At 39.4% G+C, this 250,032-nt stretch overlaps 2 protein-coding genes and 1 pseudogene across 2 annotated transcripts; 2 read left to right on the top strand and 1 right to left on the bottom strand.

The window, feature by feature from the left end:
- The first annotated feature begins 11,441 nt into the window (after positions 1-11,441).
- On the top strand, positions 11,442-11,806 carry LOC138806164 (nucleoside diphosphate kinase B-like; annotated as a pseudogene).
- Positions 11,807-18,548: 6,742 nt separating this feature from the next.
- On the bottom strand, positions 18,549-23,218 carry Utp23 (UTP23 small subunit processome component). Its single transcript, XM_069991831.1, has 3 exons — positions 22,944-23,218; positions 21,178-21,352; positions 18,549-19,103 (listed from the first exon to the last, which is right to left on the bottom strand). Exons 1-3 carry the CDS (start codon positions 23,129-23,131, stop codon positions 18,717-18,719), a joined length of 750 nt encoding a protein of 249 aa, XP_069847932.1. The 5' UTR covers positions 23,132-23,218; the 3' UTR covers positions 18,549-18,716.
- A 14,954-nt stretch (positions 23,219-38,172) lies between these two features.
- On the top strand, positions 38,173-133,447 carry Eif3h (eukaryotic translation initiation factor 3 subunit H). The gene is made up of 8 exons (XM_069991295.1): positions 38,173-38,352; positions 64,928-65,084; positions 118,481-118,648; positions 120,190-120,289; positions 121,408-121,557; positions 128,311-128,431; positions 131,392-131,524; positions 133,180-133,447. The coding sequence occupies exons 1-8, from the start codon at positions 38,221-38,223 to the stop codon at positions 133,275-133,277; spliced, it is 1,059 nt and encodes a 352-aa protein (XP_069847396.1). The 5' UTR covers positions 38,173-38,220; the 3' UTR covers positions 133,278-133,447.
- Positions 133,448-250,032: the final 116,585 nt, after the last annotated feature.

The following is a 250,032-nucleotide window of genomic DNA, read 5'->3' as shown; positions in this document are numbered from 1 at the left end:
AACTCAAGGCCTAGGTCCTGAGCTTTTCTACTCAAGGCTAGTGCTCTATTGTTTTGAACCACAGTTCTGCTTCTGGTTTCCTGGTGGTTAATTGCTGCTGTTTTTGTTTTCTTTACCCTTTTTCTTGTTTGTTAGTGTATCTGTCTTTGGGAGAGCAAGAGGAGGCACAGAAATGGAGGGACTAGGAGTGAACAAATGCAGCAGTGATACTCACTAGACACTATGTTGAAAATGAAATATACATCTTGTAGGTGGAAACAAGAGGGAAAAACTGGAAGAGAGCGAGGGTAGGTGACATTGTTCAAAAAGAAATATATTCATTACCTGACGTATGTAACTGTAACCCCTCTGTATATTGCCACATATATATATAAAGAGTCTCATGAACTCTCCTTCCTGGGCTGGCGTTGGACCGAGATCCTCAGATCTCAGCTTCCTCAGTAGCTAGGATTACAAGTGTGAGCCACCAGGGCCCAGATAATCATTGCATTTTTTTTTCTGTCTGGTTCCTTTCAACCTTCTCCTTATCATGACTCTCTTTATATTATATTTACACTATAAACTCTGCCTCAGAACTAGTACCTCACAGAGATCTGCCAAGCACCCTCCTCTCCAGGTCTTTTACCTCTATCCCTAGTAATACTGGGCTATTGTTCTTGTCATCTCTGACTGAGAAGAGAACTAGTAAAATGATCCACGCCAGGGTGCAAGGGTGTGGCACGAGACAGCGTGATAGATGAGGTTACTTAACTAAGCTGCATCCATCTGACGATGAGTCAGCCTTTAAGTCATGATTTTTTATATTTATCTATTTTAGTCAGAAACACCTTTTAATCTTCACAATGATAATTGCCATTATTCATGTTTAAACTGAACCTTCTCCAAGTTTCCCCAGCTACCTTAGAACCCTATCCCAAAGATATAGTCCGACATCTCTCTCCACCTTGTCCCTTTCCACCCACAGGGACTGCTTCTAATTTTGGCACACGATGATCTTTTAGTTAGACTATTACAAACATCTCCCAAATGGGCTAAGCATTTGCATTGTGCTGTTAACCCACACTCCTCAGAGTTAGCCATTTTGTAGAACCCAAGAGGTAGACCACATGCCTAGAGTTAGCAAATACCATCCTACTTTCCACGGTGGTTTTCCATTACCTACAAAATGGAGCCAGTCTCATCTTAACAATGATCCTCTTCCTCTACCTCGCCACTCCCTTGGCTCACATCCAGATGTTTCTGTTTTCTAACCACTGCAGTAGTTTAGTCCTCCTTCAGGAAACTCTCTGGTTCTTGAATTTGGTAATCCAAATAGTAATAAAAAGCTAAGGACTACATCTTGGGTCTGTGATTATTAATCGTTTGCCAGATCAGAACAGTAACACTTAGAGAATTTTCTCATATCATTTCCATGGTTCCAGGACATGTCATTTTGCATTATGGACAGAGCTTCTTCTAGTTCTCCAGTACTCTGTGGACTGTGACTTGTCTGAATTAGTATCCGACAATGCTGAGAAAGAGACATTTTCCCAAATAGGTTTATCTGTGTCACATTTTTCAGTTGCAGAGATTGGTCTAAAATGTAAAATGTAAGAGTAAAATGCAAAGATTGTTTCTGTGTCTGTGACTATGAATAAAAGTGGCTATAAGCATTTGCATGCAAGCTTTCTTTTGGATCAATACCTAGCAATGAGATTACTGAGTCTTATGGTAAGCGTATGTTTCATCTGTAGACAACTCAGAACTATTTTCCCAAGTAGCTGAGTCATTTTTTCGTTCCTACCAGCAAAGCATGACCATTCCAATGTTTCCATATCCTTGTTACCACTTTGCTTTTTTACTTGTTTTTTATTTGTGCTGGTACCAGGTCTTGAACTCAGGGCTTTGAGCACTGTCCCTTAGCTTTTCCTCTCAAGGATAGTGCTCCACTTCCAGCTTTTGGTGGTTAACTGGAGATAAGAAGTTCATGGGCTTTCTTGCCCAGGCTTGCTTCAAATTGCAATCCTCAGATCCAGGCCTCTTAAGTTGCTAGGATTATCTGTGTGAGCCACCAGCACTCAACTTGCTACCACTTGTTTTTAAATGTAGCCATGGTAATAGCTGTGTTGTAGCACCTTGTCATCTTCAGTTTTATTAGTTCTAACCCCTTGATTAAGTATTTGCTGAAAAGTGTAGAGTACGGAGATAGAGTATATATTATAGAGATACCAAAAGAATACTGGAATCTACCCAAAGCATGATTCTCAGTGGTAACTTGGATCTGACTGAAAGAAGCATTTACATTAAGAAAATATGAATCACTGAATTTTTGAAGTTTCTCCTTTTATCTTACTGTTAACAATGATGACCCCTTTAATTCCCTAGAAAAATGCACAGCTAATGTTTCATAGCATATATAGGAAAGTCACAGCCATACATATTTATTGAACCCATACTGTAGATGAAATGCTATGTACAAATTATTTCTTGGGCTCAATCCACTCCACTTTTCCCTTTATTTTACTGGGAATTTGGCTAACCGAAATAAAGATCGCCTTTTCAGTCTACCTTGAAAGGAACATGTTGTAAAAGTGGAAACTTTTAGGAACCTTCCTCAAATGATGGTTAACATGTGCCTTCTGTCACCTTTCTACTTTGTTTTTTTCTCCTACCTGAGGAGGATGAGGCCATCCACAAGCAACAATAAGACGAAAGCAGCCTGAGATTCTGTGCACCACACCAGCCCTCAACTGTTTACCTGAGAATTTTGGTACAAAAGACATAGACTTTCTTCTTTTATTGGATAATTGCCTCCAACTCTCCACTCCTCCCTAAATCCATCTCATCCGTTCCAGGAGTGGAGTGAGTTCCAATCACTCCGGCTATGTGCTATATTGTGTGCTTTTTCCATAGATAAGAAGAACCGTGTGCTAGTTTTGAGCTTGGGTCCCACAAAACTCCAGCTTTTTTTCTTTTCTTTCTGTGTTATTGTTGTTGGTGGTGGTGATGGTGGTGGGGCTTGAACCCCGGGCTTTTGCTGTCCCTGCCCTCTTCAGCTCAAAGTGAGCACTTTATCACTTGAGCCACAGTGCCACTTCCAACCCCTACCTCCAGCTTTTCTGTTTGATGTTTGTATCTTCCTTTACCAGGTGAAAAATAGCACTGGTTAGTCATCCCTTTGTACTCATGATACCACCCAATGGGATCTTGTGACATGGAGACAGTAGAAATGAGAGCAAGGCTTGTGTTATGAACAAGATTAATTTGAGAGCTGCAGAGCCCTTAGGTCGGGCTGAAGAGGTGATGGGTCTGAAGGGGAGAGGGAGTCGTGGGCACAATTTGAAAAAAAAATGTTTTACTTCTTGTGTGTAAGCATTTTGGCCTCGTATTGGTAGGCCAGGGGACAGTGTCTTCATGAAGGGACTACTGGATCCTTCTTTGCTTTTGGTAGCATCAGTCTTGTTAAAGGACTTTCAATTAATTGGAAGACTTTCAGTTAACTCAAGGTCTTTCTGTGCTTGAATTAGGAACTGTTGGTATCATCGTTTCACATAAGCACCCATGTTTCATGCTATAGTCTAGGCCATAGAATAAGGCTGAGTATGTGTGGGTGCTTGAATTGAGAAAGCACAAAGTAGGGTTGAAGAAACACTTATCACCCCAAAGGGCAATAGGGCTAAGTTAACCCAGTAGTACAGTCTTGGACAAACGGGTTTATAGTAGAGCTTAGTCGAGTCTTATTCAGAGTTAAATAGAGCCTAGTTGAGTCTTATTCAGATATGAAGACAGAAATGCTAAGTCTTCCATCCAGTTTTGGTCATCCATCGGATATCTATAGCTTCCAGGAAAGTCAGTGGTTTGTTTTTTTAACAACAGGAGCCTTCCTTCAAGTTTGTGTGAAATAGCAAAGACAACTATTATCATAGCCTACCCACCGAGATCTTCTCAAAGCTGGAAAAAAATCTAGTGCTGGATATCTCCTCTGTGTAACCTCTATACTAGTCATTGTGAAGTTAACTGAAGGCAAGTAAGGCTAGAGGGATTGTTTGGCTCTTTCTTTGGTAATAGTGTGTTGTCATTTGTGTCACCGTCTCTAATCCTACCACTTCTAGTTTGGTTAAGTCATAAGGAACTTCTAGTCGTGAACATTCTGGTCCTTTGGCCAAAATATAATATTCTCTCATTAGAGTAGTTGTATATTGATTTGCTGTTTTATGACGAAGCCGTTAGAGGAATACAAGGATGAAAGCATAAGAAAGCACACATCAAGCTGATAATGAGTACAATGGGTGTAGGACCAAGAGTTTGATTTGTCTTTTGTCCCCTCATGGTGATCCTTGTCTATTTTACTCTGGTTCACAAAATGAGATTGTCTCAGCCAAGTTGCCTCAGTTTCCACAACCTGAGTTCTATTCAGTCGAGCTCTGCCCAGATCAGCCAAAACATGGCCAATAACCCTAACAGATAATCCATTAAAGCCAATGAGTTTGAGGATAGCTTGTTATTTAAGAATGCCTAATTGATCTACTTGTTTGAGTGATTGCCATGTTGGATGTCTATTATGTAAAACTGAGCCGCATCTTAATTAATACAAGGAATATAATACAAAGCCTAAACCCTCCAGAAGGATGCAATCAAGATGGGAAAATAGGAGCCAAAATAATTTAATTAGGAAAGCATCGCCTTGTTTAAAAGGCCACTGTACTACTGAATACTCCTAGTCACTCACAACAATAAATTTGAGATTGATCACAGACCTAGACATAAACCTCTGAAATACAAAGGCTGTATTTCCTAATCTAATTATACTGAATGCCCACAATGTACTGCTTTAATAAAAAAATAATTCATGTAGTTGGCAACTTTTGTCCCAGACGCTGAAGAAGCACTTTTATATGCATTATTTCATTTCATTTGAAAAACACATCTGTAGCATGCACATTTGCCGAGAATTGTTATGTTTTTATTTAAATATTCAATCCCCTTGTCTTGGTACCAGTACTTGGATTTCCTTGGAAGCTGCTCCTCTCCTCAGCCTAATCGTGTTTGTTCATCTGGGGCCAGCATCAGACCTGGGGTCAGATTCTTCATCCAACCATGGACAGTCAGAATCATGGTGATGAACCCAGATTCCTGATGTCTTCTCTTTCTTGCTTTATTATCATGTGCTAATGTAGGCTTTTATATGCATAAAAATCACCTGGCTAGCTTGTTAAAGCAGAGGTTCTAATAGAAGTAGAGTCCTAATAAAGGAGGGTTCCCAATTTGTACCCTGTCTCTTTGCCTCTCTCCCTCTCTCCCTCCCCCCCTCTCTCTCTCCTCTCATTAGAGAATATTAATTGTACAAAGGGGTTTTGTTATATTTCCGTTGTATAATTTTTTGGTTAAATTTACTCCCTGTATTACTTTCTTATCCCTCCCCCTCTTTCTTTCGGTCATGGGGCTTGAACTCTGGGCCTGGGCACTGTCCCTCAGCTCTTCAATTCAAGGCTAGCACTCTACCACTTGAGCTACAACACCACTTCTGGTTTCCTAGTGGTTTATTGGAGATAAGAGTCTCATGGACTTTCCTGCGTGGGCTGGCTTTGAACCATGATCCTCATATCTCAACCTCCTGAGACAGGCTTGAGTTACAGGTACCTGGCCCTCTCTCCTTTTTTAAAACAGATTTTGATTGGTTTCATTATTCTATTTTTATAATACATATAAAGAACTATTAGAGTCACACACACAACCCAATTTGCCTTCTCCTTTCACCCTTACCCTTTACCCCTGGTTTCACCTCAAACAGTACCCTACAATTTGTTGTTCTAACAAGCCTCCACAGATACAGCTGTTGCTGGTCCTAGCACTTAGGATTGTCAAGGATACAAATTCCTGAGCCCTACCTCATACCTATGGATCTAGATTCCTCAAGGAAAGGCACAGAAATCTGAGTTCATTTTGTTGGTGGTGTTTTTGTGCTGATACTGGGGCTTGAACTCAGGGCCTAGACACTGAACTTAGCTTTTTTGCTCAAGGCTGGTGTTCTACCATTTGAGCCACACCTCCACTGTGGCAGTTGATTGGAGATAAGAGCCTCAAGGACTTTCCTACCCAAGTTGACTCTGAAACCTATTTTCAAATCTCTCTTCTAAGTAGCTAGGATTACAGGCGTGAGCCACCAGAGTCCCGTAGAAATCTGAGTTTTTACAAAAGATCTTTAAATGGTTCTTACATATCCCAAAGTTTGCCCGTTAAGTGGTTTTTAATTGACTTTATATTAAAAATCACTTGGGGAACTTCTAAATTATTCTAAAACCTAGGCATCCTCCTTATAGAGATATGCATTTAATGTTTTTTAAAAGATCCTGTTAGAGATGAGTTTATAAGGTCCTTAGGAAAGAAGACTGGACACAGGTGTTCACATAACCTGCAGAAATTTTTTGGAATCAATGGTCAGAGAATGGAGGAAGGGAACATTTATATTCTTAGATTAACAAAGCAAACTTCTCAAACATGAATTTTAGAGAGCTACATATTATTCCATTGTGAGCTATTTGTTGATTGTGTATTAGGTATTAGACGCTATGTTACTTTCAATCTAATCCTAGTGTGTCTATGAGACAGAGATTCAGAGAACTCTAAAGAGAACCTGGAATAACCTAACTCTCAAACCCAAGTTCCTTTCTACACTGGAAGTTTCAGCAAGGCTTCTTATTAACAGTACCTAGAGAAGATTTAAACAGTGCAAATTCCTGACCCTCTACTCCAGATAAATCTTGTATATGGGCATTTTTCAGGTTTTTACTATTTCCTGTGATGTCTGCCCAGTAAGGGCTGGGCACCTCTCTCCTGGAACATTCAGCTTCTGACACTCATTGTAAAGATACCTATTTCTGAATTCCTTTTTCCTTTTTTTCAGTTTCCAAATTATTTCTATCTCCTCTTTTTGCTACTTCTCCAGAGTTACACACACACACTGCACATCAGAGCAAAGGATCATGACACATTAAGAAAGGCATGCTTGGGACTGGGAAGGTGGCTCAGTGGTAGAGTGCTTGCCTCACATGCATGAGGCCATGAGTTCGATTCTTCAGCACCAAATAAACAGAAAAAGCCAGAAGTCGTGCTGTGGCTCAAATGATAGAGTGCTAGAGCCTTGAGCTCAAGAGGTGAGGGACAGTGCCCAGTCCCAGAGTTCAAGCCTCACAATCGACAAAAAAGAAAGAAAGAAAAAGAAAGGCATGCGTATACCTATAATCCTAGCTATTCAAGAGGCTGAGATCTGAAAATCGTGGTTCAAAGCAGCCTGAGCAGGAAAGTCCATGAGACTCCTATCTGCATTAAACTACTCAGAAAAAGCCAGAAGTGGTGCTGTGGCTTAAGTGGTAGAGTGCTAGTGTTGAACACAAAAAAGCTCAAGTACAGAGCCCAGGCCCTGAGTTCAAGCCCTAGGACTAGTAAAAACAAAACAAAACATGAATTAGATGCTGGATCTCTTGTCATCAGCTGTTTTGAGTTGACAGAGACAGAAAGAAAAGACACATTCTTCCACCCTTTTTTTTTTTTTTGGTCAGTCATGGGGCTTGAACTCTGGGCTTGGGCGCTGTCCTTGTGCTCTTCAGCTCAAGGCAAGTGCTCTACCGCTTGAGCCACAGCGCCACTTCCAGTTTTCTAGTGGTTTTATTGGAGATAAGAGTCTCTTGGACTTTCCTGCCTGGGCTGGCTTTGAACTGTAGTCCTTAGATCTCAGCCTCCTGAGTAGCTAGGATTACAGGCCTGAGCCACCGGCGCTTGGCTCTTCCACCTTCTTGAATAGGAAATATTTCTGGCAAATAGCTTCTGAATTATTGGGGCAGTGTAAGCCACTGGCCTTTCACTACAACAAAGAACATACACACACACACACACACACACACACACACACACACACACACACACACACACACACACACACACACACACTCAGATTACCCCCAAAGCAATGTGATGAGAAAAATAGGAAATCACTTTTAGAAGTAGATCAAGTTAAAAATATTTCAGATGCATAATATTTTGCCAACCGACTTACTTTTGAATATTTCATCCTTTCTCCCGAAATTTAAGGTAGCCTTTACTAACTGATGATTATTTCCAAATGGAATGAGGGTGAGTAAGAAGTGTGAGGAAACCATGAGCAAGGTGTGGGCCAACCACAGGTTAACAGTTCTATGGCCTCCATTTAGTCACACACCAAAGAGTGAAAATGCCTATGATCCTGAACGTCTTGAGTTAGGAATATTGGAAGGCCTGGGATGTGACAAGATTAGACTTCCTTTCATTCAATTTAATTGATTTATTGCCTTAGTCAATGTGTCTTAAGCACATATATGCCACAAATGACATCAAGCATTACTACAACAATTGTGCTATAATTTGGCTCTGGGGTGTGCCCCTAAAAGCTGATGTGACAACAATAGGCTTTATTTCATTCAATTTAATTGATGCATTGCCTTGGTCAATGTGTATTAAGCACATATATGTCACAAATGACATCAAGCATTACTACAATTGTGCTATAATTTGGCTCCAGAGTGTCCCCCAAAAGCCTGTGTATTGAAGTCTTCAGCCCCACTTATGGTACAGCTAAGAAGTCATAGAACTTTTAGGTTTGTGGTGGAAGAAGGTTAGGAGGAAAGTCCTTGGGAACATTTTCTTAATGGGGATAATGAGACCAGGGCCAAACGTATATACATATATTTCCCTTCCTGGTTCCCATGAGTTAAAAAGCTCCTCTGTCTCAGCCACTCCCACCATGAGGTACTGTAACACAGGCCTAAGAAACAGGAGCAGGGTGCCAGAGATTGAAACCTGGGAAAACACGGCAAAATAAACAATAAACACTTCCTCTTTTTTGAGTTATTTATGTCAGTGAGGAATTTTTGCTTCAGAAATGGAAACTTAACCAATATAAATGATAAACTAAAATAATGTCTTTTTTTTTTTTTTGGTGGGCATGGGGCTTGAACTCTGGGCCTGGGCGCTGTCCCTCAGCTCTTGAGCTCAAGGCTAACACTCTACCACTTGAGCCACAGCGACACTTCCAGCTTTTTCTGTTTAGGTGGTGCTGAAGAATTGAACTCATGGCCTCATGCATGCGAGGCAAGCATTCTACCACTGAGCCACCTTCCCAGCCACTAAAATAATGTCTTTGAACTTTAACCAAAGAAAATCCTAATGTCAGCTCTTAGTGTCCAAAGGTTTGTTTCAGGAAAGGATAATGAGACGTAAAAATTCAGAGTGGTCAAATCATAGCTGTTACCTACCTGGCCATGGATGGCCATCTTCCTGATAGCCCTCAGATAGGGACAGTCCATGTTAGCTACAAACATTAGGTCTTCTAAACTTCAGTTAGATGTCCTACTCTTTCTGAATGGGAAACTTGTAGCTGCTTCGGTGAGTTAAGTTGCACTCTGTTCAAGAGTTGTTCTCCATGTAAAAAGATATATATTTGCTAATTCAGTTTTGGAAATCAAAACACTAACTCACATGGGAATTATCATTTTCACATTAAATTGATCAAAACATCATTGTAAAATAGTTGTGAAAGATGAGGAATGTTTAGCAAATTTATGCTTTCACCATTTACTACCTGTGGGTAATCTGCAACATTTTGGCAACTAAAAGGAACAGATGGCAGCTTTCTGATTGCATCAGGTGGTGGACAGAGTACATTAGCAAGCTGGCAGAGATCCATCTGAGATTAACTCATTTGAGGAGAAGAAATGAAATATTAGCACCTTGCTATCTTGTCAGCAAATTCTGCTTTCTTTTCCCTTGGAAAATAAAAAATAAAAAATGTATGCAAACAGTTGCATACGTGTTCTTTGCTTCTCTAGTAAGGGCCAAAGAATATTTTATTTACTCTGCTTGGTGACTTGAATAATTTATAAGAATGTGTAATATGATTACTGTGAATACATGCATTTTTTTATGGTACAGTGATTTAAACTCAGGGATTCAAGTTTGCTGGGTAGGTACTCAAGTGGTAGGTACCACTTGAGCCATGTCCCTAGCCCAGGATGCAACACTTTTTATTTACCACCTTTATTATGATGTAATTAATCTAACACACAGTTCACTCATTGAAAATATACAAATGCATTGGCTGTTAATCTATTCATATTGTTGTATATAAGTCATTTCAATCAACTTTATAGGATTTCAAATACCCTCCAAAGACACTACAATGCCAATCACACCCCTCTCCATTCCATTGATCTACTTTCTGACTATAGATTTGCCTGTTCTGGACATTTTACATAAAGGCGACCATACAATATTTGATCTTTCTTACTGGTTTGTTTCTATTACAAATTTAATCAACTTTGCCCTTGCAGGTATAACCATCTCACAGGCACAAATCATTTCCTTTTTTTGTAAATTCTATTCCATTGTGTCATCTTCTGTTTATCCACTCATCAGTTAATGGACATTTAGGGTGTTTCCAGATTTTGGCATTACTAATAATTCTGTCATTAATTTTCATGCAAGGTTTTATGTGAACATCTCTTTTCATGTCTCTTGGATAGAGTGAATTTTGTTACACAATGTGGTAATTCTGTTTCACTATTTAAAACTCTGCTAGGTTGTTTTTCAAACCACTAGCACCATTTTACCATCCCATCAGCTACATTTGAGAGTTTCCATTTGTCTGCCTCTTTCCCCATACTTGCTCTTTTCTGTCTGATGATACCCATCCTACCAGGGACAACATGACAACTCACTGTTTTTGCTTTCCATTTCTCTGATGCCTAATAAGGTCCAGCATGTTCATATCTTATCAGTCATTTGTACATTTCTTTGTAGAAATGTCTATTCACATCCTTTCCCGTTTGTTATGTATTGCTTTTTTACTGTTGACCTGCAATAAGTCTTTGTATTTTCTAGAGACGAGTCTCTTGTCATATATATTTTCATTCATTCTGTGGCTTGTAACTAGCAAGGCTTTGGAGGGATGGTAAAGATTGAAACCATTTTTCCTAATTTTTTTTAAAGATAACAATGCTTCAATGTGATTTTTGCCTGATTTCTTTCTTCTCTGGATAACAGAAGCTGACACATTTTACAGTCCACATCAGAAGTTACACACCACCAATTTCCAAATTAATAGAATATTTATGAAAGAGGTCTGTCTGTTTAGTAACGGAGTAGATACACAACCTTATGAACATGAAACGTAAAAATCTTTGGGTGCCATCTAGATGGCTGACAGCTGTAATGACCCATTCCGTGTCTCCTTTGACCTTAGCCCTAACCTCGTTTTTTTTAATTGGTGAGGTAAAATAAGCCTTCACTCCAGAAAGGCGGTGAATACCCACTAGTTCTTCCTCCTTTAGTTTTCTATTAAAATTTTCCATGGGGCATAGACACACTAGGCTGGATCCAGGATTCCCTACCCCAGCCAGCTGCCCCAAACACAGCTCTGGTCCTGCAGAGCCATGGCTAACCTGGAGAGTACCGTCACCATCACCATCCTCAGGCCTGATGGGTGTGCAGCATGGCCTGTTGGGTGACATCAACAGGTGCTACAAGCAGAGGGGATTCTGCCTGGTGACCATGAGGCTCCTGCAGGCCTCTGAGCAACACCTGAAGTAGCATTACACTGACCTGAAAGACCGTCCTTTCTTCCCAGGGCTGGTGAAATATATGAACCCTGGGCCCGTGATAGCCATTGTCTGGGGGGGGGGGGGGTGAATGAACAGGTGATGCTTGGAGAAACCTGTCCAGCAGATTCTAAGCCAGGCACCACCATTGGAGGGGACTTCTGCATTCAAGTGGGCAGAAACATCATTCATGGCCGTGACTCAGTAAAAGGTTCTGAGAAGCTAAATCAGCTTATGGTTTAAGCCTGAAGGACTGGTTGATTAGAAGTCTTGCGCACACGACTGGACCTATGAATGGAAGTGGACACTGCAGGGGTCCTGGTCACCTGAGTCCCTAAACCTAGCTCGTCATTTCACTGACAGAATGATACCATGGAACTTTTCTAAAGCATATTTACCAATAAAGCTTTTGGAAATAGGAGAAAAAAGAAAAAGACACACTCTAGACATCTTAGAGACTCTCTTAGATTCCAGAAGTAGTCTTCTGTAGGTAATCCTGTAGGAGCAAGCCAGTTTGCTCCTGGAAAAGGGAATCAATCATTGTCAGTACAATCACTCCCTTCTTTGGCTATTGGTTCAGAAGTATTATCAACCCCAAACAAATTACAGGTAATATCACTTCCCAAATCAACAGAATTATTGTTGCATTCTTGGTATTCCTCCTTTGGGAACAAATTCTTCAAATCAACAGAACTCAAGGTCTTGAGAGAAGAAAGCAAAAATTCTCTAAGAGAGTTGTAAAATGCCATAGTAAAAGAAATTGCTCCTTCTTCCATCCCTTCATTCCCAAATCCACATATAACTGAGTATGGAAGAGAAATATCATAGATTAGTTAGTTGCTGAATTGAAGTTTATATTGCATTTTTTTTTGGGGGGGGGTCCAGTCGTGGGGCCTGAACTCTGGGCCTGGGTGCTGTCCCTCGGCTCTTCAGCTCAAGGCTAGCATTCTACCACTTGAGCCACAGCACCACTTCTGGCTTTTTTCTTTTTGCTTATGTAGTGCTGAGGAATCGAACCCAGGGCCTCAGGCATGCAAGGCAAGTGCTCTACCACTGAGCCACCTTCCCAGCACTATATTGCATCTTATAAGTCAGAATCTCCCTGCATTCGGAGTGCTATCTCCACATTGGCTATGTGAGAGATGTATTTATAGCAGAGGAGCCAGATCTCTGACTGTGCATAAGAGTTATCTCTCACTCTAAGATTTATTCATAAAACTTGACTGAAACATTTGCAGTAATTGTTATTTCCTGGTCATCAGATTCAGTTTGCCTAATGTTATCAGTGGAGTAAGCCCATCAACATTTGCTGTGCAAAATGTTAAGAGGATCAAGATCTTTGCAGACTGTATCATGGCTAAGAGCCAAAGAGCTGCCATATGTAAAATCAAAACTATACAGGTATGGCTAGGATAGCATTTTCCATATCGGTGTTAGGATCTATGATTTGTTCCAGCAAAAACTATTGCACTTGGAAATGCTGCTGCCAATGAATCATCCCTGATTAATGTTAAGATAATCAACTCATGTTTTGAGGTGCATCTCAGATCCAATAAACACATTAAATTGAGATGTGATATGAGTCAACACTTGTGACTCATTCAAGTATATCATGTTGGTAGTGATCTCTGAAATTCCTCCAGTGATTCCTATCTTTTGGTTTGCCCTCCTGATAGGAAAGACATTCTAACAGCTTCCACTTGACTTTTCTGACCTGAATGGCCCTTCGTCCATAAATGTGAAGGAACCAATATGGAGACACAAAAAGCTGCCAAGTCTGTGGAACAGTGTTCTATTCTGAAACTAGGGAAAACAGCTTTTCAAAACCTACTAAATTCAAACTTGACATATAACTGAATTTATCTGTGGCCTGACCACCATAACCCCCAACTTGAATGAGACACTACTAATTGGATGAAATATAGATAAGTGGTATTTTGGGGCTCTTACAATGAGAGTCTGAGACAGAATAAGCTATAATGAGCAATCTGTTTTGAATACTGGTTAATTCTTTTTTGGGGGTCCGGTCGTGGGGCCTGAACTCTGGGCCTGGGTGCTGTCCCTCAGCTCTTCAGCTCAAGGCTAGCGCTCTACCTCTTGAGCCACAGTGCCACTCCCGGCTTTCTTCTTTTTGCTTATGTGGTGCTGAGGAATCGAACCCAGGGCCTCAGGCATGCAAGGCATGCGCTCTACCGCTGAGCCACTTTCCCAGCCCCTGGTTAATTTTTTTATATATAAAATGCTTTCTAAAATTAACTGATCAAATTCTTGTTGAATTATAGGCATTTAAATTTTTTATTTCTCTCTAATTATACTCTTGAATATAATTTTTTGCAGGTCCTGGAGCTTGAACTCAGAGCCTGGGCACTGTCTCTGAGCCTCTCTGTGCTCAAGGCTAGCATTCTACCATTTGAGCTTTTTCTACCATTTCTGGCTTTTTTTGTTTATGTGGTACTGAGGAATCGAACCAGGGCTTCATGCATGCTAGGCAAGCACTCTACCACTAAGCCCCTTCCCAGCCCTTAAATATAATTGTATTGGACCATAAAATCCTTAAGGAGTAGACTTAGGACCTAAACTTTGTAATTCTGTAGTTTGCATAATTGTTCAAGTATTTAATAAGTAAACTTCAACTGATACTATAATATAAAGCACCTTGGTTATGAACATCTTTCTCAAGTGGTGAAACTGACTAGTTGTAATCGAAGAAATCAGCAGGTAAGATGCGTATATAAGGATGTGCAAAAGTTACATGATTAGCTCAGGACAGAATCTTGGAACAACTATTAACTTGAATGGGGAGGGAGTGGTGTGAGTAGTCATTTCATGTACTTCCAGTGGGAAACTTCCAGATTCTTCTGCTGAAGAAATATTTGGGTGGGAATGTTTAAGAACTAAAGATCTTGTCTTTAATGTTCTTATAATGTACTATGTGATTTTTTTTGGTTTCTTTTGAATGTTCTTCCCCCATGGTATAAGCCCTGTTTTCACTGTATGCCCTGCATCTTGTATATACATTTTTCTAATTTGGGGAGGTGAAGAGAAATAACAAAATGCTGAAATAAGGATACAGGTTGACCCATTGTAACAATGAGATGTACAAGACACTATGTTGAAAATGAACTTTACAACTTCAGGGTGAGGGGAGGGAGGAGTTGGGGAGGTGGGGAGGAAAGGGATGGTAGGGGAAAAACAAAGGAGGGGGTAACAATGCTCCATAGGAAATGTACTCATTACCTTACTCATGTAATTGTAACCCCTCTGTACAATATCTTTTAAATATATATTTAATTTAAAAAAGAAATAAAGATGTAAGTTAATGTTATCTATGGGATACTTAGGAACCTAATTAAGATATTCTGTGGTTAGCCAGGACTTTCCAACAATTTTGAGTTAGAATGAGCAACTATCTTTTCCATTTTCATCTAAACTAAGAATTGTCAAGGAGTTATAGTACAATAAAATGGCATGTTTTAAAAATATTTAAAAGAATTGAAACTATTCACTGAACCCATACATAAAAAACTTGTCGAATGCAAACTTGCCTAGATGTATAGACAAGTTAAATACAATCTCCTAGACAGGTGTTGGCAGCTCTTACCTGTAATCCTAGCTACTCAAGAGGCTAAGATCTGAGGGTCATGATTCAAGCCAGCCTGGAGGAAAAGTCTGTGAGACTCTTATATGTACTAAACTACAAAAACAAAAACAGAGGTGTATCTGTAGCTCAAGTGATAGAGTGCTAGCCTTGAGCAAAAGAAGCAAGCTCAGAGACAGAGTCCAGGCCCTGAGTTCAAGTTCCAGAACCAGTAAAATAAAAATAAAAAATCTCATAAGTCTTGCACAGGGAGAAATCATTTCATCTTTGAAATTGCAGATCCAAAGTTGAGCTGAAATGACTTTTACTTTTCATTTACATGCTTGAGAGATGAAAATGGCTACAGAGCTGTAAAGAGGTAGAAAATACTGAATACTGCTTGAACACAACTGCGAGCACTTGTTTTCACAAGAAGTATGAGTGTTCACGAAAGATGTCTTCAAAAAAGCCCCTTTTTTTTCAGAATGGCAACTTTTCAGAGTTCAAAACTGTATACACACAAAATAGCCAGTAGTTATTCTCTAAATCAAGTTTTCAACATTTCCTCTAAACTTATGAGTTATGATCTTATGCCCAATCCGCTGACTCCCTCCACCAAATTCTGTGAAGAGAACCGTTTAGTATTGCTTTCATACATGTCCCATTCACCAATGAATGTATCCTGATATGAGATTCTTTTGCTAAAATACCTTTTAAAGTTTCTATGAGGAAGATACAAATATTTTTAATATAAGAATACACTTTAAACCTGGGTGCCGGTGGCTCACGCCTGTAATCCTAGCTACTCTGGAGGCTGAGATCTGAAGATCACGATTCAAAGCCAGCTTGGGCAGGAAAGTCCGTGAGACTCTTATCTCCAATAAAGTACCAGAAAATTGGAAGTGGTGCTGTGGCTCAAGTGGCAGAATACTCACCTCGAGGTGAAGAGCACAGCGACAGTGCCCAAGCCCAGAGTTCAAGCCCCATGACCGACCAGAAAAAAAAAATACACTTTATAGGTTTTAACTCCTGCAGAAACACTAGTTTTCTCTCCATTCTAATTCAAGGACACTATTAATAAGCAATCAGAAAACACTCAGTAACTGTCATTAGTGTACATTTCATTTGCTTTATCTCTTGGACATTTGATTAGATAACCCCAACTCTTAACCTTCCTGACAAATATCTTTCCTCACAGAAACTGCGTGAGGATATTCACTTTCCACCCATTATCTTTGTCTTCTTAAAAACATTTGTCGGGGCTGGGAAGGTGGCTCAGTGGTAGAGCGCTTGCCTTGCATGCATGAGGCCCTGGGTTCGATTCCTCAGCACCACATAAGCAGAAAAAAAAGCCGGAAGTGGTGCTGTGGCTCAAGTGGTAGAGCACTAGCCTTGAGCTGAAGAGCTGAGGGACAGCACCCAGGCCCAGAGTTCAGGCCCCACGACTGGACTCCCCCCCCCCCAAAAAAAATATGTCAAGAATCTAAGAGAACATGATATTATCAAACACTACCTTATGGTTTGCCATATAAAACAATTATGTGTACTCCCAAGTATTAAGCTGTAATTCCAGTTTGAAATCAAGAAGCAGCTCTGAATTCAACTGAGAATGACATTTCTATAGTTGTCTGAATTGTCTCACATCTAAGAATCTTTTCTTCACGTATAATCATGACACTCTAGTGGAACTCATTAAAAACCACTGTTCTGCCAGGTACCAGTGGCTCATGCCTGTAATCCCTACTCAGAAGGCTGAGATCTGAGGATCCCGTTTCAAAGCCAGCCCAGGAATAGTTTGTTATTATACTTCTGTAATCCCAGCAGCTGGGAAAGAAGAGCATCATTTAGAGACCAGCCTGAGCTACATAGTGAGACTGTCTAAAAAGTGTTTCCAAGTCTGGCACTGGTGGCTCACGCCTGTAATCCTAGCTACTCAGGAGGCTGAGATCTGAGGATCACGTTTCAAAGCCAGCCCAGGCAAGAAAGGCCATGAGATTCTTATCTCTAATTAACCACCAGAAAATCAGACGTAGCTCAAGTGGTAGAGCTTGAAGTGATAGTGCCTTGAGCTGAAAAGCTCAGGGACAGCACCCACCCAGGCTTAAAGTTCAAGCTCCATGACCAACAACAACAACGTGTTTCCTAGATATTCTATGCTCTGCTACAGCAAGAAAATAACAGAGAATAAAATGAAGATTCTAGGAAATTAATTTGATAAAGTTCTCTGGATAAGGACAAGTACCTAGTTGACAGTTAAGCAACACATTTAGCAGAAAATCTTTTTTACACTGGATGATACAGGAATCTACAAAAACATCTAGGAGGGCTGGGAAGGTGGCTCAGCAGTAGAGCGCTTGCCTTGCATGCATGAGGCCCTGGGTTCGATTCCTCAGCACCACATAAGCACAAAAAGCAAGAATTGGCCCTGTGGCTCAAGTGGTAGAACACTAGCCTTGAGCTGAAGAGCTGAGGGACAACGCTCAGGCCAAGTTCAGGCCTCATGACCAACCAAAACAAAACAAAACAAATCTAGTAGTAGGATGACCTGATATTATGTGATGGCTATGACTATATTGAAAATTACAGTGGGGCTCTTTACAGTGTTACTGGAAAATGTGGCTAAAATTTAAGTTAGTTGCCAAAAGAAAATGAGGTTATTAACTTCAAGAACAAGATAGAGCTAAGTTTTTGTGGCTCATGTCCGCAAATGTAGCTACCCAGGAGGCTGAGATCTGAGGATGGCAGCTGGAAGTCAGCCCAAGCAAGGAAGTTCATGAGACTATTGCTAATTAACCAGCAAAAAGCTGGAAGTGGAGCTATGGCTCAAGTGGTAGACTGCACATTTTAAGCAAAAGAGCTCAGGAATGGTACCTAGGCCCTTAGTTTAAGCCCCAGGACCAGCACAAAAAATAACTAACAAGATAGTACAAGATTGCTCTACCATTTGAGTTATGCCAGCCCTATCTGCATTGGTTATAGGTTCTCACTTTATGCTCATCAGGCTGGCAGGGACTGTGACTGTCCTACTTATACTACTCATGTAACTAAGATGACAAGCACAAGCCATCATGCCAAATCCCTGGTTGACTTTACAAAGTCACACTTTTTGTCAAGGCTGACCTCAAAGTGATCCTCCAGATCTGACTCCCAAGTAGCTAATATTAAGGCTGGAGCAACCAAACGCAGCTTATAACTTGTTTTTTTTTCCCTCTGTTCTTGATAGTATATGTTTTATTTACTTTTTATTGGCTTATATCGACTAGAACTGTTTGATTTTTTAAAGCTATATATGTTTGGGAGTGGCACAAGACAATTTTACTGAGAAACAACCTCCAAAACACAAGAAAAATTCAACTCTATCACATCTAAAGCAAATGATTTTTATTTTAGAAGTAATTTTAACCAAAAGCATATGGACTATAATTGTTTATAAAATAACTTTATAGTTTTTCATCATAAATACTTCTTTGCAGTCCCAAAAGTAAATTCACTTTTCACATCTGAAAGTCTTAAATGTATCTAAGCCATTCATTTCATTGTCCTTCTGCATTCTGCTTCTCAGAAAGTACTTTTGAGGTAGATCTGTTGCGGATCCTTTTCCTTTTCCTTTTCTTGTCAGAAGCAGGTGATTTTGAGTCCTGGACCTTTTTCTTTTTCTTCAAACAGCTAAGAGGATTGGGGCCACTTATTTTCTTCCGCTTTTTTCTTCTTCTCTGTTCAGGATTTTTCACTAAACCTTGCTCCTCTTTGAGCTGCTTGATATTTTGTTTGTCATGCACAGAGACAAGCTGACCTGACTGGACAGATTTTACAAAGGCAATTGTTTTGGGAGAAGGTTTGTCCAAAACGATAGTATTCTGAATAATAAACATGAGAGGCACTCCAGGTTGCTTCTTTACCTTCACAGATAAATTCTGATCCTATTGAAAAAAAAATGGGATAATTTGGCTCAAATACATTAATTAGGATGTCTTAAATTAAGAACTTTAGGAGAGCAATATTAAAAAAGATCACAGATTTTCTCTCAGATCAGCAGTGCAAATGGGGCTTATTGACATTCTGGTACTATGAATTATAAACTAATACAAACACAAATTGTGAGGTTTCCCTTGTTTCTATTCTGTTTTTCAGAAAGAGGTAAGAAAGAGAAAAAAAGTCAGAAGAAATAGAAAGCAGGGATTAGCTGACTCAAATTCTAGATTAAGCTTTGTTGAGATGCAATTTAACCTTAGTGTAAAACTGCTGTGCAATTTTCCTTGAGTGTACCTGAGCAAATCTTATTTGTACACAAACTTAATTTTTGATGGCTTGAGGGTTTGAACTCTACCACTTGAGCTACCTTCAGCCTTTTTGCTCTCATTTTTCACAGGGTCTTACTCCTTTTTTTTCTTTTTCTTTTTCTTTGTTTAGGTCCAGTCGTGGGGCCTGAACTCTGGGCCTGGGCGCTGTCCCTCAGCTCTTCAGCTCAAGGCTAGCACTCTACCACTTCTGGCTTTTTTCTTTTTGCTTATGTGGTACTGAGGAATCGAACCCAGGGCCTCATGCATGCAAGGCAAGCGCTCTACCACTGAGCCACCTTCCCAGCCCTACTCCTTTTTTTTTCAGTATGGGGCTTGAATTCAGGGTCTTACTCCTACTAAGCAGGTGCTCTAATGTTGAGCCACACTTCCAGACTCTTTTGTACCAGTTATTTTTGTTTCCTGACTACGAAACATGCTTAGCCTTCTAAGTGCCGATTTTAGGCTTCCTGTTGTAGCTGGGATGACAAGTTCACTCCACCACACCCAGCTTCTTCCACTGTGATACAATTTTGTGGACTTTTCTGCCCAGGCTGATCTAGAAATGCAGTCCTCCCCATCTCAGCTCTCACATAGCTAGGCTGACAGGCACATGGCACTGCACATGGCTGTTAGTCTGAGAAGGCATTTTACATCAATGTCCACATTCTTCCCAATCAACCAGGATTATAGGTGTGAGCCATCAGTACTTACCAATGGTCTCTTATTTTCACCTAAGGTCAGCCTTGGATGGAAATAGTTCTCCTGGTTTGGATTAGACATGACCCCACACACACACTTAGCTTGACCACCTATACTTAGCTTGTTTGTTGAGATGGGGTCTCACTAACGTTTAGCCTGCGCTGGTCTCATGCTCTCAGTCTCTGACTCCTACATTTATGTGAACTTCTTAACATCATCTCCAAGAGTCTTTTGTCTCTCAAACATTTAAAATTTGCAATGTTCCAGACCAGTTCTACAGTCTTTACGATCATGAAACCTGAATTTTTGAAACAATATTATTGGAAAGTGAAAAACAGGTATGAATATAAAAAGGAAAATCTTTGCTTTACTCATCTTCCCTTGAGAACTCTAAAACAAATAATCACATTGAATGATAAATGTCTCTCTCTTTTTTTTAACTGTATTTTTTTTGGTCTTTTCTTTTTTGGTACTGGGGATTGAACCCAGGACGTTGCACTTGGTAGGCAAGCGCTTTGCCACTGAACTATATCCCAACCCTAAATGTCTCATTTTTAAAAAGTGAAACAGATTGTTAGAGAAGTAGATACTAACCAAAAGACACTGGACAAACAAGGAAGAAGAAGGAAGTTGAATACAACTGAAATTGATCATTTGCAACTATGAAAACGTAACAATGGAACCTGCTGAAGGTGTTTTGGGGAGGGGATAAACAAAGCAGAGCCAGTTGACAGAGTGAAATATACTGTAAGCATGTGTGGACTCCTAACAATTAAATCCCCCCTGTAAATCAAGCATAAGCTAATAATAATAATAACAACAATAATAATTATGTTCTCAAGTCTTTCCTTAATTCTTAAGTAACAACTGATTTTTATTGACTGCAATTTAATGATCTCAATTTTTTACATCAAAATACTAACAAATCACTCTACCTACCCTTTTTTCTGATTATAAATAACTCGTGAAGCAATACACAGAATATACTGATTTGTAGTATTGAAAGTAACATTACCTGGGTTGCTACAAAATAATGGTGAGGATTCCCTTCCTCCACCATGGAAAGCAGACATTCTGATCCAGTCACTGAGTTCTTGAAATGGGGACAATTTCGAACCTGGCATTTCTGTGCAATGAGTTTTGCCCCATATAAGTCCTTTCCCAATGTTTCTAACTCCTTCAACACACATCTGGAAAAAAAAATGCTATTAGCAATTCACAAGCTTCATGTAGCCGAGATGACAAGCACAGGCTACTATGTCCAGCTTCTTTATTTATTTTTTTGGTCCGGTCGTGGGCCTGAACTCTGGGCCTGGGTGCTGTCCCTCAGCTCTTCAGCTCAAGGCTAGCACTCTACCACTTGAGCCATAGCGCCACTTCTGGCTTTTTTTTTTCTGCTTATGTGGTGCTGAGGAATTGAACCCAGGGTGTCATGCATGCAAGGCAAGCGGCTCTACCACTGAGCCACCTTCCCAGCCCCCAGCTTCTTTATTAAGATAAGGTCTTGCTAACTCTTTGCTAGCTGTGGCCTAACCTTGAAACACAATCCTTGTAAGATCTCTGCCTCTTAAGTAGCTGGGATTACTGTTTCGCACTTCCATTTTCTCCTCCTGCATTAATATTTTAATAAAGCTCCTTAGTCATTTCTAACTGCACACCTAAAAAAAAACACAAATTGCATGTGTGTAAAGAAATGGATGGGCAATAAGAGTATATGTTAACTGGTACATGTTAACTGGCTACTCTTTAGTAATGGTAGTGGCATGCCACTTGTAATTTTAATTTGTTTTGCAAGAATAAGTATACTTACTCTACAGTGAAAAAAAAAGGCACCAAATTTCTTGTCATTCATGATTTCACTTCATTCTACCTACGCCTTGCTTTCATTTTTGTAATTTGTAATGTAATCTCTTTCCCAGGCATTCTACACCTCCATTTGATCAAGACATCTTCAAAATATCACCATACAACTGAATAAATGAGCAGGATGAAATAATACCTCCTCCCTCCTATCCCCGGCGCTATTCCATCCTACGTGTACTTTCCAGTAGATGAAGTGGAGGAAACATTAGGGCGGGGATGCACACCCACCCACTTTAGGCTGACTGGGGCACTTCACAGGTGTCCTGGGCAGGGATTTTATCCTGCTAAGTTTTATCCTTAGTGGCCAGTGGCCAACATGGAGAACACATGTGCACATTTCTTACGTCTTCAATCTTGATTTCTTTATCTGGTAATCAAAGGTGTCACAGGACCACAGTGAACAGATGTGCAGGACGTCCCCAGCGCCCCCTCAGCTCCGCGTCGTGGGCGGGGCTATGTGAGCAAGCGTGCCCGCGAGAACCCCAGGCCCGGGCTCCACCACGCCCGTCGGAACCCCGGGCCCGGGCTCCACCACGCCCGTCGGAACCCCGGGCCCGGGCTCCACCACGCCCGTCCGCACCCCGGGCCCGGGCCCACCACGCCCGTCGGAACCCCAGGCCCGGGCTCCACTGGGCCCGTCGGAACCCCGGGCCCGGGCTCCACCACGCCCGTCCGCACCCCGGGCCCGGGCCCACCACGCCCGTCCGCACCCCGGGCCCGGGCCCACCACGCCCGTCCGCACCCCGGGCCCGGGCTCCACCACGCCCGTCCGCACCCCGGGCCCGGGCTCCACCACGCCCGTCCGCACCCCGGGCCCGGGCTCCACCACGCCCGTCCGCACCCCGGGCCCGGGCTCCACCACGCCCGTCCGCACCCCGGGCCCGGGCTCCACCACGCCCGTCCGCACCCCGGGCCCACCTGGTGGTACACAGCTGCGTCTCCCCCGTAAGGTAGCGGGGCAGCTGCTCCCGCAGCTGGATGCGGCCCCTCAGCGCCGCCTGACAGAAAGTGCCGTCCAGCAGGATCTGGTACGGCTCGCGGACTCCAAAATTGTTGCGAAAGAAGCCAAGATGCTTCTTGGCGTGTTTCTGCCTGGTGATCTTCATGGCCAACTCATCTGGACCGACGCCTCCAAACCAGGAGGCGGCGAGCCCGGCAACGACGGCTTATTCCGGAAATGAACAGCTCTGGGCCCCGGAAGTAAACGCCTCCACTTCCCAGACCTGGGCTCCGGAGTACGTCATTCCCAGACCCGGCACTGGCTGGGCTCTCTACGCCCCTTTTAGGGGCGGGCTCTCTCCGAGGCGGAGCTTTGTTTCTGCGCGGGAAACGAGTCGGCCAGGGGTGCGCATGCGCAGCCGCACTGCGCGCGCTGCCACCCAGCACCGAGCAGTCTCTGAGAGGCCGGCCGTGTGAGAGCGGTCCGCGGTGATGTTGAGCCTCAATTGCTCCAGGCATTCTCCTATATTGTTTCCTTTAATGGTGATAATTCCCAAGTGAGAGAAGGAGAGGACCCAATCTTGGAGGTTTGTCCTGGCTGCTTTTAAAAAAGAAAGGCCGTTCGGTTGGTTTCCCGAGCGCTGTGGTCTGTCTGTCGGGGCCGCGGCCTCGGGTCGCCGGCCTCTGCTCCCCACCGGGGCCCACTCCCTCCCGAGTCAGTAAGTCAGTTTACGGGATCCGCCCCTCATCTTGAGACCCTGGTGTCGACTCGAGACTTGGGAGAGAACTCGCAGAGGCGACGTTTGTCCGGACCCAGAATCGGAGCTCGCTGCCCGGTTCTGCTGCTAACCTTAGGGGGTTGAGTCGGTCCTCGTGGAACTGGTTCCAGTCCTGGGGCTTGAACTCAGGGCCTAGGTGCCGTCCATGAGCTTTTCCGCTGAAGGTTGACCACACCACTTGAACCACAGCTCCACTTCCGGCTTTTAGGGTGGTTAATGAGGGATAGCAATCTCATGGACTTTCCTGTCTAGGCTGGTTTTGGACCTTGATCCTCAGATCTCGGCCTCCTGAATAGCTAGGATTACAGGCTTGAACCATTGGTACCTAACTTAAGGACTCTTTTTTTCCCCCCTAATGTCTGTAGTTTCTGACATGGGAAAACTATGTCCTGGGCTAATGACAGGAACATAGATGTACACCTGATTTATGGTTTAAGATTTAATTGGTCATTTTGATGAATAAAGAGAATAAATCCGAATTTTGAGTTTGTTTGACTGCAGAGTATCCTCTTTGAGAAAAATAGGCAAAGGAGGGACGAGTATGGAATTTTACATTTTTGTCTTGGCCTGGAATCTGTCCCAGATCTAATTTTGGCTAAGATTGAAGAAAACTCTCACAGAAAAATGAATTACAATGTGATTGAAATGTATTGTTTGCATTTGGGGTTTTATTTCAATTTATAGGTTTATGAAATTGGAACTAACATCTTTTTTAATGTGTTTCAGCACATTGCTTAGATGGCTGCTTTCATTTAACTGCAAATAAATTTAAAATTGGAAGTCATGAAAAAATATTAAAGAGTTGGAATCATCATCCTTGAATTTAATTGCTCCATATTTTCCAACTTGAATTCTCTCTTTATTCCTGTATTCAAAATCTTGACACTGGTTGTATTTCCACCACAGAGAAATGATACCACACCGATTTTAATTAAAACTTTTTTTTAAAAAAGGCTCACATCTGTTACCTCATTTTAGCTACCAGTTCCTTAACTATGTTCTGTTTTAAAAAAAAAAGTGGCACAGCACTATACCTTTGAGTTATAGTCTACATTGTTATTTAGTTTATTAAACTACAATTTTATTGGATCTTTCTTCATATGACACTGCAAATTTGCACACCTACCCTTGTTACAAAAACAGCTTATAATGGTGCTTATTAAGTTTTAAGTAGAGTTTTCTATTAGCATGGTGTTTATTAAAACATGATCCCAGTATATGCAGAAAATGCAGAAAAGTTCTTGGTGTGATTATTTAAAATACGTGGGTCTGATTCAAAACAAGCATTAAAAGCCCAGTGCTGGTGGCTCACGCCTGTAATCCTAACTACTCCAGGAGGCTGAGATCTGAGGATTTCCGTTCAAAGCCAGCCCAGGCAGGAAAGTCCGTGAGACTCTTATCTCCAATTAACCACCAGAAAATCGGAAGTGACACTGTGGCTCAGTTAGTAAAGCACTAGCCTTGAGCTAAAGAGCTGAGGCACAGCACCCAGGCTGAGTTCAAGACCCACGACTGACAAAAACAAGCAAAACAATCATTAAAGAAGAGGACTCTACAGTAGTCTTCACTTATTTGAAGTTCCAAGATCCCCTAGTGGAAAAGATACCTGGGATATAGATGTTACCAAATCCTATATATACTATATACTGTCCTTATATATTCAGACCTATGGTAAACTTTATGTTAGTCATAGTAATGGACTAACACCTAATAGAACAACTGTAACAACACACTCTAATAAAAGCTACATATCTGGTCCCCTCTACCCACAAATTTTAATTTTACAGTAGAACCTTAGCATCTGGTATTTTTTTTATTGAGAATTTGCATCTACTTATGAAAAAAATAACAGTAAGACAGTACATCAAGATTCAGAGAGGAAGTGACATTTATTAAAATCTCCCCTGGTCATTATTATGCTCATTAATGTTCCGGAGTGACCTCTTGCAGTAGGACACCACTGCTATTCAGTATGATATTTTCATTAAGTGGTCTGCTTAATATACTTTTGTCAAAATGCCAGTGACCAAGTACTGGCAAATCAATATTTGGCCACAACCTAAGCAAAAGCCAAATAATTGTCATTATTGAATGAACTATTTGAATATAACTTTAAATAACTTTTAAAATTTATTGTAATATCATTATTAAAAACTGCAATAGGGCTGGGAAGGTGGCTCAGTGGTAGAGCGCTTGCCTTGCATGCTCGAGACCCTGGGTTCGATTCCTCAGTACCACATAAGCAAAAAGAAAAAAGCCGGAAGTGGCGCTGTGGCTGGTAGAGCGCTAGCCTTGAGCTGAAGAGCTGAGGGACAGTGCCCAGGCCCAGAGTTCAGGCCCCACGACCGGACCCCCAAAAAATAAATAAATTAATTAATTAATTTAAAAAATAAAAAATAAGGGATGGGAAGGTAGCTCAGTGGTAGAGTGCTTGCCTTGCATGCAAGAGGCCCTGGGTTCGATTCCTCAGCACCACATAAGCAAAAAGAAAAAAGCCGGAAGTGGCGCTGTGTCTCAAATGGTAGAGCACTAGCCTTGAGCTGAAGAGCTGAGGGACAGCGCCCAGGCCCAGAGTTCAGGCCCCACGACCGGACAAAAAATAAAATAAAATAAAATAAATAAAAAATAAAAACTGCAATAGTCATTGAAAAAAGTGGCCTCCGCACAAGAGCAACGATGCCTTAGCAGTACCAGCTTTTAGATTTTTTTCCTTGAGCTCCATGCCACATAGAACATACACATCTGGTTGAGATCCATAGAAGATTAATTTTATTTTTCATGCTCTTCGTGTTTTTTTTATTATGTATGGGTCCAATAACATTTACAACATGATATTGTGCATACTTTGAAGATCTTTTTTTCTTCATAAAAATTTGAGGAACCAAGTTTACATGAAAATGATTTATTCTGAAAGGTCTGACTAATACCTAAATAGGATTTTTTCATGAAAGATTCATTGCCTAAATTGAATGAAACAGGTAAACATTAGACATAGTACATAAAGATTATTTTGTTTCATTTCGTGTTAAGTGTACCTTTGTTTAACTTCATAAACATTAGAGACTTCATCTAAGGTGCTTAATGTGGTGTTATTCTGTTTTATATTCATATTTAAATATTTATAAATATTTGTTAACATTCATTATCTCCAAAAGAATAACGTGTTCTTCCTAAATTATGCAGCTAATATGCTCTCTAAATAAATAATTAAGCCACATAAATACATGTTTTAGAACAAGATAGGCAAACTGCTTTGTTTTGAGGTCCTATTTAATTTTTCACTAAGGTGCTCAAGGAGAAACTCCACGGTAGAGTGCCATACGGTGAAAGTTTATTTTTATTTTATTTATTTATTTTTTTTGATGGGGGGGGGTCCGGTCGTGGGGCCTGAACTCTGGGCCTGGGCGCTGTCCCTCAGCTCTTCAACTCAAGGCTAGCACTCTACCACTTGAGCCACAGCGCCACTTCTGGTTTTTTTCTTTTTGCTTATGTGGTGCTGAGGAATTGAACCCAGGGCCTCAGGCATGCAAGGCAAGCGCTCTACCACTGAGCCACCTTCCCAGCTCCACAGTGAAAGTTTATATGTGTCAGAAGTACCATTAAAGGTTAGATGTAAATGTGTCATGTTTGATAAAATATTCTTTGTTTTCCAGATTATATAAATAATGCCTATGATAATAATTGGAATAAAAAGCTGTTTGCTTTCTCTTCCATTATGCAGATAACACTTTACAGATTATTGTGTATCTTTCTGCATACATCATATGTGTATATATCATATGCATATACGTGTACATACATAGTTTTTATTACAAAAATGAAATCACATCTTATTTTTTTTGGGGGGGGGTCCGGTCGTGGGGCCTGAACTCTGGGCCTGGGCGCTCTCCCTCAGCTCTTCAGCTCAAGGCTAGCACTCTACCACTTGAGCCACAGTGCCACTTCCGGCTTTTTTCTTATGTGGTGCTGAGGAATCGAACCCAGGGTGAAATCACATTTTATGATTTCTATGCATTACACTTATCTCACATAACAATCCTTGTGGAAACACACACAATTGGCAGAACTCTCATTTATTACTTTCGATGGTTAGATATCATTTCCCACAAAAACACCACAGGGAATTTCCATCAACTCTTTCTCCTCTTCTGGATAAAACAAATTCTGATTTTACTCCTGACAGTAATGTGCCCTATAAGAGAATCCAATTCCCGCCTCTGTGCAGCAGTTCTAACCACATGATGATATTTGAGCCAAAGATTTATAAGGGTAAGTGTTGCAAGGATTTCTGGGAAGTCTGCTGCAGACTACTGGAAGACATAGCTTGGCTATTGGCACTCACAATTTGACCTCCTTCCTGTCTAGTTCTAAAATTTAGATGTGGTGAATACAATTCGAGTCTCTGATGATAAACTGTGAGGTCACCAGGATGGAAGCAGTAGCCTATGACTGGTAAAGGAGATAGAGGAAACCTAGATGCCTTGTAACCCAGAAAACTGTTTGCCCCAGCCTAAACTTCCTTCCCCTGAAATGTTTTATATGACAAAAAAGAAAATTCTACTTTGGTTTTTAAATTTCTTCTATAGACAGCCAAATCTAATCCTAACTTAAAAAGTTAAAGCTTATTCTGTAATTATTAGTGGTTTGATATGAGAGGTTTATATTGACAGATTTCCTTAATGAGGCCTTGCTGTTAGTTGGTGTTCACCATACAATTGCTCTTCTTTTGATCAAACTAAAAATCCTACTTTCTAAGTTTTCTCTCAAAGGTAGAATGTTACCAAATTTTTTAAAAATCTCCCCTTTTGGAGACAATACTGGGGTTTGAACTCAATGCCTGCTTGATAAGCAGTCACTCTATATCACCTGAGTGGGTCTGCCAGCCCCTTTTTGCATTGGTTATTTTCCAGGTAGGGTTTTGTTTTGCTTTCTGCCTGGGCTGGACCTGAAGATAGTCTTCGTTTTTGTGCTCCCCCATGTCACTGAAATGAAGAGAGCACTCTACCATGTCATTGTGCTTTCCTCATAGTTTCAGACTACCCTATAGATATGAGCTGCTCAGTCATTGGTGGAGATGGAATCTCACAAATTTAATGCCCAGCTGTTGTAAATTGTAACCAGGATTACAGGTTTGAGCCACTTTCTTCACACAACCTTTGACATACTGCATCAACTGTATTGTCATTGTTTCTTATAAAAGGGTAACGATTGGATTTGAATCTGGTATGTCAGTAGGATGTATTTTCTTTTAAGAAAGTTAAGTAAGAATCTCATGCTTAGACTACAAATGTGAAGAAGATCCTGGTGTTTCACTGTTGCTAGTTAAGGAAATCAAACAAGGTTTCTGTTAGTATTGGTGAGCTATTCCTTCAGGTCCAATGACAAGGACCTGTATCTCAGAAGCAAAAATGTTACAGAGACAGGCTGTGGATACAGAACAATAGTAGAACAGTTGTGCAGAATGTGCTAGGTCATGGGTTCTATCTTCAGCACCAAAAGAAACATTTCAAGGTATTTCTGCTTGTTAAGGACCTATCTAAATCAGACAGTGTAGGAAAGATGTGTAGCCAAGAGTACCTAATAGTATCAGAAAGCACTTGCCCACTAACTATGAAACAAAATTAGTATGTTTACTGCATCCATTTATTTGGAGGCAGATTGAAAAGAATTCAGTAATTCACTGTAGCAGACTTCAACAGTGCTCTTCATTGGTATTTTACTACAAAAATGTTTAATGGTATTAATTAAAGTGGTAAAAAAAATTGGTAGAGAGTAGAAAGTTAAGAAGTAGCAATGAGAAAAAGTTTGGCTTTACTTTGATGAAAAATAAATTGCCTTTTGAAATTTAATTTAATCATAACTGAAATGAGTACAGACGTTTATAGTATATGAGGGTCATTCATTTTAGCCCATCAAAGCATTTTAGAAGATTAATGAGGCCTTATAAAATTTCTCTAGTTAGGCAAATATTAGTATTGTTACTTAAAGAAGTTTAAAGATTGACCATTATGTCAGAATACAGATTTAAAAGGATTTCTAAAACCACTATTTATTTATATTGAACAAAATGTTGACAACTCTTTCACTCATGGTTTCGTGTATATTTTTAAACAGCAGGACTTTAGAGCAGAAACTGAATTCCTGGTGGCAAGAAATCAAACATGCTTTCAATAATTCAGTAGAATATTATTTCAAAGGCTAGTGTTTATAATTGAATTACACCAATATGAGGCATTTGTTACATGATATTATACAAAATAAAAGTCACCGTTAGAGTATTCTCAAATTTTGTCAGGGCAAGATCACTTTGTTTTAATATTAGTAAGTCATAATCAAAATAGTGGATGGAAAGGTCAAATGCCATTCTAAAACATATTATTTTAACAAAAACATAGAAAAGACCCACATATTGAGTCTTCTATATAAATGACTAGTACTTTCTTTTTGTTGGCCCCCACTTTATCCTCTCTATTGTACCTTTCAGCACACTGAACAAATCATTTAGTTATTCAAAGCATAACCTCTGATTGTCTCATTCTCTACATGGGTACAAAAGGACTTAAATTGTGTTAAATTTAAATTGGTACCAAGCAAAATAAAGAAAGCTTTGGGGAAAGTTTTTCTTGAAGTAAAAAGAAGTACATTGTATCAATTGGCTACTATTTTGAGATTATAGTGTTAGTCTGTTCAGACCAAAACGTTAAAGGCAGTGAATTCCTCTTCTAGATAGCCATTTGCTTCATATAGAGATTTATTGTTTAAAGTAAGCTTTTTTTTTGTTATTTGTTTGGTTTTGCTTACAGCCCAAGTAATTCTTGATGGAATCTTTGTTAAATCTAGGCAAAATACTCCCAAAGTTTATGTTATAAATGTCATCTGTATAATACCTTTATTTAAAGATATTTAACATATTCTGCCTATATGCTTTTTCCATTCTTGATGAAGACTGGATGGAGAATTGCTGCTATTCGCTGCTTTAAATGAGCTCCTTAGGTGAGGCATCTTTCCTGTTTGACTTCATCATCAAGCACAGTGCTTAATGCCTTAAGCCAAATTGTTTTGTTTTTTTTTTGGGGGGAGGTCCGGTCATGGGGCCTGAACTCTGGGCCTGGGCACTGTCCCTCAGCTCTTCAGCTCAAGGCTAGCGCTCTACCACTTGAGCCACAGCGCCACTTCCGGCTTTTTTCTTTTACTTATATGGTGCTGAGGAATTGAACCCAGGGCTTCAGGCATGCAAGGCAAGCGCTCTACCACTGAGCCACCTTCCCAGCCCAAGCCAAATTGTTTTGTTTTACCAAATGGAAAATATTATTTTAATTTGGAATTAAATTAAACTCCACAGTTTGAATAGAGTTATCCCAAAGGCTGGGTTAAGGACTTGGTCACTAAGACTGTGGCACTATTGAGAGCTGTATGATAGTTCACGGGTTGGGTCTTGAGCAAAGTCAAGTCATTGGGTGAGTGTCTTTTTTTTTTTTTTTTTTTTTTTTGCCAGTCTTGGGGATTGAAATCAGGGCCTGGGCACTCCCTGAGCTTCTTTTGCTGAAGATTAGCATTCTACCACTTGAACTACATTGCCACTTCTGGCTTTTTCTGTTTATGTGGTACTGAGGACTTGAACCCAGGGCTTCATGCATGCTAGGCAAGCACTCTACCACATTCCCAGCCTAGACGAGTGTCTTGATGAGAATGTTGAGACCGCAGATACTTGTCTCTTTTATTTTCCATGAATTGAACAGAGCTCCACTGCTGTGCTTTCTTCCTTTTGTGTTGCTATTAGTGGAAGTAGCTGGGCCAAGCAAATATAAACTGAAGCCTCTGAAATCATAGAGCCAAAATCAGCTCTTCCTCTTTTTAAAGTGCTTTTCTCCAGTGTTTTATAATAGTGATTGAAAGCTGGCCAGTACAAAATTGATTCTCCTGACTTTGTCTAATTAGATTTCTAATTTTTGTGTCTTAGACCTAGTTCATAAATTCTGATGTATGAACATCTGAAGAGAAGTGACAGTTATTATCTTCTTCCTGTTCCCATGCAGTGAAGCTTTCTGATCCTTCCTCAATGAGTAAGTGCTGTTGGAGGGTTCAGTTCCTAATCTTTTCTTATATCCTATTGTTTGTGACTCCCTGAGGAGTGGCTCATTTGCTGTTTTGAGAGCTGCCATAAGATTACTGCATAAAAAATATAGTCTTGGGGCTGGGGAGGTGACTCAGTGGTAGAGTGCTTGCCTTGCATGCATGAGGCCCTGGGTTCTATTCCTCAGCACCACATAAGCAGAAAAAGGCAGAAGTGGCACTGTGGCTCCAGTGGTAAGTGCTAGCCTTGAGCTGAAGAGCTAAGGGACAACGTTCAGGCCCAGAGTTCAGGCCCCATGACCGACAAAAAAAAAAAAAAAACGCACACACACACATATAGATAGATAGATAGATAGATAGATAGATAGATAGATAGATAGATAGATATAGCTTCCCTAATGGGACAGATACAGATAAGACGACTATGGTTTTGCAGTGGAAGGAAGGTAAGAAGGAAGAAAGGAAGAAAGGAAGACAGGAAGAGAGGAAAGAAAAAGAAGGAAGGGAAGAAATATTATATACGTCCTTTCCCCAGAAGATAATCTTCACCGAGATAAGAACATGTAACCATTATACAATCTCTTGTTAAATACTTCTTGTGAAAATGATACTTTTTTTTGGTAAGTCCTGGGGCTTGAACTCAGGGCCTGGGCACTGTCCCTGAGCTTCTTTTTGCTCAAGGCTAGCACTCTACCACTTGAGCCACAACACCACTTCCAGCTTTTTCTGTGCATGTGGTACTAAGGAATGGTACCCAGGGCTTCATGCATGCAAGGCAAGCAGTCTACCACTAATCCACATTCCCAGTCCAAAAATGATACTTTTTTTTTTTTTTGTCGATCGTGGGGCTTGAACTCTGTGCCTGGGCACTGTCCTTCAGCTCTTCAGCTCAAGGCGAGCGCTCTACCACTTGAACTACAGCGCCACTTCCGGTTTTCTGGTGGTTTATTGGAGATAGGAGTCTCACAGTCTTTCCTGCCAGGGCTGGCTTTGAACCGTGATCCTCAGATCTCAGCCTCCTGAGTAGCTAGGATTACAGGCGTGAGCCACCAGCGCCCGGTCAAAAATGATACTTTTTTACCTCCATTGTTTTTAATCTATTGTTTCCTTTTCTCTCTGATATTCTCCTATTGTGTTTCTTTTCTTAAATGTATTTGGTGGTACTGGGGATTGAACTCAGGGACAATAACTTTGTGTTCTACCATTTGAACCAGTCCTTCTTCCTTTGTATCTGATAAGTACTAGAAAAGATTTACTACCTCAGTTGCTTGTCATGAACATAGTGTCTTCTGGAAAAAATAGGAAATAGATGGTCAGATTATTCTGCTTAGTTCTTTTCCCACCAAGACAGATAAGCTGGTTCAGTAGAGGTTGGCTGGGAGTCCTGAGCAGATATGTTTTGTGTTATTCTGCTCCATTGTTAAATGCACTGCTCAGCTTAGATCCCATTCTGAAAGATCTTCAAAGGAACTAAGCATTCTACAGAGATCTGAAAGCAGTCAATCCTTGAATGGGAAATTGTGACATTGCAGAATCACTAGCTTTATTTCAATACAGAATATGAACAAAGTGGCATTTCAGAATCATTTGGCTCATCTTTGGTGAACTTGATCTTTCATTTTACCCCCTTTAGTTTAGTAAGAAAGTTTTGGCCAAGCCCAGAGTGGTGGGTCACGCCTGTAATCCTAGCTACTCAGGAGGCTGAGATCTGAGGATTGTGGTTCTAAGCCAGCCCTGGCAGGAATGTCTGTGAGACTCTTATCTCCCATAAACCAGTCAGAAAAATGGAAGTGGTGCTGTGGCTCCAGTGGTAGAGCATAGCCTTGAGCTGAATTGCTGAGGGACAATGCCCAGCACAGAGTTCAAGTCCCATGACCACTACCACCATAACCACCAACAACAAAGAGAGAAAGTCTTGGCCAAATGAAGAAAAACAACTCTAATACTGGCTTATTCTCAGGCACAGACTGGTCACAGACTGGTATTCACTGGGCTGTGTTTTCCAAATCTGTAGAGTTGTTATGCCACACAGAAAACTAGTCAGACTGTTTATTTTTTCACTTTTTCACTCTGATGTGGTAGGCTAGCCTCTGCTTCCTGTCTCTGTGCTGGAATTGCACATGAGTAGGTCAGACAGTTTGGTTTGGATGATTTTCGCTATTCTTTCTCTTTGTCTCTCTTCTCCCCCCTCCCCTTTTTGCCTTTAACTAAGTTTGAAATATTCCTATCACATGTAGAATTATGCTAAAATGTTAGTTCTTGTGACAGAGAAAATGAAGAACATATTATTTGGAATACATGGTGAATTTTGTTCAGTAAATGAATATACCCTATGAACTTAGTGCTTACAATATCAAACAACCTTCCAGAGAGAAGAAATGTAATTTATAGTGTGACCAACCATATTTGTGTGAGGGAATACATTGAGTATATTCTGTATTCTGATTTAATATGTCATTTCTTCTCATCTGCTTGTCTTAGGTTTGTTCTGCCTTTTTATTTTCTCCCTAGGATCCTGAAAAGGGAGCTTTGATGATTGACTTGAGACTTTTTTATTTTCTAACATAGGTACTTAGCTGTAAACTTCCTTCTTAGCAGTAATATAGTTATATCTATTCCAAAATTTTGAAAATTTATATTTCCATACTCATCTATTTTTAAATGAATTTGAATAATCTAGAAATCTCATAAGTAAACTCATATTTGTATGGAATAATATTCCATAGAGTTTGTAGATTTTTTAATCACTTGCCTATTTTGAATGTTGTAATTGACATTGTTATACAAATAATGTTTCAGGGGCTGGGAAGGTGGCTCAGTGGTAGAGTGCTTGCCTTGCATGAGGCCCTGGATTCGATTCCTCAGCACCACATAAGCAAAAAAGAAAAAAAGCTGGAAGTGATGCTGTGGCTCAAGTGGTAGAGCGCTAGCCTTGAGCTGAAGAGCTGAGGGACAGCACCCAGGCCCAGATATCAGGCCCCACGACTGGACCCCCCCCCAAAAAAAAAAAGACCAAATAATGTTTCAGTCTTTTCTATCTTTCATACAAATAATGTTTGAGTCCCTTCCTTCCTTCCCCTCCCTCCCTCCCTCCCTCCCTCCCTCCCTTCCTTCCTTCCTTTTTGTGGGTTGTGGGGCTTGAACTCTGAGCCTGGATGCTGTCCCTGAGCTCTTACAGCTCAAGGGTAGTGCTCTACCACTTGAGCCACAGCGCCACTTCTGGTTTTCTGGTGGTTAAGTGGAGATAAAAGTCTCATGGACTTTCCTGCCTGGGCTGACTTTGAACTGTGATCCTTCGATCTCAGGCTCCTGAGTAGCTAGTATTACAGGTGTGAGCCACCTGTGACAGGCCAAGGTGTAGCCCAGGCTGGTCTTGAACTCGTGATCCTCTTGTGTCATCCTTCTCATAGGTTACTTGTGTGCATTACCGGCTCTGTTTTCAATTCTTTGGGATATATATCTGGAAGCAAAATTGCTGGATCATGTGAAATTGCCATACTATTTACCATTTTTCATAATGGTGTTATCAGTTATTTTATTCATCTGTTGCGGGTACTATTCTCTCATTTCCATTTTAAGTTTTTCATTTTATACATTCTTATTTGTTAATTTCTAAATTCTCATTTTATTCTGACATTTCTTCTCTGTCACTAAGACTTTGAATTGTTTCAACTGTATTTGTGATTGTCAATGGAAATACTTTATGATGGCCTCCTTAACAAATACTTTCGTTAGATATTGTAGCTTCTCTTGTCATCTCACTATTGGTGTACATTGGTTGCCCTTTTTATCCAGTTTGAGATCTTCCTGCTTTTCCATGTGATATTGAGTTGTTTCTGATTGAAACACAGATGTGTGTATATTTTGTTAGGAATTCTGGGCCTCTTTGAGACAGCTGGCTTCCTTTGACACAGGGGTCTGGCAATGGAAAAGAGAAGGGAATTCTTGTCACTCATCCCTACGGTAGTGTAACACTATATGTTATCACTGGCCTCCCTTGAGAACCTTGGGGTAGAGGTGGTTCCTTGTTACTAGTAGAGGGCTAGGAACTGCAGGGGACATTGGGCCTTGAAGATACCAAGAGAGGGATAGGAATAGTAAATAGTAGAAGACTCCCATGATTACTTTCTACAGCACAAGGCAGATTATCTTTTGCCTGTAATAAAATTCGTACTCTCCCATAGGCCTCCTCTGAAACCACTCCACTGAGGAGTGACATGATATCCCATCACTGCTGGTGAGGGTGGAAGACCAAATTTCCCTTACGGTCTTCACTGGCAGTATGCAGATGTCTGTAGCTATTTACAGGTTAATGTTCTTCAAGTCCAAGTCTAGAATATATATGATACATGAAAATTCTGGAAAATAACCATTATGGTGCTCCTTGAGTGCCAAGGTTTATAGCCAATCTTCTTTCTCCTCTCCATTTTTCAATCTCCTTATACTTCTTATATGCTGGAACTAGAGTCCTGAGCTTTTGTGGTTAAGGCTAGAACTCTACTCCTTGAGTCAAAGTTCCACTTCCTGTTTTTTGTTTGTTAATTGGAGATAAGAGTCTCTTGGACTTACTTGACCTGACTGGCTTTAAACCTTAATTTTTGATCCTATCAGCTTCCTGAGTAGCTAGGATCACAGGCATGAGCCACAGGTACCTTTTCAAGAGATATGTATGTATGTGTATCAGAGTTATGTCTCAAGTCAGCATGAGTTGTAGGTAGTAGGTTCTGCATCACCCTTCAACAATACATTTTGTTGTTGTTGTTATATTATCTAGGTAAGTCTACATAAACCCAGTAGCCAAGGCTACTCATTCTGATAATTGATCAACCTTTCCACGGTTCAGTTAATTTCTGTGTAATTTAAATAGCTAGAGACTACTATCTACAATTGCATAAAACTATACAATATTAGCTTGTTACCTTTTTTTTTTTTTTTCTTGTGAGTCATAGGGTTTGAACTCTGGGCCTGGGCACTGTTCCTCAGCTCTTCAGCTCAAGGCTAGCACTTTACCACTTGAGCCGCAGAGCCACTTCTGGTTTTCAAGTGGTTTATTGGAAATAAAGAGTCTCACGGACTTTGCTGCCTCGGCTGGCTTTTAACTGCAATCCTCCTATCTCAGCCTCCTGAGTAGCTAGGATTATAGGCATAAGCAACTGGTGCCCGCTAGCTTGTTACTTTTGAAATTTTTTTTAGCTTTAAGTAGTTGTACAAAGGAGTTGCCATTTAATAAATGTGAGAAAAAGCCTCTTTTCTATCAAAGTAGTTTGCTTCCTTTCTGTTAATCTTGGGAGAATCGTTTTCCCTTGTTAATTACATTTTAGTTACAGAGATCCTTTTCCTGAGCACTTTAAGACAGCCTGTTTTAAGCTTCTACACTTTTTTCTTTTTAAAAAAAAATTTTTTTTTTATTGTAAAGATACTATACAGAGGGTTACAGTTACTTGAGTAAGGTAATGAGTACACTTCCTGTTGAGCATTGTTACCCCTCCATTGTTTTCCCCCTACTATTCCTTCCCTCCCTACCTTCCCCGAGGTTCTTTTTTTTTTTTTTAATTGTGATTAAGTGATTACATAATTTCCCAAATTTCACAGTATTGTGGAATAATGATACTCATTTAAAGTCACAAGCTCATTATAACTTTCCTGGAAGTTCCTCCACTTTTAATTACTCCTGATAATTAAGCCACATTCTTTTGTAGACTGAACCTGAATTTAGCCAATGTGAACATAGAGGTAGGGCCTGCATGAGGGAATAATAAAAGGAGCAACCTCTATTCCCTTGCTTTCCGTTCTTTGTTTTTTGTTTTGGCTGATGGCGCATTTTTCTGCACAAGTCAGCTTGGCCTTGCCCCGTTCCATTCAAGTTGGCGTTTCTTAATTTTGTAGAATATGCATTGACTTTTCAGATTGCTTTCCCCACTCGTTTCTTCTCTTCATTTGTCTATTCTTCCTCCTTCCTCCCCTTAGCTTGTGATTAATTAGCGGAATTTCGTTGGGAAAAGATGTCTCAATTTTCTCTGTGTGTAATGGGAGTTAAGACAACCCTTGATGGGTAAGAAACGGGAATTATATTAGAAGTAAAAGCATTTCCATGCAGGAGAAGCTACAAAATGCGAGCTACTAAGCTCGTCTGCCTAATGGAGAATAACCCCACGCTTATAAATTCAATTTTTGGTCATTAAGCATTCAATCGATGAGAAAAGACCCAAGCAGGCATAGGGCGCGTGCGCAATGGCTCCCGCCCCCAAGGAGAAAGAGCTTGGGTGGACTAGGGAGGCGTGGCCGTGCTCAGTCCCTCCCCGCGGGTCCGCCCCTCGAGCCCGACCTGCGCATGACGTCACGTCAGGCTTGCCCTTCCGCTTCCGGCAACTCACGTTTCTCTTTCTTCCTGTCCGGCTGGAAAGATGGCGTCCCGCAAGGAAGGCACCGGCTCGACTGCCGCCTCTTCCAGTACCACCACCGGCGCAGTAGGGAAAGGCAAAGGCAAAGGCGGCTCTGGAGATTCGGCCGTGAAGCAAGTGCAGATTGATGGCTTGGTGAGTGGAGCCCGGGGTTGAGGCGCACGTGGGGAGCGGAGATCCCAGCCGGGTCCCGCCGGGTCCCGCCGGGCTGGTGGGTCTGGGCCACCGCTTCTCACGACACGACCGCCTTCTCCGTCCTCTGGTGGGGGGCTGGGGGCTGATCAAAGCAAGTTAGGCTCTGGCAGGTATTTGGAGTCTTGTTTTTAGGATGTTTAGGAGATGGAAAAGAAACCTTAGTGAGGTGTTGAAGGATGTAGGAGCTTAGTTTAGGCTGTGGGGACAGGAGAGGAAAGGGCATTTCCTTGCTTGTTTACTGGGCTTCTGACAGATGTAAACTTCTCAAGGGCAGACTTTTAATGACTTCCTGAATCAGTAATCAGGAGCTTTTTCTGAAACCTCAAACTTGGAATAAACTGTTTCGGAGCTACCAAAGAACTCTATAGAAAATAGTCTTACATGTTTCATCCTAAAGCTACATTGTCCTTTTGTATTTCAATTAATTTATGTTTTCTCCCTGGGGCTGTGTGTGTGTGTGTGTGTGTGTGTGTGTGTGTGTGTGTGTGTGTGTGTGTGTGTGTGTGTGTGTGTGTGTGTGTGTGTGTGTGTGTGTTAGTGTGTGTGGTACTGGGGTTTGAACTCAGGGCCTCACGATTACTAGGCTGGTGCTCTACCGCTTGAGCCATGCTCCCAGCCCTGTCTTCCACTGGCTATTAGTTTTGTGTGTGTGCTGGTACTGGGGCTTGAACTCAGGGCCTCACACTCTCACTTGGCTTGTTGTTGGTCATGGGGCTTGAACTCGGTTTGAGCACTGTCCCTGAGCTCTTCAGCTCAAGGCGGGAGCTCTACCACTTGAGCCACAGCGCCACTTCCGGTTTTTTCTGACTTATTGGAGATGAGTGTCATGGTCTTTCCTGCCTGGGCTGCCTTTGATCCTCCATCCTCAGACCTCAGCCTCCTGAATAGCTAGGATTACAGGAGTGAGCCTTGGCTCACTTGGCTTTTTTGCTCACATCTGGCATTTACAATCACTTGTCATACCTTCAGTTCTGGCTTTCACTGATTAGTGAAGAGTCTTGATTATGTCCTTCCTGGTTGTCCTGAGCCACTGATGTCTCTTTGGCACTGATTATTAAGGTAAGGGTTTGCTTCCTTCAGCAAATACATGCCTGAACAACTGCTACAATACGATTCCAATCATTGCTAGAATCATCGCCCAGTTTTATTCTTTGGAAATGAAGTCTCATGGACCTTTCACATTGGCTTGAATCTCCAATTCTTCCATTGTGCCACTGTACCAAGCTATGGGAAAAGAAGATGGTCTCATGAGTTTTCTGCTCAGGCTGGCCTTGAACTGCAATACTCCCATTCTCAGCCTTCCAAATAGCTAGGATTACAGACATGAGAAACCAGCACCCAACTTTCCTGAGGATTCTTAATAGTAAGTAGTTCACCCAGTCACTGTCTTAACACACAAGCACCTACTCATAGCCTTTTACCTTGGCTTCTCTTTTCCTTGACAGTGAATGTTGAAGAACATCAGAATTTGGAGTTTGGACTTTTTCCTTTATTGTTCCTAGATAAGATCAACCTAATTCTCATGTTGACCCTCTGTAAGGTTCACTTTGTTCCCCAGATGAGTTTAAGTCTGACTCTTACTAGAATTTCGCTACTCTTAAATGTCTTCGATGGTAAGATGCAGAGCATCATTGGCTTCGTCAGGGAACTTTTTAGAAATACAAACAGAAAACTTCAAATTCTCAACCCTGCCCTGCCTTACTGAGTTAGGTTGCAGTATATTAATATTTGGAAAGCAGTGATCTGAATTTTTTTTGATGGGGGGGGGCGGGTGATAGTCTAGTGGCTTGAGCTCTGGGACTGGGAGCTGTCCCTGAGCTTTTTTGCTTAAGGATAGGTCTCCATCACTTGAGCCACAGTTCCACTAATGGCTTTTTGGTAAATTGGAGATAAGAGCTTTACGGACGGACTTTCCTTTCAGACCTGGCTTAGAACTGCAATCCTCAGATCTCAGCTTCCCAAGTAGCTAGCATTACAGGTGTAAGCCACCAGCAGCCTGCTTGGTCTGAACTTTTTATAATGGTGATGGCTAATACCATTTCTTTTGGCATATGATTAGGCATGTTTACTTAATGATTTTCTGTTAATGTATTCTTCCTTTTTTGACTTCTACAGGCTAAGGTTGAAAACATTTGTACCCTCCATTGTTCCAGTGCTTAAAACTAATTGCCACTGAAAACGGCTGCCCTCTAAATTTTATTTTCCCTCCTTTTTCTTTTGCCGGCCTTGGGGCTTGAACTCGGCCTGGGTACTGTTCCTGAATCTTTTTTTCGCTCAAGGCTGGCACTCTTTCACTTGAGCCACAGCTCTGCTTCCTGCTTTTTTTGGTAGAGATTGTAAGCTCCAGCCCAGAAAACCACACGGACACAGAAAAAAACAGTTTATTGCCAGCCAGGGCTGACAAGGCCATCTCTCCTACGGGAGAGGAAAAAATGGCGCCCATTCTTTGTTCAGGGTCACATTTATGTTGTGGGGGGAGGGAGGGGGTGTCATGTTTATATTCTAGGGGGCTGGGAGTGGGAAGATGGGAAGTTCTCTGTGTGCATGCTCAGGGTTTTTTTTTTTGATTGTAACAATTTCAGTTAGGCAGCATTCCTCAATGCAGCTGGGGCTAGGGGAAGTAAAGCAGGAGGACCTGCCAGGGCTGAAGGCCAGTTGCAGTTAGGCCTGGCCAGAGAGGGGCCTGAAAGAGGACCTGAGATGGAGGGGAGGTATGTTAACAGAAATGAGTGTATCCTGCCCAGGATCATTTTGGACCATGATCCTCAGATCTCTTCTTAGTAGCTAGAATTACATATGGCTTTATTTCCCCATTATTTTTCTTTTCTTTTTTAAAATTTTTATTTATTTTTTATTGTGAAAATACTTTACAGAGGAGTTACAATTACATGGGTAAGATGAGTACATTTTGTATCAAGCATTGTAGCCTCCTCCTTTGTTTCCCATTCCCATCCCTTCCCATCCTCCCTCCGCCCCCCACCAAAGTTGTAAAGTTCCTTTTCGACATAACAACTTGTACTTCTCATTGTTGCAACGGGGTCTACCTGTATCCTTATTTAAAGGACTTGTTTTTCCCCTTCCCCTCCACAAATTATACGGACATCAAATACAGTGAAAGCAGGGGTTATACTGTGGGGGACATACAAAGCAACAAAGAAATTCCCCATTATTTTTCAAAAGTAATTTTGTTTTACATTGTTATACTACTAAAAATGTTTTGTTAGCCACTTTATTCCTTTAGTTTTTCAAGTAAGGTATAGTATGTTATTGATCAGTGGAAAAAGTAAGCTCAGACAGAGGTTGCTTCTTGGTGTCTGAAGCTTTTTCTTTATTTCTTGTTTGTTTTCCTTCTCATGGTAGGAGGTCAACTTCCTAAGGGAGGACCCATGTCAGGTTTGTGTACTGCAATGATTTCCAATTGTCTGGAACAGTGCCTGGCACACAGAAGGTGTTCACATACTGCAAAAATGTTAATTTTAATCTATTATGTGCAAATTTTGTTGGAGGTGAATTATGAGGGAGGAACTGTGGTTTGTAGCATTGTGGGTATTTGTGAGAGCATTATGCTGAAGAGCACAGTTGAGGCTAGAAAAAGTTTTAGGAATTCAGTGTTTTCATCTTTTTGTCAATTTTTTACAAAATTCTTTTCTTTTTTTTTTTTTTTTTGGGTCCGGTCGTGGGGCCTGAACTCTGGGCCTGGGCGCTGTCCCTCAGCTCTTCAGCTCAAGGCTAGTGCTCTCCAACTTGAGCCACAGCACCACTTCTGGCTTTTTTTTCTTTTTGCTTATGTGGTGCTGAGGAATTGAACCCAGGGCCTCATGCATGCCAGGCAAGCCCTCTACCACTGAGCCACCTGCCCAGCCCCAAAATTATTTTCTTTAACACAGTTTCTCTTTATGTTTCTTTATTTTTTTTTTGGTCAGTCATGGGGCTTGAACTCTGGGCCTGGGCGCCTTCCCTCAGTTCTTCAGCTCAAGGCTAGCACTCTGCCACTTGAGCCACATCACCACTTCTGGCTTTTTCTGTTTATATGGTGCTGAGGAATGGAATCCAGGGCTTCATGCATGTGAGGCAAGCACTCTACCACTAAGCCACCTTCCCAGCCTGACAGTTTCTCTTTAGAAGGTTTTTTTTTTTCTTTCTTTTCTTTACTTTAAAAAGTTCCAAACCAGATGATGAGGGCAGTGCATCTTGATCCGTGCCACTTACTCTTTCTTTTCTCTCTTTCCCCTTCCATCCCTGCCATTGAGTTACATAGTTCACAGTTTTACATAATCTACAATGAATATAATGACTGCATTTGTTCACCCTCCCTCCTTTTGTATAAACTTGCTTCTCCCTCCATTCCCCTTTCACTCCAGACATGTTGCTGCTTCATGACATTGATTTTGTTAAGCAGTTCATTAGATGTATGGAAGAGTTATACCTTTGGACTCCTCCCATAAGGTTTTTTTTTTTTTTTTTTTTTGGCTATGGGGATTGAACTCTGGGCCTGGGCGCTGTCCCTCAACACTTCAGCTCAAGGCAAGTACTTGACTACTTGAGCTACAGTACCATTTCTGTTTTTCTAAAATGGTGGTTAATTGGAGATACTAGTCTCATAGACTTTACTACCTGGGGCTGGCTTTGAACCGTGATCCTCAGATCTTAGCCTCCTTAGTAGCTAGGATTACAGGCATGAGCCACTGGTGCCCAGCAGTCATTTTTCTTTATAGGATTTATTTGAAGAACTATTGCAACATATACAAACCATATAGTGTTATTTTCCACTCATAAAGTGGTAGATTTGATATAATTAAAATAAAAAAATTGAGAAGGTAATCACTAAGTCATTGAGAGGCAATGCTTCACAATAGCATCTCAGTCAGGGCCACAAATGACTGAATACAACACATTTCAACCGGTACACATCAACGTGTGATTTCTTATTTGTAAGAAAAAAATTCCAAAATGTTAATTGAGGACCTATAACCTAGTATGATTCTTAAGTCATGCATATGATTTGGATATAAAGTGTCCTATAAAAGGTTCACATCCTAGACTACCTTCAGTGAAACAATGTTCACTAGTCAGACCTTGAGAAGAGATTATATTATCAGGGGCTTTGTCCCGATTAGTAGACTAATCTGTTGGTAAGATTCATAAGAAATTAGCCATATTGGACGATAATTCTCAAGATCCATTGGAAACAATTATAGTCTATTTATTTCTATAGTAAATATCTCCTAAAATTGAACTGCAGTGCCTTAAATAGTATTTTTTCCAGTTAGTTACGTTTTGTTGTTGTTAAATTTATCTATCATACCCTTGATTTCTAACTATTTTTTCTTATTTTCTTTTTATTTAATAATTTTACTAGCTTTTTAAAAATAATTTTATTTGCTGAGGATGAAAGTCTAGTCAAGTAATCTTGTTTATGATTCTTTCTTTTTTTTTTTTTTGTCGGTCATGGGGCTTGAACTCTGGGCCTGGGCACTGACCCTCAGCTCTTCAGCTCAAGGCGAGCACTCTACCACTTGAGCTACAGCGCCACTTCTGGTTTTCTGGTGGTTTATTGGAGATAGGAGTCTCACGGTCTCTCCTGCCCGGGCTGGCTTTGAACCGCGATCCTTAGATCTCAGCCTCCTGAGTAGCTAGGATTACAGGCGTGAGCCAACAGCGCCCGGCTCGTTTATGATTATTTCTTTTTTCTTTTTTTTTGGGTCCAGTCGTGGGCCTGAACTCTGGGCCTGGGCGCTGTCCCTCAGCTCTTCAGCTCAAGGCTAGCACTCTACCATTTGAGCCACAGCGCCACTTCCGGCTTTTTTCTTTTTGCTTATGTGGTGCTGAGGAATCGAACCCAGGGCCTCATGCATGCAAGGCAAGCGCTCTACCACTGAGCCACCTTCCCAGCCCCGTTTATAATTATTTCTGACTTTAGTGTAAGTTAAGTTGAAGATTAAATTAATTGCAGCCTTATCTTGACTGTTGATTGTTTAGTCTTACTTTATAGTTAGTCAAGTAAGATGTTCTTGCATGTAAATACTATCTTGTATAGTTAAAAAAGAGCATTATTGTATCTTCGTAATTCCAGGAGTTGATAGGAACGGGTGTTAGCTGAATCATCCATATTATTATTTGATAAGAAGTTGATGGCTAAAGGTACAAAACAAATTATCATGGAGCTTGAATCATTACAAATGATTTATACAATTTTAGTGATTTAGATTTTCATTTTTATACACCATGTATTTTGTACAGGTGATTCTTGACTTAACTGTGAAATTGCTTCCCTGAAACCTTATGCTGTAAATTGACTTGGACTTAGTACCAGTCTGCTGAGCATCTTCATTTAGCAGCTCTTGTTTATTTCCTTGAAGGAGTCAGGGTTCCCTCTGTTATTCACTACATATCACTTCATCCATGAAAAGATCAAAATTCCAAGTTTGGTTTCCATCGCTTTTACACCGTCATAAAGTTGAAAAGCTGTAAAGTAGTAACGTCATAGATTTACACTACCGTTGTAGATTATAGCATTGAAGCCATACAACTTCAAGAATAATAGAACCATTATTATCCCCATTTTACAAAGGGATACATGAGGAGATAATGGAAATAGGAAATGTGTTTTGATTATGGCAAGATGAGGAAATAGAAATTAGGCGCAGAGTAATCCATTACTCTCCATTCAAGTGTTAAGAAATGTATTTTCTTAAACTTTGATCTTTTAGGTATGTTCAGAATTTCATTTTGTCGAATCTAACTTAGGTAATTTCTTAGATGAAAGTTTCTGATTTTAGCCCTTGCATAAAAATTTGATTTTTATTTATTTCAATTAGTTCATGAATTTGTTTTTGTGAAATACTGATCTAAGATACTTTGCTGTTATTTCATTTGGCAAGGTATGAAATAATATGTAGAAGTTAGATAGCTTTGTTTTTCTAAGTTACTTACTACTTTAAAAATACCACTCTTTGCCAGGTGCCAGTGACTCACACCTGTAATCCTAGCTACTCAGGAGGCTGAGATCTGAGGATCACAGTTCAAAGCCAACCCAGAAGCGCTCGCCTTGAGCTGAAGAGTACAGGGACAGCGCCCAAGCCCAGAGTTCAAGCCCCATGACCGACCAACAAAAACCCAAAACACTGTTTATATCCTTTGTATCTTTAAATATCAAAGTATACTGTAGTGTGTATACTCATCTGTTAGGTAACTAATTGTACTTCTGCTAAAATTATGAGGCCTGAAATGGATATTTTTGTTAATATTAATATACCCAACCCAGACATAAAAGAAAAAATAGATTCAGAAAAATGCTGATAATTCAGTATGAATTTAGTCATAATATGATTTTTTTTTACCCCTTGAGTGTGTGAATTTTGGCATAAAAATTTAAGATTTTATCTCCAAATTGCACTTAACCTAGTCTCAACACTTGTATCCTGATGATTAAGTGAGATTTTTCTTCTCTGTATCTTCTGTCCCTAACTAGTTTAATTTCATTTGACAAATATTTGTTTATGACACAACACAAATGGACCAAAATATGACTTTTTTTAAAGACAGTGTATGTTCATTGTAAGGAACTACTGGAAAAATCAATAAAGAAAGAAAACCAACAGAAAGAAGAAAAGTTTTAAGGCTTAAAATATGAAGTTATAGTATGTGGATTACTATCTTTCTAGTGTTTTTACCAAATGCATAGTGAATTAAAGGTTATGTGTGGTTTTTAAACAGGTCAGATTGCTTTCCTAAATAGTTCTATAATACCATTTATCTTCTACCTACAGAGTATGCAAGTGTTAAACCTTGCCTCCATTGCCAGCTGAGTGTTACAATTTTTAAGAATCTTAAAAGATTCCATTTTAAACATTAAGTATGCACGTTGGTATGTTTGTTGCAGTTACTCAATTCAGTAACTTTTGTGTTCATTAGTGATTCTTTTGGCTCTTCCTAAGCCACTAGGACCTGTGGTACCATCTTTTGATTGTTCCTTGAGGTATTCCTTGCATTCTCTGGAGATCACTTACTTAGTTCTTTTGAGTTTATAACTGCATTGCTTGTATTTTCTGTTTATTGTTTTCCACCTATTACAAAACCCTCACGTAACTGGTTTTTAGGCTTCATTTTGGACTTACCTGTCACAGACAATGTCCCTGAGTACATATCTTCTTTTTTTTTTTTTTTTAATTTAGTGATTTTTTTTTTTTTTTTTTTTTTTTTTTTGTCGGTCATGGGGCTTGAACTCTGGGCCTGGGCGCTGTCCCTCAGCTCTTCAGCTCAAGGCTAGCACTCTACCACTTGAGCTACAGCGCCACTTCCCTGAGTACATATCTTCTTAAAGGACAGCTGTAGTCCTAAAACTCAAAAGCTCTTTGGAAAATCACATTACATACAAAATAAAATTGGATTTTCTTTTCTGCTGTTTAGAGTTTCTCTTTATTTTTTAGAGAAAGAAAACTACATACTATACATTTTACACAGAAATACGGAGTTTAAAATTTTGTGTTTTTTTTTTGTGTCCGGTCGTGGGGCCTGAGCTCTGGGCCTGGGTGCTGTCTCTCAGCTCTTCAGCTCAAGGCTAGCGCTCTACCACTTGAGCCACAGCGCCACTTCCGGCTTTTTTCTTTTTTGCTTATGTGGTGCTGAGGAATCAAACCCAGGGCCTCAGGCATGCAAGGCAAGTGCTCTACCACTGAGCCACCTTCCCAGCCCGGAACTAGAAATATGGTAATTTGAACTGCCCTCAAATCACATGAAAGTCTTCTATTTCAGCGGTGATCAATACAATGTATTTGGGAATTGGTAACTTATAGCAGTTCTGAATTTTTGTTTTGTTTCATATGAGAGAAAATAAACATAGTTTTAGCTAAGCATTTTTATCATTGATTTGACTTAAATAAAAATATGTTTTAGGTATGTGTGGGCAAATTTGCGGGTATATACGTATAATAAGTATATGTGGTTGGTAGCATGGGAATGTACGAATTAAAATCCTTCTCAGTTAACATTAACCATGTTTGCATGTCTGTACATTTAATTGAGTCAGTGTACTTTTTTGTAGATTATTTTTATGGGAGAAGTGCCATTCTAGTGGATTTCTTGATGTTACATTTCCCTTCCCATTTTTAGGGAATTTTTAGTTGTTTTAACTTAAGAATGTGGACCATCAATGAGCATTAGATGCACAATAATAATAATGAAATATGCCCTCTCCAACTCAAATATTATAGAGGTGATATTGATTAAGTATATTGAAGTATTGTAACTAATTCCATATGTGTCAGGGGCAAAGTATCTTTTTTTTTCTTGTATTGAAGTTACTTAAATTTCTTTCACATCAAAACTTAACAGCAGTGATTTAAATCCCATTTATTATTTGACTCAGCCAGTTATGAAATGGAACCCCTTTCCCACTTGAGCCATAAAATGTGTTAAACTTAAGACTAATACAGCTTTCTGCTTTTTGAATTTACATTTTGGCAATAACTACCTTCTTTGTTCAGTGTTAGAAAAAAATGATCTAGGCTTAACAAAATAAGAAAACTGCCAACTTCACAGATCAGTAAGTGAAAGAAGCCAGAATTAAATGAAAATCTAGATATTGATTTTACAGAATATGCTAAGGGGAGATTTTGTGGCATTATGGTTTCTTTGAGAATAAAATTCTTTTACAGTAATAGCAGTTCTTTGACAGTGATTGATGTGAGAAATTCAGGCTGTGGGCCTTACCTCCCAGAAGCTGCAAAACTGGAATAAAGCCAGATAGGAATTGTGTGTCCTGCCTGGCCTACTGTTCAACTGGTCAGCACTGGTTCAGTTTGGGCTTTTTGCAATTTCATTTCAGATTGTAAAAAATAAAACAAACACAAACTCTTGGAGTAAACTTTGCTTTTATATTTAGATCTTTAAGTTTAAAAAATTATTATAAAGGTCATGTACAGAGGGCTTACGGTTATTTAAGTCAGGTAAAGAGTATAGTTTTTTTTTTTTGTCGATGGTGGGGCTTGAACTCTGGGCTTGGACGCTGTCCCTGCACTCTTCAGTTCAAGGCGAGCACTCTACTGCTTGAGCCACAGCACCACTTCAGGTTTTCTAGTGGTTTATTGGAGATAACAGTCTTTTTTTTCTAGTGGTTTATTGGAGATAACAGTCTTTTGGACTTTTCCTGCCCGGGCTGGCTTTGAACCGTGATCCTCAGATCTCAGCCTCCTGAGTAGCTATGATTACAAGCATGGGCCACTGGCGCCCTGCCAGGTTATTAATTTTTTTTAAACTTCTTTTAGTTCAGTTTGGGCTTTACTATTTTATTACAGACTAAAATAAAACACACACACACTCTTGGAGTGAACCTTGCTTCTTCAACTTTCTAATGGTTTTCTGTCACCAGTGTAATATTTAATGCATTGATACTTAGCACTATGATCATTAGCTAGCACTAGATTTACTTAATTTTTACATTAGGTTTTTTTTTTCCCCTTTTGTGATTTGTTTCACTGGAACTGGAATTTGAACTCAGCTCAAACCTGAAATGGCTTTGCACTGTCTTGTCTTGTTTGCTTGGCCAATGCTCTCCCACTTGAGCAATGCTTCTTGTTCTGCTTTTTGATGGTTCATTTGGAAATGTTTTCTTGTGGACTTTTCTGCCTGTCTGCCTTCAAACTAGATCCTCTAGATCCTAGCTTTCTGAGTAATTACGATTATAGGTGTGAATCATGATAAAACATTTCAATACCTTCAACTTTTTCTTTTTTCTTTCTTAAACAGTTTTACTCTGGCTAGGGTTGTTTTTTTTTTTTTTTTGGGTCCGGTCGTGGGGCCTGAACTCTGGGCTTGGGCGCTATCCCTCAGCTCTTCAGCTCAAGGCTAGAGCTCTACCACTTGAGCCACAGCGCCACTTCCGGCTTTTTTCATTTTGCTTATGTGGTTCTGAGGAATCGAACCCAGGGCCTCAGGCATGCAAGGCAAGCGCTCTACCACTGAGCCATCTTCCCAGCCCCTCTGGCTAGGGTTTATATTTTTATTTTTATTTTTTTGGGGGGGTCCAGTTGTGGGCCCGAACTCTGGGTGCTGTCCCTCAGCTCTTCAGCTCAATGCTAGCGCTCTACCACTTGAGCCACAGCACCACTTCCGGATTTTTTTTTCTGCTTATGTGGTGCTGAGGAATCAAGCCCAGGGCCTCATGCATGCAAGGCAAGCACTCTACTACTGAGCCACCTTCCCACTTTTTCTTTTTTCTTTGTGGTTTTATTTTTATGTTTTAATTTTTGTGTTAGCTTCACTGGGATTTGAGATGAGGGCCTTGTACTTGCTGTTGGTAGGTAGATGTTCTGCCACTTGAACCACACCCTGAAGCCCATTTTGCTTGAGTTATTTTTCTAGTAGATTGTGTTTGTATGTGTGTGTGTGAGCATGTGAGTGTGTTGTGGCAGTACTGGAGCTTCAATTTAGGGCCTCATGATCTTTCTCTTTTCTTTTCTTTTTTCCTTTTGGTCTGTCGTGGGGCTTGAATCTGAGTTTGGGCACCATCCCTCAGCTCTTCAGCACAAGGCGAGCTCTCTACCGCTTGAGCCACAGCACCACTTCCGGTTTTCTGGTGGTTTATCGAATATAAGAGGCTCACGGATCCTGCCTGGGCTGGCTTTCAAACGTGATCCTCAGGTCTCAGCCTCCTGAATGGCTAGGATTACAGACGTGAGCTACTGAGCTACTGGCACCGGCCTCATGATCTTTCTTAACTCTTCCTCATAGCTGGTATTCTGCCATTTGAGCCACCCCTCCACTTAAAGCTTTTTACTGGTTAATTGTATTTAAGAGTTGAGGGCATTTCACTGTGTGGGCTGGCTTTGAACCTGATTATCAGATTCAGTGTGCTGAGGAGCTAGGATTATAGGTGTGAGTCATGGGTGCTAGGCTTGTTAAGTCTGTGCCCCTGCTGACCTGCACCATGATCCTTCTTAGCACTTCAGGTACAACAGGTATGTACTGCCTCACTCAGCTTTTATTGGTTAATATGATGGGGTGAGGGGGTGTCTTGTTAACTACAACAACCATGTTAAGTGAAGTAAGCCAGGCTCGTGGTGACAGACAGATGCATGTTTTCTCTTACATGTGGAAACTAGATGTATAATACAGCAAAGCATGGTAACATTTACAAGGCTCAATGTGTTTACACACAAACAGACTGAGGGAGGATATATTTAGAGGAGGAATCTGAAGGCTTAACTTCTCTGAACAGTTAATGTACTGCTTATAGATTCCATGTTTTGTGGGATGGACAAAGGGAAGGCATAGTAATGGACAGAAGAGGATGAGAAATGCAGGCATTGTGTTCAGTGTACATTATGTAAACATTGAACTAATGTAATTTGAGGGTAGAGACTAGAGGAGGAAAATGGGGGAAAACAAAGGAAGGGTGACATTGACCAAGAAGCATTACACTCATACCCTGACATATGGTATTGTAACCCTTTTGTACAACTGCTTAGTAATCATAAAATAAAAGAAAAAAAAAGATGGGGAGGGGAGTCTTATGACTTCTTTGTCTGGACTGCCCTCAACCCAGAGTCTTTTTGGTTTCTTCTTTCCAAGTACCTAGAATTACAGGTGTGAGCCACTCTACCTGGCTAGCTTTTGGTTTTCCAATTTTCTCCCCCCTCCCCCCTTTTTTCTGTTAGATGTCCAGAAAGAAAAGTAAGTAATTCAGAATTTGTTATTTTTTAACTGTATAGTTCAGGTTGCAGCCTCAGTTCTCCCAATGAGTTCAGCTTTTAGGTTTGAAATGGTAGATTCTATAGTTCTAAACATTTTTTTTTTGTTGTTTTGTTTTTTTTTTGGTCCGGTTGTGGGCATGAACTCTGAGCCTGGGCGCTGTCCCTCAGCTCTTCAGCTCAAGGCTAGCGCTCTGCCACTTGAGCCACAGCGCCACTTCCAGCTTTTTTTTTTTTTTTTTGCTTATGGGTGCTGAGGAATCGAACCCAGGCCCACAAGCATGCAAGGCAAGTGCTTTACCACTGAGCCACCTTCCCAGCCCAGTTCTAAACATTTTGAACTATCCCTAATTACTTTAGTGAATTTTTCAGCAGATCTTTGTGTTCATTACTGAGACAGGAAGTCTGCTTTTCCTGGTGCATATTCATGTTAGTAAGTAGAGAAAGCTTGTTGATTTATTTGGGCACAAGTAAGGCTTCTAAACACTACTCTCCAGTTGTTGGAAAGTAGACTTAATACCCAAAAGCTGCCTCTTAAACAATGATCATCGGGTAATTTGTAGAAGTGTGTTTGGTGATGTCTGAATAGAGTTGAAGACTAACCACACCAACAGTTTAAAGTCAACAGATGCTCTTTGACTTAGAACATGCTTGTATTTTTCATTTTTTTTTTGTCCTTTTTTTTTGTTTGTTTGTTTTGGTCTGTCATGAGGCTGGAACTCTGGGCCTGGGCACTGTCCCTGAGTCTTCATCTCAAGGCTAGCACTTTACCACTTGAGCCACAGCGCCACTCCTGGTTTTCTGGTGGTTAATTGGAGATAAAACTCTCAGCCTTTACTTCTGCTCTTCGTAGGCTGATTTTGAACTATGGTCTTTAGATCTCAGCCTCCTGAGTAGCTAGGATTATAGGCATGAACCACTGGCACCTGGTTTTTTTTTTTTTTTTTTTGTCCTTTTAAATCTACTTAACTGCTAAAATACAAATTACTAAAATACAAAACATATATCATGTCATACACAGGGTTATATGAATATACATGCAAACAAATTGACTAAAGGATATTATACTTAGAGGAGGGATCCAATGGTATAACTTGTATGAACAATTAATGAACTGTTTAACAAAATGAAAACCAACCAGGAAGCTGAAAGATGTTCTTAGGGGGGGGGCACATGAATAGAGGGAGGAAGGTTGATTAAATTCAATATGCATTATGTAAAAACTGAACTATGTAACTTGAAGGTAGGGGTGAAATGGGGGAAAGGTAGGGGACAATGATGAAAGTGTATTGATGCATTGTACTTGTAACTTGACTTCTGCAATTGAAACCTCTTTGTGCAGCTAATGATAAAAATAAATATTAAAAAATGGGCTTACCATGTACACAGTTGGTAACTTTTTAAAAATGATTTATTGTCATAAGTTTGTATATTGAAATAAAATACAAATATTTCATAATGCAACTCAAGATTACAAAGCATTCTGTCAAAAATACATGAAACATTTATAAAAATGTAATTCTTCTGTTTTGATTAAAATGTTTTACTTGCTGGGTGCTGGGGGCTCATGCCTGTAATCCTAGCACTCAGGAGGCTGAGATCTGAGGATCACAGTTTGAAGCCAACCTGGCAGAAAAGTCCCTGTAAGACTTCTACCTCCAATTAATTACTGTGTCTCCAATTAACCACTCAAAAGCTGGAAGTGGTGCTGTGGCTCAACTAGTAGAGGGTGAGTCTTAAGCACAAAGAGGCTCAAGGACAGTGCCAGTCCCTGAGTTCAAGCCCTACAACTGATGACCCTACAGCTGATGACATTTATCCTGAAGAACAGAAAGTAAGCTTGAGTTCACATAGCTCATTAGTTACTCAGCAGGCTGAGTGAGATCCATAGGATTTTGGTTGAAAGTCAGTTCAGAAAAGAACCAGAAAAACTAGCAAAAAGCTGGTCTGGAGAGATGGCTCAAGTGGTAGAGTACCTGCTGAGAAAACTAGTTGAACACATGGTTGAATTCAGGTCCCAGTATGGTGACAGAACAAAACAGAATGAAAGAAAAGGATATTTTCTTGGAGTATATGGCAGAGCTGTAGGGGATGTGTAAAAATACTTTTTTTCTTTTTCTTTTTTAGTTAGCATACTTCAATAATGTAAGAGGTTTTTCATTGAATGTAAGGTTTTTCATTGTGATAATTATATACTTGCATACAGAAATTGGTAGTCTTGAATTGTGTAATGGTTTTTTTTTTTTTTTTGTTTTGTTTTTGGTCCAGTCGTGGGGCCTGAACTGTGGCGTGGGCACTGTCCCTCAGCTCTTCAGCTCAAGGCTAGTGCTCTACCACTTGAGCCACAGCGCCACTTCCGGCTTTTTTCTTTTTGCTTATGTGGTGCTGAGGAATCGAACCCAGGGCCTCATGCATGCAAGGCTCTACCACTGAGCCACCTTCCCAGCCCCTGTAATGTTACTTTAAAATACAGCTGATTCTGCTGGTAGATTGGCTTTCTTGTTACTGTTACTTATTATTTTAGAAAAGAAAAAGGAAATGTGTACCACTCTTAGTCTTCGTCTTAGGCCTATTCCTATTAAAATACAACTCATATACTTTATGAAATTAGCATTTAATTTAAAAGGTTTGACATCTTTTGAAATAATGTTTATTAGTATTATCTTTTTTTAAAATTTTTTTATTGTAAAGATACTATACAGAGGGTTACAGTTACATGAGTGAGGTAATGAGTACACTTCCTCTTGAACATTGTTAGCCCCTCCATTGTTTTCCCCCTACCATCCCCTCCCTCCCTCCCTTCCCCAAGGTTCTTTTTTTTTTTTTTTTTTGATTGTGATTAAGTGATTACTTAATTTCCAGAAATTCACAGTATTGTGGAATAATGATGCTCATTTAAAGTCACAAGTTCATTCTAACTTTCCTGGAGCAAATTGTCTATCACAGTCTGTAATATATAACGGTGCTCACATGTTATATACCATATATGTGATCAGCAGCATGGGGATATTTGGTAGTGGTTCATCCAGATGAGTGGGAGTTCTTTGTTTCTTAAGTCCTGTTAGTTTTGTCATATCACCTAACATTTTGGATTTAGCATCCACTTATCAGGGAGACCATGTACTGTTTGTCTCTTCGTTCTTGGCTTACCTCGCTCAACATGATTCCTTCTAGCTCCATCCATTTCCCTGCAAATGCCATTATTTTGTCATTTCTAATGGCTGCATAATATTCCATTGTGTATAGATACCACAATTTTTGGATCCATTCATCTGTGGTGGGGCATCTAGGTTGTTTCCATATCTTAGCTATTGCGAACAGTGCTGCAATAAACATGGAGGTGCACGTGTCCTTGTATATTGGTTCCTGTTGTTCAGGGTAGATGCCTAGAAGTGGTATGACTGGGTCGTAAGGGAGGTCAATCTTTAGCTTTCTAAGGACCCTCCAGACTGCTTTCCAAAGTGGTTGTATGAGTGTACATTCCCACCAGCAGTGTAATAGCGTTCCTCGTTCTCCACATCCCCTCCAGCATTTGTCGTTGGCTGATTTGTGGATGTGGGACATTCTGACTGGGGTAAGGTGGTATCTCAGGGTTGTCTTTATTTGCATTTCCTTCACCACCAGGGATGATGAACATTTCCTCATGTGTTTCTTTGCCATTTTTATTTCTTCATTTGAGAAGTCCCTCTTTAGTTCCCTTGCCCATTTAGTGATTGGTTTGTTAGGTTTGGGAGGGATTAGTTTCTTGAGTTCCCTGTATATACAGGATGTTAACCCCTTGTCTGATATATTGCTGGTAAATATTTTTTCCCAATTAGTTGGTTGTCTTTCTAGCTTGGTTGCGATAGCTTTATCTGTGCAGAAGCTTTTTATTTTAAGGTAGTCCCATTTGTCGAGTCTCTCTCCAATTTGTTGTGACCCTGGGACTCTGTTCAGGAAGTTCCTTCCTGTGCCTATTAGTTCAAGTGTCTCTCCTACTCTGTCCTGCAGTAGTTTCAGAGATTCAAGTTTAATGTTAAGGTCTTTAATCCATTTTGAGTTGATGTTGGTGCATGGTGATAGGCTGGGGTCCATTTTTATTTTTCTGCATGTGGCTGCCGAGTTTTCCCAGCACCAGCGGTTGAAGAGGCTGTGTTTCTTCCATTGTATGTCTTTGGCTCCTTTGTCGAATATCAGCTGGCTGTAGGCCTGTGGATTTATTTCTGGATCTTCTATTCTGTTCCATTGTTCTTCGGGTCTGTTTTTGTGCCAGTACCATGCTGTCTTTGTTATTATAGCTCTGTAGTAGAGTTTGAAGTTCGGCATGGATAGCCCTCCCATATTGTCTTTATCCCCTAGAATTGTTTTGGCTATTCTAGGTCTTTTGTTGTTCCATATGAATTTTTGGACTGTTTTCTGTATTTCAGTGATGTACGTCATTGGGATTTTAATAGGAATTGCATTGAATTTGTATATTAGTTTTGGAAGTATTACCATCTTTACTATATTAAGTCGGCCTATCCAGGAGCATGGGAGGTCTTTCCATTTCCTAGTGTCTTCTGCAATTTCTTTCTTTAACTTTTTATAGTTCTCATTAAATAGTTCTTTTACATCTTTGGTTAGGTTAATTCCTAAATATTTTATTTTTCGGGAGGTTATTGTGAATGGGGTTGCTCCCTTTATTTCCCTCTCTTCCTGTACATTATCAGTGTATAGGAAGGCAACTGATTTTTGTGGGTTTATTTTGTATCCTGCTATTTTGCCGAAGTGATTTATGATTTCTAAGAGTTTGGGGATGGAGTTTTTGGGATCGTGGAGGTATAGTATCATGTCGTCTGCAAAAAGGGATAGTTTAACTTCTTCTTTCCCTATGCGGATCCCTTTAATGTCTTTTTCTTGCCTTATTGCCCTGGCTAAGGGTTCTAGGACTATATTGAAGAGGAGTGGAGACAGTGGGCATCCTTGCCTTGTTCCTGATTTTAGGAGAATTGGTTGTAGCTTTTCCCCATTAAGTATAATATTGGCTATTGGTTGGTCATAAATGGCTTTTATTGTTTTTAGAAATGTTCCTTCTATTCCTATTTTCTCCAGAGCTTTTAGCATGAATGAATGTTGAATTTTGTCAAAGGCCTTTTCTGCATCTGTAGCGATAATCATGTGATTCTTAACCTTGGCTCTGTTGATATGTTGGATTACATTTATTGACTTACATATGTTAAACCATCCCTGTGTCTCTGGGATGAAGCCTACCTGGTCATAGTGAATTATTTTTTTTATGTGTTTCTGGATTCTGTTAGCTAGAATCTTGTTAAGGATCTTTGCATCTGTGTTCATCAAGGAGATTGGCCTGTAATTCTCCTTTTTGGTTGGGTGTTTGCCTGGTTTGGGGATGAGTGTGATAATGGCTTCGTAGAATGAGTTTGGGATAGCTCCCTCCTTCTCTGTTTCTCTGAAGAGCTTGAGAAGTATGGGTATTAGTTCTTGTTTAAAGGTCTTATAGAATTCTGCTGTGAATCCATCTGGTCCTGGACTTTTTTTTGTTGGAAGACTTTTGATAGCTTCCTGTATCTCATTATAGGATATTGGCTTATTTAATTGGTTAACTTCTTCTTTGCTCAGTTTGGGCAACTTGTATTTCTCTAAAAATGCATCCATTTCTGCCCGATTTTCTTCCTTTAGAGAGTATAGCTTTTGAAAGTAGTCTGTTAGAATTGTTTGGATATCTTGGGTACGTGTTGTGTAGTTTCCCGTGGCATCCCTAATCCTATTAATATGGGTTTCCTCTCTTCTTTTTTTAATTAATCTAGCCAATGGGCCATCAATTTTGTTTATTTTTTCAAAGAACCAGCTTTTTGTTTGGTTTATTTTGGTTATGGTTTTCTGATTTTCTAATTGGTTAATCTCTGCTTTTAATTTGGTTATCTGGCTTCGTCTAGTAGCTTTAGGTCCCATTTTTTCTTGTTTTTCTAGCTGTTTTAATTGCAACATGAGATTATTTACTTGGTCTGTCTCCATTCTCTTGATGTGGGCACTGAGGGCAATAAATTTGCCCCTCAGGACTGCTTTTGCTGTGTCCCACCAGTTTCTTTGTGAGGTGTTTTCATTTTCATTGAGTTGTAGGAAATGCTTTATTTCTTCTCTGATCTCTTCTGTTATCCAGGCATTGTTAAGGAGTGTGCTGTTCAATTTCCATGTATTAGAGAAATTTCTGCGGTATGCTTTGTTATTGAGAGCTAGCTTGATTCCACTGTGGTCAGATAGGATACAGGGGATTATGTCGATCCCTTTGTATTTGCTTAAGTTCCTTGCATGAACTATGATATGGTCTATTTTGGAGAAAGTTCCGTGAGCTGCTGAGAAGAATGTGTACTGTGTTGTTTTAGGGTGAAATACTCGGTAGATGTCAGTTAATTCCGCTTGAAGTATGGCCTCTCTTAATTCGGTAGCCTCTTTGCCAATCCTCTGGTTGGTAGACCTGTCCTTTGGTGAGAGTGGTGTGTTAAAGTCTCCTAGTATTATCGTATTGGGATCTATTTTATTCTGTAAGTTTGAGAGCATTTGTTTGACATATCTGGGTGCACCAATATTTGGGGCATATAAGTTGATGATGGTTATATCCTCCTCTTGGATTGTTCCCTTTATTAATATGTAGTGTCCATCCTTGTCTTTCTGTACTGATTTTAATGAAAAGTTTATTTTGTCAGATATCAGGATAGCTACACCTGCTTTCTTGCTGGGGGCGTTTGATTGGTAGATCCTTTTCCACCCCTTCACTCTGAGTTTGTTTGTATGTTTGGCTGAGAGGTGGGTCTTATTAGTATTATCTTTCCCTAGATCTTCATAAGGATAATGGCTTACTCTTCTTTCTCATGTCTAAGAGCTCCTTCTTGGGTCCCCTTACTGAGAATTGCCTCCCTGTCTTTCATGGTACTCCTTTCTCTTCATTCTTTCCAGTCTGTAACCACATCACCTTTTTTAAATTGTCATTTTGTATAGCAGCTCTTAAAGTCTGAGTATCATACACATTCTTTTAGTGTCTCCAAGTCAAAACTATTTTCATAATAATGCATACATATTATTTGCCAGATTTACTCATTCTTTCACCAGCCTTTGTAGAGGTTTCCAGATGCTCAGTGATGTGTGGTACCATAAAAGATTGAATGCAAAAGCAGATCTGATAACCCATCTGTATTCCATTAAATCAAATATTAAAAAGATTTATGAAAATGTGAAACAATGTAATTCTTCTGTTTTGATTAAAATGTTTCTGAAAAATGTAAATTTCTAAAAAGTGTGAAACTCATTTTGAGGCCCTGATTAAATACTTTTGTTTTGGAAAGTAGCTATTTTTCAAAAAGAAAATGTAGTTTATGTTAGCATGTAATGTTTTATTTTTAAGAGAAATAAAAAATTTAATTCTTTAGTTGTTATTATTATTATTATAATTATTTTGAGTCCTGAGGCTTCAGTTCAGGATTAGGCTGCTTGCTGTCCCTGAACTTTTGTATTCAAGGCTAGTGCTCTACCACTTGAGTTACTGCTCCACTTCTGGTTTTTTGGTAGTTAATTGTTAGCAAGGGTCTTAGGGATTTTACTTTTTTTTTTTTTTTTTTGGGTCCGGGCGTGGGGCCTGAACTCTGGGCCTGGGCGCTGTCCCTCAGCTCTTCAGCTCAAGGCTAGCGCTCTACCACTTGAGCCACAGCGCCACTTCCGGCTTTTTTCTTTTTGCTTATGTGGTGCTGAGGAATTGAACCCAGGGCCTCAGGCATGCAAGGCAAGTGCTCTACCACTGAGCCACCTTCCCAGCCCTGGGATTTTACTTTTTGAACTGGCTTTGAACCGCATCTCAGCCTCCTAAGTAGGATACAGGCATGAGCTGTTGGCATCCAGCAAAAATTTATTTATTTAGTTTTTGCTGGTCCTGGAGTTTGAACTCGGGCCTGGGCACTGTACTTGAGCCTCTCTGTGCTCAAGGCTAGTGCTCTCCCACTTGAGCCACAGTGCCACCTTTGGCGTTTTCTGTTTATGTGGCACTGAGGAATTGAACCTGGGCCTTCATTCATGCTAGGCAAACACTCTACCACTAAGCCACATTCCCAGTCCCCCCTTTTTTTTTTTTTGGTGTGTCTCTGGGCTTGGGCACTGTCCCTTAGATCCTCAACTTAAGGCTAGTGCTCTACCACTTGAGCCACAGTGCCACTTCCTGCCTTTTCTGTTTATGTGGTGCTGAGGAATCGAACCCAGGGCCTCATGCATGCAAGGCAAGCACTCTACCACTGAGCCACCTTCCCAGCCCCCAAATTTTAATTTTTGATAAGTAGTTTTCAGCATAATATAGTTCCTTGGGACTTTCAGTGGTTTTAAAGATTTTTTTAATTTTAATTTTTATTATTATAAAGATATTCAGAGAGGTTAACAGCTATATAGGTCAGATGAGTACACTTCATTTTGGTCAATGTCACCCCGTCTTTCACTCTCCCTGCTTTTGCTTCGTGAAGGAAAGAGCCCTGTGGTACAGTGTGGGATATATTTGGCCCTTTCTTCCACTTACTGTTACATAGCTCCTTAGAATTTTTTGATTGATAGGAATGGCTCTTCATAATAAACTATTTTGATCAAGTCAACAGTTTATGTTAGTGAGATAACTTAGAATGTGGTTGGTCACTAGAAAGACCAAATGATTAGTGAATTTTTGTTGCTTCATGAATTCTGTGATGGAGGTGGGTAGACAAGATAATAATCTATTAAAAGTCTATGAAAACTTGAATAACTTTGTTAGCTTTGTTGAGTGCTGGGATTTTGAATGTTTAGGGGTGTCAGACCCAGAGAAACTGATCCTCCACTGTATTTTGCCCGTACTGTGTATTTCTTTGCCTGAATTTTTGTTTCCATTTATAAATGCTAAGTAATATGTTTTGTTAAGTTCAATGAGCCATTCTAGCAAATTGTTAAACTGGAGAAAGGTACCCTTGGGAGCCCCTGTTTAGAGCTAGATGGTCAGAAGTATCAGTGGCCTGGATTTGTAATTGGCATCTCAATGGGAGCAGTATTGTGTGGATGAGCTCTTAACTAACTTTTGGGGTCTGACACTAATGTCAGCTAGATAGTGTAAGAATAGAATTAAATTCTGAGATTCAGCTGTTTAAAGAATTGGAAAAAATTGCTTGGTATTTGGGGAAAAAAAACCCCATGTGGTATCAGGTGTGGTATGTAAGAGCAAAGAGAAACTGTTTGAGACTCCTAAAAATATGGATTCCCTGAAACTATATAGGCTTTATGTGTTTGATTTAGTTTCACATTCTCAGGGTATAGAAGAGACTGGCAGTCAATATCAACATGAGTGAATAAAGTTGAGCATAAGAGATTCTGTGTAGAAAGATTGTATTTATTTCTGTCATTACTATTTTATTTTGCACATAGCATATTTGACAAAAATAAGAGTTTATCAAAGAAGCGTAATTTGTATTTTGATGACAGTAACCTATTTGCCATTATAAAATGCAAGTTTTCAATAGAATTGCCACAGGAAGATATACAGTTTTTGACTTCTTCCCTTTTAGGAAGGGTTGGAGATTTTAGTCATCTTTATTAACTCTTCAAATTTTAGTTGTACTACCTTGCATGATGAATTTATGTGGATATTTTAAATGGCATTTATATTTTACTCTGTGATGAGAATATTTGTGTCTTAGAAATTAGATCCTTTGTTGGTTTTAGACTTTGAGGCAAAGCTAGCTTTTTATATTTCTTTAAGGCCAGATACTTAAAGCAATACTATTGTATATTTTGTTTATACAAGGTAATTAGCTTTGCTTTTTCACATAATCTGTACTAAATAATAAACAACAGTTCCTTTTAGGGTAATTTCAGTAGAAGAGATAACTGTTTACTATATTTAAGGTTGGAATTTCTTGCCCAACTTGAGAGAATGCAAATCTCAGAATCTGTGAGATGGTTGTAGAGACTGACCTATACAGACAACATAATATATGAGGAAATCAAATAGTTTAATCAGTCAGACTGTGAATGTGACATTTTCAGGAAGTGCTGGAAAATTTGGTAGTTTAGGTTTTTGCTGGCTAGTTTACTTGAGGCATGATTTATACAAGAATCCTCACTTCCCCACTAATTTATACAATTAAGAAAACCTAGTCAGTACTAGTTGATGTGTCTTGGGGAGAAGTCATAATACTTAAGTCTTATTTGCTCCAGAAATATTAATTGCTTCTACTAAGAATTTCTAGTGTTCCTTTAACTCTCAATTCTATACTGGAGAAATTCTTCCAAGTAGGGATGAATTCCCTAATCAGGGGTGATGTTTTTGCTTTTATAAATGTTGACTTTTGAGTCAGTGTTACTCACTATCCTCACTTTTTAGCAACCCTGGAAGTCTTAAAACAGGAAAGAAATTTGGAGGTTTGGTCAGAAGCATGCATTGCAATAAGCTGTGGAGTTACAGTAAAAGAAAGCAAAACAACAAAGGAAGGCTGAGCCATAAGATTTCATTAAAAGTTAGAATGAAGTACAATCATCTTGAGAACCTAAAAACATAAAGGAACCCCCACCCCCAAGCCCAACACCCAAACCAGATCATTTAGCTCTAAATTCAGGGTATGGGTTCATTCACCCGTGCATCTCTCTTAAAGCTCTTAGGATGACTGTAACATGTATCTAGTGTCAAGACTCTTCTATTATCTGAAAAAACTCCTCTGGTTATTTTGTACCTGTAGGGCTCTTGAGTGTGTGGGGTCATTTGTGACACCTATAAACAAGAGATTTCATTAGGAGTAAGTATGCTTCTGTTTTTGGAGAGCTATCACATTTTTAAGATCAGGGAGCATGACATCAATAAATAGGATTAATTAAATATGTATTAACACTTTTTTGGACAGAATGTGTGGTTGGTTGGAGAGGAAGAAGAGACTGGTGAGCAAGACTGAAAAACAGTACTTTTGTTAGGGACTATTACTACCATCTTGCGACTTAAGAGACTGGTTTTGCAGAAGACTAAAGGATGTGTTGCATTCTTGGAACTACTGGCAGTTAGTTGATTTTCAAGGACCAGGAAACAGCAGTTTGGCCCTTAGCACTGTTCCCTGACAGTCACTTGCTATTGGGCTTTGTAGCCCTACCACTAAGCTTTTCCTACTCCTTGTATGAAGAGTTTGTTCTGCAACCCTACATGTAAGGGCTTCAGCTAGAGCTGTTGACACTGCATCCGGTATATTCAACCTTGCAATAAACATGTTTGGAGCACCTAAAGTTACTCAGTCATTGTGAAGTAACTAAAAGTCCCTACTCAGAAGTCAAGTCTCAGCTCCTTTGTAGCACTCTTCTACGAAGAGTGGTAAGAATTAAATGTTACTCATCTCAGATATGATACTACAATGTTTATTCTTTTCTCATATGATTGAAAGTGTTTATCATTCATTCCTTGGGCATACTATTTTATATGCCTAAATGCTGGAGATGTGGTATTGAGTGTTAGTGAACATCCCTCCCTCCCTTCTTTCCTCCCTCCCTCCCTCCCTCCCTCCCTTCTCTTCTTTCTTTCTTTCTTTCTTTCTTTCTTTCTTTCTTTCTTTCTTTCTTTCTTTCTTTCTTTCTTTCTTTCTTTCTTTCTTTCTTTCTTTCTTCCTTCCTTCCTTCCTTCCTTCCTCTCTGTCTCTCTTTCTTTTCTTCCTTCCTTCCTTCCTTCCTTCCTTCTTTCTTCCCTCCCTCCCTCCCTCCCTCCCTCCTGCCCTCCCTCCCTCCCTTCCCCCCCTCTCTCCCTCCCTCCCTCTCTCCCCCCCCTCCCCTCCCCTTCTCTCCCCTCTCCTTGCTCCACTTCTGGTGGTTAATTGAAGATTAAGAGAGTCTCATGGACTTTACTACCTGAACTGTCTTTGAACCATGATACTCAGATCTCAGCCTCCTAAGAAGCCAGAATTGCCACCAACATCCACCGTAACGTAGCTTCATCTTTTTTTTTTTTTTTAAACTGCACTTGGGCTTTGAACTCAGGGCCTGGGTACTGTCCCTCAGCTTCCACTTGCAGCTTTTTGGTGGCTAATTGGAGATAAGAGTCTCAGGGACTTTGTTTCCCTGGGCTAGGTTTGAACTGTAATCTTCAAATCTCAGCCTCCTCAGTAGCTAGGATTGTAGATGTGAGCCATTGGTACCTGGCAATCATCTCTTTTGAAACAATAAGCAGAACATGTATTATGTATCACAGATAGTAGCAATTTATTAAAATTTTTAAGCATATATAGCTCAGTATTGTAGAACTATAAAAATATTAGTTCTGGTTTCAATTTTTTGTTTCTTTTTTACAATTTTTAAAATTTTATTAGTGCTACAAGGAGTATTTTATCTCATGGGTGACATTTCTACACATGTATACAGCATGAGGACTTTTTTTTTTGCTTTTGAAAGATGTTTAATATGAAGTTTGTAAAGCATTTCCACTACACAGTTTTTCTGAATTAAATTTTTTAGAGTTTAATATTATTAAGGTTTGGATATGAAGTGTTCCCCAAAGGCTTGTGTTGTTAAAAGCTATGATGCAAGCCAATGTGCATCTAGTCAATGATTGGATCATTAGGGCTCTGACATTATCAAGTGTATTTATTGCGTGATGGATTCATAATTTGATGGTGTTATTGGGAAGTGGTAGAAACTTTTGGAAGTGTGGCCTTGTTGGAGGAAGTAGGTAATTTGGGGGTATGTTCTTATCCCTGGAACCTCTGTCTCCCTCTGTGTCTCAGTTGTTATGATGTGTGTACCTCTGCTCTACTACACCTTCTATCATGATGCTCTGCGTCACCATAGCCAAGAAACAATGGAGCCAATCATGAAATTATAACCCAAAGTTAATCTTCTTCTTCCTTTTTTCAAGTATTCTGTCACAACAATACAAAATGAAAAATATGTAGGAAATTAGGAAGACCATAAAATGTCAAAATAAATAATCACCTTAGTTTTGATAGGAGTTTTTTAATGAGTGCCTTATTTAATCAGATTATTAAAATATCAAGATCATAAATGTTAGAGTTGGAAATTATCTTAATAGATTTTTTTAATGAGTTTCATTTTGTATGGTTTTGAATTCTAGAGAGAACTTATCTTTTAGTTTGAAGTTTCTTTATTCAGATTAACACTGATGGTCCCCAGATTTGTCTTTCAAAGTAAGACTAATTCCCTTCACTGTTTGGAAGATGATCTTTGTGAGTGTCTTTCCTTGAGAGAGATTTGAATTAATTGATCTTAAAATAGTGCTCACCTACAGATTTTAAACTTACTCTCTAAAAATTGTCCTTTTCTTTGTGTGTATATTCTAATACAGGTTGTTTTTATTAGGCAGATAATCAAACCACTATGCTTCCTTATCTCCATTGGGTACTACTTCTGGTAAATTTTCTGTCATAGAATATCAAATAGAACAGTTAAGTATTACTGAGAAAAGATACTCATTTTTCATTTTGAACTTCAACTTGTTTAAAAATATATTAATTTAAAAATTTCAATAAAAGTATTTTTGACCTGGTTTGTTAACTCTGCCAAATTTTAGTCATAAGTATTTTTTGCATATGTAGGAATGAGCCTTCTGTGAATCAGTTCTGCATTTTGTCTATTTGTCTTTTAGCATCTCTTGTTTACTTTTATTTTAATAGTGGTTACTGATCTCATTAGTAGGGTTAAGTATCCAGGAACCGTACATGAGCCTTATTTCTGTGAGGTTAAAGGAATAATGTGTAGATATTTGCTTAGTTCTGCTATGTAGTTTTGTATACACTAATGTGTATCTTTTTGAAACAAGGGAAATATAAACTAGGGAGGTTTTAAGCTCCTTTTTCTGTTTATTTTAGGTAGTATTAAAGATAATCAAACATTATCAAGAAGAAGGACAAGGAACTGAGGTTGTTCAAGGAGTGCTTTTGGGCCTTGTTGTAGAAGACAGGCTTGAAATTACCAACTGCTTTCCATTCCCCCAGCACACAGAGGATGATGCTGACTTTGATGAAGGTAAGGGTATTGATCTCCAGTGTGTCTTTATGGTACATATAGTACATGTTTCTCAATGTAACTTTTTTTTTTTTTTTTTTGGTTGGTCATGGGGCCTGATCTCTGGGCCTGTGCACTGTCCCTCAGCTCTTCAGCTCAAGGCTAGCGCTCTGCCACTTGAGCCACAGTGCCACTTCTGGCTTTTCCTCCTTATGTAGTGCTGAGGAATTGCACCCAGGGCCTCGTGCATGCAAGGCAAACACTCTACCACTAAGTTACCATCCCAAACCCCTGAATGTAACTTTCTTTTTGTCTTTTTTTTTCTTTTTTTTTTGGTTGGTCATGGGGCTTCAGCTCTGCCTGGGTGCTGTCCCTCAGCTCTTCAGCTCAAGGTGAGCGCTCTACTGCTAGAGCCACAGTGCTACTTCTGTTTTTTAGAGTCTCATGGACTTTCCTGCCTGGGCTGGCTTTGAACTTTGATCCTCAGATCTCAGCTTCCTGAGTAGCTAGGATTATACACATGAGCCACCGACGCCTGGCCCCTCAATGTAACTTGAAAAAAAAAATTGATACTGATTTTGGGGCTTGAGTTCAGAGCCTGGGTGCTACCTTTAAGCTTTTATGCTAAAGGATAGCATTCTACCATTTGAGCCACAGTTCCATTTCTGGCTTTTTGGTTGTTAATTGGGGGGTAAGAGTTTCATGGGCTTTTCTGCCTAGGCTAGCTTCAAACCTTAATCCTCAGATCTCAGCCTCCTTAGTAGCAAAGATTATAACCATGATCTACCACCCTTGGCTTTCAAGGTAACTTTTGATGATTATTATTGGGAGACTGTTGTCACATTATTAGCGTGCCAGTGGAGTTTGTCACATTAATCTGAATCACTTTAATTTCATAGTGCCTCCATAAATTTTGGAAAATGAAGATATATCTAATAAAATTGATTACCTTAGGCCTTTTCTTATTTGGAGATGTGATTGTGCTTTGTAGTATGGTAATCTCCTTCTCATCTTCAAAGATAAACTCCCTTCCTAGTGAACAGTCCACAAATGGTACTATACCCTCTGTGTATTTGTTTATATGTTTACATAGACATATAAACGTTTACATATATGCCTATGATAAAGTATAATTTATAAGCTAGGTACAGTGAAAGATAATAAAACAATAATAAAAGTTACATAATTTTTTTAAAGTGCAGGAGATTGACTCAAGGGACTTAATGCATGCTACGCAAGTGTTCTGCCACTGAGCTAAAAACCTCTCCTTTTAAGAATATATTGTAATATATTTTTTAAACTTAAAAACTACTTGTTTCTGGAAGTTTCTATGTATTTCTTTCGTTCCATGGTTGTTGACCCAAGGTGACCAAAGCCATGGAAACAGAAACGATGGTGGAGAAACTTCGGTGATTTTCATAGGAGCTGGGCTGTTGTTGATGTCCTCATTATGAAAAATTTGCCAGATAGTTCATATTATAAAGGAAAATGGTTTGTCATTGTGTCTAGTAATCATTCTTTTCTGTACTATTTTTGATTCTGTTTCTAGTAATAGATAGGTTTAGCTGTCTGCTTCAGACAGAAACAATTCCTTAAACATTTCAGAAGCATTTTATTTTTTGTATTATATATGTAATTGCCTTGTGAACCAAGTCCTGTCACAGCTAAAAACTCAAAGTAAAGGCCAAAGTCAACATCATTTAAGATTTTCTTTGAATCTAGTTGAACATAGTAGTGTACTTTATTGACCTCTCAGGACTCATTTTCTGTGTAACTATTTAATTTTTTTTCTAATGACGAAGTTAACCAGTTTTTAGTTTGTACCTCAAGAGTGTTAATCATATGTTATGTTGTACTACAGATGTCTAGGACTTTTTTGTCTCTCATTATCCATTGATAGCTCCCCCTTTCCATTTCTGGCAACCACATTTTGGTTTTCTAACTTTGCCTTATATAAGGGGAGTCATTTAGTTTGTGTCTTTTTGTAACTGTCTTATTTAACAGGATAACCTCCTTGTTCATAGTGCTATAGCATGTGACAGGATTTTTACATTAGTTATATAGAGGGGAACTTTATTGTCACATTTCCACATGTTTACAATGTATCCTAGTCAATCTCACTCCTTTTATCTCTCTCTCCACTTCCCAAATAATTTTTAACTTTTCATTGTTCTATTTTCATAGTCACATATATTCTTTGACCATATTCATCTTCTTTTCAAATTGTATCTTAAAATTATTTACCTCGGGGCTGGGAATGTGATTTAGTGGTAGAGTGCTTGCCTAGCATACATGAAGCCCTGGGTTTGAGTCCTCAGTACCATATAAACAGAAAAGGCTCAAGTGGTAGAGTGTTAATAACCTTGCTCAGGGACAGTGCCCAGGCCCTGAGTTCAAGCTCCAGGACTGGCCAAAAAAAAATTTTTTTTTAACCCTCTGCTTTTCTTTGTCCCTCCTATTTCTTTCTTCCTTTTTTTAATGTCTAAATTATTTATTGTATTATATATAACCTTTTTTTTTTTTTTTTGTCAGTCATGGGGCCTGAACTCTGGGCCTAGGTGCTGTCCCTCAGCTCTTCAGCTCAAGGCTTATGCTCAAGGCTTGAGCCACAGTGCCACAGCTTTTTTCTGCTTATGTGGTGCTGAGGAATCAAACCCAGAGCCTCATGCATGCAAGGCATGCATTTTACCACTGAGACACTTTCCCCGCTCCATAACATTTTCTTTATGGTTTCATGTGTTATGAGTGTTTAGGTTCCTTTCACTCCTTGGCTATAATGGTAATAATATTACAATAAATATGAGTGTCTGAGATCTTTGAGATACTATTTTAGTTCCTTTCAATGCAGGATTAGAAGAATTGCTGAATCATGTGGTAAATCCTATTTTTATTTATTTACTTGCTTGTGTATTGATTTTTGCAGTGTTATCAAGTGAGTGAGACTGGGGCATTTACATGCTAGGCCAGTGCACTACAGCTGAGGTAACTAACAAATCCACAACCTTGTCATTCTAAAAAGATCTTCTTTAAGTTTTCCATAGAAGCTGCTCTGTTAATATATTCCTGCCAGTCATGCAGAATTCCAGTTCCCAGCATACTTGCTAGTACTTTCTACTTACACTTATTGCAGTTTAACCTTTTTCAAGGGTTTGAGGTAATTACCAACTAATGTACTTAAAGACACTCATTAAAAAAAAACTTTTAACAACCCAGAGATAAGGAGACACTTCAATTTAGTAGTACTATCTAAAAACCAGTCTGGGTGGTATAATATGTACGCTGCCATCCGTTGTTACTCTGTACAGTTGAAGGATTGTTCAGTCTCATTTTCCACTGATATTTAAATGATGTGTCCAAAATCATTTAACTACAAGTTGATGGAATAGTGATTGAAGCCAGTTTCTGCTTAGTCCAAATCCTGAATTTTTCACTATGCCATAGTCTCAAAATTTGAATGAAGTATATGTCAAATATTAAAAATGTATTGAATTTTAGATATTCTGTATCAGAAATCCACTTTTTTGGGGTGGGGTGAGGTGGGAACAAGTAAAGTTCCTTATGGCTTGCCTTCAGGGGGACTAATGGGATATTTGTCATTTTTTCTTACACATTTGAAAAACAAATATGTGTTTCCTTCTAGGAATTTAACCTATTTAATTTGTCTTAATGTGCATCAGAATAATCACAAGTAGATTTTTATAAAATCTAGATAAAAACTGAAATTTCTTATTATATAGATGTATCTTGGAATACTTCTGTATGTGAGCAGTTAGTTTTGTATTGTGGTAAAGCCCTCCTGTTTTGCTTACTGCATTTCATTGTTTTATGTCCTCCAAAACAAAAATTTGTTCAGTATTTTCTTTTGCTAACCATACTTACTGCAAGTAAAATATCAAATATTTCATAATGTTAATAATTATATATTTGAAGTTGGTTAGGATTTTTGGTGAGTATATGGATTTGGTGTTTTGTTTGCTTTTGTGTGGTGCTTCATGTAAAGTGAAGAGTGTATATTTCTGGTACAGATGATTTTAGTAAGTGTTTTAACTTTGGTTAACAAAATTATGGTCTTTTATAATTTAAGTTTTATTTCAGCAATGCCCATGCATTTATGGTTTTCTGTAGTTACAGTTCTGCTGCAGTGGCACATGGGCACAGTTGAGTAATTATGGCAGTGATCATATAGGCACCAGGCCTGAAATATGTACCTCCAGTCTCTATCAGAAAGTTTTACCACTTGTGATTGATAACTAGCTTTTCATTTTTTATCCCTCTTTTGTAAGGTTAAAAAAAAAGGCAAAGGCTATCTCTTTCCCTTAAAAATAGGTGATTCTTTGTTTATTGTAACGTGATGCTGTTCTCTGTCTCTGTCTCTGTGTCTCTCTCCGTGTCTCTCTGTCTCTCTGTCTCTCTGTCTCTGGTCAGTCTTGGGGCTTGAACCCTCAGGGTCTGGATGCTGTTCCTGAGCTTCTTTTTGCTCAAGGCTAGTGCTCTGCCATATGAGCCACAGCTCCTCTTCAGCTTTTTTTGTCTATGTGGTACTGAGGAATTGAACTCAGGACTTCATGCATGCTAGGCAAGCACTTTACCACTAAGCCACATTTCTAACCCCTTGATGCTATTCTTAATGTTAGTCCAGAATATATTGTAAGCATTGAAATGAAAATACTGATACTGTGTGGTATTTCACTGGAAAATATAAGAAGTATTTGGTGCTTAGAGGAATGGAAAGGCATTAAATTCATAGCAATTGTAACTAGACATTATGGGAAGGTTTGGGACCCAGAGAATTAGATGGGAATTTCAGCTCCTCTTAAAGAAGCTGTCAAGATTTTTCTGACTCCATGATATCTTTTATTTAGCATGTATTAATTGCTCACTTGAGTATTGTTCACATAGTAAAAAAGATGATTTCCTAATGAGGTAAACTAGATAGTAGTGCCTTTGATTAGATGATTCAAGACCTAGAAAATGAGACATGAAATATCTTTTGTTTGTTTCTATTAATGCATTTTTTAACAACATGGGATAACTTTCCTTTGAGTGCTGTAAATCATGATAAACTTACTTTATAGAATTTCTAGTTGAATGTGAGATAACTTACATTAGAGAACATATGCTTTCTAAAATATGAATAGAAAACTCAATACTAAAATTCCCATTAGGGGGCACTATTATCAAGCTTAGGAGAACTGGAGACTAATTTGTTTTCTCAGACATGCAAACCGAGGCTTGCTAAAAAGGAAAAAATTTCATCTGATAAGTCAGATATGTTTTATACAACCAAATTTCTTAAATATGCTATAAAGTACGCTGCAGTAGATTCAGTAACTCACAGTCTTCTTTTTCACAGACTAAACCAATGTAATGTTGTAGGTGATATAAGAAACTTACTTCTTTCTATATCAGAGCCAAACTCTTAGATTTGGAGTGAACAAAATTTTTTATTTTGTCTACTTTTTGTTAGTCACAAAGGGTGATTCTTTGCCTTTCAAATAGTTCTCTTTCAAAATGAAGCATGAAAACTAATATACTGAAGTGTAGCTAGGGAATGAAATGATGCTTAACTTGCTCAGGCAGTATTTATGTGTTCAGTGTAGGCACTGGCTAAAGTAATAACACATACGTACGCTAACGTAATACATACACAAGATTTCAATTTTTAGGGTTCATTTTCAGAAGAAAATTCTTTGTTTGTGAAGTTGGGTGTTAAAAATACTAGCATAATGTGTTTTACAAAACTATTTCATTATCATTAAGCTTTGAAAAGAAATCAGTATTGTACAACTGTAAAAAGTTACAAAGACTGAAATATGAATTGGCAAAAAAATGTAATTAAAATAGGATGTATTAGAGTAACTTTGCACAGCATAGGTGCTGTTTATATATCACTGGGTTTGAAGAGGGAAATTGTTATTTGCTGTGCTGTCTGCATACGTAAGCCATATTTTATGGAGAAAAATCTACATAATTACTTTCTACCTCAAGTTTCTCTTTCCTTCTGTTTTCTTCTTCTTTTGCCTAACATCCACAGCAGAGCAAAACTACTTGAAACCTGGCTGGTATTACTATTTCAGCTTTGAATTGCTTTTGAATTCAGGGAAGAGTCAGGCAGGACAGAGAAAGCCTTTCATAAGTTTTAGACTGATGGAGACATTTTGTGGGAAGACATGATGTTTTCTTATTCTTTCGTCTCATTGCCTACTTATAGGAATAGCCAATGATCATTGAGATCTTTAACAGATTTAATTGAAAAAAAGCCTATTTATTTTGCTGGAGATTTTGAAAAAGATGGTTGTGATAAAAACATTAAAGATGAAGACAATTTAGGAATATATATGCATTTGGAACTTACTGGAAATAAAAAGTGAGCTTTACTTAGTAACCTCATTAAGTAGAGGTGAGATAAAATGTTTCATGTATCTCAGGATAAACAAAGACTTGCCCACAGTAAACTTTTTTTCAGCATTTATTCATTAAGTGGCTAGTGAAAAAGAAATCCTGGTTACTGCGTTGGAAGATTTTTAAGTGGGACAGACAAGAGTGTAAATTAAGAAGTCTGAGGCAGAACTTTGATGTAAGTCTGAAGTGAGTTTGAATAAAATGATATGAACAACCCAGGTATCAGTTGTTGTTTCCTTTTTGGAGTAATTTACAGGAGAAGGAAAGTTTGATTTTTGTAGTCAGTTGAAATATTAAAGTTTGAAAGCTTCTGTAACTATTAATAAAGAAGTGAATGTCTTTTGAATTTATTCTCATTATTCATTTTTCTGGTCCCTCATAAGTTCACAAACATCTAGAAATAAAGAATAAGCTGATGTGTACACTTGTCCTCTTTATCAGAGAAAGTTACACTCTTTGACAGTACTTTAAATGCTGCTACTTTAGTGTACAGCTAGAGAAGTAGTTTTTGGTATTTGTGCTCTTTGATAAATAGTAACTCTTGACAATAATGTTAGTGTCATATTTATAGAAACGTGGAGCCAACAGAGCCATTAGCTATATTTAAATATTTAGTAAAATGTTTAATATATTTAAGATATTTAATAAATACATCATTTTAGAGACATTGCGTAGGCTGAAAACTAGAGTTTGTACACTGATTTATGGTACAGTTCTTTTGACTGCTGATATTTTTGTTGCTACTCATGGTAGTATTTTTTAAAATGTTAAATTGTTCACATATAATGATTTTGTGTAAATTTCAGGGCAGAAATCTTATTGCTTTATCAAATTGTTCTTATCACTTATAAAGGTTATAGTTTTTGAGTTGAAAATTTTAGCTTAAATACCTAAATTTACTGGTATATTCGTTTCTGCTTTATTAAGGAAATTAAAATACGATAAATAAAATAAGAAGTCTCTCTCTCTCTCAGTATATTTAGTTCTTTTAGTTTGACTATTTTAATGTTTTAAATACAAAAGGAGTACAGTTCATTTTAAAAGTTTCAAAAATACTTTTGTATTCATATTTTAAGATTTAGTTTTTTTTTAAATTAGAAACTTCTTTGCATGGAAGGATACATTATTGAAAATGTGGTCAAGGTAAAAGATTTTTCTGCTTAAAGAAATTAAAGCGCTTTACACAATATTCTCCCTTGGTCCCCAAAGTGTAAGTGCTATGGTTTGGAAAAGAGCCAACTAAAACCTGTTCAAATTTTGTGCAGACTTAAAGTAATACTATAAGATTTGAAAATTACAGGTGGATACAGTACTTAAATAGCATTTAAAATTCCTAAGTTTCCCAGGTCTAAAAATGTAATCCTTAAATTACTATTCCCAGTAGTTTAAATTTTAATTAAATAAAAACTGTTTTACTTTTGAACCACAATAACTTTAGGTAAAGATATTTACTTTTATTACTAAACTTCAAGGAACTAGCCATTAAGAATGAACTATTTAACACTAATTAAAATGTTACAAAGTCACAATTACAGTAGGTAACCAAATATCCTTGTTATTTCTATTTTTCCAAAAAATATTCCTAATAAACAAGTTCAAGCTCACTTCCTATTTTGCCCATAACTGTTACCCAATTTTCCTTGCCTAGTTAAATATATTATCTAAATATATTACCTAATGTATAAGTTTTATAGGTTGATAGGTTAATTATAATTAGAGGTGATGTTTTTTGGTGCTAGTGCTTTCATTTTCCAAAGTGCTATCTTAGTCATGCCAGTGAAGTGTTCTATTTGCTTTATTTTTACCTCTCTCTAGTTGAAATCTTCATAGCCCTAGAAAATCCCATCTGACAATATTCTTCAAGACGTGTTAGGTTTCAGAGTGATGCTTATATACCTTTATCACTTTTCTCTTACGAATATTATTTAATGCCTTAAAAAATCTTGGTTTGAAAACAAAATATAATGTCTTTTGACTTATGTAACTATCACAATAGTGTAAACTTATAATGCAATCTTGTACTACCTCTTTCCTTTATACTGTGTGTGTGTACCTTTTTTCTCTCCAATATCTTACTGGCAGACCTCTTCTAATATATAATCAACCATCTTCTTTCCTGCTTGATTAGTGAGATGACTAGACTACAGTCATTTCATTGGTGGTCACAGAAATATATCTGTTTTCTTTCTGTTTTACAGAACTGAATAGGTAATGACTATAGAGAAATAGGTTTTGGTAGCACGCTACTAACCTACCAGCCAGCATCTGAAGCAGTGGAAATTTGGTGGGAGAGCTGTAGTCAGCATTCTCTAGTCTTGAAGTTAACTGCTTAGCAGAAGCAGCTAACCTCGAGAAGCAGCAGCTGCAGCAGTAGTAGTAGCCCCACCTCTGCTAGTTGTCCCCAGTGTTTTTTAGCTTCCAGAATCATCTGCTCTCACTTTAATTTATTTGCTTTTTCTTCCTTTGTTCATTTGTTGTTCAGTCATCTAACCAGTATTTGAGTAGGACCTGTATCCAGGCACTTGCTCTGGCTGTCACTCACTTATATTTCTACTATAGATTTAGCTGCGATAAAGAGAGTATTTAACTTGAGTTAAGAGGAGACTTGAGAATATATTACATCAGTGACTCAGATAAATATAAAGTAAATATTTTGTTGCTATCCAGGTGAAGTTGCCCAGAATATAATTTTTGAATAATTGAGAGACTACTGTGAGATAGATACCTGAAAATTTTCAGTTTTGTAATTCAAAGTGATTTAGGTATGTTTGTTTTGTAATTTGTTCTTGAAAATTTATAAATTGGATGCTTTTTCATTTTTTATTAGAAATGTTATTTGAAATTTTTTACTTCATTTGATACAGTCCAAATGCTTTAAAAATCTTTAAAAAACCTTTTTATTATATATTGTTAGTGTATATTAGTTGTACAAAGAGGGAATTTTATTGTTACATTTCTTTTCATCCATTCATATGATGTACCCCATTACATCTGTATAATGTACTTACTCCCACCATCTCTCCCTCATCATCCCTCCCAATTCTTAAAACTTCAGAAGTTTCTGTACATGGCATTAAAAAATATTTAGATAATATAATATCTGCCTTCATTGACTCTATTGGCTCTCCCCACATTCAGTCTCCCTTTTTCCATACTATTACTGTGGTAATTTCATATGCATATATTATAAATTATTGACCAGCTATAATTTTTTTATAGTATTATAATTTATTGACAGATCAACTTCATCTGTTGCTCTTTCTTTCCTGGTACCTCTTATGTTGCTTTATTCACAGCTGATTTAAAAAATTTTTAACTCCTCTTCCTTTGGAAGGAGCTCCCAGTATTTTAAATGCATTCAGTTTTAAAAATCAGTTTTAAAAAATTACTAAGCCTTCTGGTATTGAGAATTATTTCCCCTTATAATTTCATATTTTAGTTTGTCCTCTTTGTCCTATCATTACCCCAGCTCTACCATGATGACCTGGGTAAAGGAAAATGTCTTTATTCAGTACTAGAAGAGGATGAGGGGGTTGTGACTAAATGATGGTTACTAGTAGTGTTAAAATGAACTGCTGTGATTGTTATAAGCCATATTGAGGTAGATTTATTTTTGCTTCTTTAGGGAATGTTTGGTATGACTAGTAGACTCGTGATGCTTTGTGAGGATCTAGATTTGTATTTCTTTCCATATTGTTTCTTTATGCAGGAAGCGTGATGTAAAAAATACTACTAGCCAATTAGGAAAACTGTGTACATACATATACCATTATAATTCTTAGCTGCTGAGTAAATTCCTAAAATCATTCATATATTTTGAATGATTTCAAATTTCTGAAAGACCTAAAAGGAAAGAAAACTAGACTGAGGTCTGGCTCAAGTTCTAGATTTACCACTAGTTGGTTCTTCCAACCACAGTTTTCACATTTGCAACATAGATCATAATGGTAACCTCTGTAATTCTTTAACAGATTGCAAACTGAGGTCTAGAGAAACCCAAGGTTAAATTAGTAACACATCCAGAATTAGAAGCCTCAACATGCCCATTTAAAATGCAACCCACATAGCTGGGTGCCAGTGGGTTCACACCTGTAATCCTAGCTACTCAGGAGACTGAGATCCGAGGATCGTGGTTTGAAGCCAGCCTGCACAGGAAAGTCCGAGAGACTCTTATCGCCAATAAACTACTCGATAAACTACTGTGGCTCCCGTGGTAGAACAACTAGCCTTGAGTACAAAGTAGCTCAGGGATAGTGCCAAGACCCTGAGTTCAAGTTCCAGGACTGGCCAAAAATAGCAAAACAAAAATAAAAAAACAAACTCCACAGTTTAGGAGAGTTGTCAGCGAGTGAGGCACTTGTCTGGAATTGTGACTTGTAGGTATGATATAGTAACTTCAAATATACCTCAATTTTTGTCTAGATTTCAGAAATTTTCCTAGTATTGTCCCCCTAGGCATTAAATAAAAATAGAGCAATAATAATGTTTAGAAGTAAGACAAAAATGAATATATATATATTCCACCACCACTCATATGTATATGTAAATATATCTATCTATCTATCTATCTATATATATTTGACTTAGGAAATCAGTACTAGACTTTTTTTGATAAAATACATAGTACATATATAGTGTCCAAGGCACTCAAACCACTCAGCAGTTTAAAATGAGCATAGCATCTAGTATTTGTATGTAGAGTTGAGAAAAGAACTGAAATGTTGGCTGAACTGGGTAGGAAAAGGATGAAAATACATGTTCTTATGAAATGCCATTGAATATAATTGCAAATAGTTTGAATGGGTGGCTTAATTTGACTTAGGAAATCGGTATCTGACTGAAGCCACATGATGACTTTCTAGAATACATTGCTTTGCAGATGACTTAAACAGACATTACTGATAAAACTTGTCACGTGAGTTTTCTTCTTTACTGAGCACACAGTATGCTTAAGTGGTATGTTGTGCAATGCTTCCAATCTGCTGTTTCTGCCATCTGGGCAAACAGAATGAGAATAAAGAGAGCATGGAGAAGGAGTGATCAGTTAGCTGTAAGGAAGCTGTGTGAACACTGGGTGCCACTCATGGAACACTGAGCAAGAGTGGCTTTCTTTTGTAACCACTGTAACTAGCTGTTTGTAAAATGGAGGCTTGCAATACAAAAAACTCAGAATGTACCTTTTAGACAGCCTGGTACCTGTAGTTGAGACAGTAAAGCTAGCAATAAACCCTTGATTCCCTTTTCACATTCTTTTTATTTTCTGGTAACAATCTTTTCATTGCTCCAGTGTTTGGCACAAATGTTGAAGTAGATTTAATAATTGCCCCAAGTTCACTTTGTTTGAATGAAATCTTTTTGAAAACGAATTATGCTATGAACTAAGCTTCTTGAGAAACATTTAAATACTTTTTAAAAAGGCAGCAGATTTACAGATGGGAAATTGCTTCAAAATCATGTTAGTTGGAACCAACAGGGAACTATGTGAATGACAAAGTTGTGTTTGAGTAAGAGTCATACATGTATCGGTGGTTACATCTCTCTTACTTGAATCTTAAGAATTTGCAAAATAGTTCTTGTGTGTGACTATGTATAGATATGGTTACTTTTTTGTGATAAAATACGTGAGCTCTTGCAAAACTGTTCACTATGAATCATCTGGTACCTTCTTAGGAATTAACATAGCCTTATATAGATGGCTAATAATACAAAGCCACTGTGGTTTCTGTGGTTTTTACCCACCATGGCTCAAGTTCTAAAACATTTAAAATGAGACCCACTCCCTCCTTTTAATTTTTTGGACAAAGAGTTGTCTTATCAGAAAACACAGTAACTCAAGCAGATCTATAACTGGGTGAATTAATAACAGAGGGTTTTTGTTGACACCAGGAAGTAGATTAAATACTGCAATTGTGGTAATGAGTACCATATATGATAAGCCTGAGCCACCTGGATTTTATTAGGCTTCTTGATACTTTGATCACAATATTATTTCAAGGCTTGTCTATTTAAATTTCTAAGGTTTCTTGTCATCTTTGCAATTTCTTTCATTGAAAAGACATCTTTTTAAAAAAGAGCTCCTAGTCGAGCCAAAATTTGGAGGAGGTGCAAATTCAACAGCTAGAAAGACCTTCAATAGAAGAAAACTCGTTAAACGTAAAATTAAAAGCTTGAAATGATAGCAGTTGGCTATCAAGTTCATCTGACCTTGTTTCTCTGTAGTTTTTGCTTGGATTATAATTACACTTCATAATGTAGTAGAGTACTGTAAGGATAATTGGTATAATTCAATTAATTGTTGTTTGATATAAATATATGCATTTAAAATGCGTACTTTATGCCTCAAGAATGCACCAATGCTGTCTGTTTCCTTTCAGTTGGTATTAAGCACTTTTGATGAATAGTTTTGACAATTTATAGAAAGATTTTTTTAAACTACTTTGCCCATAATGAATAATTTATACTAATCACAGAATCACAGAATTTAGTTTGCTTCCTTAATGTCTTGCTTTTACCTGTGAACTTGAAACCTTGAAACTTCATTTAGCCTCATAGAAATGAATGAGATTTTTGTTTTGTTTTGTTTTGTTTTGTTTTGTCGTGGGGCTTGAACTCTAGGCTTGGGCGCTGTCCCTCAGCCCTTCAGCTCAAGGCTAGTGCTCTACCACGTGAGCCACAGCACCACTTATGCTTTTCTGAGTGATTTATTGGAGATAGGAGTCTCGGACTTTCCTGCCTGGGCTGGCTTTGAACCGCGATCTCAGCCTCTGAGTAGCTAGGATTAAAGACGCGAGCTACCAGCAGTGCCCCACCCCCTTGAATGAATTTTTTGTTTTTTTGGGGGGGGGGTTCTGGTCGTGGGGCCTGAACTCTGGGCCTGGGCGCTGTCCCTCAGCTCTTCAGCTCAAAGCTAGCACTCTACCACTTCTGGCTTTTTTCTTTTTCCTTATGTGGTGCTGAGGAATTGAACTCAGGGCCTCATGCATGCAAAGGCAAGTGCTCTACCACTGAGCCACTTTCCCAGCCCCTTGAATGAGATTTTTATTTGTCAAAATCAACAGAATGACCTTTGACTAATTTTCTTTACCATAGTAGTAGTTTTTTTTTACAAGTATTTAATGGTATCGTAACTTTTTTTTGGGGGGGGGGGTCGGTCATGGGACCTGAACTCTGGGCCTGGGCGCTGTCCCTCAGCTCTTCAGCTCAAGGCTAGTGCTCTACCATTTGAGCCACAATACCGCTTCCGGCTTTTTCTGTTTAATGTGGTGCTGAAGAATCGAACCCAGGGCCTCATGCATGCAAGGCATGCACTCTACCACTGAGCCACTTTCCTAGCCCCTCAGTGAACATTTTGGGTTGGAAAATAGATTTTTATGATTTGTAAAGTGAAAATTAGGAACATTTAATAATTTAAGATACTGTTGCCATTAGCATAGCAATAATAATCACAGTGCTATTTTGAAATTTTGCATATAAAATTCCTTGCATGTTTTTGCATTTTGCATTAATTTTGAGTAGTCAATTATAGGCACTATAATTTTTTTTTGGGGGGGTCCAGTCATGGGGCCTGAACTCTGGGCCTGGGCGTTGTCCCTCAGCTCTTCAGCTCAAGGCTAGTGCTGTACCACTTGAGCCACAGTGCCACTTCTGGCTTTTTTCTTTTTTCTTATGTGGTACTGAGGAATCTAACCCAGGGCCTCATGCATGCAAGGCAAGTGCTCTACCACTGAGCCACCTTCCCAGCCTCCATAGGCACTATAATTTTGACTTGAGGTTTCTATAGCTTCATGTAACTTAAGCTTGGTCAAAGGTTCTTAAAATGAAGTATTTCTTTGATTTCCTTGCTTTTGGAAAATAGGGTTGAATTTTCAGTTTTTGTCATATGTGACTAAAAGGCAGAGGCATAGATTTAGGAACAAGAATATAATACAAACAACAGAATAATGAGAAGATCTGTCAGTTTGAGCAGAGACTTAATTTGGAAAATTTGCTGAAATAATATATAGTAGTAGGACAGATTCTAGACCACTTTGAATTCATGAAAATGAAGTTTGTTCTTGAGGTGATTGTGAGGCATTCTATATCCTCAGGAGATATAGAGTTGGTTACATTATGATAGGGAATCGCAGTTATTGAGGGTTTGAATGAAATACGGTTTGAGTATAAGAGACAGAGAGAGATTTTCAGTGCTTTAATGTCTGACATTCTAGAATAATTAAATCTGTTTTTTGAAAAAAAAAACCTCTTCTCTGAAATATTTTGTAAAAACAAAATTAAAAAAAACTACCTATTCAGGGATATTGGTTTGTATTACACAGTGGATAGATATGGCAAGTTTAAGCTATTGATCATAAGCAGAGGGATTACTAACTTACGTATTACTAAACTTAGCATATTCAACTTTACTGAAATATGAAATATTGAAGGTTTTAAAATCCAGAAATTATAGAATGTTGGTTAGATTTTGTAAAAAATACATACAAAGCCAGGTACCAATGGCTCATGTCTATGATCCCTGCTACTCAAAAGTCTTAATCTGAGGACCGAGATCCCAAACTAGCTGGGGCAGAAAATGTCCATAAGACTCTTATTTCCAGTTAACCAGCCAAAAGCCCAGAAGTAGAAGTATGTCTCAGGTTAGAGAGGCAGCCTTGAGGGCAAAAGCCAACTGAGAGCAAGAGGCCTTGAGTTCAAGGCCCAGTCTTAGCACAAAAAGCAAGTATATGCATTATGTGGAATAGTCAATAGCATATAAATATGTACTGATATTTTAAGGACTGTCTTTTAGAGAGAGTTTATTTTCATTACCAAGCTTCATAGAACAGAACTAAGATCCACTGAGACTAGAATTAAAAGTGTAAAGTAGATTTATTGCATTTTTCAAACATTTCTTTTGTAGGATGAGAGTCTTTAGATAGTATTGCCGTACTTCAGAATAATTTTAGCAACTTGTTGAGTTAATTCATTTACTTAACAAATATTTAACCAGTGCCAACTATCTTAGGAACACTGCCAGATATCGAAGAATTATGTGACAATTGGACAGGGGGAAGAGAGAGACATTAAAGTGATAAACTAGTGATAGTTTCTATGAGAGATAAACAGCTGCATGAATGTGTGGTGCCCATCTTAAACAGAGTATTGGATGTGTGGTCAGCTGATACCAGAAGTATAAGAAAGAGCTGTGATGAGAACCATGGGTGGGTTATTTAGAGCCTCATTGGGCTGTCATGTTCTTCATAATACTATGATGTAATCTAAGACTTGACTTTATGGAAATCCAGTTTGGTGAGTGATTGGATTTATTGGTGGTGGTATTTTCTTCAAAAAAGATTGGTCTGTAGTGACCAGATGACTTTCACAAGTATATCTGCACCCACCTTCCCTTTCACTCCTGTAGGAGACACTCTTTTCTATCAAACTGTGTTACATTCATTTATGAGATTCTGTTTTTTACTTGTCCTGTTTTGGGTTCTTTTTCAGATTCTTGCTTTTGCGCTGTCCCTTTTATCTTTATGAAACTCGCCTGCCCAAATGTAAAGCCTGTGAGACTTGCCCAGACTGTTCTCTCCAAAGCCTTGATTCCTTAAAAGCCATCTACTTACTCAGGAGGTTGAGATCTGAGAAGCTACTCCAGGCAGAAAAGTCCTGACTCTTTCTCCAATTAACTACCAAAAAAAGCCTCCAGTGGAGCTGTGATTCAAGTAGTATGAGTACCAGGCTTAAACAACACTCAAAGACAGCCCCCACCTAAGTTCAAGCCCTAAGACTGGCACAAAAGCAAACAGAAATCCGCCTAGCGACTTCCTGTCTTTTTCATTTAAATGTTGGGTGCTGCCAGTCTCAAGAGACTGAACCCTGAGCCTGACCAATTCAGGTAAGATGGGTAGGACTCACTGAGCCAGCATAGAAGGCACTTGTGCCTGTGTGTTTTGTCTTTATATACCCTTTTAGTGTGTTCAAGCTCCTTTCTGTGCAGAAATGAACTGCTTTGTTGAATACCTTTTGGGTTGGTGTCTTCATTCCTACAGTATACACCAATACCCAGAGCTTTCTCTAACCCTCCTCTCCCTAACTTTCCCTAGCCCCTCCAATGTTGGTGATTAATTTTGGAAAAATACAGGAAAGTGTTCTTTCTAGAACTCCTCACATTATATCTAGAGTAAATGATCTCACCATGTCTTCTCACCATGGCCACTTGGTTTAGGTAGTAACTGCAAGCCTTTTCTACTGAAAAGTTACCTTTTTTGCTATACTCTGTTCCTTAAAGGTGAGTTACAGCCTATTAGAATGGGTTTTAATTCATTCTGTTGATGAAAAGAATGTTGAAGAACTTCTGGAGATATATAGAAAAGCCTAGTAATTTATTAGTATATTGGAACTTTCTGACTTTGTCTAATTTTTTTGGTCAAGGGGCTTGTTCCTGAGCTCTTGAGCTCAAGGCTGGTGCTTTACTACTTGAGCCACAGCGCCACTTCCAATTTTCTGGTTAATTGGAGATAAGAGTCTCAGGGACTTTTCTGCCCTGGCTGGCTTTGAATGTAATCCTCAGATCTCAGCCTACTGAATTGCTAGGATTACAGGTGTGAGCCACTGGCGCCTGGCTTGTATGATTTTTTTTTTTTCTTTTTTCTTTTTGGGTCCAGTCGTGGGGCCTGAACTCTGGCCTGGGCGCTGTCCCTCAGCTCTTCAGCTCAAGGCTGGGCTCTACCACTTGAGCCACAGCGCAACTTCCGACTTTTTTCTTTTTGCTTATGTGGTGCTGAGGAATCGAACCCAGGGCCTCAGGCATGCAAGGCAAGCGCTCTACCACTGAGCCACCTTCCCAGCCCATGATTTCTTTTTTTAAGTTATATGGCCTCCTCCATTCAGCTGTGTTCCCCTGAGAAGAAAACTGATTGGGAGGGTGGGGGGAGAAATGACTGATAGATGATGGATGGATAGATGATGGATAGATAAAATCTAGATGGATAGATGATAGACAGACAGACAGACAGACAGACAGACAGATAGATGGGTAGATAGATAACAGGATGGGTAGGTAGATTATGGATGGATGGATGGGTGGGTGGGCAGATAGATGATGGATAGCCCTACCCTTTACTTCATGCAGATTCTTCCTCTAATGTACTTTTTTTTTTTTTTTTAGCCAGAAAGACCTTTGTTTCCTCTGAACTTTCAAACTTGTTTTATTTCACATGATCAGACTTTACCCATGTAGTCAGTTGTCTCTATAAGATAACCCTGTGGACTCAGCTTCATCCTGAGTTGCTTTTTAGATAAGGACCGTGAACATCTCCCTGTAGGCCCTATTGTACTTTCCATATGACAGAATGGACCCTGTGAATGCCCTCACCTTGTTGACCATGAAGAGATAGTGGACAATGAACAAGGCCAAATCCACTGTGCCTGGGAATGAAGGTGGCATGGTGAAATTCACTAAAAGCTATGGAATAGAAGGGATAATGGGGATGAGGGAAATAGGTCAATCTGATTAAAATGCTGAATTGTAGATGCATGTGTGAAATACCACCGTTGAAATCCCTTTGAACAATTAGCATACACTAACAAGAATGAAGGACAAGAATGTCAAACAGATCCTGTCTGGGATTAGGGCCCTAGTGGAAAGAGAGATGGAAAACAGAGATGGTGAAAGAGGGTGGATATGGTCAGCTGACTTTATGTACAGATGTGAACATGGAACAATGGAGCTTGTTGAAATTACTTTGGAAAGGGATGAGGGAGAATGAAGGAAAGGGTGAATCTGGTCAAGGCACATTGTGTACCTCTACTGACATGTCAAAATGAAATCTTTACAACTAACTGATACTAATAAAAATGTTTTTGAACAATGAAAAGCATCTTCCTTGCTAGTTAGATTATAAAGATCCCAAGTACTTGGATATTTTGGTTCAATTATAAATTGAGCTTTTCCTTCTATTTAGTTGTTGAAACATCACCATCCTTAATACATTTAAAAAATACTCTTTCAGCTGGTTCAGGGGCTCATCCATGTCACCGTAGCTCTTTAGGAGGCTGAAATTGAGAGGATTTGTGAATGGAGGCTAGCTTGGTTAAAAGTTTGAGAGAACCCTCCTCACTCCCATTTGAACCAATAAAAAGTACCTATCATCACAACTACATGAGAAGCATAAATATGAATGAAGATTGAAGTCCAGGCCACCTTAGGGAAAAACCAAGACCCTCTTAGAAAACTAGCAAAAATAAATGGTTTGGGCGCATTGTTCAAGTGGTAGATTACTTGCTTAGCAGGGACAAGGATGTGAGTTCAAACATCAGTAACAATCCTCCCCTCAAAAAAGTAAAACCTTACCAAGCAAGGGATTACATTATTGCAATACATAATTGTAATTCTGCTGAGGCAGAAGAAACAGGTTTGAGCCTAGGATACATAGCAAGACCTCAAAAGAGAGAAAAATGCCCTTTCTACAAGCAGTGACAATGATAGCAAACATGCAGGTAATTCCTTATCACCACTTGATGTATTGGCATGGTTTTCCCCCTTGTCTAATATTTTTTAAAAAATATTTTTGCTAGCTGGGTTCTGGTGGCTGATGCCTATAATCCTAGTTACTCAGGAAGCTGAGAACTGAGGATCTTGGTTCAAAGTCAGCCTGGGCAGGCATGTCAATGAGACTCTTACCTCCAATTAATCACCAGAAAAATGAAAGTAAAGCAGTGGCTTAAGGTGGTAGGGCACTAGTCTTGAGCAGAAAAGCTCAGGAACAGCACTGAGGTCCTGAGTTCAAACATCTTGACTCCCTCTCCCCCACCCTCCCCCCAAAAAGGTGTCTTTTAAGTGGTTATATTTATTTGTCTTACATTTTCAATTATTGTTCACATCTAGAATGAGGTTTTTGTTAAACACGTGGGCTGAGATTTATTAGCTGTTCCTCAGTATGTAGGCCACTAAAATATATAATAAGGGCTAAATTGATTGAAGTGAAAAGTGGTTGTATTAGATACAGAATTAAAATACTAAAATTTGTTAAACTGAATGTTCTAGATAGGTAGTAAAGCAATATTAACAATGTTTGAATAAAATAAAATACTAGTGGAATTGATTGAAATGAAAATGAGAGATTGTGAGTTATATACAGAACTAAAATAGTTCAGCTGGATGCTATAGGTAGGTAGTGAAGCAGTATTAAGTGTTTGAATGATTTAACAGAAATGTACTATTTCATTTCTTTTGTCTTTAAGTTGAAGAATATGTTCTTCCCTAATTTTAACAGTTTTTTTTAATGTTAGCTTTGAAAAACTCATTAGAACAATGCACTTTAACAATATAAATTTAAGCCAAAAGTCTTGTTTTATGATTAAAGATGGTTGGTTGAATGTTTTGAACATACCCTATATTTAGAAGGGTAGACTTAACTTGGGAGAGCATGTAATTTGTAAGTAAATTAGCAGCAATAGAAAATTTCCTTCAAATTCTCAAAAAAGGTGTTTGAAAGTACCAATCTTACGTTTAACCTAGGTTTTACATTGGAGATGGACTCATTGAACCTTAACTACATTAAATTTAACTTCTATAGTAGATACCCATTTTTCTTAGGGATGCTGCTGGCAGTTTGAAAAGAATTGAACTGTATAAATTGTTTTATTTCCCTTTCCCTTTACAAAAGGATATTGGTTGACTCCCTGGAAACAAGATCAGTAAGGGCTATTTTCATTTGTCCTTTGACTTTTAAAAATAAGTAGTAGATAAAAATAAAGAGGGCTTTTCCTTAAAAAAAAAAAAGGGGAGGACTTTTGGTGGTTAATAAATAATATTAATGGTTTGCTGTCATTGCTGCTACCCTGTGAAAGATGACTTTTTTTCTACCCATGTTTTTCTGCTGGCAGTTAATTTTTTTTTTTTTTTTTTTTTGTCGGTCGTGGGTCTTGAACTCGGCTTGGATGCTGTCCTTGTGCTCTTCAGCTCAAGGCCAGTGCTCTGCCACTTGAGCTACAGCGCCACTTCTGGGTTTTTTTTTGGTGGTTTATTTGAGATAAGAGTCTCCTGGACTTTTCTGCCCGGGCTGGCTTTGAACCATGATGCTCAGATCTCAGCCTTCTGAGTAGCTATGATTACAGGCGTGAGCCACCGGTGCCGGGCTGCTGGCAGTTAATTTAAGCAGTTCTAACTCCAATGCCAGATTTGTCACTGGCTACTTAGACTGCTAAAATAGCCTACCTTCCATTTCCTTATTTCCATTTAAAAAAAATTTCTAGGTTGTCATTTGCTGTTGATATAAAAGACTATATCCTAAGAAGAGAATCATCAGAGTATCCATGTAGTCATTGAAAGAAATACTTCATTGAGCCAAGTCTAGGGTTCTACTGGCAACAGACGTTGGAAAATTGAACCGTGAAATGGATAAAGTTATAAATGAATGCCATGAAATCAGTAATTCATAAATGACGGCCTTGTAACAATGATGGATTGATGAATAAGTTTAAACATGTACACACAAGCATCTAGGTACATACCTGTATCTATGTGTAGGTAAGGGTTTGTATATACACATTGGTAGCAGCAATGCTTCTGTTCCTTGCTGTTAGAAGCCACTGTCTTTCGTATCTTTGGAGGAAAGAAATTTGAAACAATGAAACTTGAGGGTTGACAGCATTCAGGAAGTAGGCCCTGATGTAATAGATTTGGATTTCTTCAAGTGAAGAAGGAATTGCTATTGTTGGAACAGCAAAAGTACTGAGAAATTGCCAAGAATATTTTAAAAATTCTTTGAGCTTCCATTGTCATCTGTAAAATAGGCACTCACTACCTACTACATAGTATGTGTAAGTTGTGATCACATTTTCAATTTGGCTTCTGTACCATTGAAAGTGAGTAAATATGAAGGTCTTCTGGTATCATGGTAGTAATCAGATCTATATTAAGAAAAAAATATTAGTTGAATTTATTTTGTTTTATTTATTTTTTATTATGAGAGATTTAGTTGAATTTATGAAGGATCAGTTAGACAACTAGTAGTGGGAATGAAGCTCGGGAGTAAATAGGCTAAACATGGTATCTCCTGAATAAAGGGTAATGTGCTTATGTGACTGATAGGTAACTTGACTTGTGATCTAGTCTTATGAAGATCTGGAAATTCTTGACTCATTACAAATGAAATGTGTATGATTTATTTATTTATTTTTTGTGCCAGTCCTGGAGCTTGAACTCAGGGCCTGGAGACTGTCCTTGAGCCTCTCTGTGCTCAAGACTAGCACTCTATCACTTGAGCCACAGCCCCACTTTGGCTTTTTTCTGTTTATGTGGTACTGAGGAATTGAACCCAGGGCTTCATGAATGCTAGGCAAGCACTCTACTGCTAAGCCACAGTCTCAGCCCCTGATTTACTTCTTTAAGTAATCAGTATGTCAAATAGATATCAAATTGAATCTAATCTGAATTCTTTTTTTTTTTTTTTGGCGGGGGTGGGAGGGTGGTCGTGGGGCTTGAACTCTGTACCTGGGTGCTTTCCCTGTGCTTTTCAGCTCAAGGTGAGCGTTCTACCCCTTGAGCCACAGCACCACTTCCGGTTTTCTAGTGTTTTATTGGAGATAAGAGTCTCATGGAGTTTCCTGCCTGGGCTGGCTCTGAACCGTGATTCATAGATCTCAGCCTCCTAAGTAGCTGGGATTATAGGTGTGAGCCACCCTTGCCTGGCAATTCAGGTCCCCTCCTCCTCCCCCCTCAGTTGTGGGGCTTGAACTCAGGGTCTGGGAGCTGTCTCTGAGTGCCTTTGCTCAAGGCTAGTGCTTTGAGCCACAGTTTGACTTCTGGCTTTCTGGTGGTTAATTGGAGATAAGAGTCTCACAGACTTTGCTGCCTGGGCTGGCTTTGGTCCTTGATCATTAGATCTCATCCTCCAAAGTAGCTGGGATTACAGGCATGAGCCACCAGAGTCTGGGTCTAATCTGATTTCTGAGCGTGGTAACACTGCTGACATTTTACTGCTGTTCTGAGGATCAAGTAAGAATGCATGTTAAACATTAAGGCAGTGCCTGAGTTCTAATAAGCACTTAATGAGTGGTAAATGTTATTTTTCCATAAAGATACTGAGCAGTTATTAATTCATTTGTGTGCCTGGAGATATTTGAAATATATAGAGTCCATCTTCCACTTGAGCACAATTGAACTTAATCAGTGGAGATTATGATTATGAAATTTGACGATAAAGATTTACTTAATAGGCTAATTTGCATTGTATAATTCAGATTAATCAGGGCAAGTTAAAATTCAGGTTTTTAAGCTGGATAATGCTTAACAGGAACAAATAAAAGTTTAGGTCCTGAGGGAAGAAACAGGCCATTAACCAATTCACTGTGAAGAGGAAAGGCTGATTTCCAGGTTTCTTGGTAAAAGGTCTAAAGGTAACTTTAGATAGCACCATGCAACAGGAGTATAAACTCTGTAATGGTTGAGAAATAGGGAGTGTATAGAGTAGACTTCATTTAATTCAGAAGGTGACTTGTGAGTGAACAAATTCCTCTTCGTCTCCTTCCTTGGGGAGATATGGATTGAAGAATGAGGAAGATGGGGGGTTAAGAAGGTATCTCAGTGGTAGAGTGCTTGCCTTGCATGCATGATGAGGTCCTGGGTTCAATTCCTCAGCACCACATAAGCAGAAAAAGCTGGAAGAGGCGCTGTAGCTCAAGTGGTAGGGCCTTGAGCTGAAAAGCTGAGGGACAGCTCCCAGGCCCAGAGTTCAGGCCCTACAACTGACCCCCCCCCAAAAAAAAAAAAAAAAAAAAAAGGAAGAAAGACAGCAAATGTGCCAGCACTGACTGAAAGACTCCCAGCTTGGGGAATGTTGGAGTAGATAGTGTCTTGGATGCTTGCATAGGAGTGAGAGGGAGCCCTGCATTCCTCTTTGTACTATTCTGAACTTAGTGAAATTTTAAATGTAGGTTTGTATCACTTAGGAGAAAGTTATTGAAAGTGTGGCTCAGTGGTAAGACTACCTGCTTCGGAAAGGACAGGCCCTGAATTCAAATCCTGCCACCAGTTTAAAAAAACAAACTTTTTTTAACCTGCTTAGGAAAATGTTATGAGATTAGTATATGTAGTCAAATGTATAATTTAAAGTTTATATTGACTTGTGTCTGCGTATTATGTAAATGAGTTTTTCCTTGTTGTTTGAAACTCATTGTTTTGAGCTTCTGTCTAGGGAGGAAGGTTTCAAATAATAAGATTTATTTAAAGATACCATGTATATACACATTGATGTATATATATATGCATGTATATATGTATGTGTTTATTTTTTATTTTTATTTTTGGGTCCTGTCGTGGGGCCTGAACTCTGGGCCTGGGCGCTGGCCCTCAACTTTCAGCTCAAGGCTAGCGCTCTACCACTTGAGCCACAGCGCCACTTTGGCTTTTTTTCTTTTTGCTTATGTGGTGCTGGGGAATCGAACCCAGGGCCTCATGCATGCAAGGCAAGCGCTCTACCACTGAGCTACCTTCCCAGCCCCTGTACGTGTGTTTTATACATATATAACTAGTTAGTAATTTAGCCCAATAGGCTTCTCAGCTCAGCGTCATATCCACTTACCAGTGCAGAAGTGTGATTATGCATTATCATGAGGGTGGCACCATTTGAAAAGTAACTAAAACTTTATTTCTAGGAAAAGGAAATGGCCCTGCAAAATAGAGGTCCTCAGTCTGAGGGAGGCTGCTGTCACGAATAAGCAGTGACTGAAGTTTCCTGATGTCAGGATGATGCTTACACCTAGCTGCAAGATTAAAAATGTAGTTTCCCACAAATTGAATACACTGTATTTTCAGTTTTACTTTAGCTCTATCTAGATAGTTACATAATCCATCACCAAATTTGGTACTTTGACTTCCTTATATATTTCTGAATCTTTGATACTTAAGACCAAATGCTTAACTAGTGTACATGAGACATATTTTTGCTTAATTGTTTTTCTGGATATGAACTTTGAAAATTGAAAGACTTAAGCTTTAAGAAATATCTATGAATTTACTTTGACTTGGCTTATAAATTAGTTCCATTTTATTTCTAAGAAGCAACAGGTAAGCAGAAAGTATGGTATTGATACAGAGAGATAAAGTTAGTTTAATCTTTATGCCAGATAAATTTGGGTTTTATTAAGAAGATAACTTCCCAGTGGGTTGTAAAAACCTGTTAAAAGGCAGGATATTCTCTGTATGTCTCAAATCTGTATTAAACTGCTCTAGACTGTAGTAAAATCATCCTAGTCAGTAATAAAATCAACCTGCTCAAGAACAAAGATTATTAAATTTATTTTGGACTAATTAGGATTGTGGTTCTGGAAAACACAGATTGAAGTAACCTTGAGAATGTGCTCCAAGATTTTACAAAATGATGGCTCTGGTTAAAACTAAAAAAGATCATAGTGGTAGTTGCACCATTTGCTTCTCAGAAGTTGTAATTAGTACTAACTAGTAGAGTCAAGCTGCCTTGGGAATGGTTAGTTCTGTAGGTGATTTTGGGGGAAGAGTGAATTATAAATGGTTGACTAAAGTTAGCAGTTTGGCCTAGGGTGACAGGAGCCTTAGGTATCTACATGGAGAGAGGCCAGTTGAAAGGTCAGTTGATTTAACAGTTTCCTCTTGATTCATTTTAAGTGTTTGAACCAGTGCTACCTTATCCTTGATCCTATTAATGTGTTAATTTGGATGACAAATTCATTAGGAACAATGATTATGAAAACAGTATTTTAAAATACACATCTTGGTACTGTGATATAAAATGGCAATATATAATGCACATGACAGGAAAGGAGTTTTCAGAGGACAGATTATACTTTTCCTTAAATGTTTCATGGAATCCTATTTTAATTGAGTATAGCTTATTTATTATCACCCCAACACACTAAATGCTTTGTCTGACTTCACCTAGTATAGATTTTAAAAGTGTTTACCTTTAGTCAAACTTAGTACGTAATGTAATTTTAATTTTTTTCTTTTTAAAAAATTAATTTTAATTGTTAATTATAAAGGTGATTTACAAATGGTTACTGTTACATAAGTCAGGTAAATAGTACATTTCATTTTGGACAATGTCACCTCTTCCTTAGCTCTCTCCCAGTTTTTCCCTCTCATCCTACCTACAAGTTGTATAGTTCGTTTTCAACATAGTGTCTATGCTGCATTTGTTCACCCTTTGTCCCTCCATTTCTGTGTATTCCCCCTTTTTTCTCCCAAAGACAGATAAACAAGCAAATAAGACAAAAAGAAAAGAAAACAAAAACAGCAACAAAGGAAAAAAAAACCCTCTTGTTTCCATTTCCTGGAGTGCATTTCGATACACATTATTTTATATGATCAGATACACATAGGCATTGCACCTTGTGTTCCTCCCCTAAGAGTATCCTCCTTTTGTCTCACTGTGTGTGAGTACCTAGAGTCCATATAGTTTTTTTTATGTTTTTGTGTATTTTAGGTATAGCTTTTGTGTGTGAGAGAAAACATGCACCATTTTTCTCTCTGAGCTTACCTTACCTCACTTAACATGATGTGTTCTAGATCCATCCATTTCCCTGCAAATGATGTAATGTTTTTTCTGATGGCTGTGTAAAATTCCATTGTGTATAGGTACCACATTTTGTATTCACTTACCTATTGCAGGGCATCTGGGCTGTTTCCATAGCTTGGCTATTTTGAATAGTGTAGCAGTGAACCTAGATGTGTTAGTGTCTTTCAGATATCCTGGCTTATGATGTCTTAGTTAGATGCCCAGGAATGTTTTGGCTGGGTTGTAGGGAAGATCTGTGTTTAATTTTTTGAGGAACCTCCAGACTGCTGTTCAGAGTGGTTGTACACCAGAATTTTAACTGGTCTCTACCATATTGCTTTGTTTTTGGTGTAATCAAGGTCCTAGAAAAATTTGTAGTTTCTATATTTTTGTAATAGAGTGGATTTGTAAATAATTTCAGTGTATTTCATATTATTGAAATGGTGGTAAAGTTTTATTGGATTTATGGGGCCTTTCAGAATGCTGTATGTAGCATACACGGTAGTCCTTTATCTGTTGAGGGTGTATTACATGACCCACAGTGAATATCTGAAGTTATGGGTAGTAGTGAACCCCAGACACATTATGTTTTTTACATGCACATACCTGTGGTGAAGTTTAAGTTGTAAATGAGGCTTGGTAAGAGATAAACTACAATCATTACAAAAGTAGCACAGTATATTGATAACAAGATAGCGAATTTGATAATGGAGATAGCTTATGAACAGATAGTATATATAGTACGGATACATATACCAGACAGAGGAATGGTTCATGTCCCAAATGAGATGAGTGGGTTGGGATGAAATTCCATTACACTATGTAGAATGACATGTAATTTAAAACTTAAATTTCTAGAATTTTCCAATTAATATTTTCTACAGGTAAAAAAGAACTACTGTGTATCTTTCTTTGCTTATTTCTATAGTCCGTAGGTAAAAGAAGGCAATTGCAGGGAAAGATTTTGGAGGAGCTGGTTGATCTAGAAAGTAGGAACTTATTTGCCAATAATTTAAATTTAGCCAGTTGTCCTTATTAGGAATAGATGTCAAATTAAATAATGAGTAAACTATGTTTCTGCTACTTTGATCTAAGATGACTGTGGAAAAATGATCTTACCTGAATAATAAGTATTGGAGTTGAGTGTGTTCTTTTAAAGATACAACATCATCAGTTAGTTGGGTGAAAATTGCTTGTTCACTTAACTGTGGTGTATATTTACACATTTTGTATATCAGAGCCTTTAATGTGTTGAGAATGATAAGATTTTTAAGTACATTTATCAATTTTAACAAATGGATTTATAGCATTTTCTACCTCTTTATTTTTGTTTAAAATGAGTACAGAGAGCAGAACTAATCTTTGACTATTTTCTGTGTCTTATATGAAATACTTTTCCTTTACACATTGAGAATTATAAGAAAAATAGGTTATAATTAGACACAAATATACATCAAGCCTAGAAATGTTATGAAGAAAAGACTGTTGAAATGTCTGGAAGGGTTAGTAAGTTCAGTTCTCCTTTTCTCAGCTAGAGTGTTTCCTGGGCAATCTTTGTAATATGTGTCTCTGCTTGCACAGGACATTCATACTTCTTACAGTTTTCTAGTATATTTGTAAAAATATTTTTCTACCAGGTGCTGTTAGAAATACTCAAATACTAGTTTTGCTCTTTGTACTAATTTTAAATAAAACCGAAAAGAGGTAGAAAATCCTTTAAATGAATTTGCTAAATTTAGTAAGTGAATAAAAGCTCCCATCATTCTCAACACATTATTGGTGGATTGAGGAATAAAGGAAGAGAGGAGCTGGTTTTCTTTGAAGTTGTATTAATCTCTCGTCTCACCATTTGCTGTTGCAATTTGCAGTTTTCTGGAGAACAAGTAACTTCTGTAGTTAACTGTTAGAAGTTTAACAGAGGTTTGTCAGCTCTGAGTCTTACTCAGGCCAGCTCTTTTCTACACTTAAGGAAAACAATAGTAGGAAGCAGAAAAGAATAAATGGAGGCTCAGTATGGAGAAGGAACTAGTGCCTGAAATTCTTTCAAAGGAACTTGTGAAGGACCTATTTTCCTTCCAAGACAGGTGTGACTAGCTTGAAGCAACATGAAAATAGAAATTGTTTAAAATGGCTTTTTTTCAAGTCATGGTATTATGGATATGAATGTCTAAACTTACATGGAAAGTAAATAAATGATGTTGTCAAGATCCATTGGTATTGTAGGATCTATTGGTTCTTCTAGAATGTGTTGATACTACGTATTTTTTAAAATTGTTGCTACACATTTTACTCATAGTTGATTACCTGATACACACAAAAAAAATCTGTCTTTTCAAGGTGATAGTCTTTGGCTGTGATTGAATTTTAACTAAAGAAACAAGGAAGTAAATGTCTTCACATAGTTCCTAGAGTTCTGGATGATTGTATAACAACAGTACTTTTTTTTTTTTTTACGATTTGAAAACTTTCTTTTATGAAATGAGCATCAACACAGAATGGAAAGATAACAGGAACAATGTGCATTTTTGTTTACTACTGAATAAAGAATTTGGTTCCAAAATGTTACATAAAGTAAGAATATATTGGTTTTATACATATATACATACATACAGAGACAGAGAGATACTTTTCTATCTACCACTCACTGTAATTGTTGGGCAAAACAATAAAACTTGTTCATATAACTCATGGGTATTTTCAGTTAATTCAGAAAACTTATATTCTCTTAAAATGTGATTTGTTCCACCATTTATATTTCTCAACACCTGAGGGTAAAAAATTACCTTACTGGTACATTTCCCACATTTAAAAAAATTGTCATGTTTTTCCCATATTACACAGTTCACCTATTTAAGGTAGTCATTTTTAGCATATTCAAGGATGTGTGTCATGTAACTAGAGTTAGTTTTGGAACATTTCCTTCCCTCAAAAAGAACCATGTCTGTCTTTACCTAATATCTCCCTATCTCTTAACTACCCAATTTGTAGTCCTGGTAAACACTAAACTATTGCTATTTCTATTGCTGTATGTATCATTGCTTTCTTCATTTCATGTGGATATAATAATACAGTATGTAGTCTTTTGTGATTGGCTTCTTTCACATAGAATATTTTCAGGTAGATTACCCCTTTTGTAACATGGGATTATTTCATTCCTTTTAAAATATTTTTAAAAATTGTGATAAACTGATCATTTTAAAGTCTATAATGAAGAGGAACGATGAAGTCAAAACTACTATTTCGAAAACTTTCTTAGGTCAAACAGAAAAGTCTAACTAAGCATCAGCTTCTCTTTTCTTTTTCCCTACTAGTTCCTGATAACCTCAAATCTACTTTGTCTCAAAATTTGCTTTTATTTCATTTAAGTGAAATTTTACATTGTCCTTTTGTGTTTGGCTTATTTCACTAATTTTGTTATTTGACTACATATTGAATTTTTAAGGTTCATCCAAATTGTAGCACATAACAACATTTAATTCCTTATTAATCAGTTGGTGGACTTTCAGCTATCCTGAGTAAAGCTGCCATAAACATTTGTGGTTAAGACTGTACAGACATTATATTTTCATTTCTCTTGTTTATATTCATAGGATGAAGTGCTAGGTTGTATGCTTTTTCTACATGTGATTGAGTTACTACCTGTCAAATTGTCTTTCAAAACAACTATACTGTTTATTCAATTTTGAGATCTTTCATTATTGAAAAATGTTAAGGATTCATATTCCATTTAAAAACCTTTTTTTTTAAACCAGAAAAAGATGCTTATAAAAGTACATATAGCAACTGGACAGCTTAGAGCAAACATCTACATCACCACCACCACTTTGGTCAAGAAATAGAACACTAAAGTACCACAGAATCTCCTTGAGTGTTTTGGCCTACTCACAGCCCCTATGTTTTCCTCTCACAACTAACCAGTATTTTGACTTTTTAGTTCTGCCAGTGTGTTTACATGCATTGTGAATCTGATTTTGTCTGTTTTTTGAACTTTATAAATGCAAGACAATGTATCTTTTTTATCTGTGTTTTCCTGTTTTTTTTTTTTTTTTTTTGCGGTGGGTGGCAACATGGAGGATTAAACTCAGGGACTTGTACTAGCTAGGCAGGTACTCTGCTATTTGAGTCATGTTTCTCACTCTTTTTAGGGTTGGCTATTTTCAAAGTAGAGTCTTGTTTTATGCTTGAGATGGCTTGAGTAATGTTCCTCCTACTTGTGCGTCCCTGCAGCATTACTGAGATGGTAGGTATGTGCCACCACACCCAGCCATTGTGCTTCTTAGCTGGGATAACACCCTGCCCAGCCGTTTGTCGAGACAGGAGTCTTGTGATTTTTTTTTTTTTTTAAATCTGGGTTAGCCTGGAACGTTGATCCTCCAGTCTTGCCCCAGTAATTAGGATTATGGACTTGAGTCTAGCTTACTGTTTTTTTTTTTTTTTGTTTTTGTTTTGGTTGGTCATAGGGCTTGAACTCTGGGCTTGGGCACTGTCTCTGTGTTCTTCAGCTCAAGGCGAGTACTCTACCGCTTGAGCCACAGCACCACATACTGTTTTCTAGTGGTTTATTGAAGATAAGAGTCTCATGGACTTTCCTGTCCTCGCTGGCTTTGAACCTCCATCCTCAGATCTCAGCCTCCTGAGAAGCTAGGATTACAGGCATGAGCCACCGGCGCCTGGCTTACTGTATTCTTTTATATATCACATTTTAAAGTTTGAGTCTACTCTCAGCAGACATTTGGACTGTTATTAATTTTGGTGTATGATTTATAGATTTTTTTTGGGGGGGTGGGAAAATAGTATTGGAGGTTAAACCTATGGCCTTTCACTTCCTAGACAAATACTCCCACTGACCTACATCTCCAGCCCTTGTTAGTTTGTTAGTTGGTTGGTCTGGTACTGTTCAGGCTGGCCTTGGATTTTCTCTGTAGCCAGTTTGGACTACTAACTCCAGATCCTCCTCTTGCCCTCTTGGCTGAGATTGCAGGCCTGTGCCATGAGGTTCCACTTGGAATTTCTAGTTAGAATAACAATAATGTAATTACAGATTATATCAATTGTTTTTTTGAAAACTTGCAGGTTGATTTTGGACTTTTATAATACCAATTCATGATTTAATTTTTGTTTACTGGAGCTCCCAAGTTGGTGCAGTTATTAATGTACATTTGTATCAGTTTGTTGAATATGTAAACTGTTGATTCTTTCTAGTGGGTTTGTAGTATGGGTTCTGCTAATACTGTATCTAGCCTAGAATACCTTCTGAAAATTTGGTGTTTGTCTAATAGCATATTTTGGAATAATAGCATATTTGGAAAAACCATTTTTAAGGTAATATGTAACATTGTATAGTACATTCTAGTTTTCATATTAACACTGTTTTCATCCTGTCCACATTACCTAACCTTACTTTATGATCATTTCCTGCATGAATTACTGTCTAGTCATTTAGTAGATTTCTTGGTCCATCTATCTCCTATTTTAGTTCATCCTTCACTCAATAGTGATATCTTAAAACCCATTTCTGGCACTTCTTGCCTGTGCCTATGCTGTATGCTGTAAAGTTTTTTATTTGCCCCGCCTTTTTGAAATATGACTTAGGGGGGCTGGGAAGGTGGCTCAGTGGTAGAGCGCTTACCTTGCATGCATGAGGCCCTGGGTTCGATTCCTCAGCACCACATGATAAGCAGAAAAAAAAAGCTGGAAGTGGCGCTGTGGCTCAAGTGGTAGAGCTCTAGCCTTGAGCTGAAAAGCTGAGGGACAGTGCCCAGGCCCAGAGTTCAGGCCCCACGACCGGAAACTCCCCCCCCCCCCAAAAAAAAATACACACACACACACACACACACACACACACACACACACACACACACACACACACACACACACACACACACACACACACACACACACACACACACACACACACACACACACACACACACACACACACACACACACGAGACTTAGGTCTGTCTGTCTAACCTTTAATTCTTTCACATCCTTGAATTCTTTCACATCCTCCTGTAGTGTAAGGTGTGTTTGAGGCCAAGTAGTCACACATCATGTACTATATTATCCTTTCTGTCATTTGATAAATAAGTAGCCATGATATTTATAAACCACTGCAATATACAAAATTCACACCAGGGAGCTGAATCATTGACTTTGAACTTGATATAAATTCAAGTCCTGGTCATGTGTTAAATGCTTTCATATTTTAAATAATAATGTTTTAGCTCAAAGATGGAACCTAAAATCTGCTTTGTAAGTTTTTGTTAGCTGGTCTCTAGGGCTTTGTGATTAGTTTTCAGTCCAGTAGTGAAGAGACAAGTATTCATTCTCTTCTATATTGATGACTTCCCATATTTAATAGTAGGTTTATTCCATAATTGTATATTTTCCCCCTGTTGTCAGTAAAGCTAATTGTATTGAAATGGTGGATGAAGTCCAGTGTTTTCTTTCTTTCTTTCTTTCTTTCTTTCTTTCTTTCTTTCTTTCTTTCTTTCTTTCTTTCTTTCTTTCTTTCTTTCTTTCTTTCTTTCTTTCTTTCTTTCTTTCCTTCTTTCCTTCTTTCCTTCTTTCCTTCTTTCCTTCTTTCCTTCCTTCCTTCCTTCTTTCTTTCTTTCTTTCTTTCTTTCTTTCTTTCTTTCTTTCTTTCTTTCTTTCTTTCTTTCTTTCTTTCTTTCTTCTATTTTCCTCCTCCACCTCCTCCTCCTCCTCCTCCACCTCCTCCTCCTCCTCCTCCTCCCTCTTCTTCTTTCTTCTTTCTTCTTCTTTCTTCTTCTTCCTTGGAGTAGTAATGGAAGTAGCTGATACTGTGAAGTGATCGAAACATTTTATTTCTAAACATTTTACAGTTGATTTCTCTTGCTCCAGGAGACTGATCCTTCACAGCTGTCAGAAAATCTTGAGGTTTCCTTTTCCTGCTGTGCGGATCATTCCTTGTTTGGGAACTTTTCATGGCCCAGTAGGGGCTTTTAAAAGTGTCATAAATAAATGTAAAGCAATTTATACTATGGTAAGCATAGAATTTTGTTGTTGCTGTTTATGGCAGAAAATTGAAAGTTAAAAGTAAACGGAGGAGAAAAGCTGCCGAACTTGTTGTTCCTTTTTCAAGTTAATAATGCCGTTTCTTCTGGTCATCTGGACCTTCTCACTTTTCCTCTTCTATTTCTTCTACTCGAAAGTTGTTTATTGGAGAGTTTGGGTGGGGGAGCAAACTACACTGATGAATCACAGACAAGAAATAGCATACTTCCTGTCTTGATTAATGCCTACTTGGTATATTTGAGGAAGGGATATAATCAGCAGTCACATGGTAGGAACTGCTTTGAACTGAAGTGTGTACTTACAAAACTTTCTCCAAGTACTTTGTCAGGCCCAGCTTACATGTTGTTGAGAAAAAGAAAGTATTTGAGGATAAAGAACATGCTTCCTAGGACTTCAACTATGCGTTTATTGCTTAACACTGAGATTTTAGCTTTCCTGTTGGATACTAACCTTAGGAGCAGATAAAAGCCTGAGGCATGTTATAGTTCACCAGATGTTCTATTTCTCTTTAAGGCAACCTCCTGGTTAGTTTCTATAAGAAACCAGAATTTGAAGTTTAGTTTAAACAGATACAGTAAGGGAAAGGCAGTCATATAACCCAGAAGACTGAGTGAATAATTTGCCTAGTATCAAGTTAGATGTGTTTCAACTGAAATTTCCATCCTTTGGTTTTTGTTGTTTTTGATTTTTCTTTTTGAGACAGTATCTCACTAAGTAACCTAGCTTGGCTTGAAACTTGATTGCAGGCATGCATGATGTATCTACTACACCTAGTTGATGCTGCATTTACAATATATATGAAAAATTCAGGAAAAATACATTTCAGGAAGCATCCCTTAAGAAATAAACAGTAATATTCTTGGTTGACTATGCAACAAATAATTATGATTTACATATTACTTTTAAAAAAGCATTTGAAGCAGATAAGAATTTCTTGTTAATTTGATAATTTAAAACATTTTATAATTAAACAAATTGTAGATATTCTTAATAATAACATCTACAGGATGTTGATTTATAAACATAAAATACAGTATTGTTTTTGTGCTACGCATTCTTCTTGTAGTGTATACTCATAGTTCAAAAGAATTATTTCCTTATCTGTTTCCTTCAGTCTTTGAATTTTACCACTGGTCATAATTCTGAGTTTGGAAAAGATTTCATGATATTCTAAATGTCTGTGTTTTTCCATCAATAACAGTCTGGCAGTTTTATGAAAGAGTGTTGCCTTGTATAACCAAGCACAAATGCATCCCTTACTTTGAAGAAATAGGAAAAGGTTAGCCACAATGTAATTTTATAGCATAAAAAATCATGATATGTGTTCCTTTTTCGAATTGTGCTCGTTCAATTTTCACTTTAGGAACATCTAGCAAAAACAGTTGGAGAGTGGATGGACTTTAGATGATCCTGTTTCTGTTCTTACCACTTTCAATCAAATATTTAAGAAAAGCATTATGTTTCGTCAGCTTAGGTCTCATGATTCACAAAGAAAGAATTGTTTCATTAATAATCAAATGAAAGACCCACTGAATTGTGATTGTCCTTTATAAACTCTGTATTTTAAAACTGTTGTAGTGGACAACTCTTATACTTTGTTTGTCTGTAAAATGGGAATTAATACTGTGTCATCATTATAGAATTATTGGGAAGAGAGATGCCTGCTACTTTTAGTCTATTCTCAATAAAACAAGAATAAATATTGGCTATTTTGGTTATTTAGTTATTTATTTTAAAAAATGATAGCTAAAAAAGAACTGTATGCATGTAACCTGCTTCGGTTTATAAATTATCAAGTGCATTAGTGATTTTTCAGCATTTAGGAAGTATCATGACCACCAGATCACATTTTTCCTTTGTTTAACTTAATGTTTTTCTTGTAGAGTCCTTTCTGTTAATATTAATATTCAGAAAATTAATTTAAAATATTTTGTGGTCTAAATAAAATTTAACTTGTCTCTCATGACATGAACACATATACTTAGCTTGTAGAGAAAGTTGATGTTTAAATATCCTCTCAATATACAATGAAAGCCTAACTCCCAGTGTGTTGTTACCCAGAGATGGGCCTGTGGAGGTAATTAGAGTTAGATAACGTTATACTACACCCAATCCAGTCTATGGTGTTTTGCTCCTGGTAGTTCAGTAATGGGTTTGTGAAGTTCAGAATTGGAGTTTTAGGTTTTAAGGTTGCTAATCTCTACAATAAAGGAATAAATTTGTTCCATAGGGCATTACAGCAATGAAAAGTCATTCTGTTTAATATTTGGGATGTTGCTTCATTTACCATCTTTCTTAAAGGAGAAATGTCTGTTGAAATTTTTGTTTTATGATGCCATCTGTAAAATGTTACTGTTTTGGAGGTGGTAGGTACTCCGAGATATTTTGACCTTTAACATTCATGGAAGTTTAATTGATTTTTCTCTTGACAGGTACTTAATGTACTAGTCATAATTTAGTGTCAGATGATTATCTTCTAAGCAGACTTCTCTGGAAAAGTTCACGGGTCACAATCATAGCAAAGCATACATTGTAACATTTCATTTTATATGTCCTTTTGATTAAGCTGTTGAACTAAAGTAAAAAGCATTTGGAAAGTAAGACTTACACACCCAACAAATGAGACATTTGCTGCACAGGTGACCTCATACTACTCTGGTGTATACCTAGTAGACTCCTATTTTACTTCCCATTTAGAGAAGGTGCATCTACTAAGAGACCAAACATGAATAATTTTTCCTTTTTGCCTTTTGTGAGCAATTTAGTCAAGAGTATGTACCTCTTTCCCATTAGAAATGTGATATAGGCCTAGAAAGTATTTTGTTGAGGGTATTGGAAGTGCACATTTAAATTATAGTTTTGACCTGAATGCCAGGTTTCCTTTCCCTAGTGAAATGCTTGAGGAAGTAGTCTTCTCTTGCTCGTACTTTGTTATTCAGAAGATTTCAACTGATGTTGAGTCTTGCCGTAAGTATAGAGTAGCTTGATCCTTTCAGTATGATGGACAGCTCTGTAATAGGTGGGCCTTTCTTTAATGCTCTTTGATCTAGATGTAGGCTTTGACATTGTTAATTTCTGTTTCTGCTATATTTTTCTACAGGAACATTTGTTTTACCTCTTGAAATGCCTGTGTAACTGAGCTCAAATTCTTATATCTCTCCTGTGCTTTCTCTTCCTATCTTATCTGTATCTTTAAACTTTACTATCACTTTTGTGAGCATGTGAATTTTGTTATGAATTTGAACGGAATGTACTCCATTTGAACTTTTAGCTCTTACTTTCATTTTAAATATAATTTTGAATGATAAAAGTGTTAGGACACAGAGAAAAGATAATTATCCATCTTATCATCTTTAACACAAACTTTAAAATATGCTTTAAATTTGAGTGTTTTTGCCTTTTGTATATGTTTCACATTAAATGGTGCATTCTTCTGTTACAGAATGATCTTTATCACTATCATTATTACTTTAAACTCTTAAAGTTATGAATGTAATATACTTTTACTATCTTCTGGTCAGTCATGTTAGGTATTTCTAATTTTTTATTATCATAAACGTGTGTGTGTGTGTGTGTGTGTGTGTGTGCGCTAGAGATTTGTCTTAAGGCTTTATGACTACTTTACCACTGAGAGAAATTAGTCAGAGGATAAATATTTTTAATAGTTTATTGAAAATAGAATTTGGTAGCTAAGAAGTTCTAACCTTAAGTTTTGGTTGTCATTTTCCTGTTATACTATTAAGTTATACTTGTGTCAATTTGAAAAAAAAAAACAGAGAAACCTGTGATACCTTCCTTACCTGTGAAAGACAGGAATTATCTGATTTCCTGGTAGAAATATAATAGTTACATAGTAAATGGAAGCTATTTTTAGTGTCAACTTTTTTTCTTTCCCCTTTTTTTTTGGTCTGTCATGGGGCCTGAACTTTGGGCCTGGGCACTGTCCCTCAGCTCTTCAGCTCAAGGCTAATGCGCTCCCACCTGAGCCACAGCGCCACTTCCGGCTTTTTCTGCTTATATGGTGCTGAAAAATCGAACCCAGGGCCTCATGCATACAAAGCAAGCACTGTACCACTGAGCCACCTTCCCAGCCCAGGGTAGTTGCTCTCAGTATATGAGAGTACCATTTACAATGTTTTCTTTTTTTGTTGTTTCAGACAAAGCTTAAAGCATGGCTATTAGGATAGCAAGTATAAATTGGGAACCAGCCACACTAGAACATGTCTGCAGTTAAACTACATCTTAGCTATCACTGAACTTATTCTTCCTAAGTTGCATACATTTCAGGTAAAAATTGTATGATGTTAGTTCAAGTTTATTTGTTTGCAGATAATCTTGAATTATGAGGTATTTGAGTAAGTGGGCCAGTTTGGTGTAATGTATTTTTTTTTCTGAAAAAGTAAAATTAGCTATATAATACTCACTTACCTTTTCTAGTCATGATGTTCACTGAGGTTTCTAAAAACTTGTAGTTTCTGCAACATTTCAGACTGTTAGAAAGGTTCGTTCTGATATGTTCCCCCTGCTTAATTATACATGTGATTATTCCTCACTTATACTATAAGGAAAGCTATCGTAGAATTTGTCTGAGTCTTTTTCCCCCCATTGTTTCATTATGTTGTACTGAGTCTTGAACTCAGGGTCTGCATGTTGTTCAGAGCTTTTTTAGCTGAAGTCTATGCTTTCTACCACTTGAGCCAGACCTCAACTTTGGCTTTTTTGGGTGGTTAATTGGAGATAAGAGTCTCATGGACTTTCCTGCCCCAGTCTAGCTTCAAATTGTGGTCTTCAGAACTCAGTCTCCTATGTAGCTAGGCATAGAGGTTTGTGTCATCAGCACTGGGCCTGAATAATTTTTAAGCAAGGACTTACTAAAGATGGTGCCAGGCAGCCATCTACTTGTACCAAGATCATAGTGATTTAGTTTGGAGAATGAAGACCAAACAATGCAGTTATGGCATAGAGAGATAACAAAAATATGGTACCTAAGATAGAGGTACTTAATCTGGACTTAGACCTGGAAAGACTAGAAAGAAGAAACTTGCAAGCCAAGACCTACAAGAAGAGCAATACATGCCTAGCCTTTCTCTTGCCTGCCACTAACATTACTACTGCCACTGTTATTTATTAATGTATTTATTTAGAGACAAGGTCTTGTCTGAGTAACTCAGGCTGGCCTTGGGCTCTTGCTCCTACTGTTTCAGCCTCCTGCTGGTTTCACTGGGATGCTTGATCATACCAGGTATACATTGCTAGTAGTGACTTAAGTAGTTACTATTCAAAATGGCAGTTAAAGCAATGTCCTTTTAACCTTTACTTTCTCTGCTCAAATTTTGATATTTCAAGGAAAAGGCTTTGCAATGATAGATTCATACAGACTTGTTAGACTACAAAATTGATTATGGTTTTCCTAGATGATTCTTTTTTTGTGTTCTTAATTGCTTAGTTTTTGTTTTTGTTTTGTTGTTGTTGTTGTTGTTGTTGGTGGTGGTGGTGGTGGTGGTGGTGGTGTGTGTGTGTGTGTGTGTTTGTGTTTGGTCTCTCATGGGTCTTGAACTCTGGGCCTGGGCACTGTCCCTGAGCTCTTGAGCTCAAAGCAAGCTCTCTACCACTTGTGCTATGGTTTTCTGGTGGTTAATTGGAGATAAGAGTCTCACAGACTTTCCTACCTGGGCTGGCTTTGAACCATGATCCTCAGACCTCAGCTTCCTGAGTAGCTAGGATTACAGGCATCAGCCACTGATGCCTGGTTTAATTGATCAGTTTTAAAGGTTATAGATGCTATGAAGGATAGAGTTGTTCAGTGTTGGGTAGTATGCAAGTTATTAGAGTTAGCATTTTTTTGGTCTCAGAATATTATAAATGTGACATTTTAACACAACTCCAGTATCTAATCAATATTCTTAGGAGTTTCTCTTGCCTTAACCTCCCAAGTGCTTGGATTATAGGCATGTACTATATACATGTATATACTATACATATCATACCTTGACACTAATTACCTAAATTAAATAGTTACCATTTGAAATGGCAGTTGTTGAGAGTTGAGGCTTGCTTCTCTGGAGGACAGTGGACAGTGGTTTGGTGGCACTATTTTGGTTATTACAACCTGAGGGAAAGTGTGTATATTCTACTAGCAGCTAGCGGTAGATAGAGGCCAGGTGTCAAATATCCTACAATACAGAGAATAATCCTGCTTCTCAATTCCCCATCAAAGAATTAGCTATTCCTGGAAGTGGCACTGTAGCTCAAGTGGTAGAGAGCTCGCCTTGAGTTGAAGAGCTGAGGGACCACGCCCAGGCCCAGAGTTCAAGCCCCACGACCGACAAAAAAAAAAAAAAAAAAAGAATTAGCTATTCCTAAAAGCCATCAGTATGCATGTTGAGAAATGTTGGCCAAAATAGAATATGAATCTCTGTCTGCTGGGGATGAGAATCTAGGAGTGTGATGATTCACATATGCAGTTGAAAAAAGAAAAGTATGAATAGGAATTACAGCCACACGTGTCTGAAAATAAGTTTTATTGGCTTCTGAGTCATTTGCCCAGAGTTTTTGGCTATTTATGAAACTTTGTCAAGTTGTGGCATAGTGCCATCCAACCATTTGTATGATTTACAAGAGGCTACAATGCAGTTTTTTTTTATTATCTTTATTATTATTTTTTGAAAATCAAGAGTTTTTTGAGGCCATTGGAAATGTAAAAATTTCAGAGATCAACAATAATCTGAACTACCAGAACATGACTAAGAGTAGCACTTACTTTAGCACAAACAAGTACAAGTCACATTATTACAGACACCTTGTAAAACCAGCTACAAAGTTAATGATGAATATTATGTTTGGAAAGAAAGCAGAATAGCCTTGTCATTTCCTTTCCAAAGTGATGGTTGGATAATGCTGTCTAATACCAATCTCACAATATGCAGAAACACTTAATGCTAAATATATTTTTACTGTGTATCTAGGCTCACAGTTGATGTAGAGTGTTTTGGTGTTTTTTTTTTTCCCCCTGAGCATATTTGTTCTCATATGAAGAAGTACTGGATTTTTAGAAAACCCATACGAGAGCTTTTATGTCTCAATTAATGTTGTGAGCTATAATGTGTAGACTGGAAAAAATAAGTGTGTTGGTGTCAGTATTGATAAGGTTCATTTGTATTTTTAGGAAAGAGCATTGCTACCTGTGCCTACCTGCTACAGTGCCCACCTGCTCACATACTTCCTTCTTCATTTGTAGGAAATGGCTTCATTGACTTTAGAATTTCTTCTCTTTCATACTCGAACCTCTATGAAATTGTGTCAGTCATGTGACTAAATACCTGACATAACTTAAAAATGGAAAAGATTTATTTTTGTTAATAGTTTCAAAGGTTACAAGTAAGTTAGCACTGTTATTTTTGGTGGTAAGGCAGAACAGCATCTGAGAGTTATGTTAGGGTAGAGTTATTCACTTCATGGAAACCGGGAAGCAAACAGGTCGCTCAGAAGAGGCTGGGGGGTGGTGGTGGGTGGGCAGTGGGGACAAGAGTATCTTTCTAGGAAATGCTCTGGGTGAACTACTTTTAACTAGGCGCCACCTTCTACTTTGCACCAACTTCCAGTAATATTACTAAGGAGGGATTAACCCATAGATTATGATAGTACTCAGACTCCAGTCACTTCCCAAATATGATCAGTTGGCAGCCTATCCCTTTTCAGAGATGATTCTTTTGGGGAGTATTTCATATCTGTACAGTAATTATAATTAAAATTAGCTGTCTTTTTCTTCTTGTACCAGTAGATTTTCTGACTTGATGAAATAATGTATTATGCTTTCTAATTTTAATTCATTGTGGAAGGAAATAGTGAAAATAATACCAATTTTTATCTTTGAATATTCATTTTATGATGTGTTGAATGAAAGTGTATGGCAGGAGATTTAATCTGACCCCACTTTTCCATACTGTCTAGAAGAAGAAAGATGCCTGCATGAATCTTTACTATGAGAGCAGAGATTAATTTTTTACCATGTCTTTATGACATACTTAATGCCAGTAAAGCTATTTTCATTTTTCCTAGTTCTTTTAAGTATGTAAAGTGGCAGAGTTTAGTTTAACCTATCATGCTCCAAGTGATTTAAAGGACAAAGTTGATGAGTTTGCTAAGTGTTTTTAAAAACTATATACTGCAGTAAGCTATGACTGACTCCTAGAGTTGAATTAAATCAAGGATCAGAATCTAATCCCCATTATTTTCCTAATGGAAATACACATTTTTAGTTTTAGTATATTAAGTACACTTGTAACAACACAATAAGGTTTGTCCCAAGAGTATTTTCATAGTGCATTATTGTTGCCAGAAAATCCAAACTCATATATGTATTCATCTCATGTATGATAGAAGGGTTCTCTTCTATCTTGGCCTTAAGAGATGCTTTAGTCAGCCCTGGTTATAGTACTTGGTGGACAGAAGCAGGTGTTTTTCTCCTGTCCATCTTGGGACATAATAGTGTGGATTACAGACTTAGGTGCCTCCATTCTGTGTTTCCTGTTGTGTTTTTCCTGTTCTTGTTAGGATAAAGGTGAGAGTTACATTCTGCGCATGTCTCCTGCTGACAGCCCCTCTTCCTCTGAGCCTTTGGTCTGTCCTCCGTATTCTTGAAGTGTGTCTTTGGTAAGCTGTCTCAGGTCTGACTAGTGGTATTTTGCCACCACTCTGGAACTGAATTGATCACTGCCTCTCTCCACCTACATGAGCTGGGATCACATTTGGCTAATGCTGTCCTGAACCTCAGGCTTGTTAGTTACTCTCTTGGATTTTTGAACCTGTTGGAGAATTTGGTGAAAGATTTTGGAGCCTTTCTGCACAGCAGCACCTATGCAAATGATTTGGGGAAATTTACCTTGAAATCCCAAGGTTAGATACTATGCCCTAAAATAAGATTATCAACAGAAAGTAGCATAATTTGTTAAAAAAAATAAATCATAGATTTCTAACCTGGTTTACTGTGAACTGCCATAAAGATGTCTGATTGGTCATTTTTCTCAACATGGAACTCTCTATATCTTAAAAGAAATAAATTCTGAAGAAGCAAAATACTCATGTAAAGAAAGGAGGTGGAGAAAAAGACTGTATGGCTAGCAATACTTTTAATTATTCCACTTTAAACCATAGAAAATTATTTGCTTTCTATAACTTCTGATGGTGGTATTGCTGATCAGCCCCCCCCCCCTTTTTTTTTTGCCAGTATTTCTATCTTTAGGTTGTAATTAAGAATACTCCTCAAAATTTTTATTCACCCAGACTTATATATAGCATCTTTTAAAAAAAATTGATCTTTCGATCCAAATCTTGTTTCAAGGTAAAAGGACATTTCTCTTTGGACAATAAAAGGTTATAAAAATAAATCAACTAACACACGGCACACTATGAACTGTTGGTTCATGTCTGGTTGAGTTCAGTATTTCAGTTGTGTAGGTGATATTTACAAGTAGATTTTGCCTTTTTCCCTGAGTAAGCTGGCCCCAGTGCTCACTCCTTCAGAACTTCAGTCTTACTATCAGTGATTTTTTTTTTAAAGATTAACCTTTTGGGGAAGGAAAGGAGGCTTACTTTCTACTTTCTGTCTTTGGCAGAGTTATAAATGGAATTCTGAGATGAAACCTATATAGTGCAATGCAATTATATACACAGAAATAATAGAACATCTAAGATTTCCTTTTCCTGAAATCTAATTTCTGTAGCTTGTCTCTCTCTTTATTGAATCTGTTCTTTATTGTACTGAATATAATTAGCTTATAGTTTTAGTACCTAAAGAAGTATTTTTATGTAATTCTCATTGTAGATTTTTCTTCATATATGCATTTGCACATATGAATTCACTTTCATGAAATGAATGTTATAAATTTGTAGACTTCTGTAGTCATACATATAGTCTCCATTCTTGTTCATTATTGTGTTTTTTTAACTACACTTAATATGAATATGATAACTACTTTGAACAATTCTTGGTGATCAAATTGATCAAACACAGTTTCTCAGAAACAATTCCTTTAATCAAAATAAATCTTCAAGAGATCATATCTTCAAGACTCTAACTCATATTTCAGAGTAATAGATGTTAGTGGTAACTTACTAAGTTCTTCCTGATGGTATTCATTTTATCTCACTCTTGTTGTGATTACGTTTAATCCTCTTAGATAACTTTACAAAAGAGAGTGGGAAGGCTTTGTAGCACAGGATATCTAGACTAGAATAATTTGTACATTGAATGTAGCATTTAATATAGTTAAAAAGATGTGTAATAAAGATGTATATTGTGCTGGTAGTGGGGGTTGAACTCAAGGTCTGAGCACCGTCCTTGAGGTTTTTTTTTTTTTTTTTTTTGTTCTTTCTTTTCTTTCCTTTCCTACCAGTTGAGCAATACCTCCACATCCAGCTAAGAGTCTTATAGACTTTGCTGCCTGGACTGGCTTTAAACTTAAATCCTAAGATCTCAGCCTCCTGAGCAGCTAGGATTATAGTTGTGAGCCACAGTACCTGGCTACATAAAATGGATCTTTTTCAGGATAGGTTAGGGACTTTAGCATCTGAGTACTCTGGCTATTCCGGTATTTTATTCTATTCTCTGATACCAGCAGACAATTTAGGAGCAGTACTACTCAGGTTATTAGCTGTCTGTGGGAAATGGTCAAGTTGGACAGCAATAAAGCAAAAATGTTCTATGAATCTTTTCCTTGGGAAACGGTTTTCATTACTATTTAGCATATTTCTTTCCAGTATTTTAATCTAGGAGGAGGGAATAACCCAAGTTGTTTGCATATTGGCATTTGTTTGCTTAGAGACTGAATTCTGCCTTGTTTCTCTTAGCATTTCATGGGCATTTTCTAATGCCATTACTCATTTTTGGAAACGTTCTAAGTAATTTTAGCTGTAGAGAAAATAAATTCTACCTGAAAGTAGGTGGTAGTGTGAGCCGAGTGAGTGAGAAGGTGAGAAGTAGAGATGGATGACGTAGAGTATCCACTTAGGGAGAGACTATAGAAGTAGTAGACTTTCTGGGTCTGGGTTGATAAGTCATGATATCCTTTTATGGTGTGTTTAATTCCTATGAGATTTTTTCCTGAAAATGATCATTCAGCAAAGAGCTACCTGAGCTGGAGATAAGGTTTTGAAATTGCTGTCATCATATGTTTGGAAGTTAAAACCATTATTTTCTAGGTGAAGAAATTAAGGCCCAGAGATACAGATATGTTAATAGTCATTTGTTCACTGGGCAGCCATATTAAATAGGGTACATTTTAGAAGATAGCGTTATAGCTTTCTCTGGCTTTTAACAGGTGGTACCCAGGACTTTAGAATAGTTAAGTGATGTTGTGAACCATCTATCAACTCACTTCTGTGTGCAAACTGCAAACAATACTGTCTAATAGTGATATTTTGTCCTCTTGAATATTTAGTGCTTATAACTGTTTGGTTTTTTAAAAGATTTACTTTTACTTAGTTGTACAAAGATTTCATTTCAACATGTCCATTTATGAGTATAGTGCATCTTGATCAATGTTATTCTCTATATCCTATCTATAGTTTCCTAAGAAATTTTTCTAGTTCATTGCAACAACCATCTGCTTTTCAAACATTCCACTTTTTCAGAATATTGTATTCCACTTCATACCTCATATACAATTGTAAGTGTGACAGTTCTTGTCCTCCATTCAAAGGTCAGTTAATTTCCTTTTCAGTAAACCCAGAATTCTAATTTGGTATCTCATGTACCATGTTCCTAATTGTACCAAGCAGCAACAATGGTCAGTAAGCTTCTCTTTATGTGTCAGCTCTTCTTGATGAGGAATCTAGGTCCCTGGATCCATCAGGTAAATTCAACTTTGTGTGTATACAAGTATCAAATAACATACAGTTTATTTCCTAGTTAGCTCTCTGTTTCCTCCACTTATGTGGGTGTGTTTATTGCCTAGGACATGAATACACATATATGTAAAATTCTCATACAAGATTTCCTGGTGGTGCTTAGTGATTTGGCTAAGAAGATAATATGTTACAAATGATAAATCTTATTTCCTGTGAAGAATCCAGTTTATTAAACATTGAATCCTCACAGCCCCATTTCTAGTCATTTTCATCAGCACTTCATTGTTTTAAAAGATAAAGTCTAGGGACTACCTTCCCACCCCTAGTCCTGTTTCCTTGCTCCCAAAATGGTGCTGAAGGAAATAATTCCCCTGAAATCCACAAATACTTTAAAGAATAAACAAAACCACCCAGTGGAAAAGCAGTCCTTTTGTCATTTAAATAGGGCAGAGCATTTCTAGGTAGAGTAGAAGTTATATTGGACATTTCATTGTGAAAATTTGAGCTGTTACCAAATTCTTAAGCAGTCACAGGAGTGGCATTAATAACAGATGTATTAATTGAAACAAGGGATGAATCCATGATATTGACAGGGTGAAGAGAATGTGCAGTTTTAAGAAATCTGTGTATCTCATAATTCACTCCACCACCCAAAGTAGACTATTTAATTCTTTTTTCAAATGCACATTCTGTTTGCTTAAATCTACATCTGCTACTAGCTTTGAACATTGCCTGAAACGTATGTGCAGCTTGGCAGAAAATCTGATGTGGAAAGGAAAGCATAGCATAAAGTTTGTCCTGTTAAATAATGGCGCAGAGCCTTCACAGCCACAGTCTGTGAGTGTTCACTGGTGTGTCCCATGGTACTTGCCTGTAATTGTTTTCCTCAAAGTCCTTGCTTGAGCACCATGCCAGAAGAGATAGCAGATTTTTATGCATTCCACTTCCCCATCATATTTGTTGAAACCGTTGGTTTGATTCAGGAAGTTGTAGGGTTTTGTTTGCTTGCCTTTTAAGCCATTTGCACCTCCTGATTGAGTTTTGTTTCTTAGCTACACATTGTGTAGTTTCTCTGGTCTGTTTGCTTGCTAGACGTGCTCCTGCCAGGTCATCTTTGATCTGAGCCAGCATGTAATTACAATGTAGTCTTGGCTCAAGTTTCATAAAATGCAGTGTTTTAGAAGTGTAATTACATATTTGTGATAATTATCAGCTAAAAAATTTAGAGGTCTTTGAGGGGAGTTTTATCATTTAAAAATCTTAACTAGTAATGCTAAGTTATTGCTCATCTTAGCAATCAAGCCAAATACAAGTTGTCTCTGAAAACTTAGACCCTTGGACATTTCTGTTGTCTATGTGTGCTATGCTTTATTGATTAAGAAGTTATGCTACACTCATCCTTAAGTTAAAAATAAGTTTTCTAAATGAGTAGTTGCCTACGGTTTGGAATTAATCTGAAGTCATAGTGAGGTTGGAGTTGTGGTACACAACTTTTGTAGAAAGATTTTAATAGTTATGATTAGCTTATCAGTGTTATTATGAAGAACAAAATTAGATAACATGTAGACCACTTAGCAGAAAAATCATTGCTTGATTAGGGCTAGTTTTTCTTGAGTTTTTTTCCCCTCTTTTTTCCCCCCTTCTACCTATCTATTATCTATATTTATTGTCATTAGATAAGGTAGTAGGTCTTGGCATTTTTGTTATTGTTTGTATTTGTGTCTGTTCTGGGGTCTGAACTCAGGGGCACTGTCCCTGAGCTTTACTGCTAAAGGCTTACACTAGTCTCCTACTTTGTCAGTCAATGGGTCTTGACTTCTGGTCCTGGGCACTGTCCCTGAGCTCTTCAGCTCAAGGCGAATGCTCTGCCACTTGAGCCTCAGTGCCACTTCTGGTTTTCTGGGGCGGGGGGTGGGGGTTGTGGTGGTGGTAATTAATTGGAGATAAGAGTCTCACGGACACAGACTTTCCTGCCTGTGCTGGCTTTGAACTGTGATCCTCAGATCTCAGCCTACTTGCAGCCTTTTGGTGATTAATTGGAGGTAAGAACCTCTTGGGCTTGCCTAGGCTGACTTTGAACTGAGATCCTCTTAGATCCTAGGGTCGAGTAACTAGGATTGCAGGGTTTTTGTTTTTAACGTTTAGATTACCTTGTTCTAAGATTAGAGTCTCTAAAAACATTAGTCAGAGGACTTCTTTTTTCCCCCAGTCTGCCCGACAGATTCTGATTTTGAGCATGCTTTGGCTTTACTGTCTGACTCAGCTCGTCCCAGCTATCCAGCGGTTTCAGTTCCCGCTCCTCTAAGTAGTGAAAGGGAGAAAATAAACTGGTTCAAATGTTCTTCAACCTCTTTTAATTGGTTAGCTGTCCACGTTACACCAAATACGATACTTAAATTGAAGACAGCATAATTTTCAGTGTTTTTATGTTCAAAGTTGAAATGAGAAAGCCCAACAAATAGAGTAGATTTACTTATTGAGCATTTTGCCTCAGGAAAGGTTTAGCTCTAGGCACTTTAAATTGGACTTTATTTGCCTAGAAGATACTTTGAAAAAAGTACATGTAACTACACTGGTGCCACACTCCAGTGGGGCTTACAGTGTTGTGAAACCAGGCTTTCCTTTGCTTGGGTGAAGGGCTTAGTCAATTAAAATAGTACCTGGTGTCTCAGGCCTATAATCCTAGCTACTCAGGAGGCTGAGATTTGAGTATCATGGTTCAAAGCCAGCCTGGGCAGGAAAGTCCGAGAGACACTTATTTCCAATAAACCACCAGAAAAACGAGAAGTGGCGCTATGGTGCTGTGGCTCAGTGGTAGAGCACAAGCTTTGAGCTGAAGAGCTCAGGGACAGTGCCCTGGCCCAGAGGTCCCCCTCCCCGCGCCCCTATCCCCCTCCCTGCCGCAAAAATTAATAAAAAGATAGTTATAGGGCCTAAGGAGATTTGTAAAACTCATCTTCATTGTATAATCCTTCCAGGCTTTCAGTGCTTTGTATTAGTAATTTGAGTTGGCTTATTGCTATATTACCAGTTTCTTTATAATTCGTTGCTTGCTCTTTCTCCTCAGTATGATATTTGATTTTCAATGATAGAATGCTTAAATGGTTCTTTCATAAACGTCCCATTACACAATTCTGATCACTTCTGTTTAACATTATCATAAATTAAAATTTTTTTCCAAACATTTTCTTTTTTCCATTCGTATTTGGGAAAATTCCTCAGGAGATTTAATCATTAACCCAGAAGTGAATGTCATTGGTTGAGATTGCTACTTGTGTTTCCATTAAGTAGGAGAACTTTGCAATAATGATACAAGTGAGTCTAACTCTAGACAAACTTTTGCACAGTTGCCAGTGAATTGCTTTTTTCTTTCTTTTTCTATTTTATTCTTTTTTTCTTTTAAAGACATTAGAGCATTTGGCAAAGTGTAAAGATCTATATAGATTGATGCTACTGTATATTGATGTTAAGTTTTCTTTCTTTTTTTTTTTTTTTGGGGGTCCGATCGTGGGGCCTGAACTCTGGGCCTGGGTGCTGTCCCTCAGCTCAAGGCTAGCACTCTACCACTTGAGCCACAGCACCACTTCCGGCTTTTTTTTTTTTTTTTTTTTTTTTGCTTATGTGGTGCTGAGGAATCGAACCCATGGCCTCAGGCATGCAAGGCAAGCGCTCTACCACTGAGCCACCTTCCCAGCCCAAGTTTTCTTTTTTGTTTCATTTTATTTTATTGTAAAGGTGACGTCCAGAGAGGTTACAGTTACGTAAGTAAGGTAATGAGTACATTTCTTTTTGAACAGTGTTACCCCCTCCCTTGTTTTCTCTCGCTCTCCCTTCTCCCCCAAGTTGTACTGTTCATTCTTCATTGACTTGTACCAAAGCAACAATAGGGAGTTAGGATCTCTCCCCCATCCCTTAAAAAAAAAAAAATCATTGTCTTCCTTTGTTTCTTTGGCTATATCTTCTTCCTAGAGGGTGGGAGGAAGGGGAGGCTGGCTGCATTTGAGGAGATAAATGAAAATCTGTGGGGTGTGAGTTGGTATTTCTGCACTGCTATCTAATGTGGCATGAGATCCATTTGCCTGGTTTTGAGACAGGTTAGTGGACACTGTCTACTGTTAAGTGTCTTATCTCTACTTAGTTTTATCTGGAGCTTTTTTTTTTTTTTGAGGGGTTTTGTACTTTTTGAAGAATTTGAATATTGAAGAAGAAAAACTATGAAGATAGGCAAGAGTCATATATCTACTCAACACTAGAATGAGGATATGGCTCAAAGTCTTCACATGGCTGGTAGTTGCAAATTATGGGTTTTCTTCTTTAGCTAGTAAGATCTAGTAGAAACTATCACTTTAAAAGAAAAATTGAACTAAATTGAACTCTTCAAACAGTGCATATTTTGACCTGCGTCTCTATACACCATAGCTTCACTTTGAGCTCTAGCACTTGCATGCCCACCTTTTCAAGGCTTACTTTTAGTTCCTCCTTTTTCTGTGTGTGATGCTGCTGTGGAACTTTATTGAGTTTGAGTTGGGTTTGACACTTGCTAGGTGGGCAGTCTACCACTGAGCCATGCATGCTTCCAGCTCCACACAGGACTCTTTAATGTTGGCTTTATTTTTTAATTCTTAAAATTGAGTGGGGAGATAGACATAAAGAATCTACACAGAGAATGTCCTAAAACCTTACAAAGTATAGGCCCAGCACAAATTTTTATTGTGTAGTAGTGGAATGTCAATACTTTGAATTTTGTTTGTTTGCTTGTGTGCGTGTGTGTGGGGGGGTGGGTGTATGTGGGTGTATGTGTGTGAGTGAAAGGGTACCCATGTACCCAGATTGGTCTTAAACTACAATACTTCCTTCTGCCTCCTAAGTGCTGAGATTACAGATAGACACATTATGGATTTTTTTTTTTTTTTTTTTGGTCCAGTCGTGGGGCCTGAACTCTGGGCCCGGGCGCTGTCCCTCAGCTCTTCAGCTCAAGGCTAGCACTCTACCACTTGAGCTACAGCGCCACTTCCGGCTTTTTTTTTTCTTTTTTGCTTATGTGGTGCTGAGGGATCAAACCCAGGGCCTCATGCATGCAAGGCAAGCGCTCTACCACTGAGCCACCTTCCCAGCCCACATTATGGATTTTTTCAAAAAAGTTTTATAGATTTATCTGTCCCTGCTTTTAATTTTAACCTTTAATTTTTACATACATCTAAAATATATAGGTGACCTGAAAACCCTCATGATTTACCAATAGTATGTTTAGAACATTTCTAAATGTATGTTTTCTAAGCTGTAGAAAAGGGAAATGGACATGTCCCCCTCAATTCTTGATAATGTAGGTCTGATCTCTCTACTCATCAGTCCTCAGAAATTTATCTATTGCAGCCCAATTTATTTATACATGGAATAGACTTTGGGATATAGTCCTCAATAGCCTTGACATGTGTCTGGTTTAGAGCTATACTTCATTTTCATTCCTGTCTTTATTGGGTATGGAGGGGAAGTATAAAATAGATACAGTTCTGGGTAAGAAGCAATTTGGAAGTTTGCACGTCATGAAAACACTCTTGTAAAAATATGTTTTATTCAGTTAGTTGAGGGAAATCAGCAAGATTACAGATTATTTGAGTTTTGACTTAAATCATAATGTGGGCTACATGCCCTGCTTTAGTCAATAGCACATTGTCTATAATTAGCATATCCAGTGTACAAATGTGGAGTCTAGCATCTAGAACTCTAGGATGAGTCCTCAGATGTCTTTAACGAAGGGAGAGAAGGATCATTAACTGGACAGCATGATTCCCATAGGGGAAATGTCAGAGCCGGCACGAGAAGTTTCATCTCTAGATTCCAAGTTTTTTCTTTTTTGTTGCTATTCCAAGCTGGTTACATTCTAACCTCTGCTTATCTTAAAAGACCAATTTCATACTAACAAATGTTTACAGATACTAATGTCTTAAAAATACTATTCCATAAAAACATATTTGTCCTGTCAGTGATTTGGTAATCTCTCTCCATCTCCTCTTGCCATTTTCTTTAAAATAAATCCAGCAAATTTGGTTTCAACTCCCATTTTACTTTAGAATATTGGGACTTTTGCTAGGAGTATGGTTTAAATGATAGACTAATACTTACAATGCCCTATAGTTCAAATCCCAATTCCTTACACACACACACACACACACACACACACACACACACACACACACACACACACACACACACACACACACACTTCGTTTGTAAGTAAATTTGATTGAAATTCACTAGTCAAGTCAGATTTTACTTTGATTTGAGGGAATCATGGAATTGTATAACAGAAAACTTAGCAATTGTTCTATTCTACTAAATTTATGTGGTTGCTATAAAGCTATTAACCCTAGTTAAAGGCAGACAGATTGTCTTGTGTGCTAGAGATAAAATATTAAATAACAATGTTCATTGTATATTGCTTCAGACTGTTGAGTATGTATAAAATAGATTTTGAAAGTTGAGATTTATTACAGTACCAGAGATTGTATCCCTGAGCCTCACACATTCTAAGCAAATACTGTATCACTAAGCTATACTTCCAGCCCAGTTGGGATAGTTTTAATATGGGTTAAGAGGATGACATAGGCTTTAAGGCTTTGCTTTCATTTCACATTTTATTGTAAATATGTAAAATATTGACTTGGCATATAAAAATACCTATTAGTATCAACCTGTCTTTCTAAAAATAAACAACTCAGAATGGGTTTACACCTATAATTCTAGCTATCCAGGATTAGTAGCTGAGTTGTGAGAATCATGGTTTTAAGCCAATCCTGGGCAGAAAAATCTCTTTTCTTCAGTTAGCCCTAAAATATGTCAGAATTAGAGACGTGGTAGAGTGCCACTTCTGAGTAAAAAAAAAAAAATCTCAACAAGAACTTGAGGCTTTGAGTTCAAATCCAATGCCTTGGGGGGAGGGGGGAGGCGGGGAAGGGAAGTGAAGGGTAAACAAAGGAGGAGGCTGCAATGCTTGGTAAGAAATGTATGCATTATCCTGCCCATGTAATTGTTGCCCCTCTGTACAGTATGTTCTCAAATAAAATAAAATACAATTTAAAAAAAAAAAAATCCAATGCCTACACACTGATCCTCCCCTAAATAGGCAAGGAATAATGCTAGCCAAACCTCCTTTATGTTAACAACTACATTTTTTGTATGAATGAATGAGTCATTTTCAGACCAGTTGCTTTTCTAGTGTACGTCTTGATGGCAATGTATCTTTTACCTCTTTAATTTCTCCATGGGCTTCTGTAGTAAAGTGTGTTGAAAAGTAAGACTGCACATGTGATGAAGGCTTTTAAAAAATATTTCTGGGGCTGGGAAGGTGGCTCAGTGGTAGAATATGCATGAGGCCCTGGGCTCGATTCCTCAGCACCACATAAGCAAAAAGAAAAAAGCCGAAAGTGGTGCTGTGGCTCAAGTGGTAGAGTGCTAGCCTTGAACTGAATAGCCGAGGGGCAGCGCCCAGGCCCAGAGTTCAGGCCCCATGACAGGACTTCCTCCCCCCCACCCCCCCCCCCAATATTTCTGAACCTGAGTATTATTTTCTTTGTGAAAGCATAGTACTGTACCTAAAGGAATAACAGACATAAACTTTCAATTGTACTAAAACCCAGTGAAGTGTTTAAAAACAAAATGTTTAGGTTCAAGTGAAGCAAAATATGGTTGGTTATTCGTGCATTCATCATGATAGAAATAGCTTAGATATTATGTTTACTATAAAACTTGCTTATTATGTATTTTCCATGTGTTATTGGGGTATAGTGCTTTTTAATGTCATTTATTACATTGTCAGTGTGCACCTTTTTAAATAATGCTTTAAATTAATAAGGTATATTACAGTATAAATTTGACAAAGGTAAAAGTCATTAAATCTTTTCATTCTGTATGTGATAATTAAACTATCATTCTTTCCTAGGGGAAAAATAGTGTTCATTATTAACACAAAGAACACATAGAGAAAAAAATTAACTTCTTTATAAAATTTAGCGTATACAGCAGGGGGCACCAGATGAAGGAAAGAAATGAATTCTTACATTTTAAATCTACTATAGCCTGTATCCTGTGGTTGATGGTTGCATTTTAGTTTTCTTGATGATTGTAAATGTCTTGATTTCTAAAAGGTGTGTTGAAGATGAGATTGATAATTATTCTCCCTTATTAATCCAGTTGAAATGTCTTAACCAGATTACTAATTACAACCCCTTTTCCTTAAATATATACTATTTTTAGAATTTTAAAAAAGAACCTAACCACTTTCAATACTTGTTTAGAGCAATGTCTTGAGTACCTTTTTCTACAGACTTTTTTCATTGACAAAAGAAAGAAAAGCCCCAGGTTTAATTTAGAGTTCTTTTAATATGAATAGAATGATTTTTTTTATACCTGGAAACCTGTTCTTTATAGGTAATAGTTAAGATCTTTGTTACATATTATATATGAACAGTGATGTATAGAGTATATGATACATTTAATTTGCAGCAAAATTACTGGTTATAGTTGAGTGGATTTGTTGGATATTTGTTTTCAAGAGGCTTATTTTTAGTGTTGGTGGCACCATAACATAGTGTTACTCCCCTCTCTGTCATTTAGTCCAATATCAGATGGAAATGATGCGGAGTCTCCGCCATGTAAACATCGACCATCTCCACGTGGGCTGGTACCAGTCCACATACTATGGCTCTTTCGTCACCCGGGCGCTTCTGGATTCCCAGTTCAGTTACCAACATGCTATTGAAGAATCTGTCGTTCTCATTTACGGTTAGTAGGAGGTTCCTTTATTATTCTTCTCTTCCCTTAATATTATTCCTACTATTTTCGCTTTCTTTTTTTCTTTTTTGCCTCTTAGTGAGCCTGGCAGGCCTTCTCAAGTAAATACAAACCCTGTTTCTGCAGCAGCCTCAGCAGCAGCTAAGTCTAGACAGGGTTTCCTTCTTTCTGTTTATTTTTCTTGCTATCAGAGCCCTGATGTGTACATTTTGGAATGTTGGAGTAGCTGCTTCATTTTTATTCCTCCATCTCCCCTCCCTCATTGAAGGGGGCTGGTGGAATTAGACCAGATGTCTAACAAACACCGATTGCTGGAGTGTCTGGCTCTGTACGTGACTGACCAATCATAACACAGTGTGCCAAGTTTTTCTTTTTCTTTTTCTTTTTTTTTTAAACCTCTGACAGCAGCATACAAAACCTGGACTGTTTCTTAGCACAAAGATTTTTTTCTTTTCGGCCTATTTAATGGTGTTTCCTCAAGCTCTCCAGACCAGATGTTCTGTGCTGTATCAGAACTGTAGGCAATTTAACAGCTTTATAGCCTTCCCCCTCCCCAAACACTCACAGTTTGCCATATCTGGCAGACTTGCATATAGTTTCCAGCTGAGAAGTAAATGTAACGTCCTGAGTATCTGTCAGAAAAAATACTAATGAATACGATCAATCTTATGAGCTGCCCCCAAATTGTTTCAGTATGTTAACAATTGGATTACAGTAAAGAACAAGTTGTTAAAGTGTACTTATATTGGCTGGAAACATTGCATCATCAGACCTTGATGAATTTTCCACTTGTTTCAATCTATTTTGGTTTTCATTTTATCACCTATTGCTAAAAGTTTCACTGTGTTAAGTTTCAGACAACATGAATGTTAACACAGGTTTTAGACGAACATTGGCATGCCAGAGCCGTTATCATGCAGCAAGTGCTAAGCTCCCTTACTCACGAGTGTTTAAGCAGTTACTTTTGACAAAATTTGTTTCTCTAAAACTAAAAACGACACTTGTATGATAGCACTTTGATTTAGTGGTTTTGTTTTTACAGTCTGCTTAAACTTAAGAAATATGAACAGTGATCATTAGGATGGGTTTATATTGTTTGCTGGGCTGTCATTTAAAATTAGCTGAATGAAAACTACACAGATGCATGTGATATTTTTTTGTTTGTGTTTTATATTCATAAGTACTTTCCTTCTAATGTAAAGAATGTATAGAGTATATGTTATATTTAATTTGCAGCAAAATTACTTGTCCTAGTTGAGTGGATTTGAAAGTATCTTAAGTATATTTTGACTCTCCTGTTTATATTATAGGGAGGAAATTATTTTCCCTATCATAAGCAGGATAAGAGTCAGTACATTTTCCCTTACTGTTGACTATAAATGGTTTGAATATGTTCAACTCATGTTACCATTTTATTTTGACCTTTATTTGGCAAAGATTGTGTGATAAGTAACAATGTGCCTAGAATCAGTATTAATGAGCATTGGTGTGACAACATTCTTAGCAATTTCTTTCTCTTCTCCTTATTTAAGATCCCATAAAAACTGCCCAAGGGTCTCTCTCGCTGAAGGCATACCGACTGACTCCTAAACTGATGGAAGTTTGTAAAGAGAAGGATTTTTCCCCTGAAGCGTAAGTGTTTGGTGGCCCGAGAGGCTTATGGTAAAGGACTGGGTTTCTTTTCTTTTAAGATTCCAGTTTGCCACATTTATTGAATCCTTGGTTGTGTTGTGGTAATGGTTTTGCCATGTGGACTGTAGAAATTTTCTGCATGCCGAATGCCACTTGATCTTTCCTTTTCCATGCTTAAATTATTCTTTATAGAACGTCTCTTCTATTCTCACCCAGGGTGAATTCAGTCAGAGCAGTAATTAGCTACTGTATTTAAAGGGATAAGGAATAAAGGGAGTTAGAAAGATTGGTCAGCAGCTGTCAGATTGTAGACTCTGTGTCACACTGCTTGTGAACCACATGTCTTGTTTTTTGAGCTTTCATTTCATGCGGGGGTGGGATAGATGAAGACCTTGAAAGTATTCAGTGAAAACTCTGGCCTATTGGAAATCTTGTGGATAATATATAGGCATAGAATTGATGGGTGAAACAGTTTTGTGCTTTTACTTAACAGTATTTGGTGGTATTTTTAAAAGGGTTATATATATTTTCTGTTAATTGTTAAAAAAATACATTAGGGAATCAAGGTTAGTAGCTTTGACTTTATGGAGGACAGTTCTCTATTTTACTGTTTGGTTCCTAAAATAAATTAGGGTGAAGGGATTTTTAAAAAGAAAAGCTAACCCCTGAACAATTTCTGAATATGGAGTTGAAACTGGAAGTTGCGTTCTGAACTGCTGAATGTGAAATCTCTTGTGACTCTTCTACTAGTTGTTAATCTTTTTAGTTCAGTATGCTTTAAAAATGAACCTTCCGAGGAATATATAATACTTCTCTTGCGCTACTTAAGTGTTTTTAGATGTAAATTATGTTGCATGATTTTATAGTGACATTTACATTTTAGCATCAGTGAAATTTTAAGAATACATGATTACAAAGAATGAATAGTTTCTTTGACCAAGAACATTATATTCCGGGCTTACAGTTCAGATTCAGATAATTGTCAGTTACTCAAACCACTGAACTTATATTCATCTCTGTAAAATTCTATTCCCCCTGTCTAATTAGATAAAATGTTTGAAAACACTCAATTTAATTCTCACTTTTAACCACTAAAGTATTTTTAACATGATTTACAGATTGAAAAAGGCAAGTATAACCTTTGAGCACATGTTTGAAGAAGTGCCGATTGTAATTAAAAATTCACATCTGATCAATGTCCTAATGTGGGAGCTTGAGAAGAAGTCAGCTGTGGCAGATAAACATGAATTGCTCAGTCTCGCTAGCAGGTAAGTGACCCTTCCTAATGAAAGGTCCCTTTTTCATCAGTTTTTAGAAAAGATTGTTTTACATAAACTTCCCCTGTGGAGCAAGAAAAAAGTTACCGAAGTTTTTTTTGTTTGAAATTACACATATTGGTAATAGCATGTAGTATTTGTCTGGTCCTATTAAGATCCCACGTAAACCATCAAATAGACACAATGAAAAAAGTAAACACCTTGTTTCAGGATGCTAATCATGGCAAGAAGCACTTACTGTTGCCTTTGCTGTATCACTTATACCACAATGTGACAAGTGCCCGCTAAGGAGGGCTTTTATTTGAATAGACATTATTTACACTGTGCTGAGAGGCTTATGGCATTATATCTGGATACTTATTAATGACCAGGAGAAAGACGGATATTTTATTTCTTTTACTTATTATGTTTGCCCTTGTACAAGTGTAGGCTCTTCAGTAGTAAACTTTTAGTTATTTGAATGGGCACCCAAAATTAGCTTTTTTTTTCCATTAGTGGTAATAGGATCTATTTTTCTAGTTTTACTAACGACTTTCTTTTTGCTATGTAGTTGGTAAAATAATACTATATTGCTAGAACACTGACAGAAGAGTTTCCAGATTGTTTCCTTTATAAAATTAATATTTTTTCCTCTTCAGCCTCTCCTCCTTCAATTTCTTACTCTGATTGTTGTATTTTTGGAAGTGCTGGGGATTGAGTGCCAGGCCTCACACATGTTAGGCAAGTGTTCTGCCACTGAGCTACCACCCAATCCCTCAGTCTCTTACTGTCAGCTGAAATGTGAGTACTGCCACATGCGTAGTTCTCTTAAATACCCTTTTAAGCTTTATTTTAGTGTTTGCATGTGTCTGATGAGAGGAGGCAGCAGGGTTACAACGTAAAATGAAATGGTCAGAGTGGATAATTAATATATTTGATGGCTGGAAGAAACAACACTTATTTTTTAAAAACAAACATTATGGAACAGAACAGGAATTCTTTTATTTGTCAGATTTCCAGTCATCTTTGATAGAAGCTTGTTTGTCAAAAAGAAAGCAAAAGAAAAGAACATTTCAAAATTGTTCTTCCCCCAACATGAACCAAGAAGGACCAGAGACAAGGTCAGGCTGTGGCAGAAATGCCACTGTCTATGGTGTTCATCATAAAGGCCACCAGAAAGTTTTGACAGAGCAGTGAAATGGAAACCAAATGGTAAATGTGGTGCTAAGTGATACAGCCAGGTAGCCAGGCTGATTTGGCACCAAAAAGGGTATTGTTTGATTGCTAACATAAATTCTTAATAGTCTCTAAATTTGTCTGTTTTAAAAAGTTACATTTTTCCTTATTGCTTTTAAAAGTAAACTTGGAACACCTGTATTTAAAGCATTGAGCTAAAAATTGTTTTCAGCATGCAAGGTTACAATGTGATGTATTAAGTATAGAGTAATAAGTGATTTCAAATTTGCTACATGAGAATTTTGCTTACAAAATTCATGTCTTCACCTTTTCTTGAGCTTCCTTTACTGAGCATGCAAAACAAATACAACTCTTATGTGGCTGTTACTTGACTAATAAGTTGATCTTAATACGTCCATTGCTTTAAAGCAGTAGCTGTAGATAATACTCCCAATTAACTATAGCAGTAAAGATCTAGAAAAATATTAGTTGTATTTTCTATATTCTTATATGAAATAGTAAAAGAGGCCCTTTGCTCTCCCTGTGTTCCTGTTGGGAGAGAAAAAAATGTAGCAATATTCCATTGTATTCCTGAACTATTACATTGAGCCAAATGAATGTTATTTTAAAAGAATCTTAATTTTTAGTTTCTAACATTAATACCTCAATGCTGGTGATCAAGCCAGTTACCATATATGTTTTCGTAAGAAGCCTCAACAGAAATCATTGTTAGACACTGGTTTAAACATTTTATTGCTCTTTTCTTTCATGTGTATCCCAGTTCTTTATTTACCTGTGCATACAATGTACTATGCTTGCTTTCATTTGAAAGACTTTTTGTTTTATTATATGGAAGTTTTATTATATGGAAGTTCTATTATGGTTATTTCATAACAACCTTTATTAATTAAAAAATATGTAATAGAAGCTTTGCAGCTTTTCACACATGAAAAACAATTGTTTTTATATTCTCTTGTTTAAAAAAAACTAAAGGAGAGCATCTTATATGGTGGGCAATAAGCAAAAATTGATACTGTAGTCACGGCTGGCTTAGCACTCCATCTTCCCGGTTCACATCTGTTTAAGTTATCTGTTTTCAGTTCTTTGTTTCCTTGGCAATAAAAGGAAAGGCTGTATTACTGAAACTCCTAACAGCAACTCCCTGTTTCAGTAAGCTAGTTGAACTGATACTGAAAAAACTTGTAAAAATTTCTCTTGGTAATGGATCCGTTTTTCTGTGAAAAGCTGTGAAATAATTATATATTGGTAATTCCTGGAGCTCTTCAGGGCCTATACTGAGTGGCTTTGTGGTAGTTTCTGATGGTTATATTTCTAAAGAACATTATAGTAATATAAATTAAGAAATTTCTAAAGTTTGTATGTTTATCACAGTGTTCTTTGGCTGTACATATACTTGTAGCACATAATATTAATAGTTTAAAAGACATGTTTGGTGGAATTTAATAGTACTTTTCTCATTTGCTAAAATTGTTGTAGCTCAATTCCCAAGGTTTAAGGTCTTACTCCAAATAACTGCCTATAGCAGTTACTCTCCTTTATGTTTTCTTTAGTGTCATGTCTTCCCAGCCACAGAATTGATATGCACTTTCCTTCTTCCTGATTTCCTTTTGTACTTAATAGGCCAAATGATTTATTTAACAACTAGTCATGGAGCTAATGGCATTTCTTATACTGAATGCAGCTCCCTGGGACTCAGTTCTTTCGCCGGTGAAAAGGAAAGGATCAGTCCTCTCACTATATCTTGACTTCTTGGGACTGGCTCAGTTGAGACATCCTCCGCCATAGATTTTCAGTTTCTCTCTATCTAGATTCTTCTTGTTTTCTTCATTGACTTGTTTTTTTTCCATTATTACCATTGCTGCTGCTACTACTACTTCTACTACTACTGCTGCTACTAGTACTACTACTATTTTGGGCCAGTACAGGCCCTTGAACTCAAGAGTCTCAAGATCTTCCTTGACGTTCTTGCTAATGACTGGCACTCTACTGCTTGAGCCACACCTCCAAAGTAGTTTTTTGTTGGTTAATTGAAGAATCTCAGACTTTTCTGCTTGGGCTACCTTTGCACCACAGTCTTCTAGATCTGAGCTTCTTGAGATCTAGAAAAAGAAGCCATCAATACACAGCTTAAAATATTTAACTTTTTATACAAATTGAAAGAATACAATAGAACCCACAAGTAAACTTTTGCTTAGATTCTCTAATTGTACATCTTGTCACATTTGAAACCCCCTGTCTATATACACAAAAAATTCTGAATAATTTCTAAGTAGATGGTAAAATATTTATTTCATTTTACCAACTGAAAATAAGGACATGTCAGCCTTCAAGTCTGGCTCATCTTCTTCTTTTATATGCTAATCCTGGATTGAACTCGAAGCCAGCACTCTACCACTTGAGAACCACATCTCCAATTCTGGCATTTTGTTTGTTTTTTCGATGGTTAGAGTTAAGATTCTCTAGTCTCACAGAGTTTCCCTGCCCAGGCTACCTTTGAATCTTGAGCCTCAAATTTCAGCCTCCTGAATTGCTCGGGTTATAGAATGAACCACCAGTGCTCATTATTAACATCCAATTTTTTTCACCTTCTGCCACATTTTCTCTTTAGTTTTATAGATAAACTTCCTGATAGGATTTTCTGTCAGTCTCTGTGTGTATCCTTCTTTCCACTTAGCCCACACTGTAGTGTTCCATTGTGTAGTGAGAGTTCTCACCATTAAAAAACTTTCACTGGGTGATGAGACTCCACAGCATGTGATATTGTCCATAAACCCTCCTTCCTGGAACTCTTTCTTCAGAGTCTATGAAATTGCAGCTTTAATGGGTTATTTCTCATTTTTCACAGTAAACTCTTGCTCATCCCTAAAATGTCAGTGTTTGTCAGGGTCTGTCTCCCCAACATTCCGCAGGTGATGTCATCCCGTTTCCATGACTTTTGCTACTTTTTGCTACTTTTGCCAGGACTCATTAGTTCTCTTCCTGATGACTTTCCCAGTCCACTGACTTCCTGCTTTTAGCCTTTTCCTTTCCCAAAATTGCAATGATCTTACTAAATGCAAATTGGAGTCTCATAGTATTCCTTTGCTTAAAATCTTCGACTAGTTCCCTTTGTCTTTAGAATAAAATCCAAATTTACATTCCAAGCTTCCCACTATTACTCTTGTCTACTTTAGTTTCATAATTCTTTTGCTCAATTTTGTACTTGTGCTATCTTCTGGCCTGCTAAATTATATGTGTTTCCTTAAATGTTTTCATGCTAGGGTGTCTGAGTGCTGCTAGTGTCCATTCACCTTCATTGTCTGATACATTCAGTTCAAACTTTGGTGCCAAATAATAGGGGAGGATTTCACCAAACTATTTTTGTTATAGTTTACTAAATCTCGGTTACAGCAATTTCTCACAATGTTGAGTTGATCTACTTAGTTTCTTCTTTGACTAGTGTATGATAGCATATATAATCTAATCCTAATACCTAACAGAATGCCTGGCAAAGTTAAGAATGGCCTCAGTGCATGTTAAAGAATGAGGGTGATGCAGCATTGTTAAATTTAGTCATCCAATTATTTGGTAACTAATGTGATTAATCAGTGGATCTGGACATTTAGTTAGCTGTTGGATAAGAAAAATTTTAATTCCTCACCTTGCACCATATGTTCAAATATTTGCGTTTGGGTGGATTAAATAAAGCTACTACAAAATTAGAAAATGGCATAAATCATGATTTCTGGAGAAGTAATGTTTTAAAGTTCATAGTAATTTTTAAACTGCAATGAAATAAGATAAATATGAAAAAAAATATAAAAGAAGCATTTGATTCCTAGATAAGTGGAGTCATTAGGCCATGTTACCGAACTAAAGTTGCCGTAGCTACCACCAGACTGGGAACACACACACACACACACACACACACACACACACACACACACACACACACACACACACACACACACACACACACACACACACACACACACACACACACACACACACACACACACACACTGTTCTTCCACTATTGAAGAGTGAGCCAGATTTACACACACACACACACACACACACACACACACACACTGTTCTTCCACTATTGAAGAGTGAGCCAGATTTCCTAATTTTCTTGAGGTTACAGATAAAATCTTTTTTGTCGTTGTTATTGTTTGCCAGTGCCACAGTTTTGTATCACCCCAGGACCCACTTTACATTGTCGTGAAAAGGTCTTGTTCACATAAACCATGTTGCCTGGCGGGTGCTAATAGGCTTCCTATGTGTGATGGGGGGGTGGGGGGCGCTAACCATTCCAGGCCCTCCTCTTTTGTTTTTAGTTCTATTTTTGGTTTGTTGTTGTTGTTGTTATTGTCGTTAATTTGTTTGTAGAGTGCCTGAGCCACATCTACCTATATCTGCCAATTCTTGCCTGCATTGGGCCTTCCTTCAGCACTTACACTCTCCCTTTCTCTGGAATACTCTCTTGCATGTGTTCACTCCTGATCTTTCACGTTTAGCCTGTCATTTCCTTGAAGAATTCTTACTATGCCCTTTTCATCTCTGAGACAGTGTCTGCCTCATTCATTATTATCTCCTTACTTCTTAATATACTGAACCTGACACATGATAGGTATTCAGTGGTTATCTGCTTGAAACTATGGTGACTGACTCCTCTTCATCAGAGTATGAGTACTTAGTAGCCATATGTATGTGCTTTGCTGTGAGATGGTTGATCATTGTATCTATCATTAGTGTCACTTTATAAAAAGATTTTAGTAAATGAGCTGCAATAGATATTCCCTGGAGAGAGAGAAAAAAGAACGACAATAGTACTGTGGATTCAAGAACAGACAGGAGGCAAGAATCCCCTTCATCTGGCTCTGCAGAAATGGCTCTTGTTGCTGGTAGAACCTGCTGTATAATGGCACAAAAAGTCTTAATTTTTTTGCATGGTTCTTTTCCTTTGACTACTGATTTAAAACTAAGGCAAATTAAAGGGAAGGTTGTGGGGTCCTGAGTTTAAATTAAACTCCATTTTGTAAAATGTCTTATAAATGTCTCACTAGATTTTTACTTTTTTTTCTTTTTATCTTTAAGCACTTGTTTAAAGGAGTTGCCATTCAAAAAAGTAGTACATGAATACAAGTGAATCTTGATCAGTGTCATCCCTTTTATCATTCTCCATCTCTATCAACTTCACGCCTCTCATTTTTTTTTAAATTTTGTGGAATCCGCACTGAATCTTATGACTCCATTCTCCCGCAGATCCTCTCTTCATTCACCTCCCTCCCTCTCCTTGGTCTCACCTCTTCCCCTTTCGAGTTCCTGATTCTTACTTGGCCTTAACAGTTCTTAAGAACCTCATGCACTATTTCAGACACTCCTGAGGTTACAGTGATGAATTAAGTATGGAAAGTTGAATAACAAGATGACACAGATTCTTTCCTTTACCCTTGCTTTTATGTAAACATGTGCTCATGTTCTTTTACAAAAAAGGAGATTAGGTTAATATCTCAGAACTGTCAGAGCAGTAGCAAAGTCATACTTTATAAAGAATGGCATGTGATGTATTTACATTTATTTCAGCAACCATTTGGGGAAGAATCTACAGTTGCTGATGGACAGAGTGGATGAAATGAGCCAAGACATAGTGAAGTACAACACCTACATGAGGAACACCAGTAAACAGCAGCAGCAGAAGCATCAGGTTTGTGCTGGGGAAAATAGTACCAGTACACATTTCTATGTGTGCTGCTTCAAGAGTGGTCTTCAGATGGTGTAAATTATCTTGGTGATGTATTAGCTAGTTAGCTAATTACTCATACTTTAAAAAGCCTATTCTTTAGTGCTGTGTTTCTATTATTTGCACATTGTACTTAAAAACAACTGTCATAAAGAGTTGGTCTGTTAAACTCAGGGTATAATGCCAAGGTTATGCAAATAAGAGATACATTTATTGAGAAAATCAGAAGCAAAGAGATTCCAGAGTGTCACAGCTCATTTCTTTTCTAAGTGTAATTGGTTTGGTAGTGGCTCATTGCAGCATAGTTAGCAGTCTTCAGTTCATTTAAAAAAAAACTGAGCAATTGTGATTAAGACCAAGCAATTTTAATAGGAAATAATAGACCAACTGCTGTGAAATTAGACCAAAAAAGACCCTAGAATTGCTTGAATATTTTTATATGAACATATACACACACATATATACACATACATGTGTGTATGTGTATACTGATACACAGAGTTAAGGTGGCTATTTAACCTTTCCTCTGTTAGTGTTACCTGAAGATAACATTCTTTTCCTACTTTCTGATATATTGTTTTTGGACTATAGCTTCAAAATGGTCTTAGCATTTGATTCATAAGTAAGTTGATTTCAGAATGTTCTTTCATTGTGAAAATGTTGTATGTTACATATGACTGTGCTCCTTGAAATCAACTTTAAGCAGGATGTTGGGCTGGGCGTGGCAGGTCATACCTATGCAGGTCCAGCTATGCAGGAGGGTAAGGTAGGATGGTTTCATTTGAGGTTGGCCCTGGACAACAAAACATGAGAGCCTATTTAAAAAATAAAGCAAAGACTGGACAAAGCTTAAGAAATAAAGGACTTGCCTAGTAAGGGTGAGTGATTCCCAGTACAATCAGATACACATACAATACACAATATGCATATGTACATAACATCTTTATATAGGAAAAGCTCCTATTTGATTGCTGTTAATTTTCATGAGAATCTTAATACTAAATTCATATTAGCTGACCTTGCTTGAAACTTTTTAACAGAAATTTTTATTAAGTAGTTGTATCAAGAGGTTACAGATCCATAAATCAGGATATGAGTAACTGCTTCTTGATCACCCCTTCTGGTTCTCATCCAGTTCCCTCCTGAAGTTTCCCTACTTTCAAGTTACATATTTCAGTTTTTGCATAATGTATATTGAATATAATGACTGCATTAGCTCATTCTTCCTTCCTCCATTCGTGTATGCTCCCCCCCCAATACCTCATTTCATTTTATTTTTTATTTTTGGCAACAAATAACTTCAATACTGAAGACATAGATGCTGAGGTAATTTATGCAATGTGACTAGCTTGCATTGACATTCTTACTGTAATCCAAGTGGTTGTGTAGGAAGCCCTCCTAACAGAAATGTAGCTTATACACATGTCAAACTAAATAAAATATATTTTAATTATAAATAGATAAATAATATGCCTGGTAAAACTCAATCATGACCTCATTCCATGATATTACCTCCCTGGGGTAATTTATTTTTAATTGATAAATTTTATATACTTTTTGGGTTACAGTGGTTTAATACATGGCTCTGTTGTGGAATGCCAAAATCACGGTAATTAATATATTCATCACCTCATGTTTATTATCTCCTTGCAATGAGAACATTACCCCCCACCCCCTTTTAGTTGTTTTGAAATACACATGAACCAGTTATTTTGCTGTACAATGTCAGACCTTTTTAACGTACCTCTTAAAAAATGAATCTCTCCACACCCACCCACCTATCCATCCATTCACTCTGGAAATCACAGCCCTAGTGTATTTCTGTTTGAGTTTTGTAGATCACCATCTGAGAGTATATGGTATGTTGTCTCTGTTCCTGATTTGTTTCTCCTAATAAAATGTTCTCTATGTCCATCTATGTTATGACAGCTTTTTAATGTGAATACTTCAGTTAATCTATTATTTTGCAAATCCATTCACCCATGGATACAGATTGCTTCCATATCTTGGCCATTATAAATACTGCAACAAACACAGAAGATAGACCCTCAGCAAACTTTCAAATCTTTTTAAGTATACTACTCAATGGTGGGATTGCTGGATCAAAGATTGTCCTATTCTTAATTTTTAAAAGAGAAATCCAGTTTTCCAAAATGGCTACAGTAATAAGGGTGTTCTCTACATCCTTCTTTCGTCTTTTTTTTTTTTTTTTTTGAGGCATGTATTGTAACCTGGCCTCAAACACATGGTCCGGCCTCAGCTTCCTGATCGCTGTGATACAGCAGCGTCTTTTTGGCCAGTACTTCATTTTAAAAGGCCAAGTGTGGGGGTGTTATTTCCATTGCAATTTTGAGCTGTTCTCAACTTGAAGTTCTTAATTGTGATTAAAATGTAAGACAAAATCTATGTATCCCTGCTTTCCCTTTAGAGGATCATAGAAATTAGAGTATTTGAGCTAGTATTAGTTCTTGGCTACAGAGCTGTGGCACAAATGATTGCTTGTTAATAATAGCAACAGTAGTGAAAAAAGAGAAATAACATCATTGCAACAGTTGTTACTTTAGATCTAGAGAGATAAAGAATTGCCTAGGTGGGAGTTCATTACTTGGTTGCTGAAGTTGGGATGCATTTTTTACCCCATTGTTAACCTCTCGCTCAGTAATTAATTATCTACTTCTTATGATCTCTATTGATTCCAGAATGAGTTTTATTTCCTGAATCATTAGTTTCAGACTAGAGTTGCTCCAAAAGAATTTTCTTCTATGATTGCCATAATTAGGTTCTTAGAAGCAAGTGACGAGATAGTGCCATTTATAAAGTGAAGATTAGAACTCAGAGCCATGGTGTTTTGCTGTGGTACAAGTCATTTTGTCTCCTCACACTGAGGGAAAAAAATAACCAAATCATCTTCTCCTTGCTTTTAGTATCAGCAGCGTCGCCAGCAGGAGAATATGCAGCGCCAGAGTCGAGGGGAACCCCCGCTTCCTGAGGAAGACCTGTCAAAACTCTTCAAGCCGCTCCAGGCCCCCGCCAGGATGGATTCCCTGCTCATTGCAGGTATGTTAGGGGTGCAAGACATGCTGCTGCTTCTCCTTCTTGAGGAAGCAGGAGACAGACAGCGAGAGACTTGCAAACATCAAATTAGGCCATAATAACCAGGGTATTTAAAGTGCCTTAGTTCCTTTCAGTGCTTTCACTTGGTTTATGAGTGTTTCTGAGATGTCATTATAAGCTTTCTAAATTGGAAACTGAATGACTTTATTTCACTCATCACGATGAAAAAAGTTTACAGTCTCAATGCAAAGGTCATGTGGTTTAAGCCCCTTTTCATCGTCTGCTCTGGTAGTGTGTATACTGTGTACTTGAATTGGAGTTTCTCTCTTGAAATTATTGCCCTTACTTTGATTATGATTACATGATTATAATTCTGGATGACCTTCTTCTGGGAATGATTATCATTTAGAACTTTCCCACCCCCCTCCCCTCCTTCTTTCTTCTTAACTCCTCCCTTCCTTTCTCCCTTCCTCCCCCCTTCCCTCTTTCCCTCCCTCTCTCTAGTAGTACAAAGGAGTTGCAATTCAATAAGTTTGTAAGTCCAATGCACCTTGATCAATGTCACTCCCTTCTAACACTTGTCCCCCATCTTTCCCAGCCCCACCCATATCCGTAGGTTACCTGGAATTACCTTTCAATGGTAGAGTCCTTGAGTCCTATAGAGATAATTTTTAATATATACTAACCATGTTCTTAATTAGACCATATCAAATTTCTATAGAAATATTATCATATGCCATTTCATTCTAATAAAGTTTATTTATTAGAGTAAAAATTTGCTTCAACAAATGGTAATCTTTCACAGTTTCTTCATGCTATTGATGTGTTTTTGAGTAGGTGAAAATGAAAATTCCTTAAAATATTCTAATGTACATGAATACCAATTTTGGAAAACTTGGGGCCAATTCAGATATACTGTTATACTTTCAAGAAATGTCTATTTCAGGGGCTGAGAAAGTGGTTCAGTGGCAGAGCGCTTGCTTTACCTTGCCCTGGGTTCGATTTCTCAGCAAAAAGAAAAAAGCCAGAAGTGGCACTGTGGCTCAAGTGGTAGAGCGCTAGCCTTGAGCTGAAGAGCTGAGGAACAGTGCCCAGGCCCAGAGTTCAGGCCCCATGACTGCCTCTCCCCCCCCCCCCCCCAAAAAAAAAAAAAAAAAGTATTTCATTGGATAATTTGCTTAATGAAGCAAAGCGGACTCAGCACAGCTTTTAAGAGGACTCAGCTCTCGCTCAGTCTTGGCTCAGGGGAAAAGTGCTAAAACATTCCCAAAGCTGAGACTGAAAGCCGTTCTGCTTATTTGCAGCTGATCAGGTGGGTCTGGCTGCTCTGTAATTGTGTGGTTTTGTTAATTCTCCTTTCTGTCTGTTGGGTCATATCTGTATAATCACCTCTTTGTGATTGGCAGCTAATATGGCCTTATGACTAAAAACCTGGAAAAACTACACTTACATGATCAAAAGTGGAAGATGCCTTTTCAAAAGAAATAGCATTTTATGTATTATTTCTTATGGAAAAATTGAATTGACTTACTTTATAAATTCTTGATTCAAAGCAAAATACTAATGATTTTATTATTCTGCTGAGTTGCATGTTTGGTTAGTTTGCCTACCTCATTTTACAATCTGTGGAACATCATCTTTCTTTGTCAAATACACAGGTCAGATAAACACTTACTGCCAGAACATCAAGGAGTTCACTGCACAAAACTTAGGCAAACTTTTCATGGCCCAGGCTCTTCAAGAATATAACAACTGAGAAGAAGAAGCTTCTGGACAAGGAGTTAATGAGGATTCTTGAGATCACACCAGGGCAGCTCTTGGAAGAACTATGTGTACATTTTGAAAAGCACAGAGAATTCCTTTGCTGTCATTGCTGTCTTTGGCTGTAATGTCTCTTGCCAATAATAAAACCAAATCTCGGCAGCATTCATTTGACGTATTTATTTTATTTTTATACTTGTTTATTTCTAAAAGTTGATCAGAACCTTGACTGGGAACTTAAAACAAAGGTTGACCAGAAACGTCACCTGGAGCCATCGCTTTTTTCTCACTCGGGTACCATGTTTCAGCTGTATGGTTCAGTGCTACTTATCTGGACTGCTGTCATGAAACCCTGACAGCTACATGTTTTGTACGCTATTGCTCCCAAGTTCTGTCCTAGAAGACCAGCTTTCAGCCTTTGTCCCTAGGCCTGCAGTCATTTCCATCCATGAAGGACTGTTTTATATGGAAAGACTCATTTTGCATGTATTGTCCTATTTACTGCTTTGCATTTACCTTTACATACTATGAGACATTTTGCTAATGGCAAGTGTTATTGATAAGGAAGGAAAATTTAGGGGGAAAAGTAGTGCATTAGAAAAAGAGACTTGAATCATTTTGATGTTTTCAAGATGGTTGAAAGATCATCCTGTATTTATATAAGATGTACGACCTGGTTGAGTTAATCATCTGTAGGACTTAGATGATAATCACCTTGAGGTTGATCACAAATGGAAGTGAGGAAGCTGGGTCAGAAATGCTCAAGCCTGTAATACTAGCTACTTATGAGTTAGGAACTTAGATGGTAGAGGTTTGAAGCCAGCCCAGGTAGGGTCCATAGCCTGACTGGAGGCTTGGCTCAAGTTGTAGAGCAAACAACTGAGTTCAAGCCCTGGTGATGGATGGATATGGTATGACGTAGTACAGGTCACGAGAGCAGATGAATCCCTTTTTCGATACTGCTTTCATTGATGAGACCACCAGGATTTGTCAGCTTACTTAAAACGAATTAACCTTTGCTCATTTTACTTACCTGACTCATTGATGAACTGAAAATTGGGGGCAAGAATATTAGGTGGTTTTAAGTGTTAAGTTTACCAGTGATGGAGGTATAAAGCGTACCGTGTGGTACTGTATAGCCATTATTCGTTAGTGTGTGCAAGATGAAGAATATGCTCTTGCCAGTTTATCCAGGGTGTGAGGTTGAAAGTTGGGTTTTGCTTTAAAAGCTCAGGATCACTTTTCTAGGTCAGCCAGGTGCTGGTGGCTCACACCTATAATCTTAGCTACTCAAAGCTGAAATCTGAGGATCATTATTTGAAGCCAGCTTTGGCAGGAAAATTGGTGGTACGCTTATCTCCAATTAGCTCCTCTCCCTTGCCCCCACCAAAAAAAAAGCCAGAAGTGGAGCTGTTGCTCAAGTGGTAGAGCATTAGCCTTGAGCGCAAAAGCTTAAGAGACAACATCCAGGCCCTGAGTTCAAGCCCCAGGATTCGCGCATATGCATGCACACACACATACAAATTGTTGGTGAGACTCAACTAATAAGCCAAGTGTGGTATAATCCCAGCCTGGTTGGGTAAAAATGCAAGACTTCCCAAAATAACTAAAGCAAAGGGGTTTAAGTGGTAGAGTGACTGCCTAGCAAGCAAGAGGCCCTGAGTTCAAACTTTTGAACTGCCAATTTTTTAAAAACAAATACCTTAGGACCATGAACAGTCTAGAATCCTAGTACTTGCTCACATATGTAACAATTAGGTGTGCATTCTTAAGAGGTGGATTTCCTGACCAAATGGAATGTAAATCTTAAAGTCTTCTACCTAAATTTTGTCCAGTTGTCTTTGAAAGAGCCTCTGCTGGAGGTATAGCGCAGTGTGGAGCACTTACCTAGCATGTGAGACATCCTGGGTTGAACTGCCAGCATCATACACGCAAAATTAAACACATAAAGCAAAAAGAAGTTGGTTCTTCACACTCTCACCCACGGTGATATTTGAGTCAACACATCCATATTTGAGGACTGTTGGGCAGAACAAATACACTAATAAACAGACTAGTCATGGTCTGTGCCCTTGTGGACGGAATACTCGGATCATTTCCCTGCATTCTAATTGCCTGGGTTTGAAATTTTATTGCCCTTGAAGTATCAGAGCAAAATAAAAGGAAGGAAATTCAGCTTCAACATAACCTTAATTACTGTTTATTTCATGGTGAACAAAATTCAGTTAATATTTTCTTAAGGTGTGATTCTTTTTATATAATACCGTAGGATTGTTTAGATTCTTATTACTCAGGAATTCTAAGTATGCACTTAATGGGTGATTTTAGTAGTTGCAGGGAAAACATCAGGAAAACAAATCAATAATTAAATCGCTGTAGTCGGTAGTGTTAGATTATAGCTTTCGTTTGCCATTTTATTTCAGTGATGTATTCTGCCATTTTTCAAAAATAAACACATTGGTTCATCTGTACTTATTTGTAGTTTCTTCAGGATGAAAAGAGTAATGCTCATGAGCTTGGTGTACCAGGTCTAATAAGTCATTCGTATACCCAAGATCAAAAAAACAGGAAAAGCTAGCATGTTGATTTAATGAAAAATTGAATGTTAATAACTATGAAAGTTAACTGTTTGATATTGACCAATAATCATTGGTGGTGGTTTAGAAAGTGCTACATTCTTCAGGTGGAAATGCCTGAGAGAACATGTCTTCAGTCAGTCTCCTTCAAATACCTTGAATTATTTAGGGACAAATTATGATTGTATGTATTTATAGGGTACTATGTTAGGATTTTGGAAGACAATGTGAAATGACCAAGCAAGACATTGCCTTCGCCTCAAATATTTGACATCGTTGTGATGAGAACCTAGAAATGTGCAATATGTAGGTATTAGCTATATTCACTTCCCTGTGTAAACATCTCAAAATCATAAACTGTTCTACCTTTTGTGTCATTTGATTACTGTTCTCCCTCTACCACTCGAGTTTAGACTTCACACATTACAAATACCACGAGAACATGCAGAATTGTCTGTATATTTCATGTAATATTCTTTCCTAATCCCATTTATTAGAAAACTTCACTTGGCCTTTGTGCTGGAACTGAACCTGATGTATATATACAATATTAATGAAGTTTTAAAATTTGACTTGTTAATTTCATTTCTTCTTTATGTGTGTGTATGTGTGCACTGGGGCTTGAACTCAGGGAGGTCCTTGTGTTCTTCCTTAGCATATTTTTGCTCAGGGCCAGCACTCTACTACTTGAACCACACCCCACTTTGTCCTTGTAATTGGAAATAAGTCAAAGTGTTTCTGCCCTGGCTGGCTTCCAACTGTGATCCTGTGATCTCAGCCATCTGAGGAGCTAGGTTTACAAGGCATGAGCCACTGGCACCTGAATGTAAACACCATTTCTAAAGTAATTTCACAACCAAATTACGCAGTGCACCATTTGTCAGTATTTTTCCTTTGTATTTTCACTGAGCATCTTTTTCTATGGCAGTTTTCTATCTTATTTTTATTTATTCATTTATTTTAATTTTTGATTGGTCATGGGGCTTGAACTCTCGACCTTGAACTCTCTTCAGCTCAAGGGGAATGCTCTACCACTTGAACCACAGTGCCATTTCGGTTTTCTGGTGGTTTATTGGAGATAAAGTCTCATGGACTTTACTGCCTGGGCTGGCTTTGCACCATGATCCTCAAATCTCAGCCTCCTGGGCACTGGGATTACAGGTCTGAGTCACCAGTGTTTGGTAGTGGCAGCATCGGCGGTGGCTGTTGCTACTACTACCTCCTCTTCTCCCTCCCCCTCCTCTCCTCCCCCTCCTTCTCTCCCTCCTCCTCCTAATACCTTTGTGCTTCAGGCCATCACAAACATGAAGGGGTGGATGGAATTATTGCCAGATATACAGGGAAAGTATCTGACATAAGGGTATTGTATAGGAGCTAGAGCTTATTTGCAGAACAGTAACTCCTTAAGTAACTAGGAGTCTGAATCTTTGAATGGTTTGAAACACTAGGAATCTGAATCTTTGGATGGTTTGGAACACTAGGAGTCTGAATCTTTGGATGGTTTGGAACAGGGCTTGGTCTTCAAATTGCTCAAGACAGCATGGGAAGGTGGGGTGCCAGATTTGCTGGGAAACTCATTTGCTGGCAGAAACTGCCTAATACCCGTCTCCTTGATACTTCTTTTTACATAAGTGGACACTCTCTGTCATGTACTGTAAGCCTGTTTGGCTCCACAGTACAGGCAGTGCCCAGAGTGGCTATACATTAGTTTTAATGGTAATTTTAGGGCTATAGTCTATGGCATCAGGAATGGTTTCCAAGAGCCAACTTGGGGGAGAGTTTGGACCATTCTGTTGGAATTTGATCTCTCCCAGACATTTAATTGTGTGGGCACCTGAGTCATCCTTGTTCTCAGAGGCTGTGAAACCCTTACTGCAGTTGCCATATGATCACTTTATTACAATCTCAGCTTGATTGTGAGGATCAGCTGTTGAAGTCGACTGCATTTTCCTGCAAGTTAGTCATGCAGTTTTCAATCTTTGTGTTGAATTTAATGGCCAGCAGTCTGTCAGAGATTGAGTAAAATCTCAGAGTCTTAGAAACACAAGTAAGTGGTCCCTGAAACTATCTTGAGCTAAGGGGTTAGCAGACAAAATGCTGGATTCATGCTTCAGGACTGGCTGGAAGTCCTTTTAAATGAGTTTCAGATACATTTGGTTTTTTTGTCCATATTCATTCACTCTGTATGAACATTTTTTTTAATTCTCTGCTGAAGATCTGGAAGGAAAAGATGATTTTTTTCTCTTAACCCAAAGGTGTCTACTATGAACAAAAGTGAAGGACTCTTCCACTGACCATTAGTGGGACATGGTCCATTTCTGCTTGTCCCTTACTTGAGTTGATTGGGGGAAATTAACAGTCTGGCATTCATGTCAACCTCAAAATGTAAACTCAGGCATCACTTTTGTTACCTTCAGAAATAGTTTCTTCATTGACCCTTCTTTAGGACACAGCCATTTCTGGCATCTTCCATCTTCCTTTGCGGACATAGAGGTGAAGGATTTGTTTAACTTTCTGCAGTGTTTACCATCTCTGATGGTAAATGATCCTTGTCTTCTCTTCTTGGGCTGTTGTCCGTCTTGCCAACATCTTTGTGTGTGTTGGAAACCATTCTTATTTTGTCAGATCTGCTGGGTAATCTTTCCCCACCTTTGTTTATCTTGTCATTTGGCTTTCACGTGCTTGACTCTCCTCAATTTCAGTCTGCCTGTGACTCTTTGGTGTTGATTCTTGCCCTTCTTCATTTTGAGATGTTGAAATCCATTTTTTGATGGTCACAAAGATATTAATTTGTTCCCTGATCTAATTATGCATCGCTGAATGCCATAATTCTCTAATCACACAGGCAAGTATACCAATAACCTCATCTAGATCACAATGGTGGGGGTCTCTTTTTCTCTTTGATGCGTACGGCTCCCATTATTGCTAATGAAAGGTCTTCTTGTGCATTAAGGGGAAACTAGACCCCTAATGAGATACAGAGAGGAATTGTAGCTGATGATTTGCACTTCTAGCCCACTGTACTATAACAGAAATGCACTCTCAGGAGGCAATGGGCCAAAGAAAGACAAAATGCATGTGCTGCCTACATAAAATACCTTGTCTATTCTTAATGGACAGGAGGTTTTGTTTTGCCTTGTAATCTCGGATACTCCATATATACTGAAGAGGAAACCTATTAGGGAGGCAGGTTTTTCAAAACTTAGGTAATTGGGAAAAGAAATGAATAGACAAATTGCATTGTGTTTCAAAACAGCTTTTAAGAGCAATCATTTCATTAATGTATTATTTTATAATTGGCAAAGCACTTGCTCATAGGTTTTCTCATTTAGGATGAGGAAGGAGTACAAATGCATTAGAAAGTGACTGCACAGAAGGGATGAGAGAAAATTCCTATTGAGGGATGATGAAGTAGGCTGTGATTAACTGGAGGTGCTCCACCCTAGGTGATGGCATGGGGAGTGGAGCTCAGGCCTTGGTTCTTTTGCCTTTGTGTTCTTCCCCTGTGTACAGAAAAACAGACCCTCACCATTGGATCTCGGAGATGAGGTGATCAGTTATGTGCATGTCTGGTGAGAGAATTATGGCATTCAGAGATGCATAGTAAGTTCAGGGAACAAATTAGAATTATTGACCATTAGAAACAAGTGGATTTCAAGACCTCCCCAGCATTGTTTCAAGAGAGCCCTCCCATTTGTGTGAGACTTGCCCTTCTGGAGTAAACCACTCTCCCCTAACCCAACAACTTCCAGGGACTGTTTAATCCTGAGTCATTTGCTCACTAAGTTCGGAGCAGGGTGTTTATAATGAGAGAGAGGGAAGGGGGGGGGGGGCTTGTGCCCAGTATCCCTCCAGATTCATTCCTTATTAACCTCATGTTGACAGTTTTGTGATGCAGGGCTAAGTAGCAGGCATGCTGAGGGGGAGAGTATCTGGGTCCAGAGTGAAAAATAACACTTGGTTTTCTGTTTCTTTCCCAAAGACTTGGCTTTGGATCTCACAAAATCAGTTTTGAGTCTTTTTTTTTTTTTTTTTTATAACACTTTTTTCCTCCTCCTGAAACAACTTTGGGTTGTTTTCTATAGCTTTCAACCTTAAAAATCAAAACCAAAACCAAAACCAACTAATTCAATCTGTGTATACCAAAGCATAACTGCTATTGGGCCTCAAAAAAAAATGGAGGATAGCCAGGCACCCAGTGGCTCACACCTATAATGCTAGCTACTCAGCTGAGAGCTGAGGATTGTGGATGAAAGCCAACCTTGGAGAAATCCAACACTTATCTCCAGTTAACCCCCCCCCCCCCCCCCCACACACACACACAAACTGCAATGTAGCTGTGGCTCAAGAACTCTAGCCTTGGGTTAAACAGCTGAGCAAGAAGACAAGACCCAAAGTTCAAGTCCCTGTGCCAGCGCATGCATAAATAAATATAAATAAGTAAATGGGGGACAGCCCTAAGAGGCAGTAGGAGAATGAATGAATTTGCAAATCTGTTGATAGGATTTGGTATCAGGCCACCTTGTCTTATCTCCGCCACTACTAAAGTGTCCGCTCACGGATATGGGAACAGGTACTGAGAGCTATTGCTTCCAGAATCATTCACCTTTTTATATTATTCTGTGCCTCAACATCTTTCTAGGGGCCTGAATCTTGCCTGTTACATGGCAGCCTTTTCTCTTGGTGAGATGCTATTGAAATTGAGGTGTGTTCCCTCAGAACACAAAGATTGTACAACTCAAGAAGAAGCAGGAAGTTGGGAGCTCACTTAATTCCTCTTGCATCATCCCCTTCCCCTTGGCTATTCCAGCTGGGAAGTGAATGGAAGGGGTGAGGTTTTGCTGTTTTGCTGGAGACTGGTGGGGTAAACAGGTGGCAGGTATTTTAAATTTGATCTGTGATGAAAACATTTCAAGCAAACAGAATTAAACCACATTCTCTTGACAGTGAAGTATTTGAGATACAGATGTCAGTTTTAGTAGAGAGAGTGTGTGTGTATGTGTGTGAGAGTGTAAGAGCTACTACTGACTATGGACTAAGCTTTGAACAACTGTTAAAGTCACCTTTGTGATGGTAACGTGGAATCCATTCCTTCCCGCTCCGAAACTCAGAGAAACAAGTAATTTGTTAGGAACAAAGACATTTGCATTTGTGATGTTCCTGTCATTCTGTTCATGCGTCTGTGAATTCACAAATGTACAGAAATTCAGAATCATCTGGGATAGGAGAGGGAGAAAGGGAAGGTGTTGATTTTACATCTTGATGAAGCCCTGATGTGGCAGATCTCAGATGACAACCTCCCATCTTGTATGGAGAGACTGTAGCAATTTGGGGGCTCTGCTGTGAAGTGATTACAGGCTGGTGATGCAAAAACCCTCCACGAATCCTGCATGTATTTCCCAGTCAATCTTTGTTCCCAGCTGAAAGTGCCCTTGGACTAACGCTTGTCTTTTGAGTCTGTGTGCTAGAGGCCACCTCTCATTACCTCCAGGAAGAGAAACCAAATAGCCAATAGGAACAACTCTTTGCCTTCAGACGAACTGAATATTGCTTACCTGCCAGTGCAGTGTGTGTGTGTGTGTGAGTCCCTCATCACTAATTTAGCGTGGGATTTAACTTTGCCAGTGATGCATCACTGAGAAACTAATGTTGAATTACAAACTTCAGCTTTCAAAGTGGCGCTCACCATGAATTTTCCTCATGTATACTGCCATTCCTCTTACGTATCTGCCAAGTATGTGCCAGACACTGTTCTACAGGGGATGGGGGGAGGGGCAGGGGGCAGACAGGTCCGTCAGCTTTGACTCTCAAGGGATTTAGTCAAGAGCAATGGTTCTCAAAGTATGGCCTTTGAAGGAGCTTTACCTGTGACCTGTTAGGAAGGTGATTTCTCCAGGTTTCATTCAGAAGCCTCCCCAGCCTCTGTGTTCTCTCTACCACCTAGCACCTGTGCCGCAGGATTTTGATTATGGCATCTAGCTATTGTTGGGGAGTTCTTTTGGGGGGAAGGGAAGTGTTGTTTGTTTTGTTGTTATTATTGATGTTTCTAAGTTGACTCTGAAGGCAGTAAGGCCTGGATTATTTTTTTTTGGGGGGGGGGTCTGGTCGTGGGGCCTGAACTATGGGCCTGGGCACTCTCCCTCAGCTTTTCAGCTCAAGGCCAGCGCTCTACCACTTGAGCCACAGCGCCACTTCCAGCTTTTTTCTTTTTGCTTATGTGGTGCTGAGGAATTGAACCCAGGACCTCAGGCATGCAAGGCAAGCGCTCTACCACTGAGCCACCTTCCCAGCCCCAAGCCTGGAATTTAAAAAAATTCCTTTATTGTTATTGTAAAGGTGATGTTCAGATACACAAGTCAGGTAAAGAGGACATTTCATTCTGAACAATGTCACCCATTCCCTCACTGACTCCCAGTTCTTCCCATCTGTCCCCACGCACAAGTTGTATATATAGTTCACTTTCAACAGATTGCCTGGTGAGTATCATTGCTGCATTTGTTCCCCCTTCATCATACCATTTCTGTACTCCTCCCTTCCCTTCCCAAAGACAGATAAATGAACAAACAAGACAAAAGAAATAGATTGCTGGGCACTGGTGGCTCACGCCTGTAATCCTAGCTACTCAGGAGGCTGAGATCTAAGGGTCACAGTTCAAAGCTAGCCTGGGCAGAAAAGTCTGTGAGACTCTTATCTCCAATTAATCACCAGAAAACTGGAAGTGGCGCTGTGGCTCAAGTGATAGAGTGCTTGCCTTGAGCTGAAGAGATGAGGGACAGTGCCCAGGCCCAGAGGTCAAGTCCAGGACCGACCAAAAAAAAAAGAAAAAAAAAGAAAAATAGATTGCATGTTTTCCCTCATTTGTTATAACTAGAAGGTTCCTAAAAATCTACAAGTAAATACACTGGATGGTAAAAAGAAACCATATACACTGGGACATAATAAACTATACAGGTCTCTAATGGAATTATCTTTTAGGTTGCTAGCCAGTTAATATTGAGGAGGCTTCATGTACTGGTATTTAGAGCAGACATGCAGGGGTGAGACAGTCTGGCCCCTGGGCTGTATGAGACCCATGAAATCATTTGTTACATGACAGGACAGACACATAATCCTCATCAGCCACCTGTGGATGGCTGGTTGTATTGGTAATTGGTTATTATCAATTGATAATAATAAGGCCCTCTACCTGAGGGTAAAGAGGAATAATATGTCGTTATGGAAGAAGATAAGAAAGAGAGGTGAGAGATGAGAAGGAGAGGAATAAGGAATAGGAGAGGAAAGGGAAAAGGAAGGGGAAAGGTTGGAAGAACCCTCAAGTCCAGAGAGGCTTTATGTCATGAGCCTGAGACAATAGCAGGGCTTCCTTGAGCCAAGTGTGCTGAGCACTGTGGCCACTACATTGACAGTATAAATAGATGATGAAAAGGACAACCCATGGGGTATGGTGGCTCACACCTGTAATCCCAGCTACTTGAGAGCAAAGCCTGTGAGATTTGTCTCTAAAATGCAAAAAGCAGGTTTAGAGGCATGGCTCAAATGGTAAAATTGTAGACCATGAGCCTAGCAAGCAAGTTAAGTGAACATGAGTCCTTCAGTTCAAATTCTAGTACTGGCAAAAACACAAAATACTGAATGAAGGAAAGAAAAGAAAGCAAGCAAGAAAGAAAGGAAGGAAGAAAGAAAAAAAGGAAGGAAGAAAGGAAGATAGAAAAAAGAAACAGAAAGAATAAAAGGAAGGAGAGAAAGGAAAGGAAAGTTTGTAATGATTAGCATGTTGATGTTGGGAAAAATCAATCACTGTTGTATGATTGTTATATACCTTGTTGTTCCGCTGGAATTGTGTACAATTTTGTTTGGTCTGATATTGTCCAAAATATTACCTGTTGAATCTTCTGAGAGGTATCTTAATGTTAGCATATCGTTTGATACAGCGTTACACCAGAGCTGGCAAAAATATTCACCATTTTGGTGAAGGGATTTTTGACTTAAGCACCTTGTTAAAATTGCAGGGAGATTAAGCATACTGCCAAGTCTCAACACTTTGACCCTACTCAGAATGGAGAGTACCTGGCCCACCGAAGCATGGTAAACCTGCATACCTTAAGGCAACTGAAACAAATCAATGAGAGGCCAAAAATAGAGTCTTCATCTCTGCCAATATCTTTTCTTCCTTTCCATTTCAACCATTTATTTTTCTTTCTTTTTTTCCCCCCAATGTTTTCTAAAATAGTCTCTTTTTTAAAAAAAAAGTAGAGTATATAGAAATTTAGATTTAATTTGTTACAGCTTGCATTTAAAACTCTGGAAAAATGAGAAGTAATTGGAAGATAACAGTAGCAGCTGCCTAGCCAGTTGTTTCAAAATATGGCAATAAAATATTACACTTGAGAGTTGCTATTTTCGTGCACGGATGTCTGTCATTGGTTGTGATAGATTTCTAACCTCCCTACCAAGTTAATTTGTAGGAGGGGCAGAGCGCTCTTGACAAGTGATGGACTTATATTATTTCTTTAAAAAAAAAATAGAGTCCAGACTGTAAACTTTGTGTGTGATGACAATTGTTCCATCTTAAAGAAAAAAATGAACAAAGAAAGCTGAACATATAACCAGGCTGCTTAATTGATTTGGATACAAGACAGCCTTGGATTCTGATACTACTAGTGGAAAAAAAAAAAAAAAAACTTGCAACTGAATCGGCACATAAATCCAAAGAACCTGTACTGGAAGGGAAGCGTGCAGTTTTGATGGAAGATGTGGTTTATTTGCATCACAAATGGGAGGTATGGGATAGTTAAAGTGTATGAATAAACATCTCAGGCCACACAGGGATGGAACTTCATTATTCCTGTAAATGGAATTAGCCTGCAGCAATAGCGTGGACTATTCAGGTTATTGTAGTGAAAATGGAGTTTCATTTGCCTGTGGAGCAAGGCTGTGCATGTCTCAAATTGGGCATGCCCAGAGCAGTTGTGTGGGCATCCTGGTGAGGCGGGAGATGGCTGTAGCTGATTGCAGTTTGCAGTACCTAAGAAAGGCTGCTGGCTATTCATGGGGATGGAAGGAGTTGGAGGTGTTTCCCAACGTCTGTTTCCAAAGAATAGCTAGTTTTGTGAAATAGGTGCTACACAAGAAAGGTGTGTGTGTGTGGTTGTGGTATGTGTATGCGTGTGGGGGTGGGGAGGAGAACCCAACAACTTCTAGTCAAACTATGGAATAGGCTTGTTTAAATAGTATTAGACTTCAAAATTCACAGAACATGTAATATATAATATGAAGTGTGAAGATTTTGTTGTTGGTGTTTGGTTTGGGTGATACCAAGGTTTGAAGCCTGGGCCTTAAGCCACATTCCCAGCCTGAAAAGTGTAGCTTTAAGAGGAGTGGAGAAAGTAGCTGATCCAGGCACAGAGTTGGCTACTGCAGGGGCATGTCCATAAAATTCACATACCACTGTGCTCAGGAGCACTGGCTCCATTTCTTTGAAATGGAGATAATAGTATTAGTTTGTCTTACATTAAATTGCCAGTACCCAATCTTTGTTAAAGACAATTTTGCATGGTTCCAGACAATTCCATTAGCACATTATGGATACATGTGCATAATAGAATCACCAAGAAATGTGGCAAAGCTCTGTACTTACTATCCCAAATGCTCATTGAGTGGTAGTTGATTGCATATGCTGTATGCTCAAACAAAGGACCTGTTGAGTCCATGTTTCAACCAGTTGCTCTCAGGACTGATAAGGGATTCCAGAGGAAGAAGTCCATAGAGCAGCTAACTTTTTTTCTGTCAGGTGCCATGCTAGGCTTTGTGGTCTATATACTATCAAATAACAACCTTGGTAGCAATGGGAAGGCAGCCATAGCTGATATTTAAGTTGGTGGTTATGGCTGTGTTCCAATAAAACTTTATTTACAAAAACCAGGACTTGATCTGAGTTGGGTTGCTGTGTTTTTGTTTTTGTTTTTTTCCCTCTAACTGAAGACGAAGGAAAGCAATTGTTTGTAAAGATAAAGGGGACTGAATTGGGTGTTAGAAATCTTGGGTTTTGGTTCCAATTCTGACATCAACTATAACAAATTGAGTTCTTTGGGGCTTAGTTAACTGGTTCACCAAGTGGCTTATATTTTTGCCCTAATAAATACAAAAACTAAAGAGAACATGGAGAAAGATGCTATAATGGTAGACTACAAACCTATGCAGCTGGGCACCATGGCGCAAGCCTGTAATCCTAGCTACTTATAGGAGGTTAGATAGAAGGATCATGATATGAGGCACCTGCAGGCAATAAGTTCGTGAGAATCCTTCTCAACCAATGGATGGGCATGGTGGTATGTCCCTGTCCTTCTAGTTATGTGGAGAAGTACAAATAGGAAGATCATGCACCAGGCCAGCCCAGGTATGAAGTTGGACTCTATCTCAAAAAATGGCCAACACAAAAAGGGCTGAAGTATAAAGATAGAGTGTCTACCTTGCAAGCATGAAGGCTTAAGTCCAAACCCCAGTACTGCCAAAAAGTAAATCTCGTGTGTGTGTGTGTGTGTGTGTGTGTGTGTGTGTGTGTTGTAGAATTAGTATTTATTTATTCATTCAATCAGTTCTTTTTCTGGCAGGAATTAGTACTCTGCTGAGTTTTCGGGATACAGTAGTGACTAAGAGGGATTGGCCTTGTCTGCATGGCATATACATTCTTTTCGGTTGTTTATTTTTGGAGAATTGTTACACGATTTAAGTGGAGAGTGGTGCTGTAGGGCTGCAAAAAACCCCCCCATCGATTTCTCCACCTTTCCAGAAGCCTTTGTGTTGAGCAGCACGGAGCATGGCAACTGTCAGGAGGCCGGGGAAGGGGCTGATGTGTGGGGAGATAAATACTGAGGAAGCCTCAGCATTGAGTCCAGCGTGGCCTGGGAGCCCTCCTCCTTACAGAGTGTGCCTGAGACTCCTCTGTTCTGTTTATGCAGCAGATGCCGCTTCCAGCCCCAGATGTTTCCGGCACCTGGTTAATTTATCCAGAAAAGGCCAATGCTCATTAAGACTCCCGGGTCCCAGAGCTGAGCTTTTATGGGTGGGGAAACTGAGGTACTGAAATGGTTATGGGATTGGCTCCGATCACGGTTCGCTGGACGCTGAGTGCAGGCCTTGGGCCAACGCAGCCGGTGGGCCCCAGCAACACCACCAAGGTGTCTTTCCCGGGACCGCCTTTGTCTCCAGGGCGGCTGAGACTCCTCAGCCCCACGACCCCAATTAAGTTTAAGAAGGATTTGGGGGCCCTGGAGGTCCTGCTGGGAGGGAACCCGCTTTGACAGAGGAGGGGCTCCAATCAGGAAACCAGATGTTGCTTCCGGACGAAAGCAGTTTGGCAGCCGGTGAGCTGCGAGCTGGACGACTGCCGTCTGTCTGTCTGTTGGAGACAGGCCGCGGGGTGCGCTCGCCCTGGCCCTCCCCTCCCGGGGCCCTGGAGGCCCGCGAAGTGAGGCCCTCTCTCCACGTGCAAGTGTCTGGGATCCAAAATGGATCCCTGTCTAGATGGGGGTAATCACTTGTCATCGGCCTGTCCACAGTGGGAGCCGAATGTCTGTTTCCTTCTGGGTCCGTGGCCGTGGTTTGTCACCCGGGAAGGCGGTCGCCATCTCCAGCTGTGGAAGGTCTGGGGAACAGGAGTGTGGGGTGCACTTTGAAGAAGCTTATTTCATATTATGGTACAACTCTGTATCTGGGACGTCAATAAAGAGGAAGAGAGCGAGAGAGCATGCTGATTTTGCAATGTACCCCTTCTGGGCATTTACCAAAAGTGAACAACTGAAAAAGTCAAGCTCCACCAAACTGTCTTGGCCATGTGGTATAACGAAGGAGTCTAAAAATATATGGTTGACAGTTCATCAGATGGTATCATAGATTTTCTCTTTTTAAGTAACCAGGGAGAGACATAAACAAAGATGCTTTTCTACTTACCTGGCTGTAATAACAAGCCCAACGCAAAGAATTATGGGTATAGTCTCTGTAATAAGATGAACACGGAAACATCATAAAACACCACATCTCAGAAGGGAACCTTACTTCATTGTTGGTGGGGGTGTAAACTTGTTCAACCACTTTGGAAAGCAGTATGGAGGTTCCTCAAAAGACTCCATCCACATAGAGCTCCCCTATGACCCAGCAACCCCACTTTTGGGCATTTACCCAAATGTTTACAAACAAGACCACACTAAAGCTACCAGCACAACTATGTTTATTGCAGCATTATTTACCATAGCTAAGATATGGAACCAACCCAGATGCCCCTCAGTAGCTGAATGGATCAAGAAAATGTGGTATATATACACAATGGAATTCTATGCCTCCATCAGAAAGAATGACATTGCCCCATTTGTTAGGAAATGGAAAGAAATTCTATTAAGTGAAGTAAGCCAGGCCCAAAGGAACATAGGTCCCATGGTTTCCCTTATTTGCAATTACTAGTATGTGTCTGAGTCAAGCAGAAAAGGTCAGATAAGTTGATGTTAGGGAAATGAACCCTAAGATATATATCCAAATGTTTTTTTTTCTTTGATGCGATTGTTTCCAACACATAAGATTATTTCTTTGTTGCTTTGTATGTCTCTCCCCCACAGTATAACCCCTGCTTTCATTGTATTTGATGTCGGTATAATTTGTGGAGGGGAAGGGGAAAAACAAATCGTTTAAATAGGGATACAGGTGGACCCATTGCAACAATGAGATGTACAAGTCCTTATGTCCAAAACGAACTTTACAACTTTGGTGGGGGAGTGGGGGGAGGATGGGATGGAAAGGGGAAACAAAGGAGGAGGCTACAATGCTTGATAAGAAATGTACTCATTATCTTACCCATGTAATTGTAACTCCTCTGTACAGTATTTTCACAATAAAAAATAAATAAAAATAAAAAAATAAAACACCACATCTTTGCAAGGGCAAAGAGATAAGAATGGATCAGCAAGGGAGCTCTGCGTGCTACAAAGTCAGCTTATTTGGATTTTGCAGAACAGATGGGAACAAGAGATTCAGTACAGAACAAATCTAGAACTGAGACCTATGGTCCCTTTATCTCAATTCCAGCAAATTGGTCATACATGCTCTGGGTTCTGTGAGGTCCAAGCCAATCAGAGCATCCCTACTCTGGAGGTCAAATGTCACATCTTGTGTGAAAGCCTTGTTGACTTTCTTCTGTGAAATGTATGTCCAAAAATGAACTCCATTTCCATGAGAATTTGAAGCACCAGACTTTGTTTTTGTCTTTTTGTTTTTTCACCATGGCAAATTTTATCCTAATTTACTAAGGCTCAATGTTCTCATCTGTAAAGGTAAGATCAACCCTGCACTCCTATTGTGAGAATTAAGTAAATCAATGTAACCTTGGTAGTCCATGCTGACACATGCCAATAAAAGGTAGCTATGTTGGTACTGGCATTACCATGCAACAGTGAGAAGAGATTGTTTGGGGGCTTGCTATCAGTTTGATCGCTCTTTGTTGTTTTTGATTTTGGGGAGAGTCATGCTATGAGCCCAGGCTGGCTTCCAACTTAAAATCTTCCTACCTCTGTCTCCCAAGTGCTGGGATTAGAGATGGACTGGGACCACAGATGTGCACCACCACACCCCAGCAGTACTGTCACTCTTCCAACACTAACACCGAAGCACTGGCCATGGCCGTGAATTCTACAGGGCTTGTCCTTGGAGCTGGTTCCTAGAGGCTGAGTCTGATTTGCTCTTGTCAAGCAAGTCTTTTCTATGTCTGCAAGCATTTATTCATTTTACACCTAGTAACTGAGCACCTGTGAAGCACCAGGCCTCGTGCCAGGCCCTGGGGAAACTGGAGAATAAGCAGGAACCATTCTGCCTGCATTTGTGCGTGTCTTACAGGTCCAGAGGGAAGGAAAGGGGGAGGGTGGATGAGGCGTGACTTATTCAAGGAAGCCCTTGAAATAAGTAGCCTGTCAGAGCTCAACAGAGACCAACACAGTCCCATAAGGTCTGCCAGATACTGATGAATTCCGGGCCCAACAGGCTAGAGCCAGCTGATGGCTCACTGTCCCTACAGAAGAGGGTCTGAGTGGCATATTTTGACGGCTACCATGCTGCATTCATGGGTCTGGCCATCTGGAGAGGGAGACATAAAACACATCACCCTGTTAGTCCGTGGTTGTGTGCAATGGTCTGGAGATGCTATTTGAATGTGTCACCGAGGGTCACAAAGGGTTCCTCATCTCTGGCTGAGGTTTGAAAGAAAAACACAAGTTGACCAGGTGAAGAGGGGCAGGAAGAGAATATGCTAAAGAAAATGTAAGGCTAGATGATTGAGGAGGGTTTGGGGAGAAATTCTAAGAGCCTTACAAGGATCATTTCTCCTTTTTGTACAGTTCTTTGTCTTAGGACTCAGTGGTTGCCTACTTTTTTTTTTTCTTTTCAGGAAAAGAGCACTTCCCTTTGGTCCCACAGTACTCATACCCTAAGGAAATCTGATTGAAATGGTACATTTTAAATAGCAAAGCATTAGGGATTTATCTGCTCCTTAGAGAGAAATGGCTGTTTTAGATGTAATCATGAACTTTGTTCTCAAAGTTTGGTAGGTCGTGGGGCTTGAACTCAGGGCCTGGGCACTGTCTCTGAGCATTTTCACTCAAGGCTAGCTCTATCATTTTGAGCTACAGCACTACTTCCTGTTTTCTGTTGGTTACTTGGAGATAAAAATCTAATGGGGACTTTCCCACCCAGGCTGGCGTCAAGCCATGATCCCCAGATCTCAGCCTCCTGAGTAGCTAGTATTAGAGATGTCAGCCACCAGCACCTGGCCATAGCTTTTCTTGACATCAAGAAACATTATCTCTCCAGGCACTGGTGGCTCACGCCTGTAATCCTAGGTACTCAGGAGGCTGAGATTTGAGGATCATAGTCAAAGCCAGTCTGGGCAGAAAAGTCCATGAGACTTATCTCCAATTAACCACCAGAAAACTGGAAGTGGTGCCGTGACTCAAGTGGTAGAGCTCTAGCCTTAAGCTAAAGAGCTCAAGGATAGCACTGAGGCCTAGAGTTCAAACCCCACGACTGACAAACAAAACAAAACAAAAACCTCCCCACAAAATACCAGAAACAGCTACTTGGTTCAAGAAGTGAATGCCCTTAAAACCGGCTTGCTTTTACTGGCACCCCAGCCAAACTCTCTGGCCAGGATAATAAAAAACATGATCATACTAATATCTCAGATGGTGTCAATTTCCACCAATACCCATTCTGCTACAAGGACTGCTATCTCTTCTCCTCCAATCCTATATGTATTAGCAATATGTATATGACTCAGTAACCTCTCCTGGTGGAGAATTGCATCTCTAATGTTAGTATAAAGAGATCAGCCATGGTGATGAAGCATCCCATTCTGTTTTCTGCCCATCTATGCACCTGAAGAACGTTTCTTACTAGATGATATTTGTCCCAGGCTGCATTAGCATTGAGTGTCTGATCTGCAGCTTCTCGTGAGAGCAGTGTTCCTATCCCAGCTCATTGCCACATCTGCACATCTTCTTGTGCATCTGCTGTTACTCTGCTTGGTCGGGAGTCACCCCTGACAGTGATTGGCAGAGAAATGCTTCCAAGAATATTAAAAGGAGAGAGAGAGAGAGAGGAAGAGAAAGAGGAAGAAGAAGAAGAAGAAGAAGAAGAAGAAGAAGAAGAAGAAGAAGAAGAAGAAGAAGAAGAAGAAGAAGAAGAAGAAGAAGAAGAAGAGGAAGAAGAAGAGGAAAAAGAAAGGGAAGGAGAAAGAAAGGGAAGGAGAAAGAGAGGGAGAAAAGTAAAGAGAGAAGTTCTGGAGAAGAATGACAAAGAACCAGTAGGCTTCTCCTTATGACTCATGATTGATCGCAACTGATATTTCAGACCAGGGGCCTGGCACTGTGATTGTAGCTGGTATCCACTGGAGCTCCCTATTGGAGCTCATGGTTCCTTATATGGGTCCTATGAATCCTATAGTCACAGTCCTGTCTGGAAGTTTATGGTATTCTTCCTCAGCCTTAGCTTTCAAGGGCCAGAATCTGGGGTCTGCAAAGGGCAAGTGAGTAGGTTGTGGAGGCGAAGGCAATGTCAGCTTTCAAAATGCTCCCGAAGGGAAATTGCAGTTTAGATAAAAGCTAAAGTTAGGCCCAACTTAGGAGCTAGGCTGTCCAAACCCAGGGGAAGTGGAAGGACCAGAACCCACCTCCTCTCCTCCGATGTCTCATCTCTCCCCAGGAACATTCCTAATGGGAAAAAAAGCCTCAGGTTGTGTCTACCCAGCACTAGAGTAGAAAATGGAAGCATCAAAGACTAGTCCTCCAGGTACCATGAGCAGATGCCTTTTTGTCATTTGGTCTTTCTAAAATGGAGCCCTGAATGTGCCCCTCTTCCTGCTGAAATGTCTGCCAGGTCGGCTCCTCGTGGTTCTCTGGATAGGTTCAGCGCTGTGATTTGATGAGTATCGAACTTAGTGACCTGCCACTGACCTCTGGCACATCTGGCCAGGGCTACAAGAATTATTGTGAGTTGTTGTTAAGCAGGGGGTTGTAAAGGAGATTACGTGGGGAGGGGTGCTGAGGACAGTGGCGAAGATGGGGTTGCATCACTGGGCAGAAGCAAGGACTGTGTGGTTACTCTATAACCTGTCTGGATTAGTCAGGGTCCTTAGGACCACTTTCTGGTGAGGCCTCCCTCTCTTTGTGGTGTGTCCGTGAGTGGCCTTTTCTCTGTGCGTTCTCATGGGTGGCAGGGAGAGTGAGTTCTAATGTCTTCTTCTAAGGATATTGAATCTTGTCAAAATAAGACTCTTAGAACCTCCTTATAGGCCTTGTCTCTAGACACACATTGATGTCTCAGCATGTGAGTTTGAGGATGACACCATTCTGTCTGTAGTACTTCTTATCTCCTCCAGGAGCCAAATAAATGGCTAACCCAGAAACTTGCGGATGCCGCCCACAGGACTGCTCCTGTGTGATGAAGGAGAAGATATGGGATCGGATTTTGCTTAGTTGAATGGCATGAATGCAGATCTGGGTTCGAAATTGGGGTTTGAGTAGAAGAAGAATAGGGAATGGATGTTGGGTAGTCACTCAACAGCGTCCATTCCAGAACAACCCCAGATTTCTTTTTGCTGCTGGGACTAACCATACCCTCTTTGTTTACAACTTGATTTTTGCTTTCTGCACTTCATTTTCCCACCACCCCTTTGCAATGTCATCTATAGCTGAACTCTTCCATGTATTTAACAAATAGTTATCGAACATGCACTAATGGTCATATACTGTCTAGATATGAGTCAGAAAACACTTTTCATGGAATTTGCATTCAAAGCTGGAATGTATACATAAAAATTACAGAATACATAGTATTTCTGATGGGGATAAATGAAACAGAAAAACAAACCAGTAAGAAAGGTTTGGAGTGCCAGAAGTCTTGCTGGTGTGCATATTTTATGCTAGATTAGTTTAGAGAACCTCAGAGATAGGGCGGGCCTAGTTAGAGAACAGAAGAGTAGCAGCCCCAAGGTCATCATGAACAACTCTAGTAGGTCCATACCTTAATCTTCAGAATCTGAGACTAGTTTGTACTACATGGGAAAGGACTATACAGATAGAAGGACCGAGAGTCAGAGTGCATCTTTCTTTTTTGTGAAGATCTTTCACTTTCTTAGTTAATTCCTAGACATTTTTATTGAGATACCAATGTCTCATTCTTCCTTCATTTTAGAGAAAATACTTTTATGTTTTACTCCATTCTGTTGGCCACAGGTTTGTCATATATATCCTTTATTATATGAAGGCATATTTCTTCCACTCCTAGTTTATTTCCAGAGATTTTATTATGAAAGGATGTTAAATTTTGTCAAAGACTTTTTCTGTATCTATTTCATCCATGGTTCTGTTTATGTGTGGTATTGCATCAAATGATTTGCTCATATGGAGCCATTTTTGTATCCCTGGAATGGAACCAACTTGATCATGGCATAAGATTTCTTTAATTTGTAATTGGTATTCAATTGGTAAGTATTTTATTGAGAAGTTTTACATCTATGTTTATCAAGGAAATAGGTTTAAAATTTTCTCTTTTGGTGCCTCTTTACCCAGTTTTGGTATTAGGGTAATACCTAATGAGTTTGGAAGTGTTCATTCCGGGTTTTTTTGTTTGTTTTTTGAAATAGTTTGAGGAGTACCAGTATTAGTTCTTCTTAACAGGTCTGGTAGAATTCAGCAGTGAATCCATTCCATTCTGGGATCTTCTCTGGGAGATTCTTTATTACAATTCATTGTCATATTGGCTCCATGGCTGCACTGTGATTTTTGCCTCTGTATTGCCTCCTGTTTCCCATTTGTGGAGTTGCTTCAGGTCCTGGGTTGTCTGAGTGCAGCCGGAATGCAGGGTTCTAGGCTCAGTTTAGGCTCTGGACTGGGGCAGCTTCTGGAGTGAGGTAGATCGGGTCATATGGGAAAGCAGTGGTTCTCAGGGATTCTGATGGAGATGGAGACTTTCAAGCTAAGCGAAGTGACAGTTGCAGGTGGGTGGTGGGTTTTCTGAACATAGCTACTGGGTCAGGAAATTCTCTGCTATTTTTTTTTAAATTTTAATTTTATTGTCAAGGTGATGTACATAGGGGTTACAGTTCCGTAAGTAAGGGAGTGAGTACATTTCTTCTCGAACTTGTTACCCCCTTCCTCATTTTTCTCCCACTCTCCCTCAAGTTGTACAGATCATTTCCAACATACTGTCTTGTGGGTATCACTGTTGCATTGGTTCTCCCTTTGTCCTTCGCCTCACCAGTTTTTGTTCCCTTCCCCTTCCCTAATTCAGATAAATGTATATACAATACCTAGGATGCCAAAATCAAATACAGTGACAGCAGGGGATAAACCATAGGAGGAAAAGCACAAAGAAAAAAGAAATCACATAGAACATTAAAAACAACTGCAAAGAACAGCCTCTTATGTCTATGTCTTGGATTTCATTTCACTTAGCATCATCTTATATGGTCATATATGCATAGCTATTAAGCTATTCTGCTCATCTGTTAAGATTATCCTAGATGCATACTATTTATTACAAATAAAGGAAACCATGGGACCTATGTTTCTTTGGGTCTGGCTTACTTGACTTACTATGATTTTTTTTTCCAAGTCCTTCCATTTCCTTACAAACGGGGTAGTGTCATTCTTTCTGATGAAGCATAGAATTCCACTATATCTATCTATCTATCTATCTATCTATCTATCTATCTATCTATCTATCTATCTATCTATCTATCTATAAATCAATATATAGCTCACAGTTTCTTGATCCATTCATCTACTGAGGGGCATCTGGGTTGGTTCCATCTCTTAGCTATGGTGAATAAGCCTGTGATAAACGTAGTTGTGCTGGGAGCTTTAGTATGGCCTTGTTTGTGGTCATTTGGGTAAATGCCCAGAAATGGGATTGCTGGGTCATAGGAGAGTTCTATGTTCAACCCCCTTTTTTCTTTTGTCAAGGTGATGTACAGAGTACATAAGTAAGGTAATAAGTACATTTCTTGTCAAACTTGTTACCCCTTCCCTCATTTTTCTCCCACTTTCCCTCCACTAACTGCCCCCCCCTCAAGTTGTACAGATCATTTCCAACATATTGTCTTTGTGTGTCCCTCCTTGTCCTTTGTCTCACCATTCTGTTGCTTATGTTTAGTCTTTTTTTTTAATTTAATTTAATTTTATTTGTGAACATACTGTACAGAGGAGTTACAATTACATGGGCAGGATAATGCGTACATTTCTTACCAAACATTGCAGCCTCCTCCTTTGTTTACCCTTCACATCCCTTCCCAGCCTCCCCCCTCCCCCCCAATCCCAATCCTTCTCCTTCCCCCCCCCCCCCCCCCCCCCCCGCACCAAAGTTGTAAAGCTCGTTTTGGACATGACAACTTGTACTTCTCATTGTTGCAACAGGTCCACCTGTATCCTTAAAGAACTGGTTTTTCCCCATCTCCTCCACAAGTTATACTGACATCAAATATAGTGAAAGCGGGGGTTATACTGTGAGGGAGGGACATACAAAGCAACAAAGAGATAATCTTATAAATGCGTTAGAAACACATGCATGAAAGAAAAGAACATTAAAATACACATCTAAGGGTTCATTTTCCTGACAGCACATTATCTGACCTTTTCCACTTGACTCATACATATACTAGATATTACAAATAAGGAAAACCATGGGACCTATGTTTCTTTGGGCCTGGCTTACTTCACTTAATATAATTTTTTCCAAGTTTTTCCATTTCCTAACAAATGGTGCAATGTCATTCTTTCTGATGGAGGCATAGAATTCCATTGTGTATATATACCACATTTTCTTGATGCATTCATCTACTGAGGGGCATCTGGGTTGGTTCCATATCTTAGCTATGGTAAATAATGCTGCAATAATGTTTAGCCTTTTGAGGAACCTCCATATTGCTTTCCAGAGTGGTTGAACAAGTTTACACTCCCACCAATAGTGTAGTAGCATTCACTTTTGGCCACATTCCCTCCAGCATCTGTTGTCATTTGATTTTATTGATTATAGCCATTCTAACTGAGGTGAGGTGGAATCTCAATGTTGTTTTGATGTGCATTTCTTTCATGTGCTCTGCCACTCTTAAAGCCCATACTCTGTCCCCACCTAGGGAATGCAGGGACTGCTCTGACCCATCTGTAGTTGAAAAGTCAGCCTGCACACAGTGTTACCTGCTTGCCAGCCTGGGGCCAGGTGTGTGTTCCCTTACTCAGCCTACTTCACTGAAAGTCTCTCATGGGCAGCTCAAACCGCATCTTCCCGCACTCTAAGCATACCACCCAGTGCGTTTAAGTCTCTTTGATTATAAACTCCTCAAGTGTAGGGTCCTAGTTTTTTTCTTTGGTTTGTCCCCAGTGCTGCCACAAAGTGAACACTTCACAGAAATATGGCACTCTGAAAACTGAAAGTTCTAAAACATGAAACGTCCTTCTGTGTGGATAAGCCCACGGGGCTGCAGGAGTGCTGTGCTGTGATCTCGTTGGGTATTTCTCTGCCCATCTGTTGTCTGGATTTTTGGTACTTGGCAAAAGAAAAAAAAAAGTACTGCTGGAAGGCAGGAATTGAATGAGCTCAGAACATGGATCAGAGCTGAGGTTGTGTCCGATTGTTTTGGATGCCCCCCCCCCGCCCTTCCCCAGGGGGTGACCAGCTCTGTTCTTTGTGTTGGAGTGTTAAGGGGTCCCTCACTTGCTGCAGGGGGTCATGGGACCACAGTGGCTGGGTTTTCAAGGTCACGCCTTCATTAAATAAATATTTAACGACTCAGTTCCTGTGTCATCCTGCTATGGTAACCGAGAAGTGACTAGAATCCTTCTTCAGGACCAAGAACACCCTCTCCACACTCTCTGCACACCTCCCCGGGTTGATCTCCCGCTCTCATCCGCCTCTCTGCTCAGCTGGAGCCACATCTGCCCCAGCTGGGAGTGAGGCACTTTCATCAGAGCTCTTGGAAGCTATTCAGGGGGCCGTGTACTGATTTCAGATGGTCTGCTCACCAGCACCTTCATTATTCACACTCCACATACTTAAAAGTGCTCTCAGGTCACCCTCTGCTCTCCACAATTAACCACTGGCTTTGAAAATCCAGCTGCACTCAGCGTCTCACTGATGATTGCAGATTGCAGGGAGGGAGAGAGGCTGGAGGCTGGAGGAGGAGAGGTAGCGACAGAAAGATGAGGGACTAGATGGAGGGAAGAGAGACAGGCAATAGGAGATAGGTGCAGAAGGGAAGGAGGGTAAGGGTGATGGGAGGGACAGGATAGAACTCACAAGGAACAGGGAAGGCCCACCAGAGCTAGGGAAAGGTATGTAAGTGTTGAGGGTGTTTCTGGAGTCCCAGAAACACATCACGGTCCTCCAAAGGGGCACTCTTCCTCACATGCACATGTTCCAGGCATCATCATTACTGGCCTTACCAATGAGTAGTGGCACTGGGGTTCAGTCCAGGTAGCCTGAACTCCAGCGTTCTTGCATGGACGGTACAGGTGCAGAGGCTGCCTGTGCTTGTAGGTAAAGAATGGCCGATGTGCTGGCGGCAGAAAGTGTGAACAGGAAGACAAGGTGGGACCAAAGGAATCAAGGCTGTGAGCGCCAGACAGTGGAATGAACGACTCTGTGACTGATTGCTGAGAGCCCGTGGACCATTTAGTCTGGGTGGTAACAGGCAGGTCACAGTGCTGGGGTGTGTAAGCTCTTCTAACGGATAGCGTGGAATCTCAGCTGGCTCATCCTTCTTGAGCTAAATCTCCATCCTCATCTCAGGAATGGACAGAAGGTGCCTGCGGTAGGTGGGAAGTTAGTTTCCAGTGGAGGCCTTGGTTAAACGATTGCTTCTCTGACAACTTGAAACAGAAGCAACTCCCTAAAAGACACTGAAACCGGTGTGCCTGTCCCTCATTCTACAAAACCCCACAGTTCCTTTGTTTTGACCAAGCATGGAAAATGCTGTTGTAGGATCTGGTCTGGGCACACACTTGGCAGCTTTATGGTGCATCTTTCACAAAAAGCACAGAATTCACATGAACTCCAGAGCTACCAAAACACTATCCTGTTTAGAGAATGAAAGAGCGGGCTTGCTTCTTGGTATACATTTTGTAAACTGTAACTGCTGTATTTATTTCTCTTGGCCAGTAAGATGTTCTGGCACTTACGGATAGTGAGAATAACTGCATCATCCACAGTCTTGAGAGGCTGGACTGTTCTGGACCACTCTTCAGCTTCAGCTTCCAGCTGGGGGAAGGGAGGAGGCTGGATGACTCCATTCCATCTGGTGACCTTGAAAAAGCTGTTATATCTAAAAATGGGCAGTACCTAGGGTTGCTATGAGGGTGGGATGAGATCATGTTTAACTTCTAGCATAGTGCTTGATGTATTGTAAGCCCTCAGTGACTGACTTCTCCCTCTCTCCCTCTTCTCTACTGACAAGTTCTCCTTCTCCTCCCTCTTGTTCCCTCTCCCTTAAAAAAAGCTCCTTCTCCTCCTCCTTCACATCCTCCCCTCTCTGTTCTTTTCCAATTTATTTGAGGCAAGGAACAGGGTCTTGCTATGTAATTTAACCTCAAACTCCAGATGTCTCAGTCTCCTGAGGGTCAGGATTGTAGTCCTAGGCCCCCATACCACTATAGGACCTAACTATCCCCTTCCCTTCCCTTCCCTTCCCTTCCCTTCCCTTCCCTTCCCTTCCCTTCCCTTCCCTTCCCTTCCCTTCCCTTCCCTTCCCTTCCCTTCCCTTCCCTTCCCTTCCCTTCCCTTCCCTTCCCTTCCCTTCCCTTCCCTTCCCTTCCCTTCCCTTCCCTTCCCTTCCCTTCCCTTCCCTTCCCTTCCCTTCCCTTCCCTTCCCTTCCCTTCCCTTCCCTTCCCTTCCCTTCTCTCCCCTCCCCTCCCCTCCCCTCCCCTCCCCTTCCCTTCCCTTCCCCTCTCCCCTCTCCTCCTCTTCCCTCCCCTCCTCTCCCCTCCCCTCCTCTCCCCTCCCCACCTCTCCCCTCACCTCCTTTCCCCTCTCTTCCCCTCCCCTCCCCTCCCTTCCCCTCCCCTCCCCTCCTTTCCCCTCCCCTCCTCTTCCTCCTCCACCCTTTTTCCTCCATCCTGCCTCCTCTACTCCTCCCTCTTTTCCCCCCTTCCTCCTTTTCCTCCTCTTCCGCTCCTCCTTCTCCTTCTTCCTCTACTCCTTTTTCTCCTTCCTAATTTTTTTCTCCCATCACAATCTTTTTTTTTCTATTATTTATTGTGAGAAAGAGAGTTTGATCAAGTTTATTCTATATCAAAGCCCTTTTGGTATAATATTTGCAATTCTAATCATGGTTGGTATCAATCAGGGTCTTGGCAGAAGTGATAACATTATCCTATTAGGTAAATGGAGGAGTCTCTAGCAAAGAGGCATTTTATAAAGGTTTGGGAAGGGAATACAGAAGCTACCAATCAGGAGTATGGCAAAACTCTGAACCTAGTAGCAATAGGTATTGATAGTGTATCCAACACTATCCATATCTGTGATAATCTCAGCATCCCAGTGGTTGTAACAGCACTCACTTCTCACGAGAGTTCCGTGAGGACTGTAGGTTGTCTGTGGTTCTGTTTGATTGGCTGAGCTGGGCGAGCTTGGCAAGGCTCTGAAAGTGTTCCTGTTTGACAACCCAGATGATGGTGTCTCTTAGGATATGCTTTCACAATGGAGAGTACTAATGAGAGAGACAGAGCTGAACTATATATGACACACTTGAAACTTCAGCTTCCTTTCCCCCGCTTCCCTTCCATGGACCACTGCAAGTCTAACAGATAAGAGCAAGATCAATGTGATTGGCTTTGTATTCTGCCTTCACAGAGGAAGAGAGTTTTTGTGATCAGTGATACCGCTTGTCACAGCAGGAATGGGTACTGAGGTGGAGAAAGCTTCGAGGAGAAGGTTTGCCTGACAGGAGCCAAAACTTGGTGCAAAGTAGAACCTGAGCCAGACACAGAGCACAAAGAACAGATCTGGAGAAAATGACCCACATCTTCCCACCAGGTAATCTCTGGTCAGTTTTCTTTTCATTTCAACTTTGGTGGAAGCCAAACAAAGAGTGTCTTCTGTGTTCCCTCCAAGCCGGTTCCCTGGGATGGGGAAGGGTGGCAAAGGGCATCAAATGGCATTAAATGCAGAGGCAAATGGATGATTTAGTCATGAGCTGATTCACCATAAGGATATTGAAACTGCAGAAAATGTACCACAAAGCATTTCTTAAAGACCAGCAACTCTTCATTCCTAAATGACCTAGGAAAAATTCCAGACTGACTGTTCACAAAGTTAAAATGAGGAAAATTAGGATGGTAATAAATCTTCCATGAGATCACACTATAAATCTAGGAAAAAAACCCTTTTGGGTGACATAAGGCATAACCTTTAACAGCTAATAGTCTTGAAACTGTTTGCATCTGACCGTAGTCTGTCCCTAAGTGGTTTCCATTCCAACATTGTCATTTATCTTGTGATATTTACTTTATTGTGGTAAGTTGCAGTGCTTTTTTTTTTCTCAGTAAGTCTGTGATAAAATAAACTCACTAGAGTAAGATGAATGCCATCTTATTAACCAGCTTCCCTTAGGAAGGAATGGAACTATGTTGGCCCAGCAAGGGGCATGCAAGTTTTGCATTTTTCATCCATCTGTAGGAGATGGTCATGTGTTGCATTCATTTAAGTACTGTTACAGCTCAGCTGATAGATGGCCCCACATTCTGAAAGTCTTGAGCAAAATCGTGGAGGGAGGAAATGGGATGTTCCATTTCTTTCTGGTAACTTTTGTGTCCTTTTCCTAAGATGTAGTACATTCATTTTCTTTCAGTTGTCTGGGTATCTTAGACTCTAGGATCTGGAGTTTCCTGCCATGCTTGTTTTACATTGGGGAGTTCTCTCCATATTGCGCTTGTTATGCAAGCAGGATGCAGAAATCTTTCATTACCATCTCTAGACATATGAGAGAGAGAGAGAGAGAGAGAGAGAGAGAGACAGAGAGACAGAGAGACAGAGAGACAGAGAGACAGAGAGACAGAGAGAGACAGAGAGAGACAGAGAGAGACAGAGAGACAGAGAGACAGAGAGACAGAGAGAGAGACAGAGAGAGAGAGAGAGAGAAAACGCTGCCAACCTGAATACATTAGCCATTCATGGGACTCTTTTTCATTCTCTCTCTGCCTCTTTCTCATGTGAATGTGAGTTCTCTGCAGCTTCTACTTGGATGCAGTCACTGCTAGGGGTTTGGGGACTGATTGGTTTACCTCATCTCTTTGGCTTGTGATCTGCCATAGAGGTCTCCCCACAAACTTCATATCTCATCTAAGCTTATTCACGAAGCTCTGCCTTGTGGGACTTTTTTTGGGGGGTTGTTGTTCTATATTTAATAAATAATACTTTGTTTAAAAAAATCCTTGTAGGAATGCTTCTTTGGTGTAGAACAGCTGAACAAACGAAAGAACTTGAGAGTAAGATTTGGGCACCAAACTTGGTTCCAATCAAGGCCATTCCTTAGAATTAGGAGCACACTCTCCTTCCCTCCCTCACAAATGCACTGGCGTGGACACCACTCAGCATAGCAGTCTTAGTGTTGAAAGAATTGGTTTGGAATCCCAGCCTTGCCACTTACTCAATTATGAGATGAAATCTGGGTGAATCACTTAATTCCATTATCAGACAGGATTTAGTTACAGCTAACATAAATCACTCTCACTATTTTTAATCAGAAAGGGTATTAAACACTCATAAAGTGCTTGCACATCTGGAAGAGTAGGCTGGCCCTTTCATGGTAACTTCTAGAGCAATGTTACAGAGTCAGCTCACTGGGGAAGCTTTTGCTTTTGTGGCAGGTGTGAAGCCGGGAAATCAGGAAGTGAACACAGAGATGGATGGGTCCAGGAATGCACAGGTCCAGCTACAATCCGTAGACGAGGGAAGGCCACAGCAAACATGCCTCCACATACACACTGGAGCTTTCACAGCTACATTTGGATCCTGTACTCTGTCTTTTGCCATCAAGAAGTCATCACCTGAGCACAAAGACCTCTGTCTTTGTTCCTTCAGGGAGGCTCAAATGTCCCATGAAGACATTAACCTATAGCAAAATCAGAAGGACAGAAAGCCATCCCCATCACTTAATCCTGCTTTCCAAATCTCATGCAATGGTCTATTTCCGAGTCCTATCACTGTAACCCCACTGCGCAGTGATTCTTACATTTATCTTAGGGTCCTGGAATAAACTCCTTCTTACTGTGCTTTAACCAGTGTTATTGAATAGCTTTTCCTTAAACATTTTTTATTACTAGATTTTCCTGTGTTCTTCTGCTTGCTCCTTTGAGTCAGCTATGAAGTCAAAGGGGACAAAGGCTTAACTCCACATGTGATCCACGCAACACTGGCAGATTGGCAAACCTAAACTTCTCAGGGAGTTATGGGCACTTTATTTCCCCCTCAATGACAACTTACATTGTTCAGAACCAGTCAGTGCCAAATGGAAGTGGCAAAGGCTTTGGGGTCAATCTGGGGTAGGTAAGAAGAGGAGTCAATAACAGCTCGTGCTAGCCACCTCTGCCCTGGCTTCTGAGCCTTGTGAGATGTTCTGATTGCCAGGAGGAGGGAGTCATTACATTACATCCAAACATTTACAGTGCACTGCTTAGATGGGGATGTAAAGGTAGTAAAACATGGCATTCATCCTCAGATAGCTCACAAGGAGGGATGCCTTACTAAATCCAGCTTAACAGGGCAATGTGAGTTGAGTGAGACAGTGAGAAGAAGAACGCACAACCTGAAGTCGGAGGAAGAGCATTTGATTCGTGTGCAGGGCCCAGGAAAGAGTTTCAGAAGACGCAATGTTTAACTTTTAGAGGGGGAAGCAATTCACCAGTTAAAGATGGGGAGGTTCTGAGGAAACCGCATTTTGCCTTCTGTACATTATAGGCAGTTTGTGCTACTGGAATAGTGGTTCTTGATGTGAGTTTCTAAGATCTTTCCAGGACTTCATAACGTCTTGCTCTCATTCCCTCTTGGGTTTACAATAGAATTTTCCAGATCCTGTAGGAAGTGTGATCGTAGAGTGGATTCAATGCAGAGACAGATGAGAACTTAGCACGCTGCCATTCAGCCAGGCATTTTGGAGATTTGCACAACTGATGCTATCTTTTCACTCTTCACTTATTTTTTTTTTTTTTTGGGTCCAGTCGTGGGGCTTGAACTCTGGGCCTGGGCACTGTCCCTCAGCTCTTCAGCTCAAGGCTAGCGCTCTACCACTTAAGCGACAGCGCCACTTCTGGCTTTTTTTTTCTTATGTGGTGCTGAGGAATCAAACCCAGGGCCTCAGGCATGCAAGGCAAGCACTCTACCACTAAGCCACCTTCCCAGCCCTCTTCACTTATTTTTAATTTGGAAAATATAGCTACTTTTCATAAAGTACATGCCATTAATTTAACGTGTGATGGGGTTATTCTTGGTCATTTAATTTGTTGAAAATTAACGTTCTCAGTTCAAAATTTCTGCCTCAATAAAACAGACAGATATAATTCAAATAATCAATAGCTCTATGGAATCCTCCATGACTTCTCTTTGCAAGTGTAAAGAGTTTCCATTATCTTGATAAAGGGAATGTGCATGTATGATTAAATACCTTGATATGTTATTGATTGTATGGGTGGGCTCAGGGCTCTTATAAAAGGGACACAAGAGGTCAAAGTCAGAGAAGAAGCAAGGCAAGTGGAAAACACAGTCTGAGTGATGTTCTTTGAAGATGCAGGTACAGTCTAGGAGGAAGGAATTTCAGGTGTCATAGAGAAGCTGAAAAAGGCAAGGCAACAGATTCTTGTTTGTAGCTTCTCAAAAAAAAAAAAAAACAACCTCCAAACTCCAATAGTGTTTATCTCCATTTTAGTCAGTCTCCATTTGACTCCAGAGCTGTTGGATAATACTTTCGGGTTGTTTGAAGCTACAAGGTTTAAGTAACTTGTTACAACAATAGGAAACCAAACCAATACACTTGTCTTCTAACAATCCAGTAGTTCTGGTCCAGAACTGAGCTGAATTTCCCTTAAGGAAATATACTACAGTAGCGCTGGAGGCATGGCTCAAATGGTAAAGTGCTTGCTTAGCAATAATGAGGCCCTGGGTTTATTTATTTTTTATTGTGAAAATACTGTACAGAGGGGTTACAATTACATGGGCAAGATAATGAGTACATTTCTTATCAAGCATTGTAGCCTCCTCCTTTGTTTACCCTTCCCATCCCTTCCCAGCCTCCCCCCCAATCCTCCCCCCCCCCACATAAGTTGTAAAGTTCATTTTTGACATGACAACTTGTACTTCTCATTGTTGCAACGGGTCCACCTGTATCCTTATTTAAACGACTTGTTTTTCCCCTTCCCCTCCACAAATTATACCGACATCAAATACAGTGAAAGCAGGGGTTATACTGTGGGGAGGGACATACAAAGCAACAAAGAAATCATCTTATAAATGCGTTAGAAACAAATGCATGAAAGAAAAAAACATTTAAATACATATCTTAGGGTTCATTTTCCTAACATAACCTTATCTGACCTTTTCTGCTTGACTCAGCCGTATACTAGATATTGCAAATAAGGGAAACCATGGGACCTATGCTTCTTTGGGCTTGGCTTACTTCACTTAATATAATTTTTTCCAAGTCTTTCCATTTCCTAACAAATGGGGCAATGTCATTCTTTCTGATGGAGGCATAGAATTCCATTTCTTGATCCATTCATCTACTGAGAGGCATCTGGGTTGGTTCCATATCTTAGCTATAGTAAATAATGCTGCAGTAAACATAGTTGTGCTGGTAGCTTTAGTGTGGTCTTGTTTGTGAACATTTGGGTAAATGCCCAAAAGTGGGATTGCTGGGTCATAGGGGAGCTCTATGTGGAGTCTTTTGAGGAACCTCCATACTACTTTCCAATGTGGTTGAACAAGTTTACAGTCCCACCAACAATGAAGTAAGGTTCTCTTCTGTCCACATCCCCTCCAGCATCTGTTGTTATTAGAGTTCTTGATTTTTGCCATTCTAACTGGGGTGAGGTGGTATCTTAATGTTGTTTTGATTTGCATTTCTTTTATGGGTAGGGAGGTTGAGCATTTCTTCATGTGTCTATTGGCCATCTTTCTTTCTTCTTCAGAGAAATTTCTCTTTAAGTCTTTAACCCACTTATTTATTGGGCAGTTGTTTCTTTGAGTATTTGTTGTTGGGGGATTTAATTTTTTGAGTTCCAAGTATATTTTAGATATGAGACCCTTGTCCATTGTATGGCTAGTGAAGATCTTCTCCCAGTCCATAGGCTTTCTATTGATCTTGCTAGCTATGTCCTTTGCCATGCAGAAGCTCTGCGACTTCATGCAATCCCATTTGTCCAACGTTTCTTTGATTTTTTGTGTTTCCCCACAGTTACTTGCATTTCTCTTTGAATGACCACTAACCACATTTGTAGCTTAATTTGTACATTTATTTAGCAGTTTATTGAGCATTGAATATATAGCCATGGTACTGTTCAAGATACTGAGGAGAGAGCTGTGAAAAAGAAAGGAGCAGCCCTTTGGGTAATAGTCTAGTGAGGACAAGAAACACCACAGCCCACAAACCAGGGAATCAACCTACAAATCATGTCATGTGAGATTCTGATGAGGTTCTGTGAAGACAGTGAGTGTGGCGGTGAGCTAGAGGGGGATTGGGACCCCACTGTGATTAAGGTGGCCACAGGAGACCTCTCTGGGCAGGTAACATTTGCATCAAGATCTGAAGGCTGAAAAAATTGTCAATTACTTGAACTGAGGAGAGTTGGTGTCAGTATTCCAGGCAGAGGGAACAACAAGTACAGAAATCTGAGAGCTGGAAAGTACTGGAAAAGAGACCACCATGGAAGAGCTAGTGAGGAAAAAGGAGCATGAAGGAGTGAGAGAAGAGGTGGCAGTAAGATGTGGAGGTCTTGGATGATATAAAGACCAAACCAGGAGTTTGGATTTCAAAGGTGATGAGGAGTCGCTGGGATTTTTCACACAAAAGAGTGAGCGAGCGAGCGAGATGATCTTAGTTTTGTTTTCAAATGTTACCCTTGTGGTTCTGTGGAGAGCAAATTATGGGAATGGAGGAATGGGAGCAGGGAGACCCATTCAGCTTGTTTATTGCAGTTCAGGGAAAGATAATGGTGGTCAGCATTAGGGAAGTTTCCAGAGAGATGGATATAAATTACTCACCTCATGACATACATTGGAGGATGTGCTGATGGCTCTAGGTGACAAATTGGATGTGTGTAGGCAAAGGTTGTAGGAGAGTGAGAAAAAGAATGATCCAGGCTGCTTCCCTGGGTTTTTGACACGTGGGGGATTTCTTTTAGTGAGATGGAGGAAGGATGCATTTTTTTAGAAGTCGGACAGGAACTCATGATCTCCCAGGTGGAAATTCTGACTCTGGAGTTGGCTGCAAGTGGAGAAGTGGAGAAGCAGTTGGATAAATGACTCTGTAGCTCCGAAGGGAGGTCAGAGGTAGAGAGTAAATTTGGAAGTCATGAAGACACTAAGGTCATATAGAGTTTGGATGAAGCACTGGTTGGTCTCAGCCTACCTGGATAAGACCACCAATCTAGTGATTGGTAGTGTAGGCAAAGAGGCGAGGCTAACGTAAGACTGGGTGTGAAGATATTCACAGTTCAGACAGAGGTGTTGAAAATATGCCAGACAAGGTGCTCATGCTTATCATGCCTCATTTTTATCCAGGCATTTCTTTTTTCCTCATTTTTTAAACCACAATTAGGTCATCCAGCCCAGAATTTTCAACTATTTTCTCTTGCACAAATGATGAGTCTCTTATGACTGGCTGAATTTTCATGTTTGACAGCTGCTTCCTGGGACTTACTGTGAGAAGAAAGTATCAAGACAGGCAGCTGTGGGAGAGGGTGCAGCATCTGACTGAGAGCAAACCTCCTCATCCCTCCTGACAGAAGACTTGGCAGTAAAACTGTCTCCAGGGAGGAGCAAAGCCAGGAGCCTTGTTTCTTGAGGTATTTGGGGCAGGCTGGCTTCTTCTGAATATTTGGTTAGTCGAGTCACTGAGCTGACACCAGTACAAGGCTCGCTATATTATAGTGTGTTATAGATCGGGAAGGAGGGATCTTTGTCTTTCTTTATCTCACTTCAACTTTCTGCCAGCCAATCAAGATGACACCACTGGATTATAAATATGTAACTTGCCCTTAAGCATATTCCACAGCTTAGACATTATGGAGCAAATCACCTTGAAATGCAATGGGAGTAGATGGACTCTGGCCATTTTCCCTTCCAGGGGACCTACGTAGTGATTGCCTCAATATGCAAATAATGGTGACATCCATTAGGTAGGGCTGATGTCAAGGAGTGGTTAGAGAAGGGATGTTGACACCCAGGAACATACTCCATTATGGATGGAGTATAGATATGTTTTCCTCACTGTCTCTTCTTTCCTTATGTAGAACATTAAAATTTTAACTTGTGACCATTACTTTGTAACCACTTTCATACACAGGTGTGTGTGTGTGTGTGTGTGTGTGTGTGTGTGTGTGTGTGTGTGTGTGTGTGTGTGTGTGTGTGTTCTATGCATTGGGACCTTCTGAGTTTTATATTTTTTTCTTCTTACGAATCTGGAACTCAGAAATACAATACTTGGATTCTAGGCTTTTCTTCTCATGCTTGTTGATGACCTTGGGCAAGTCACGAGCCTCAATTTCCTTATCAGCTAAAAAAATGGTAGCTGTCTAATGAAGGTAATGTAAATAGTAGTTAATATTCCAGAATGCCAAGAAGATTCTGGAAAAAAATTTATATGCACATATAGATCATACCTTCTTTGAAATTTCAGATGAAGTAACAAAATTAGAGCACTGATTCCACAAATGCTTATTGGGTACTTACTATGTGACAGAGTTCGTGGTACGAGAGGTTAGAAGGCAGTTACGTTAAACAAGATCTTCACCTTCACAGGGATCAAGTCTGATGAGAACCATGGCCAAGAAAGAGGAGAATCATCATAAAACATGGGACATGCTTCCAGAGAGGAAAGAAGAGGAGACCACAACACATCCTCCTTGTGCTCCCTGTCTTAGTCTGTGGCTACATGACAAAAAAGCCCCAAGCTGTATGGTGTAAACAGGTATTTTCTCACAGTTCTGGAGGTTAGAAATACTAGATCTATTTGCCAGACAATTCAGTTGCTGTGGAGGATTCCATTCCTGGCTAGTAGATGGCACCTTCGACATGTGTTCTCCCTTGACAGATAGCAAGGTAGTTCTGATGTCCCTTCAGATAAGGACACTAATCCCATCACAGGGTCAGGGCCCCATCCAATAACATTATTTGTCATCAGTCAAATGCTCCACATTCAAATGTTGTCACATTGGGGGATAGCACTTCAGCTATAAATTTTGAGAAGGCACAACTGAGCCCATCGCCAAGAAGTAATGTGAAAGGCAGGGAGTAACAGGGGTACAGGTTGTACTTTTTAAAATTTTGTCAGTCGTGGGTCTTGAACTGTGGACCTGGGCACTGTCCCTGAGCTCTTCAGCTCAAGGCTAGTGCTCTACCACATGAGCCATAGCGCTACTTCCTGCTTTTTCTGCTTATGTGGTGCTAAGGAATCAAACCAGGGCCTCATGCATGCAAGGCAAGCACTCTACTTCTGAGCCACCTTCCCAGCCCAAGTGATGTGTTTAGGGAGCCTTGTCAACCTTTGCATCTTCTGCCTATGCTAAACATAAAGCAGTTACTCAGTTAGTATTTGTTGAATGAATGAATACATAATTTGAAGATTGAAATTGGTCCTGGTTCTCAACTGAGAGATGGATTCTTCCAGGGTAAGAGAGAATCCTGTGGTACTTTTCTGTCTTCCTAACAATATCTCAGTTTTGACCAACTGATAATGATATGCCACTGATTCTTAATAGTTGCTGCCCAAGAATGGGATTCATTGGTTCGCATTATTCTTCTCCATCTTGGTTCACTGTGCTGGGAGCTGCCATTCTCCATAATTCCTTAAAAAAAAACCACAGAGGCTACCATAAAGGGCCTCTCTCTTGCCTAATCACAGAATTGATCTGGACTGCCATTCTAAAAAATCCACCTCCTTTCACTTATTTGCCATGCTTAATATCATAGACATCAACTTAGCACTTCAGTGAGTCCGTTCCCCATTTCCTCTCAGAGGCCACCACCTACCACCTAGATGGAAAATAGACCAGAATGACAGAACACAGCGCTGTGCTCAGAGTTACATCTGTTTTCCTGTGACTTAGGCCTTGTCCTTGGGCCAAGTTTGTCTGCTGACTCTCATTCCTCTTAGGGTGAGAGCCTTCCCAGGAGGCTTCTCATCTCTTATGCAAATGTGTCGCTGGCAGTCCAACCCTACTAGCTTGTTAAATCTGTTTGGGTGTATTTGAATCCCAGAGGTGGACATAGCTCAGAGTGAGGCTGGTCTGCTCAGGGAGGTTTCAGGCTTTTTGTTTTCCTCCTCTTTTCCTCCCCAAAGCTTTATTCTCTCTTCCCAATCTGAAAAAAAGGAAGGGAAGATATTTGAGCTGTGGATTGTTGGTGCAACATAGCAGTTACCTCTACAAGAGACATGGTTGAAATAGAGAGAATGACTCCTTGTACATAGGAAGGGGAGTATTTGGGGGAGGGGCTGACCTTGAACTTATAGAGGTAGGCAATGGCCTGTTTCACTTAGACCTAGATTGTTCCTCTGGGGTATCGTGCTTGGTCTTGCCAAGGGAGGTAGAGCCAAGTCCAACAATAGCAGTGGTCCAAACTTTGGTCTGTTACTCAAGTCAAAAAGTAGTTCGGTTGCTCTGTCTGTCCCAGTTGCCAGTGGCAACAAAACTTGGGTTCTGGAGCCAGAACTTAATCTGTCTGTGCCTCGCTTTCTTCATCATAGCTGGTACTCATGGATCATATTTGTACACCTTGGAGGCTGAGATCTGAGGACTGCAAGCCAGCCAGGGCAGATGACACCATGAGACTCTTTATTACCAGTTATTTCTAATCAACTAGCAAAATCTAGAAGTGGAGGTATGGCTCAGGTGGCAGAGCACAGACTTGAATGGAAAAGCCCATCAAGAGCTCAAAGCTCCACATTTAAGCCCAGGACTGGTATACTCCCCCCTCCCCCCCTGCCCGCCCCCCAGCATAGCTGATAATCATAGTCGCACTCCCTCATTGGCTTGGTGTGAGGATTTTAGGAGTTGCACAGAGAATGCTCCCAATAGCATGTGGCACGCAGAAAGCGCTGCATGAATACTAGCTGTTATTGTTGATACCTGTACTACTCAGAGCCCAGCTTGGGAGGGTCGAAGTGGCAGGGAACAAGGATAAAGCCTGCGAAGAGCTCTCCTGGCACATGGTAAGCTTCAGCTCGTGTTTCTATTAGCATTGCAATACCGTGTTCTTAATATATTCAGCTCCTGTTCTGAATTCTGTGGGAACTTCTTAAGCTGCAGTTTATAAATTTAGGCAAGAAAGAGCTCTCAAGTCTGCTTTTGACTTACAAAACTCTCCCTCATGACCTAGTTCTCTCCAGGATCTTCTGAGAGGAATATACAAAGCCCTCGTGCATGAAGGATCTGCCCTTCACCCTTGATAAGGGGAAATCAAGAGGAGGGCACAGCTGAGCCACTGTACAGCCATGCAAAGGAATGTTCCAGGGCCATGCAAAGGCTGGTCTGATTTCTCTGCTCTATAAAACACCCTGTATAAACTATAAAATAAAATATTTACATTTTTACATACCCAGAAGGCCTGAGTAGATAGAGTGAAGTGATTTGGTAGATTTCCAAACCCATGAGGCTGCGGGGACTCTGGTTTTGCTTCACCTGCTGTAAGCTGATACTCTGGTCCAGTGAGAGCACATTTTTATGCCTCGTTTCTTCTTGGTGGGGGCCGAAGGCTGACCCGGTGCTGGGAGAACTCGAATGGAGCCTGCTGTGGCACTCGGCGTGAACAGCCACCTTGAGTTCATGATCACTGAACGAGGGAGAATTTATATGTGTGTAACGTTAATTTCTCTGTTTATACGAAAAGGAATTTTAAAGGCCCGTACCTTCTCAAAATTTCTCTTCACAGCTGGCTTCTTTTCTGAGCTGCTGCAAAGGCGGAGCAAACACTCTGTCAAAGTTTAATCCTAAACTGATAGCCGCAGCTTGGCAAAGAGGTAAAAAGGTCTGGTTTAATAAGCCAAGAGATAAGTCAAACACCCACAAATGGTCATCTACAGCTGCAAAGGGCCGCGTTTCAAAATCATCCCAGTGAACTACGTATCTGAAAAATTATGTTCTTTGGTAAGACTTGAGACAATATTTTTTGGCCATGTTGCTACACGAAAGTTATGAATAACATGAATAACCTAGTTTTGTTTGTTTTTTCAGATTAGTTAGGTGCATAGGTACCTGAGGGCCTGCTTCCTGGTTACAACTGAACTATGCTCTTTCTGTTTACTGTCACCTTGTGGGGGTGGGCTTTTAGGGTGTATATTTCAGTGATCCATATGAGGGTTTTGGGGACCTCTCTTCTAGTCCATTTCTTTCTATTACTCTGTTCTATCTTCCACCATGTTTAATGGGAAGCACAGTTGTTCTTACTTATAATTCTTGCTCATCTATTCAGTTAGTTTCCAGTTTATCCTGAAGATGACTTAATACAAAGTAGGAAGGTTTGTCCCCTACTGGGGAACCTGGTTGACCACAACTCAACCAACCAGCTTTGCTTTCTCATGCTGTACATCTATCTGAGGAAAAGGCATCTAGTGTAGATCTAGAATGTGCCTCAAATGCTCATGTCTTAAAGGCTTGTGCCCCAACCTGTGCCACTAATAGGAGGTGGTAGAACCTTTAAGAAGTAGGGGTTTTAGAAAGACTGGCATGGTGGTTTATACTTGTAATCACAGCAGTTGAAAGACAGGCAGAAGGACTGTGGGTGCTCAAGTCTAGCCTGAGATACATAGAGTTAATCTCAAAAGAAAAACGAGGCCTGGTGGGAGGAAGTGAGTTCACAGACAAGCACTTTGGAAAGGGACACTGGTTTCCAACTTCTATGAGGTGAACAGTCCTCTGCCATATGCTCCCACTGTGATGTGATAGGCTACTCAAGCCCAAAGAAACTGCTCTAAGCCTCATCGATTGTAGCCTTGGATACCTTGAGCCAAAACAAACCTTTCTTCTCCATCAGTCGATTACTTTAGGTATTTTGCCTGAGTCAGGAAGAACTGATTCACACAGGCATCTCTGCATGATTCATACTGAGGAAATTTGCTGAAAGATCAGGGCTCAGATGGTTGAGGAACCATGGCAGAACTTTGGCTCCAGAATCCATCTTAGTCTCCCTGTTATTTAGCCACCAAACACCATGGCAGTGGGATTTAAGTTTGGGGGAGTTTTCTTCATTACTTGGTCTTAGAGAAGATTCTTGAAAATGACAGCATCAGGGACGATCACCATAACAAACCTTGGAAGATTTTATTTTCCAATGTTGGCTGTCGCACGGTTGTCTCTTGTTGTGGGAACTCGTTCCCTTCTAACTTTTGTGAGAAGGTGGAACTTATTTACTCTTGAGTCCCATCAGTGCCTTGACCAAGACAATATGGAAGTCATGACATTGACACTTCTAAGAGCAAGTCTGATTTCACCAGACAGTTTGGACTTTCAACCTCTTGAGAATGTGTTGTCATGGGAGAGTACCTTGGGACCACCACCCCATGTAGTGAGAAGCTCAAGCAATGTATGAAGCCTCTAGAGGATGATTAAGACTCCATAGGAAGGACACCGGAGCTGCAGGCACCTCTTTGAAAGAGCCATTTTGGGCAGGCAGCCCAGTCACTGAGCTGAGTCCAACCCCAGACTTCCTATGACTGGATCTTCATGAAAGACCCCAAACTAAGACTTCCTAATGCGGCCAGGCCATCCACAGAACCACAAGAGGGTTGTTACTTTAAAAGCCCTAAGTTCTAGGGTGGCCCATTCTGTAGCAATGATAAATGAAATAACCTCTCTTCCTGCCATAAACCCCAAGCCAAACTTCATGCTTTCAGATCAATTTTCTTTTAGTTTCTACAATTTTATAGCCAAGAATTGGAGACTTAGGGAAAACAGGAAAAACAAAGACGACTCTAATTGAACTAAGTTTTATTGCAACACACCCCTGGCACATTTCATCACAAGCAGCTCCTTGGGTTCTTTTCCCTTACTATATTCCCTTACCTCCCATTTCTAGCTACTCTGACAGAAGATATGTGAGAACATATGAACTGCACTCATTCATTCATTTTAGTTGCTTAGTCACAGCAGCCTGTGGCTGAGAGTCCAGGGCTCCTGGGCACAGGAATGCAAAGAAAAGGCAATACCTCCCTCCCTGCCCTTCTAAGACTCACTGTTTCTCAGGAAGTACATGGAGCAGAATACCATTGGTAATGCCATGGAAGCCAAAGTATTTCCAACATCCATCTCCCAGGCTTCTTGCCTAGAAAAATTTCAGAAGATCTACCTGGCTGAGTCTATACTGTTCTGCTCTGTGCTTGTCATACTCTCTAGGAAGAACCAGTCTTGTGCTGTGATCTGTGAGGGAAGGGTGTTATATGCACTGATGTTTTAAATGACAATGGATTTCTATGTGAGCTGTTTAAAGCCAATGTCCTTCCCTTTGCCCTGACTCAGCTCTGGGCTATTTGTGGGTTAATATACTTATTTTTTCCCACTTGCGTTGTTCACAGATTCACATGTAGTCTTCCTGTCCCTGTAATTACCTTGCACATTTCTTGACCATCTCATTCTTCTCTTTTATTCCTCACACAGTTCTATAAGGTACTTAGTACTCAGTGGCCATTCAACAAACTGGTTGGTGAATATGGAATGGAATTGGAAGGATAACAAAAACTTCGAAATAAAAAAGTTTGGGATATTAAGAACAAGTCGGGCTGGGAAGATGGCTCAGTGGTAGAGTGCTTGCCTTGCATGCATGAGGCCCTGGGTTCGATTCCTCAGCAACACATAAACAAAAAGAAAAAAGCCGGAAGTGGCGCTGTGGCTCAAGAGCTGAGGGACAGTGCCCAGGCCCAGAGTTCAGGCCCCAAGACCGGACCCCCCCAAAAAATCGTTTAAATAGGGATACAGGTGGACCCATTGCAACAATGAGATGTACAAGTTGTTATGTCGAAAACGAACTTTACAACTTTGGTGGGGAGGGGGAGGAGGGTTGGGTGGGGGGGAGTGGGAGAAGGATGGGATGGGAAGGGGAAACAAAGGAGGAGGCTACAATGCTTGATAAGAAATGTGCTCATTATCTTGCCCATGTAATTGTAACCCCTCTGTACAGTACTTTCACAATAAAAAAAAGAAAGAAAGAACAAGTCTTAGAGACAGTGGCAGAACTCTTTGAATATATGTTAGATCTAGGCCAAATATTTATTTTTCTTCCCTTTATTTTGTATTTTTATTTTTTTGAGCTAGGATCTTATTATGTAGCCTAAGCTGGTCTCAAATTCGCAAATTCTGCCTTCTGAGAACTGGAATTATAGGTGTGTACCATCATACCTGGATGGGCTGAACGTTTTCTAGTCCTTTGCTTATTTAATTCTCACAATTCAGTAACGTAGGGCACATCATTCTTATTTTGTAGCTAGAAAAACTGAACCCTAGAAGGGAAATTAGAGCAGCTAAGATCATGCGGTGATTAAGTTTGTAGGCCTGCGTTTTGAACTGATGACACTGCAGCTCTGAGACTCATGCTCTGCCATGACACTGTATTGGCTTGTCTTTGGACTGATTGTCATTGGCGTGGTTGTCTGTCTTCTATGATGAAGTTTAAAATTTTTATTCCCTTCATGCATTCAAGTTTTAAAACTTAAACCCATGCCTTTAAAATTAGCAATCTCTAGTTTCTTCTAGCTCATAACTTAGTTTGAATATCATATTAAAAAATTGGAGCCAAGTACATGTATGTATATTTTTGGTGGAAGCAAAAAGTGCAAACCTTCTAGCATCTGTTACTTATAATTGCTCTGCATTAAATTACAATTTTGGATTTAAATTTGCAAAAGTACATTTCAGTACCAAGGTTTTGATGTGGAAATGAACAATGGTAGGAAGTAACTGATACCCTCCATTTTTTTTAACTAGACAGTAATGTGTAAAAATAATTTATAGCTTTGTCATCGGTTGTCCTGGTGCTTGTTCTAAATTTTTGGAGGGTGTTGCGGAATTCTGTAGTTGTGTTGGTGCTGGAAACTAGAATTACACATACTTTTGGACTATTTAAGCCTGAAAATGTTACTTTCAGCAGTGCCTGATTTGTATTTCTGTTCCCAGTGGTTGGAAGGGCTGAGTAGCAGCCAATGGCACACACCCTCATTCCGAAATCAGGTGCTTTGGTTAGCACATCTGTTCGCATACATTACCATTGGATGAGAGAAACCCACACACAGAAACAAAAAGAAACCTGACGGGATGGAAATATGAGCAAAAGAAATAAACAGGATATATTAGTTTTCAAAAACCAACATAACAAGACACCTTAGACTCAGGAGCTTCAAGGGCAAAATTTTATTTATCACAGTGTACAGGCTGAAAGCCCAAGGTCGAGGTGCTGGCAGGGCAGGTTTTATTGTGAGGCTTTCTCTGTTGACTTATAAGCAGCGCCCATGGGGATGATGTGTGTGCATATGACTACATGATTTCTTTTGTGTGTGTGTATGGAGAAAGTGGGATGGGGGGAGACAAATATACACTGGGACTAAGAGAGACGGAGGGAGATCTGATATTTCTTATAAGGACACTAATATTTCTTTTCTTCAGACCTGAGCATTGAACTCAGGGTCTTATACTGGCTAGGCAAGTGTTCTTCCTTTGAGCTAAATCCCCAATCCAGGACACTAATCTTATAGGATTATATTTATAAACTCATTTAACTTTTATGTCCTTAATTACTGTTTCAGTTTGAATATGACCCCCCCCCACCTGCTTCCTGTATTGAATACTTGGTTCCTTGCTGGTGGCATATTGGATGAGGTTGTGAAAACTTTAGAAGTTGGGGCCAGCTAAAAAAAGTAGTTCACCGAGAGGTGTGTCCCCGGAGGCTATTTCTTGTCCTGGTCCCCGCCTCTATTTTGTTTCTCTTCTTCCTGTCCTCCATGAGACAAAAAAACCTCCTCCACAGGCTCCTGTCTGCATGATGTTTGGCCTTACCACAGACAGACCGAGAACCAGTGGAGAAAAAAACTATGGGTGGAAATCTCTGAAGCCCAAATAAATCCTTCTTCCTTTCAGTTGCTTATGACAAGTATTTTGTCACAGTGATGAGAAAAGAAACAAATCATTTCCATTTCCAAATATAATCACACAGCCTTAGCTTTGATGTATAAAAATTGCAAGTGAGAGAATGATAAGCATTCAGTTCATACCATTTTTGCTGTAAAAAGAGTAATACAAATAGTCAATAAATAAGTATTATTAACATTCTTATGTTAATAATAATAACAGTCTACATTAATTTGAGACTTACTGTATTTTAAAATTGTTCTAACCTTCATATCTGTTAACTCAGGTACTTCTTTTTCTTGCTCAGTTGTAGGGCTTGAGCTCAGTGCCTGAGTTCTGTCTTTGAGCTCTTTTGTTCAAGGCTAGTGCTCCACTTTGAGCCACAGCACCATTTCAGTTTTCTGGTCACTAACTGGAGATAACAATCTCCTGGACTAGCTTTGAATGGTGATCCTAGATCTTAGCCTCCTGAGTAGCTAGGATTAATGAGAAACCAGCACCTGGCTAATTCACATTCTTCTTTCAAGAACAGTGAGATAGTTTTCAGTATTACCTCATTTGACAGAGCAAAAGCCTGATGCACAGAGAGGTCAGGTAGCATTGCCAAACTTACACAGCTAAGAAATGGGAACACCAGAACTCAGTCTCTGAAGATGACGCCAAGCCTGGGTTCTCAGAAGCTCTCTGAGATGGGGCTGGCAAAAATTAAAATGCTTTGAAGAAATGCTCAACCTCTCTAGCCATAAAAGAAATGCAAATAAAAACAACATTGAGATTCTACCTCACTCTAGTTAGAATGGCTATAATCAAGAAATCTAATAACAACAGATGCTAGAAGGGATGTGGCCAAAAGGGAACCTTATTGCATTGCTGGTGGGAGTGTAAACTTGTTCAGCCACTTTGGAAAGCAGTATGGAGGTTCCTCAAAAGACTCCACATAGAGCTCCCCTATGACCCAGCATCCCATTTATGGGCATTTACCCAAATGATCACAAACAAGACCATACTAAAGCTACCAGTACAATTATGTTTATCACAGCATTATTTACCATAGCTAAGATATGGAACCAACCCAGATGCCCCTCAGTAGATGAATGGATCAAGAAAATGTGGTATATATACACAATGGAATTCTATGCCTCCATCAGAAAGAATGACATTGTCCCATTTGTTAGGAAATGGAAAGACTTGGAAAAAATTATGTAAGTGAAGTAAGCCAGGCCCAAAGAAACATAAGGTTTCCCTTATTTGCAATAACTAGTATAAGTTGAAGACAAGCAGAAAAGGTCAAAAGCTATGTACATATGACCATATAAGATGATGTTAAGTGAAATGAACCCCAAGATAGAGATACAAATGATTTTTCTTTCTTGCTACTGTTTTTAATGTATTTAAAATGTACTATATGATTTTTTTGTTTCTCTTGTATGTTTTCCCCCATGGTATAACCCCTGTTTTCACTGTATTTGATGTCGGTGATGTGCATCTTGTATATACATTTTTCTAATTTGGAGAGGGGAAGGGAAAAAACAAAATGCCCATTGTAACAATGAGATGTACAAGACAATATATTGAAAGTGAACGTTACAACTTCGGGGGGGAATTGGGGAGGTGGAGAGGGAAGGGATGGTAGGGGAAAAACAAAGGAGGAGGTAACAATGCTTGATAGGAAATGTACTCATTACCTTACTCATGTAACTGTAACTCCTCTGTACAGTATTTTTACAATAAAAACAAAAAATTAAAATGCTTGACATATGTATTGGTGGAAATGTCTGTGTGTATAGGCAATGATGTTAATGACAGTACTGTCTGAAGTAGTCAAAATTTCAGTAGACAGAGCAGAAGATGAAAGAAATTGTGATAATTTGTATGCCGAAATAAGACAGGCCACTGATATGGATTATATCATAAATATATCCTAATGGGTTGCATTAGTTAGCTAGAGTTTCTTCCTCTAAACTGTAACATAGTACCTACGAAGAAATTAGACTTTAAGGATCCTTTTTTATCTTATACATAGCCTCCTGGCAAACAAAAATACTGAATTGCACATCATTTTTACTACAGAAATACAAGTTAGAGGTTTGACCATTCAGATATTTTTTATAATATAGATAGTAAACTCAATGCCAAACCAGTGTTATTGATTTTTTTTTAATTTTTTTTAATTTTATTTTATTTGAGAACATACTGTACAGAGGGGTTACAATTACATTGGCAGGATAATGCATACATTTCTTACCAAGCATTGCAGCCTCCTCCTTTGTTTACCCTTCACCTCCCTTCCCAGCCTCCCCCCTCCCCCCCACCCAATCATACCCCTCTCCCCCCCCACTCCGACATTGTAAAGCTTGCTTTGACATGACATTTTGTGATTCTCCTTGTTACAACAGGTCCACCTGAATCCTTAAACGACTTGTTTGTCCCCCTCTCCTCCACATGTTATACTGACATCAAATAAAGTGAAAGCGGGGGTTACACTGTGGGGGAGGGACATACAAAGCAACAAAGAAATAATCTTATAAATGCGTTAGAAACACATGCATGAAAGAAACGAAAACATTAAAATACATATTTAAGGGTTCGTTTTCCTAACATTACATTATCTGATCTTTTCCACTTGACTCATACCTATACTAGATATTGCAAATAAGGGAAACCATGGGACCTATGTTAGTGTTATTGATTTTTATACCATTTATACCATCGTGTCGAAATAGTATTATCTTGGTCACTAAACTTACAAGTGTTCTTCCAATTTTCCACTTTAAGTGAACTCTGTTCAATGTCCCCATTCTCTTCATCCTACCGCAGCCTTAGAGCACACACACATTGTTATTAAAAGTCCTTTTATTAATTTGTTTTTACAAAATGAAGATATATATATATATATATGTATATATTTCTTCTGGTTTCTGTACGGAGTGGCTTGTACTCAGGGCCTCAAGCGCTTGCTTGGCTTTCTCTTTCAAGGCTAGCACTATACCATTTCGCAACTCCACTTTTTCTAGTTAACTGGAGATATGAGTCTCATTGATTTCTCTGCCCCAACTGACTTTGAACCATGATCCTCAGCGCTCACCCTCCTGACTAGCTAGGGTTATGGGAGTGAGCCACCAGAGCCTGACTAGGAGTTAGATAATCATTAGAGCAGTTTATTCTTCCAGAGTACTTAGAATATAATTCTTCTTGCTTTACTCATGTTAATCCTCATAATTGGTGCAAAACCTGAGGCAGAAAGAATTACCGTGCCCAAGGAAGCCCAGCTAGAAAGGGACCAAGCTTAGATACAGACCCAGCCGAGCTCCAAAGGTGTGTGCCCTATCCCACCATGGGTCTTTCCCTTCTTTTTATAAAGAACTGTTTTATCATTAATGTATTTTTCTTACTAGATCATGGGACTGTTCACTATTCTTGAATGCTCAGAATAGATGGAAATAGCAAGGGAAAAAAACCCCTCAAACACATAAGTCTCTTAAACCTATGTTGAGGGATAGGGTAGATAGTCTTTACCTCTTTCACTTTACAGGTCACCTAACTCCAGTGGTCTCTTGACATCTCACCCAAAGCTTTTTTCTTCTGTGGTAATGCTCTTATTTTGAAGGCAAAGGCTGGATCCAACAATCTGGCTGCTGTGTATGCTGAGCAGGCCACCTCTTCACAAGCTCAGGGAAAACATTTGGAGCACAGATTGCAAAGCACCTGAATTTGAAATGTTTATTTCTTGGCTGGCTTTTATTTTCTTCCAACTATCAAAGGAACACTGGCTGAAGTTGACGCATTAATCACTTGTCTAATTTCATTTCTTAAGTCCTAGTTATTTTTAAATGATAAGTAACATGATTTACTGCCCTTTTTGATTTAGAAACCTGTTCAAAATTCAGAGGGGTGTCTACCTTTTTGTTAGCATATTCTTTGGATGCTTTTCCTTTTCTTTTCTTCCTTTCTTTCTTTCTTTCTTTTTTTTTTTTTTGGCTTTTGAAGTAATTAAAAGCTTGTGGTTCATTTTCTCTGAAATGTATGTGCTTGTTATTGATAGAGTTCATGTACTCTGGACCATTTAATTAAGGTATTGGTTATTCCTAGTAGACTGCAATATGGTTGGTGTTTGTAGATCAGTGGTCGAAGATGAATACCCTGACCTCTTGTGATGACGATGCAATATGCTCCCTTTCCATGTGTGAATTGTTACAAGTCTTGCTAACAAGGTCATCAGCTCAATTCTGATCTGACTCAATTCCATAACCAAGGCATGCACCCTTCAATGAACAGTGTGACAGGTAGAACACTGATCAAATATACAGCAGTTCATTCAGAGTATATGCACATGTAGGGCAGGAAAGTGGCTCAGTGGTAGAGTGCTTGCCTTACATGCATGAGGCCCTGGGTTTGATTCCTCAGCACCACATAAGCAGAAAAAGCCAGAAGTGGCGCTGTGGTTCAAGTGGTAGAGTGCTAGCCTTGAGCTGAAGAGCTGAGGGTCAGTGCCCAGGCCCAGAGTTCAGGCCCCACAACTGACCATAAAAAAACAACAACACAGAGTATATGCACATGTGTGTATGTAAATGCACACATGTGTGTGTGCACCTATGCACATGGGTATATCAGTTGAAATCTTTCAGTTCTTATAGTTAAGCATAAGTAGCTGTACAGGCAAGGTAGGCCTCTTCAGACACAAGGTAGCAAGGTTACAGTTGAGCTGGTGTGTGTGCAGGATTGGTGAGTTACATAGTATTTTGAGGTAGTTGTGTCCTCCTCCAAATTTAGATGTGCACACTGTAACCCCTAACACTAGTAATCCAAAATGTGAGTATATTTGGAGGTAGATCTTTTTTTTTTTTAAACTTTGAATTTTGGAGACTTTATTGTAGCTCTAGTGGGGAGGTAGAATCTTAAAGAGGTAATTTATTTCAGATTAAGTCATGATAGTGAGGATTGACCAATATCCTTTTAACAAGAGAGATCAGAACACAGAAAGGAGGGCCATGTATAGACACACGGAGAAGATGCCTTCCGCAAGCCAGGGAGAGAGGCTGAAGAGGGAAGCAATCCGCCTGATCTCTTGCTCTCAGGGTTCTAGGCTTACCAAATATAAGAAAATCCATTTCTTTTATTAAAGTCACCAGACTGTGGCTCTTTGTTATAATAGTCCTAATTTACTCATGTAGTAGAAAGCAGGTACAATAAATAAATTTGGACTTTTTTGGGTACTTCCTGAGCTTTTTTTTGCTTTACCACTTTTAGCTACAACTCTACTTTTAGCTTTTCGGTGGTTAATTAGAGATAAAACTTTCCTGTCCAGGCTGACTTGGAACCACATTCCTCAGAGCTCAGTCTCAGCGTAGTTAGGATTATAGGCACAAGTGACCAGCACCCAGCTGAACTTGGACTTTTGAATAGAAAACATATATTTTTGTTAAACTGGTTCAATTAAAGAGCTCATTAATTTGACTGTTCCTATAATTTACATATTTGTAAATAACTTGTTTTGAATTGTGATTTTCCATATAATGATTAAATAACAATGTTTAGTCTAAACAAACTAACTATGGATGAATGCCTGGTGACTCATGAAGAGATTATATCTTGATAGGATGATTGCAAGTTGAAAATATTGAAAGCACAAATGCATTGGATGTACCCAACTTCAGGAATATCCTTGCTTAGCAACACAACACACGATGAAGTCAGTTATTTCCCCTGCTAGTCCAAGGGCTGACTAAATAGGAAGAAGCAGAGAATACTGCAATAGTAATTTAAAATTTTTATTTAAATTGTTATTATAGAGGTACAGAGAGGTACAGTTACATAAGGCAGGTAAAGCGTGTATGTACGGATAATGCCACTACTTCGCTTGCTCTTCCCCAGCGTTTCCCTCCTATCCCCATCCATAAGTTGTATAGCTCTTTTTCAACATATAATGCCTAGTGAGTACCACTGCTGCATTTATTCACCCTTTATCCCTCCATTTTGGGTCCCCCTTACCCTCCCAAAGACAGATAAATGAACAAACAACACAAAAGAAAAGAAAACAAAAACAGCACCAAAGCAAAAGCCTCTTGTTTCCATTTCCTGGAGTTCACTTTGATAAATATTATTTTATATGATCAGATACACATAGGCATTGTGCCTTTGTGTTCCTCTCCTGAGAGTATCCTCCTTTGGTCTTATTGTGCGCAAATGCCTTGAGTCCTGTATCATTGGTCATGTCAATAGTAATGTTTTTAGAAATAAGTAACCCTTATGATCAGCAGAACATTAGTTAAGCAGATGACTTCCACAATGTCTAATCAGTTGAAGGCCTTAAGAGTAGACTTGCGGTTTACCTCAGGTACCATTCTGCCTCAAGGCTGCTGTATAGAAACTTACCTGCTTTTCCAGCCTCCTGGCTTGCTTTGTGGATTTGACTCAAAGCTGCAATATCATTCTTACCTGAATTCCAGCCTGCTGGCCTATCCTACAGATTTCAGACTTGCCAGCCAGAACAATTTTGTTAGCCAAATTACTAAAATAAATCTCATTCCTTTCTTAGCTGTTTCCTGATCAATACAATCTCTAATTAAATTAGAGCCTTCAACTTGGAAGGCAGACAGTTTTACTATTTCATTAGTGTAGGTGATCTGCTGTAGCAAAAACCCCCAAATCTCAGTGGGTTAGCACAATGAAATTTTATTTCCATTCCTACAATGGCCCAACAGAATACTGGCAAACTGGCTTGCCCAATACTGAGTAGGGAAGCAGAGGTTCTGTGATCTTCAGGGTTGTGCAGGTCTGCAGCACTGGATTCCCTGCATCTGTCTGAGACATGAAGAGGAAGTGAGAGAGGATGTCAGCAGGATGCACAGAGGTCAGGCACCCAAGTGGCACAGAGCTGCGCGTACTCCACAGCTCAGGGGTCAGCTGTAGATAGAGCATAGCTGCAAGTGTACTGGGGTAGTTAGCCATGTTTTGAGAACCAGGGAAGGACACATTTTTACAACTGTCAACATGGGCTCCATCCATGAAAAGGGAAGAGGAGGGAAGAAAAATCAATTAAATAAGTGAATCTTGCTTTAGATAGGAATACAGAATCCTTCAGCATGACGATGATGATGATGATGATGATGATGATGATGATGATGATGATGATGATGATGATGATGATGATGATGATCTAGTACTACAACTACTAGGGCACTGGGGATTGATCCCAGGTCCTTCCACATTTAAGCAAGTGTCCTGCCACTTGAGCTAAACTTTCCATCCTTTTGTTTTGTATTACTTTGTTTCTGAGACAGTCTCTCAAATGTTTTTGCCAGTGCTGGTCATTAACTCTTGCCTCTCCTCCTGAGTAGTTATGTTTTCTAAGGTTAATCAAATGAATTTAGAATTTTTTCATATACACACAGTCTACTAAAATGGCTAAGGGATCCTTTCCCTAGAAGCCATGGACATTGTCGCAAAATTTATTTGGAAAATAATAAAATAATGAATTAAATTTTAAGTAAGAAGACTGCTTATGATGGGAAATACATTCTTATCAGTTGTTAGGCAACATTATAAAATAATACACACTGCACTTGAAATGACATTCAATACCAACTAATGACTTTCTAGAAGTGCAAACTGGCATTGCCATCGGTACAGCTCCTTCAGAAAGCAGTGGGGGAATATGTATGCGATATATGTGAACTGTGTGAAATGTCTATGTATATATGTGATCTGTGTGAATGTCTATGTATATATATTTATACTTCTATATCAGTGTGAGAATATCTTACATAATACATGTCATAAATGTTATGTCTGATATATATTCAAATGAGGAGATACAAAAATGTTTCTGTATTTCAACTCAGTAATATTGGACCTGAGACTTTATATCAAGTATGGAATTTAACTTAAGAAAACCTGTCTGGAAGGATATGTTCTTGGCTTTTTAAAATGTAATAGGCCAAAAATTGGTGCTAAGTTCCCAAATATCTAATAGTTATCTTTTTTTTTTTTTTTTTTTTGGGTCCGGTCGTGGGGCCTGAACTCTGGGCCTGGGCGCTGTCCCTCAGGTCTTCAGCTCAAGGCTAGCGCTCTACCACTTGAGCCACAGCGCCACTTCCGGCTTTTTTTTTTTTTTTTTGCTTATGTGGTGCTGAGGAATCGAACCCAGGGCCTTGAGCATGCAAGGCAAGCGCTCTACCACTGAGCCACCTTCCCAGCCCCTCTAATAGTTATCTTTAATGATATCTGTCTTTTCTAAATACCCCAGTGTCTTATTCAGACACCAGTAGCGTAAAACCAAACAGAGTTTTGTTTTAAAATAACTAGGAAGAGCTGAGTCTGAGCTGCTGTAACTGAGCAGCCACTCACCATTGTGGAATCACATCATTTTGGGAGATCTAAACATCAGTTTCTTTTTCTCCCCCTAGTCTGGAAAGTACACTATCGTGATTATTAAGATAATTTTTCTGACTCTAAAGACCCTCAATCCTGCTTGCCATTGGAGCTCCTCTTGGGGGAAACAGAAGAAGAAGAAAAATGATTAAAGTAAAAGCAAGCCTCACTAATGTTTGCCGCTGGCAAACAGAGAGATACTCCGGAAGGAGACCAGGTGAGTTGTCTAAATAAATAAACATGCTGATCTGTGTCTGTGGATGGTCTTACAGGCTGCTCCTCAGGAATCATGGATAGCTTTGTTGGCCTAGCCTTTGTCCTGTGATGTGTGAGATGTATTGTTCTGCCGCTCTGCTGAGTGTAGAGACTCTGGGCTCCATTCTTCTCTGCTCCTTTCCTGTCTGAAAATAAGGTAGCAAAGGAAGATATTGAGCTATTTGGATACCTGTAGCCTGTAGAGCATTCCAAATTGTAAATCCACTGGAGGGAGCTTGTTGAGCGAAAGGGACAGGCAGAGTAGAAATAATCCCTTGAAGTACTAGATGGCTAATGTGTAGGTCTTCCCTAAAGATGTCTAGCTGTCTTTCAGCTACCTTTCTTTCTGAGCTTATTTGAGGAACCAACCCCATTGTCTTCATCTCTAAGACTAGGAGAAGTCAACTCATTTTATACACAGACACAGACACAGACACAGACACAGACACACAGACACACAAACACAAACATTTTTCTGGCCATACTGAGGTTTGAATTCCGGGCCTTGGGCTTGCTAGGCAGGTGCTCATCACTTGAGTATTACCCTCAGCCTTCTTTGCTTTGGATGAGTTATCTTTCAGATTGGGACTTTCTTGGGTGATCTTCTAACAATGCCTGCCATGGAGTGGGAATGATAGATGCTTATCAACATACCTAGATTTTTGTTGTTGTTGTTGAGATGGTGGGGTCTCACTAATTTTTCTTCCACCAGGGCTGGCCTCCAGTAATAATCCTCCCAATCTTGACCTTCTGAGTAGCTAGGATTGCGTGCATGGGCCAACACACCTGGCCCTACTATCTATAATATTAACACACACACACACACACACACACACACACACACACACACACACACACACACAAGCGGGCACAGATTTACCAAGCAAAATAGCAATAGAGACAGAAATCATAACAGCCAACACAATAATTACAGGATCGCCAGAGACACAATAACAACTCTTTCCCAATGTCTCCCACTATCCTGGTGGGGCTCCCTGGTTCTGGCCCATGGCCTGGACCCATGGCTACTGCGGTCCCTGCAGTAAGTGCTGGGCCTGCTCCCTGGCGGCTCCAGGGGCCCCCGCCTGGAGTCCTCGGTCCACACCCCATCATGGTGGTGGGAGCTTTAAATAAACACAGCCAGGGGAGAAGAGGAGCGAAATAAGAAGCCTGTGTTCTCAGACAGCACACAACAAGGCTCCTTGTGGCTACAGCCGGGAGCTCCCCTTCCAGCTGTCCCAAACATTTTCTCTTCCAAGAAAGCACTTTACAAATGATACCTCAGACAACAGTACCGGTTCTGAGTCATCAACCACAGAGTGCACTAAGCTGGGCCGAGCTGAGCTGTGCTGGACTGAGCTGAGCTGGAGGTTTGGGAAAGACTCCCCAGTGCTGGATGGAGGCAGGCGGCAGCCTGGAGGCTGGGACAGGATGTTCCTGTGGTCTCCAGGTGTGATCCTTTCTCTTCTTCTCAGAGAGGGCTTGCCGGTCGTGGACTTCTCAGCTGTGCCACTTGATGTGTGCCATTTGAGCTGTACACTCTCGTGCCCTTTCCTATTCCACATCTCTGTGTACTTTCATGTAGTTTACATTCACGGAAGATTGACTATGCATTCATACTGCACTGGACATCCTATCGGAGGCCGCAGAGAACCAGAGTGTGCTGCTACCCTCCTGAGAATGCAGGGCCTGGAATGGGAAGTTGTAACCAGGACTTAGGGTACATAGTTCATAGTTTCATGATGTCCCTGTCACAGATCCTTGATTGACCTTGAGCAAACTACGATTTTTTTTGAGATTTGCTTCATCTGTAAAATAGGGGATCATGGAAGATTGTGGCACCTTTTCCTAAACCCTGTTGAGTGTTCATGGAATGTATGTGCTAGTAAGTACTTACGTACCTTTGTTCACTAAGTAGAAGAGAGAGTTTTCCAGAGTTCTTGCAGCAGTCTGCTGGAAGAGATGGGGAGTGTGCTAAGACAAAGATGCACAAGGATAACTAATGTTATTATTGTTATTATTATGGTTGAAAATACGGGGGAAATTAAGTTGGAGTGTGGAAAACTCAATTTTACATCAGTAATGCCAGAATTTATAGTCAGTCCAGTGTGAAGACTTTTTCATTCACCGGACGCTAATATCTAAGTTGAGATGGAAATATGTGAAATAACCTTTGGAAGAAGGGAGATGAAAGGTTACTTTGGAATCCAAATAAAAGAACACCTCCCGTCAGAATATACAAACCCCAAATAGCATGCAATTCTAGGTGAGGGGTTTCTAATGCCCTGGTGGGGTGTTATGCAGCCTTTCATATCTAGTTTTTCTAGGTCCATTTTCCTGACTGTAAATGAACATAATTTCCTGTGCAATGAAGCTTAAAGGAGCTAATACAAATAAGTGCTTAGAATCAGGTTTAATACATAGTGCAGTAAGCACATAGAAACTGGTATCTATTATGGTTATGACTTGGGTTTTTATGCATGATTTTTCTCAAAGACATTATTTTCTGGACATAAGGCTTTTCCATCAAATAATCACTTACTCATTCATTTCATTCCTTTCTTATCCTCAATTCATTTCTTTTATTTTCTAAGGAATCCAAAATGATTAACACTTCCAGGCATGGTTATATACTTATGTAATCCTGGCACTCAAGAGGCCAGTTACAAGCAAGCAAGCAGACAAACACTACCATTGCAATGCTTATCATGAAGAAATTTGCAACCTAATGTTAACACTTTTTCAAGTATAAGTGAGAAAAAAAGGACAGTTGGACCAAGAGGTGTTCCTGTTGGTAAGATTTTAGAATGAGTGTTCAGTATCATTCATGCATCAAGATCACATGTTGGAAATCTACTAATTTGGAACTGATAGAATTGGAATAAAAATCTAAGGTAGAGTGGATAGAATCACCTTTGACTATTTTTAGAAAGAGGGTTTATTAAACAAATGAACAAAGAGCCAAGGAAACTGTTTTAAATGCTCTGTGATGATTCTTGTTTTACTTTTACTATAGAATGTTGCAGTTATTATTACTTAAACATTATTGCTTAAATTAGATATGAACTGCCAGAGGACGGAATGTAATTCATCCCATTTGTGCCTAACACTAGTAGGATGGGTGGCAACCTTCCCATTGTTCTTTGAACATTTTAGCAGAACACATTTCCATTGACCTCATTAAAGGCACAAATACCAGTGGTTATCTATCTGTTCATTTAGATGCCTAACTGACTTCATATGCATATATGAAAATAGAACAATGAAACTGTTAAAATTGTTTTAAGAAAGGAGGGGGAGGGGATAAAAGAGAATGATGTAAGGGTCGAGTTTGATTGTCTGCATTACATTGTGTGCGTATAGGGAAATGTCACAGAGGGACCCCTCCCTTGTATAAGTAATGTATGCTAATAAAAAAGCTTAATTAAAAAAAGATGCCAACCTGGCAAACTCTTTGCCACTCTCTGATTCCTATTGTTCCATAAAAGTACCAAAAGAACATTGAACATACTGAACAATCCAGAAGTTTTACTAACTTGGAATGGCCATACTAATTAGATTAAATTAGCATAATGCTAATAATATTTATTCTTTTAGGAAAGCTTTTATCAGAGAGAAAGAAAAATGGAAGAAAAAGCCAAGAATTCACTTACCTTTGGAGCCTGAGGGGTTAAGGAGGGGCTTCATCAGACATTTTTAAAATTAAAATTCCTTTGAAATAGTTTTATGAACCACTTGAGTCCCATTATGTATTTTTTTTTTTACATTAGAGCAGAACAAGTTTCTGAATATAAAATCAAACTGGATTTGCTCCTGAACAATGAAGGGAAAAACAGATGTGTTTTTTTTTCATTATTTTATGTGGGTTTAGTAGGAAAATACACTTTGAGTTAAAACATTTTTCACAAGCTCTGAAGACAAGGTGCTCTGTTCATCCCAGTAAGGTAGAGTGTGGAGCAACCCCAAAGTTGGTCTGGCTTCTATGGACATGAGGAGCTCAAGTCCAACCTACTCTCTATCCTCTCTTTCCATGCTTCTCTAACCTGTGATCCGTTCTATCCAGACACATCTATTTACAGATCTCAAACTGCAGCCTGGGACTCCAACCGCCCAGTGAATGCCTGTCTTCCCCTGTAGAATCTGACTCGAGGATTCTGTGTTCAGATAAAGCCTTGCCATCTTCTGTGAATAATTCCCATCCCTCCCCAGGGCTCACTTGCACACGGTTCCCCCACCCACACTTCCACTTAATGAATGGTTATTGAGCAATTACTCAGGCCTGTCACGGTGCTAAGGTCTTTCTAGGCGTCATCACCACAACCCTACGGGGGAGGTAGGCAACATGATTAGCCCCATTTCACAGGCAGAAAAACAGGTTTTGGATGGCTAATGAATTTTCTCCAAATTCATTATCAGATGGATAGGAAAGAGCAGAGCTAGGAAGCAGGCCCATTCCTAGCTGATTATAAAATGTGGGTTCTCACTCACAATGACACCTTCCACCAACACCCCGCCACAGTATACTTTCATTTCATTCCTTTGTTACTTAAGAGACTTTCTTTTATTTGGGTAATATTTTATATCTTTAGTTTGTAGTTTTCCACATTTCCTTTTTGTTACTAGAATAGTGTTAAAGAAGAAGTAACATTCACATGGACTGCTTCCACACAGATGATTTCCCAAGTGTTGAAGTTCATAATTAAGGCACCATTGAGCTTTTCTCTCTTTATAGAGTATTATGGAGCCAATGTTTGTGTCCCCTGAAAATTCATGGCTTCAGGCCCTAGCACCCAGTGTGATGGAGTTGGTGCTTGAGGACTTTGGGGTTAGGTTAGTGTTGGGAGTGAAGTCCCAGGAGGTCTTTGTCTATCAACTACAGAAGGGCACAGTGAGAAGGTAACTGCTTGCGAACTGGGAAGAATTCTTACTAAGACGGAATCATCACTTTTTATAGCAGTTAGAGTGAGTGGACTGATGTATAGAAGTAGAGTCATAGGCCACAGAACCATGCTCTGTTTCATGATGACAAGATGCACAATCGTGGTCTCGAAAGATTATATCACGGTAAATCACAATGACATTGGGATTCCTTCTCCATCTAGTCAGAATGGCTATTGTCAGGAAACAAACAGCCATGCTGGTGAAGCTGTGGGGAAAAAAGAACCCTTAAACATTGTGGAAATGTAAGGTTGGCCACTATGTGAATCTGTATGGACGGTCCTTAAAACAAACAAACAAAATACAAATACCACAGCCACCAAACATGATCCTGCTCTAACCACTTCTGGGCATGTATACAGAGGAATGTAGGTCAACATATAATAGAGATACCAGTACCTATGTTTATAGCTGCATAGGTCACAAGAGCTAAGCTTTAGAATTAGCTTAGATATACATAAATAGCTAGATTAAAAAAAAAGAAAATGTAATTCATCTTATTCAGCAATAAAGAATGAAACTGTCATTTGTGGAAAAATGGATACAACTGGAGATGATCATACTAAGTGAAATAAGTGAGACTCGTAAAGACAAATGTGTTTTCTTTCATATGCAGAGTCTTGTGGATCTAGACTAGGTTAGGTCAGAGAACAATTGAAGAGTATCTCAGTTGCTCACCTGAACATATTCCATTTCTATGCTGCATATGCTGTGGAGGCCAGCAGGTTGTCCTGTGGTTAGTAGGGTCACAAAAGGACAGAGTTCCATCTTGGTAAGCACTTACATACTTGGTACACAGTCACTGATGTTTCTACCTGGAAATGATTTATACTGCTTTATTGAGATTTCATTAAGACATGTGGAAAGTGCTACAACATCCTCAATCTTGGAAAGAAGAGCTAGAAAGAATTGATGAATAGCACCCAACCTCTCCCAGTGTCTGAACAAGCTAAAGTAGAAGTAGGTGGCAGATGTATCTTAATGCCATTTGCAGACATGACAGATAGATAGACAGACAGACAGACACAGACAGACAGACAGACAGACAGACAGACAGACAAACACACACACACACACACACACACACGCACGCACACACACACACAGGACTGTCATATGTTCTTCTCCTCAACATGCGTTCATTCCAGTTAGGGAAGGCAGAGCTTGCCTCCAGAACATATCCAGTGAAAACATCATTGAAAAATATGATCATCCAAAAGAATTTCCTGCTCTTAGATTGTGCCAAATGAGAGCAATTATATGGCTGTATGGTATCGCGAGAGACAAACTCTCCTTGTGTTTCTATCCAGGCTTGGCATGAACAAGCTTTATGGCCATTTTCATCTTCCCAACCATTCAAGAATTCTTATTCATAATCCACACTTCATAAAGTTTTATCAAGTGCCAACACTAAAACCCAATTTACTTATTTCCCTTGAAGTACCATTTTGTGTGTTTCCCCCCTCACTGTAGTTTGGGTTAAGAGCCCTTTAGGCTGATAAGAAAGCTTGTATTTTACAATTTGATTAACAAGTGCTCTTTCAATTATGCTCCTCTAGAACTGGAAACAAACTTGCTTTAGATAATTTCTGATGTTTCCTAGCTTGTCATAAAATTCTGAAGTGAACAGATTTGAGTTCCTTCCTTTCTCTCTCCCTCCCTCCCTTCTCTCCATTTCTCCTCCCTTTCCTGTTATCTTCCTCTCTTTTCCCCATCTATCATCTTTTCTCCTCATCTTCTTGCTACCTCCTTACCTTCTTTCTCCTCCTCTTTTTTTACCTTGTACTCTTCCTTCTTCCTTCCATCCTTCACTTCCTTCCATCTTCCCATTCTCCCTCCCTTTCTTCCTGTCTTTTTGTCCAGCATCCGTACCCCAGCTCCAAGTCCATCCTTTTTCTCACCAACTTATTGTCTCATTTCTAAGGTCAATGCCATTAGCATTATGCTATTGCCTTCGTGAAACATTGTATGTCCCTTCATATGTATATGTCCCTTATAGTGTCTGATATTTTCTCTTCAGTGCTCTCAGGAAAATGCATTTCTGTGACCATTTGTGTAATGTCTTTCTCAAACACTACTGCAAGCTCTGTGCAAGCAGGTGTCAGGATCCTCTTGTTCATCAGCATGGCTGTAGGTCCTATGACAGGTACTTAACAAATACGTTCCCCCTTATGTTTCAGTAAATCACTGGCTCTTTATGAGGCTGAGAAGTGAAGGTCAACTCTGGTAGGAATGAATGAACTGGAAACAGGGAACCACTGTCAAAATAAGGGCAGCAGTATCAGCAATAACTTACCCGCTACAACACACTGTCTTGCTTGCTGAACTGCTGATATTTCCAAGATAGTGCTTATGTGATTCTTTAGACTAATTTGAAGTTTATTGCTTTACATTCTGAAGTTTGAACTTGGTATGGATGGTGTGGTAGAAGAGGAACAAAGCGAGCAACATCTATTTTCTACCAGCTACGTAAGGTCCCTTCTGCTCTCCAGCATGTCTGATATGATAGACTGAAATACCATTTTCTTGGTAAAACAAACTCAGCCTTCTTTCTAAAAACACCTTTTGATACTTTATGAGTAGGGCTGGTGTATGTAACTGATCAAGACCAACATATGGCTTATTATGACATTTAGCTGATTAAAATAGTCTAGACATAAACTTGAGATTTCAGAAATGTTTAAGTTAGAAATATATTTTAATGTACAGTAGATGTCTACTTAGTTCCTAGGCCACCTGTATCCCTACAGGAATTACAGAGCAGGAAGTACTTTTGACTCAAGAAGTGTGTCTGAAAATTAAGGTTGTAAATTAACAACAGCTTGTCTATTAGATTATTTCAGCCATAAAGGACTCAGTCTGTTTCAAAATGCTCGTGATTTTTTTCAGTACGGTTCTGTGGCTCACTTTAATAAAGACTGATGCTGGGAAAGCCTCTGGCTTGAGGGCCTGCAAAAGCACAGTTTTAGAAAATCCCAGAGAATAAATAGTAGCTGCTAGTTAGGCTGTGGTAAAACACACCTGTGGAGAATGGAAAAGGAAAAGCCTGAGCCACCCATTGGCTTGGGACCCCTGGGCCCCACTCCCACTGGGAGTGGAGAAGAGTATGGCTTCTGGGCCATGCAGGGCTGGTTGGTCCCAGTGCCAGGAGGCCAGGTTCTCCTCTACCTCTGAGCCCTGGATGCAACAGCTACTCCTTCTGGCTTTGTTTTCCTGGTGTATAACTCATGAATAATGAGGCCTAATTAACACACCCGGTGGCTGTGAGGATTAATTGGCTAATGTTTGGGACACAGCACTTTGAAGTACAGTACATTATGATTAGTTGTTAGAGCCATTTTGAGGCTTGGTTTAGGTGGTGCTTTTTGATGAGCTTTTCTGTCTGTCTGACCCTTTGAGGTGCAAAGGAGGTGGTAAAGTCACAGAATGAAGAGTGATGTGGGTCTGTGGCCTCTGCTAGACACAGAAAGAGAGCTGGGAGGAGAAGCGAAGGAAGGAAATAGGAGCTGAAGGGGAGAAGGGACAAGAAGAGAAAAGAGCGGATGAGAAGAGAGAGAGAGAGAGAGAGAGAGAGAGAGAGAGAGAGAGAGAGAGAGAGAGAGAGAGAGAGAGAGAGAGAGAGTCAAGCAGCAAAAGTGGCTATTTCCACTTTTGGAAGGTGTTTGGGGGCCTAGCTTCCAGGTGGTCTGTGAGTTTGGGAAATCCTGGCATTGCCTGCGATAGAAGCAGGGCAGGACAGAATGTGGTATTTTCTCTTTCTTTCACAGCCAAACTACTGAGTTGGCAGAAAGATGTGGAGTTCATATTGACCTGAAGCCCATTCACTGTCTGTGCTTTGCCAGTTTCTCTCTCTCTTCCCCCTCTCTCTTTCTCTCTCTTTCTGTGAACTGCATTAACCTTATCTTTCTGAAGCATTCATAATCATGACATAGGCAAGGTGGTGGTTAGAATTTGATTATCTCCCCGGAGTATTTCATTCATCTCATGGTTTACCTCATGTTAGCAATGGAGAGATTTAGCTGAGCCCAGGAGTATGTATCAGTTAGCTTTTGCTGCATGACAAATCACCCTGAAACTGGCTTGAAACAGCAAACATTTAGTTTGCTCTCTGTTAACACTCCACCACTCCCCAGGTGACTTTGCTGATGCAGCCTGGGTCATGCTCAGCTCAGCTCAGCTCTATGTCTGTGAGCAGCTAGTGAGACTACCTTTATTATTATTATTATTATTATTATTATTAATATTGCTGGTCTGATGATGGGATGTCCTGGAGCCTTTCTTCTCAAGCTTCTTATTCTCTAGCTGGGTTAGTCCAGGCTGATTCCTGCAGTAGACGAGGTTCCAGAAGAGTGAAAGTCACAAAATCGCCTGAGGACTAGGGCCAGGATTGTCACCATCAAGTCCTACTCCACCAAAAAGCAGTGGGAGAAAGTTGACTCTGCTTCCTGGCCAAGCAGCTGCAGAGGACTGGGGACAATGGTTTCTTCACACTGCCACACCAAGGGACATTTCTGTTCCCACAGACCATCAACCGAAACTAGGGCTAGTAGGAGAAAAGCTTCTATTTGTTTTTCTTTTTTAGGTTCAGCTTTGAGAACCTGAGGTTCATATCCTGGCTACTATTTTGAATTCATTATGTGGCTTTCAATAAGCTTTTCAACTTTTCCGTTGATTTTCATGATTGGAGTAGGCTTCTTTTGTTTATATGTTACTAAGGAAACAATGAAGTAGTTAAGAATAAGAGTGTTGTAAAAAGTTTTACATATTTTACAAGGCTTGGTGAATAGTGGGCAGTTGGAAAAAATAATATGGAATACAATAATAACTTTTTAAAATATAATTATATTGTTATTATTAAGGTGTTGTACAGAGGGGTTAGTATTTCATAAGTCAGGAAATGAGTACAATTCTTTTTGGACAATGTCACTCCTTTACTTTCTTTATATGTCTCTCTCTCTATATATGTATTATTACAAAATTTTTGTATATATTAATATATATCTGCATAGTGTTACAAAGTTTTATGTATTAATACATTTTTTAGATATTTGAAACTATTCTGGCAAATACCGATTTTTATCCATAGAAGAAAGTTAGAAAAGGAATGTAAAGGGATGAAACTAAAGATCATCTTTCATTCCATCCCCAGAAGTAATAATGTATAGCAATGAATATTTTGGTGTAATTTTGTCAAAAACATATATATGTGTATATGTATATGTGGTATGAGATCAGATGATAGCACTGTTTTTCTAATCTGGTTTGAATCCAATAAATACTCAAATTTTGTTGAATGACCAGTCTTCTAGCACATAACTGATTAAACCTATCATTGGGGATTCCATTTTCCTGTTTCTAAAAATTTTTTAAATTATCATGTGAAAATGTTAGTGCACATTTTCAAATATTTGTTTAGGTGTATTTCTGGAGGAGATGTTGCTATGCCAAAGGATACGTGTGCTCGTAAGACTTTTTGATTCCTTCTAACATACCTCAAGAAAAACTCCACCATTTGCTCACACATTACTTATTGGTAAGAATGCCCATATTCTTTGGTCTAGCGTGTGCAACACAAATTTAAGTGGTTCAGAATCCCTCTGAGACGGCTCCATATCTTATCAGAAGTTATAAAAGCTCTCAGAATAAACACATTGCAGAACTGGAAAGAATCCGAAGGTCATTACATCTAATTCCATAGGTATAACTGGACTGCTAGCAACTTTCCACTGCAGTCACTTAAAAGTATTGGCTTTAAAGAAATACAGCAGACACGGCATTAAGGTGTATCTGACAAATGTCAGTCTCACCTAATGCTGTTGAGTATGACTGAGTTCCTGTGCTTTCTAGGACACGGGGTGGAGAAGAGTAGACCTCTAAATGGGCCTCATTTCTAAAAGGGAGCAAAGAGTAACTCAGCTGCTCATGTGTCATATTGCACCGTGCAAAAATAATTAGCAAAATCTCTGCTTAGTGCTGGAGTTTGGAAAGAAACCATAAATGTGGGCCTAGGACATTTTTTCTATCAGAAGGAAATTGGTGAAAAAGAAAACATTACAAACATGTGGGGGGAAAAGCCCATAAGAACTAGATTAATTCCAGTAGTATTTTATTTTTCTGCCATTCTTTACAAAATTATGAAGCTAGCACAAATTAGTACTGTGTACTCTGGTTTTTATTTTCTTTCGTAGTACTAGAGACTGGAGCTTGCAAGTTCTCTACCACGACAGCCAAGCCTTTATTCCTTTTTTGCTTTTTAAAATTGTTTTTCAGAGACAGTTTCAGATTACTTTTGCCTGATTCTCCTATCTCTACTTCCTGAGAAACTAGGACTACAGGTGTGGGCCACTATACCCAGCAAGCTAGTTCTTTTCAATTACCCTCAGTGCCCAGATTTATATTACTTGCCTTTTTAGTGGTATGCAGTTCAAGCTCAGTGGCGGGGGTGCAGGGGAGGGGTCATTAAAAACAAGTAAGCAAACAAGCAAGCAAGCAAACATTTAGCCGTACTTCAGCCTTATTTGCCTGGATCCTACTTTTTCCCTAAAGAAGACAGATTCCAAATTGATGTTGTCCCTGTTGACCTTTCTATTAATGTACGGGATTGACTAAGTGGTAGGTCACCACCTGGCAATCACTCATTCTTTTTTAATAATCAAAGCACTTTCATTGGGTCATACTTTGCAGCCTGACTCCTTCCCCTACCATGAATTATTTTCTAGAAGGTTCTTTCCCATTATCTTAGAAAAAATGGGTCCACCTGATGAAACACACCAAAGTAGATCTAACTTGAGATATGGCTTTGGTTCAAATGAGCACTGTGATGCCTACTTTCAAAATCACATTTACCCAGTGGCCCAGGTTCTGGGTCTAGTCCTGCTTTCCTTAGAAATTCCCAACCATATTCACATTCAGGTTCTCTTAGTGACATCATGACCCTTGTTGGGGCATGGAGATTTGAATAATGCAGAAAAGCCACCTTCTCCCTCCACCCTCCTTCAAACATAATCTCTTCATTCTTTTTTGGTCAGCCATGGGGCTTGAACTCTGGGCCTGGGTACCATCCCTCAGCTCTTCAGCTCAAAAAACATATGTCAAAAAACATATATATGTGTATATGTATATGTGGTATGAGATCAGATGATAGCAGTGCTTTTCTAATCTGGTTTGAATCCAATAAATACTCAAATTTTGTTGAATGACCTGTCTTCTAGCACATAACTGATTAAACCTATCATTGGGGATTCCATTTTCCTGTTTCTAAAAATTATTTAAAATTATCATGTGAAAATGATAATTTTTTCACTCTTCCATTCTCTTCCTTCTTGATTTGTCATTCATCTTTAGTGTTTGGTGTCATTCATTGTTTAGATAGAAAGCAGCCACCTCAGAGCTTCACGTTTCCTTTCATCTGGGGCAGCTTGGACTGCCATATCTCTCTCTTCCCCTCCCTTTCTCCCTGCTTCCCTCCCTCCCTACCTCCCCCCTCCCTTAAATGTGATAGAAAGGCCCCTTTTCTTTGTTTTTTGTTTTTTGGTTTTTTTTCTGGGTCCGGTCGTGGGGCTTGAACTCTGGGCCTGGGTGCTCTCCCTCAGCTTTTCAGCTCAAGGCTAGTGCTCTAACCACTTGAGCCACAGCGCCACTTCCGGCTTTTTTCTTTTTGCTTCTGTGGTGCTGAGGAATCCAACCCAGGGCCTCATGCATGCAAGGCAAGCGCTCTACCCAGCCCTGGCCCCTTTTCTTTTCCTGAACATTTGTTCCTATTTTTAATTTATACAGGCTGTGTGCTGTGATGGTGTTAATATCATGATCATCAACAGCAACAAATAACACCAACCCACAATTTCTTTACTTACCATGCCCTTCTAGCTCATTAACATACACAAGAGAGTTGTGTCAGAGATATGTCAACATTAACAGAAAATGTCTTTCAAAATTTCACAAGAGAAGATATGGAACAGAGACAAGTCAATCATATGGTCCAAACATTTTCTAGATAAATACTGTGGTCCTAATGTGTTTCTCAGAAGTTCACAGATTAGAAAACGGATCCCTAAGTTCATTTTCTTAAAATGGTATTTGGAATTGGAACTTTTGGGGGAAAATTGGGATTAGGTGAAGAATGGAGCTCCCCAGATGGCCCCAAGTGGTTTAAATGAGGAGAATTAGAATCTGAATGCTCTTGTGTTCTCTTACGGTGTGATGTCTCCTGTTACCCTAGACCACCCAAAGGCCTGAGCTGGAGACCAGCATCTTGATATGGGCTCTCCCAGTTGCCAGAACTGTGAGCCAAGCAAACTTCTTTTTTTTTTTTCTTGGGTCCAGTCATGGGGTCTGAACTCGGCCTGGGTGCTGTCCCTCAGTCCTTCAGCTCAAGGCTAGCGCTCTACCACTTGAGTCACAGAGCCACTTCTGGCTTTTTTTTCTTTTTGCTTATGTGGTGCTGAGGAATCGAACCCAGGGCCTCATGCATGCAAGGGAAGTGCTCTACCACTGAGCCACCTTCCCAACCCCTAACCAAGCAAACTTCTATGGTTTAAATTACTGAGTTTCTAGTTTCCTCTTATGGAAACATAAAATGGAGTAAGATAGTAAGGACAATGCCATTCTTCGAGAATTTAGAGAATACTTATGTTCTTTCATGTCATCATTCACCCTTTCCCTTGGGAAGAATTCCTGGACACTTTACTCTGGATGGTTTTAATTGTCTGCATTTCATGTATGGTGTAATCCTTCTCTATTTTTTTCATGTTTTATTATTTTTTTCTGAATGTGGTTTAGAGATGTTGTTGTATTTTAGTTCTTTGAAGCTGGAGCCTACCCTATACTCTTAACGTGATAGCTGCTTCACAGTAGACAGAGTCACTGCTGGTCCAATGGAGGAATGGGACTGAGCAAGAAGAACTACTTGCAAGTACAATTTACTCAGATTCAGGTCATTTAGATCACACATAGGTGTGCAGTGGGGAGAAACACCAGCACAAAAGAAATGAGCAGACTTCTTAGAGTGGTTACCTCTAGGCAATATCAATTCAATTTGATTAAACCTAATGCCATGTATGAAACATCATTAGTGATTGGATACTGTGAGAGGGATATCAAGAAATATAAAATCTTGCATTTGCTTTCAGCAAGACCACAATTTGGCACAGTGGATGAATATGTGACAAATAATCACAGGACCTCATAATTAGCTCTACACAGGCATCAGACTGGATAGGGGTTGGGGGGAGTGTGGGGGGGTTACTGAGCATTCTTTTAGCAAACTCCTATACAAAAGATGGTATAGGGTGAGTTTTGCTATTTGCATCCAAAACAATCATGGACCACTATGAGGAAGGCTCAGAAACAGTGCCCCAGAACTAGTGTGCTTTGCCAACAAAATGGTATTCCAAGTACAGAAGGTAGAGCAAAACAAGGGGAGGAGAGCAAGGCTGGTCTCTGAGGCCCTCTCTTTAGGTACCTGATAGATCTGGAGATGAGATTGGTTCTCTCTCTGTGACTGCTGAGGCCTCTTGGGGAAGAAGTCAGGGATAACAGAAGACTCAAGAAGGCAAACTAAGGGCCTGAAGCTCTGTGGTTACCTTTCTTCATTAGTTTCTTAGTTTCAGTTTTCTCTATTGTAATGATTTGCCAAGTTGCAAATTTTAGCACTGCTCCAAATTCTTTAGGAGTCCAATGAGGTTGTTATTATGTTTACCCTACTTCACAGATGGACATATGAAATATTGAGAAACAGAGATTAAATAAATTCTCCAAGGTGGGGTCAAGCTGAAATCTCAGGTAGTTGATATATCTGGTTTTCAAGACTGATCATTTCAAACTGAGAGCTGATGGCTCATGCCTGTAATCCTAGCTATTTAGGAGTTTGAGATTTGAGGATCACAGTTTGAAGCCAGCCTAAGCAAGAAAGTGTGTGAAACTCTTATCTCCAATTAACCACTTGAAACTGAAAATGGAGCTGTGGCTCAAAGTGGTAGAGCACTAGCCTTGAGTGAACAAGCTCAGTAACAGTGCCCAGGCCCTGGTTTCAAGCCCCATGACCTACCAAAAAAATGACTGATCCTATCTGTGATGGCATCACACATCCCAAGTTAGCAAGGAGAAAGACAGAGGGCTGGGATACAGCGAGTGACAGACAGGAAACAGTGGAGACAGCATTGAGGAGCAAATCAGTCTGTTGACCCTATTATCACCTTGCACATACATACTGCTTCCACTTTCGTTCAAGCAACCCACCTCCTCCAAGAACATTAGCAAAGAAGATCAGTCTTGCTGTGGAACTCATGAGTAAGGGGGAGAAGCAGAGATTGAGGTTAGGGATGGGGAATTGAACTTTGTACATTCAATATGGCACCTCTCCCCATCTCTCTGGCTGAACCACCAGTGTATATCCTTTCTCATGCCACACACCCTAGTTCTAGATATATTTCCTCCCTTCTAGAGCAGTGTAGCTGTATCCAAGGTTTCCCAACCATGAGTACCATATTGCATAAATATTCAGCAAATGAAGAGCCTTCCAGTACCAAGTTTACCCTTGCTTGGAGGTCTTAGGAGATTAAAAATAGCATTTTCCCCAGGAACTAATAGGCTATTGTCTATCATAACTAATTAGAGAGAGGGTGTTGTTGGCATTTTAAGTGCTAATTTTGCACCATTAACATGGTGGAGTTTTGCACACATCTTACCCGATGGCAGCACATATAACTCTTTCTCTTTAAGGAGATGGGCAGAGCCAAGAAGAGACATTATCCATGTTTTCACTGTTCAAGGGAGTTTTCATCTCTTTCCCTCAGTGAAACACAGAATATACCTAATACAAGAAAGTAAGCAGCATTCATTTCAAGAAAGGTGTCGACATGACAGAGAGCAGGAATGGAGCATGAGGTGGAGCCAATGTAGGTCTTCTGAAGCTTCGGATAATTCAGGAGAATCTTCCTGTGAAGCGTGAAATGTTGAGCAGGAGAAAATAAAGCTGGGTGGGGAGACACACAGGAGAGAGATGTCATCTCAAAAGGTATCATTTTCCAAACACAGACAAGATTCTTGTGTTGGCTCTACATAACAGCTAATGCCTTCCACTTAAAAAAAAAACAACTATGATTCTCCATGTCCACATGGTAATGTTGGCAGGGCGGGTGGAGTGGTGGAAACTCCAGGGCCTCGGACAGTATGACCTAATTTGAGAAAGACTTTGGTGGGCAGGAAGAAAGACTGGCTCTCAGAAAGTAAGATGGCAAGTTTAGCCTGGGAGAATAAAGGTTATTTTATCAGGAAATAAATCAAAGGCCTGCAGGATGATCATTTTTTTCCAGGCCCATCTTGGTGATGAGGAGGGTGTGTGTTCAAACCACAGGAATCTCCAAACCACCAACCACCCCAGCAGCTCTCAGGGACACCAGGCTTATGGCTCATGAATGCCCCAGACAACTGCATGCTTGAATCTGGGCTTTGTGTCTTTCTGAGTGCATGTGGTTTCTTTCATTTGTGTTTGTATTTGGCATTTTTTATTTGTTTGTTTGTGTGGATGGTCTCATTTCGAGGCTGGTGGTTACCAGCCTCCCCTCTGTGTGAAGTTGTTACCAAGAAAACCTGGTGTCAGCTGGGCTCTGCTTCGGTCTCTCTGGCCAGCAGCCCGGCTGAGGTGGCAGCTGGAGTTTCTGCTAGCCTGGCTCACAAAATACATTCCAGTGGGCAGCAGGGAGGCCAGCAGAGAGGAGCACTTAGGGGCAGGGAACGAGGCAAGAGACAACCAACCTGCTAAATGGTCCCAAGAGAGAGGCAAGTGTCTACCATCAAGATGTCATTCAGGAAGCAGAAAGCACGCAGACTAATGGACACACACAGAGGTGGAGACTGCTGGAAGGCAACATGGTTTTTAGTACTGAAGTGGCTATTCTCCTCAAGTTCTCATGCTAGGGATGGTTGGGGAGTAGAGCCAAGAGTCCTAGTAGACCACTGTGGGAGCACAACAGCTACTTAAAGATAGTAATAAAGAGGGGGGAAAAACGGATGAGAAAGCGGGACATCAATCAAGAAGCGTTACCTTCATTAACTGATATGCTGCATGGTAACTCCTTTGTACAACCACTTAAGGATAAAAATAATGCTAATAAAAGACTGCAGCTGATCTACAGAAAAAAAGAAAAGAAAAGAAAAGAAAAGAACGGAACAAACTTGCAACGTCAGTTGGATGTCTTCCTCCGTGGTGGTGCAGAGGTGTGTCCTACCTCAAAACCCAAAATAAACTCTGATGCCCCACCTTCGGAGATGATGGAGTTATTTTTAAAGAAGGCAGGCTTGAGCTTTGAAGCTATTTCAAAAGCCTAAGATATAATTTAGTTTCAGGGAAGGGGGAGCTATGAGCAAAGAAAACCACGCATTATAAAAAAAATAAAAATAAAATCCTAGCATTCAAGTTTATAACTGAAATAAAGGCCTTTGGCTTCCTTCATCCATCACAGCTCTGTGTTGCTGTTTTGGTGAATAGATTTCTGAATTTTATTTTTGAATGGTATGATTTTCAGATGAAGATGTGTGTGTGTGTGTGTGTGTGTGTGTGTGTGTGTGTGTGTGTGTGTGTGTGTGTGTGTGTGTGTGTGTGTAACAGTACAGGCCCAAAGGAGGAGTTAAAAAAATGGAAAGGACTCCACACAACTATTTCATACTGCTAAGGGCATGTGCATGAGATAGACCTAAATAAATGTTTCCTAAAATTCTCTGCTGTTCCGTGTTCTGAGCCTGCTCAGTACCCTGTCCGTGTTTCCAGCTACAATAGCAGGGCTTGTCTGCATATTTCACAGATAGCATCAGGCCGCAGCTTCAGTTATCAAATCCCTGTTTTCAGAGACTTAATTCAGGTATAAAATGTGTTTGGGGCTCAAATTTGGCAGATAACATCTCGAACCAGCAGTTAATTCCCTAACATGTTTTCAAGGGCAAACATCTCTTAACTGCTTATTTTCTGATCCCAAAGTGCAAATAAACAGAGGGTCATACAGTGAAATTGTCCACAGTGGGTCTCAGACTAGGCAGGCCCTAACTAATTAAATCCTGAAAATGCTGCCTGTAAAATGGTGCTATTACTAAACTGGGTATTCTTTGTGGGGTAAGGAAAAGAGAGTGGCCAAGAGAAGAGACAGGCTGTTTGGAAACTCCTTGTGGTTTGTTTGCTGAAGTGTCAGGAATAAACCCGAAAGAAAGAGGAAAGCCAATCTTTTCATCTCTCCTTCCCTAAAAGTTGGGTAATGTGTTAAATTGTGTTTGTATCTAGGATAGGTCATTGTTGAGAGCACAGAATTTGGGTATCAAGAGGACTTTTTGCCTTTCTACTGGGTATGTGTGGTAGACACAGAGGCCAATGGAAAAGTCAAGGCCACTGGTCAGGGAGTCAGTCTGAGAATGTGGACCACATGAAAAGATAAGTAGTAGTATGTGGTGAATGTTGAAAGGGCTGATGTTGATCAACATGCATTGTATTCATAAACTGCTTTGTGAAATGGCAACTCCTTTGTACAACTATTTGAAGATCATAAAAAAAGAAAAATAGTATTAATAGCATGTAATGGTATCACACATCCCAAGTCAGCATGGTTCTGGGTCATTTTTTAAAATATTTTTTATTGTAAAAATACTGTACAGATGGGTTACAGTTACATGAGCAAGGTAATGAGTACATTTCCCAAGGAGCATTGTTGCCTCCTTTGTTTTTCCCCTACCAACTCTTCCCTCTCCACCTCCCCAACTACTTCCTCCCTCCCCCTCCACCCCCCATCCCCAAGCTGTGTTTCCTAAAGTGAATATAAAGTAGGATCCCAGGGCAAGTAAAGCCCTGAAATTGTGTTTCTTAACAGGAGGGTGATAACTGAGAAGATGCATTCAGAGTGTTTGTTTTATAAACTGTTTTGGAGGAATTGTCTCTTAGGGAAGGTAGTCCACAGTGGTAGGCTAATTGTACTCCAATGAGGTTTGTCTTGGAATGATGTAGAAGCCCAGTTGTAAAAGTATTTATTAAAAAAGTCAAGACTTCAAGAAAGTGGGAAGATAAGAATCTTTATGGCAGTCCCATTATGTGTCCCTGGCCATATTTTGTACTCACCGTGCAGGAGATGCATCTACCTGTGACTGAGTCCCAGAGCAGATCACAAACATCCTGGAAAGAAGGAGTGAGGGAAATCCAGACAAAAATGGAAATGAAAGGTGACCTACAAGGACTGTGTATTGTGGAGAATGCCGTCTTTACAGCCACTCAGGAAGTCGAGGTAGCAGGATCTTGGTTTGCTGTCTGTCCAGGCAAAGTCAGCCTAAGACATTATATGAACACTTGCCTAGCAAATGTGAGGCCAGCATGGGGAAATTTGAGGTCAAAATCCTAATTCTTTTTCTCACTAGTTATATAATCTCTGGTATCAGTGAACAGTCTTCACAAAATACTTTATATAGAAGTGTTTATATTTCATAAATTGTGCATCACTTATGTCCCACTAATATTATATAGATTTTAACTGTGGGTGTGAAAGTAACAGTAGGACGACAAATTACTATTGTAATTTCATTATCAAAATATCAATACATAATTTTCAGAGCTGTATTAAAGATAGAAATTTATAGATTTTTTTCCATGAAGAAAACTTATTGGTCAGTGCAAGAAAATTGCTGTCTCTGAACTGTTTTGCAATAAAACATGTATTAAAGAGCATGCTAAGTCTCCTGTGCTACAATTCTGAGCACAGTATACTTTGAATAAGAGCGAATGCTCAAATGCCCTGAACTAACAAAGACTTTGCTTTTAAATGTAAACTACTCTTGCCTTCCCAGTTGCATTGAGAATGAACACAAAATGCATTGTTGTTCTTCTTTACACACATGTCATTATTGAACCTCCTGGGAACTGAAGCTTCACTATGGACCCATGTTGATTGTGGTAGACTTGAAGGTGTCATTTTCAAAGCTGGATTCGATTCTCCCAGAAAACTGGCCTAGGGGGGCTTCTTATCCTCTATGGGGTGAAGTGATGGGAAGATTTTAGTCAGATTGATGGGACCTATTTGATGTGAGAATTGGGGATTGGGGAACTTCTTTATTTCGAACCAGTTAGATTAGCGCTAAATTCCTTTCTTCTTGAATAGGCCTCACAACCTGCAATCCTTATCATGCCAATTTACATGTTTTTCCTATGGAGGAAGCCATTTCTGTCTTTACCTCCATGCACACTGTTGTTTATACTGTAATTCTGCTTAGAAATCCTTTGTCAAGTGCCTTTTCTCCCTTGGAGCAAGCCACATGCCAATTTTTCAAAAGCTTTTTTGGGTTTACTCTGAAGATGAGTTAATATTTTCCAGAACCCTTTTTTACATAGATTATCTCTTCCCTGGACACATCAATCTCACCCCTGCAGTTAGATGCAATTAGCTTGGGGCATCTTGAGGATGGAATGAAACCAGAGCAAAGGAACGCAGCCAGGGAGCATAAACATTTTTTAAAAGGAAGTGCATCTGATTTTGTTCAACTGGAGTGATATAAAGATATGCAGAAGTCTATTGTGTGTGTATGTATGTATGTATGTATGTATGTATGTATGTATGTATGTATGCATGTATGTATCACCTATCATCTTCATCATCTTACTACTGAAAAGTATATTTGAGACATATGGTTTGACTAATTTTTACATATATATATACCTCTAGCTAGCCATTCATCCATCTGTTAGCCCATCACCTAAATCAAGATAAGCGGAACACTCTAAGAATCCAAAATATGTCCCTCTGGGTAGTAAACTTTCACCACCTACCCTGGATATTCAGGATCCTGACTGTTTCTACCACTTCTTCACCTGTGGTTTCCCCCCCCACTTAACATTTTGTCTTTGACGCGTGGACTAATGGACTAGAATGGAAGACTTAGAAATAAACCCCAAAGCTACACCATCTGATCTATGACAAAGACATAAAACACATACATTGGAGAAAAGATAATCTTTTATAAATGGTGTTAGCAAAACTGGAAATCTACATGTAGAAGACTAAAATATAGATTTCTATCTCTTTCCTTGTATAAAAATCAACTCAGAAATGAAAGACTTTTAAGTCCTGAAACTTTGAAACTATATTAAACTCTTGATATACAAAATAAGAGAGAAATCTTTGTCTAGTATTTATTTGACAAAGGATTAATATCTAGAATATATAACTCAAAAATTCAATTAATTCAATTAATAAGTGGGTAGATAAGTTAAACAGTTCTCAAAATAAATACAAATGACTAATAAATATATGAAAAATGTTCAGTATCCTTAGATATAAAGGAGATTCAAATTCAACATTGAGATTCTATCTCACCCAAGACACAATAGCTATCATTAAGAAAACAAGGTGTGGCTCATGCTTGTAATCCTAGCTACTCAGGAGGCTAAGATTTGAAGATTGCTATTCAAAGCTAGCTCTGGCAGGAAAGTCCATGAGACTTTTATCTCTAGTCAACCACCAGGAAACCAGAAGTGGTGCTGTGGCTCTAGTGGTAGCGTGCTCACCTTGAGCTAAAGAGCTCAGGAACAGCGCCCAGGCCCAGAGTTCAAGCCCCATGACTGACCAAAAAAAAAAAAAAAAAATCTGGAAAGGATGTGGAAAGGGAAGAATCTCCTTTAAAAATTTTTGGTGGGAATATAAATTAGTGCAGCCACTGTGGAAATCAGTATGGAGGGTCCATGAAATCCTGTTATATACTCTTCGGCATATAGTTAATGGAATGTAAGTCAGCATGCAAGAGAGATACTTTACACAACTAGGTTTATAAGAGCCCTAGTCACAACAGCCATGCTATGGAATCAGTCTAGGTGCCCATCAAGTGATGACTAGATAATATAATGTATATACACAGCAGATTGTAACTCACCCACACAAAATTATTTTTATGTCATGTGTAAGAAAATAGAGGGAACTGGAGGTATTATGCTAAATGAAAGAAGCCAAACTCAGTGAGACTCATATACAGACTCTAGCCTTAAAAAAAATCATGAATGTGATGATAAATTATACAGGACGCTAGGCATTCACACACAGTGAGGCCAGAAGTAGATATTCTTAGGGGAGGAACACATAAAAATCACATATAAAATCATATTTATAGAAGTGAACTCCAGGAAATGAAAAACAAGAGCATTTTTTCTTTTTGTCTTATTTGCTCATTTATCTGTCATTGGGGAGTGTAAAGAGGGGACAGAGAAGTAGAGGGACAAAGGGTGAACAAATGTAACAGTGGCACTCACTAGGCTCTATGTTGAAATTAACTATAGAACTAGTGGGTGGAGATAGGAGGGAAAATGGAGAGAGAGCAAGGGAAGGGATGACATTGTCCAAAAAGTAACGAACTCATTACCTGACCTATGAAATGTTAACTCCTCTGTGTGTCACCTTTATAAAGACAATGACATATAAAACAAATAAAAATAATGTATTAACATTCATGCAATTTAATAAAATACTATGAATATGAAAAGAGGACAGTTTGGGAGCAGAGAAACCATTGAGAGGGGAGAGGAAAAAATGAGAATGTGATAGTGTGTGTGTGACTATGGTTAAAGTACTTGATATGCAATATATGGAAATATCAGAGTGAAATCCCCTCATGCAATTAATATATACTAACAATGATAAACTTGAGTTAAAAAAAACAAAATGTCAAAAAGGACATGTTTTAAAAAGTAAAAATATAAAGTATTATCCAAAGTGATCATTCATCAGTGGGTTTAATTCCTTTTATGGCTGAGTAGTTTTTCGCTGGATGACAACACTGTAATTTATTTGTATTTTTCACTTCTTATTGATGTGTGGATTGCTTCTAAATATTGGTTCTGGCAAATAATGTGTCTATGAACATCTTTGCACATGTGTGTGTTTTAGTGGACATGAGCACTTTTCTCTGAAGGGCTTAGGTCCAGCAAATTGTGACTAGTGCATATATACTTACCTTCAATGAATACTCAAACACATTTCCAAAGGAATTGTACACCCATTCCAAAATAGAAGAATCTTAGTTGCTTTACATTCTTGCTGACCTTCAATGTGGTTAGGGTTTTACATTTCAAACATTTCTGGTAAGTGTGTTGTGGTATTTCATTGAGCTCATGTGGTTCTAATTAGATTTTCCCCTGATGACTAATGAAGATGATCATATTTTCATTTGTTTATTGTACATGTCGATACTCTTTTTTTGTGAATTGTCTGTTCAAGTTGTTTTTGGGTCTTAGATTCTGAATCATAGTACCTTGGTATGTCTATCTAGTTCTGGGATCTACCAATAATATTACTTAGAAAATGTCTTTAAACAGATCTCATGCATGAATATATACACTTTGCTATATATTAAGCATAATTAGATATTACAATTACAGCGAGGGTATGGTATCAATTCCTAATCTCTTCTCTTTCTGTGAATCTGGTGAAAGCCCCAGCCTGCAAACATTCATTTAAGAGTTGGGTTTAACTTGTTCCAGGTTTCTCTTTCTTGGAGTCCACATTGTATATATCCTCATCTATATATTTTATGATCTGAATTTTCTCAAGTTAATTCGGTTGAGAGATGCTTCTTAGCTTAATGGTGCTTTTCTACTAGTGGACTGTCCCTTGAATTTATTGCTGTCATGGTGTGTTGCCATGTTCTTCTTTGCTTCTCACATTCTGCCAAAGGTAGAGCTATGGGAGATAATCTTATTTTGCTCCTGATTTTATCAGAAACAGTTTATGCTAGATAGGGTTTAAGACAGATATTTTTTTCCCTGTTGAATGGAGACTTGAATTCCATGATTTCCCTTTGCATATTATTAAACAATCTCCCTGGCTATAGCTGACCAAAGGTTTTGTTCTTTAGCTACTTGACTTTCAATACCATTTCCTTGTTTGAGATGTTCAACAATTGCTGACTTCTACCTTTTTTTTTTTTTTGGATCCGGTCATGGGGCCTGAACTCTGGGCCTGGGTGCTGTCCCTCAGCTCTTCAGCTCAAGGCTAGCGCTCTACCACTTGAGCCACAGCGCCACTTCTGGCTTTTTTTTTCTTTTTGCTTATGTGGTGCTGAGGAATCGAACCCAGGGCCTCAGGCATGCAAGGCAAGTGCTCTACCACTGAGCCACCTTCCCAGCCCTAATTGCTGACTTCTAAACTAGGATTTAAATGCTATGGGAAGTTATTTGAACCGGCATTTGCCTGAAGGGTTCAGTTTCATAAGAGAGCATCAGCACCAGTCATGGACTTCTGTGATTGACTCAGTGACAAGAAGAGCTCACCTGCTGTAGAGACTCATCTTTTTCAGATGTTCATTGGCCTAGTCATTCTCAATACACTCTTTTAAGACATTGCCTTCAAGTCAGGCCTATTGGCTCATGCCTATAAACATGATTAACCAAGGAAACTAAGATCACATGGTTTGAGGATAGAAGTAAAAAGGTTCCTGAATGCCCCATCTCAATAGACAATAGTTGAGGTAGTATGTGCCTGTCATTCACCTGTGGAAGGTAGCATAAATAGCAGGATTGTGGTCCAGGCTAACCTCAACAAAAAGTGAGACCTCATCTCAGAAAGAAGCAGAGTAAAAGGGACTGAAGGTATAGCTTAAGCAGCAGAGTTCCTGCCTAGCAAGGCTGAGGTACCAAGTTCAAATTCCAGAGCCCAGAAAAGAAAAGAAAAGAAAAAAGAAAAAGAGACACTGGCTTCAAACAGCCCTTACTAAATTCTAAGGTATTTTGAAGTATGACTCAATGGCACACGTTAACATTTACTAAAGGTTTGTTAAATGGTATTGGAGAGAAGGCTGAAGAATAGAAGTCCTTGAGTCTGGATGATGAGGCCATTTTCCCATCCAGGAGAAATGCTGCCAGGACAGATGTGTGGCATAGTCCTCCAGAGGCAACATAGGGGACCCTGCCAATTCCTGGAGTCAGGGGAAGGTGTACAAGTCATAGGTGGCTTCCCGGCTGTAAAACTCTTCAATAATTTACTTCTCTGTAACTTAGCTTTCTTATCAGTAAAATGGAGACTGTCCCTCCCCCACTGAACCCACAGAGCCGAAAGGAAGGATGCATGGGAAAGCGCTCCATGTAACTGAGAGCACGAATCAGACAGGTTATAAGGATTGTTGCCTTGTGGTGCAAAATGAAGGGACATGGGAGACAAATTGTTCACTTTGCAATTTCACTCTGGGCAGTCATTTGTAAAAGCAATAACTAGCAGCTGGATCCTCACATATACAGAGCCTATGCTATTTTGCAAATAAAAGCAAAAAAAAATTAAAAGGTATGTGTATAAAGGGGAAAATGAGCCCATTAGTGAGATTATCTTTATTCAAAGTCAATTTAAGAAACTGGGTGATGTGTTTCCTTCTGTGGAATTGATAAAGCTCATCTCTTCTGGCCTGGAGTTGAACCTGCAGAAAACACATGTACCTTAGGCCTTGACGTAGGCCTTGAATTATTTTTGCTATTTCACTTTATCTCCCTTCAATTTAGTTGGGACACAGCTGATCTCTTGGAGACAGGAGTACTTTGAACTAGTCTAGACCTATATCGCTGGCCTGGTTCATTTTATATCAGTCAGATAAACTTTAATTGGGGGAACAAAGAGAATAAATGTCAACTGAAGAGATCTATCTTTTTGACTATTTGACGAATGCATTTTGCTTTTGTTAGGAAGAAGGATCTCTGCTGCTTTCCCCACTTCTGGCAGAATCTTTGAATGTTAGAGTTGTAAGACTGTACAAAGCACCCAGTCCAGCGCCCTCACTTTATATTTAGGGAATCTAAGATATAAAAAGATTTAATGACTTGTTGAAGGTCACATTGCTAGGCTTGTCACATTGCTAGGTATGGGAGGGCTGAAATAGGAACCAGGTTTTCTACCCTTGACCAGGGTACTTTCTCACACTGCTGCATCAAAGTGGAAAAGAGAGAAATATTTTTATTCAACAATTAACCACCTTGTAAACCTCCATACAAATGCTTATTTTCTAGTTTTCATGGCATTGGATTATACTTTTCAAAAGACAAGAATTCTGTGAATCCTTTGAAATGTCTCCCAATCTGGGCCTATGGAGCTGAGGGAAGGCACCACGTTCTCAGCACGGTGCCTGGATCCTGGTAAACAGTCAGTCAGGACTTCTTGTTTACGCCTCACCCCGTGGCAATGCTAACTTGTGATCATATCTGAATGTAGATTCCTGTGTTTCCCCTTCAGTGTGACTAAGTCAGTTTCAATAGCTCTAGCCTGTGTGTGTAATGGTGCATACATATGCATCATTAATATACTATTTAGATATATTTAGATTATTTTTGGTGTTCTAAGTTATGACATTATTTTTCTTCCTGATAGATTCCTAGTGCTTCAGAACAAGGGATTTCAGCTGGTCATGTATATATGTTTCCATTTTGGTGTGCATTTTCTAATCTAAAAAAATAAAAAAAGAAGGCCAGTATCCTCTATGCCTTAAGCACTTAAGTTGACATTGTATGCTTAGGGCATGCGATGCTTCATAGGTTACATAAAGTAGTTCGGGCATCTTCTCAATGCAGATGCTGACAATTCTGGTCCTTGATTTGTTTCCAGGGTGCATTTTATTGCAATGAGTTACACTTCATACATTTTGTAAAAGCAGACACACATTTTTTTTAAAGGACCTGGGCATATGCACTGATCCTGTGTATGAACTTGGCTAGGCTACAGTGCCCAGTTGTTTAAACACCAATCTACATTTGAAATATGATTACTATTGTCATTACTAGACTTTGAGTAAAGCAAATTCCCCTCCCCCTTCCATAATATGGGTTCCATCCAAGGAATAAAACATCTTGAGGGCCAACATGGGAAGAACTCTGCTTTAGGAATGTGGGATAAAAATCCAGCACCTATTCCAGTCTGCTATCCTGTCATATTCAGACCCAAGTTCATAGGATCAGTATTGGCTGAACTTCCAAGATACCAGTCAGTTCTACAAGCTTCCGATTTGCCAGCCTCCATATATTGCTTGAATCCCTTAAAAATCAGTCAGTCCCTCCTTCTCTGTCTCATTGGTTTTATTTCTTTACAGAATGTAACACAGTGATTTTTTTTTAAAATTGTTGGTAATGGGGCCTGAACTCTGAGCCTGGGCACTGTCCCTCAGCTCTTCAGCTCAAGGCTAGTGCTTTACCACTTGAGCCACAGCACCACTTCCAGCTTTTTCTGCTTATGTGGTGTTGAGGAATCGAACCCAGGGCCTCATGCATGCAAGACAAGCACTCTACCACTGAGCCACCTTCCCAGCCCACAGTGAAGATTTTTATATTAATATACTGACTGTCTTTCCTTTGTCTTTCATAGATGTTTCAACAAGGGTCTTTTTATTCATTTTCTGAGTTATCAGAGTCAAAGGTAAGTTGGTCATTTAAAATTCTTCACCTAATTACAAATAATATTAAATGACTCACTCAAATACTACTAAAGATACAGTTGTGTTACTGCAACACAATACCTGACTGCTTAACTTAGAAAAAACAGTAATCTACATCTCCCAATTTTGGAGGAGGGCTGCCCAGGATTAAGGTGGCAGAAGATTCAAAATACACTGAAGATCCTTTTTCTGCTTTCAGCGTGGTTCCTCTTACTGTTCCCTCTGGAGACTTGAGCACCATATCCTCACATGATGAAAGGCACAAAGACAAAAATGGTGATCTCTCTCCAAAGCCTCTTTTTTGTTAAATTGTATTGTAAAGGTGATGTGCAGAGGGGTTACAGTTACATAAGGCAGGTAATAAGTCATATCTTTTTGAACAGTGTCACCCCCCCCACTTTCTCCCACTTTTCCCCCTCTGGCTCCCCTCCCCCACTAAATTGTAAAGTTAATTTCCAATGTAGTGTCTAGTGAGTGTCACTGCTGAATTGGTTCACCTTTTGTCTCCCCACCTCCCCCCATTTCTGTGATTCCTCTTCTCCTCCCCAAATCAGATAAGCTGATATACAAGGGTACAGAAATTTAAAAAAAAAAAACAAAAACTGTGGTAAGAGGGAATAAACCAAAGGAAAAAAAAAAGAAAAAAGAAATAGCTGCAAACATATAAGGGAGTTAATCCACATGGAAGAACCGGTTCCTCATGACCCAATCTTTTCTCAGAGACCCAGGTTTGGTTTTTTGTGTGTGTGTTTTTAAATAGAACTACATTAGAAATGAAATTCCAGCATGAATTTTGAAGGATGCACATTGAAACCATGGAATTCCCCCATCAGAGTAATGTAATATTTTTCATAAATAAATATATAACATTCTTTTTCAAAGTAAATTCTTACTATGAAGGAATAATTTAAAAGATGCCACAGTGGGCTGGGAAGGTGGCTCAGTGGTAGAGCGCTTGCCTTGCATGCTCAAGGTCCTGGGTTCGATTCCTCAGCACCACATAAGAAAAGAGCCGGAAGTGGGGCTGTGGCTCAAGTGGTAGAGCACTAGCCTTGAGCTGAAGAGCTGAGGGACAGCGCCCAGGCCCAGAGTTCAGGCCCCATGACCAGACTCCCCAAATAAAATAAAATAAAATAAAATAAAAGATGCCACAGTTTAGAAGCTAGGTTGTGCTCTGTGTGCTTTTATCTCCAAAAGCTGTTCTGTCTTACTAACATTAAAAACATAGAAGTAAGCCGGGCACCGGTGGCTCATGCCTGTAATCTTAGCTATTCAAGAGGCTGAGATCTGAGGATTGTGGTTCAAAGCCAGCCCCAGGCAGGAAAGTCCGTGAGACTCTGATCTCCAATAAACCACTAGAAAACTGGAAGTGGTGCTGTGGCTCAAGCGGTAGAGAGCTGGCCTTGAGCTGAAGAGCTGAGGGACAGCACCCAGGCCCAGAGTTCAAGCCCCACGACCGACAAAAAAAAAAAAAAAAAAAAAAAAAAAAATAGAAGTAGAATTTTCTAACCCATCTGCAAGTCTAGAATTTCAGTGAGCTTCAATTCAGATATAAAACATTTCAATGTTCTCGCTCCTCCTGATTAGTTTGCAAGCAAGAATGAGTGACAAAAGGGACATGGAACTTACCAGATCAATCTAATGCAAACATTTGCCTAATTAATACTTAATAAAATAGCAGGATATTGTAGGTGCAACCAATGATGCATCTTTTACTGGGGCCTATGCATCTGTGGGAACATTTTTCTTTAATTTTGAATGACAATATGATGGAGTATCCAAACTAACTGAAAAAAAATTCACATCAAAGTGACTCATAGTATCATCAAGATTTTTCTATAAGTAATGCTATTCAGTCATTTTGTCTGCATCAAAATATTTTTATTAATCAATTTAGTTATGTAATTTATTTTCCATTCTATTTTAGGAAGTGATGCACAAAAGACATAGTTTGTACAAGATACGTACATGTTGAAGGTGTATGCTCGGAATGTACTGGTGTTTGATCTGAGTAGTTAAAGATGTTTGAAGTCTATGCTTAAATTAATGAAGGCAAATGACTGAAGTGTGCCCCCATGTGGTGGGGGGGAAGGTCACAGCTTGAGGGAGGTACTTGTACTATGTTAAAACAGGAAGCAAGGAAACAATCTGAGCTGGATGGAAACCCCAGGGGCATAAAACTGAGGCTGAGGGCAATTGTGCCAACTGGAATCTGTCCAGCAGGCTAATGCCCCTCTTTGTATAGAAATGCCATGGGACCTGGAGAGGAGGAGGGGAGGAGAATAACTTGGAAATCTATCAGGAAATACAGGAAATTTAATTTTAAAATTAGAAAAAAAGTTTTCATTTAATGGGATTAAGGAGAGCATTGGGTAAGTACTGTTTAGAAATGTAAAAATGTGCAAGAATGGCAGCCTGCCAACCACCTATAATAAGTCTCCTCCCTTCCCTGTTATCTAGAATGGCTCTTTGTATTGGAGTTTTTTTTTCTCCTCTGAAATACTAAACTTGTTGGCTAGTTGGTCCTGTTTTGCACATGCTTTCAAATGGAAGAGATGCAACATGATGGTGTGTTTATTCTTTTGTTTAGAATATAACTTTGGTTCAAACTACTGGAGTCTGGCTTAGGGTTTGAAGGAAAAGATTTTCATCCTCAGTCAGCTAGAGTGTTTACTAAGAAAAAAAAGAATGTAGGAGGTTCAAACTAGATAGGAATGGTGCCAATTCGTTTCTAAATTACTCCTTCCAGAATAAGTTTTGCTAATGAATAGACTCAGTAAGGCAGATGTGTGGCGTGTGGCCTTTGGAAGAACAGCAAAGGATAAAATGTCAAAGAGCATACTGTCTTTAGTTGCACAATTCTCTTCTTCCTCCTGGCAAATATTTGGTTATTGTGATAGATTGAGGACGAGACGTAGGAGGAGACTGGGCAAGACACTCCAGAGAGTGGGATTTGTCTCTGTATGTTTAAATAAAAATAATCAAAGAGATAGGGGTAGCTTTTAATGCTTGTCTTTTCTTTCAGTTGTATTTTTTATTTATATATTTTGTGTTTGTAGCTCTTCTGGAATTTTTTTCAAGCCTATATTGTTGACTGCCTCCTCAGTGGGGAATGGATGGAGGGCAGCACAGGGAGACAGAAAGAGCTGTCCCTGACAAAAGGCTTTGAAGGGTGCATTGGAACTGCAGGCATGGCCTGAAAGAGGTAGCGTGGTTGGTGGAAACCCATCTACCACCGGAATATAGGATGTGCCTTTGATCCTCAGGAGAATGTTTCCAGGCCCTCAACCCCCAGATTGCAATGACTAAAACCCAGTGATACTCAAATCTCTTATCTGAAGTGGTATAGTAATTGCATATGACTCACCCTTTTGTACATTCTCAATCATTTCACGATTACTTATAACCCCTTATGCCATGTAAATGCCATGTAAATAGATGGTGTATAGTTAGAGAATAATGATGAGTCAGTACAGTTCAGATGCAAGGCTCTTCTTTTAAGTTGAGTTTGGTTGACTCCACCAGATGTGGGACCCTGGATATGGAGTGCCAACAGGACATCCTAAATCCCACACTTCTCAAACAATCACTCTCTCCACGTCAGAGCCGCTGCCATTTATTTGATCCTGGATGATCTCACGTCTCTTAGCAGTTTTCTCTGTTGCCACCAATGCCTGAATGGCCTCTGTAGTCATAGTGATCATTTGGTTAAGTTAGCTAACTAAGATCATGGCCCTCCCCTTTGCTTTCCTTTTCACTCAGAGTAAAAGCCAAAGTGCTTCTAAGCCTCGAGAACTCTGCAGCGTTGGCCTCCTGTACTTTTCCTGTCTCCCTTGCTCACTTTCTTCTAGCCTTGGTCTTCTTGCACTTTGCAGAAGAGTTTAAGTATAGGTTTTACCTTTGCTGTTTTTTTTCTGTCTGGAATGTTCTTTCATTAAATATCCACGTGAACTGTTCTGTGCCCCGCATCCTTTGCAAGCACCTGCTGACCAATCACCAGATATAATATAGAAATACTCAGTTCTATTTTCTTTTAAAGCATCTGTCTCCACGTAGTACACAGAGTATTTACTTTTATATCATTTGAAGATGCACATTGGAGAAACTGTCCATGGTATTTATGCCTGTTGGGACCACTGGTGCTTATTTCTTCTTAAAAAGTGTTTCTTTGAGGCAGCTATCTTGAATCAGTACAGGTTTTCTGTGTAGATTCCTGAAGTGGTATTGGATGATTTGGTCTGGGAAATATCACCAAGATACTAGTTGCTGTGAACTAAATCCCTTTAGAAGCTGTGGGTTGTAGACCTGCCCCTCAATGTGATGGTGTTTGGTGAGGGGGCTTTCTGGAATTAATATGAAATGAGATAATAAAGGTAGGTACTAATTCAATGGTCACAAGAGAAAGAAGCACTCCCTCTCTCTTTCCCTCTTTTACTCCCCACCCCACTCTGGGCACACACTAGGGAAAGATCAAGTTAGGACATAGTGAGGCTGTAGCCTATATTAAGCAAGGAAGTAGGTCTTGGGACTAAAGGCATGTAACTAGCTAGGGATAGTTACTACCTAGCTAGGATAGTTCTTTAAACAGACATTTTTGTGGAGTTAAAGTTTTTGCCATAAAATATGTCAACTCACAGCTTGAAGAATACAAATTTTTTTAAAATGAAGATAAATGGGTTGCAATGTTATGTGTATTAGCCAGCTTCCCATTCTGTAAGAAAATACTTCAGGTAATCAATTTACATGGAGGAAAGGTTTATCTTGGCATGGTTTTGGAGGTTTTGGTTCATGGTTAGTTGGCATTGTTGCTTTAGAGCCTGTGGCAAGGCAGAATATCATGGGATAAATGTGCAGTAGGCGTAGCTGCACAACTCATGGTTGTCAGGAACAGAGAGAAAGGAGAAGAGGAGCCAGGATTGCCTTTATGGCAGGCTTGCAATAACTTAACTTCCTTCCACGAGACCCTACGCCTTAAAAGTTCCATCATCTGTCCCTGGGGCCATCAGCTGAAGACCAAGCATGCAACATGCAGGCCTTGAGCGGACACTTAACCAAGTCATGAGCACTGTGTCGTCCCCTTTTTGTGTTTTAGTCTGGATGGAGGAAGTAAAGTTGAATGATTGACTGAAGGAGAAGTGTACCGACTCATGCTAGGAGCATTTATTTCGGAGAGACTTCCCAAGCCACTGAATGATGTAAGTGGTTTTCATGGGATTTTATTTCATTTCTGAATATAGCCTCAGGTTATGTGCTACAAAGACAGTTTTGACATTTTTAAATGATTGTAACTTGAAACCTAAAATATTTTTCCATCGGAGGTGGGAAACATGCCACAAACAAACTGCCTTTTCCACAGATTCAGACTTGACACTCAAATCTATAAAGATTTTAATGGGAAGCCCTTGTTGGACCCTCTTGCTCTTAGTTTTGAAAGTGCTGCAGATTGCTTCTGCTGTGTTTGGGACAGTGAGGTGTGTGCCCACTCTCTCCACAGAACCTGTCTCAGAAATGTGTGTTACTCACCAGTGTTGTGAACCAACTTGATTAACCAAAAAGAACAAAGAAATAATTCACAAGATGTTGCACCACTACCAAAGACCAAAGAGTGTCTGACTGAGAATGATACTTGTACTCACTGTCTGAGGAAAACAATGAAATTGCAAAAGTTAGAAAGACCTTAGCTGTACTAGAACTAGCTCTTATTTGCTTCACAAAGCTTTTCCTCCAACATCCTCAAGAAGTAGGTGTTAGGAGGAGTAAAAAAATAGTATATTAGCAGAGTATTCTTTTCTTGGACAACTATAATGGTTAGAAAGTCCTTTATACTGAACACAGACTGTTTTTCTATTCGTTCTAATTTCATGTCTGAAGCCAAAGAATAAATCTAGAATTTTTTTTTCCTGTGGGCAAGCTTTTGATTACCTAACAACACATGGTATAAGCTCCTTGTGTCCTTTCTGTTTTTCAAGCAGTTGGCTACAGTTCTATTAAATATTTGTCATATTTCTTCAACTTCAGAGGAAGAGATGATCCAAGATGGAGCTGAGACTGATACTAGAGATGGTGTCTGAAAATGCCATGGGAAACCAACCACACAAGAGTCATACAAAGTCCAAAGTGAAAACAAAATTTAAAACCCATGACTAGGAAGGAGCATATGTAAGGGGGTGGCTGTAGAATTTGGTCAAATCAGAAAGAAAACATAAGCAGAACTCAGGATTCTGAGATCTAAGGATGGCAGTTCAAAGCCACACCAGGCAGAAAAGTCCTCATGAGCCTCTTACTTCAAATAAACTACTCAGAAAAAGCTGGAAGTGGAGCTGGGTGCCGGTGACTCATGCCTATAATGCTAGTTACTTAGGAGGCTGTGATCTGAGGATAGTTGTTCAAAGCCAGCCCTGGCAGGAAAGTCTGTGAGACTCTCATCTCTAATTAACCACCAGAAAACTAGAAGTGACGCTGTGGCTCAAATGGTAGAGCACTCACCTTGAGCTGAAGAGTTGAGGGACAGCACCCAGGCTCAGAGTTCAAGCCCCACAACCACCACCACCACCAACAAAGCCAGAATTGGCACTGTGGCTCAAATGGTAGAGTCCTAGCCTTGAGCTCAAAGAAGTTCAGGGACAGAGCCCGAGCCAGGACTGGCAAAAAAGAGAGAGAGAAAGAGAGACAGAGACAGAGAGAGACAGAGAGATACAGAGATACAGAGAGAGAGAGAGAGAGAGAGAGAGAGAGAGAGAGAGAGAGAGAGAGAGAGAGAGAGAGAGAGAGAGAGAGAGAGAGAGAGAGAGAGAGAGCAGAAGATTCAAGTCTAATAAATCTAATACCAGAAGAAGGGACTGTTTTAGGACACAGAGTGAGGATCAGAATTTAGGAAAGCTCCCAGTAAAAAGGGCACAGGAGAGATTTCTGACGTTCAGGCAAGATACAAGATATAACCCCTAAGGGCACAACTATACATTTTGTAGGTTGCCTAGCCTATGTCTTCAGTGGAAAGCACACGTGGCCTTTGATGATGAGCAGTGACTTGGTTGTTTCTTACCTCAAAGCCTTCCAGCTTTGAGTCTGGGTCATTTTAGTTTGTATCTAATATATAGCCTACAAAAGACAAAATTTTGTTTTCTGCCAATAGATGCTCTCAAATCCCATAACATACCATTTTACTGAAACACAGCTAGATATCATTTTGTTGGTGGATTCATATCTGCCAGCTCTTTTCAATGTTATGTATATCATAAATAAAATTGCTAGAGAGATGTGGCCTGAAGAAATCTAAAACAATTGCCTTTCCATTTTAAACAAAATTTCCCACTGGTCAACGCTTTATTTTTTCCAATTCAATTCCATTTCTTTCAGATTATGGCCTATGGACTAAGGCTGCATTTGGGACTTCTCTCTCTATCTACTTGCTTGAATTTTCTCTTGTAAGAAGCTAGTGAAGATGATTCTCATTTTGCCATGTGAGGCTGACACCTTTGCTGAGAAGACAAACATCTCTGGGCTAAATTCTGTCTGAACCACTTCCAGACAATGAGCTGGTCAAGAACAAATTTTCTAATCTCTCTGAGGTACTCACAACTAATGCGATTTAAGTGAGATGAAGTATCTTGAGTGGGTTTAAACTGCTGTAAGTAACAAATGATCATAGAATCAATGGCTTAAACAATAAACGTTCATTTTTTCACAGTTTTAGACATTCAAAGTCAGAGATTAGGGTACAACTGTGGCTGGGTTCTGGGAAGGATCTTTCCTTTTCCGGGCTATACACTGACAACTGACTCCTCCCCTTTTGTCACATAGTGGAGAGAGTGTAAAAGAACTCTTTGGGATTCTTCTTATAAAAGTATGGATCCCTTTGATAAAGTTTCTAGCTTCATGATGCAATATCTTTGTAACAGTTTAATATGAAGCGTTCCCAAGAAGCCTCATTCAATGCTTATTTCCTATTGCAATATTCATAGGTGGGGCTTTTGGGAAGTGACTGGATCATAAGGATTCTGACCTCATGTTCAATTAATCAATGGATCAATCTATTGGCAGTTTTTTTTTAATTTGAAAATTTTTACATGGGCCAGATAATGAGTACATTTTTACCAAGCATTGCAGCCTCCTTCTTTGTTTCCCCTTCTCATCCCATCCTCCCCTTGCCCCTTCACCCAAGCCTCCCCCCCACCAAAGTTGTAAAGTTCGTTTTCGACATAATGACTTGTACGTCTCATTGTTGCAATGGGTCCACCTGTATCCCTATTTAAATTATTTGTTTTTGTCCTCCCCCTCCACAAATTATAACAACATCAAATACAGTAAAAGCAGGGGTTATACCATAGGGGAATGACATACAAAGCAACAAAGAAACAATCTTATAAATGTGTTAGAAACAATCACATGAAAGAAAAAAACATTTGAATATATATCTTAGGGTTCATTTCCCTAATATCAACTTATCTGACCTTTTCTGCTTGTCTCAGACATATACTACTTATTGCAAATAAGGGAAACCATGGGACCTATGTTTCTTTGGGCCTGGCTTACTTCACTTAATATAATTTTTTCCAAGTCTTTCCATTTCCTAACAAATGGGACAATGTCATTCTTTCTGATGGAGGCATAGAATTCCATTGTGTATATATACCACATTTTCTTGATCCATTCATCTACTGAGGGGCATCTGGGTTGGTTCCATATCTTAGTTATGGTAAATAAGGCTGCAATAAACATAGTCGTGCTGGTAACTTTAGTGTGGTCTTGTTTGTGAACATTTGGGTAAATGCCCAAAAGTGGGATTGCTGGGTCAGAGGGGAGCTGTATGTGGAGTCTTTTGAGGAACCTCCATACTACTTTCCAAAGTGGTTGAACAAGTTTACAGTCCCACCAACAATGAAGTAAGGTTCTCTTCTGTCCACATCCCCTCCAGCATCTGTTGTTATTAGAGTTCTTGATTTTTGCCATTCTAACTGGGGTGAGGTGGTATCTTAATGTTGTTTTGATTTGCATTTCTTTTATGGGTAGGGAGGTTGAGCATTTCTTCATGTGTCTATTGGCCATCTTTCTTTCTTCTTCAGAGAAATTTCTCTTTAAGTCTTTAACCCACTTATTTATTGGGCAGTTGTTTCTTTGAGTATTTGTTGTTGGGGGATTTAATTTTTTGAGTTCCAAGTATATTTTAGATATGAGACCCTTGTCCATTGTATGGCTAGTGAAGATCTTCTCCCAGTCCATAGGCTTTCTATTGATCTTGCTAGCTATGTCCTTTGCCATGCAGAAGCTCTGCAATTTCGTGCAATCCCATTTGTCCAACCTTTCTTTGATTTGTTGTGTTTCTGGGTCTCTATTAAGAAAATTTGGGCCTGGGCCAAGGAGACCTAGGGTTTCTCCTATTCCATCCTGTAATGTTTTCAGAGTGTCTGTTGACTCTGAGGTCTTTGATCCATTTGGAATTGATTCTGGTGCAGGGTGATATATAAGGATCTAGCTTTAGTTTTCTACAAGTGATTAACCAATTGTGACAGCACCATTTACTGAAGAGGCTGTCTTTCTTCCATTCTATTTTTTTAGCTCCCTTATCGAAGATTAGATGGCTATAGGTCTGTACGTTCATTTCTGGGTCTTCAATTGTATTCCATTGGTCCTGAGGTCTGTTCTTGTGCCAGTACCAAGCTGTTTTGATTACTATGGCTTTATAGTAGAGCTTGAAATTTGGTATTGATATTCCTCCAGCACTGTTCTTTCTGTTGAGGATCATTTTTGCTATTCGGGGTCTTTTATTGTTCCATATGAATTTTTGGATTGCCTCTTTTTATTGTTCCATATGAATTTTTGGATTGCCTCTTCTATTTCCTTGAAGAATGAATTTGGAATATTGATAGGTATCACATTTAATTTGTAGATAGCCTTGGGAAGTATTGCCATTTTCATGATGTTGATCTTTACAATCCAGGGAGTTTTTTACTTCTTCTTTCCCTATTTGGATCTCCTTTATGTCTGCATCTTGTCTTATTGCTATAGCTAGACATTCTAACACTAGATTGAAGAGAAGTGAAGAGAGTGGACATCCTTGTCTCATTCCTGAGTTAAGAGGAGATGGCTTTAGTTTTTCACCATTAAGTATAATGCTGGCTGTAGGTTTTTCATATACAGCCTTTATTATTTTGAGGAATGTTCCATGGATTCTTAATTTTTCCAGAACCTTCATCATAAAGGAGTGTTGGATCTTGTCAAATGCTTTTTCTGCATCGATTGAGATAACCATGTGGTTCTTATCCTTGCTCCTGTTGATGTGATGAATTATATTAATTGATTTACGTATATTGAACCAGCTTTACATCCCTGAAATGAATCCTGTTTGATCGTGGTGTATGATTTTTTGGATGAATTGTTGAAGTTGATTGGCCAGAATTTTGTTGAGAAGTTTTGCATCAATGTTCATCAAAGAAATGGGTGTAAATTTCTCTTTCTTTGATGAGTCCCTGCCTGGTTTTGGGATGAGGGTTATGGTGGCTTCATAGAATGAGTTCGGTAGTGAACTTTCTCTTTCAATTTCATTGAAGAGTTGGAAGAGTATTGGTGTGAGCTCTGCTTTGAAGGCCTTGTAGAATTCCGCTGTAAAGCCATCTGTTCCTGGGATTTTCTTAGATGGGAGGTATTGGCAGATTTTTAACTTAATGGACTATTGAGAGTTGGTGGAAATTATGAAAGCCTTGGCCTGATTGAAGGGCAGTCAAAATCATTTTCATATAACACATATTTGTTGGGTTATATGTAAATGAGTATCTTCAGCAATCAGCACCCTTAGTGAAAGATCAACACCTTAGTATCATAAATGTCTTTATAATATTGTGAGGATTAATTGTTCAGGTTAAAGAACCAGACAACATAAGTGAACTGATCTCCTCATTCAGTTTGCATGCTAATTCTAACACTCTGAGAGAGTTCGTAGTGATAGGAACTAGGCTCACTGTTCACAAAAACAGGAAAACTATGAGGTTGTTATTATTCTCCTTTAGCTTCACTTTGTGAAGTGAAATAACTTACCCAAACAGCTCAAAGCTAAAAAGTGGCTGAGTTTGCAGGTCAATCAATCTAATTTCAAAATTTTCCTTTAACTTCATGGAAAGATGCTATGGGTTATGGACTTGAACTTCTTGGGAGTAGCGATCCTCTGGGCTACCTACAACAAATGTCTTAGATAAGACAAACAGGTAGGAATAAGTGTTTGTGTAGAGCAGCCTCAAAGCCACTGAGAGAGAGCCTTCAGTGTTCAGAATGCATTTGTCTACCAATACAAAAGGAGGTAAAGCTGGAAATGTGGCTTAGTGTTAGAGTGCTTGCCTGGCATGCCTGAAGCCCTGGGTTTGATTCCTCAGTACCATATAACCAGAAAAAGCCAGAAGTGGCACTGTGGCTCAAGTGGTAGAGTGCTAGCCTTTAGTAAAAGAAGATCAGGTAGAGTATACAGGTGCTACGTTCAAGCCCCAGGACTGGCAAAAAAAAAAAGGAGATAGATCTACTGTGGAGCCTGGGAGAGAAGCTATGTCTAAAGTGATTTTGGTTCATAACATGCAAAGGTCCCAGATGCACAGACTTTGTTCACACTATAAACTTTGACTTGTTCACATTATAAACTGTGCTTGGCTCTGTATTAGTTGCCCAATAAACATTTGTTGCTTGAATTAATAAATGATATAAAATATTTAAAACTTGAATTCTGATTTTGAGAAAGTATTTGGCTCAAGAAAAAAGGCCTCCAATTGCTGCTTGCCCAAGTACGTAGGCATTTTGCTTAATTAATACTACTGAAGAACAGCCAGAAAGCATGGTGTAGATAGATGCTTTTTATATCCTTTTAGGCTTAGCTATGTAAAACAAACCCTTATAAGGTTATTTATTTCCTGCTGGATCTTTGGTCTGCACAGTAGAAAAACACAAAATCAAAAACCAACCCCCTAAATGTAGTGTACAAATTTAAACCTTTAAATGGAAGCAGAATGTTCTTTACCAAAGTTGGAAATGATTGCATCAAATTGGGTAAAAACAGGACAAAAAACAGCTGAATCTATTGAAACGCATTTCTTCACTGATGGTTTCTGCATTTGTACAAACTATAGTTCAGAAACGCAGATATGTCTAATTGCATAAAGAAGAGTCAAATTCCATGCTAATTTCCAAGTCTTCCTCTAGGCTACTCAACATTGGCCACCATCTCTTACAGAGCATTTGTTCCTCATGTCTCCTTGGCCTGTCAACGTTTCTTATTTATGTGTCAGCCTAGTGGGTTTCAAGTCGGGTGGGAAGAGAAATGACAGTGGAAGCACCAGGAAAGTTTGTTTTTGAAGAGATTGTTGTTTTCAGTTTCCTGTTGACCTTTTACCTTTTCACATCTGACCTTGGAGATTGTCTTTTCATTTTGTATCAGATGGCTCTTTCAGGTGTAGCATCTTACCGTTCTACAAGAGGTGTGTATTTTACATCTTAAAAAAATCTTTTTTTATTGTTTTCTTGAGAGACAAAAATCTTTTCTTTGTTTTTTTTTTCATATTCAACACATAGTCAATAGTGTAGACAATGTAAGACTTAAAAAAAAAGTTCTCCCAAGACATCAGGAGGCGGGGCAGCTTGTCACTGCTGAGTATTTAACTAGAATATTAATGAAGGGAAAAGCCTCAGTATTATTGTGGTTACTGCAGCCTTTTAAAACTTCACAGCTCAAGACAACATGTTTTACATTACTGTTTACCTCCTCGAAGGAAATGGTTGTTTTAAGGCAACATCATGAGACCCAGTCTCATTATGCGCTACCATGACGGCGCTCGTATCTCCTGGAAATCTGAAATGCTTTAAACATAGCCACATATTTCCCTAGTGAGAATGTCTTTGTGCAATGTTGCCCAGTGCAACTGCAGCTGCAGCCTGAGGTTGATTATTTACCAGAAGCCTCTGTTAATTACTAAAATAATATGCCACCTTCTTTTGGATAGGTATGACCATACACAATCAGGGATATTGAAAACTTTCAGTGTAGTAGCTACAGTGGTAGAGGTTTTTTTGGTTTTTATCTTCGGTAGAAGTTGGAGAAGGACTTAAGTTTTTCTGCCTTTTCTGGCATCTTAGTCCCTGTGCTCTCCCTTTTAATTAATTTATTTTTTTTCTGCAAGAGCAGGTAGGGTAGATGATAAGAACTGAGACTTGGACAGAGGAGTGGTCTTTGTCAGGGCTCTTTCATACTTGTTGGTGTTAACCTGCTGTTTACTGAGAATATTTGTGGTTGGTCTGTGGGACAAGTTGGAAATTTTAGACAGTAGTTATTCCAGGAACAGCCTCAACCAGTGAGTGAGGGGAGTTTGGGGGAAGAAATACCCGACCTCAGGGCTTCTTAGCCAGGGTTCTATGTCTCCCTTTGGCCCCCAGTTACTAATAGGCTATAGAAAGCACATTTTTTATTTCTTCCCTTTCCCGGCTCCAACTCCTTGATTGGTATTTCTAGGGTTCATACTTGAACAATATGATCTATTTTTGAAGGAATCTGGAAATACCCAGAAAAGGTCTGTGATATTCAGTGTAACTAAACGCACCTGAGATATACTGAACCAGTTCTCAGCCTGCCATGAAGAAACCTTTTGCCCCTTTGTTTTTGTTTTTGTTTTGTTTTGTCTTTTAAAAAATAGACTTCATAGCCGGGTGCCAGTGGCTTACACCTGTAATCCTAGCTACTTAAGAGACTGAGATCTGAGGAGTGTGGTTCAAAGACAGCCAGGGCATCAAAGTCCATAAGACTCTTATCTCCAATTAACCACCAGAAAACTGGAAGTGGTGCTGGGACTCAAGTGGTAGAGCCTAACCTTGAGCTGAAGAGCTCAGGGACAGCACCCAAGGCCAGAGTGCAAGCCCCACAACCGACAAAGAAAAAGAAGAAAAAAAAGAAAAAATAGACTTCATTTTTTAGAATGGTTTCAAATTCATAGCCAAACTGAGCTGAAAGTAGAAGGAATTTCCATATATTTCCTACCTCCACCCCAATACTGTCTTCCCTTCTGTCCACATTAGGCATCAGAGTGGTACATTTGTGACTTGGTACTTTTTTTTTTTTTCAGTCATATGGCTTGAACTCTGGGCCTGGGCACTGTCCCTGAGCTCTTCAGCTCAAAGCACATGCTCTACCAGTTGAGCCACAGCGCCCCTGCCCAGAGTGGTACATTTGTTATAACAGTAGAACCTACTCTGGTATATTGTTACCACTGGAAGCCTAGATTTCATCAGGAATCATTTTGGTGCTGTATATTCTATGGACTTTCACAAATGTTGAGTGATATGTCTCCTCCCTTCCCCCCTTTGCCTTTTCTTAACTATCAGTTGCGGGGGTTTTCAACATTCTCAAATTAATATTTAAATCTCAACCCTTTAGCCTTATATCTTGAGCTGTTGCCAAGCTGGAGTGCCTGGTGATAGTTTGCCACATGTCATCTGCCTTGTGCCAGTGGGAAAGCCATTGCTAGGCAGGTCTTGCTGGTGGCCCTGCATACCTAAATTTGTAGGTATTGTCATATGTCTTGGGATCTCTAGTTGAGACAGGCTATGTAAATATTATCTATTATTATTACTAATAATTACTGGCAGCTGTAACAGTGATAAAGCTAGCATGCTCTGAGTCCCAGATGGGATCCTTCTGGGCCTTTGCATTCACAATGATGTGAACTGCAGTGAACTTGACGTGTCAGACTGCATCTCCATGCAGAAAACAAAATCCCTGTTGCTCTGAGATGATGGCCTGTTGTGTTTTACTGCAACTCAGTCCTCATTTGCACTTCCGAGAAGTTTCTTTTTTTTCCCCTCTCCCTGCTCCTTTTCTTTTTTAAAAATGTAGAATGGAGTAATCAGCCATCGTTCTTGGTGGGAGGTCCCTTGTGTTCTGCCCTAGATTTTCAAGCTGGCTGTCGGGCCAGATTGTAGATGGAGAATTTTTTTTTAAATTTATTGTTGTTGTTTTTAGTTAGCAATTTTCTTTCTCTTCTTTTTCCTGTTTTCCTCTTTCATCTCTTCTAAATCATAGGGCTCCCAGCTGTACTGCTTCAAAAACCCCAGATCTTCCCTGCTGGGATGAAAGCAAAGGTATTATCCCTAGTGATGGTCCCTAGACCACCACTGTTCCCAAGGAAGCAGGGATCTTTGCTGGCTGTGTGGGTAGGGGTGACTTTCGGGATCTCTCAATGAGTTTTATACTTCTTTTTTATGCTGTCTTTGAGCATCGGGACAGTATTATTTATTCTTAAAGGGTTCTATTTTATTTCATTTAAAGAAAATTGCATCGAGTAATGCATTCATTGGCGAATTCATCTTGTCAGTGACCTGGTCCCCTTACTGACTCTAAGGGCTGCTCCTGGTATCTGGAGATCACTGAAAGCCTTTGCTACATGAACAAATAGATAAAAAGCTAAAAGGCCCATTTGCTTTCATCCAGGGATTAAAAAAAGACAAAACAAAACCCTAAGACCAAGCCAGGAAAATAGTTTCTTAACAGCTACAGAGCCAAGATCTAGCTGGAAATCCTGAAGAAAGTGCTTGAAAACTATAACATGCCATAATGTGGTAAGCTGGGAAAGGGAGTATGCTGATGTAAGAATGGACTAGGGAAATTGACACAGTGATTCACCTAAGGATGAAGCTCAGGCCCGTGACAGTATTCACTGAATCTACCAGGCCATGTAAGCCAGCTTCAGGGTTTTTTAATGAGCTACTTTCCAGCACATAAAAGCATCTCCAATTTGTTTTCAGTCCAGTTTCCACTTAAGTACTCACTACCCAGCTGAATATTTCATTGACTATCCTTCAAACAGTGATTCTTTCAAATCGTGTTGTTTTCTTATAAAGTTATATTTTTACTGACTGCTACCCTACCTAAAGAAGGCAGTGATTTTTTACACAAATATTGGTTTCAATGAAATATAGTTGGAGGAATGGTCCAGTCTTGAAGGTAGGAGCTATGGACATAGAAGGATATTAAAAAAAAAAAGTCTGGGGCTGAATATGTACAAAATGAAGAAGTGGCTTCAGTAAGACCACTTTATTGGAGTGGGGTGGGCTCTTGTGATTCAGATTAAGGACCAGGTGCCAAGGCTTAGAATGCCAATTAGAGAAGGAAAAATGCATTAGTTATTACTTCAGTCTGGCAGGCTCTAGACAGACACATAATAATGACATTGCTGTACTCATAAGCTAGGTACATGCTGAGGACTAAGTTCAATTTTAAGAATCCATCCTTCTTCCCAGGTGGACTTATTTCCTCTACTGCACTGTTTCTCATTTATAAAATGGCAATGTGTTCTTTAAAAAAAAAAACAAAAAGACCTCAATATCCTGGTCAAATAAGTTTTGGAAAGGTAGTGCTCAACAAAGTTAAACAGGTTGCGTGAAGATGGAACTTTTTGAAATCTTCGCTATGGTAATATTCTTAGGGAATTTCAAAGAGCAGTTATTTGCTGTTGAGTATTCCAAGCTTCTATGATCCTGGAGTACTTTTTGGCAGAGCATTTACGAGGATTCTAGTTCAGAGAAGCATATCTCTGGAAATAATCTTTTGATGTTCTCCCAGCGTTCAGCCATTTGAGATTTCAATGTCTCCTTGGCTCCCTTGGGTAAATGTGTCCTGTTTTGAGAATTGGAATTCTCATGGAAACTCTTTTTTTTTTTTTTAAACTACATTTATCTTTTTGCATTTATAGAAGGAGCTGTTCTGTTATGGTTATCTGTTAGTAGAGAAACTTCAGGACATCCAAATACTACTTAGAAATTATTTTTTAAATTATTCTTAAGTAGTTTTACAAAGAAGTTGCAATTCAACATGTCCATTCGTTAGTACAATTCATATTGATCAGCGTTACCCCTTGCATCATTCCTCCATCTCTCCCAATCGTACTCATCCCCTTAATTTACCTAATTCCATTTTCACATATGTACATTGAATATTATGAGTGTTCATCACCCTTCTCTTCATTTGCCTGCCCTCCTCCCCTTGAGTTTACCCTCTCCACAACTCAAGTGCTAAAGACTTTAACATCCAAATAGGCCAAAATTTTTTAATCAATCAATTAAACAAACAACCAGAGAGTTGCACCATTGACTTTCCTCCAATTTCCTCCTTAAAGCTCTCAGGAGTAATCTCTGTTCCCATAATTGGAACAGAGCAGGTGTGGCCCAGTGGTTTTAGTGTCTTTGTATAACTCAGTGAAAGGAATTCTCCTTTCTGAGAATCTTTTGCATTGATCAGAATGAAAAGGAGCTTAGAGAAGATGATTTTTTATTTATATTTTGCTTCTTTTACCTTACTTGCTTTGTAGCTTGTACAATGCAGAAATAGGATTGCTAAAAAAGACCCTGGGAGATTACAGACAAATCAGGCTTTCTAAATAATGAACCTATTTTTTCCACAGTCCAGTTGCTGGGACTTGAAGACAAGGAAAGATTTCACCTGACTGATTGGAAAACAAAACAAAACCAAAACAACCGGGCTGAAAGAAGAGGCTTGTCCCACTCCTGCCCTGTGGGAGGTCCTCCTGGTATAATCTTATTTCCTGGCAGAGAGAGGAAGTGCCAGAAAACTAGCCTTTTAATTTTGTTATCAGTGATGGGGAAGCTATGGTTGAATTTTGGTTTGGTTTTAAAAGGAGTGATTAGCATCTCTCTAAGAAGGTCAGAGAGAGCTGCTTCAGGGTAGTGGGAAGGGATGAAGGGGCAGGTTTGACATCGATGTCACTACCTCCCAAGGAGTCCCCAGAGGGCTTGGAAGTCCACCAAAGCAGGAATTCCCAATGCACATGGTGAGGAAATTGAAATGAACTGGGTGGGTTGTGTTTGGAGAATGGCATTGTAGGACATCGTTGACTGAACAGGAAGACTTAGGTTGCCAGGAGTCTATTAGAAGCAGGAGTATCTTGAATTGGAATATCTGAGCTGGGTTTGGTATATGTGCCTTTCACAGATAATCAGTTTACTTGTGGAACCCCCAATATAGTATAGTCCTTTCGGGATCTGATAAATAGTTGCCAAATGAAAACAAAAATTAAAGTTCTGATGTTGCAACTTTCTGGTTTAGAGATGGGTGAATCACCTTAAGGCCTTTGTGTCTCTCTTTCCTTTTTTACCTCTCCTGTCTCCCATTAACAATCTGATAATACATCAGAACATCCTTTTGTTCTTCAATCTGGCAACTTTAACATCTTTGTAATGATAAAGATAAACTTGGTGTTCCGGGGCTTTTGGGAACAATGGTGAGACCACAAATGTCCTCTGCTCTTTGACACAGACGCCACACTAGGGTGAGACCCCATTGGCTAAACTTGTAGCAACAATTTGATAAACCAGTTACTGTAGACTCTGCTGCCAGATGCCCTTGGGAGTAACTCATCTGTGATGTGGTTTTTGAGAACATTCTGGTTTTTCATGGCATTTCCTCCTCTGAATTCCAATAGCACCTTCTTTGTACTTTTCTTACATCACCTAGCTTGGGAAAGTGCAAAGGGGTCAGAGCTGGAATTCCTGGATTCAAAATGGCTTGCTGTTTCCTTTTTGAGTGTCCCCAGGAAATTCATCTGTTGTACCAGCTCCAGGGCTCTTCCTTTTAAAATAGGCATGATAAGAATCTTCTTATCTCACCCCATTTTCCTAAGAATTAAACATGATAATAAACGAGGAAATGCTTCACGAGTCACAAGGGAACTTGCAAATATTAGTTATGATGGTGGTTTGTCCTTTTGTAGGTAATTTTAGATATTCCTGACAGATGGCTCATATCTTGAAAGCAGGGGTCCATAGATGATCATTAATAAAACAAAACAAAAAACGTCCCCAAACCAGTTATACTCTTGAGCCAAGAGATTTATATTAAAAATTGCTTATTGGAATAGTATCCAGATAGAGCTAACCAATTAATAAGTCTTAATGTGGGAAAAACGTTCCTTTGCTAGTTCAGAAAAAGTTTTGGCAATAAGAAGTTGTCCTTAGAAAACTGGAAAACTGAGGTGGAGGAGAGAATTGGAGAAGGATCAGTAAAGTCTTTGTCATTCCTTCAGACTAAGAAAAGAATGACCAGAGGCCCCTGGAGAGGCTCCTGAGAGTGAAGACCTTGGTTGTGGATGACAAAGTTTGCATGTAAACTGATCAGGAACACATCAGAGGTCCAGAATCCCTGGGCTTGGAAGCCAGCAGTATCCAATGAAAGGAATAACCTGAAGATCTGAAAGACCCAAAAGGCTTGCTCGCCATGGACATTTTAAAGAGATTTAAAGGTTCATTTGCTCAGGGCAGAAGCCTATATTCCATCCTGCCAGCAATCAGGGATAAAGTGGGAGAGCTGAGGCAGCTTCATTTATGTGGCTGAGTTCCATCCCCTTGTAAGCAGGCATTTGGAAAACCTGATGAGTTTAGAAAAGCATTTGCAAGGCCATAGAGTTGTCTTTCCAGTTTTAATGAAGGTCAGTGTGATCTATTAGAGAGCCGAGTTGCTCAAGTGTTCCTCCGATCTTGCAAGGTTTAATCTTTGATGACAGTCACTCCCTGGAGCTCTGAACCAGGCACAACCAGACCTCATTAAAGAACTGCCCTGTCCCTGTCTCTGTCTGTCTGAGTAGCTCTTTCTTCTTTTTCTAGAGATTGTTTCTGTATCTGTGGCATTATCCTTTGTGTCTGTGGTTGGCATCTCTGCCTGGGAGTTCTCTCTTTGTGGGTTTGGGTGTGGCTGTAAAGACAAAGGTGAACATCTTCCTGGCTGCCTTCCAACTGCCTGTCTTCTTTCAGTGCCCAGAAAACACCTGTGGGAAAGTCACTGACAACGAGACGGCTCTGGGAGGGAGAAGAGCCTCTCTCAACATCTCCTTGCCCAAGCTTTTGCTATCTTCTTCAGGCTTTGTACTCACTAATCTCACAAGGTATTCACACTCGTGTCTTTGTCTCGGAGGCTGTACCTTCCCTTGCTGAGTTTGGCCTATTCATTGAGTTGTTTCTGCTGTTTGGGTTTTTGCCCATTTGTCTAAGCTAATGATTTCCACCTGTGATAAACTTACAACCGCAGAGATGGCCTCAGATTTGACTGTTGCTATCATAATGAGCATCTTAAGGGCAGGGAGGGGGTATAGACACGTTGGCATCCATAGGTCCTAACCATGATGTTGCTGCTTCAGGACAGCTCAGGGTTGCTACTCAATAAAGATTAGGGGATTGGAAATTGAATAATGCCAGGGTTATATGTGTGCCAGGAAAGTAGGAATTAGAGCTCATGAATCATGAATGTGTTCATTAAAGACCCAGCTGGAAATTCAGTGGTCACATGAGTGGAAACTTGCTGACATAAGCTAAGGCGAGTTTCTGCTTTGCTTTTGATTCTCTTATCTTTGGTGGGACCTACATTTCGAGTGGTAGCAAATACTCGGGATCTAGAAGCTCTTTTCATGAAATGTTTGATCTCAGCAGCTGAAACCAGGTTCTGAATAGCGATGACTTTGGGAGGCCCGGTGGCTGCCCAGGAGTCCATGTGAAGCCTTGCAATTGTGTTGGGTAATCTTTTCCATAGTTTCTTTGCTGGCTCAATAATTTCCTTTTCAGCTGTGTATTTCCCCCTAATAAATCTGCCTTTCTCCCTAGTAAATCTGCTCATTATGTTGTGTACGCATAGTTCTTTTAATTTCTGACTAGCTCAATTACTCCTTAGAACATTGTATAATTTCTATTGTGAATGAAAGACAGACTGGAAGGCATTTGCCTTCCTATCTTCTCTGAGCTAATGCTACCCTGTCAGCACATCAATAATTCATGGCCTCTTTTGTTTGTTTGTTTGTTTGTTTGGAAATGAATGAAGGTAATAATGCTGGCGTTTGACCCTACCTCGTATACTCGTTCTTACACAAGCCTTAAGGACTCATCATAAGGGATACTGGATGACAAGGAGAAGCCTATTAATTCTGGCTCCTCTCTCTATTTCCAGAAATGATGGTGATGGAGGGAACCTAAAGGTCCCATTTATAATGATGGGCAAAGATGGAGATTTAAAAAGAAGTACTGTAAGTAAATACTTTCTAAAGTTTTCCTAGGCATGGGCTTCTCTTTATCAATCTAATGCTTAAGAAAGTAGCTTATAACTTGGGCTCTAGTAGCTAATTGTAGCTACTCAAAAGGCTGAGCTCTAGAGGGTGTTGGTTTGAAACCACACAGGCAGAAAAATCTGAGAAGCTCCATCTTCAAAATAATTAGCAAAAATCAGGGTTGGAGGTATGGCTTCAGTGACAGAGGGCCAGCCAAGCAAGCAAGCTGAGCAAGTGCGGTGCTTTGAGTTCAAAAAGAAGAAGAAGAAGATGGAGACAAAGAAGACAATGAAGAAGAAGAAAGCAAGTGCCGATGTTTTGATCAGTTCAAAATGTGATTTAGATTAGTTTACTTTAATGTTTACTAAATGAATATTTATTGTAATCCCAGACTATTTATTGGTACTGAGTAGATATAGCTATGTGACACAGGCTCAGTCTAACAAACTCACCAGAAACTTTGTCACTAAGTCTGAAGATTTTTTTTCCCCTGCCTCTTAATATGGTCTGAAAGAATCTAGGCTTCAGACTGAGGGTACAGCACAAGCGCTTGTTACTGATACTTATTACTAATAAGTACTTCATTTCCTATTTGTGTTCTTGTGCAAAATTGTTTACTAGGACTTAATCTCAATCTAATTGTTTATGTGAAAGCATCCTTTGTATGGGCGTGCATACATAAACATATTTAAATAGTTTTCAATTAGAGTTCTGGAAAAGAATATGTATAAACTCTAATTATGACATGGTTAGATCTGGCAAGAATGTTTTTCTCATGATCACCTGTGCCACTGGTGTGAGATTCTTCCTTCTCTGGTTCAGCTTGAATATCACTTGTTTTCTTCAACCCAAGCCCTTCTCCACTTCCTAAACATTAACTTGTTTGAGCATATCCTGACATTTAGCTTGTATTTTATTGTTATTATCTCTCATCTCTGCTTTTCTATTAGCCCAGTGTGAGGCTCAAGCTAAAGTATCATTACCTAGACTTTTGTGCTCTTTGAGATCTAGCTTAGTACCTCACACATACTGAATAAAGACCTATTTGCTAATAGGTTTTGCTTTATTCTACTTGAAGTGTTGGTTACCCATACTAATTAACACCCAAGGCAAAACATGTGAGGGTTACTTGTGCTGATCTAAGAAAAATAAAAATCAAAGCGAGCCCTTGAAATCTAAGAGCTAAAACCTCATCTTGATAAGGGGCAGAGAACAGTTTTATGAGCTCAGTCTTCATTCAAGATTTTGGCTTCCTCTTCGTGAACTGGCACTGTACCATACCACAGAAAAATTTGTTTACTTCCTAGGACCCTGGGCTGGGGGCACAATGGCACCAATGCTGGCTTTTGTCATTTTTCATGTTTGGCAACTGAAGCTGTTCCAAATAAAATCTTATTTGTAAAGAAAAAGTTTAAAATGACCACTGAAAAGACATTCTGTTTTGAGTACGGAATATCTCTATCTTTCTTGCTTGTTTTTCACATCCAGATTGACAGAATTGCTGGCTTATTGGTGCTTGGCTGTCCGCTGTTCAGCATCTCATTGGAACAATTAAAAGACACAGAAAAGTCAAAGGCAGTGTTGTTCAAGCTGAGCGTTCCCTGGGAACCACTGGGGATTCTTGGATGTGTGTATCAAACAGGCTTAGACCATATGCAGGCAAATAACCATGCATTAAACAAATTTCCAATTTCCACATAATCTCTCTTGGAAATCTTTTTCCTTTTGTTTTTCAAAGACACGAAAAGAAAGATCCAGTGCCACTGAGCATCTGTCATCTTCAGTTGCTCAGTGATGAGATAATGTGAGTCAGGGAGAGATGGAGATTGGGGTGGCAACCTCTCCAACTCCTTTCCATGTTTTCTAGCCCATTAAAGCTACTGCTTTCTGGTTCTGGTATGTGCTGTATGCTTACAGCCACATTACCCCCCCCCCATATATACCTTTCTCTCTCTCTCTCTCTCTCCATATATATATGTGTGTGTGTGTGTGTGTGTGTGTGTGTGTGTGTGTGTGTGTATGTGTGTGTGTATATATATGTATATATATATATACACATATACACATATACACACATACACATGTATATATTTGACAACCTAGAGCAAAATCTTTTCTTTTAGGATTGTTGGGAAGAAAGGTGAAGGGAAATCTGATATTCCCTTTAAAATCAGACCTTCTGTCCATATCTTTACTTTCAGAAACTTTCAGAGCTGGAAATCAATGGAGTATCCAATTGTTCCTTTTGTCATGGAATCAGAGGCTTTGGAATTTATTGTGGCCACAGAGATAATCCTTTTCATAGAAAGAATGAGCTACAACTAATTCCCAGCTAAAGCATATTATCGCTTACTGCTCCCCTCCTTTTCCCATTACATGTTACAGAGTACTCTTTACTGAGAAATGAACTGGCTTTTTCCTGTGACTTTGTAGTATTGTGTTTTAGATTTTGAGGTTGTTAAATTGAATTAAGTCTGGCCTAATGCTTCAGAGTTCTTGTCTGAAGGAGACTTGGGTTATTACCAAGCTCATCCAGACTATGAAGGAAAGATCTCTGATCAGGTTAAATTGCATATGTTTGCCCACAAACCTACATTTGCATTTGCATCTTAGCCAGTCTTCATTTCTTGGAAAGCGTTTTTCACACATGCTGAGCCTTGGTGGGAAAATATAAACTCCTGGCTTTGAAGGGTGCCGTGTATGCAAATGTGAAATGTGGTAGGATAAAATGTATTTCCCCACTGGGCCAAGTTTGGCTTTCTAAATTTCTCATTTCATTTGGCGTCCATGCCTTTCGCTATTCTGAAAAATGTAAGTAAATGGTGGGGGAGGGTTTATCTGGATAATTTTTTTCCTGTATAGATAGACAATGTGGACATCGGCACCAGTGAGCTTCCATGTTAATTGAATATAGGCTTTGAGCCTCAGTGTTCTTTTGGATTTTTGCCTGTCCGGGAGCAGCTTGGCTACTTCTAGTAGAATACACTTATGTGGATTCAGCACTTTAAAGGCTCTTCCAATGTTAAAAAAAATAAAATCTATAAGCAGTATATAAAGATCAAAGCAGTAGACATGGTTTAGTCAATCTTATCCCCCCGCCCAGCCCCAATTTAACTGAACTATAAAAAGTGCAAAAAAGATGAGAACAATGATTATTAAAGGGTATAACCTGGTCAAGAATGTCATATGACAAACATGGCCACTCAGAAACTATGAGTTCTAGTGAGTCCTCTTAGAAAGGTCTGCAACTATGGCTATAACCATAGAAAACAATAAAATAATCAAGTGTCATAAAATTCATTTATGCAACAAAATAAACCAGTAAAAATGTAGAACCAACTCTGAGATGAGAATTTCTCATAATCTTCTCCCTTTTCTTTTTCCCTCCTTTCCTCTGTCCCTCCTTCTTCTCCCCTTTCTCCCTTGCTCCTTTCCTCCCTCCCTTTCTTCCTTTCTTTGCTATGACTGGGGTTTGAACTCAGGGCTTGGGTACTGTCCTTTAGCTTTTTCATTCAAGGCTGGCACTCTACCACTTGAAGCACCTCTAATTCCAGCTTTTTGATGGTTAACTGGAGATAAGGGTCTCACAGACTTTCCTGCCCAGTCTGGCTTTGGACCACAATCCTCAGATGTCAGACTCCTGAATAGCTAGGATTACAGGTGTGAGTCACCAGTGATGTCTAACTAGAATAATATTTCTGACCATTAACTATGATAATCCGGAGTGCCTATGTATGTAGGACTTTCTCTATTAAGTTTAAATTACTTTCAAAGTTGGGCACTAATTGTTGATCTAGGTAAGTAAGACAAGAGGGTTATATTAGTTGTTCATTTTACGAGGTTCTGTTTGAGTAAAGAAAGTGAGATTTATATTCTAGACACAGAATTTAGAGAAAGTGCCTAGAAAGTGCTTCTATCATATAGCAGGTGCTCAGGGGAGTAGTTAGTGACACAGTTAGACAGAATCTCTGTTATCCTGAGGCAGATAGTTAAAATAAAACACTAATAAAACAAAATAGGCACAAAACTACTACTACTACTACTACTTCTACTACTCGCAATACAGTGAAGTTCTTAATGGCCCAGAAAGGGAGAAATTGGTGTGGACCATAGCCTTGGGAATAGCTTTACACAACTGGAAGACCTGAACAAGAACTGAGGTTCCGGGAAGACTTGGAAAGGCAAAGAGAAGGGAGAATGTGATCATAAGGAATTGACATAATATAGTGAAGAGCAAATGGGTGTGGGGTGTGGGGCGAGAATCCAATGGGCTTTGAGTGCCATTAAGTTTAGACTTTTGCTGAGGTTGGTGGGAAATATTTGGCCACCTGTAAGCAGGATGGTGACTGAATGAAACAGATTTTCTTTCTTTCTTTTTTTTTGGTGGGGAGGGGAAGAAGCTTGGTACATGGCCTAAGGCATGTATTCCTGGGAAGAGATTAGAAACAAGTGCAAGTGAACACTAAGGCCACTAAAGCAATGCAGAAAGTGGAGAAAAACCCACTTGCCACTACTCAACAGGAAAAAAAGAGAGATTCTGATGGGAGACTGTATTTTGAAAATGAATGACTAGGACTTGGAAACTAGTGCATGTGGAAACGACCCACTTGAACTGTAGGGAGATTTGGGGTATCTGTTAATATCACTTGGATGAGGAGATTTAGGTATTGAACAAAACACCATGCATTCATTTAGGATGCCATTCTGATCTAGTCATGTGACTTCGTTACTTAGACCCTGTGCAATTGCTCTTCCACAGTTTCCTCTTGCTTAGAATAATTACTGGGGTAGCTATTTATTTAGCAAGAAAAAAGATGAAATGTTCTGACTGCCCATACATTCTGAAGGAACCTATCTACCTATATAATACTTTGAGGACAGAAGTTACAAATACAGCTCTCATGAATATTGGTTCATTTCTGAAGTTGTTGCTACTGAATGGTGGCAGAATATTCCTTTGCTTGGAAGGCAGTTTGGTGGGTCATCTCTTTGCAGAGAGAGGCCTATATGTTTTTTGTATTTTCCAGCCAAATCCTAAAGCTTAGCAGATTGCTGTATGCATTGTAAATTTTTTTAAGGGTCTTTTGATATTGATTTTCTAAAATTTCCCTTTTCTTTCTTTCTTTTTTTTTTATTGTGAAAATACCATACAGAGGGGTTACAATTACATGGGCAAAGTCATGAGTACATTTCTTTTTTTAATTATTTTTTTATTGTGAAAAAACTGTACAGAGGGGTTACAATTACATGGGCAAGATAATGAGTACATTTCTTGTCAAGCATTGTTGCCTCCTCCTCTGTTTGCCCTTCACATCCCTTCCCATCCTGCCCCCCCCCCCGCCCCCGCCGTGCACCAGTTGTATCAAAGTTGTAAAGTTCGTTTTTCGACATAACATCTTGTACATCTCATTAAAATTTTCCTTTTCATTTTCTAGATATGCACTATATACATTTTTTCTAGATATGCACTATATACATTTAGATTCCTGAAAAACAACCCACATTATTTTTCTTTCTTGGCTAGTCACAATTTTTTCCCCTAAATAGTAAAGGGAGCTTAGTCTATCACCTTGGAGGAGGCCGGGCAGCAATTTGTCTGAGAACAGTGCTTTAAATGAATAGCTTTCCTCATCACACTAATGTAAGATACCTGAAAGAGAACTGTTTGTGTGTAGGTTTCTTAGAATATCTGATCCTAGATTATTATCCTACCTTCAATTTAGATTATTTTTATTCATGCCTACTATACTTATCTTTTAGGTAGCACTTTGGAAAAATGCTGCTTTCCAAGCGCATATTTTATGTTTTATTGGAAATGTTATGGCCCACCATATAGGGTAGATATCATAAAAGATACTTGCTTAAAGTTTTAATTATTATACACAGGACACCAAAAGAGCAATTTCAAATCCTATTTTGAATGTCTGATTTTGTTTTTGATGCCCACAGCTGTCTATTCTTATGCTTTACAGTGGTCCTTCATTCTTTAATTTGCCAAAGATATAAAACCACATCTCAAAACCCATGTAAAAACACTATAAAAAGCATCCATGATTAATAGAACATTTTCAACATTGACTGTCTTAACCAATTCTATTAAAAGATGACTTAAAGAATATCTCCCGCCTTTTTTCTCCTTCCAAGTTTTAGGGGGTGTTCCAAATATGGAAGCCTTCTGTCAGATTTCTCTTGGATTGGGGACTGAGGGGAGGCTTTGGAATTGTGATATAAAAAGACAGAGGTTTCTCCTTGTTTGTTCCCCCTCCATTGTTATTTTTAACCATTTTACAATTGCAAAAATGCAGAAGAGTCTGATATGCTTATGAAGATGGGCGCGCTCAAACCACTTGATTTTTCTAGGAACATTTACACTTCAAAAATGGCAGAAAAATCGAGGATGTCTTTGTTGCTGTATTTGCTCAGAATTTCAGGTTCTTCCTTCTCCACAGCTAAATTTGTGTCCCAGGATTTCCTTCCCTTCTCTTTCCCCTCCCCTGCTTTCCATGCTGACCCTTCCACGGGTCTCATTTCATTTATGACAAATTGAAATGACAACATAACCAAGACAGTGATGGTCAGGTTTCAAAGGACAATGCAGCATGGGAATGAGAAGCAATCACCAGAACGCAAGGACTCATAAGAAGCCCAAGATAAAAGGACTCTAGTTTCTTGGCAAGCCTCAAGGATGCTCTGCAATAACGAATGATAGGACTGTTATCTTGACACCATACTCTCCCATGGTGAAACTGTTTATGAGAAACAAACATCATATGAAAAACACATTTCCAGACACTAAGTAAATCACTATAAAGGGTAGTGAGTCAAGTATTGCCAGTTTTGCCCACATTGTCATTGTTATGATGTAACACATTCCTTAGGACTGATATTGTATCCAAATTTGGGCACAAAAGCCTCCTCTTGATCAGTTGGCGGCGATTCTCTACCTCTAATATGTCATACACAGACACACAGACCCACACACCCAGGTTTAGACATCCACCCCCAACCTGAATTGGGCACAAAGAACAATCCAGAACACGTAGAATACTGAAAAGGTGTGCAGAGATTATACAAACTGTAAATTTCATCCCTTGCCCAGACAATAAACCCAGTAATCCTCTAAGCTCTGCTAGCAATGATTAATAAACAGTGGGTGTGCTAAACATATGGAAAAATCATCCCATCTGGACTATTTAAAACTAGGACATAGACTTTATCTTTGTTTATTTCATCCTTAGCTAAAAGGCTTATTATGAATTGCAATAATCCAAGAAGCCAACCATGGAAGACAGACAAACTCTTTAGATAAAACCAAAAAAGCAAGTTCTGTAACCGAGGACCAGATGTATTTTTGGGTTTAGCCCTTGTACATATTTAGTGGAGCTTTTCAAGTGGTGAAGATTTGCATGTTTGTTTTGCAATACTAATGAATATGTTTTTGATTTACATTTTAGAAAATGGAAACTTTTATCTTCTTGGGGCTTTGTAACTTAATGACTTCCAGAAGGTGGTTTGGTGTCCTCTTTTAACCCTTCACCACGAGAATCCTATCTCATCCAGAGGCCCAGCACTCCATCTTGCTGAATAAACCCCTTAGATAGTGCACTTCTCCCTTCTGGAGCCGGCATACTAAGGGTTGAGGAGTTTTTGACTTTCAATAGAGGGAAAACATATGTAAATGGCAAATTATTTTTAAACTGGCTTTAATGTGAATCTTGGGGGTATTAAAAAATGACTCCACAGATGATCTTTATATTAGATGAGTAAGGACAATTCTTCAGGACAAACATTGCTTTGGGTGGTAGTATCTTGAGTGTTGGTTCAATTTCCTCAGATATAAAGTTTGTTTTTGGAGGATGAAGGAAATGTCTTGATGATTTTTTTTAAACTTCTGGAAAGATATCCTTAGGATCAGTTCTTCCTTCCTTTAAGTTTCTTTGAAGAAGTTACGTGGAAAAAATAAGTAAACACATTTTCCCCCCAAGACATCCTTTGCTTGTAATTTAGGTTGGACAAGAACCTTATCAGAAATGGAAAAATTTATCCTTGAGGGAAAACAGAGTGTTTTAGAAGAAGAGATAACTAGAGCTTTGAACTCTCATTATGTGACAAATTCATCCAAAAGGATTGCTTTTCTTCCACATTCTTCCAGTAGTGTTCTTTTAAAAGCAGCATATGATCAAATAGTAAATGTGCCCTTAAAAACTTTTGTTAGGGACATGAAACCTCTTAAAATATTTAACTCTCTGGGACAAACAAGTGAAGTTGTAATATCACACTGAGCATGAAATAGGGTGCATTTTATATCAGTTCTACAGTGATTAGCTGAGTTGAGGGTCATTGAAAATGGTCTGGTGAAGGCTGTGTGGTTGTATGATAGGCATCTAGTGGCACTGTACTTATGCCACCTCTGAAAGGCATATGATCAGGAGTCCCCAAGCTCAGTTCTTCCTATGGCAAATCATTTTTACCTGTAGAGAATATTTTTCCCACCCAGAGTCTGTTAGTACCCACTTTTACATTTCCAGAACAGTTTTATAGTGTCATATTAAAGCTGGATGCATATTTGCTGTGAGTTCTTAGACAGCTTGCATTTTCTAACACAATTTTTTTCAGATTGGGAAAGGTTGAAATGTGGTATAAGACTTCTTTATTTTCTCTCAAAAAATCCCTTTAAAACTTTCAGTTTTGTCTATTTCAGACTTTACAGAAAAACTACCTAAACATCTTTAAAAAAACACAGATATTTTTCTTATTATTCTGAATCCAAACCTAGAAAAACACTTCTTTAAGTGTGATCTTAATTTGTTAGATCTTAAATAGCTTTTTACTCATAATTGAGATCTTAATTTATCCTTTCTCTTTCTCTTTGGTAAAAAGAAGGAAAATAGGTAGTTACTTAATTGTATAAACAATATGTGCCCAGAATTTTATCCTTGTTATTTTACTGTTACAAGAACCTGACAAATAAGTCTTATTGCAGAGAAAGAAATGAAAACAAGGACAAGCTAACCAACTTACATAAGACAAGTAGATATATAGCCAACATGCGAACCCAAATGTTTCTGAGTCTCCAAAACATTTACTTTGCCCAACATTACAATTTTTGTGTGTGTATGGTGTGTGTGTGTGTGTGTGTGTGTGTGTGTGTGTGTGTGTGTGTGTGTGTGTGTGTGTGTATGCATGTATGCCAGTTCTGGGGTTTGAACTTGAGGCCTGGATGCTCTTCTTGAGTTTCTGTGTTAGTGTTCATACTCTCCCACCATGAGTCATACCTCCACTTCTGGCTTTTTGGTGATTGATGGGATGTAAGAGACTCAAAGACTTACCAAAATCCTCAGATCTCAGCCTCCCGAGTAGCTAGGATGACAAGAACTGGAACTCCTTTTAAAATAAGTGTGTCTAGCACACTAGGTACCTGGAATAATGGAAATTTGGTTGGCCACAGTAATCCAATGGCTGGCAAGACAGCTTGATTTTTACTTTAGGTGAAGCTAGCCAGTAAGTGGGGAAGAAAGTCAGGAGACAAAGTTCACAGCAGAAGAGTGGCAGCCTCTATCTATTCTTTCTAACTTTAATGCAGATTCTATTGGAAGGGTGTTATGGACCCTCACCATAGAAAAATCTGTGCACACGAACACTCCATTAAGCTTTCAAGACTTTGAAGGCATGATGAAGCTACTTAGATTGATGGGTTCTGTCCTGAGCTCTTGGTATTTTAAAACCTGCTCTACAAGTCAGAAACAACAGCAGTCTTTCTGAAAATTCTTCTAAGAGCTGGAGATCTCTTCTAGCCTACTGAGTTAGGAGTTTATGACATAAAATCCTCAGTGATTCCTTAGTACATTAAAATTAAGAAACCTTGATGTAGATGAACAATAGTCAAGGAGGATTGAGGACTCCGAGTCCTCTTATAGAACTGAATTCTAACAGAACTAAACAAAAAGGATCGAAGTTGGCTCAGTGGTACCGCATAAGCAGAAAAAAGCCGGATGTGGAGCTGTGGCTCAGCGGTAGGGCGCTAGCCTTGAGCCTTGTGCTGAGAACAGCGCCCAGGCTCAGACTCACACACACACACACACACACACACACACACACACACACACACACACACACACACACAAACACACAAAGGATCAAAAATAAGAACCACACTTACATAAAGGATGGTAAAGAACAGTTTTTGTGGAAAATGGATTTATGTTTATTTAATAGTCTCTTATGAAGGTTCAACTTTGATGACTTTTAAATAACTGGTCTAACATTTAAAATTCTTTTGTGATAAGCCGCACACAGCATCTATGCATATAAATGGTATTGATATCCCACTGGCAGCATGTGTTGGGAGAGAAAAAAGACATGAAAGTCATAAAATTGACTAGGAAGGGTGAAAAAAATCTCTGGTTGAATTGTTTCTAGGTAGAATGAATTTTTAGGAATGTACAGTAAAGTTTTCATTAGCAAAGTAATGAATTCATTTTCTGCACCTTCACTGATCACTGGTTAGTGGACACACCTTGTGCTTATGATGGGCAAAGAAGGATAACTAAGACTTGTTGTTCCCTACCCATAAGGAGTTCATCATCAGGGAGAATGCATGGAAAGACAGGGCAAGTATCAAGAGCCAGAGAAAGCATGCAGAAAAGTGCCCTTGTCTGAATGTGTTGGGACAGTGCAGACTTAGAGGGAGTGAAAGGGAGTGGTGAAATTAACATACAAATTCATATTTGAAAGACTGAAGGGCAGTCAGGTGAGGGCATGGTGTAGGCAAAGATGAGAGAATGGATAGCCCTGCCAGAAAGAGAAAATATAGCAAAACCAGTGGTATGTCTGACTGGGCCCTGAAATACACTCAAGATCATCAGGGCAAACCACCCAACAGGTCTTAAGGCATGGTCTATTATTCATTGCCTGGGGCAGGGGAACCTTCTTGAAGAAAGTCTTATCTTTCTTTATAACCCATCTAGCCAGGTTCTTTCATATGTGGAAATGGAATCTTGCCTCTTCCTTCTTGTGACAGGTCCCTGTTTTGCCCTTTCTGGTCACCAGGACAACATGGAGCATCTCTACTGGTTAAGAGTAACCTGGGGAATGCCTCTTCAGTGCCTCTTCTACATGCTGCAGGAGACAAGGTTGAACCAAACCTGGATAAGTCACACATGTAGCCAATACTTGTACTTGGTGCATTCAAATCCTGTGATATTCCTAAAACCCAGTTTCATATAAACTTTCAATCACAGTACTGTGGTGGTGGTGGGGAGGGGAGGCCAAGTATTTGGCCGAGAGAGTTCATATTATTAAGAGTATATGAAGGATTCAATTTTGTGCAAGCCTTTTCTATAAATTTCCCCTTCCCATCTACCAGGTCTCACACCATGCTGCTCTTGTGCTAGCTCGAATTGTCAGCACACCTGTACTATTTTAATGATTATAGCTAAACCTCAGTGCCAGCTAGAGGGAAAGGTCACATTTCATGGTGGTGTAACTGGAGAACAGTGTTTCTTAGGAATAGGGGTAGCAGAGTGTTGTTGGAAAGTTTGAGAACATAGACCTATTCAAAAGCCACTTACCTTTGGTAGTGAATCATCTTTTAAATAGCTGATTGGACCTCAGATTTATTGTGACGGCTCTGCTCTATACCGAGGGATTAAGTTGTGGTCAGAATTAGATAGGTCCAGAAACCCAGGTAAAATCTGGGTTGTAAGAGAAGAAAGGGCTGCAAGTAATTGGGTCTGGTGTGTAATATAGGGTCTATAACACACTTTCACACCTTCTCTGTGTATGATTGAATGGATGACTTTCCTCAGCAAGTGCCCAAAATCATCTTTATTAGTTAAAGCCATGCTTGCTGTTCTAATAATAAAATAGTAACTCTTGTTTCTATAGCCAGTCTGTTCCCTGAAGCAGTTACTTGATGGAATGCAGACCTGGGTAAGATTGTCATCATGCCCTTTTGACTTGAGAAGAATGCCTTGAAAAGAAAAGACATGCATGTATATGCACAATGCCTAAATTGTAGAAATCAACTTGCTTTCAAAGGGGATGAAATGACATCTAAAAGCTGAAAAATGCATCTCACTTGAATTTGGAAAATTTTTAGTTTCATTTGCAGAAACACAGTGAAAATATCCAAGATCTAATCTTAAAATAAAACTTGGCTCTAAGAGACATGTGTAATAAATTAACAGATTAAAGTTGTTTACACCTTTGGCATTTTTAATCTCATATTTCTGCTTTAAATAGCTTTCTTGGCAATTGCATACTGGATTTTTTTTCACAATATAATTCCAGAAAGTTACATGTTGGAAATATTTTTTTATATTTATCTATAGCATTTCTTTCTTAGTCTCAGCTTCTAGAATGATCATTAGTTAATGATAACAACGAATAAAACATTCTCATTTATGTTTGATTAATATTCATAGGAATAAATACAGTATTTGGTCAAATTATTTTGAAAATACTTTATTAACTATTCCTCTGATACTTGAGAATGATAAATGTATGAATTAATTCAACACATTTAAAGAAATGTTTATGTGTATCTCTGTGAATTAGGCATAGGCTACCAAATGGGGAGTCTTTGGATCCATGAGAAACTTCCAGTGGTTTTTTTTTTTTTTTTTTTTTTTTGCCAGTCGTGGGGCCTGAACTCTGGGCCTGGGCACTGTCCCTCAGTTCTTCAGTGCAAGGCTAGCACTCTACCACTTGAGCTATAGCGCCACTTCTGGCTTTTTCTGCTTATGTGGTGCTGAGGAATCGAACCCCTCATGCATGCAAGGCAAGCACTCTACCACTGAACCACCTTCCTGGCCCAAAACTTCCAATGTTATAGAAAGTTTATGACAGATCCGCCATCAAATAGTATTATAGAAAGGTTGGAGTGACATTCAAACATTCAAACACAACACTGGATTCAAAGAAGGGAAAGTAATGTTATTTTGTGCTAACTATACAAGAATTTTTTCTATTTTTATTTTGAGACATCACATAATTTATCAAAAATCTGTGTTGTATGTATAAGCATTTTGGTATCTGTGTGTGTGTACATGTGGAGGTGTGTGTATGTGCATAGGAGAGACAGGGTATGTTTGTGACAATGGCATTTTGTGTGTGTGTGTGCATGTGTGCATGCACATGCATGTGAGTTGTGTGATGAGAGACAACAATGCATGCGTATAAAAGGGTACTTGTTTGTGTGTATATGTGAGTTAGTGTATGTGTGTGCATGTACCAAAACTAACCTAATTTGAACACACAACTCCCCATAGCCTTCCACATCGGTGGCTCTTCAATCTTTTGCAGCTCCTAGCCTTGGGCCTGGAGATGTGGTTGAGGGTTTTCTAGTTGGTCACTTGAGACAGATGCTCCACTAAAGCCTTGGGAAAGATACCTGGGAAAGATGCCCCACTAAAACCTTGCAGATTTGACTTCCTTGCTCCAGATCTCCCTGTCCATCACCCTTTGTGTTAGGGTCTCCTCTAGAGCCCTGGGGCACGCCTGTTAATTAGTTGATTTTAGCTTCAGACTCAGCCATCTCTTCTCCATAAATTTTCCCTTGCTTAACTATCAAGATGGTACTTTCAACATGCTGCTCACTCAATTGCTTGAACTCCTTTCCTCTCTAGTGATCTCAGTCTAGCCCTGCTCTCCAAACTTCTTCAAACCGTTCTTTCCTGTTATTAACCAGACTAAAATCTATACTTGATGTTATCTGTCCTTATTTTCAGTTTCAAGCATTCCAGCATCTGACCTCTGCTCCTATCTCTTAAGCTTAATTCCTCTCAAACCTGATGCCATCATATCGAGTATTTTCAGAGAGCTGTAGTCTATTTATTCCGTCACATTTCCCCTTCCTTTCCCTCTAAATTCTAATTCCTGGTGGAATTCTTTGATCCTTCTCCCCTTCCCCCATCCTTCCTTTTAATCATTTTCCTCCCTTTCCAATGAAATAGTGTGTTGAGCACTGAAGTCATTACCTTGTATCTTCCCTCTAAGCTGTAGCCTTCTCTTGGTGTCTTTGTTCTCATGCGGCAAACTGGTCATCCTGGTTAAGTCAATTCTCTACTTAATCTTGCCTTATTGTTACATTTAGTTCCATGAACTTTATAAACGTTCTTACCTTTCCCAGGAATCATGCTACATTTTTTTTTTTTGTCGGTCCTGAGGCTTGTACTCTGGGCCTGGGTGTTGTCCTTCAGCTCTTCAGCTCAAGGCGAGCACTCCACCACTTGAGCCACAGTGCCACTTCCGGTTTTCTAGTGGTTTATTTGGAGATAAGAGTCTCACAGATTTTCCTGCCAGGGCTGGCTTTGAACCATAATCCTCAAATTTCAGCCTCCTGAGCATGCTACATTTTATTGTTTCATTTATCTGGTAGTTCTGGACAACCATTATATACTTTCGCTTCCATTCACAAACCTCAAGCATCTCCACATCACTGGAGAAGACTTTGTTTCCTATTTTTACTAGAAACAAAGAAATCATCAAAATATAATTTCTCATAGACTAGACTACCCCCACCAAATTTCTTTGTCTCCTGACATCTGCACTATTCTGTTCTCCTTTCCCTTCTGTGATGAATAGAGGGGATGTTCATGCTTCTAGGCTGGGATCGCCACTGCCTATGTGTAGTGGATTCCATGCCTTTTCAACACTACTTACTTTTCTTTCTCAAATCATTTGTTTCTATCCCTCTCTAGATTATTTCCACAAATACACTCTATTTCTCTCACTAAAGCCTCCACCTCGGGAACTGTTTTCCTCACAGTTGCCAGTGGCCACATGTCAGGAAGCCCAGCAATCAGTTCCCATGCTTATCAGACCTACTAGAAACATGGGATACAGAGATCACTTTGTTATCCTTGAATTTACTGCTTCACTTCACATTCCTGCTTTTTCTGTGCTTATTTTTGACACCTTCCTGGTTCTTTTGTACATTAAAAAACTATCTCCCTAGTATCCAATGGACTCAGTCCTCTTTGGTCACCCGCATCTAGACCTTTAGTGTTCTCATCCAACTTTATAACTCTAAATGCAATGAATATATTAGCACCTCCAAAATGTATATCTTCACTTCCATATCTGTATGTCTAGCTGCCCTCTGACATCTTCCCTAGGATGTCTATAGATGTCACCAGTGAAGCATCGTAAAGTGTGTGGTTGATCTTCACTTCCAGGTTTGCTTCAACTAAGTATCTCTGGCTTGGTTAAAGTCTTTCCAACGTCCAGATTCAGTTCCTGGCTACCATTATTAACCTTTCTCTCTCTCTCTCTCTCTCTCTCTCTCTCTCTCTCTCTCTCTCTCTCTCTCTCTCTCTCTCTCTCTCTCTCTCTCTCAATCTCCCAGTATCTCTTTCTGTGTTTGTCTCTGTCCTCTCTCTCTCTCTCTTCTCTCTCTCTCTCTCTCCCCCCTCTCAAATTCTGACTCTAATCCATTGGTAAATATTACCAGCTCTTTCCTTCAATATATGCTCCTTCATAGGTAGATCTGAATGATTTTTTTCATCTCTGTGGCCCAAGTCACAATCATCTTTCATACAGATTATGTGATAGTGGATTTCTCTCTGTTCTCTCTGTTCTCAGTTCCCTTTTGTGTTAAACACCATGGAGAGTCACTTAAAACACCATGAAGATATTCTTCGAAGATGATATTACTCCTATTTATAATCTAACTTGAATGACTTTGCCTCTGATGCAGAAGAAAAGCCATGATCATTTGTAAAGGACACACTGCAGCCTGCCTAAGATGCCAACTCCTAGTCCCTATTTGCCTGTCTGACGGTTACATTTCCCCCTCACTTTCTTCTCTTCAGTTACTTCTACACAGTGCAGAAATCCTCTCTGTTCAAAGCCTGCATTTGTCAAACTCCATCTGCCTAGTCATTCTTTCCCCAGATGCCTTCTACCTGTCTCTCTCCCTTCCTACTAATCTTTATTCAAATATCACCCCAATGCGCTCTCTTTTGACCACCATATTTAAAAATCTAACCTGTTTGGTCTGTATACCCCTTTTCTGCTTTATTTTTCCTTAGTATTTAAAAATCTAACCTCCTTGTACCCTTTTCTGCTTTATTTTTCCACGGTATTTAGCTCATTCTAATGTAATATATAATGTTTTATTTAGTTTATGTTGAACTTTTTCTTGACTAGATGTACACCCCAGATGAACCCCAGGGTTTCATCTGTTTTGTTCACTGCTATATCCTTAGAAAAATCTATCTTATTAGAAAATGAAATGCTCAGTAATTGTTACTTTTTAGAAGTGAATGAATTCTAGGTGAACTTAGCT

Source organism: Dipodomys merriami, unplaced genomic scaffold (assembly GCF_024711535.1).
Source record: "Dipodomys merriami isolate MVZ:Mamm:240054 unplaced genomic scaffold, mDipMer1.0.p SCAF_4, whole genome shotgun sequence".
Lineage (NCBI taxonomy): Eukaryota > Metazoa > Chordata > Mammalia > Rodentia > Heteromyidae > Dipodomys > Dipodomys merriami.
This window is presented reverse-complemented; position numbering and strand designations above follow the sequence as displayed.

What these genes read in the sequence shown, in the direction of transcription:
- Utp23 (XM_069991831.1), bottom strand. Translation starts at nt 23,131, where the DNA reads ATGAAGATCACCAGGCAGAAACACGCCAAGAAGCATCTTGGCTTCTTT. An exon ending in ACGCAGCTGTGTACCACCAG is followed by an intron (nt 21,353 to 22,943) that starts GTGGGCCCGGGG and finishes TTTTTTTTCCAG; the next exon opens with ATGTGTGTTGAAGGAGTTAG. An exon ending in ATTATTTTGTAGCAACCCAG is followed by an intron (nt 19,104 to 21,177) that starts GTAATGTTACTT and finishes TTTTTTCAATAG; the next exon opens with GATCAGAATTTATCTGTGAA.
- Eif3h (XM_069991295.1), top strand. Translation starts at nt 38,221, where the DNA reads ATGGCGTCCCGCAAGGAAGGCACCGGCTCGACTGCCGCCTCTTCCAGT. An exon ending in TTGCTCAGTCTCGCTAGCAG is followed by an intron (nt 121,558 to 128,310) that starts GTAAGTGACCCT and finishes CATTTATTTCAG; the next exon opens with CAACCATTTGGGGAAGAATC. An exon ending in GGATTCCCTGCTCATTGCAG is followed by an intron (nt 131,525 to 133,179) that starts GTATGTTAGGGG and finishes TCAAATACACAG; the next exon opens with GTCAGATAAACACTTACTGC.